Below are 281,460 nucleotides of genomic sequence, written 5' to 3' on the forward strand. Positions count from 1 at the left end.
TCCTTGAAAAAAACACAGAAATATGTTAGTGAATGCAGCGCTACACGTTAAATTTTTTTTTTACAAGTTTAATTCCAGAAATGCTTAATTATTTAAATTTTATTGTTCAAGGACTAGCTTGTTATCACACAATCCATCTGAGTTCCTCCATATTTTGGTGATCAGAATGCTGATTTCTCTCTCTGCTTCATTGGCCTCTTGCAATGGCGTGGAGTGCTGTATTGAGCCGTGTTGTACACTACATGTACATATTCTTTTGTATATTATTATTCGATATTGTTAATTTTTACCTAGTAAATGGTGGTAACTCAGTACTGTACAGAGTGTGTTTTAGTGCAGTACCCTGATGTTCTGTAATAGAGTTAGGAGCTAGTTAGGACTGGTAGCATCTGTGGATTGGTAACTATCAGAAGCACTTACTTAGTCAACACTAAGGGATATATTTATTTTTCAAAACCCAGCATTGTTACAAGTCAGGCTTATTTTAAACTCAAAGCTCAGCCCTAAGTAAAAGCAGCCTTCTAATTTTTCCAGAGTTCGGGTCAAACAGCATGAAAGTAAAAAATACACGTTGCATCCCAGTAATATGATATCAATATATTATAGCAGGGATGGCCAAACTGTGGCTTGTGAGCCACATGCAGTTCAAGCGCGGCTCACGGAGTCCCCTCTGCCCCCCCATTCTCCGCCTACCAGATTGGGGTGGGGAGCTCACAGCTTCTGCCCTGCAGCAGGATGGTGGGGCTAGAGCAGTGGTTCTTAACCTGGGTTCGATCGAACCCCAGGGGTTCGGTGAGTCAGTCTCAGGGGTTCGGTGGAGGTGTGTGTGTGTCCATTCCGTTCACCAGGGTTGCCAGGTGCATTAATATACTTTTGGCATTCACACAATACTTTTATGGCATTTTCAATGTTTCACCATAAGAAACTGAAGGATATTGACGAATATTTATGGCAAATTCTAAAATTTGTTGCGTAATTTATGGCAAAAAATGCCATACATGGCACGACCTGGCAGCCCTGCCATTCACCCCACTCGTATGATTCGTGACGTCACGCTCCGCACGGCCATCATTGGCTGCTCGCTTGGCCTTGATATCTGTGCTGCAGAGAACTTGGTCGCTCAGTAGTCGACTTGTGACTGTCGTGATTGTACATCATTTGTGATTTCCTTTTTAATATTCCAATCCCTTCGTACTATGTCGAGCAAAAAAAGAAAGTGGTCAGACGAATACGTACAATATGGATTCACGTGTATAACGGAATGTGATGGGAGTCAGCGTCCTCAATGCATGATTTGCAATGCCAAGTTGAGCAATTCTAGTCTAGCACCGGCAAAACTAAGGGAACACTTCCTAAAGCTGCATGGAAATGGGAAATACAAGAACACAACGCTTGCTGAATTCAAGGTGAAGAGAGCCAGATTCGATGAAAGGGCTACTCTGCCTGTTCTCGGCTTTGTACCCATCGACAAACCGATCTTAACAGCATCATACGAAGTTGCGTACCTGATCGCAAAGCAGGGAAAACCACACACCATTGGTGAAATACTCATAAAACCAGCTGCGTTGAAGATGGCGAATATCATGCTGGGAAAAGCTGCTGAAAATAAGTTGTCCCAAATTCCTCTTTCAAATGACACCATCAGCAGCAGAATAGATGACATGAGCAATGACATCTTGGCTCAAGTAGTTGCAGATCTGATATCAAGCCCAGCAAAATTCAGCCTCCAACTCGACGAGACCACCGATGTTTCCAGTCTAAGCCAGCTTGTTGTATTTGTGCGCTATGTGAAAGACGACATGATAAAGGAAGATTTTTTATTTTGTAAGCCTCTTACAACAACAACTAAGGCAGCTGACGTGAAGAAACTTGTGGATGACTTCTTCAGAGACAATGATCTTTCGTGGGATATGGTTTCTGCAATTTGTTCGGATGGAGCTCCAGCCATGCTGGGACGAAACTCTGGTTTTGGTGCGCTGGTGAAAGTCGATGCTCCACACATCATTGTTACGCACTGTGTTCTGCACAGGCATGCGTTGGCAACAAAAACCTTGCCTCCAAAACTGGCAGAAGTATTAAAAATTGTAGTGGAATGTGTGAACTATGTGCGAAATAGTGCTCTGAAGCATTGCATCTTCAAAGAGCTGTGTAATGAAATGGGCTCTGAATTCGAGGTACTTCTGTACCATTCTAACATTCAGTGGTTATCCCGGGGAAAGGTGCTGAATCGTGTTTTTGCCATGCATGTGGAATTAGCCCTGTTTTTGCGAGAGCACCAACATTGTCATGCAGATTGCTTCGAAAATTCTGAGTTCATTCTCATTTTGGCGTACATGGCCGATATCTTCGATGCTCTCAATCATCTCAATCAACAGATGCAGGGGGTGGAGTCAACATCATCGAAGCGGAAGAAAACCTGAAGGCTTTTCAAAAAAAGCTACCGTTATGGAAACGACGAACAGAGAATGATAACTTCGCAAACTTTCCCCTGCTAGACGACTGTGTAAGTAAGATCGAAGACGTGTCTGGAATCGGAGACATTTCTGTACCCGGGGAACTGAAGCAAGCAATTGCCATGCACTTAGATGAGCTCGCAAAGTCTCTCGACGGATACTTCCCCACCAGAGGGTCATATCCAGCATGGGTGAGACAGCCGCTCACGTTTAGTGTTGCGACAGCAGATGTCAATGATGAGTACCTCGACGAAATCATTGAACTTCAGCAGAGCCAGGTTCTACAGCAGCTCTTCAGAACAACAACGCTCTCAACGTTTTGGTGTCACCAAATCGTATCGTACCCTCTTATTTTAAGAAAGCCCTTGAGATACTCATACCGTTTGTTACAACATATCTTTGCGAGCAATCCTTTTCGAGGATGGTAGACATAAAAACGAAGAAAAGGAACAGACTTTGTTGTGAAAATGATATGAGAGTGGCACTTGCCAAGGTGAAGCCACGCATTTCTGAACTTGTCTCTGAAAGCCAACAGCAAAAGTCACATTGATTTGCAGTAAATATTCATTGAGTTATGTTTTTGTTTTTGTGTGACATTCATGTTTTGTTGGTTTTGTTCTTTGAACACAGTGATTTTATGTGCAACTGATGCATGGTTCATTTTGTGCATTAATAAAATATATATATCTATGTTTTGAATTTGAAAAAAAAAAAACATTTTATTTTTCCAACTATGAAGGGTTCGATGAATGCACGTATGAAACTTGCGGGGTTCAGTACCTCCAACAAGGTTAAGAACCACTGGGCTAGAGGATTCTGCCCAGTGGGGAGGGAGATCTTGGGGGGTCAGTAAGTTTGGCCACCCCTGTACGATAGTGTAATCACTGATCTCTGTTCCTGTGTTTGTTACACAGGTTATGGAAAACTGTGTTCAATTCAGTAACTTGCTTATATGTAACTGAGGGAACAGTTTTCAAACTTAGTTGCCTAAATCCCTGTTTATTCACCAAAATCAGCACTGAGGCCTTGACTAGAATGGGGATTTGCTCTAATGACAGCCATTGGCATAGCTGCATGGGTGTAAACCACTAGGGTAGGCAGGTAAAGCTGCTATTTGCACTAGTGCAGCTATACCCTTGGCTGAGCATTGATGGTTAAAATTGTGGCAAATTTCTACTCTAGCTAAGTCCTTTGACATCTAAATCTACATTTAGGGCCCTATAGGCACATATATGTACGTATCCAACTTTGAAAATTTGTTTCTTCCCATCTTTGGGCCTAGTGGTAGTTTTTATTGTCCTGCCATGTGGGATTCCTGGTATTTGGTCTGGGCACCAGACTCCCTGATGAGAAGGGGTGTGCAATAGTGTTGCCTTGCAGTACATCCTGTGTGACCGCTCCAGATTGCAGAACTGAGAGGCTCAGCAGTCATGAGAACCAGTAAAGCACAAGGATCAGTCTGCCTGTGCTTGCATAAAGCAGTGTGCCCCAGAAGAATGAGCAGCTACAGTGAGGCGCAGTAATTGCTGTGAAGCTGCTATTCTATCTGCTGTTGAGTCAGGGAAGAAGGCTGTAATATAGGACCCCAGGGTGGTAGTAAAAAGCCACCAAAGGTGGGTGCTCCTAAAAGCTTCAAAGAAAAGAGGAGCAATCTGCAAAGGGGGAAAAACCATTCCTTTCCAGGAAAAACAAGGAGAGTCCTGTAGCACCTTAAAGACTGACACAATCAGTCTGGGTCTGAATAGGGACTTGGAATGGTTATCTCATTACAAGAAGTAATTGTCACTGTTCACACATTCTCACCTCTTAATCAACGATTGTGAATAGGCCTCATCTACTCTAACTGAATTGACTGAATCTGACGAAGTGGGTTACAGCCCATGAAAGCTTATGCCTGCAGAAATTAAATTTGTTAGTCTTTGAAGTGCTACAGGACTCTCCTTCTTTTGAGTTGACTTTGTTAGCACTTGTCCTCCCCATTGTTGTTTCTTACCCTTGGACGGACGGACGGACGGACGGACACACACACACACTCTCCCCTCCCCTCCCCGATTTCCATTTCATGCATCTGACCAAGTGGGTTGCAGTCCACAAAAGCTTATGCCCCCAGGAATTTGTTAGTCTTTAAGGTGCTACAGGACTCCTGTTTTTGCTGTGTACAGGCTAACACAGTTACCCTTCTGGAACATTCCTTTCCAGGGAGACAGGAATGCTGCTAATCTCAGAATAGATTTGATTTGAAATTACTCACCATTCTTTGTTGTCTTAGTGGGCTATGGTGTCATGTTAAAGGAAGATGCAACTTACATTGTTTTAAATTTTGCATGTAGATCTATTATGGTCTTCTACCAACCACTTGTAGTGTGTTTAACTTAGTGGTATATTGTCAATTTGTACTGTCTATAAATGCCTGCACACTGAGATGAACAAAGGCTCCTTAAAGGACACCACCCTGTCCTTAAGATACTATTTTTTTGACAATTCAGTGCGTTTCATTCAAACATACATACTTCTGGAGCCCGATTCTGATCTCTCACCAGTTTTTTACCAGTGTAACTCCACTGACCATCAATGGATTTATTCTTGATTTAAATAAAACCAGACTCAGGCCCCTTGTGTGTACAAATGATGGTACTTTGTGGGGGGGACTTATGGGTGGACTTTGAGGTATAGGGGGCATTGCCCCCCCAAATTGCAGCTCGGTAGCCAGAGCGGGACAGCCCTGGGGACAGCGCCACACGCCCCCCTCATCTTCCTCTCTAGGCCCCGCCCCCAGGCCAGGCTGGAGGTGAAAGCCAGCCGGAGCTGGGCAGTGCAAGGCAGCTGCAGCTCTGGCTGGTGCCATGGAGCGCGTGGCCCGGGCACTCCCGTCTGCTGCTGGTGCCCGGGACTGCGGCTGCTTCTCCGCTCCCTGCCCCCTTTGACTGCTTGCAAAGCTGGTAAGCGCTGCCCAAGGTGGGGGAACCTGGTTTAGGGATTGGCAGAGCCATTGGGGAACAACGACCACGGGGGGGGTCCTTCCTGGCACCCAGTCCCTAGTTACCCCTGCCTGCACCCTGAGCGGTTTTCAAAATTTTTGAGCTGAGCCCCTCCCTTTGAGTTATAATTTTTGGTGGTGCAGGGCCTCCCTCTTCACGTCCCCCCCCTCCCCCGACAGGCTGGGTGGCCTGCTGAGGTGAATAAGGAGGTGGCGCTCCCTCCCCGGCCCTGCTGCACAGAGCTGGCCTGAGCTCCGCCAGGCCCTGCCCCACCCCACCCCCAAATATAAAAGTCAAACTATGCCTATGGGGGGAATGGTAAAATATCCTTCTGTCTGCAGTTATATGAAGATTTGGTTTAATTCTTCATAGTCTGTATTGTGTCTAGTTGTTACGTACAGTAAGTATTATTGGGTTACACACTTTGGAGAGGCGCACTGCAAAAAAAGTGTGTGGTGTTTTGAAAACTAAATCCTTCAAATTAGATGGCCTGGAGAGATTTAACATTTGCTTAAATCTGTTGACATCCTTGTATATCTCCAAGCAGTTCAGTATCATAGAAATGTAGGGCTGAAAAGGATCTTGAGAGGTCATCAAGTCCAGTCCCCAGTGTTGTGGCAGGACCACATAAACCTAGATCATCCCCGACAGGTGTTTGTCCAACCTGTTTTTAAAAACTCAAATGCTGGGGATTCCACACTCTCTCTTGGAAGCCTATTCCAGACCTTAAATACCCTTATAGTTAGAAAGTTTTCTCTAATATCTAATCTGAATCTCTCTTGCTGCAGATTAAGCCCATTACTTCTTGTCCTGCATTCAGTGGACATGTAGAACAATTGATCATTGTCCTCTTTATAACGGCCCTTAACATACTTGTAGACTGTCATCAGGTCCCTTCCGTGGAGATGCTGAAGACATCTAGAGTTATCAAGAAATGGTGTAGCCTACAAGGCTAACCTGTGGCTTGCTTTATAGGGTTAATTTGCTGGCTTGCTTTATTATGTTTTGCCTTCATTTACTGGTTTGCTGTTTGTTTTATTATATTTTGCTTGTATTTTTGTATTGAATTATTTTATCATGTTTAGCTTTAATGCAAGGAATTGTAGGATTACTTTAAGGAAGTTAGCATAAGTATGGTTAAGTAGGCTTGTAACATTTGGCACAGATAAATGGCCTGATCGTTACCCCTTTTAGATTTTGGAGAACTAGACATGTTTACCTAAGAAAGTCGGGACTTAACAATGACCACAGAGTACACCGCAGGAACGTGGATGGAACGACCAGAAACCAGTTCAGGCAAGAAGGAACAGGTTTTGAGAATGAGCTAATTGGCATTGATGTGTATGGATATGTGAGCCTAGAGAATAAGTGCACCCCAATATTATGTGGGTGAGAAAATTAGATTTGGGCGTGGAAAGTCTGGCACTAGCATGAATATTCAGGATTGTGCTCAGGCCCTATAAGAGGGCAAAACAACCACGTGGAAGCAGCTTTTTAGCTTTTTTTGTCTTTTTTAGCTTTTGGGTCTCTTAACTGTTTGTTGTTAACTTAGTTGCTCAGCATTTGACCCTTCATCTCTGTTATTCACTATCAATCTCTAGCTCTGAGGAACCTGGATCATCTGACTCAGTTGGCAAGGACAAGGCTGGTCCCTTGTCTCTCACTACCAGGTCCCCAAGGAAGGGTGTGAGTATGCTAATTGAGGTACCTTTTGAAAGGGATGATACCACAGGTACCCGAACTGTCCCATTCCCTTTTGGTTCTGTGGTTTGGCGCTTTGATGACCTTTTCATTTCTTTTAATAAAAGCCTCTAAGACTGTGTTTTGTCCTCAGCACGAGTGTTCTTGCCATACATCCCAAGCAAAGGTCCTTACAAAATATTTAACTTACTACATTTAATTCTGTGTATCCTGATTTCTGGGACAAGAATCTTATTATCTTTTGGTCAGATCAACTGGTGAGCCTATAACAATATATTGACCTCTAAAAATCAAACAACAGGGGCCAGACATGGTCCTGGAACCTGCCCCTTCATCCCTCACGAGAAATTTCTGCGTCTGCAGGATCTATGCAAGGCCACACTTGTGTGCTGACACAGTTATTCTGCTGACAAGAGAATTTACCATCTCATCCTTAAGAGGGAAAACATAACAAATACTTAGCAGTTGCAAAATTACCACTTTAAATTTAAATGCAAACCCAAGCAGCACTGCCTTAAAGGGTCAGATGTGGAAAGGCAGGCTCGGAAAAAGTTTCTAGAAAAGATTTTTCTAGGAAGAAGTGTCACACCAAGATACAATAAGTTTAAAAGGCAAAGTCTATAAAATGGTGTCTTGTCCAGTTTTAATGTCTGGCAGTGAGTGTTAGGCAACAAAGAAGAAAGAGGAATAAATGATCTATTCCACAGAAATGCGAATGTTGAGATGGATGATTGGGGTAAGCAAGAAAGACCATTTGAGGAATGTATATGTGAGACACATGCTCAAAGCAATATCCATAAATGAAAAAATGGAGGTGTGCAGGCTCAGTAGGTTTGGTCATGCAATATACAGATGTGACAACTACATGGGTGAGGGTCCAACAGATCAAGACTGAAGGGGGGGAAGCCAGAAGCCAACTCAAGAAGCAATGGTGGGGTGTCATGAACATTTGTTAGCTTGTGATATGATAAAGGATATGGCACTGAACAGAGCACTTTGGAGGGAGAGGACTTGTAAAGCAGGTCCCATTGGGTGGATTAATGCCTGGAAGAAGTAGTGATGTCCTGTCTAAAGCCACTTTACCACAGGCCAACTGGAGAATTCAGTTCATTTAAAAGAGGAACACAATTTACCAACACTCCCAAGATACAGTGCTCCCCTTTTTCTACTTTCACCCCACTCATAATGCAGAGGACAGCCGTCGCTGTGTAACAAGGCTGGTCTTCTCCCCAGCTGCTTTAGGATCCATGGCCATGCCCCCCATATCTTTTGTGGTAGTTTTATTGACCAAATTTAAACAAAAACCAAACAATTCCTCAGTTCACCCTGGGCTACAATCCCCAGGGGACTTTTCCCCTTTACCTTTCAGGCTTTCACTGCCTCCACTCCCACGCAACTTGGCTGTCCTGCTGCTGCTTCCTCGCTCTGACTCACCTGCTCTCTCGCTCTCAGGCCCAAGTGCCTTCTTTAAAGCCTAATATAGGCCAGCTGATGCAGCACAGATGCACTGGTCTTAAAGGGCTACTGTGACACACTTTTCAGAGGCCTGCAGAACGATTAACATGTACATCAACAGGACTAAGCTATTCTTATTCTTGTGCATACATCCTAGGTGCAGAGGCCAGGAAGCTCTCAAAAATGCTTATCTCCACCTGGATATGAAATTGCATAACTGAATTATACACAGGTAGGAGATTTAAGTCCCCCAGAGGAACTGCAGGCACATGCTGCTGGATAAAATTGTCACTTCTTGGGACAAAAAAATCCTCCCAACTGGCAAAGGAAATTTGTGAAGCAGCCAGATCGTCCAACACTCTTATCTTCACCAGACATTGAAAATTGGATTCTTATCAACTGGTGCAGCAGTGAGAAGAAACGTTCTGTGGTAAACCATTAAGCTGCATGACGCTACACTGAATTTCTATTATCTCGTCCCCATTTCTCTTGCTATTTTATTTGCTTACATCCCCTGCAGAAAGGTCAGTAGATGTGCGGACTCATGGGAGAAAAAGGAAATTTTGTCTTCATCAATTTTTCTTCTTCATAAAAGGCGCATCCATTAACCCCACCCTCCTTTCATATTTCAGGGCTATGTCATGGAGTTTTTCCAAAATCTGAATGAATTAGCCTGTATTTAATCACATCACTGTTTTAGTTATAGTCAATTCAGTTAATAATGCTAGTGATTTTAGCTCTGCCATACATCCTTGTGACCAGAAGGTGAAGGAGGGAAACCTAAGATCATGCTTGGCTGGCTCCTGCATGTGACAGCTCTGGCTGCCTCCAGAGAAGGGGCCAATGCATCAGGGCTGGATTTTCAGTGTCCATGAATTAGAAAAGCCTGTGAAAGCAATGTGACTCTGACTGAAAAAGAAGGCATTATATTGGAAATCTAATCAACATTTAATGACATGATCACAAACAATGAGGATAACATTTCTGTTGTATGTGCAAATGTGTGAAGGGTGAAAACTCTAATGCAGCCTTTGAACACACACACCTTAATTTCCATTGACTTCAATGGGGGGCGGGGGAGTCATCTGCATATCTGAGGGTGGAATTTGCCTGTAAGCCTTTTCCCAAACTATGGGCCAGATCCTTAGCTGGTGTGAATTGGTGCAGCTGTATTGACTTCAGTGGTGCTACAGCAGTTTGCACCAGCTGAGCATCTGCTCCATTTTTCAATGTTTCACTTTCATACATTAGAAACATAGAAAGGATTTCTTTTTTGAGAGATCATCCTTTTTCTAAATCCAGTTTTAGCAGCTTTTGGAGAAACAGAGATCAGGGCTGGTACCTCCAAACAATAGTTGAGATGTATCCATTGTTTTCTTGCCTACTGGTTTCAGGGAGTGAATATTCTACCACTTTGTGCAACTGACTGTGAATGCTGTGGCCTAAGAATTGAGGCCTCCCAGGATCCCCAATTAGCACTTTAGTTCCATGAGTCCTGATGCATTTCCTCAACCACTGATGAAGACTGTCTGCAAGTTGTTCATCATAAAACATATCCCCCAAAACAATAAGGTCCCAGTTGTCCAGCTCTGTATCAATGACGTTCTTAGTTATAATAGGGAAAGGAGTCACATTGTTCAGTTCACAGTTTAACACCATGGCCATTCCTGCAACTGAGAACAAGCAAAAAGTACATGAAAATTGATTTAGAATTCTATACTTAAATGTCCTAACTAGAGGTAAACTCTTCTAATATTTTCACAAATTCTTTGTTTGAATAAACTCTTAAATATCACTGGTATTCTACTAGGTATTTATATAGCCTTCATTAAGGTAGTAATTTAACACCTCCTAATCACTGATGGAGTCATACCATCCCTGTTAGGTATTATCCCAATTTTACAGATTGGAATTGAGGCACAGCACAGATGAAGTGATTTGCCCAAGGTCACACAGGAAATCTGTGACAGAGCCAAGAACTGAACCCACTAGTTTCAGTTCAGTGCCTTCACCACCAGACAATACTTCCTCTCTAGTCAACAAAGAATGCTAAGTAAATTAATAAGAATAAAACAAAGTAAAAATAAAACATTGAAATCACTATTAGCTAAATAATCAGAAAATAATTATTAAAACATGAAAACACGCAAAGGACAAATCATTCCTGGTGTAACTTCCCAGAAATCAATTACTCTAGTGACAAACACAGTATCTGTGGTTCATTCAAAAATCCATAAAATAAAGCTTATTAGTCTCTTTCCCTAAGTAAGGCAACTAAAAACACAGGATAATTTTAAAAACTGTGGGTGTGCAACCCCTTAGAAAATCAGGTCACAAAGTATGGTCACTGAAAATCAGGTCACTGAAATGTGCTGAAAGAGGGATACAGTGCATAAAAGTTAGGAATCAGGATCTAAATGCTCAAAAGTGACCAGGGCCCAAATTCAGAGGATGGGCGCTCAAGTCAGTCCTTTAAGATGTCTCACATTGGGCACACCAAAACTGAGACACCCAAAATCAGACACTTTGAAAATATAGGCCTTAAATTATAAAAATGTAGTCATACATTTCATATATTAAATGGGTTAATTTTTAAATTCCTTTAGAAGTTGTATGTGTTTGTGGAGTGGGGGAGGTGCATGTGTAATCTTGCTTTAACTTTATTTTCTTGATGATTAAATTATTTTTATTCCAAGTCCAAAGCACTGTAATCTAGCAGACTGAAGAACGGTATGGGGGAACACTCTGGTAGTCATAATCAGCAGAGTATATTAACTTGGATTATTTGGACAGACTTCAGAAAGGGAGATTGGGTTTCTTTGACCTAAGTATGAAAAGAACAGATTTGTTAAGGAGGAGACTTATCCCATCCTAGAGGTGATAAGATGTTTCAAAACAAAGAAAATGTTTAATTAGGATAATGTAGCGATAAAAATTTGCAGAGACTGTTTTCAATAGAAGTTGGAGAGAATAGATCTATTACTTTGACAAAATGTGTCAGCAAAGAGAGGCTCATAAATGCAAGTTAAGCTGCTGATTGAACTCTAGATGAAGTCATTTACCTGTAGCTTCTATGGGGTGCTCGCAAGCTTCATTGACAATAAGCCTGGCTGAATACCTTCGCCATTAAACTGAGTCTGTGGTTTTTCATGGGCAGGGCTAATGAGGTCCATCAATTCAGCTAGCTGCAGAAGCTGAGATGGCATCCAGAAGGGAAATCATACCAGCACCCTCGGTTTAATGGCGAAGGTACTCGGCCAGGTTTATAGTCAATGAAGCCCCCCATAGAAGCTACAGGTACACTAGGACACGTATGCTCGTTACAATGGACCAGCTCAGTTAATGGCAGGAGTTTCCATTATCCTCTTGGCCAGACAAAGATGCCCCCGCTGGGACCATCTTCTTATACCCTGATACAAACGAGTTTCACCTGGCATCTCTGATGTCGACTCTTGCTCCATACTTTGCCTCCAAATCAAGCACAACATCTTCATCCATCCTCCTGTCTCTACTATTTTAAGGTTGGGGTGTCTGTACTGTCTTTCATGATTGTGTTCATGCACTACTGCATCTTGGGCATCTTGTACTCCTCCATGTATTGTCTTGCTGTTCAGTGAGTACTTGAACTGTCTCCGAGGATTATGTTTCTGCAGTTACCATGTATATGGGGCATTGTGGAATGCTAGTACTTTAACAATACTGTATTTCTGCTACTGCTTAGAATCATAGAAGATTAGGGTTGGAAGGGACCTCAGGAGGTCATCTAGTCCCACCCCCTGCTCAAAGCAGGACCAACTGCTTCTTAAAAATGCCAGTGCGTTAACAATGCTGTGTTTCTGCTAAGTTCCTGTATCAGTCAGTGAACTTGTAAGCAGGCTAGCAGTTGCTGTTTCCTAAGGCCAGATGTTGGTTCAGGCCTCAGATCTTGCACCAGGTCCGGTGTTATTTTCTCTTACTGCTACAGGTGGTAGCAATGTGAAAAAATAATAGGTGTGTATGTAAAATTACTGTGCAGTCATAGTTCCTTTTGGCCAGAGAACTCCAAGGGCTTTACAAACATTAAGCCTCATGGCACCACTGTTATCCCTATTTTTACATCTGGGGAAACGGAGGCACAGAATAGTTAAGTGACTTGCTCAAGGTCAATGAACAAGTCACTGCTAGCTCTGGAAACAGAACCCAGTTCTCCTTCTGGTCCTACGATCTATCACTAGGCAGGCTTCCACCATAAATCCAGTTCCTAATGAGCTGGTGCCCACATCACAAAAACCACCACTAAAATTGGCAGGGTTGGCAGAGAGGCCAAGGCCTGAGCAGGCAGAGAGACTAAACTATCCATTTACCCCTGGAGAGTCTTCCGAAACCAGAAGACGTATTGCTAGGGACAGTATTTTAGGAAGTTTACTCTCCCATTCATTTCAATGGGCATAATCACAGAGTGAGGTACTCACTTAGTCATGTGAGTAAGGATGCCAGAATCTAGCCCTTAATTTTTGCCAAAGATGCTAGACTGATAGTGCTGTAAACTGAAGTACTGGGCAGGACCTCTGTAACTTTTTTGCTTCTTTGTAACTTTATTTGGAACCTGAATTTCTCTAAACAACTAAAAGAAATGCTACTCAGCGAGTGTGCTTGACAAATGTTTTTGTGCAGGACTTGGAAAGAAATGTCTTACTCGGGTCGATGTCATTAGCAAGGACCTGGGACGCACCGCTCATCACAGCAGCGATTGCTGTTGCTCCACATCCACTTCCAAGATCTAGTATTGATCCCATTCTGACAACATCCGGGTTATCTAAAATATACCTGAGTTTAAAATGAAAACTGTATGAGAGTCCATTTCATCGATGTAATGATGCATGGCATTAATTCAAAAGATATTCCATGTATGATGCATTTGCACACAGTCTCTCATGCAAACCAGCATGTCTGTGTTAATACCAAAAACCACCAGAGGATACGCACAGTGAGCCAATAGCAACAAACTACATCCTTCCTTTCAATCAGATCAGATCATTCTCTTGGTTTAAAACGTGTAATAAATGAGTTAACATTGGACGGGGGCTATGAAGCTCGACAGTAAAAGCAGGAAATGGAAAAACAGTAGTTGACAGTAGTTAAATTTAAGTTAAAACTATCAGTGCCAATATGAATATTTTAACAGCAGTGCCTGGATAGTTTGATGCAGCACTCAGCCTCTGAAGGATGTAAGTTCTATAACTGCAAAGCAACTGTTCACTCATGTCTTATCACATGATTTATCTGACAACTTGTAATAAGAGCTCTTTTTCTGGGTTTTAAAGAGCCAGGTATTCACACTTGACTGAAATACCACAGAGGAGTGACTGGAAAAATAAGAATACAATGAATGTGAGGCGACTATTTTAGGCACCATAACAGCCAGAACTCTCCTGCTGTGAAGAATCCGAAAATAATCCTGTCTACATACACCCCCACTCCCATATTTAGGATATTAGAAGCAATCTGGACATTGGTTAGGCCTTGCACACACTTAAAGATTTCATCAGCAGAGTTCTACCTTTTTCGATGGATACAGATGTGCGATTGTGAGTATGTTTGTCTCCTCCTGAAATAACCCTAATTAATTGTGAACTAAGTATTACCCTCGAAGTGACACTCGATGTAATTAAATACCCGGTATTATTTTTGTGGAAAATGCAGTCAGGGCCCAAGCATAATTTTTTCAAACCCAGTACAGACTTGTAACACAGGCCTCCTCCCACACATACCACAATTCCTCACCCCATACAAACAATCTCATGAGCCATGAAAATACTTTTCCTCATGGTAATGGGGGTTTCAGCCTGGTCCGGAGCCTCCAGGCCCCCTCATGTGCTGCCTGAGGGTAGTGTGGGGGCCTCTAGCCTCTGCCCTGAATGCAGTACTTTCCCATGCATCCAAATTCAGCCCTGGTGTAAAAACATGCTACTCTACTGATGTCAACAGATTTTAATTGATTTAACAGCCATCAGTTAGTCTATATATAGCATCTGCACAGACTTCATAGTCATCAGCAGAGATAGTGTTTGGTACCTTCTATTCCAAAGTAACAGGCTTCTACCATTTAAGCTACAGGAGAAGGTGTGTTAGGTGTGTTTGTACTAGGGCTTATGTACTCCTTGGCTGCAGTCACTAGAGAGCAATACGATTACAAGCAAATCTGATATCCTATGCAGCAGGGGGTGACAGTACATATTTACTCTAGTAGTGATCATTGTGTACTGTACCTGGACAAGGCTTGGCCTCCTGGCCAGTAGATTGCCCAGAAGGGGTCACCATAGGGCCACAAGTCAGCTCTTTCCTCCCAGAATCTGCAGCGAGGCGTTAGAAGTCGCAGTCGTATCTCTGGTGTGAGGTGCCCGCTGCTGCTGACTTCGGTGTTCTCCTCCAGAAATGCTCTCATCTCAGGATTCAGGAAGCTTCCTGAAGTCCTGTGGTAGCAGCATCTCCCTAACAAAGAGGTGCTTCTGACACTGTTCCTTGAAGCTCTTGTGAGGACATCCCTACTGCCAAAGCATATAAACCACTTCCAGCAGCAGAATACCATGCCTCCTCTTTGGTAAAATCCTTCCTGGTGTGAATTCAAAGCAGCTGCACTGGGAAGGCTTATCTTATAAGTGTGTGGGGAGAGGTGTTGGAAACCAATTCAGAAGGGGTTTCTGCTTGTAGCAACAATAGATGGCAATTCCTGAAAACGAGCAACATTGTATCAATGATAAAGGATTCATTTCAAGATTATAACAAGAGTTCTGTGGCACTTTAAAGACTAACAAATTTAATTTTAGCAGGCATAAGCTTTCGTGAGGCTCAGCTCACTTCGTCAGATGCAGAGGCAGAAATGAGAAACATAGGATCATCATATACATATACAAGTGCAAAGAGAACAGTGGTGGAGGTGGATGAAAGCTGGTCTTGAGGTCTGATGACAGTCATTGAGTAGGAGGTGAGAAGGGTGAGCAAAGCAATTTACCTCTTGTATTGAGAGTCATTACATGGGTAATTACAAGAGGTAATTGCTTTGCTCACCCATTCTCACCTCCTACTCAATGACTGTCATTAAACCTCTAGGAAAGGCAAATCGAGGGATGAAGACGCTTGGAGGATCATGGAGAAGGGGTTGGGAAGCAACAGTTCATGGGAAAACTCATTACTCTAGTTCTGTTATGGAGATAAAGTCAACCCAATAGGCTAAACCAGGGCTCTGCTAAAGTCCACGGCAAAACTTACTGACTTCAGTGGGACTAAGACGTGACCATAAGGAAACAAACATGCCCTAAGCATAAATTACACCACATACTGTTATTGCTAGACATGACATTTAGGTGGATTTGATTTCTAATTTTAACTTTAGGCCTTGGATGGTAACTGGTACAGGCATGTGAATTGTGCATTTCATTTTGAGGCTAAGTCTAGGCTACAAGCTATGCCAGTAAAAGTTATGTCAAGCAGGGGTGTGACTGACAGAGCTGTGCCAGCAAAAGTCCTAGTGTAGATATGGTTATATTGATAAAACTGTTTTTGCCAGCTTATTTTACTTGGAGGGTGTGGGCGGTGGGGACTGTGTCCACAGTAGGAACGCTTTACTGGTATAGTATACTGGTGTAGCTATACTAGCAATGTGTTTCTAGTGTACACTGGGACTAAGGCTTGGCTATCAATCTCACATTTTGGAGAAGGTACTCCCATAGGGAAGGAGAGAAGCAAAGAGGAAGTGGAGGACCCTGAGAGTGAATATTAAATTGCATCTTTGCGCAACTGCCTACAAAATCCTACTTTCAAACCTTATAACGCGGGCTTAAAAACTCATTCTGAAAAGGTTTGGGAAAGGCTATTTTTAATTGTGTTCTGATCTACAGTGCCTTTGGATACTTAAAATGAAATCCATTACAGTGGTGGTGGTGGCCGTTCAGGGGAATGAGCCATTAAAGTAATCAGATCAGGGAACTACACATGGGGAAGTGTCTCAAACACTTCCAATGACATACAATCTCAGTGGTTGAATTGACAGATCTGAAGGTTAAACACACACTTTTTTAGCATCTGCCTCCCTGCTCCCCACAGATAAACAAAAGCAGGATGTTCACACTTATTGCTTTCCAGTGCATGTTTAATATATGCAATTATGCACAGGCATCAGAGAGGCCAGAGGGTCTGAGAGCAGCCCACATTGTTATATGTGGCATGAACTTTGAAGTGGCTATAGAAATGCTAATTAAAGGTACAATGGTTGCTTTGAATTCCTTTAAGATATTTATAGTGCAGTGCTTCACTAATCTACTCTCCAGTGGTGGGTAAGAAGTATTCCCTGGCAGTAGGGGGCATTAAACCATCAATTTCTATGGACTTTAAGCTTTCAGTAAGACAAGAGCAGATTCTGCCTAACCCAAAGGGTTGTGAAGAGAATCAAACGTAAACCATTGTAGTGCTGTCTGCAGAGGGAGGGCTTCAGCACCTGTGTGGAGGCTCATAGCTTTATCAAGCAGTAGCAGAGTGTAATTAACAACACTGTAGGCAGCAGCAAAACTGTCATGAATCCAGTCCACTTCACTTTGCTTCCCGGTGGGACAGATATGAGCTATTCATAGAGAGGAGAAGGAGGATCCTAAAAAGGAGGCTGTGGACCCAATTCATTGATGCCCCTCAGTCACTTTACACCAGCTGTGCCAGCAAAACGTGGCCATGAAGCTGCCTTACTGTCCCCTATGGAATCTCCCCAGTGTAGAGGAAGTCCCTGGCAGGTGTAGCGTAGGCATTAATTGATCCAATGTACATCTAGGACATGATTATGCATTTCTGCTGCACACAGAATACTAACTGAGCCAAGGGGTGCCACTGAAATGCAGGACTGGGCTGTTAGTGCATCCTAGTGTATTCACATCATTTTTTGCCACTCTTATGCTTTGTTAATTTCTGATTAAGCAAACCAGGACAACAACAACAGAAATGATTCAGCTGTTTGCACTTAGCTCATATCTCTGCTAAAAATTCTTGCTGCCTTTGACATGGTTGGAAATGTAAAGTCTCTCTCTCCTCTAATTTTTTTCAGCTCAGCATAGTTTTGTAAAAATTGAACAGTTCCATCCCTGTCTTCACTGGCCACGGGAGCAGATGCAGTAACTCCGCTAGTAAAAACAGTCCTTGTTAGGAAGATGCTAACGGTGTGGTAGCGCTACTGCAGACAAGATTTTAACTTTTAATTTAGTAACATACCTCTGTTATTACTGTGATAGCTTAAACCTGGAGTCTCGATCTGCCAAGTGAATTTGTCCTTGTCCGATATTTTTTTGCAGCTTGTGTTGTTACTGTGGATAGCAAATGGCATATGCCTGGCTTCTATTTCCTGTTTCACGTGCACCAGCACAGTGAGATCATCAGGCTCGTGCCCTGCTCTGGAAGCTCCATGCATTCTTCTTCTCTTAAAGGGGGGCAGTGTTTGGTATGTTAGACCTGCCGCCTAATCTGCAGAGATGTCAGTGTAAAAGAAAAATCCTATGATGGCACCAAGACAGATCAGACAGGCTTCTTGCCATCTCTAAATTTCTTTGATTTTTTTTGAAGTTGGATTATGATTGCTTATAGGAATAGTCTGGTTAAAAATCACATTTAAAAAAAAGCCAAATGCCCTTTCTAATGTTAAAGACAGCAACCGAGATTACAAAATCAGAAACAATCCTTGTGGTCTAATTCATTACTTAACTGTTTGTTCACTCTGTGTGTATTGCTCAGCCAGGACAATGAAAATAAAGGAGTCGGTTTCATTTTCAGGTTCTCATGCCCTAGCACAAGGCTGCAATGACTCTGGGGTGCCAATGTTTTCCTGTTTGTTTGAGACTGCAATTCTCAAAATTCTATGGCCCTTCATATTTTTATTTTTCATTACACTAATAAAAATATTGCCCACAGCAGCGTTCTAATTGTTTTTTAGTTCTGAAGAACAAAACCAAACAAAACTAATTAGTGTGATAATTTATAGTTGATATGTTCCTATGGGGGGCAAAAAACCCCATCAATTAATAGTTATCAGTTATTTGGCAGAAATTCAAGATGTTAGATTAAAAATAAAGATAGAATTTGGCAACTGAAAACCATGTTATTTTGAGATTATTTTGCTATGTCAATTTTGGCTCCTAAAAAGTAATCCTAAAGATCTAATCCTGCACTCATTACAATGGAACTACTCACAGCGTGAAAACCTGGCCCCATCAAAGTTTAATAGGTTTTGATTTTTTGGAGGAGAGGGGGTTTACCATTGACTTCAGGCGGGCCCAGATTTCACCCACACTACATCAAATTTTAAGCATGTTCATGAGCCTTTACAAAATCAGGGCCTGAATCTTCAATAGCTGGTACAGGCTTCTGCCATATAATGCCATTGACTACAATGGGCGATATCCATCTAAATTCTATCAAACTCTGAAAGTGCAGTGGAAAGCGTTATCTAAATGAATGCATATGAAATATTTCATGGTTTAATGAGATTGTGTTTATTTTAAGAGTTTTTGTTATTATTATTACGTTGTGTTATAAGATATCTATATTAATCAGCACCAAATTGAATAAAATAGAACTTCCTTAAAAATATGACCATCCATCATACAGATATGAGATGAAACTTCTAGAATGGCCCTCATGTAATGATCTCTCTCTCAGATTAATGTTTTTTATCACACACCTGTCTCTCCTGATCTCTGAATAAATTAATGTATTTTATTTTGTGCCTGTTTTATAACAAAAAGATTTTGGAAAAACTCTCACAAACTAGGATAAACTACCCGTAAATTTAAAATTGTAAATAAAAGAAATTCAAATTGGAAATGAATTTACCTGGTATCTAATTTTAACAATAGTGAAATTCAGATCTTTTTTTTTCTTCCCTCACCCATGGGGCCCCTGTGAAATAAAGTTAACTCAGATCTAGAACAGGGTTCCCAGCCTTTTTGTAAAAGCAATGCCTTTCAAAGTGATTCACTGGCACCATCCCCTCAGCTTGCCCTCAGCAAACACATACTGTATATGTCCCTCAAACAAACTGATATTATGCTTCCCTCCCACAGATCCCCTCCGCTCTCCAACTCTGTCTATCTCCGCCACCAGGTCACCTTTATCTTCCCCACCTATCTCCAGCTTTCCATTGCCCCCACCAACACCTGTCTTCCCTAAAATACCCTCTATCGCCTCATCTGTTCTCTCCCCCAAGATCCTCTCGGTCTGCCCCCACCTCTCTCCACATCATAGCACTACCTTTACACTCTCAGACTGGGAAGAGAACAGTGTCAGGAATCCTGCTCTGCAGCAGCACAGCCAGTCTCCAGGCAACCTAATGAGCACAGCTGGACTGTAGTAGGCTGCCGGGTTGGCTACAACACATGACTGGTGGAAGGAGTCAGCAGATCAGCTCTTAAACCCAGCAGCAAGTTGGTTGGCAAATGCTCCTAGACTAGCATTTGGCCTTGTCTTAGTGCTTGTGGTAGACTCAGCCCTGCTCCTGCCTTGCCTCACTCCAGGTAAGCTGGCTCTGGTTCCTGACTTCTTACTCCCTGGGCTCCTATGCCTGGCTACTGACTCCTGCTCTAATCACTAGGCCCAATGACCACTCTTCCCACAAGGCACAACTGCTCACATCCCAGTCTCTGACAGGCAGCAGGCCAGGCATGTGGTGGAGCCTCCATTTACCAATCCCCTTGTGTGTTACCAGTAGGGTGGAGACTGCCTGAGTTTGGTGCTGCCTCCCTGGGTGGCAGATCTGCAGCCCCACAGGGAAGAATGGAAGAAGTGGTGGTGCTGCTGCACATCACAGCTCTCTGGAGGCTGAGACTTGCCTTTTTGCTACCTCCTTTGTCTCACCTGCACGGGCCTGCGTGCCTGCACGCACGCGCACACACACACACCAGGAAGGAACCTGCCCACCTGCAACCTCTCAAGCTTCCTGTCGATACGCTCAGCTGACAGGTTGGGTGGTGGTGGCCCACCTTATAAACTGAGTTGATGAGTACAAAAGCATAAGTCATTTGTTCTAGAATCCTTCTGACACACAATGTGAGATTTAGCAAACAGCCATTTAAAGTGGGTCTTGCTGGTCATTTGAAGCGACAACTCTAAATTCCAAAGTTCTTAAAAGTAAGGCTGGTAATTTCACAATGTCCTAAACCTAGATTTGTCTGAATCTCTTAGGTTAGGAGGCCATCTAGTGCTTAGCTGGCTTAGTACAATTAAAGTGTACATCTTGGCTGTGAAAGCTTCTTACAGAGCTGAGATTTACTTTCATTTAAACATGGATGGTCCTGGATATTTTGGCAGAATGTAGTATGTACTTACTGTGCCGCACCTCTATTGTGCCGTTAGTGAAGCACAAAGGCACTTCACCGTGGATGTGCTTGTACAGACAGATTTCAACTTGCAGATCTGCTACCAGATGTGGCAAGTGAAGAAACAGAGTAAAAATTAAAAGAACTAACCTTCACCTTAAAGCAAGATGTTTAGCCACACATTCAATATGATCTAAAAAATCCGTACAAGTGTCCGTATAGGGAATAATACCTTCCTACATGATACTAGTCATTCTACAGCTGAAAGGAAACTGCAGCATATTGTGTCCAAGCTGCTGAAGATGCTGCCTGAGAATGCAGGGAGAAATTTGACAAGGAGGTCTTTGCCATTTGCTCAAAAAGAATAAAATGGAAAGGATCAGACAACTTCTTGTCTGCAATCATCCTAAACTTCTGATGTGTGGCTGCTAAGCTTCTATTTGAACCTTGGTGAAACGTTTTAACATCTATCATGCTTCTGTAACACATGGTGGGAATTCAAAAATTCTTCCACAGTCACTATTATCCTGGTGGTTGAGGAAAAAGAGGATTGATGCCACAGCTTCACAATACTGTCTAGACCTTTCAGGAAGAATGTCTTGACATTTATTATTACTATTTATTAATTTAGGCTTCTGGTATGATATAAATAAAACACCCAACATTCTAGGCACCTTGCACACAAACTTTTAAAAATATATAAAAATCATAAGCTAACTAGCTGATGATCTCCAATGAAACTTCCCTACCCCATAAACACCAGCCCCCATCATATTTGCCCCACTTCAAAAGTTCAAGTAAATTGATCTGCCTTTCAGGATATGCTGAAAGGCATTAATCCTGGGAGCAAGGTGTGGAGTAGATTTCAAAACTGATAGACTCTCATTACCAGCCTCTTCTCACTTAAACTGAGAGACTTATTCTTGAGCAATTCTGCTGATCACAGTTGTGACAGTATTTGTATTCAACTAGCATAACAAAGCTGAAATTTGCACTAAGGATGAGGAGGACTCTGATCAAAACATAGCACAAACTTTGTACATCAAGGGACTGTACAAAGAGACACTACATTTGAAGTAGGTTTCAGAGGGATTTGCTGGATTACTGACTGATGAGGAAATCTAGCTCAAGCTAATTAACAACAAAGAAATGGAACCAGACAAGGAGAGAATATTTCATTCCTTCTCTTCTAGCATTTAACACTAAAGATCCAGTTTTGTATCTCAAATCTATATTTGCAAGAGAGGTTATCAGTTTATTGCATCACAATAGTAAAAAATGATAGGAGTAAAATCACAGGGGCAGAAAGGTTAATTGCAGAATGCTGGCAAATTAAAAAAAAAAAAAAAAGCTTGTACTATTATCCAGCCAGCTCAGAATCAGTTGATTGTGTTTTTATCATATTAGGATCAGTTCAAACTTCATCGCAGGCTAGATGCTGAAAGAAGAGTGAGTTTGCAAAACTGTACTGGTAGTTAAAGGCAAATACAAAAGAGCAGGAGATTTACCTAACTAGCTGGTAGACTGGGACTAGATTCTTATGTTCTTGTATTTTATTTACAAATTGCAAACTCCTCACTTTGTGTGTTTTTGAGGAATGAATATATCGACGCGGTGAACCACACAATATATGATTCGTTTTATTTCATTCTGAAGGGCTTTGTAAGTGTTCAGTATGTTTCACACACAGCTTTCCCCATCTTCCCCCCCCCCCCCCCAAGAAAATAACAAATGGGTGCTAATAGGCTGGGGACATTCACAATGACCCTTCTGTCTGAAAGTCTGAAGCAGCAGGGAGCGAGGGAATGTTTAGGATATGTCTACATTGCTAAAATCACACCTGTGGCAGGGTCTCAGAGCCCAGGTCTCTCAGGGCTCATGCTTCTGTGCTAAAAATAGCTGAGTAGATGTTGCAGAATAGTTAGAGCCTGGGTAGAGGCTGGGTTTCAAAACCCAAGTGGGAACGTCCACAAGGCTATTTTTAACACTGCAGTGTGAGCCTCCCATGCCCCATTCTGTAGAATGGGGCTCTCAGATATTGCTGCAGTTTTGGGGTGGGTTTTTTTTTTTTTTTTTGCAGTGTAGATGTACCCTCAGTGTGCATCAGCAGAACCTTATGGGCCAATTAGTGTACCACATGCTGATGTGCATTAGAACGTACCTGCCGTGCGCACTGCTGCACAACAGAGGTAGTGCTCTAAGGCACTTTGGAGCCTACACTTCACTGAAAGTCACTGGGATTTAGGCTGTTAAGCACTGAAGTCACTTTTTAAAATGGAATTTAGGTTCCTAAAGCACATGGGGGCTTTAGAACACTTTAGCTGCAGTCCCATTGGAACTTGTGGCAACTTGCCTGCATGACTCTTGCTTCCCCTTGGGCTGTCCATGGATAGACGAGGATACAGAAAATGATGGATCCAGGCAGCCAGCAAGCACATTGCTGGTCAGCCAGACATGGTGGCTCCTGTGTCCTCTGAAAGAGGCTGCATAACATACACCAACCTCTTCTAAGTGAATGTCTTGCAGCTGTGGATTCAGAGAACTCTCAGCTGCAACATGGGGCTGAGGCTGTCAAGGAGCAGCTGCAGACTGAGGCTCAGGCCACTTCCATGACATAGGGCTGCTTAGATTACTATGCTGAGAGATTTCACCAGGAGAGGGAGCCAGTCTAGTCTCCCGGGTCATTTGCAGAGGGTCTCCTTACATCAGGCTCACAATGGATGCAACCCGATGTATCCAGGAGTTGCAGGGGCATTTAGTGTCACAGCAGTCTGCGGGAAGCAGCTGTGGGGTAAATAGAGACGCTGCAACCCCCGCCCCTCCCCTATGAACACCAGTGCGCTAAACAAGAAAGCAGCCCCGGCTGGAGCAGCAATAGATGAATTGGAGAAATGGGGTCTGTAGGGCTAGGGCCTGAGCTTGGAGTTACTAGCAGAAGTGGCTACGGCCCTCTGCACAAGCCCTATAATGTCCTCAGGCCCTGTGTCGGCTCTGGAGCGGGGCTAAGGGTGGTGGGGAGAAGAGCCTGGGCAAAGAAGGAGGCCTTGCAGCTGAAGCTGAGTGACAGGAGGTGGCTAGTGCAGCATCATCCAGTGGCTCCTAGAGTACTGTACACACCAATGCTTCAGCAGCACAATCTGCTCACTCTGCCCCAGAAGGGGAAAGTGCTCCCTGCAAGGCCCCTGAGGAAGGGAGAGCCCACAGAGAATTGGGTGAAATTTAGTGTCCAGGGGAAGGGCACATCTCCACCTTCACCTCCACCTCTGCCTCCAATTGGACTTGCCACTTGGCTTCCCGTTTACAGATGGCTGAAACTGTGTGACCTTTAGACACGAAATCTTCACCATTTTTCAATCTGCTCCACTCCATGGTCTACCGCCAAGGGGTGCCCACAAGAGGGACAGCCTGGCACTAACCATCCATGGCCTACAGGCTCCCTTGACCACACATGAATCAGGCCACAAACTGGACTATACGAGCACCTTGTCTGCAGGAGCAGGCCACAACCCCCAAGGGGCCCGGGTTCCGTGGTACACCTGTCCATGAGCCTGGAGCAACGACTGCTTTCTAAGCCTTTGTGTTACAGATTTCCAGGTGTGCCTTGTACCTAGCAAGTTTTAAAATATTGTTGTTTCTCTCTCCTATTTCCAGACCGAACAGTGGCTCCAGCTGGCTCAGAAGGCAGATCGGGAGCCTGAAGCAGACTCCTGGCACATTTTTGTGCAAAAGGGCTCACGGGGTTTGGGTTCAAGTATGCTGTCCTTGGCTCCAGGAACATGGCAAGTACATCATGTTGTTTTTCCAAAGTTTTACCAATTCTGCACAAAAGCAGATTTACAGTACTTCATGACTGGCCTGTGTCAGAGAAATATGGGGAATTTTTCAGGGCCCTTCTAGCTACATAGGACCTGGCCACTCAGTGGTTGCACCTGACCAGTTGGTTTGACCTTCATATCACAGGCTGCCAGCTATTCTGACCCTTGCTGGGGCCTGAGGGCACAGAAAATGATGAAGGGTTAGGTCAGATGCAAGACAGGTGGCATCCAATCAAAACAGACTTACTAAGGGAAATAGTTCTTGTTCAAGTCAGCCAGTTCTCGCGTGAAGTGTCTCCTTTGTAGGGCTGTGTGCATTGTCACATTGCTGGAAGCCTTTGAGGGGGGCTGTATAGCGGTAGGTCCATGAGGCAGGGTTTATGCCCTGTCAGGGCTCTGCTCTGGACTAATTTCCAGTGGGGTCCAGAAAGCCCAGATTCTGATTACACTAGTCAAAAGATGATGGAATAGCTCCACAGTGCCACCAAGCCAGCCTGCATGGCAAATGCCTTGGAGCTTATTTTCAATTAAACCATTTTCTGGAAGTCTCACACTCTCACTCCTCCAAAAAAGAATTTAGCACCCATTACTCTAGGATGGGGCAGCTACCTCAGCCTCATTAGCAGGTCTCAGTGATGCACGTCCCATAAATCCGACGTTCACCTAGACTAGGGGGCATTTGACCTAAGCATAATACCTTATGTAGGTGCCTCACATGTTCCAGAAAATATCATCCCAGAAAAAACTCTCCAGTTCAAGCACGGATATGTAGTCACATACTGTTTTCTAGATAAAAACAAGCAACGGGAAGGAAGCAGGGGTCTCAGGGGAGATTTTGAATTGACACTCTACATCTTCAGATGTTTGCACTGGGAATATTAGATGTCACTGATGCACCATGTGAGCTTGCACTGTATCTACCCAGACTACAATGACTATTGGTAAAAACCAGCAAGGGACTGGAATCGGCATCCCGTGAGAAGGATTAAGTGGGAGGGTATTGAATGACCACCTCTATTCTCACAAGCTGTACCGGTGTGCCCCAGCCTTCTTCCCCAGCAAGCCACATGCCAGGAATCCAGTGGCTACTGGGAAATGAAGCTATGTGCATTTGAGCATGAGTGGAAAGTTTTGGCCCATAAGAACATTAGAGTATCTCAAGCTCTTCCATCCCGAATGGGTGCATTTGTCAAAGAGTGGTTTGGATTTGTTCAGCCTCAACCTTCATTCATGGTTTAAGGAATTCTTAGCAATTGATTTGGGAAGGAGCTGCCAAAGGATGCACTAGCAGTCTTCTGTTAGGTGTAAACCTTGCAGAAAGACCTAGTTATAGGTTTGGTTTACACTACAAAGTTAGGTCGATGTATGTTGCCTGGCTTTGACCTATATATGCATATGTCTACACTTAAATTGTCTCCGGCCAATATAAGCATCCTGTTACAGCAACACGGTAAAACCACCTCCCTGAACAGCGTAGAGCCATGGTCAACCTACTTTGGTCGACACAGTGTAAATGTAGACACAGACACTGCATGACCTGTATTGACTCTCAGAGTTCTTCAGCCATTATCCCACAACACCCCAGTCACTGCGACAATGACAGCTCTGCTCACAATGTTAAACTCCACTGCCTAGGGGTCACACTAACTAAAAGCCCACCCTCCCTCTTTAAAAATCCTACATGTTTTTGCAATGCCCTTTCCTGATTGCCCACCATGGTAAGCACACCTAGTAGCTCAGCCTTGTTGTGTGCAACTGCCCAGTCAACCATGCCAGCTCTATGCACTAGAGGAGCGCCTGCCTGGAGTAGACAGAAGGTATTGGATCTCCTGGCCTGTGGAGAGAAAAGGCAGTGCAGGCACAGCTATTGACCAGCTATAGATATCAATGAGCAGGTTGCACAGAGGATGCAGGAAAAGGGGTACAACAGGTATCCGCAGCAGTGCTGCATGATAGCAAAGGGATTTTGCAAGCAATACCACAAGGCAAGAGAAGGGCAACAAGAAATCTGGTGCTGAGCCACAGACCTGCCGCTTTTACAGTAAATTGCATCCCACACTTGGCAGTGATCCCACCAGCACCCCGCAGACCAGTGCAGATGCCTTCAAGGAGACCAAAACAGAGACCCTTTGCCTTGAACAGTGAGGAAAAGGACGAAGGGGGAAACATGGTGGGGGACTCCAGCCATGCTACAAACCAGGACCTGTCTGAAACTCTGCAGCATGTATGAGCCTGCTGATGAAGGGGAGGAGAGCTTGGTTAAGGATGTACATGCATTTTTCCTTACAACGTTATTTGCTTTTCCTTCCTCCCTCCCCCGAGCCTGGCCTGTCCCCAAATTTACAAGACAAAGGTATCAGCCTCGCCACTTTACTGATAAATTGCAAGAAACTAAGAAGCTAGGAATTACATTCAAAACAAATTATTGAACAGTACTAGGGCAGTCCAGTTACATGACCTGCATCATTTTGGTGTCCTGTGCTCAGATAGAGGTAGAACAAAAAAAGGAATCAGTATTTGCCTTTCATTCCCTTGGTGGGTGAGGCCACTAGGTCTAAGGAAGGAGAGGAGCACCTGCAGCGCTTTATTTATATGAACAGGGTTGTGCCTTTTATCCTCCTGAGACATCTCAATTCAACTTTCATGGAGCTACTCCGCTATCCTCTCCCAAAGGTTCCTAGGGATGCCTGCCTGATTTCTCATGCTGCAGGAGGACACTTTCCCATGCCACTTTCCCATGCCACTGGCACCACTGCAGAAAACAAGCTAGTGGCATGTGGGCCTGAGCAGCTTTGGAACACCAATAGCAGCTGGAATCTCTATGCTTTTGTGACCCCAAGGAGTGAGATAGCAGCCAAAATCACACTGCCTATGAACAATAGTGCCAGTATTCACTGTTATTGCCCCATACTCATAGCCATGAATTTCATAGCTTCATGCAGCAGAAATCCCCACCCATTCCCACCAAGCTGTATGCACCATGGTTGGAGCTGGAATGTGTTGCTGTGCTGAGATGCTCCAAAGCATTTTTTGTTTAAAGTACTTATGGGAATACAGGAAAGGAGTTTTGTAACTTACCTTTCCCTTCCCGCCGTGACTGTAAATCAAGTGACACATCTGTCTGTTTTTATCAGATGCTTCTTGCACAGTGGCTTGGAGTGGTGCTCCCTCCACACCCGCAGAATGCTTGACTCTGATGAGGAGGAGAAAGAAGAGGATGAGGGAGGACAAGTTCGGGGAGTTCCTATAACCAAGTGCTGCATCAGACTATGCACATAGGGGTTGGAGAACCAATACAATTAACAGCATGGAGAAAAACATGAAGGACAGGTAAAAGGCCTGAGAGTCCCAGCAGCACAAGGAGGGGGAAATGCACCAGGACATAATGGGTCCTCTCAGGCAGCACATCCAAATGCTGCAGACTATGTCTGACATACAGGTCAAAAATCCTAACATACCCACCCTTTGTAGTCCTTGGAGAACTCCATACTTGCTGCTCTCTACACCACCCACAGCATCACAGCTACATCCTTATCCCTACCACTCCATGCTGGCGGGGGTGGGGATGGGTGGCGGTGGAGGGGTGCAACAAGGAAAACCACAGCTTCACATACACGGAGCTGCGAAAACCACAGACTGGTGTACGTGTAGCCACAACAGACTACACTGAACTACCTTTTTGCTTAAGCAAATGAACATCAATATTTACTTTTTTCAATAGGAATTTTAGAAGTTCATGACATTATACGTGTTCATGACCTTGTACATGTTTGTTTGCACTTCGATTTTGTGCACTGAATTTTTGCACTCCAAATATCGTAATCAGCTCACAATAAATATTACAGAATGCATTGCAGCACCCAAGACATCAAACAGTACTTATCAATGCACACCAAGCACCACAGACCTCATAGCAGCAGGAAAATACCTAGCCATTTTATAAATATACTGCAAGCACCACGCAATTCAAGGCGGGAAAAAATCCAAATGACCTGGTATGAATGGCTATAGAACATGAATGGCTAACCTGATGGATGTTAAATTATTAGGCTACTGACCCACAAGTCATAGCTGTTATAGTAGAAGGGGGATGAGGTTGTCGAGTTTTTCTTGGAGTTTTTTCCTGGGTGAATTGTGGTGTGGGGTCTTCTTTGAGTTCTTAATAGAAGGTGAAGCGAGTTGTCAGTTAGCCTCGTTAATATAGTCATCATGAACCCACCCAAAGGACCTTTTACTTGCTTCCCAAGATACTCAAACAAGGGTACCCAGGCCGACTCATCATATTGGGCCATATTACTGAAGTAATATCAGGACTCATAAAAACCATCCTCAACTCAAACCACTCACCACACAATTGACTTCCTCCAGAAACTCCACAGCATTAATAACTTCCCTCAGAACACCATCCTTGTCACTATGGATGTCACTTTCCTATAAACCAACATCCCTCACAATGACAGCATAGCTACCTGCCTAAAATATTTACAAGACAATGGACAACACTCAGATATCCACCCCAAATACATCACCAAACTCATTCATTTCATCCTTATCCATACCAATTTTACATTCAACAACAAACATTTTGTCCAAACCATGGGAACAGCCTGGGGTACTAGGATGGTTCACCAGTATGCCAACCTCTTCATGGGCCATCTTGAGGAAGAATTTCTGGAAAAATACACCATGAAACTAATGTTATATCATAGATATATTGATGATATTTTCATCCTCTGGAAAGACGATGTAAATTCCTGCATAGATTTCCACCACAACTTCAACAATCACTGTCCATCCATAAAACTCTGGAACACTCCCACAATGGCATCAACTTCCTGGACATCATGATCACCTTCAACAATGGAATCCTACAGACAACTATACACAAGAAACCCACAGATCACAACACTTACCTTCACAGATCCAGTAACCACCCCAAAAACACCAAAAAATCTGTTAGCTACAGGCAATCAGATACCACAGAATATGCTCTGAGGAAAACGTCTAGGATACACACCTTAACACCACCTTCACCAAATAAAGACACTCCACCAGAGAAGTAGATCATATCGTTGAATGGGTCACCCAAATACCCCAAAAGAACCTGCTTCAATATGGAAAAAAAAAAAAAGCCATTGACTGCACACCCCTAGTTGTCACCTACCACCCCACACTGGAATGCATATGGAATATAATTGAACAATTACAACCCATATTCATTGGGGACCATATCCTGGGAGAAATCTTTCCTGAATGCTCTCTTCTGGCCTTCAAACAATCCTCAAACCTCGCCAAGCTCATCAGAAGCAAGCTTCCCACTGATCAGGACTCACCAACTCAAAGCAGCACCAGACCCTGCCATAACAAATACAAAGCCTGAAGACATATCTCCACTGCTATGATGATCAGTACTCCCCCCCCACCCCAATGCACCCGTCAAGATTCATGGGGCCTACTCTTGCCTACCACAACAGGTGGTATATCTCATTCTGTGCACTAAATGCCCCAACAACTACTATGTGGGGGAAACCAGACAAGCACTTCACTCTTGAATGAACATGCACAGAAAAATGATAAAAGACAAAAACATCATATCTCCAGTGGACAAACACTTTTCACAAAATAATCACTCCATATCTGACCTCTCAGGCCTGGTCCTCAAAAAAAACCCTGCAAAACACCTTCAAAAGACAAGCCGGGGAGTTTAAATTCATAACTTTGCTAGACATTAAAAGTCATGGTCTTAATAGAGACACTGGATTTATGACTTCTTACAACAATCTGTAACCCACTAACTCCCCCTTTTTTTGTCCTATGACTGCAGACGTGTTCAAGGCCATTTGACTGTGGATGGTCTCTTACAACATGTGAGAGACAAGATGGGTGAGGTAATATCTTTTATTGGACCCATTTCTGTTGGTAAGAGAGACAAGCTTTCAAATTTACACAGAGCTCTTCTTCATGTTTACAGGTGTGAACTGCCTAAGATGAACAATCTGTGACAGTTGAGTACCTTTCCTAGATCTGAAGAAGAGTTCTGTATAAACTCAAAACTTTGTCTCTTTCACCAACAGAAGTTGGTTCAATAAAAGATATTACTTTGTCTCTCTAATATCCAGAACCAACACAGCAACAACAACAACATTGCAAATAGTTGTGACAGTGCAGTTAAAATAGGACCTAGAGGCCCTAGAAACCTCTAATCAGCCAGGCTTATCTCTAGGTTTATAACAGTATTGTTACAGTGATGTGAACACGTGTTCACCAATTATGGAACACAGAATAAAGATCAGCCTTCTGCCATTTGATTAAAAATATCATGTTGGGTATTCATTCCAGTATGTTGTTCACAAATTTCTTTAATCTCTTTTTTGTGTATTTGCTATATATTCTGGGACTCCTTAGCAAACCTCTTGTGTTTTTGTAACTCTGCTGTGTTGCATTGTAATGTAGATGTCTGGCACTTCTCACTGAAATCAAAGTGCACCAGTGGAAAGCCTAGTCACAAATGCTGAAATCACACTTTAGTTCAATTTGCATTAAGACAGGAGGCATTAAGGTGGTCAACTTTTAAAAGTGTCTTAGTAGAATTCCTGTGTGACTCACTTACTTATTTTGTCCAAACTGCAATGATAATATGAGGCTGAATGCTGCTCCCACTAAAGTCAGTTCATGCAGGATTGTAATCCTTTTTGGGGATAGCAATATGGAAAAAAATGTTTTAACCAGGTTGGAACAACATGCCTTTACTCAGGTATACATGAAAGCTAGAATTCATTTTTTGTTTTTTTAAACCCAGTTATCCATACTGGGATCTTATGTTCAGGATCTTTTTCTCCTTGTTTCTGAAACAAGCTTTTGGTTCCTCAATTGAAGGGATCCACTTGCACACAAGATCTGATGGAAAGCTGTTCAATCTTGCAAGACTTAGATCTAAAACCAAGACGTGGGAGGTCTTTATCCAACACCTCTTCTTTGCTGGTGGAGCAGCAGTGACAACCCACACAGAAACTATCTCCAAAATCTCACGGACAGTTTTTCCAAAGCCTGCCAAGACTTCAGGCTTACTATAAGCTTAAAAAAGACAAACAACATACCAAGGACTTGAAGTAGTACCCTCCATCAACATCAATAATTATTAACTTGAAGTGGTGAATGATTTCACATAACTGGAGTCCTCTATTGCAGACAACCTTTCACTTGCAACAAAACTCAACATCTGCATCAGAAAAGCTGCCACAACAGCAACTAAACTGAGCAAGAGGGTATGGCAAAACAATAAGATGACAGAACTCACAAAGATCTGTGTGTATTGTGCATGTGTTATCAGTACACCTTTGTATGTGAGCGAGACATGGACCTTATACTCTCATCAGGAAAAAAGGCTCAATAGGTTTCATATGCATTGTCTTCATTTAATTTTTGATGGAGTCACCAACATGGAGGTGTTCAAGCGAGCCAGCATACCCAGCATGCAAACACTCCTTAAACAGAGATGCCTCTGCTGGCTTGGACATGTGTGCCAAATGAATGCTAGGCGCATCCCAAAGGACATCCTCTACCATGAATTGGCATCTGGAAAAAGACCTAAAGGATGCCCAAAATTGCATTTCAGGGATGTGTGCAAGCGAGACCTCAAAGAAATGGATGTGGCTATGGATAAGTGGGAAGAGCACACTCAGGACCATGGCCTTTGGAAACAAGAGCTCAATAAATGTCTCCAAAGCTATGAGAGGAAGCAGTCCAGCTTTGCAGAGGTGATAAGAGCTCACAGAAGGCAGAGCCCAAAGGGTCAAAACACCACCTTTAAATGTGACAAATGCGGCAGAGATTCTCTCTCTTGCGTGGGTCTCTTCAACCACAGCTGCGGCTGCCATAAAACCAATTGAACACATTTTTTACCTCTCAGGGCACATACCCATGGTCTCTCGAGACCGAAGGATGCCTACTACTATCCATGTGGGCTGGCCAAATTGTGTTAAACATTACTTTGGCCACAGCCAAATGTAAACAGTCTGCACTTAAACTTGGCTTAGAATACTCAGTCATTTTGATAGCAGGGATATGGCCATACTCTATTACCTCAATCAGCAAAAATATGCATGTATTTGTTCCTGTGTCACAAGATTTCTGACACATTACTGTGTTGGATCTTTCCCATGAAACAGATTTTATAACATCAATGCAAGGAATGTCCTGAGGCCTTGATGTCAGAGATGTAAATGGTTATCTGTTTCCACGCATACACCTATGGTACTATATGCTAGAAACAGGCCACAGGTAGTATACTGCTAACAGAAAACGTGTGATCAGTTTCTGTCCAGATAGTCAATGGAGATTCAATATCATAACTAAATTACCTTAGTGCATCTGAAATCCAGCAAGGAGATAGTTTTATCAGCATTCAGCAACGCTGAGGTGCACTATAGGGTCCACATTAGAATGAGTCAGCAATATCTGCCAACACCAGAGTTTAATTTCATGCCTAGTAAGAGGAATGTCTGCATCATGGTATAACAGCAGGGTTTGCTTTATTAATGACAGTGCTGTGCACTTACACCGCACTTTATCATCTGTAGATCTCAAAGCAGTTCCTCAAGATGGATAAGCGTCTTTATCTTCATTTTACAGATAGGAGTAAGAACAAAGAGTTTAATGGCCTGGTTTATGCGAGCTGAGTGTGCCCAGTATTTCTGAAAATCAGGCCTAAGTGACTTTGCAAAGGTCATACACATTGTCACACAGGGACAGAATCATCGCTGTGTGGGTGGTTTTCCTTGGTGCCCACAGAAATAATGACTCCATTGGTATCTTCCAATGCTGGTGATCTATCTAGTCCTTGTACTTGCAGAGAATTTGTCTCACTAGTGGTAGGAAAAGACTTTAAGTCTCCCGTGACTGAGTGCAGAATGATGTTTTACCCATCCTGGAATAGCACTTTGGTCTCCATGATTTGGGCACCAACTATATCAGAAAAGGCCGTAGGTCTTACATGGCTTCACTCTTGAGTCCACTGTGGTAAACCGGAGAGTCCACTCCACAGGCAGCGACAGGAATACAGGCAGGCATATCAAATTTCATTAATTCTCAGCACAAACAAAACCCAGACATACTACTGCAGTAGCACAGATCATCCTAACAGCAATCTCAGCTAAATAACATCATGCAAATATTACTGGATATTTACGAAATGAACAAAATGCAATGAGCTAAAACTGGAACTGATTTTTAAGAATTCATCAAACATGGAATAAGCCACAGAAACTATGGCCAGATCATTATAGTGTAGAGATGACCATGGTAAATTATAAAGAGAACAGTAATAATTTGTTAATGCATTATGTGTAACATTGCTATATGAATAATTACAAATTATGCCAGAGAAAAGCACTATGTTTCTGTTCAAGTTTAATCTTTTACAGATACGAGGCTGGTACTGAAGATAAGCCACTCACTTTATTAGTATTATAATTTGATTAGGTTAGAATATATGCCTGCAGTATCCGCTTTCTCAGTAATTGTGAATTGTGCTAGTGAAAAACCTATTAGTTTTGTGGTTTATGCCCATCAAATTGGCTTGTTCAGTTTTAAAACCCAAAGCATTCAAGCCTCTAATCTATTATTTTTAAAAAGTGTGTTTGCTTCATACAGTTAGCCAACTCTTTTTCTCTTGCTATTTAATTTGTCTCCTCCCACTTTTGCCTTTGTGTTTTTCTTCTTCATCCTTCCAAGCCTAGAATGATCTCACTCTGTCTTCAAATCCCGCCTTAAAACCAACCCACTTCTTTCAGCTAGCTCTCCAGTCAACTCCTACACTAATGTGATCTACTTAATTTTCTGATTGTCAAATCTAAAATTTGTTCTTTCAAGCTGTATACACATTTATTTGCATCTTATTTTCGGTTAGTGTTGTCCCTCCATCCCTTCCCTTATGGCACTATGTAAATATTTAGATACAAACAATAAAGACTTTCAATGGAAAATCTATGTGGCCTTGGCAGATGCTGAAAATTCTATTCAGGAAATTGTGGACCAATGTGAGAGATTCAAGAGCAGTGTATCACCAGGAACAGATGTCTTTCACTGAAGCATTCTGAAGCAAATAATGGGTGAGTCAGCAGAGTCACTGACAAGTATATGCAACATATCCTTACAACAAAACATTTTTTGAAACCTTTCTCTGAAGCATTAGCCACTGGCAGAAGGAGGATACAGGGCTTGATAGAGCAATAGTCTGATTCTTTATGGCAAACCCTAAGAGGAAAAACTGAAAAGCGGTGTTAGCATTTGACCTAGTTTAAAGTGACAGATTTTGAAAAGTAAGACTTAAGTAAGACTTACTGTGAGATTAAGGAAAGTGCAAGTAATGAAAGCAAGAAACTGTAGTAACTTGAAAATGCTGAGAATTACCCATTGCTAGCAGAAAACACAACTAACTGCCCAAAATCTTCCCCTCTGACTTCCCACAAATGAGAGAAACGGATAGTGGGACAGAGCTGTCACTACAAGGATGTGGATTAAGTGGGGAAGGGTTCCATGGCATACTGTGTTCTTCCCTGGGCCTGGTATGCCTTTCCCTTTGCGTACTGATTTATGCCCATGCAAAGTGGAGGTAAAATGCTACTAATGATTTGATTGTGTTGCATGGGCACTGTGCATAGGAATAAGTGACGACACATAGTGCAAGGCAATGGAGAGCCAGGCCCAGGGAAGAATACAGAAAAAAAAACAACTGGGCATAAACTGAATCTCCAGACCAGACATGGAAGTGAAAAAAACTGTTGCCACAAGATGTAAGGAAAAGGATCTGGGTATAATTAGTACTGTGCAACTTGCTAGCAGTGCTTGCTACTGTTGCTATTAAAAAGGCCCAGCAAGCAAATTTTGCTACTGCTCCTCATCAAAGATCTTCCAAAAAACTACAGACTCCTGTTAAGATCCAGGATAAAGAAAGATGAATAAATTGTGAAAGAAAGCAACTTGCTGTGTCTCAAAATAGACCAGTCTGGAGGGAAAGAATCAGACTGGATAAGAACAATTTACATGGAGGTATTTGGACAAGAAAAATCCTGCCCAGAGGGTCCCATATCATTACTTGCTAGTTCACAGACACTTGACACAGTGAAGTGCTTGTGAGGCAGTTAAATCTGCTAGGGTTACTGAGGATGAATTGAGTGATTTTGCAAGGGACAATGCTAGGCCTGGGGATTCCTCTTTATTAAAAGAAGACATGAATACAGAGGTGAAACTCAGAAGGCAATACCTGACTCTTCTATGGGAGCTATGCTTACAACAATGGGAGAGGTGGTGTGAAAGAGGGCTGACCCTAAAGGTAGATCAAGAAGGGTGATGGTGACAGAAACCTGCATGTGTCAAGAGAATGGGGTTGTTGGATATTAATACTTACAATCTAAAGGGTTATGTTTCACTCCTGTCTTAAAAAGTTATATTTATTATTATTGTGATTGAAACGTCTCTGTATATTAATGTGTATTTGAATAAAAATTATTGTCCTGTCTAGCAAATGGTTCAAACACACCCATACAAAATTGCCCGTTATATAAGTGGAAAGTCAGAACTGAAGCATTAAAACTTTTGAGTACTTCTTTTGGGAGAGATTTAATTCATATAGCCTTAAGTATCTTGTATTTACTGCTTTGTAGGAATACTATATCACACACTTATCTCCAGCATAGAAGCCTGCATCAAAAGAACAAGATAGTATTATCTTAATAAAAATAGTTTGGTTTGAATGGAAGTTAGGGCCTGAGTGAACTCTGGCATGTGATCTAGATCTGAATGGTCAAACAGAAGTAAGCTAATAAACCAAACTAAATAAAGTAACTTAGCTTTTGGTGAGATGTATGGAAAATAACTAGCTACCCAATTGACTCCTACTTTGAACTGGCATAGATCCTGATAAACTCAGCTCTGCAGTCAGAGAAATCATGAGCACACTGCAAATTTTAATTTTTTTCTGTTTATAGAAAAAATATTTGGTTTTGTTCCTATCTGTTGACAATACATCAATGAAAGTAGCTTAAAAGCAAAAATGGGTGCTGGAATGCCAGCCGTTAACATATAGCTTGGGCAGTGGGAGTAGATATTATGGTCATTAAAAAAGGCCACTGTAATTTTGGGCTCTTTTTGCAGAAACACTGCATCACATAGCAGGCAAGTATGGCTTTCTGCATTTCTCCCTCTCCATATGGCTCTGGTGCTATCACACCTGTAATACTGAGTTCTGTTCTACACACTTCATAATCAGACAGATTGCTAAACTCAAGGGAGTTCAGAAAAAAGCATAACAAATGATTAAATGGTTGTAGGAGATCATTTAAAAGGAAAGATTAAAATGTCTAAATGTAGATAGCTTTGCTAAGAGATAACTGACAGGGGACATAGTGGTGAACAAATAATTGAGAGGTATAAACACCAAGATGGGAGAATATTTTGGTACAAGGACCAAGAGTAATAATGGGATGAAATAAAGAAAGATAAAGTATATGTTGCATATTGAGAGAAACTTCCTGACAAATAGATTGATTCGATGGTGGAATAGTTGCCTAAGACACATGGTGGAAGCTCAACGTTTAGGATATTTTAAACTGGACACAATAAATCTCTAGAAAGTATATTATAGGAAGCAGTTCTGCCTGGGTAAAGAGGGGGGCATTTCACTATTGGATAATGAGTTCTTCAGTAGGTGTTTTCCATCTCTAATGTCTTTGAGTGCCAGATTCCATCATCCAAAGTAGGTGATCAGAACAACTGACCTCCCTAATACTTCAGCCATCATGTAATACTAAAATGAAGGGATTAAGGAAATGGGGAGAAAAACAGACTGAACTCATTCCTGGAACACGTCAGAATGACAAGCCACATTACCTTCAAAGCAAAATATAAAACACTTCTTAATTTTCTCTCTTCTGCAATCACAGCGCATGTAAACAAACAAAATTCCCTCCACCTAGATTCTATAGGCCAGATCCTCAGCAGCTGCAGTACTGAGGTAGCTCTATTGAAGTCAGTGGAGTTGCAGAGATTAAAACGGCGTTAGGATCTGTTGCTATGCAGTATTGCCAATCCCAAGCATTAAAAAAATGAGTCATGCTTTTTTAAAAAAAAAAAAAAAAGGCAAATGCTGATCTATTGAAGTCAATAGGAGTTTAAACAATCACATCAATGGAGCCAACATTTCATTCCATGCAATTGGCTTAGAAAAATCATGAGATTTTTAAAATTATATATATATATATATATATATATATATATATATATTTATTTATCCTTTATATTTGCCTTCTGGTTTTTGAGCCGTTGGGATTCACATGTTCAAGACGGTCTCCACAACCATCAGGTATAAAAACTTTTTAAAAGTATATATTTAAATGAAAGCTGAGCCTCTCACACAATCACAGGACGATAGGAACTGGGGTTTTAAGAAAAATATCAAATATCTCAATACTTATGACAAAACTGTGAAAATTGTCTCTTAAAATTTGTAAGGCATTCTAACACTTTAGCATCCTATAAAAACCTAGCTCAGAGAGAAATTAAATAAAAATGTATGTTAAAATAATATGTCATTAATAAACCTTCAAATTAATTTATTATCAGTGCAATCCCACAGAGGGGTGATCACCATTTTAAAATGCAGTCTTTTTTCAGGTGTACATGCATATACTAATTCTATTACATTCATAATGATTGCAACTTCATAATGAATTTTGTTTCTAAATTTCTACAAAACAAATCTTAAATAGACCTAGGTTAGCTCAATTTACAGCCATCATAATGGCTGATGTCCACACTATCCTCCTTCTGTCAGTGGTGCGTGTCCTCACCAAGAGTTCTTCTACCACTGAAGAGGGGCAGTGTGGGGAGCTCCCCGCCAGGAGCCCAGCTGCCCGCCTGGGCTACTCACCTTCCGATTCCCAGCCTGGAGCCACCCAAGGTTTCTCACCTCCAGAGGGGAGATCCGCACCCAGAGTCCGGCTGCCATGCTTCTAGCAGGGGACTGAGAGCCCTGGGGCAGCAGGCCTCTGAGTCAGGAGCCTTGGTGCAGCTGGGCTCCCTGCTGGGAGTGGGGAGCTGGGATCCTGGGAGGCAGCTTCCCTCTGGGGAGCCCAGGCAGCAGACAGAGCCAGGGTGACAACAGGGCTTGGAGTGAAAATCTGGCACCAGCCCTATTGGAGAGCCAGCTTTCTTGTCAGTTTCACAGCTCCAGGGGGAGAGGGAGCTGTGAAATGGACAAGACAGCCAACAGCAGATGTAAGGATTGTAGTTGTCTACACAAACACTTCTTTGTCCTAACTCCACCGACATAAGCCCTATGCCTCTCATGGAGGTGGAGTTATTATGTCGGTGTAGTAGGGCACTTACATGAGCGGGAGCAAGGCTGTAGTGCATGTAGGTCAACAGAAGCTGCCTTATGTACACCTCACTGTGTAGTGTAGACCAGGGCTCAGACCATGATTTTTAGTGTTCACAAAGTTATGAATATAAGCTATCAGGCTCATCTTTTAAAGTGTTGTGAAGGTTTCCTTTGAGGACAAGGACTGACAGGTCAGATATGGAGTGATCATATTGTGAAAAGAGTGTTTGCCCACAGCTTATATATTGGGGTTTTTTTTTGGTCTTTTATAATTTTCTTGTGTGAGTTCATTCGAGAGCATAGGGATTGTCTGGTTTCACCCACAGAGTTGCCATTGGGGCAGTTGATGCATGAAATGAGGTACACCACATATTGTGACAGTCATGGGTAGGACCCACAGATCTTGAACAGTGTGTTGTGGAGGGCACTGATCATTGTATCAGTGGAGATATGTCTGCAGGTTTTGCATCTGTTATGGCATGATCTGGTGCTGGTTTGAGTTGGTGTGTCCAAGTTTATAGGGTGCTTGCTTCTGATGATAAGCATGGTGAGATTGGGGAGGTTGTTTGAAGGCCAAGGGAGTGGGGTCAGGAAAGAGTTCTTTCGGGCTGTGATCCCCCCAAAAAGATATTACCTCACCCCCCTTGTCCCTCTACTATCCTGGGATCAACATGGCTATAACAACACTGCAAACCAGTGTTAATAGAGCAACATAGTCCTGAAGTGATTTTATGAAAGGACTGTGCAGTGTAGATTAATAGGTTTCTTAATTACGCCTTTGGCAATGACAGTAGTAAGGAGTGCGTTGTAGGTACTTCCAGAGATTGCCTCTTAGGAGGAGATGGTGAAGCAGCCATAGATTGCTAATGTTTTTGTGGCTCTCTTGCTTATATGTCTATGGGTGCCAAGTGAAGGATGATTGCTAGTTTAGCAGCCACCTTCTGATTTTTTACTGTCTGGTCAGAAATGTTTTTATATCCGTCACAGTTTTGAAAATTTACTTTAAAATTTCTATTTAATAGAATCCAAAATAATCTATTCCTTTTCCAGTTCTAACCAATATTACCCACTGTGTTCGGTCTTACATCTCAGAGTGTTTTTAGGCCATGTTGGGGCAGCTGTAACTATAGAGCTGTGCTACTGCAGCACCTCTGGTGAAGACACTCTATGCCAATCAGGTTTTCCCCATCCCTGCAGTTAATGGACCTAGAATTCTTCTTTTGACCTAGCACTGACTACACCTGTACCTAGATTGATCTAAATGTGAAGAGGATACCAGACCGTAGGCTCCTAAACCAGAGAGCTGCCTTTAAAAATGTGACCCACTATCTCGATTGGCTGAATGGGACAGCTGGCACCTCCCTAAGTGCATACTGAACACTGCATTGGCTGCGAAGGTGACTAGGATCGCCTTCCCCACCACGGGATCCTACCCTACCCTAGGCCTTTTCTAGGATGACAGCTGAGACTGTGGAGCACAATTGTGCAGCCAGAGGCGAGCTCCAGGGCTGTAAAACCAGGCAGTAAACTGGGCCTTGACCCACCCTGACGTTTCCACCACGATCCGGTTCGGACTGGAGTCCTACTGGGAGAGATCGCAGCTCCTCACGGGCCGCGCTGCTGTTGACCGGGACCTGCGCACGCCATCCAGCAGCAGGGGGCTACTGCACCGAGCAGAGAGAGCGGAGCGTGCCCGCGGGCTGCGGGGAGAGAGACTCTTCCGTGCGGTGATTTAAATGTCCCGCGGGGGGGGAGGGGCTGTAGCAGTCTTGCGCCCGCCCCTCCCCCTCTCTGTGACTGGCTGCGGCAGCAGACGCTCACCCCCGCCCCCTCCCCCGCCAACAGCGAGCCGAGCCGAGCTGAGCTGAGCTGACAGCGGCTCGCCGGGGCATTGCTTGCTACCTCCGCCTGGGTGGGCGCCCGGCGCTAACCCCCTCGGCTGCGCTGCCGTGTCTCGTGCCCGGCGGGCTCCTGCAGGAGCGCGAGCGCAGCAGCAACCGCCACCGCAACCGCCACCCGCGAGACCCTGCCGCCGGCAGCTGGGGATGGAGACGCCGTTGCTGTGACCAGCTGCAGCGGCAGCGCGAGAGCCCGGCCCGGTCCTGTCCCCCCCCCCCGCGCGCCGGGGGGAGCTAGCGCAGAGCGGCGGCGGCAGCAGCAGCAGCAGGGATGAGCGGGAGCGCTGCCCCCGGGCCCGGCTCGGCGCCCTGCCGCTTCGCTCACTACTTCGTGCTGTGCGGGACCGACGCGGACAGCGGGCTGGAGCCCGACGAGCTGGCCGGTAAGCGGCGGCGGGGGTGGTGCCCGGGCTGCGTTTCCCTGCCCACCTAATCCCTGCAACCTCCCGCCGTGTCCTCCCGGGCTGCACCTCCCCCCTTCACCCCTTTCTCTGCACCTCCCCGCGCCATGGCGGTGGCGTCTGTTTGCCTTCCCTGTCACTGCGATTTGTTCTCGGCGCCGGAGCGGCTGTGTGTGCACGCGAACGGGTTCAGCGCGGCTATCAATAGCCCGGCCAGAGCGGCGCACCCGGGGGCCGCCCGCTGTTGTCTCCGCACGGCAGGGCAGAGCAGAGCAGGCCTGGCTGGCGCTCTCCTGCCGGCGCATCCCGGGGCACAGGCTCTTCGGCGTCTCCTTGATGGCGTGCCTGGTCGGCTCGGCTCTCGGCTCCCGAGGGATGCGCTCATGCAGGGGGGAGAGGGTGGTAATTTCTTGTACTGCTAGAACTCTTCCCACCCACCCAAGGAGCCTGCTTCGCTCCAGCCACTAATTGCAGCGCCACAAACCGACTGGATGCGGAGCCCGATTGCATTCCCCGGGCTCTGGAAAGGCTTCCTCTGCCCATCCGCCCCACTTTCAGAGGCGCTGCTTTACAAGCTGCAGTGGCTAGGGCTGGCTATGTCATTGCGAGTAAGCAGATAACATTTCGATGTGCTGCTGGAAGCTGATTACCGCTTGGACTTTATCCCTGTATTTTACCGCATGTGCCTCGTACTTGGGAGATTGCTCTGAAGATGTAGCCATTCAGAAACGTACGCATTTAGCAGTAATTTGGGTTCAAAGAGCAGGAAAGCTACCTTTGTACCGTCTGGCACGATGAAACAGTGGGTTTCTGTTCCCTGCCCTGGTTCTCCCTCTTGAAGGTTTTGCATTTTTCACCCCTTAGTAGAAAGTCCAAAGTAAATTGTCTGTTTTGGAAGGTGGGAGCACACTGTATTTCATTGCAGGTCTGAGTTAGGAGGGGGTGAGGGAGGTAACTGATGGGAGGGGGTGTAACTGATATAGAGGGACACTGGGGACCACCTCTTCAGTTTTCCCTAGGTGGGTGAACCAGGAATCTTGCCAGCTGTTGCTGCAGTTGTATTTTAAGTCTTCCAAGCATTGGCTTCAAACAGAAAAAGACCCCCTTACACAGGTTTATGTTCCTCCTCCTGTATCAAAATGTTTTCTCTCCTCTTCTCCTTTGAGGGGTTAGAGTGGCGAGGAAAGTGGTTGGAAGTGTCCAGTGTGGAGGGTGGTCAAATTTTGTTAGAAACTGGTTATCTGTAACCACTTTAAATGCTGTGTCCATACTCAATTTGAAGGCTAGTGCAGAAAGGGTTAAAACCTGGGTGTTTTTTAAACAACAATATAAAAAGTCAGCATTTATTCCCTGCTGGTCAGTACATTATAAAGATACAATAGCTGTGCTTTATCCAGTGTGCTGAGACTCCCTTAGAAAGAGGTTGCAAATGTAAAAATAACTGAATGTTCTATCACATGTGACCTCTTCCCCTTTGTTCCCAATTTAAGTCTGGAATAAAATAAAAAAATCTAAGGGAATTGGAAGACTTGAATAGAATCATAAAATCTTGGTGGGAAGGGAGGTTGGAAGACTTAAAAAGGAAAATGGGTGAAATAAAGAACATTTTCTTTAATTATTCTGGCAGGATTTCCCTGAAAACTTTCACAGAATGCAGGAGGGAATGTCCTAGTGTATGTAAGTGACAAAATTTACTGGTGATTTCAAGAGACTGTAATTTCAACTTGCTGAAACAATAACTTTTTAACATTAAGTTGAATATCATGGGAAGTTAATAGAACACCCATTCAACTATGTTTCAGGATTGTACATTCAAATAAAGGCAGGTGAAATTTAGGGAACAAATAATTAGAAAGCTAAAACTCAATTTTTATAATGTAAAAAAAATAACAAAGCATGAAACCAACCACAGTTTTAAGGCTGAGGTTTAATTCCACAAAATTCAAGACATTTCAAACTAGAGCCCTGATTCTGCAAACAGTTATGTATGTGTGTAACTTGAGTACTCGTCTGAATAGTCCCCATTGACATCAGTGGGACTATATACATGAGTAAAGTTACACATGTATGTAAAGACTTGGAGGATCAGGGAGTAAGGTTGCTGTGGGAAGCTTAACTCTGCCTGATGGTAAGCATGCACTGCAGTAAGGATTTTCATTATATAACAGTCACGACATACTTCTTGACAATAATAAAGATCTTTTTTTTGGTATTTTTTAGTAAGACTGACACAATTTGAATTTAATTCTCCTGTCTAAAATGCATTTATCTAAGGTTCAAAAGAATTCCATTTGTTCCTTTGTATTAATGTAAATTGTGTAAATCATGTAATGAAAGAGCCTGTGCACCAGGCACACAGTTAAGGTTATGCTGGGAACTTCAATTTAGAATTTCTTGGCTTAAAGATGAGGCTTTAATTGCACACCCTTTAAGCTTTCTGCTTTTAATGTGTAGCTTTGCTTTCAGTTGCACATGTAAATTCGGCTAGTTTCAGTAGAAAACTCCTGGTGTATGTGGCATCTCACCACTGAAGGTGTACTAAATCTCTGACTTGCATAATACGACCTTTTGAGGTTTTAACACTTTAAACTTGTCATTTCTTATTCCTGTTTCTGAAAATAAACTGTTCTAAAGATAGTGTTAGCTAGCAAGTTATCACCTCAGGTATGAATTAGCTGACCTAAAATTTCTGCTTAAATTGTTTCACAGTATTAAGACAAAATGACGACTTCATGGGTGAGTGTAAATAATATATTAAAATATACTGTAATTTTTGATGTTTCATTTCATGCGTTAATTTAGTGTCTTCAGTTGACCAGTTCAAACACCAGTAGTCAGATATTCCCCCCCCCCCCCCCCCGGGAAGAATTGCCGTTGTCAGGTCAAGGGCAAGATGTATATAAATAATTGAAAATCTGAAGAACTTGTAGGGGACATATTAATATACTTTTTAAAATATTGTCTTTAGATCTCGTTAAAAAAGCATTAGAGTAACTCAAGTTTTAAAGTAGTCCAATTCCAGCAATATGGCTTGAGTATTTACATTACTGGTACATTACACATTTTGCTGTTCAATTTGCAAGTTAATATACTTTAATTCAGTAATTATGTTTACAGTAACACTGTAAAACATCCTGAGATATTTTTTTTTTTTTTTTTTTTTTTGCAAGCATATCATACTAAAACAAAATGATATGGCTAAGGAATCGATGTGCTGCTTATCATGCCAAACTTGTCTCACTGTTATGTTGACCTTCCTCTGCTTATTTGTTGCATCTGTTTTCTCTTGTCCTATACTTTGACTGTAAGCCTTTGGTGCAGTGACTGTCTAAAGACTATGTAAAGCGTCTAGCACAGTGTGTCCTGGATCCTTAACCTGGGCCTCTGAGTGCTACAACAATTTAAAAAAAAAAAAAAAAAAAAGTAAATGTTATTACATAAACTGATCAAGGTTCTTATTGGATCATTTACTTCTTACTATAAAGGTGTAATGAGATTCTGAAAGAATAGTAATAAGAATAATACATCTTATTGCATTAAAATAATGTAAATTACTCCTGACATTTTTAATTAGATTTATGGTATTGGAAAAATACTGCAAAGCCAGCAGTATGGACATTAGTTTGATTACATGTCTGGGCAACAGCAAAAGCTTCCTTCCTGGGTTATGATTTAATGGCAAGTGAAGTGGCTTGTTGGCTATTATGTGATGAGAGGGGGCCTGCACAGCAACTACTTTCCTCCTTGTTCATACAACATGAAAAATGGCCTGGGCTATAGTGTGAATTAGACATTAGCAGCTGCTAAGAAGATGGAAACAAATTAATCTATATCTGTATATATTGTCTTTTGTATCTTTATTAGGTGTCTGTCTGTGTTTTTTCTTTTTTTGTGGGGCGGGGGGAGAGAAATATTAATAATGAGCTTGTGTAGCTGTGAGAGGGTTCCCATCTCTGTATTAAAGATTGCAGTAAATCAGACTTCCAGGAAAAGGGTAGTTACTTGAGTGACAGAAAACCCTATCCCCAGTCCAGCAAAGTAATTAAGCATGTGCTTAACTTTAAGCAGGTAAATCCTATTGAAGTCACTCTTGATGTGCTGTGAAGCACATCTGTAAGTGCCTTGCTGAACTGTGGCCTTAATAGAACTGTCACAGTTGGGAACTCAAAATGTAAATCAGAAATTGGAAGAGGTTAGCTTTCTGTCAATAATACCATAATTTTTTTATCTAATGGATTTTGAACGGAAGTTATAACAATCCCCTGGCCCCATGGGATTCATTTGGGATCAGCAGTGAAGCACAGACACTTCACTACATCATGGGGCTTACTGATAAGCTGCCAAATGAGTAAGCATTCCAACATCGTCTGGAATTACATGACCTGTGTGTTCCTTTTAACTAAGGATAGCCTTTGTAGTACATATTGCCTACATTTAAATTTAGATTAGCCATTTTTGTGTTTGAATGATTTGTGTTTAATTTTTTGTGGAGACAACCTAATGCAACGTGCTTCATCTAGCATGTTTAAATGACTAGCTAAGGCAGGGTATATATAACTTGTGTGTGTATTTATTTGAAGGCTTTCTAGCTCTTGTTGCAGGCATATCAGTAACCAAATGGCATAAACCAGGTCGCTTAGGTTTCCTAATATCTTGTCAGGCTTTTATAGAAAATAAGCTCCAGCAATTGAGTGATTTATTTTGTAAACAATGAGTGTTTATAAACAAGCTGTCTTGTAAATTAAATTTGCCATCATAATGCAACAATATCTTACTTTGCTTAGTTGCTCTGTGCTGTCTTTAATGTTAGTTCAGCTTGAGTGCTTATTTATCAAATAGGAAATGGATCTAGTGCCATAATATCCTATTAATATTTTTATCCTTTGGGTAAATCATTGGCAATTTAACTCATTGAAAATGCCAGGTAATTAGAGACCTTTGATGTGTTGAATGCTGGAAGTGTTGTAATGTAGCATACATGTGATTTCAGGCCAAAAAACTACTTGGCACTATTACAAAACTGGTTTTGAGGATGGAAGAAAATCTCCTTTTATGGTGGGTGAGAAAATGGAGAAAGGATTCAAGCTTGTGCTGGAGCTTATACTTAGTTGGGATCAGAAGAGGAGCAATATGTTTGATGTGAGGTATCCTGAAGAGCATGAAAATTCAGTATTTGTTTTTGTGCCCTACTGAACTTTATACCAAATAGAATGAATGACAGCTTTCCTCCTACTTCCTGAGATGGACACAGTAAATTCAAGCTTGCTTCTTTCAGATAGATGCTAAAGCAACTATTAAACTGTCAGCCTCAGAATGACATGACTTTAAAATGTATCCATCCTAGTAAATATTGAGACTTGGCCCAGGGCATAAAAGGAAAGTCTCGATAATTCAAATTTTTTCATTCATTTCCTTAAATTTCATAAGTTAGTGGGGTTTTAAACTTTGCACCCTAACTGTAGTTAATTTGAAGATAACATTTATCCAAAATGTATTGTAACTAAATTTTTTTATACTTTACTACATAGTACTACAATGCATGTAGTGTTGTAGTAGCTGTGTCAGTCCCAGGATATTAAGAGTATCTCTTATTGGACCAGTTTCTGTTGGTGAGAGAGAGACACTTTTGAATTACACAGAGCTCTTCTTCAGGTCTGGGAAAGGTACTCAGAACGTCATAACTAAAACAAGATCGAAGAGATAGTTTAGCATAAGTAGTTTTAGAATATCTCTTCGATCTTGTTTTAGCTGTGATGCTGAGTATCTTTCCTACACCTGAATAAGAGCTCTGTGTAGTTCAAAAGTGTCTCTCTCTCTCTCCAGCAGAAGTTGGTCCAATAATATATATAACCTCACCCACCTTGTCTCTATAGTATCGCAATAAAACTTCAGAAACGTTCCTTTGTAAGCAAAAGAATAGATTTTAAGGTGAGATATTTTAGTAAGGAAACTGACTTCTTGCTAAGGACATGCTGGGGCTTCCATAATATAAAACTATGTACAAGAAAACATAGGGCAGTGTTTGTGTATGTGTCATATATAATATGGAAAATAGTGTTCCTGATGTGTTTTTAAAATCTCAGTTTTAGGTTTTTGTCAGTGTAGATGACAATTTCTTTTTTGATATTGGTCTACTTATGTGACCTGTCATTCCTTTAATTAAAGGGAATATGATGATGATCCTCACTTTCCTTTTCTTCTTGTGATAGTACTACAAATAAATAGTACATAAATGGGATAATGTATTTGATGTTCCCCTAAAACAGCGTTAAATTTGAGTAGATGATAGCAGTAATACCTTGTTCTATAACTTTAAAAAAATATTTTTAGCTACTAAATTAATCTCTTACGGGTGTGATAAGCAGATGCCCAGGCTCAATGAATTTAAGTGAAAATATTTGGGAATTAATGATTCTATCAAACTTAGAGACAGTGAAATAGAATAAAATTAATTTCAACCTAATCCACATTATGCAAGTAGCTTCCCACAAACTCCTTTCTTCAAAAACTACTTTTTCTAAGCAGCCTGTAGCCAGTAACTGTTTCCTGTATTATTGGGAGTGTCCTGTGTCAATGTATTCCTGGCATAACGTAGCATTTTATAACAAGAGTTAACAATCTCAATATCCTCTAATCCCGAGATTTTATATATCCTTTTTTTGATAATGAAACCAATGGCCAGTTTAAAGTGGAAATTTGGACAAGGCTCTTTCTCGCAAAATACAAAATCATAGAATTAGTATGTAATGGAAAGTCAGTGTACTGCTTTTATAACTTTCTGAACTTTCTAGGAAAAATCTTGATGCCAAAGGAAACAAGGCATCTTTTATACATACTTGTCAAAGTTCGTGACTATCAAGTAATCCAGCTACAATAATCTCTAATCCGGAGATTGATTTGCTAACTGATCACAACTGATGTCAATATTTGTTGTACTGTATTAACTTATTCTAACATAACACCGAGTTCCTTATTTTTAGTTATACATACTGTAGATGAACTCTTACTCTTTTGACTGACCATATTTTTATCTGAAATGGCTTTAATTTCTCTTGCCTATGAAAATAAATACTTTCTACAATTATAAATTAAAAAGGAAAGAAAAAAAAAAAAGCTTAAAGTAACCTAGAGTCATTCACACTGCATAAAAGAGAACCAATGTCCTTCTCACCTGTTAGGTTTCTTCTTCAGTTTTTACTTCACTCAACTCTGAAATGAATAAGGGTAGTGTCTTCATAGTCCAATTTAGTTCTTTGTTCTGATGCACTAGCATAATAGTGGAGTGTTTTGTGTATACAATCTCATAGAAGAACATGTAACTGACATCTTAAAAGTATACTGTCAAGTAGTACAGACCTGGAATATAGTTCACATGGGTGTGAGTTTGGGTGAGGGGGAGATGACTTGCAGCCATTCCCATCCCAGAATTAACAATAGTGTTTTCATAAATGTGTTTTATTTTTTTTTATTTTATTTTTTTTTTTTTACACTACCCTAGGATACTGAGGCCCTTGCTAGGATCCACCCAGAAATATAGATAGCTCTTGGATTGTTGTCAGGCTGAAAGAATAGTGAATGTTATGCTCAACCTGATATGTCTCTTTAATGTAACATTATTCAAGAGCTTGTTTACAAGGACTTTACTGCATTCCCCAAGGTCAGGTTCTCCTTGGCAGACATTTGGAAATAAGGATTCATCAGACATTTTCATAGCTGCCTTGTCATTAGTGATGTTCAGGTTGCGTACCAAATGAGTGAGCTGGTTGGAAAGAGATGTCGTCTCTTTACCGTGCATAGTAAAAACATCTGTCTTACGTCACCTCTTAATGTAAAACTAAATCTTTTTTTACATTAAATCCATGAGTAATAATGTCAGAATTTCAGTGCTGATACTTGAAGAGTGAATTTGAAAGAGTATTCCCTCGCTAACACAGAAGTTATTTAAAAATAAGCTTAAAGATCTTATAGGTCTGAAATGACCCTCATCTGAATGATGGTATAAAAAGTTAAGGTAACTTTTCATCAGAATATACTTGTTCTTGATGGATCTGCCCATTTAAAAAAAAAAAAAAAAAAGGGCATTTTTGACTACAAAAATAACCTTAAACTCCATATAAGAGATGCTTCTAAAAATAAAACAAGAACCAATATGACACTTTTCTAAAATTCATTGTGGGGAAGAAAAGGTTCATTCTCCTTAGAATATGTATGTATGCTTGATTACAGCTAACTAATAGCTTGCTTGTCTGTCTCTTTTCAAAATAAAATAAAATACAGCATTTAAATTCTAATGTGAGGTATCTAGTGCTAGTTAATCCAATTATTTAACAGGTTTTAGTTCAGCCATAAAATGCACCCTGCTTTCAGGCAATATACACAGTATTTTCAGGGCTTTTGTGCACTTTCACAGTGGGGAAGCCAGAATTCCTCTCTTCCCCCACCTCCACAGTTTTTCCCTAGTCACTGGGATCCTGTAAAAGAGAGACATGGGAGGAGGGGTGAGGGATTTAATCTGCAAACACATATAAGGCATAGTGACAGCCATTCTGTTGTTGGCAATGACCATTTTTTTCTTAATCTGCAGTGTCATGTGCAGTTGCTGCTTCAAATAATTTCACCTGCTAGTGACATACATTTCAGTATTATTGCATTATTTAAATAAAGCAGATATTTTGTGCCCATGAATAAGTATAGATGTGTAGATGTTTCCTTGCCAACTATGTATCTTAACTGGCCACTTATGTGATTGTTGGAATAGCCTATAGAAATCAGGCATGTAATTGTATATACATCTCTGGAATTTGGGCCTTCCAGCTATAAAATGCCTTGGGATTCTTATGAATGAAAGGTGTTACACAATAGGTGTAAATTGTTTATAGTAGAATTGTGAAGCAAAGCATTAATTAACTCCTACTCATCATATCAATGAAATAACTAAGTTATTATTTATAACTTGTTTAGGGAATCCGCTTTTAGTGTGTCCACTGAAAATCAGGAGACAGATGGAGCCTGCTGCAGTAGTGTATGGAGAAGACACATTGACTTCTTTTATTTATTAATGCCTGGGGCTTTTTGTTTTCCATCAGAAACTTAAATGATTTGCCAAATAAGAGCAGCATGTAATTGGGTAAATCCTTTGCTTTTAGTTGTCAGTAGGTTGCAAGAAAGGAGATGCTGCTCAATTATTTAATCATGTGATAGTATATTTTTCTCTGCTCTCTAACTGCCAATCTTTCCCCCCCCCCCCCCCCCATACTATGTGATAGCATTAAACAAACTGTGAAATGTTAGTTTTCAGAATTTTGTCCTGGAAATAACAACTTTATTAAAATAAGCAAATTGATTTATAACTCCTAGAGAAGCTAGGATTACAGCTAAGAATTATGAGTATAGCCATGAATCATTTTTATGAAGCTTTTTTGTTTTTCTGTGTGTTTTGCTTAGTTTTATACAGATTATTAATCTTTATAGATATTAACTCCCAGGACTGAGTCCTGAAACAGGGCAGAACTTTCAGAAACCATACAATACTGAGTAAAATGAGATGTTTATGTACAGATGGAAAATGAAAGGTTATTTAGAAGAAATACGGAAAAGTGAACATTTTTACAGATTATCAGGCATGTTGTTTGTATAATTGGTTCTCAGTGAATTTAAATGCTATGTCTACACCTAAAAAATCAGTCTTAAAATTTCTAATGGTGTATTCTTGTGTGGTTTACTTATTTCATTACATTGTTAAATATCAATCATTATTAAGAAGGGTTTAAATATCCATAATGCACTGCTTTTCATTTTGTAGCCTTTGACTGCAGTCTTTACAATTATGATTCAATTAAGTGTGTTTGTCTACAAAGAATTTAGTGATTGGCAACTGCTCAGCACAGATGGATTGTGCGATCAGCGTTTTCCACCCAAAGTAGTATTATCTTGGGATTGTCTGCTCTACTCTTTGTAGATATGTAGACTCTTTTTCAGGCTTTTATAGATGTGACAACAGATGTGATGCAACTTTTAATCCAAACAGGGACATTCAGATTTAATATTAGTTTTTAAACTGAGGAATGACTAGAATCTAAATATTTTGTCTAAGGAATGTTACTGAGCAGTCTTTTTTTTTTTTTTTTTTTTTTTTTTTTTAAATGTGGACATCTGTGTTGGGTGGGATAAATAAAACAAGTGTCTTATGTCCTATATATAAACAGAAAGTGCTTGAAGAATGCCTCATAAATCTTCATCTATTAGAATAATGACTTTTAAACCATATTGATCTTTAACCATACCACTGCAAGATATTAAGTACATATTTGATTGCTTGTTTTTGTCTTTTCCTTTTGAAGCTGCTAAGAAAAAAAAAGTGCAACATTGCTTTGTGTGTTAGGCTGTGAAATAGTTTTCTACTTTTGTATGTAATACAGGCCAGATGTCTCATAGAAATAATTTTCCTGACCTAGTCCAATCCACTCTTCTATGCTTTTGTTCTAACCAGCAGGTGAAAAAGAGCTGAACTTTCTGGTGAGGTTGCCCTAACTATGACCTCAGAAAGCTTAGTGCCGTGATTAGTTCAGCTTTTGTGCTGCCAGCAGGATCAAGAGTGAGCTGATATTTCAGTTGTTTTGAAGTCTGGATGTATGCAGATTTCTGTACCTCTTTCCATCAGAATTAATGCAGCTGATAGAGCTGGTATAGTCTTGGAGCAGAAAGAAAAGTACCAGTTCAGATCTCTTCTACAGATTGTTTTTGTGTTTCTAGGAATTGCCAGTTCTCTTGCAGATCCTTAATTACGAAATGGCTAAAATATGTCAGCTTGATATTTCCAACTGCTCCATAACATTGCAATTGTGATCATCAGTAATTCATCTTGGATTTCAGTAACTGGTAAATATTTTCTGTTCTAAATTCGACATCACTGATTTTGAAGGTATCCATTGTATTTGTACTTTGGATGGAACCAATACCAACGGGCTTTTAAACTAATAGAGGAATCCTTGTGTGGAAACTGAGTCATGGTAAATCTTAATAAACTCATTAGAGAAACTATTTCCAACTTCCATCTACTCGTATTGCAAGGGACTAACTAATCCAATTGGAAAACTAAGTCTAAACTTGAAACCAACCTTGATTTTAAAACTCTAGTGTCCTCAGCAGAAGCCACAAGTATTCTTCCTCACAACACTTTAAGGGCAAAACCTTTGTCTTGCTATGTGTCCTTAGTAACTTCAATGGGAGCCGCATAAGTATCTGAAATTACACGAAGTGTGTGTGTGTGGTTTTTTTTCTTTTTTGGGGCAGGGGAGGAAATGAAATTATTCTTGTGACTAAGGTCACAATCCTGGTATACTCACTTGGTAAATCAATAAAAGTGTTGCCCAAATCAGATGGCAGTATCAGGCCTAGTAGCTGATTTCTAAAATGTACTAATTGGGTTGTCTATCTTTCTCTTGGTGCTGATAACTCCTCATGCATAGGAGATGTTTACTGATGCATCATCAAAAGTGTTTGGAAATAATTTCCCTAGTGAGCTTATTAAGGTTTGCAATGACTCAGTTTCCTCACAAGCATTCCTTTATTAGTCTAAAGGCCATTTGGTGTTGGTTACATCCAAAATACAATTACAGGAATATACACTCTTATACTATATATTCTAGCAATAATACAGTTATAAGTATTTTGGCCAATAGTTTAACAGGATGAGGCCTGGGAGATACCTCCCTGGAGTCACACCTTGATGGGAAGATAAATCAGAGCTCTGGCAAACCCTTAAAAGCCTTGCCTTTTTATACACTATAATCAACAAGTATGTTCTTGCTGATTACTGGGCCTTAGATGAAGCATTTTTTATTATAATGTTTAATGTGTTTTAATGTTTAATATAAACAATTGTTTAATATATTAAACAAACCTACTGCAACTTGTACCCAATTAACCATGTGTTTTTAATTTTTATTACTTCAGGCCAAACATTTAAATAAGATAATGTTGATATTTCAACTTGTAGTAACCCTTTAACACAAATTCTTCCTTTTCATGATTTCACTCTTTTTAGTCGCTTCCTTTGGACATATTACTTGTGTGACCATCCAAAGTCAATTTAAAACCATAGTTCACCTAGGGCTCCTCTTCTAGGCTTATATTCCTACATCCAGTATGCTTGGTGCTTTGTAGATGCTGACAAGATTCCTTTCTTGTAGAATTGACAATCTTGGGTCCTGGTCACATAAGCAGATCCACTGAAATCAAATGGGGCTCCATGCTGGGTGCAAGAGTCTTCCTTTTCTGGATCTGCTTGCAGTGTCAGGGCCTAATGTGTACGGGCAAAGGGAACCGAAGGTGATGTGAACAAAGGTGGTTTTTGAATAGCTTATATATGGGTGCTCCACTTCAGGTGTGCATGTGGATCTTGAGCTCTTAATCGGAGATTTGCCATTAGCAGTGTCTGTTCAGCCCGCTCATGTGCTCTAAACAACCTCATGCCACCCTGTGAGGGAACATAGGGCTGCAGAGGCCAGCTGCCCTCAGTTTCTTCTCTACCACCTCAGCCTGAGACTGAACTCCAGTGTATCTGCCTCATGAGTGCTGTGGTGGTGGTGTTGGTTGTTGAGAGAGGTTTCAGGTTTTTCTCTCTACCCCTCTTTTCTCCCCTCCCCCCCCCCTTTTTTTTTTCTTTTTTCTGGGGAGCTTATTTGGCCTGGCTGGGCATACCTATCTCACCAGCTTTCAAACACTGCCTCTTTTGTCAGGAGGCTATCCTGATCAGCGACAGACACTCTTAAGTATATCACACTTTTAGGAGACATGGGACTCTTCTAAACAGTGAACCTTTCACCTGGCTCTAAAATTTAGAGCTCAGAAGAATTGGCTGACCAAACGGAAGCCGCTACTGCTGGATCGAAGGGACTGCTCTACTTCAGTCAGGTCAGGAAACCCACCCCACCTCCAGTACATCTATTTCGAGACAGATCCAGTGCCCCTTTGACTTTGACTCAGGTCTTGGCTCAGAAGGGGAAGATCTCAAAGGATTCAGGGAAGGATCCAGAAAAGAGGAGGTCAGTCTCCTACTACAGGGAGTCAGCTCCCCTGCTAGGTCTACGATGTTGGAGTCCTCAACCTCTTGACTCAGTACTGAAGAGGCAAAAGACTCTTTATCCAGTACCGGCGGAGCCTCAAAGCCCTTGGTCGAAACACAGCTGCAGCAGGGTCCCAGTACCATCTGCCTCCAGATCGGCACTGTCTATGTCAGATTTACCAATGCTGCCGTCCCATTTGGCTCCATTGGCACTGACAAAATTGAAGCACATACCTGGGGCCCCAGCACCTGTGTCAGCACCTAAATAAACAGTACTGCCCAAGTCAACTGCTGGCCCAGTTGGTGCTTCAGGAATGCTGTTACTCCAGGGACTTGTCAGTGTTTGAGCTGGAGGCCCCACTGCTTGTGGGTACTGAACAAACAAGACCCTGGTCTCTGGATTACCAGTGCTCCCCAGTACTTCAGGATTCTCCACCCTTTTCTAGTGGTATGCTCCTCTGCCCCCACCAGTGGAGGACATTGAATGTCTCTTTCATTCTCCTCAGTCAGTCTCCTCCTTATCAGTGTGGGGTTCCCCTCCTCATCATTTCAGGAATCCATACTTTGACAAAGACCCGCCCTCATCAGGGATGGTGTGATCAGTCATGGGTGCCACCCCTCTCCTGTATGGGTGTCCCCAGTGGATATACTGGGATCCTTGGGTGGCATATCAGCAGCAATTTGGCATTCCTCCAACTCCACTGCACCAGGAAACTAGGGTCACACAGTCTCCAACCCCCAACATGAGGAGATCTTTGAGGAACATGAGACTAGGGCAGACAAAGAGGCTAGCCCTCAAGTCCCCCTTTCACCTCTGGATGAGGCAGTCATGCATTCACCACCATTGATGGCCGATGGTTTTCATCAGTTCCAGGACCTTGTGAGGAGGCTGATTGACACCCTCTAGATTCCTCTTGAGGAGGTTAAAGACTCGCATCCCAAGCTCTTGGATGTTTCACAGACCTTGACACCCACCTAGGTTGCACTACCCATTAATGGAGCACTCCTTGGATTTAGCAAAGATTGTGTGGCAAACTCCTACCACCATATTGTCTACTTGTAAATGGGTACATAAGAAATATTATGGTCCCTTCAGGGAGTTGTGTGTTGGGAAAACAAAAGTTCTGATTCCCTGTGGGTGGATGCCCTAAATGAGTGGGGTAGACATACTTATTCCAAGTCTACTCCTTATGACAAGGACCAGAAAAGGTTAGAGCTTTTTTGGATGAAAAGCCTACTCACTTGTGACCCTCCAATTTTGGATCACAAACTATCTGGCAATCATGGCTAAGTATGACTACACAAATGACCACAAATTTGCATCTTTCTTGAACATCTTTCACAGGAGCATAGAAACCCTTTCCTTTTCCCGCACACAGATAAAAACATCGTTGAATCTGGTTGGGACAGTTCAAGGAAGATCTGTATTACAGGAAGGAGCTGTTTTCAGCTCCTGGGTCCTCTGGCACCTTGCACCTTCATGACCAAGCATGTAAGATTACACCTCCACTGTTTTCAGGACAGGTACAGGATGACCTAGTCCTCAACCAGGGACAGCTTGGACAAACGGGTTACAGTTCCCTTCCAGGTCAAGAACTCCCTGGATTGGTTGAAAGATCAATGAAATGTCTACATGACCATCTCTTTCTTTCACCCAGCTCCAATAATAACTGACAATGAGCGCATCACTATTAGGGTGGGGAGCACACTTCATCACACTAACAACTCAGGGCAGATGGCTATCTCGAGAAACTGGTCTCCATATCCACTTGTTGGAACCCAGGGCAGTCAGGAATGCCTGCCTTCAGGACCTACCCTGCATCAAGGGTAAGTCAATCAGAATCATGATGGAGAACGTGTGGCCCATATGTTCTATATCAACAAATGGGAGGAGCAAGATCCCCCTCCCTGTGCGCTGAAGCTATAAAATTATGGACCTGGTGTATAGCCCATCAGATTCAGTTCTCAGCCTTCTGCTTTCCCGGAGTCGAGAATGTCACAGCCAATATGCACAGCAGGTGCTTTTGCCAGGACTACAAATGGGAATTGGACTCTCAGATCTTTCATGGGGTATTCCAGAGGTAGGGACTTCCACAGGGACCTATTCACTGCATCCAGCAACAGGAAGTGCACCTTATTCTGCTCAAGAGGAGGCCTAGGTCACCTCTCTTGGAGAGATGACTTTCTCCTTTCTTGGATAAAAGGGCCTGTTCTACCCATTCCCCCCTACACCACTAATTCTAAGAGTGTTGAGGGAGATCAGGCAGGACAAGGACAAGGATTATCCTTGTAGTTCCAACCTGATTGAGGCAAATTTGGTATCTTTACCTGTGTGTCGACCTGGTGCTCAAGCTTCCAGCTGTGCCTCATCTCCTCTCCCAGGACACAAGTCATGTGCCTCACCCCAACCTAGGGGTCCTCCATCTCCAAGCATGGCTCCTAGATGGTTCACAGGATTAGAATCCACCTGCTCAACGGGAATACAAGAAGTAATACTAAGCAGTAGAAGGGAGTCAACTCGAATTTACTTACCTTCAGAAATGGAAGAGGTTCAATCACTGGTGTCACCGTCATCCCCTTGTGCCTGAATCTTCTCTGCTCTCAGGCATCTTGGATTATGTGCTGCTTTTTTTTTTTTTTTTTTATTAATATAAATATCCATTAGCTTTATTAAGGTTCATTTTGCTGCATTATATGCTTTTCATTCCCCACCGTGGGGGGGGGGGGGGGAGGGGAAGAGGAGGGTGGGTTCTGTTGTTTGTACACCCTATGTCCTTGAGATTTATTAAGGGTCTGGGACATTTTTACCCCCCCAGGTTAAGGATTATACTCTGACGTGGGATCTCACTTTAGATATCTTCATGGAACCTCCATTTGAACCTCTGGTGACCTGCTCCTTGCTTCACTTATCTATGAAGACAGCCTTTCTAGTAGTTTTCATGTCATCCTGCAGGGTTGGAGAAATTGTAGCCTTGGTGGCAGACCTCCCTCCTCTCCTTTCTCCCCCTCTCCCCCCCAAATGATATTTTTCAACAATGTCTCCCTGTGTCCGCATGCAAAGTTCTTACTGAGGGTTCTGTTGGATTTCCATCTTAACCAGTCTATTCATCTACTGATATTGTTTCCTAAACCATATAAATCTCGGCAGGAGATTTTCCTTCATATGTTAGATGTATGACTGGCATTGGCCTTTTATCTGGATAGGACCATGCAGTTTTGGAAATCACCTGGATGCCTTGTCCCCCATTGCAGAAAGATCGAAGGGATTCATGGGTTCAGTGTCTACCTTTTCTAAACACTATTCCTTGGTCCACACTGTCGGATCTGATGCAGTGCTTGGTTCTGCTGTATTGTCTTCCCACTTGGACCTGATTCCAAAGTCCCCTCCTCCCCTGAGGATATTGCTCAGGAGTCACCTGAAGTGGAGCATCCATAGGGATACTACTAGAAGGAAAAGCTTACTGATCTTGTGCAGTAAATGGGTTCCTCAAGATGTGTCTCCTCTTAGAGTGCTCCACTACCTGCGTCCTTCCCCTCTGCTTCAGACTGTTCAGGTTGGATCTTGGGATAGAGACGGAACTGAGAGTGATTCACCGGTACAGCCCTATGCACCCTTGGAGTGTGGCACAAGGTTGTATAGAGCACATGTGCAGGCCAAACAGACACTGCTAATGGAAAATCTCTGATTCAGGGCACGAGGCACATGTGCACCTGAAGTGGAACATCCGTAAGGAGACACATCTCAAAGAACCACAGTTATTGCATGAGGTGAGTAACTTTTTTCTGTTCTGGTTGGTTCTTGCATTATAATTTCCAGATGCTTTTCAGTATTATGTTCTTTTTAAAAAATTGTCTTAATTGTAGTCCTATGAGAGAGACGGAGAGTAGAAAGCGAGCTGAAAAGTGTTAGGAGAAATTTGAATGGTTTCCCCTAAGGGATGGTATGGGGGGAAACTGGCTCAGACTTAAATGAGATCTGAAGGATTCAATAAAGAGGGAGGAGATAGCTGAGTATATTTCATGGGCCAAGATGAAGCAGGGAACAAGAGCAGCTATACAGCTACAGGTGATGCTGTAGGCTTTATCTGATTCTGCGTCTAACTCAAACTCACTGGAAGCATTCAATAAGGTGAGGGAAGGCAGTACTGTGCACAGAGAGTAGGGTATGTATAAGAGTATACCCCTTAGTTTAAAAGAAGACATTTATTTTCAGATAAACTTGTTGTTGGAAAAACACTGCTCAAAACAATAAAATAAATGGTGGTAGAAATGCGTTGTGCCCTTTCCTTCAATAATCCCCAAACCAAAAGCACTTTCTTATAGTTTTAAATGTGGTCCCTAGAAAATCGGTTTTCTCTTGGAGTCTTAAAGGGTCATCTGTAAGAGTCAAAATGAATCTTTTAGCTATTCCTATTATATTGCTAAAAATGGATAAGCAGTTTTGAAATTTGGGTTATTTACTTTTCAAAACTAAACTGCGTTTCCTAGTAGAAAACATGAAAGTGAACGGCTAATTATTCGTTATATATTTTCTAAATAAATAGCAGTGTTCAGCAGAATGTTTGTTCATCTGTATTTGTTTACTGAGCCAGACTTACATTACAGCCTTTGAACATTTTAATCAAATTGTAGAACTGTAGGATATTGGTGATTCACATTTTTACTAATCCACATATTTCATAATCTGTACATCTCAAAATAGCAATCTGTTCCCCTTTTTCAGCAGACGAATGCAGTAATGAGCTCTCAAATTACTATGACTACATTTGTTTGTACAAAGGATAATATTTTGTCAATTGGCCTGGCACCAGTGGAACTTCATGCCCATGTGAGTGCCCATTGAAGCCAAGGGGACACTGTAAAAGGGTAAGGGTCTGCTCATGTGGTTCCAGTTGCAGGGACCGAGGCCTATATTGCTGAACAGGAACTGAGGTCTTATAAATTCAAGTTTAAATTATGCTTAATGGATAAACTAAATCCACGTAATTTGCCCAATCTGGTAAATTGCTGTGTTTGTACCAATATTCAGAGTAAATTTGTCAAGTTTATTTTCAAAATTTGCAGTAGATCTTAATTGCCAAGTGTTTCACTTACTAAAATACTTGTATGTGTATAATATTGAAAAACATTACATATATCTTTCTTTTGAGAACGTCACTAGCTGGCCAGCTGCATACTCTGTCTTGTCAAAGACATTAAGTTGTGGATGTAAGCAAAAAAAATGTTAGCTAACTCCTTTTTTAGATTATCCATGCCCTATTTACTTACTTGTCCCCAAGCATGGCTCAAATTGCCTCAGCATGAAACTAAGTTCCTTAAAATAGTCTCTTAAAATAGCCCCCTTTAAATCACTAGTTTGTAGCATATTTAAATTGTGCATCCTTTATCGGTGAAGTTTTGTATGGTGTTTTTTTTAATCCCATTTCTCCACCTGAAAATGATGTGCAGATTTCATCAGCTATGAAAGATTGAAATGATCAGTTGTCATTCATAGATATGTGGAATCCTGATGCTTTAGAGAAACAAATGAACTTTCCGGAGACTTTGTTTTGCAGAGTGGTTCCTTTATTTTTAAATTTTGTGTAATTTTCTGAAGTGTCTGATGCACTGAGGTAAAACAAGATCTATTTTTTATTAGAGAACTTTCACTGTATGTTCACTTAAATAGAAATTTCCTATCTAGGGATAATAGGTTTGTAGGACTACGACTATGTAGTTTATTCCACGTCATCAGTTTAACCATGCTGTTAAAACGGAAACTAAATCTTTCCTTCTGTCTTCAGCTGCAGTTTTAAATAGAGCATCATTGTCATGTGATGAGCATGAATATCAAAACATTTCAGGAGAAAAGAGTAACATGAACAGTTCCTGTACATTAAATATTTAAAAAGAAAACAAACTCAAGAGCACCCTACCATGCAGGCAGTTATAAACTGTTCAGATATACTGCTGTGTGGTAATAACATGAACATCCATGTTACGGATTTAGGAATTACACAGCACATAATTGTTCACTTGTTTTCAATTTTAATGGTGTATCTTTCATGCATCTAAAAGCTGCCATATGAAAGCTTATAAAAAAGGAACTGAAAAACACCTGAAACTGTAGAGAGAACTATTTGGCCTTAGCCAAACTAATTGTTAGTCTGCTTGCATGGAAACAGTCCATTATCTCTGCTTTCCAGTGTTCTGGTAGAAGAGTCATACATAGATTGTTTATTTAAAAGGTTTTACTCTTGCATGTCTAGTCCTTAGCTCCAGCATATCTCTATTTCACCTCCTCTGGTGCAAGCAAGTTATAAACTACAAAAGAGACGACAGTGAAGGGCAAACTGTGTTAATTAAATCTAACATTGTAATACAATAAAAATGTATTATACTGTTTGGATTCTTGAACACTTTCAGACCAATACACAATGGCCATGATTAATATGACTCGCTTGTACAGTCTTCATTTATGTAATGAATGAAGTTGAGTTGTCAGCCAGGTAATATAATAATGCAATGCTGTTATACAAGTGTCGAATTCACATTTGATTTACATGCCTCTAATTTCAGCTTCATTGTTACAGTTTTCTTATTAAGATTGATTTTTTTATGCTTAGGAAAACCAGTAGTGGGAGTTTAATTTCCAAATAAGATCTGTTCACTTGACTTTGGCCCAGGAGTCTGAAAAGGTTCAACCAGTTCCTTACTGTGAAATCAATGACACATTTCTTGTTTTTTGTTTTTTGTTTTTTAAAAATATGAAAGCCTTAATGATCTTGCCATTGGGTTGCTTCTGGCTTGGCTTATTCATGAGTATTAACTAGAAAGACACTCTTCTCCCCCCCCCTCCCCATTACAGATTAGTTTCCCTTTCTGTGATATTGTTGCAACCAGTACAGATGTTTGAGTATTCCCTTCCCTCACTCAAGTGGTAACATGTCCAGATAGAGCATTTTCATGCCAAGATTACGTTTGTTTCTTCATCCTGCTCCCCACTGGCAGGCTTCCATGTTCCTTCCTGTATTGTTGGAAGAAGCAATTAATGCCTTGAGATGAGGCACCATCTGCCCCCCCCCAGCCCCAGTTTAGTCTCAGCTGAGCCAGAAAAAGATGGGGAGAAAGTATTCCATTAGTTAATTTTCCCTGAAGCTATTTGTAATGAACCTTTTTACCAGATAAACTTGCTTCATATCAGTGCAGCTCTGCTGCAAATTTGGGGTGGGAGGGCATAGATTAGATGTATAAATGGGTGTAATATACTCTGTAGTACAAGGGGCCTTGCCTTACAGCTCTGGATGTGTATTATGGTTGACATACATTGTACAACTTGATTAAAGTCAGTGAGAGTTGCATAGGATGTAACCAGTTTTAAAGCTTCTTTCAAAATAGTGTATGATTCCAGACTGGCAGCTCCTGATTGTTCCAGTTTTGAGTTCATGATCTGCCTTGTAGTTTGGGAGTATAGAAAATCCTTCTCACCCCTTCCCATTAAATTTGACTCACTTGTCTGGTTTAGCATTGTTATAGAAATAAACATAATGGATTTGTTAGGGTCAGTGCTTCATAATGTGACCATTGACTTTGATGGGCCATAGGACCTAGTTTGTCACTCTCTAGACAAAGGATTTGTAGGTCTTGCAGGCTGCCATCTGTTTCTGGAAGCAAGTGTTTGCGCAGGAATGATGCAGTTTGCATGCAAAAAGTTTTTGCTTGAGATGTGGAGACAACTACTGAGCCTTTGTATTCAGGCTTTTCACTTCCACACTAAACGTTACGTTTTCCTAATCTATTAAGGGGGAGATTTTTTTTAAAGGCAAGTTGGGCATCCACCTCCACTGAATACTTTCTTAATGTACTGCTGAAGTATCTGAAATGTTTACCTTCAAAGGAAAAGGCGTAAAACACCTGAAAATATAATGTCAGATTAGAGTCTGTCTTGATGCTTTTGGTTTAGTTTAGGAGCAACAAATATTGATAGACTTGTGCAATTTTCAAAATAGAATTGTTTGAAATCCCAGAAGTTCTTCATCTACTTTTTGTAGTTCTAAGCCAAAAGTATGATATCTCTCTAGCGAGGTCCAGAGTTTGAATATATTGGGAGTTACCAAATGATGCTACTATAGTGTATTAAAAGTTCCGATTCACAGAATCTTGAAAATAAAGTTACTTTTAATTTTGGTGAGGTTATATTTAGAAGCAGAATGTATGATCAGTCAAGTTTCTTTTTTACCACCTTAGTCTCTCTGACGAATCATTCTCAAGTTCTGAGTTGTTGATTACAGGCTATACAAACAAAGCAAGTGTTACATGGTGTCTAGAAGCTCTGTAAGTGCAAAATCAGTTTGAGAAAGGATATGATTTAATTAGCCATGATTATTTTGCTTAAGTTGCAGCTTCTCAGAACGAAATGAGAAGGCATGAATCTTTCTAAGCAGGTTGCAGAGCTCCTGCTCAACTGTTTCTGGAGACGAGAAGAAATACTTGCTCTGGAGAGTAAGGTAGATATTTAAGGATAACTAGCTATGCCAGCTGAAGCAAGACAAAGCAGAGGACCGATTACACTGGCAAAATAACACCTCCAGGTATTACAAAATTCTAATTATAACTCAATGAGGGATGCACAGAATCTTCATTTCTGTTTATCAAAATGTGTAGACCATTGTGTTGCAGCTCTCTTTAGAAGCTGAACATATCACTGAAGTTTTACTGCCTTTTTCTTAAAATAATGAATTCTGAAAAATTAAGCTACTTGGTATATTTCACTATTTATTGTGTAATCTATTAATGTTGGGAAAATAAATGCGGATGTCCCCTGTTCGTTAGTTTGAATTTTTTTTAAATACACCAAACTCTCTTTCAACATCGTATGTTACAAAGAATTAGAAATGTGTAGTGCTTGAAAAAAATGCCAATAAGTGTTTTCTGTGTTCTTGGATAGCAGTTGGGAATAATGTGATCCAAATGGACATTTGGATGTGATCGATGTGGAAGTGAGCCTTTACAGTGACCCATATGTTGCGTCCTCTTTTTTTACAATTGGGTTTTGTCTTGTGTAAAACAAAAGAGCTTCTTGTACTCTTACCTAATTGCTTTTAAATCTCCTCCTGTTTGGATTACTTTCCTAAATTGACTTTGTACTGTAAAGACTTGTTAATAAAATGGCCTGTCTATATGTAAGGCTTAAATACACTAATAAGATGTATTTACAAATCCTTCATACTACATATAAATTTGGCTGCTAGTGGATTGCATTTCTTTGCACAGCTACGCTAGGTAATACAGAGCTGTGGTGCCTGGTCTGCATGGTGAGGAAAACTCTGAAGCCTAGGGTCACAGGGCTTTAAAAAAAGACTATACAGTGCATTTAATAAAGGCTCTGCAATTTATTCTTGCTCTCTCCAAATAGAGTCCTGCCAGAGGAGAATTTGCCTGTCAGCAGTGCTAAAACAAGGGTGCTCAGGCTCTGCACCTGCTCATCTCTAGTTCAGCCAGGGGCTGGCCTGATGGAACCATGTATCCAGGAACAGCTTTTAGGTCACCCTGGGGCAGAGAGGAGCTGAGCTGTGGCGGAGCTGAGGTCACAATTCAGCCTCATTTCAACTAGGGCATGGATGAGGAAGGAGCATGACCTTCAGTCCCCCTGTGCTAAAAACAGAGAGTAGCTCCCCCTCCTTTCCCTGGCTTGGCTGAATAGAGTTTCCCCTCTTCTTTGGCAGGTGTGATGAGAGCGTCTCCTTAGTTCAGCGTACTTAACCACTGGATGTGTGTCTGCAGACTTGTGTTTCATGTTTATTAGCTTGTGTGTTTCTTCCATGGTACAATAGGTAGGAGAAGGCATTCTGATGGTTAGAGGCCTTTGCAGCTCTGTGTGGCTCTGCTTACACCCCTAAGCTGTAGGTCTATACTTGCCTTTTCCTTCTGAAATTCTGCTCTTGTAACTCACTGTAATTGGATGGCAGCATTAGGAACCCAAGCTGGTTTGAGGTTGGAGATAGAGGCAAAAAGATACATTTGGGGGTGAATAAATGCCAGGGGGTGAAGGGAAGATAGTAAGGGAGATCTTAAAAAATACAGTTCTAACTTTCAAAACTGTTAACTATGCAATTTACTGTTTGTTGCAAGTGTAACCACAAACGTACAAACACGTGTTTGGGATGTTAGAGTACATGGTATGGTTTTAAAGTCACACTAGCTTCAGGGTGGCAGTTGAGTTTTATATGCTACCAATGAATTTAACTATCTTGTTAAAACTGTGTTTATAACTAAAAGAAAGTGTTTGTTTGGGGCTGAGTGAAGCATGCCCCTAAATTAAACTAAAGCCCTTAGTTCCTGCCAGAAACTTTTGTCTCTGTGACAATGGTTGGCAATTCAGCACACTCCTGCAAAACATTGTTTTCCATCTATCAGTTGGCCATAACTGGCAGAAAGCTGGTAAGGACTCTTTAGTCCCATTGCCCATCTAAACATCCTATTTTTGGCCCTTTTGCATTACCTTTTCTTAACAACCTTTCTCCTCCTCACCTCCCCATAACTTGGCATTCAGCCACTGTTCTCTGTGCATAATCACCTTCCTTCAAAGCACTGCAGGATACCCTAATTGGCTGCCCTCAAACTAAAACTTGGGGTTCCACATTTAACACTCAGAAGGACTTTATGTAACGCCTTTGTCATTTTAATCAGCACAGATATAACAATGATTAAGATTTTGTCATGAGTATTTTTAGTAAAAGTCACGGACAGATCACAATAAAAATTCACAGAAGCCTGTGACTTCAGTAGACTCTTTGCTGGACAATAAACTGACTGGCTTCCTGACACTTTCCCTAAGTCACAGAAGGAGGTGGCTTTGTGCCTGGGAACAATGTGAAGGTGTGGTACCTTTTCAGAACTGGATTATGTTGCACACCCTGACTCCAGCTGACTGACAATTACCTACCCCAGTAGTCTTTTCTGTTGGGTTTTATTGGATGTGAGCACAAATTGAGTGTTGACATTCATAACTGTCATGACTGAGGTTTTCATTGAGAAAGAAACTCAAGATCAGTTTTGGGGCACAGAAGAGGAAAAGTTGAATGCTTCTGAAAGGAGAGGCATTGTGGTCTGGAGGAATAAGCACATAGTTTGTGATCTAAAACCTGAGTTCTAATCCTAGTTTTTCCACTGACTTGTTTATGTGGCTTTTGCTGGATCACTTTTGCCCTCTACTAATAGTTGCTTGTGTGTGAAATGGGAATTCTTGCCCCTCTTGCAGGGATATCCTGAAGGTTAATAACGTAATAGTTGTATATTGCTTTGAAAGTGTTAAGTGCAATATGAATGTTAAATATTAAATATAAATAATTGTTATTTGCATGCCCAATAGACTATTTTTCTTTTTTGTTGATGTGTGCTTAAGTAAGGTACTTTGTGAGCCCTGAAGTAATGGAGAACATTGGGAACACTACCATGATGGTTACTGTTTCACACTATATTACCTATATTTATATGCAGGAAGCAACTTAGTCTGGGTCTATTCCAACTGGACCTATTAGGACCAGTGGACATAAGGAACTGACCAGTAAGGAGGAAGAGTAGCTACTTTTCTGCTTGATGAACATATCCTACATGATGGAGAGGAAAAGCATCAGTTTAATTCCAGGCCAGGAAGAAAGCTTCATTGATGTCTTTGCTAAGAATCCCAAATATGTATCTACCATGAGAAATGAACTAAATGTGACTGTTACCTAGAATAACTACTCCTATTCTACTTTAAAGGCTAATTGTTCATTTACTTTAATGTATTGTATTTCTCAGTGTCTGAAGGAGATTTTTGCACAGAAAGATTATATGTAGTGAAAGACTCGGGTAAAATTGAAAGGCTAAACTAAGCAGGAAGGTAGTGGGTCCATTTCTCATCTTTTTCTTATACCTCCTTTTTGCTTTAATTTTGTTTTGGGTCTGGGATTTCAAATCTGTTTCTATGCACACGATAATTTCCTTTGAGTAAAAGAGGGAAATTATTTAATTTAACTGGCCTACTCCTGCACTGCAAGTAATAATGTTTACTAGCCAGATTCTACTTGTGTGTGGCATTTATAATTCACTTGGTTATGTTAGGAAACTGAATCAAGACACTTCACTTTACAGCAATAAAATAGCTTTGCTTATTTAAAATAAAAAATCCTCAAAAGCTCTTCACTTGATAAAACTGAGATCTTAAATCACTGAACCCAATATATGTGTAAACTTTAAAACTGTAAAACTATTTCCTCTGTTGCTTACTTGCCAAGTCCAGAGTTAATGCCCTTTGGAGTTTTTGTGTTTTTTTTTTTTTTCTCCTGCATGGCTAATACCACTAATGCCTGAAGCATTAAAAAATGTAGCTTACTGATTCTTTTGTTCAACTGAAATTATAAAAAAAAAAAAAAAAAAAAAAAAATTGAGATGGAGAAGGAAACTTCAGGGCTCAAACTCAAGCTTTGTCAGGAAAAACTTTTCAGTTACCTTGTAAAATGCATGTTGCTATTTTTTAATCTTTCAAAGAGAGAGTTGGCAGTATATTTGGATTATTTGGAGTCTCTACATGTTGAACCAAATACAGATCAACCACCTTTTTGTAGAGTTGAACTAAAACTCAAATAACAGAGTCACATGGAAGATATAACTTCCCCCATGAAAATATGCAATTTCTCTGCTGGATTAGTGTTTACATTCTCAATCCTAGATTTACAATTTTCTGGTAATGCTAGCCAAAATACTTGTAGGTCATGCACCGTGGTATTAGTGATGGGAAAATTTAATACTTTCCTAAACCACAATTTTGAACAGAGGCACAATAATAGATGGGGACCCGATCCATTTATGGATGGGCAGGAGTATGTATATGTGATTCCCATCTGGATAAATGGGAACTGTACATGCATCTGTTGGGGGTCCGTAGGAAAAGGCTTGTTTTTTATAAGCAGTTAATTGAAGTGAATGGGATTTTGGAGATGAAGAATAAGAGTGGATGTATAAAGCTTCTCTTTTACCTTCATTACCATTTTTTAAAAGTATTTTCAGCTCCATATTCTTTGTTTTAAACTGGATAGGTGTGGAACTGGACATTTTAAAGTACATTATAAAATTGGACTACAGAATGGTATTGGAGAAATTAATAAGATTCAGTGCTTTTAAAACAAGTGTTTGCTAATCTAGGAAGTGAAGTCCAGTTAGTATATAGCAAGAGAAAAGGTACTCAAAGAATCTGGTCAGGGTATACTGTTACAGATGGATCAAATAGGACTGCTATACAGAATTTTCCAGAGCTCTGTCCTTATATTCCACTAAAGGTAACGGGACCCTAAAGACCGTATAATATTTTCAGATGTAATGAAGTTTCTGCGTGTTCTCAATAATGTATTGGCTGAGATATTCAAATGGGCTGAATATCCCAACTCCCTCTTATTTTCATCTGTTATTTATTTAGAAGCTCCAGTTAATAGTCTGGGGGCAGAGGGACGGGAAATTCAGGTGATTGTACTGGAGTGTACTTCTTCTCTAAAAGTCATGAAATCTGAGTAACAGGACACCTAACTGCAACATTCCCCGGTCAAATCTTGAGAAGATTAACACCTCTTTTAGAGGAAGTGGATTATAGAAGTCTGAATTTTGTCTGGGTTAGTGAAGAAACTTCACTGCAGTTTTTTTATTTTAGAATTGAATTCAGATGATAGTAAGTGGAATTTATGAAATTTTGCATTAGTCATAAATGAGGTACATATGGATTTGATACTGAGCAAATAGTGGTATATGGTTATTCTTGACTATTTTAATGGCCTCCTCGTATGCATAGGCTTACTCCATCGAAACCCTTAGATAACTTAATTTGTTTTAACAACGAGTATGGAGTAGGCCTCCACAGTCTGGATTTCCAGAGACCAGTTTTCTAAAAACCTTTCAGCACTTTTCACTTAAGTTCCTAAGAGTATGGACATGAATGGCCAGTTTCTTCACACTATTGTTCAGTTATTAGTCAAAAGTTCATGGATGGGTTTGTGGAACAAAAAGCATTTTCAGACGCTCATTTGGGTGCTGATTGTAAAATAAGATTTTGCGCCCAAGACGCTTTCTGTGTTGTTTAATCAGGTTTCTGTTCATGGTACTTCAATAACATTCTTACCTTTATTTCTTTTAATACAAGATAAACATGTCCATCTCTCTTCATGCTAGTAGGTGAGAAAGTAAGAAAAGGCAAATATGAAGTTGCTCTTGTCAAATCTTTCTAAGAGGATTTGTCTAGGTAGGTGTGGTATAAGGATTACCCCATATATTAATGCTACTTGACAGACTAATGGTAAATCTCTAGAGTAGACTGCAGTATACTTTAAATGGATGTAGAATTTCCATGTCTCAATAGTATAGTATGTTTTTGGTTAAAAAGTGTCTTGCCACAAACTTATTTTACAAAGGATTCATTTTCTGTTCTTATGAATGCACAAATTCTACTTGTTCAGTACTGTATATCACCAAAACGTGTAGTAAACTTGAGTTCAAGGGACTCACGGTAACCTTGTCTTTTAAATGAATAGATACTTTTTTGGCTGATGGCACAGTATGGCTTTTTCACTGCCACAGTGTTTGTGTTTGTGATGGCAGATCTCCACAGTGTGTTATGGTTTGTCAAGACAGGCCATTGTCAGACATAAAGGTGGTCTGCAGATAAGGCTATTTATGAGTTGCCTTGCTTGGTAACCTTAGCAAGGAAGATTGAATCAACCATTGCAATATCAATGTATTCTTATGAGTGTCGTGGTAGACCTCACATCAGTTTAGTGAGTGTAAATTATAATTGATTATAAAAAAAAATTATGGAACTTAGCCTTCCATTGGAGCTAGTCAGGAGTGGTCAGGCTAGTGGCTTGTGGGTATCAACAATTTTCAGCTAAATCAAAAAAAATAGATCTGTGGCTAGGGACTTTGATTTCAAAAGGGCTAACTTTAAAAAAAAAATTAAGGGAATTAGTTAGGGAAGTGGACTTTATTCATCGATCTAAAGGTGGAAGAGGTTTGGAATTACTTCAAGTCAGAGTTGCAGGAACTATCTGAAGCCTGCATCCCAAAGAAGGGGAAAAAATTCATAGGCAAGCGTGTTGTAGACCAAACTGGATGAGCAAGCACCTCAGACAGAGTATTAAGAGAGAGAAGAAAGCTTACAAGGAATGGAAGATGGGAGGGATGAGCAAGGAAAGCTACCTCTTGGATGTCAGAACATGTAGAGATGAAGTGAGAAATGCCAAAAAAGCCAAGCAGAGTTGGACCGTGCAAAAGGAATTAAAACCAATAGTAAAAGGTTCTACAGCCACATAAATAGGAAGAAAACAAAGAAAAAAGAAGTGGGACCACTAAGCACTGAGGATGGGAGGTTAAGGATAATCTAGGCATGGCCCAATATCTAAACAAATACTTGGCCTCAATTTTTAATGAGGCTAATTAAGAGTTTAGAGATAGTGGCAAGGGAGATAATGGGATGGAGGATATGGAGGTATAAATTACCACATCTGAGGTAGAAGCCAAACTTGAGCTGCTTAATGGAACTAAATTGGGAGGCCCAGATAATCTCCATCCAAGAATATTAAAGGAACTGGCATGTGAAATTGCAAGCCTATTAGCAAGGATTTTTAATGAATCTGTAAACTTAGGGATTGTACAGTATGACTAGAGAATTGCTAATATAGTTCCTACTTTTAAGGGGGGGGCGGAAATGTGATTCACGTAATTACAGGCCTGTTAGTTTGACTTCAGTAGTATGCAAGATCTTGGAAAAAATGTTGAAAGTGAAAGTAGTTAGACATCAAGGTTAACGGTAATTGGGACAAAATACAATATGGCTTTACAAAAGGTAGATCGTGCCAGACCAACCTGATCTCCTTTTTTGAGATAACAGATTTTTAGACAAAGGGAATGCAGTGGATCTAATTTACCTAGATTTCAGTAAGGCATTTTATATGGTTCCCCATGGGGAATTATTAGTTAAATTGGAAAAGATGGGGATTACTACGAAAATTGAAAGGTGGATAAAGAACTGGTTAAAGGGGAGACTACAATGGATCATACTGAAAGGTAAACTGCCAGGCTGGAGTGAGGTTACTAGTGGAGTTCCTCAGGGATCAGTCTTGGGACCAGTCCTATTTAACCTTTTTATTACTGACGTTGGCACAAAAAGTGGGAGTGTGCTAATAAAGTTTGCAGATGACACAAAGGTGTGAGGTACTGCCAATACAGAGAGAGACCAGGATATCGTACAACAAGATCTGGATGACCTTGTAAACTGGAGTAATAGAAATAGGATGAAATTTAATAATGGAAAGGGCAAGGTCATGCACCTAGGGACTAATAACAAGAACTTTTACTATAAGCTGGGGATGCATCAGTTGGAATTGACAGAGGAAGAGAAGGACCTGGGCATATTGGTTGATCACAGGATGACTATGAGCAGCCAGTGTGATGTGAAAAAAGCTAATGCGATCCTAAGATGCATCAGGCAAGGTATTTCCAGTTGAGATAGAGAGGTGTTCATACCATTATACAAGGCATTGGTCAGACCTCATCTGAAATACTGAATGCAGTTCTGGTCTCCCATCTTTAAGAAAGATGAATTCTAATTGGAACAGGTGCAGAGAAGAGCTACTATGATGATCCGAGGAATGGAAAACCTGCCTTATCAGAGGAGACTCAAAGAGCTTGGCTTGTTTAGCTTAACCCTAAGAAGACTGAGGGGAGATATGATTGTTCTCTATAACTACATCAGAGGGATAAATACCAGGGGGGGAGAGGAGTTAGGTAAATTCAGCACCAGTGTGACACAACAATAAATAGATATAAACTGGCCGTCAGGAAGTTTAGACTTGAAATTAGACAAAGTTTTCTAACCGTCAGAGGAAGAAGTTCTGGAACAGCCTTCCAAGGGAAGCAGTCGGGGCAAGAAACCTAGCTGGCTTCAAGAATGAGCTTGGTAAGTTTATGGAGGGGATGGGATAGCCTAATTTGGCAATTGACTGATCTTTGACTACTAGCGGTAAATATGCTCAATGGCTTGTGATGGGATGTTACATGGGGTGGGCTCTGAGTTACTACAGAGAATTCTTTCAGGGTGTCTGGCTGGTGAGTCTTGCCCACATGCTCCGGGTTTAGCTGATTGCCATATTTGGGGTCGGGAAGGAATATTCCCCCACGGCAGATTGGCATAGGTCCTGGGGGTTTTTCGCTTTTCTCTGTAGCATTGGGCATGGGTTACTTGCTAGTGGATTCTCTGTACCTTGAAGTCTTTAAATCATTATTTGAGGATTTCAGTAACTCAGTCTTAGGTTGGGGGTCTATTACAGGAGTTGGGTGGGTGAAGTTCTGTGGCCTGCGTTGTGCAGGAGGTCAGACTAGATGATCATGGTGGTCCCTTCTGACCTTATAGTCTATGAGCCTATATAGATTTTGGGAGCCCTGTATGGATTTTGACATTCTTCTGAAGGCTCAGGTTCAGAAATCAGTGAATGGATTTCTTTGTTCCATAAACGTAGTCTTTTTAAAATACATTGATTGATCACTTAACCTTTTTCAGAACCTCATCAGTATTTGAAAATGTACAAGCAGTTTCCATTTTGTCACAAACTGGGGCAATATGGGGGACATGATTTGGACCTCATGTTATGTGAGAACTGGCTCATCTGCTTTGGAACATCACCTTGACTGTGCCTGGCCAAAGCAGGGATGATATGCATTGGCCAAAAAACCATGACATGACTTGTGTTCTCAGAGACGTGAAAAACATCTTAAAATACTAATATATGTCACAGTTTGTATTTGTTTGTTGTGTGTTGTGTTATTGGGTTAGATGTGTTTAGTAGGCATAAGTAAATATTAGGCTATTAATTATATTTAGGTATTTCTCAGCGTCTCCAAACAATTAGGCCATGCCTCGGCTAGGAAAACAGTTGTTTTAAAAACCAGTCTTTGAACATAAATTTATACACTAATGTAGCTAGAGGTTTTTAACCCCATTTTAAAAACACATTTAGCTGGTCATGTTCAACGCACAGGCTTAGTATTTAGCAGTTTTCAAAGCATCTGCTTGAAAAAATGCAGTACTGCTTTCGTTAGGATTAGCTGTGAAAGGATGTAAATATATTCAAAACAATAGGGCAGGGTGGACTGATTTTAAATCAAGGTGATTTAAATCATGATTTAAATTGCCTTGATTTAAATCAAAGAGAAAATCATTGATTTAAATAAAATTTCCCACTGCTCCTTCTTCACATAGTTCTTAAACAATGGTGCAAATCTGATCACTAGAACATGTTAATTTACAACTCCATACAGCATTTTACAACATCTAGGAGGGTGTACTTTGTGTAATTTTAAAAATAATTTGATTTTTATTAATTTAAGAAATAGTACATAATACTCATTATCTGTGTCACGCTGCAGATGCAGCAGTACATTAGGAATGGTAAATCACACACAAAACACAGTAGCACTTATATTTTATTAAACTAAATCTTAAATGTTACATAAATGTTTCACATTTGCAATTGCAGCAGTCTCCTGAATTGCTGGCTGACGGCTGTCCTTAACTATTTTTTTTTTTAATTTTCAAATTTTATTAACTGTAACAGACAAGTCATCACAACACTGAATGTACGCTGTCCTTGAAACTTCCACAATTAGCTCTCATCTTCCCCAGTCTCACTGTCCTTTTTATTCATAGACTGAAACAGAAATACGAGTTTTCCTGCCTTTTCAACTCCCAGTCGATTTCTTAGCTTTGAGTGAATAATACCAGATGATGAAAATACTCTCTCTGTGTCTGCAGAAGAAGCTACTGCTGTGAAAAGTTGGCTTAGCAACTGAAGGAACTCTGTTTCAAGGTGCCTGCCTAATGATTTCCACCAATTCAGAAGAGTGACTTTGTTCAAAACATCACCAGTAAACATGCTTAAATGGTTCTGCTCAAGCCCTGAAAGGTATTATGATTAGCATAACTGAGGAGTTATTTTGAGATGCCCAAGCCATGGCAGCAGCATCTTCTTCAGAAGTTAGGCATCTACCTTTATATCTGGGGTCAAGAATGTTCGCAAGAAAATGAGGTGGAGTTAGTGCTTGATCCATTCACTTCTTTATTGCCTGCAGTTTAACTTTCTGCTGAGGTATTTCTTAATTCAACGTCTCTTGAAGTGCCTTCCAAATTTCAACAGCATCAGCAATGCAGCAACAGTTTCTCTGAAGTTTGTTTAAGGCTATGGATATAGGCTTCATTATACTGAGCATATCCTCTAACTCCTCTTTAATCCAATGTTAGATGCTTTGGATGAGATACTTGCATCTATTTTTGTCAGGTTCAGATTCCTTCTCATTTACTGAATGTAGCAACTTTCCACCAATGTCTGCTCTACCAGGTGGAGTGTAGCCAGGTCTTAAGGACTTAACCATGTCAATGAAGTGTTTATTGTTAACAATGCGAAAAGGAGAATTTGTGGTATAAATGAACTGAGCAGTCTTTTCATCTATGGTGTCTTGTTGCACTGCTTGCACTTGACGCTTTTCCTTTTTTACCCAGGAAAGGAATTTCTTCAAAATATTCCCAGATAGGGTCTCTCTTGCGCCCAGATGCTATGACAGCTTTCCTGTGGCAAACGTGTGGGGGAATATAGGAAGCTGTGTGTGTTCTGAATGTCTTCCCCTTTTCTTTCCACTCCACTGTTCCTTTCAACTCTGCCTCAGTCCTTTGTCTCTTTGTCTTTAAAAGAGTGTCTTAACCCAGCCCCACCACCACATAAGCACAGCATAACAACAATCCTATCCAGCCTGTGTCTTTCTTTGCACATGTGACTTTAGTCTGCTGAGAAACTGAAACGAACTGAAAGCCCAGAACTTTCAAGAAGCAAGAGCTGGTAGTTAGGCTGGGCAGATTAGAGCCATTACTTCATTTTTATGAGACTGTAAGTGTAGGTTTAGTATGTTTGTGATGAGATTTAATTGTAACAGTTATTTTTTAAATGAGAGAGAAATTTAGTATTTTATTGATGATTTAAAAAAAAAAAACCGACTTTTTTTTTCTTCTTTTTTAAATCATTGATTTTTATCCACCCTGCAATAGGGTAGTACAACTTGTTCATATGAAACAGTAGATGTTAAGCTAACTTCACACTGAATTCTCTATCATGAGTGCACCCATGCATTGTACAGGCCTGACTCTAAGAGGTGCGCGGTGCCTATTTCATCAATAAAGTCAATGGGAACCCTGGATATTCAGCACCACTGAAAAATCAGACTCAGTATGTGACCACAGCCAGCTAATATATTTTTAATTTTTTACAGGTGCCAGTCAAATATAAAGTTCAGCATTTTTTCCCCTGGCAAAAATCTGCACCATGAACTTGCTGTACTTTATTCCAAAGCACTCTATCAGAGAATACCAGAAGGAACTTGCTCTAATTTAACACAGTAACCCACTATCCCCCATTCCCTCAGATTTTCTCCCTATGCTGAGAAGTTAAGAACCTGCAGCAAAGGTATATGATTCTCCTCCTAAAATGGAGGAACATGACATCATGCTATTTTGGAGTTGTGTTTGAAATGGTACATCAGTTTCTCAACACATGATTAATCATGCCCCAAAAGCCAGAACCTTTCAAATATGATAGAGGACTTTAAGCCATGTAAAATATAAGCAGACTGCAGTGTAATGCAATCATTGCATTAATCAAAACTATCCTGCAATTTAGCATTAAAAAAAAGTTGAAACAAAATCTCCCAAAAGGTAATGTACTTTGCAGTAAGGATTTCAATGCCATTGGTGATGGCCCTGTCAATATTTTGTTCATTGGTGCATTAATTTTGTCTAACTTGCTTATTTCCTTTTGACTTAAAAAAAAAAAAAAAAAAAAAAAAAAAAAAAAAGCTTCTCTGCTTTTTTCCCCCACTACAGAGTCTCAACCCTGAGCTGGAGGACACTTGTATAAGGAGAGGATATCTCAGTCTGCATGTTGGTTTAGTGTTTGATCACCCTGTGGAGTTTTCTAGCAAAACTTTGAGGTGATTGCTTTTGGCAGGCTTGGATGGCCATATGGGAAAGCTTCCTGGGTTGGCCCCCCAAGACCCCTCTGAGCCGTGGTAGATTGAGCATAGATTCCATTTAATCTGTGGTTAGACATCCTGGCTAGCAGAAGGCCCAACAGAATTTAATCCGTAGTTGGGATGTGGGGGACCAACAACGGCATAGAGTGAGGTCAAAGGCACTGGAATTGGGATAGTCACTTTAACTTCCTCTCTATAGCACACACTCACTAGTAATTTCCCTCAGAACCATATTTTGATAACCTTCCATGCATGGTCTTCAGTGGGCAGTACTCATGCAGCAAACTGCTGCTAAACAGGCAAAAGAATATGGAAATCTTGCCTTTTGTGGGGATTGTAGTGAGTGTATTTGCAGGGCAGGGGAGGGGAGCAGAACGTGACTTGCTTAACTTTCTTTTATCTCCCTAAGTCACACAGTTCAATATGCTTACCTACAAAAAATGGTGTTCCAGCTTTGGAAGCTATCTGGCCATCTATCCTGGGTGGGACTTGCCTGATGTGGTACCTTAGGGTCCATCTACACAATAGCGGGGAGATGTAATTCCCAGGTTGGATAATCATGCATGCTAGCTTTGCTCGAGCTAGTGCCTAAAAATAGCCGTGTGGCTGTGGTGACACGGGCGGTGGCTTGGCCGGAGTACAATCCCAACCAGCCCTGGGTAAGCTGCTGCCTGTGCCACAGTGGCCACTCTACTATTTTAGGTGCTTTTGTGAGCAGAGCTGGGGCATGTATGTCAACCTGAGGTGGGAATTACACCTCCCACATTCTGTGTTGATGTATCCTTTTCAAATGACTGCTCTTCAGATTGCCTCACGTTCTGTGGCAAGGTCTAAGTACCCTTAGAGTAAGAATACATAATCTTTCTCCCTGAAATATCCGCAAGCTAGTACTTCTCTCCACTCCTTTCAAAATAAATACTTCAGTGTCCAATAGTGAAGTCTGTATGAGCTATTCCTGAGCCCGCGATAGCGAAATGACTGTAAGTAATAGTTGTGGCCTTCAGTACTAAGCTTGCTTATTGTCAAGGGGTTTTTGATATTTAGCGTACTGGAGATGATGCATACAACCTAAGTAGCATGTAAAAATAGCCTCTGGGGGAAAATATAGTGTATTCTGTTACTGGTTTGAATATGGAAGGCTACCTTCGGTTAAGTATGCTAACTGGAAATCAATGTAAGCACTCAATTGTGTATCATTTCATTTATATATTAAACCTTAGTAGTTTTGTGTATAAATCAAGGATAATGAGAAATTAAAGGGATTCAGCAGAAGAATCGTCTTTTGACACTTGCTGCTGATCAAGAAATGGCAAGTTGGTCAGGCTAGTTTTTAATAGTTCTAACTTCCTTATAGACTGAATAAGGCTACTTAAAAAGCCACAAGCTTAGCTAGTGCAAGAACAAAGAGGTGAAGGAATGGAGGGCAACAATATTTCAGGTAAAACTCTGCCCTTCAAATATCTATGCCCTGTTCCCTGGGATGAGTAGTTCTGTCAGATGACCAGGCCTAGTAGGGACAGCTGCTTTTCAGCTCTCAAGTGAGTAAAATTCTAAAGTTCAATTTTGTCCATTGCTTACCTCTGAATTCCAAAAACTGCCAACACAGCTAACTCAACATTCAAGGGAAGATATTGTACTCCGTCCTGATGGTTCTCCTTCTGACCCTGGCTAGATATACAGTGTTATAAAGCCCAGTTGAGCATGGTTAGACAGCATTTGTCTGACTGCTTGCGATGGATGTCGGCGGACAGTATTGCCTGCACAGCATTCTCCCCCAGAGCCTTTTTATCTTATTTCAGTTTTCAAATGACCTTTTGTGTGTATCCTCTTAACTTCACTGTAGAACTCCCTGTGTTTCAACGATTCACCATACTCTCCTTCCTGTCTTCTGACCCGTTTTCTGTCATGGCCCCTTGCTACTTTTTTCCAGTGGTGAGCCACGTTTTTTTTTCTCATTGTAGACAGATCTGTGAGATGATAGCCATAGCTTTTTGTATGTGGAGGGGGCAGTGATGGAGGATTAAGAACTGGGTAAAGCATTAAAAGTGCCAGTTAAAGGAATTCCACTGATTTAGTAGTCATTTAGCTGTTTACGTACTACATGACCTATTCAAGCATGACCTTTTTCATTACCACAGTATTGTCAGTGACACATTGGTACATGATGTAATCTTTATTGGAGGTTGTCAAAGACTTTATAAAATGATTAGGCTTCATGACATCTACAGTGATGGATCCTCATCTGACAGATAAATGAGCTCTGGCTCAGATTAAGGGCCTTTCCCAATGTCCCACTGTAAATCTGTGGTGGAACCAGTGCTCCCAGTTCCTTGGGTTAATCTCCTAGACCACGCTTCCTCTGTTACCTTTCATTAAAGGAATCCTGCACAAATTTGGTAGGCCTCCTCTGCATGTGGGGGATGGATTTCTTTCTTTGCATAATCTCTGGTCCATGACAGGAGTGTTCTCTTCAGTATTGATTTTGAAAGCCAAATTGTGCAGACCTTGCTCCATAGAGTACTCATTGAAATGAATCAGTCCCAGTACAGTCAATGGACTTTGTAAGGATCACCTTTTTTTGAGCAACGTCACAGTAGCAAATGTATGTGTTTGTGATAAAGGCCATGATTAAACAGGGTGGAGACCTGCCTGTCGTAATAAGAGTTGAAAATCAAGTTAACCATACCTTTTTTTTTTTTTTTTAAATATTGCTTACGTAAGGTAACTTATGGGAACACCTTGAAAATATCAGGTAACAAAACTATTTTACCTTATTTTTACTTATCTAGAGTACTGAAAACAGACTAGTTTCCATTGTTTCCTTTTTCCTTGGCACTAGCATAATGCTATGAAGTTTGGACTTTCAAATACTGTAGGTGAATATTTGTTTACATCAAAACAAAACCACCATTTTAAAATAAATCTTTTTTTAATTAACACTTGTCCAAAAAAGGTTGATTCGCTAAATTGCTTTAGGCTAATACTGCTGAACATCAGAGGGGTAGCCGTGTTAGTCTGTTTTAGCAAAACAATGAGAGTTCTGTGGCACCTTAAAGACTAACACATTTATTTGGGCGTAAGCTTTCCTGGGCAGATGCACTATATAATAATATTCCAATTAATTCAGATGTTTAACATGAAGATTTAATATGCAAACCTGAATGCTTGTGTCATTTACCATCTGTAAATATAGCAGCCATAGAGCTTTGTGCCAGTAAGGAGACTAGCCTATCAAAATAAGTGAGAAAATGTGCATATGCAACAGATGGAAAATAAGAGGTTAATTCATGGAACCATTAATGGAGTAATTTAATTGATTAGGCAAATAGAAGTTTATTTGAAAAACAAAACTCTTTTTTTTTTTTTTTAAGAAGTTAAATAAAGCTTGAAATGATAGTAAGGAATGGAACCAAAAAATGAAAACTCTTGTAGTTAGTTTTTTTTGAATTTCAGGATTTTGAAAGTCTTGGAATGAAGAAGCAAAGTAAAGCTGTATTTAACAGTTTAATATAGCAAAGTTTAAAATGTGTTCATTTACTTGGTAGCTGCCGTTTTGCCAGTGAAAAAGATTTAAATCTGAGGGAGAACTCTTAAAACATTCCAAAATGCCGAAGTAGTGCTTCACTGGTAACTTGTTATAAAGTTCAGCTGATGATGTCAAGAACTGAACCCGCCTAATGGTGCAACTAAGAACTGTCATGTTCCTCAGATCGGCTTGGGCAGCAAAGCTTATTTACTATTGGTATTTTAGTACTGCCTAGGGCCCTCGATCAGGGCCTCATTGTGCAAACACAGAAGAAAAGGAAAATCACTATCCCAAATTGCTGCTCTGAGCAAAACTTGACTAAAAACATTTAGATACAGGATAGGGGAAAATGTTCCTATTCATAAAGTATAAATCCAGTACTGAGAATAGGAAAAGTTATGAAGTAGTCAACAAAGCACTAAAAAATAAAAGGTCCTGACCACCTCCAGCTCTTACTGTTGAATGCAAATAGTTTTTCTCATGCTAGAGAGAGTGTTATCCTAGCAAAGCTCTGTAGAGCTTGCTTTGAGATAAATTTTATACTAATTGGCGGTAAACAATATTGGATTATTTTTAAGTGTACAGATGAATCTATTTATATAGGTGAATACAGAGCAATTATCTGTATTCTCCTAGCAGTCTGCATATACTGTAAAACTGTGAGTATTTGCTTTAAAGTAACTGCCATTACTGCTTATCTGTAATTTCTGAGAATGAAGTGAGTATTTCTAGAGGACAAGAAATAGCCTTTGCCTGCAGAGACTGTCTAGGGCAGGGGTGGGCAAACTTTTTGGCCTGAGGGTCACATATGGGTATAGAAACTGTATGGCAGACCATTAATGCTCCGGGAGTGGCTCCAGTGTGGGTGCTGCTGGGTCCACGTGGTGGGAGAAGGGCGGGGGGCGGGAGGGGGGGAAAGAGTAGCTGCCACGCTCCGGCCAGGGTGCTGCTGAGTCCATGTGGTGGGGGAAGGTGCAGGGCTGGGAGGGGGAGTAGCTGCTGACACGCCACACAGCTTGTTCTGCAACCTTTCTGCAGACCACTTGAATGGAGCTTGTGTACCACTGGTTGAGCTGAAGGGCCTGATGAAAAGCTCCAGATGGGCCATATGTGGCCCACGGGCTGTAGTTTGCCCACCCCTGGGCTAGGGACATGAACATGTGTCCACCTCTTTTGCATTACAGTACAAATGTATAGTATTTTTAAAAGCTGTTACTGGATAATCATATGTCAAGTCTCAAATATGCTTTCTAATGATTCTCACTGATTGCATTTAAAAATAGTACTATAAATTCCTGTTGCTTTTGCTTATTTTTACTTTAACGAGGAAGTGTTCCTATTTATAAAGTCCTATTTATGGGATGCACACCTTTCTCATTCATTTATTTTATTTAGTTTTAATTAGAAATGACTTAAGTTCCAGGCTCTTTCACTAATTCTTTATAAAATATTTGTAGATCAGAGTTGGATTCAGTTCTTTCATTTACTATCAGTTTAGTATATTTTCCTCCTTTTCTTCCATAAACTTGCTACATTCATATGTTGGTTTTTTTTACTTAATCTTAAAAAATAAACCCACACACCATTCTTTGCATAATTGCTTGGCATGCCTTTCTCTGTTCTGGAATATAGTCATCTTTAAATCTTTTATCCAATATAACTTTTAGGAGTAAGTGCTAAATAGGCTATGATAATTGAATGTAACCGTCATGTTACCAAAAATCTGCCGTGTTTCTGTTCTTGCTCTCTGCCCCTCTCTCTCCCTTTTGCAATATTTTGCCTACCAATTAAAGGGTAACCATGGGAGTTAACAATTTTCCTCTTAAAATAAGAACTCTGTACTGCTTACAGTTGTCTTCTTATCTCTTATATAAATTGTGGTTGTATTCTTAATCTATTATTGTGCCTAATTGTAGTAACCTATTGTGGGTTTGGTTTTGTTTTGTTGGTGAAATGGCTTGAATGGGATTTATTCCTTTCCAACTCACTTTTGTGGCAGTTGATAGGATAGTATGTTCCCTCCATAAATGTCTGCCTTCTGTGGTATAACTGGACTTCCTCCTAGTGCTGTAGGAGTGTTTGACCTATTATTAATGTTCTAACCCAAATGCAACCTCATAATTTAACCTACCAGAAGAAGTGAAGGCTCTTAAATTAGACTCTTTGTTACAGTTTCTATGGTTGTTAGAAGAAAAACCTACTAAATGCAAGCCAGAAAGGCACCAAAAAAAAGCCCTGCTCTGGTAACAATTGCTATCTTTATTGTAGCTTTACAGTTCCCAGTTACATTCCTTAGTTTTCTTTTTAAAATCTATTCTATTTAAGTGGGAGTCTGTGTTTCTGAAGATAAGCTGCTGCTACTTCTAGAAAATATTTTTAATGTTAGGATTTAAGTTTTACGAACCAAACTTAATAAGAGCTATGGAAACAAAGATTTTCTGGTGCTTTTTTGAATAGACATTTTCTCTAGCTGTCTCTATAAATCATAGTAGACTTGATTTACATAAAAACCAGTTCTCAATTTATGATTCAATAACAAAATTTGATTGAGAGTCATTTATCTTTTTAAGCTAGTGCAAACTGGTTTGCCATTAGTTCACATTTAAAAAAATTCCCTTTTAAAAATTAACCCATACTATACCCATATATAGTTTGTTGCTTGCATTGTCTAATGTTAATACTTAATTTTTAAATGTCAGTTCCTACCTCAGTGCACATTATCTGCTTGAAACTTGGCTTTTTGACTCTTCTCCTGGTTACTGGTAGACATTGCCCTCACCCGTGATGATAGAGGATTCTGAAGACACTCTTACAGATTTCAAAAGGAACAGAATGCAACCAGGCATCTATAAATAATGGTAGTGAGGGGAAAAATTAAAATGAAGTATTTTTTTCCTTAGTTGCTCTGTGGATATGGAGGAAAGAGTGGTTTCCTCCCAGTGGTTAAGTCATTAGCATGGGATGTGGGAGACTCAGGTTCAGGTTCCTGCTCTGCCACAGACTTCCCACCTTGTGCAAGTCACTTAGCTTCTATGTATCTCAGTTCCCCATCAGTAAAATGGGGATGATGATGCTTCCTTATCTCACAGGGGTCCTGGAGAGGAGATGGGTACTGTTGGGATAAAAAGACTGCCCACTGAAACATCATAAAATGATGTCACTACAGCCAAGTCAATCAAAGAATCCATAAACATAGGTCTAAGAACAGATCAGAAAAGGGTCCAATCTTCTGACTGGGTGGGAAGAGAACAGATACTGGATCATCATAGAGGAGCAAAGAAAATAAAATCATTCATTGTATAACATACACTTTCTTTTTGTGATTTGAGTCATGAGTAGATAATATGAATAAGCACATGGTAAGAATTTTAAAGCAGAAGAAAGGAAAAAAACATTGTGTAACATTGTTATAATGTGGTGATATTTGGGTGTGGGGGGAGAATGTACTACAAACTGTGTGTAGGATTTGTTTCCTATCCTTCATTAAACTAATGCTAGAAGTAATAAAAAAAAATGGCAGCAGACTTCATTTTAAACTGCCAGTAGTCCTTGTTTCTATTGTGTTTAATAGGCAAAGAATATGTAGATCCAGGAGCATAAAAAATAACAATAAATAGCCAATGGGCAAAAACCTCTCCATGAACCAAGCAATGGAATTGGCCAGACCTGCATCAAAATGATGTTGAATTTGTCACTAAATATGCTGGGGGGAGAGGGGGTAACACACTGCTGTTTCTGCATTCAGTAACACAAGTCTTGATACATAAACATAATGCGCTAAGTGGTTTAAGACAAATCTATTTCAGTGCCTATTTAACAAAGAGATGCCAGATCCTTAAGCAAACTTCTGGTCCTGTATTTAATTTGAGATATATGCTGTGCATAATAACTTCTTGGCAGAAGTGAATTTCAAATGCCAGGGTAGTAAATAATTCCATAGCAACGAATTCACTGTAGAGTCAAATGTTTAATTGTAGCTGACTACTAGATTAGTAACTGGGATTGGCTTCTTTCCACCTCCCTCCTCTTCTATTTTTAATCTACAACCTGAAAGGTTATTGCTGTTCATTTTGAGATGCTTACAATCTTCCCCAGTACTTGATTTTATTTCACTTATAAATTTATTATGTCTTGGATGTAAAGTTAAAGATTTTCTCAGTGGCAACCACACAAATTAGTTTGCAAACTTAGAATTTAACTGTAAACTTAGAGTAAATTTCTCTCTCTATACAGATGCATACATGCTCACTCTGATTTGCTCTGTTTCCATACCTGAAGTTGTGGCTTCAGATTTTTGTCATGTTTTTAACAACAATTGTTTGCAGTTAAGGTCTCTTCTGCCATTCCAGACTGCCTTAAGCAGTTGCTGGGTCATTCTGCCCTGTCAGTGCTCCTAATTTGGTGCCTCCAAAGCTGACTTCACATGTCAGTTTTCTTTGCTTCATAGCACCATGCAGCGGTTCAGGGAAAAAGTGAAAAATACCTCAACTCTTCTCCTCGCTGCCAAGATGTAAATCTAGGCCAGCACTATCCTCAAGTAAGCAAGCAAAGAGAGTTCTGCCAAGCTCCCAGTATCAAAATTTCCAGTCATATCTTGTTAGACTATGAATAAATGAACCCCCAAGTACCCATCAGACCCATACAGTTGCATTGACAAGCCCTTGTCCTGTCCTCTACATTGGATAACTCCATCAAAGCATGACACTCCTTCATCCTTGGCAGACACCCAAAGACTGGAGGGTTGAAGTGAAAAATATTAGTTGTCTCCGGAGACCAGGTGGGGTGAGGTAATATTTTTTATTGGAGCAACTTCTGTTGGTGAAAGAGACTAGCTTTTGGGCTACATGGAGATCTTCAGGATCTTGCATCAGAGATCAGTGGATAAGACTATATCCTTGATCCCTCATTTACTCGTTCAAGATGCATTTGACTCAGCTCCTTAATTTATTGGAAGATTCTACTGATAGTGGCCGAAGAAGCATTGATCTGTCCTGGTAGGATGGACTCAGTCATCTTGAGAAAGGGATCTCTCCCTTCAGGATGTAGGCTGGATAATCAGAACCACAGTGCATCCTTATTCAGTTTGGCTACGATATTTGATAAACCCACCAGAGGTGTATGTGGTTCATGTCAGTGTGGCATGCTTTCCTTAATTTAAAGTCGTTCCTAAAGAGCAGAGCAGTAGTTGTATATCTAAATAAGAACTTCACTCTGCTTTTGTGGCACTGACATTACTAACGTGAGCAAGTTTGATCTTTCAGCCATCCAGGTGCTCCACCTATTGGGAAACCTGAATCGCAGAGCCAGTTGACTGAGCAAGGAAGGACATCATTTTAAAAAGAAAAGATTCCAAAATGTTCATGGGTTTAAGAACATGGAACATAATGGGTTTGTTATATACAAAGCATCAAAAGATTTGTAGCCATTAATGAAGTAATGGGAATGTTTAACTGGTGCATTTGTTTTACAGGCCTAAAAGATCTCGATACATAGGTTTTTGTTTTTTTTTCTTTCCCCTTCTGTTTACTTAGAGAAGCTTGCACCACCATCATGGCAAAATCCCAAAGGGATATGGCATGCTTGCATACTGAACACCCCCGGATCAATCTCTGACAAGGTGCTTAAGATAGTCTGGCTATATATTCAGTTTATGTACATCACTGGCAATCTTAACACAGCACCTAAGTTTTTGGTGCTCATGTGTTTGCTGGTCATGTAGCAGCATTCCTTGGAAAACAAGCTTTGGAATTGGTTGGTCTTCCATTCTAGTAATATGTCCATACCAAGAAAGCTGCCAAAACCAAATCAGTGCTGAAGGAAGGAGTTGCTGGGTTTGGCTTCTAATATCCTCATTTCTGATCTTGCCCTGCTACTTGTTATGGAATGAATGATGAAGACAAGAAGAATTAAAAAAAAAAAAAAAAAAAAAAAAAAAAAAAAAAGATTATGCCAGTATTCTTCAGCTTTCCTCATTGCCCATGTTTCGCTTCCATACAGTAGAGCTGGCATTACTGTGGTTCTGTAGAGCTACAGCTTCATAGCAATCTTGATATCACAACATCCTCAGAGACCACAGATGGGTCTTAAACGTGGCAGCAGATGCTGCTATATGAGTGGCCACATCCATCCAGACAGGTTAATACTGAGCTGGCTGTAATCTAGAGCTGGAGTGTGCTTCATGGTAATGGCTAGGAATTTAGTTTTATCTGGATTAATAAGCAGACCAGTGCATGCTGCTTCTTGCCCAACCAGATCAGCCGTCAGCTGCAGCAGTTCACCAAACTGAGCCAACAAGACAATGTCATCAGCATATGGCATTCAGCTCAACAGCACTAATATCTTTCTCCTCAAGCTTATCCATCAGCTAATCAGTGCTGATACTGAACAACGATGATGACCGAATCCAGCTTTGCTGAAGTGCTGTGGAGATAGGAAACCATGCTCTGTATCTGCCATTGACTCAGACGTGGCTTTTGTTAATTACAGAACTGTACTAGCAGTGACCTTGTCATCCCAGTGACAATGAGTCACCTCATCAGATCCCACGAACTTGCTTGATCCATCAAATCAAAGGCCTGACAGAATTCTATATCAAATGCTGGGTGCAGCTTATTAAATGCAATCATCTTCTCAAAAAGCTAACTCAAGGTAAAGATGTGGCTGACAGTGGAACTGCCAAGTCTAAAGTTGCACTGAGTATCCTGGCCTTCGCCACAAAATGTATCATAGATATGAGACAGTAACACAGAGGCAAAGACTTTTTTTTTGCCCTGGAACCAGCAATAGTGTAATACCTCTAAATAGTTGCTCCATTAAACTTTATCACCTTTTTTTTAACAGAAACAGACAAATCTCTTCTTCAGTCATTGGGAATGATATTAATACACCAGACAATTTGGAAGAGCCACAGTACAACAATACTCACCTGTCCTCAGCAGCTCAAGGGTGATGTCACAAATCCCATGTACCTTCCCAGACTTCAACTTTTGGACTACGATCCAGATCTCTTGGTTGAAGAAAGGTGGCTGTAGTAGAACTTCCTGCACCTCTTCAAATGAAAGAGGTGTACTACATGTGATGGACTGTTGAGGAGCATCCTGATCTTCCCATCAATGCAATTGATCCTGCAGACTGATTGCTGCTATCCCTGTTCTTTTGTGGTCAAGTTGGTACCATCTTTCCCCACAAACACTGCAGTGTTGAATAGATGTTGCAGAGGAGGTGTCTGGCAGTAGCTGCCTGTGTTAACCACCAGGATTCCTTATCTATCTTATGCAATGACTTGATGTTGCAAAGTTGAACGTGTTCAGCCTTTGCTTTTTGCTCTTGGCAAATGTGTTTTTGAAGACTCAAAATGCAGCCTCAGGTTTTTCTTAGCTTCGACTGCTGAGAGCATCTCCTCACTGATCCATAGATGACCTTTGAAGGGCTGAGGCTGCAGTACTGAGCTGGCAGCAGTCAACACTGATGACCTAAAACAATGCCATTCCTTATTGGATGACAGAGGGAGTGAGACTTCAGTCTCTAATGCTTTGGTGGCTTTAAGCATTTCAGAACAAAAAAAAAAAATCTGATAGCTTGTTTGTAATAGGAACTTTTGGCGGAATCAAACTAACCGTGGCTCATTAATTGGCTGTCCATCACTTGGCAGACTTTGTGTATGAGGGAAGCCTATAAACTTGAAAGACTTTGTTCAGATTCCCTTTTTTCATAGATTCCAAGGCCAGAAGGGACCACCACTATGCTCATCTATGCTGACCGCCAACATAACACAGATCATAGGACTTACCTGAAAGTCCGCTTTGAACTAGAGCATATTTTAGAAGAACATCCAATCTTGATGTAAAAATTGCGAGAGATGGAGAATTCAGCCTTGTTAAATTGTTTCAATGGCTAATTGCCCTCAATATTAAAAAATCTGTGCCATATTTCCAATATGTTTGACTAGCTTCACCTTCCAGCCATTAGATCTTGTTATATCTTTGTCTGTCTGATAAACTGAAGAGCCCATAAACTGAAGAGCCCTTCTAAAGCAAATACACACATTACCAGTTTGAACTTTGTTTCTGTTTGCACATAAGCGTAATCAAGTAATGATCACTTGTACTTAAGCTACCGCTAATTTTAATTTATAGCTGAAGCTGACAACTTTTGCTTAGTGTAATTTCACCTGTGCTAGGAAAGTTTGTTATACTGTCACCTGGAATTTGTTCCATGTTTCTTTTAAGATCTACGGATTCAATATGGGTGTCTTTTTTGTTGTGACCTTTGCCAAGGAGTGTGTTTGTTAATAGTCCCTCCAGAGCAGGCTTAGTTTGTGATTTCTACCCAGGATTTCATTTGGCATTGCTGCCTAGAGTCTAGGTGTCTGTATTGAAAGATGGGGTAAAAGAGAAGAAACGTATCTTAATCTGAGTCTTCTGAATTGCTTCTAATTTGTTCCACCAGTGTAAACTGCCATGTTTTGGGTTATAACCAGCGTTTTTGTTTTTTGTAGGGTTCTGTTGGGTTGGCTGATAAAATTGTTATACTTGTTGTTGCTAAATGAATATTTGTATGAGTGTGTGGTGTATGCACATGTGGGAGAGGGAGTCCCTGGAGCACTAAATCTTACTGGTTTGTATGCCTACACACCTGTAGCGGAGAGTTTGGCTTATTATTGAAAGAAAACAAACCTGTGAGTGTAAGGCTAGACTTCCTCTTCTAAAGGTTTTTCCTCAATTATTGGAAAGTGGAAAACCTCCTTTATGATAGCACCATTGGGCTTAGAGTAAAATATTTAAAAAATTTAATTTAAGTTTAAGTGTGTATAGAGGTGTAAAATGTATGTATATAACCTCAGGCAGGGAAAGTATCTCATATTTGGTGCGTGGCTGTTCTTTAGGTTTGCAGTGTTTTTAGATATGGAGATGTGGCCCAAGACCAGCTCCTCCAGTATATTGAATTTAATGGACAAGTTCTTCAATAAAGCCCCTCTTCTCTGCTTAAATCAAAAGTCAGTTTCTGCTGTAACTGATTGGGAGGTAGCCATATTTCTTGTGACTGGCTGAGTTTCAACTCTGCATAATTTGCTACAGTGAAATGAGTGCGAGAGGAGGATGAGAATCTCAAACCTTTTGTCTATAAACAGTTTGCCTAGCTGGTGAAGTATGCATTATCTCTCTAACCCCAGGAAAACTTCAAGTTTCCTACTAGAGAAGAGAATATACTGCTAATAGCCTGTTTGGATTCAATAGTTCTTTCTGAGGGGCAGGAGATAACAAAACCGTCTGTAGGAATCCAGCATTTTGCATTAGGTGAATTTTTTTCCTGTTTGGTAAGTTAGTTGCAGAACAAACATTTTACAATTATAGAGCAAACTCTTAAATATTACCTTCATAGCATGGGATACAGATATTATAAGTAGGATTAATAATATATGCAGCATCCTGTAAGCATTCCATCAAGTCTAAACATGGTCTTATACAACTACTATCTATTTTAACTATAGTAACCCAATGGTAAGCCAGACTGGTTTCTAGCTATGCATTTGTCAGTGTTCAGTGAGACCCAGGACCTTGGCATGAGTTGGTACCTGGTCTGCCATTGTCACATTTGAGGGTCACTTGAAGTAGTTTGGTCAATGAGAGAGAGATAACAAAGTTCATGATTGATTGATTGATTAAACAAATATTGAACAATTTTCTACCTCCTCTGCAGTCTGATGTACAAATTGGCTAATTTTCTGTGCAAGTTAACTCTTCTTCCCTGAATTGTTTTCAAGAGCGCTGGGGGAGAGGGGGGGAATCTGGGAGCTGGAAGAGTGAGGAAATGAGTGCTGCAAAGAGCAGAAGAAGGGGAATAGGAGGAAAAACAGATTGAGAAGAAGCAGGTTCTCGGCTGGAGGAAACAGACATGGTGTTTTGGGGTGGTGGGAGAAGAGGTGAGCCTGCTGGAGAACAAGGGAATGGTTGGTGGCAAAAAGGGCCAGAGGGGTGTTTGTGATGAAAGGACTCGGTGATTTGAGCATCAACACTCTTTTGAGCTGCTTTCAACATGATGGATTGGAACTAAAATACTCCTTAGTGTTGCATCTGTTCAAGCATGCTACAGACTTTAGTTGAAGATAATTAAAAGGTCATATGGTCTGGCTGTCTCATCCAGTTGTGGAATCCTGACGCATTAATTGGCCCAACAGAACTATAAACTGTTCATGTCATTCCAGCATATGACTTGGGAAACCTGAAGAATTTTGCCTATTTGGACATCAGTCAGTTTCTCTGAAGAGTACACCAAGTTAGGAAATGGTAGCAGTAGGAAACACACATGGCTTTGGAATTCTTATATATCAACAATATTAGCTATGGAGTGGGGGAGGTGTGTGTTTCATTATGGGGATTACGGGTTTTAAGTTGTGGAGCACTTCAGCTTTGGAAGGGCTAAAGAGAAATGCAACAGAATCTTCCATGTGATATATGCTGCAGGAGGCTGGGTAACCGCCAGCATTTCTAAAGATAACCTTGCTCAAGCAATTTGGGTGTGCACAAGTGGATGCATATGGTAAAGACTGACTACATTCGAATGCAGTAGTGCTTGAGGAATACGATTGTAATATCTCAGATCAAAAGATCTGTGCATTGTTTCACAATTCAAATAACTCTTCTACCCCAAAGGCAATATTTCATGCAGCTATAACCCTTTTCAGAGCAGAGTCTGTATTTTAAAAAAAAACTAAATATTTTACCACATTTGATTCAACAGCATGTAGCTATTTAGGCAAGTACATGGCCCCCATTATGTATCTGAGTGTCTCACAATCATTAGTGGCTTTTATCTTCTCAACATCCCTCTGAGGCACAGAGTAGATTAAGTGACTTGCCCAAGGTTACCTAATAAAGCCATGTCTAAATTACAAATGTTAGTTGGCGGAGCTTATGTCGGCGCAACACTGCTGTAATAAGTATGTCCCTTGTGCGAATGCATACTTGGCTGCTTGCGTTGGTGCTGCACGTACTCACCAGAAATGCTTGTGTTGATGCAGAGTGCAGCGCACTATGCGGGGCACATACAAGTTTTGCAGGGTTGCTGGGAGCAAGGGATCAAATTCCTGCAGCCAATAATGCCATTCCTATCCCATAACTTTTGTCCTTTTTTTTTTTTTTTTTTTTTTTTTTTTAAATCCCACAAACCTGTGTGGCATATGTCACACTCTGGCAGAAGCGTGGAGCCCACACAGCTCTACATTATTGTCATGGACATTGAAAATACAGGATTTTCTCCCGTATTTGTAGAGCCATAGAAAGTACAACATAATAGGGGATCATGACCATTTCTTTGAGAGCAGATTGCTAAGGGATATAGCAAAAACAATTCCAGGTTGTGTGTGACATTCACAGAGTAGCTGCAGATGGTATAGTGCTGCTTCTGGGCCTGAGAAATGAGCAATGACTGGTGGGATCACCTCAAAATGCAGGTTTGGGATGACGAATGGTGGCTGCAGAACTTTTGGATGTAAAAGGCCACATTCCTTGATCTATATGCTAAGCTCACGCCAGACCTCCAGCTCATAGACATCAGAATGAGAGCTGCATTGACAGTGGAGAAGCAAGTGGTGGTTGCACTGTAGAAGCTTGCAGTGCTGTATTATTGCTGATCAGTGGGAGATCATTTTGGAGTTGCAAAAACGACACTGAAGGCAGCGGTCATGCAAGCTTATAGGGCTATTGATTGTATCCTGCTGTGCTGGAATGTGACTCCAATGGTTAAGAAATAGTGGATGGATTTGCAGTGATGGGGTTCCCGAACTGTGGTGAGGCAATAAATGGTGCACACATTCCCTTTTTTGGCACCAGCCCACCTTGCCACAGAGTAAGTCAATAGAAAAGGTTACCTTTCTATGTTTATGCAAGCATTGAGTGGATCACCAGGGATGCTTCACAGATATCAGTGTGGCTGGTCAGGGAAGGTGCATGACGCTCTCTAAGAACACGGGACTATTCAGGAAGCTGCAAATAGAGACTTTTTTCCTCAACTGACAGATCATCCTTGATGATGAAGTGCCACTAGACAGACAGGAAAGATTCAATTACCAATTAAGCAAATGCAGAATGACAGTTGAATGTGCTTTCGGCAGATTGAAGAGATGCTGGCAGTGTTTACTTGCTTAGATCTCAGTGAGAAATGTATCCCAATGCTTATAGCTGCCTGTTGTGTCCTGCATAACATGTGATGCAGAGGAGGGAAAAGTTGCTGCCAGAAGGAATGGGGAGGTGAAGCAGCTGTTTGCTGACTTTGAACAGCCAGAGGCAGGGACTATTAGAAGACCTCAACACAGAGCTATGCGGCTGAGGGAAGCCTCGAAAAGACTTCTTTAATGGTCAGCCACAGTAATGTGGTGTGGTGAACTGCGCTCTATCTGGCCCTGAAGTTTTGGAGGTGGTTAGGAATTGTGTAGTGCTCGGTGTACATTTTATGAATATCCTAATCCTTCTATGAACTGTACTGGGCTTACTGCACACTTGTAATGAATACACATTTTTCTGTTGTCCTCTTTGCGGTAGGAGCAATGTGCAATTTGAGTAGTGCTGGGCATTCTGCAGTGTATGTTATAAAGTAATGAATTGATTTTCTCAAAAAAAAAATTTGCATACAAACATTTCTATTCCTATTCCGTCCCCTACCTCTTATAACCCAACTCACATGCAGTGCCTGGCACGAAGAACAATTATGTTACAGTGGAATGGTGTTCCTGCTCATGTTTCAGAACCGTTACAGGGTGGAGTTTGTAACGGGGCTGGCAAGAGAAATCACAGACAGCATTTCTGTTCCAAATTCAGAGAGAGAACCTTTGACTCCTGTCCAATAGATTGACACCCCCCGTTTCTTGTAGATGGGGTCTGAGAGAGTTCACATTTTCCAGTCAGACACAAAATCTCCAATTTCCTGACTTGTTTTTCCAGCACTTAATAACCTTCATATTGTCACTGTAGCAATTTAGTCAGAAACTGAGTCAAACCAGCAAAAACTATCACAGCTCCTGGATGCAAATCTCTGAAATTGTATGAGGTGCACAGCAGGAATAAGGCCTAGATCATTTCCACCCAAGTGAATCACCACAATGTCAGATGGATCACAATCCCTTAAATCACTGGTTAGATGCTGCAAAGAGGGCAAAACATGATTCCAACACGGGCCACCTCTCTCCACCTAATCAGCCTGTAGTCAGCAATGCCCATGCCATGGTGTACTCCTTGCTCTCCCTCAGACTTGTGTAACCTTGTGATCCAGGAATTGCTGAGGACCCACTTGTTGGCAACCCTACGGGACACAGTTCATTTCCCTCAACAGGTAGGGAACCTGCCCTGTCAAATATCCACACTGTGTGTCTTTGGAAACACCACATTTAATCTGTTCTGAGATCAGGAAGTAGCCACTTCCTGGTGCCGCTCCCCCCCCCCCCTTCGGGCTAGTAAAATACAGATTTTTCTCAAACAACCAAGGCAAGCTTGCCTACTACTGTCTTCATTGCTCGCTTCCTCTGCAGCTGCAACTCCTCTTCCTGTCCATCATCCCCAGCCTCCCCCCACTCTTCTGTCTCCTCCACGCTGATGCAACAAAATTTAACTGTTTTGTTGTATTCACTGTTAATCACCCAATAAAATAAAACCCATTATATTGTAACAGACAACTTGTTGCAAGCCGCGTGAGTTATGCCATCTTTACTGCACAGGTGTACAAAGCGTCAGACTAGAAATAGCCATGATGGGGTGTTCACTGGCGCAGTAGTAAACATTTCCTTGAACTATCCACGCAAGCATAGTCGTTGCACATAAACCCTCACGTTTTTCGTTATCTGTACATGTGTACTGTAATCCCTCCAGACTACACACTATGCAAGCAAAGTAAATATTCTTAAATATCGTCCTCAGTTTGAGTCTCCTAAAGATTTATTGGGTGCTGTGCACTGCATTGGGGAAAACTTGACAGATTGAGACCATTTTTGACTCACATTACATCAGTAGTTTGATCCCTAGAGCTACACAAAACCCCCCCCTAAAAAACATCCTCTTCTGGAAACTTTTAAAAATGGCTGTTTTGTTCAGCGCTTTTATCTCTGTTACCCCTCTTTGAAATGACCCAAATGTAACTGTACTCTGCATCTGACTGTGGCGTAACAAATTGTAAAGGAATCAGATTAAGTATATTGAATTTAGAGGATTTAGGAATGTTGATATTTAAACAGAAGTCGTGATGATATCTTGGGTCTTAAATTTTGATGGGTCCCTTCAATTATGAATAACTCATTCTTTCTCATCCTCCTTCACTCCCTCATCTTTAAAATGTTTTTAGTAAACATCTTGAATTCTTCAAAAATATCTGAGCAAAAGAAGCAATTAATCAAATATCATATTAAATAAATCTTGCATTTTTTTCCAATCGTGATTGTTCAGTTCTTTTTCTTTGAGCTGTCCCAGCGCTTGCTGATGCTATGACCTCCTGTGCTCCATTGACTTGGAGTAGTAGGCTCTAGTCAGCCTGCAGGGTAAAATATTGTGAAGTCTGTCTGTCTCCTCAAAAATGTGTACTTTCATAGAGTTTGTTGCACAGTTTTGTGTATTAATGTTCTGATAGATCTCTGGATAAAATACAGATGGGTGTGTCTCTATACTTGTGTGGAATACCCTCTGACACTAGGGCAGTGGTCCCCAAATTTTTGGGGTCATGCCTTTCCTTACCTGGTTTCTCTCTTCTTTCCTCCTCCTCCTCCTACACACACACACACCCCAAGAGCCACAGTTGGGAGCCAGGAGCAGGGCTAAAGTCAGGGGCCGGGATCTGGGGCCTCAGCTATGCCTGGGGCTGGTGTGGGGGTTGAAGCTGCAGCTGCAGGGCCTGGGGCTAGGAATGGGGCTGTGAACAGGAGTGGGTCATGGCCAGGAGTGGGGACTCAGCGCAGGATGTTGCCGGAAGCGGGGCCCAGGGCTGCAGCTGGGAGTTGAGGCTGGGGCTGCAGCTGTGGGGCAGGGTTGGAACACAGATGAGGGCAGACTGGGGCTGGGTGGTGCTTCCTCTCCACCCCCATGGGGGCTGACCCAGGCCCCGCTGTGCCCCCCCCGAAGGTTCTTCTGCACCCCAGTAGGGGAGCACACCCCATAGTTTGGGGACTCTGTACTCGGATGCTGGGTGACAGTATAAAGTGCTGTGCTAGATGCTTTCTTAGACTGGTGCCAGCCTGTAACTTTCAGCAATATTTATAGTGGAAGGAGAGGGAATCACCAGATTAGAGCATGCTTATGGCGTTATGGGAGCCTGTGATGCATGGTGGAACAACAGCCGAACCTATAAAAAGAAGAGGAAAAGGAAAATAGTATGCTTGAAGTAAATCAAATGATGCATGTCACACTCTTGCTTTGATAACTGAGGGCAGTTCACACAACTGATGCTGGGTTGGTGGGTTTTTGTTACTTACATTTGCAAGTCCTCTTTAAATAATTCAGGAAATCAGGGGTGCATGCAAGGGGGGACAAGCAGGGGCACAGGCCTCCTCAATCGGTGGCATAGAACTTATCTGGGGTAGAAAGAGTGAGCTCCTCCAGTCCAGGTCTGTGGGGGTTGGGGTGGGGGGAAAGCCATCTCCTCCAGCTGCAGGGGGCACAGAAAGTGCCCCTCCTAAAGCAGCCAAATTTTTATTCCTGTGCACACCACTGCAGGAAATATAATTGTTCCTACTTGAGGGTGCATTTGAAACAAAGCTTTAGACCAGGCATTTTGTACTGCTTATCCTAGGCCTATGGTTTATTTCAAGCCTAAAATGGTTTCTTCCTCGCACCATGTCCTATCTCACACCTTTAGACTAAGCTGGTGTAGCTGATTTTCAGAATTTGTTTTTATCTTTCTGTCTCATGCTGTGCTAATTTAGCCTCATCTTGGTAAATAAGAAAATGGTTTTCATTGGACAGATTTTGAGCTGAAGTGACTGCAGCTGTCGTCTGGCCTGTGTGCAAACCAATTTTGTTTATTCTTTTTCCTGGCAGGGAGCCTACACCAGAATTGTGTCAGGACTAATCAGCATTAAACCAATGTCAGGATAGCTGCAGAAAGCTGCCCTGCAGCAAGACAATAGCAACAAGGCTTTTCAGAAAGGATTAGTATGAACACTGCCTCGGCTGCAGCTGTGTAAAATCTCTGAAGTATTTCACTCATGACTCATTGTTAGGGATCCCTAGCTTGCCACAGAAATGTGGCTACATAGTGGCTAATACACTAAGAATTCCAGCATGATTTATGAAAGGAGATCGGAGGGGATGAGAGAAATGCTGCAAGGCTCATAAAATACAGAGCTACTATTTTGAAACTTGGAGCACTGGGTTTTTTCCTCTTGGGGAGGGACATCAGTTCCTGGTGTCTGACCAAGGGATGTTACTTGTAATGATTATGCTAATCTTGTACTGGGTAGAAATGCCAACCAGCTTGTATCAAAAGCTTTGACTCAAAGGTTCTGCTGTCACTCCTGAACTACTTGGATCTTGCTCTACTAGTTGAGTTACTAAAACACACTTGGGCTTCTCCCTGACTTTGGTTGGCGGGGAGGGTTGCTTTAATAAGGGCCAAATTTACAAGAGCCCAGGTCCCATTTTAGGCAGAAAAATGGGTGACCAAACTGTCAAAAGCAAAAGGCATATAAACAAAGAGTAACTTTTTCAGTTACTTCTGCTGGGTCAAGTTCCAGTTCAGAGTGAAAAGAGACAGTCTCGAGAGTGATTGATTGTTTCAGCAGCCTATTTCTCAAGGCCTCTCAATCAAAAGTTAGCTTTAGTGAATCTGTCTCCACTATGCAGAAGGCTACAGGCATGGCTCATTCTGGACCCTGACTCCTATTGCAGATGGATAGCACCTGACACTAAGACTTTCCTTCTCCCCACACAGAACAAGTTCTTTACAAGGCCTGAACTGCAAAGTGAAAATGGTAGATCCAGTACAGGATATAGACTTCTTTCCAGTGGCTTCTTGTGCTGGCAAAGTCCCTTCCCACTAGAGTAAATAATTGCACACTTCCCTTGGCCCCTGTGGCACTGGGTACTTGTGTGAGAGTAGTGGTTTTTTTAAAAAAAAAAAAAAAAGGGTGGGGGTTGTGGCTAGTTACAGCCCAAATTGGGACCTTCAAGAGTGACATGCCTAATGTGTTGATAGGCTTAGGCCATGTCTATGCTACAGGCTCTACAGTGGCATGACTATGGCACAGTAGCTATGCTGCTGTAGCACCATAGTTCAGACTTCCTGCAGTGACCAAAGGGATTTTTCTGACGACGTAGATAATCTGCCTTCCCTAGTGGCTGTAGCTAGGCTGATGGAAAAATTCTTCCATCAATCTAGCCATCTCTACGTGGGGGGTGGGGTATGAGGTTGACCACTACCGTAGCCACGTTGACGTAACTTTTCAGGCATTCAAGATTACTTTGTGGTGTTATGCATATTCACCTGCAGTATTATGCATATTTATTATGCCCAGGAGCTCCCTGAATTATCCTGAAACTGATGGCAACAGCTGACCATTTACGTAAGGCAGGCATGACCTTGTACCTTAACTGAACAATTAAAAGTTTGAGGATTGTCCCTGTGGGAAGTGCAGGATGCAGTTAAATGGGTACTGGAATTATTTCATTCTTTATCTGGCCTAGTGGTGAACTTGGCTTCAGTCTCCCACCTGGAATTTGTTGAAACAGATTCTGTTACAACAGAGCAGAGAACAGACTCGCTTGTCCCTGGTGAAAGTGGCAAAGATCAGTCACTATGCTGTCATTCCAATCCCAGCAATGCAGTATAGACTGAGGGTTTCACGTGCTGACTGCTGATACCCTGCCTTGGGCTTATATTCTGGGCTCGCTTCCATTCCTCAGTCTCCGTTTTATAATGCTTTGTAGAGTCTATCTATCAAGCATTAGCCAAGCCCTTTTTCATTCCTTTCCCTATTCTAGACTCCATGCTTGGTGATTAGTGGAGACATGCCTGTTTAAAAGGGATCCTTGTGCATAGTGAACACCCATGCCGGTTGGGTGTGTGTGTGGTTCATTTAAGGTGAGGAATGATGCAGGGAATGGGTCCTTTTTTTGTTTGAGGAGAGAGACATATTAATGTCCTACAGGTCAGGGCTGTGAGGAAAGGGCTAGACAACATGATGGTAATATCACCTTAGCTTCTTAGTCGTATATTCTGCCACAGCTTCCGCAGTTACAGGTCCCATTGTCACCAGTGTAAATGAGTCAGTAATGGTTCTCTAATTTGACACACGAATAAAGCTAACTGTGAACATATATCTACTTTTTTTCCTCAGAGGATACAGTGGAAAGTGGAGTAATCTACATATGCTGCTCTAGTTTGTGTTGGGTATCAATTATTCAACACAGAAAGAGAAGGCTCTCCAGGAAAATTTGATCTAATGCTGCTCATCTGTCTTAATTGAATTCCACACTTGGTTTCTTGTATGCGTATACAGCTCACACAGCATCAGTGGAGGAAAAAAAACAAAAAGCATATCTTGGTCCTGTAAAATCTTGTAGTGTAAAAGACTTTCAAGAATTAAAGTGTGCGTGCATGCGTATACCTATATTTTAAAAAGAAGGTGCTGTGGAAAAAGCTTTCTGTCATACTTTTTTTTACTTACAATATTATTAGCATACAGCATTTACATTTTCTTTGCTCTACTAATGTTACTTAATCCTCATTTCCCCCACCCCATTAGGAAGGAAACTAAGTAATAGTTTCCCAGTTTCTCAGAGGGGGAAAACTGTACAGTAGTTCAGTGACTTGCCTGAGGCCATACAATATGCATTGGTAAAGCCAGGTTCAGAATTTGGCAGTTTTGGTATCTTAGTCCCTCAATTAATCCCTTATACTTGTATGGTCTCATTTTAATGTTTCTCAAATTTATATGTTATCACTGTAGCTCAGCCACACCCACTAAGGTTAAGGTTGCAGAAGTTTTTCGGGGAGGCTGTACAGTTTCTTCCCTCTTTCCATTTTATTAGTCACTGGGGCAGATCGTTTTTAGAAGCTATTGGTATTTTTAAATGGATATACTATCTTTAAAATATATTTTAGGCACCATATTTCTGTTAGTCTTACTTTTCAGTCTCTTTGTTCTTTGAATACATTTCTGACACAACGTATTTACTGAACTAGGACTGCGTAGGTTACAGTACTCTGACCCTGATCTGGCTAAAAAAAGCACTATTTCCAAATTATTTAATCAATGGAGGATTAAGGTGGGAGGGAAGGCAGTTGTCTTTAAATGAGCTCACATGTTGTAAGAAATGCTTTTGGTTTGTTAGTTGGATGTGGGGTTGTGATTTTAAGTGCTTTTCAAAGCAAAGACTAAAGGTTTGAAGTAAAACAAAAGCTTTTTAGAGGAAATGTTATTTGGTAAGTGGTTTCTCAGTTGCCTTTTTTTTTTTTTTTTTTTTTTTTTTTTTTTTTTTAAAAAGGCAAATCACCTGAGTTTAATCAATCTCCCTGAACTTTGAGGATATATCTTCAATGCAGAGTTAGGGCAGGTCTGTACTTAAAATGCTGCATCGGTGCAGCTGCATTGCTTAACTGAAGTTGCTCCTAGGCCAATCAGGAGAGTTTCTCTTGTCAGTATAGTTAATCCACCTCCATGAGAGGCAGTAGCTATGTTGATGGGAGAAGCTTTCCCACTGAAATAGCTCTGCCTAAACCAGTGGTTAGGTTGGTGTAACTGTCACTCAGGGATGTGTATTTTCCCACCCCTGAGCGATGTATTTATACTGAGATAATTCTATAATGTAAACCTGGCCTTAGTCTGGGTGATCTGTATCTGGGCCTGAGCATCCAGGTTAGCCTAGTCCAGGTCTGAGTGGCCACCCTGTCAAGCACTACCAGGGTTGACTGTGTCGTCACTGGTGCCAAACTCACCTGTTTGTGATGCTATGACTTCTGGGGGCACATCCCTGTTACATTCACAGTGCACACAGAGAAACTAAACTAAAATCATAAATATTCTTGCTAGATGGTTGGAACATAAACACTGCTTTTATTTCTTTGAATTCAGAACAAAAGCACATAAGTAGAGATGCAGCCAGAATTTTTCTAAGGAGGGTGCCCAAGTTATCTGCCAAGTAGCAGAGGCACATGTATGTCCTCACTGAGTTGCCATTGCTCCTTTTGGAGCCGGCCCGGAAGCAGAAGAGGAGAAGGAGGCAACATGAGAAGATGGTGGCCTGGGTTTCTGGGAAGTGGAGAGCCAGGTCTGGGGTGGTACTGAGGTCTGGAACCCTAGGAGGAGCTGCTGCCACCACTCTAGGTCATGCTGGTTGCTGACAGGCTCCAGCTTCAAACTCCACTTCTTTCCCCATCTCAAAGGACTGGCCCTGGGTGAGAGAGAGTGGCTGGGACAACTCTTCTCTCCCCTCCCCTGTCCTCCCCCTGGAGACACCTGTAGTCTATGGCCAGGGGGTTTGTAATGGTGGTGGGGCTGGCCCCCCTCTTCTTGTGCCCCTGCACACAAGAATAACAAAACAGATAAAGACAACAGGCTGCTCCCTAAGGCAGCAAGGCACAATTCACCCCCCCCCCCTTTTCCATTCTCATCACCCACTTTACTACAGAGGCCCTAACAACATGACTGCAACCATGACTAGGAACCTCTTCTTCTCTCCTGACCCCACCATACACCGAGTGGTTAGCTTGCAATTTCAATACAGTCCTCAGCAACTCTTAATTCCATGGTGTTTTATGCTTCAGTAAACAGCTGCTCCGTGATTCTTTCCCAGTGAATTGTGGGAGCACTCCTCCATTCTGCTCACATGGAGGGAATTGTGGGGAGGCATTGGAGGACTGTTGACACTTGAGAGAGTTATTCTGCCCCCTCACTATGAAATTGGCAGGTTATCAGCCTGAGGGAAAGCAGCAGCCAGGCTCTAACCAACACCATGCTGTGGCAACTAGCCTGGGTTGGAAGCACTACTTCACTTAGGATAGAGAGAGGTTCTTGTGTGTGCACATACCATGACCTTATAAAGGGCAAAGCTGCAAGAGTATGTGTCCTAGTCTCCTTATTGTTTGGTTACCAAGCACCAGTGGCAATGGCAGAGAGTGGGATGGCATATTAATTTAGGAAATCAGATTACTGAAATTAAGCAACTCAGGTTGTTCCTCTACAAAAAGTAGTGATGAATGGAAAATCCAGCATTTTGGGGGTTAAAATGTACATATACAGTTCTTGGTTCTTAACTGGTGGGAGGATTGTGAATTTAAAGCCTAAAAGGGAACACTCCTTCTAGCTCTTAACAAGCAACCTCGTTCAAAATGTTTTTAAAAATGTTTTACTCCGAAGCATAACTCTTTTTGGTTCAGAAGTAATAGTTTAGAATTTAGAGATCTAAAGCTATCAAGCCTCTTGAATTTTGTAGCTACAAGTCTTCACTTATGTAAGGGCTCAGATTTCTTCAGTATCATATGCACATGTATATCCTTTTTGATTTTGAAGTGGGAATTCAACTCCTGGTATGCACTCTCCCAAATTTGTAAAGGCGTCTGACAATAGCCTGCTCTCATGATGTTTTTCCATTTATCTGAGTAGCCCGTGGTATCTTACTCTGTAACAATTTACGGTAAGCTGATGTTTAGTGTGTCCCCTTGCAGTCTTTTTGCCAAAGCTGTTAGCCACCAAATAAGGGATGGACTTGTTCTCCATATCTTTCAGTCCTTTTGTCAGCTAGCCAGTTTGACTGCTTGTTTGTCTTAAATACAACAGTGGAGTTGCGGATCTCAATAATCACACAGCTGTGTGTCTGTTACAGTTGCTGTCACTGACAAATGTTTGTCTGAGATTTGCCTTTGATGTGTCTTTAAAAAAAACAAAAGGGGAAATCCCTGTGTAAGTATCTATATACAGAGTATATTCACTTCCTCTTTTTACAATTTAGAAACCTACGCAGGTGTTTGCCATTTTTCCCTTTTGTGTTGAGGTAAGCTGATGTATATTGGGGACCTTTTGGTTCCTTTGTATATTGCAGAATAATGAATAATACAACACCAAAAAAAAATGTTAATGACGTACTGTTTCTCTGCCGAGTGTTGTTATAAATTAGAAGCCAATTGGTTGTAGAAGCACCTTTACTTTGCTTAATGTCTTCTCTTACGACTTTCAAAAGCTTGAAGAATCTTGATTAAGTGGCAAGGGTAATTTCCTTGACTCATGGAAATGTTCTATTACAGTGACTGTCTTTTTGGAGGGATGTGTGTGTTTACATGTGCATGTAAGATATCCTACAAAAGTGGAAATGAACTAATTTCTGAGAAGGAGTACAAAAGAATAACACAAATATGTAGGACCAAAATCAAAAGGGTAAGGCACAAAATGAGTTACATCTAGCTTAAAGACACAAAAGGCAATAACAAAAGGTTCTTCAAATACATTAGGAGCAAGAGAAAGACAAAAGAAAGTGTAGCCTCTCTACTCAGGGGGGAAAGAAAGCTAATAACTGCTGACCTCAAGAAGACTGAGGTGCTAATGTTTGTTCTGCTCCAGTCTTCACTGAAAAGATTAATAGTGACTAGGTACTCAACATAAGTAATATTAATAACAAGAGAGAAGGAATGCAAGCCAAAATAGGGAAAGAGCAGGTTAAAGAATATTCAGATAAGTCAGATGTAATCAAGTCGGCAGGGTCTGATGAAATTCATCCTAGGGTACTTAAAGAACTAGTGGAAGCAATCTCAGAACTATTAGCAATTATCTTTGAGAACTCCTGGAGGATGAGTAGAACTAGAGAAAGACAAAGATAGTACCTGCCTTTAAAAAGGGGAACAAAGACAACCTGGGGAATTACAGACCAGTCAGCCTAACTTGGATTCCTGGATAGATACTCAAACGAAGTAGGTTGCTTACAAATAGATTGTTTAATAGAGGATAATAGAGTTGTAAGTAATGTCCAGAATGGATTAGTCAAGAACAAATAGTCCCTTTCAGCTTTAAAGTCTACGAGTCTATCATGATTATATAGTGTGACCTCATGCACATTGCAGGACACAGAACCTCACCCACCCACTCCTTAATAGGCCCATAACCTATTAAAGGTACAGAGAATCCACCATTTACTCTAGTTCAAATGAGCAAGTGACCTGTACCCCACGCTACAGAGAAAGGTGAAAGTCCCCCGGGTCTCTGCCAGTTTGACCTGGGGGAAAATTCCTTCCTGACCCCCCAAATATAGCGATCAGTTAGACCCTGAGCACATGGACAAGACCTATCAGCCAGACACCTGGGAAAGAATTCTCTGTAGTAACTTGGAGCCCTCCCCATCCAGTGACCCATCTTTTATGAGGTCTTCACTGCTTACCAATACCAAATTTAAAATAGGATAACCTCTTGTTGAGTTGGTGACTATTTGGTGAAGAAATCGGTCAGCTCTCAGATCCAGAAATATCTGAGCCCTGCATTATTAGTAGCACTTTTTCTTCAGTCTATATCTAAGAAATGAGTCTCCCATAATCACACAATGCCCAGTATTATTATTTAGGGTATTATCTCTAGCAGACCCCAAGCACTATCCCAGTGCAGCCTCTGTTACCTGTCCTCCCCAAAGTAATTTTGACCCAAATAGAGTCCATTTTACCCATTCCATCACTTCTCCTTTCTTTACAGTGTACCTCATCATTAATATACAATACTACTCCACCATCTTTGTACCAACTTTCCTCTTGTTGTCCATCTTCCTACCCTCTGTTGTTGTTTTCTACATTGTTGTATCCTCTTTTACTTATTTTCCTCCTGCTCAATATTAGAAGCAGGAATGGAGACTACATGAGCATCTTCCAACTGTTTCCCTGCATTCTTAGTTTAAAGCTCTTTTAATCAGTTGGGCCATCCTCTACCCAAAAAGTCCTATTCGCTTCTCTCCTCCCTAATCAGATGGAGTCCATCCAGTGAGAACAGTCCTCTGTCAGTGAAAGCCTCCCAGTGATCAAACATCCCAAAGTCCTCCAAACATCCAAAGCACCATTGCCTGAACCATTAGTTGATCATCATAATCTGGTGTTGCCTTTGCTCTCCCCTTCTAGGGACAGGTAGAATCCCATTGAAGATCACCTGAGCCTCATTTCTTTAAGCATCTTTCCCCACCTGGCGTAGTCTTCCTTGATGTGTCCCAGAAAGAATCTAGCAGTATCACTTGTTCTCACATGAAAGGCAATCAGTGGATTCTTTCCTGCTCCCATTGGGATCCTCTTCAGCCTCCGTTCCACATCCTGTATTTTAGCTCCCGGCAGACAGGATACTTCTATTCTCTGGATTGACTCTGGTGACAGGCCTGTCTTTTTTTCTTAGGAGGAAGTCCCCAGTCACACAGACCTGCCTCTTCCTGGTGTTGATGCAATTTTCCAGCCTTTTGCCTCCTGTACTTTTGTTCTCACATGCAATCCTCTGTGAATCATCCTCTATCCTGCTGGGGGTCTGACTTTGGCTATCTCCTTTGTCTCTTCCCCTCCTCTTGCAGGAGTAGCTACACTTTTTTTCCTTGCACTGTCACCTTCTGCCTGCCTCTTCTTCATTTTCCAACTTGGAGAACCTGTTCCTCAGCTCTATTTGCCTTTCACTAGCTGGTCTTTTCCTCTGCCTTGTTCTTGTATTCACATGCTTCTGCTTGCCACTTCCTTCGTCTAGCAGTCTACCCTCACAGTTCTTTGGTCCAGCATGCATCTGTAAAGTCTTGCAGTTTCCCTTCAGCCTACTCTCTCCTTCCCTCCATCATCCACTCAAAGCCCTTTTGAAACTTTCTCATTGTTTCTAGCTGCGTCACCAAACATGGGATCTTCTCTTCCCATCAGATCTATCAGGTGGCACTTCACACAAACATGGCACCTTTCAGATGCCCTCTCTAGAATAACATACTTCCTGCAGCTTCCACATCAAATCATCTTCATTGTCTCTTCCGTGACTTGGGTCACTGCTGCCTCTGTAGCTGTCTTGGCCTTCCCTCTTAACCACCCCTGCTCCATTTTCAGCTCTGTTTGCTGATTCCTGTGCTGCTAGTTGGCTGCCTTTATCGGCCTGCTGATTAGGGAATCCCTGCCGTCTAATCAAGGTTCAGCTGTGATCAAAATCTGCTTCTGTCACAACACGCTGCCCCCATCACACTGTGCAAACTGAAAACAAACCAGCAAACACACTCTCAATAACTCACTCGCTGCCCCTGAAGAACAGGGACTTCCCTCCCTTCTTTTGCAACGGATTTCTGTTCAGACTTCCCTGTGTTCATTTTTGTGTGTGTGTTTATAATAATAAATTGAAGGAGAGTGCGAGGGATGCAAACTGGAGAGAGGAGCCTCTCCCCTCCCCCCCCCTTTTGCCCCCCTCCACTCCCAGCCGCGGGATGTGTGCATATGTTACACACCTAAATACGGGGGTGGGGGGAGGGAGGGGCTGGTTTCATTTGTTCCTCTCCCTAGTGTATGCCCCTCAGTTCCCCTTGGTTCTTTGCAGAAATACGGGGTATTTGTGTAGCTGCTACCGTCAACTCACTTGTCAGCCAGCAGTGGCCCTCTGTTCCCAGCAGGAGCTGTTGCTGGTTCTCTGAAATCCAGGGTCTAAATGTGCGCCAGAAACACATACACAGTTGCTAGGGGAAAATGCTTTCCTTAGCTACTAAACCTTGGAGCTCAGTGGGGCATTGCAAGGTCTCCTGTAGCTGGGCTTTGCCAAGGTAAAGGCCTGTCTGACATGGTGCAGGTCTTTGCATGGGCCGTAGGAAACTCAATCTGTTGTTTTTTCCTAGTAGCCAGCCTTTTAAGAGGGCTTCTATTGCACCTGACTAGGCATCGCCTTCTCAGATTTACAGTAGATTGTGATAGTTGGTTCAGCTTTGACTACCAAGCTCTTTTATGTAGAAATGCTGGCCAAGACTTTCAAATGACTAGTGATTTTCAGTGATTCAGTTTTAGGGTGTCCAATTTGAAACTTCAAGAGGCTTGATTTTTCAAGGTACAAGTACTTCCTCTCCCTCTCTTGCCCATGCCGGTCAGAGAGTCAATATAAAGAATGATAGGTACTAACGAGAAATTTAAGTATCTGGTCTTTGTTAACATGCTGCACATTTTCTTCCAAATATGTTTATATCCTTATGATATGATAAAGAAGCTGCTGAATGCTGTACCAATCCATCATACTGAAAATGTATTTCATGCTGTATAAAGAAGGGTTGGAAAAATGTCCGTCTTCTGTTGAGTAGTGAATCTGATAGCTAAGGGCCAGATTTTGATACCCCTCACTCCTGCTCTTTGATATCTGTTCTCCAATACACTTCAGTGGGACTTCACATGGTGAAAGGCGTGCCGTTCAATGACAAGTAATTGTATCAGAATCTGCTCCTGAGTTTGTGTACGTTTAGGCTAGAGAGACATGAACAGGAGGTTGGGCTAAATGTGGATTAAAGATGGGCATGGACTAAGGAAAACACTGAAGAACAAGTTTAAATGCCATTGGTAAAATCAGAGTGCTTTTCTAAAGTGGAGCCTAAAACAACAATCAGCATCTCTTTTGTGGACTTATCAAATATGTAAAGAATGTGATGCTAAATCCTTTATAGTACAATATGCAACTACTTAAAAATAGAGTGGGATGCTGAAAGATGTCAGGAGAATGTATTCAATGAAGCTTAAGTTATAAATTCACTTAAATCTATCACTCAAACTCTGCTTTTCAAGCTAGTACAGATTCTTCTCTTTTTGTTTCAAGGATTCAAAATGCTCATTAGCTTAAGCACAGGAGAACTACAAAGAATAAATGAGCAGAACTTTTTTTGTTGCTGGTTGTTGACTAGGACAGACTGAAGACCTGTGTCTAGATGCTGCCTGTAAGTAATGGGAAGCTGTGGATTTGGAATCCCATACTTGGAAAGCTGTTTCCTGGAACAGAAATCCAACTTGGCAGCAAAAGGGAAATATCTTAGAACTCCATGCGTTTGTTGCAGAGAAAAATGGATGCCTGAGACTAAGATAATGACTGTTCCCCATATCTAGAATAGTGAAAAGCCCAGTTTTACACCGGTTATAATACTACTTCCTGCTGACTAATCTAAGCCTTTTGGATAAACTGTCCCTGGAATACATTCATGTAACAGTGCTGTACTCTTCAGCAATGAAGCTGAATAAGGGGAAATATTTAAAATATATATTCTGCAGCTAGCTGTCCAAATGTAATAGTTAATCTATATTAAAACGATTTTACATAGAGTGGAAGTTCTTAATTCACTGGACATATTATGAATGATTTAAACCATATATAATAATCTTTATTACCTGATTGCAAAGATCAAATATATATATCTAAAACCATATAAGCCACAGTATTTTTGGTGACATGGAGTTCACTCAGATTATTGAGCAGTTTAAATAGATTTGATCTATTTCACATATGTTTTCTGATGTAGTAAGAAGTCTTTGTTGATCTGTTGGCATCTGGGAGTGTAGCTATATTAAGAAACTGACACTGTTGATATTGTATAATGTTACTCTGCTGACAGATAGTGGTTATATTTTAATCAGGTCAAAAAGAGTGGGTGATGGGTAAACCGAATTGCTTGGGTCAGATTTCTTAGCCATTTTTTTTTTTTACCCTTAGAACTATAGAACATTTACTTTTAACAAAAACTGTGCTGTTTTTAAAAGGATTTTAAAAAAATGTTAGGTTTTGTTACGATGGTGGTAAACTATAGGTTCATACCTTAATCTTTTCTGTTTAATGTATATTGACAGTTACTATACAGTGTTGTTTTCTAGCTGCACACTTATTTCTCTATTATTAGTAGCCCTCTGAGATTTATGTCTTAGTACAGGGAATTGCATAATTTGTGTAGTTGCTTAACCATATGGTTATATAACTCTCTCTAGTTATACACTCCAGTATAAATGTATCCACAGCACATCAGGCTGTCCCAATGTATTACCATTGCCCATGTTATCCTATGTAATTCCATTCTTCTTGCTATCTGCTCCAACTGAGGATAAGGCAGGCTCAACTACCAAGATGTTTAAATATGGCTAATTTCCTTATGCACACAGGGTATGATTTTTAACAGTGCTTAAGTGGGAAGTTTTGATGGTGGCAACCAATCAATGTAGATACTTGTAGAGTTACTGTGGTTATTAGTGAATAGTGATTACACTTCTTTGATTAACCAAGAGAGCTTGCAGCACTGGGAATTTCATAACTGAGAGCTGAGTGCAGTTATGTGTCTACTTGGACAGCCTCCTTGTGCACTTACTGAAGAGACCATTCTTTTCCAGAGTAACCCAGTTTTTGGAAGAAGCCTTTTTCCCCCAGATAGAATCTACTGCCACTAAAGAAGGGAAACTGGTGGGTGCATGGACCATGCACTTTTTCATAGCTGGTGGTCTCATTTAATTTTTTTCTTCCTGTCTGACCCTAGGAAATCCACAGGGAGCAGTTTATTTCTTAAGTCCCCTATTTAATAATTAGATTCTAAAGGAATTTTTAAAAATTATTTTTTAGGTGGCTCAAAACATGGGACTGAAATTATTTAAAGTTTCTGGAGAAGAAAGCCATTGCTTTGCAGGTTGAAAGAGTAACCAATATGCTATAACTGATGGAGAGAATTAGAGCCCAATGCGTCACTGTCAACCAAAGGAACAAGACGTTTTCTCCTAAAAACCCGAAATTCCATTATAGATCTCTTTGTTAAAATTACTTCTCTCAGTCATTTGCGGCGAAATGTCTTTAAAAGTGATAGACATTAGAAGAAGTGGTCATTCATGGGTTCGCTAAGTTCCTGGTGCCATAGACAATTGACTAACAAGGAAGGGCAGTAGTGCAAATCTATTTTAATTCACTTTTTGGAGCCAGTTGAATTGTCTGGTAATTCAGTGCCATAATGAAAATTCATATTTCGGTTTTGTAGATTTGAGTTGCAGTTCATTTATCTCGTGCCCTAGCACATCATAATCTGTGTGCTCATCTGATTGTATTTCTGGAGTTGCGTATTTTTTACCTGGGGTAGGCTACTTTTTCTTTAAAGATTTTGCAAATATTTTTCTATGGAAGGGTAACAAAACATCTGCTGGGAGAGAGAACACTTCAATTAGACAGGTTGTAACTGAACTTTCAAATAATTCAATGTATGCCAGTGTCCATTGGATACCTGAGGTGGAAAGAGGTTGAGTGCTTCTTCTTTTAGCTCATAAACTGTATGATCAATGTTCAAAATCACCATTGCAAATTGTGCCATAAATCTGAAATTTATTTCTCTAAATCCTCGCTAGTTAGAGGCACTTATTAAAAACTGCTGTATTAGAAGACTTAGATGATAAATAAGAACAATTTTTAGTGCCCGTTCTTACTGATGGAAGACACTACATAGTATTGGGACTGTAGCAAGATTGCCAATGTAACGTATTTAAGTGAGGCTATCCGTTCAGTATGATCCCTGTCATATGATTGCTTTTTCTAAAATTTGCCAGGGGCTTTGTTCAAGTATTAGTCTCTTCCTTTAGAAGTTACCGTATCATTTCATTATAAACTTTGTATTAACTCTTCTGTTGCTAATCTTGACAAGTCTTCACCTCTCTGTTAATGTGTTTACCAGCTACACGCTAACATAGGAATATATATTTTAGTATTCAGTACCATGTGCTTTGCTCTTTGGCAGCAGTGGGGAAAGAGAAGGGCTGGGAAGGAATGTCTTCTTCTACTTCACGTTTTTCTGAGTTTTGTGTATCTTTTTGTTTGTTCATACATGCTTTTTGTTTCTGTTATGTTATATAGTCTTATACCAGTGGCTAGAAGCAGATCTCCATGGCAAGAGCTCAGATACTGCAAACAAAACCTCAGGTAAACAGGGGGGTTAAAAACCAAAACTCCAGGCCCTCTGTGCCTTTTTTTTTCATATTCTCCAACTTTTAACTTCCCTTGAATCAACTCAAATTAAGGATCAGAATTAAATATTGCACGTTTAATCTACAACTTAATTTGAATCAATATCTATTAAATTTTATTCTTTCTTTCTTCAAAGCTCTCTTGGCAGATATGCTTCTTTCTTAGAAGAAAAACTTAATTTTCCCTAAAGTCTAGTGATTGGAAAGTCCTTCCATGTCTGCTTAGTGACCAAATCTAAACACTTTTATGTGAAGTTACTATATCAATGGATACATTCTCACAAACTTCAGCTGTACCTAATATGCAGGTATAAAGCTATATTTTCAGGTGCTGTCTAGGTTCCCTCCAATTCCTGCTACAGAAGCTTATATGGGGTTTTTTAGATCTACATTGAAAAATGTGCCTCATTGGATTGCAGGAAATAGCATATTTGAGGTTAACAATTAAAAACTCTCCAGGCGGATTGATAGGGCATCTGACTCTCCAAAGAGTCTCTGATTTGCTTGTACTCACTTAAATCTAATGTTCACATATTTCTATTGAACATTGGAGGGCATATGTTGCACTGGATATTCAACTGCACCTACACACACATTCATTGTATATTTTAAATTTTATTTTTCATCTGCTGTGGCCCCATCTAGAACAACTACAAAGCAATAGCCTCATGGTAACAAGAGTATGTGGTGGAAAAGGTGTGTGAGTATTCTTCCTGAATATTGCATGGTTTATAGCATGTCCCTAGATATACTGCTAAGAGGCTATGCACTGCTGTTTTCCAACTACATCCACTCATTTCTGAAACCCAGCAGTTAACAGCACAGTTGGTTCTTTTTCAACCATTACTCTTCCCTGCTCCCTCCCTCTGTTAGACACTCTGTGCACTTACATCTCATGTAATGTGATACAATTGTCCAGTAGATTTTGGTTCTAAAGTTAGTGTACTGGGAGATAGCAGGATCATTAGGAAAATGCTGCACCAATTTAATTAGAAATGACAGCTAACAAAAAAGGTTGTCAGCATGGTGTGCAGTACTGTAGCTCTCTCTCTAAAGGAGTTAGAAGATGTTTTTATTTCAGTAGTCACGTTTCAGAATTTGTAATCAACTACACATAGTTAAAATTCCTCAGGCAACAGGGTGTGGGATGAGAGGGCTTTGCCAGTTTAATATTCATCTGTGCATGCCCTCTCTAGCTATGGTATCTACTATTGAAATGTGTATGTTTAAAATCTCAGGATGTCTAATTTTAGTTTCTGAGCAGTCAGTCCAGAAATGAGACTAATCATGGATGAATGTCTAAGAACTTTTGAGCATTTACCCAAGTAATTTTATCTTGCACTCTAAATGGACAATAATACTTCTTCATGTAACAGCTTCATGGAGTCTACTTAACATTCTAAAATTAGCACAGTTTCACTTTATTTAGCAGAAGTGTTCCTCACCTAGCCCACTCACTTGTAAATCTGAATTAAACGACATTTAGCAGAAATTTTTAAAAATTTAATTAGCATTTTAAGCTAAAATTTGCAGCATTATAATTTCATTATAAGTATCACTAAGTATAATTAAGTATCCATTTACGGTAGGACTTAATCTGACCTATTATCATTGATTAAAATATGAGAGATATAAATATTACTCTGACTTACTAACCAAGTAGTTCAAGAGCTTAATTTAGAGACAGCTTGCTAACCTTACACTGAATAGCGCCTTAGTCTGTGAGTTTGAAGTAAATGGAATCTGTGTTTGAATACCATGCAAGTAATAGCATCAGTGTCTGGCCCCTAGTGATCAGCAGCTGGATTCCATTTTACAAGTGAAGTCAGATTCAAATATAGTGCATTCTGCTAATTATAGTTTGGAATCTCAGAAGCTAACTTCTCTAAAATTTGCATACTAATTAGATTAAATCATCATTCACTTAGTGCCTGAAAATACTGTCAAGTTAAGATCTCTCTCCATTCTGGATGTGACTCAGCAGCTGAATTCGCCAGTTGTGGGAGTTCATATCCTAAAGAGCATTTGCATTTGGGTGCTGATCCCTTTATGTTTGCCAAGAAGGTTCTGCCTACTGTGACTTACCTTCCCGTTTTCTTTCCAGAGTGGATTTGGTTAGACTGTCTTTCTGATTCTGTCATAACATTTTGGTGGGAGTCCTTTCTGGGTGATGACATTTCACCCTCACGATGAAGAGCTCTTTTAGAAGGCACAACCCCAGACATGCTTCTGCTGTGCCTTTCTCAGCTTAATTGAAGTTACTTATAAATTTCCTTATTACATGTTCACAATCTCTGGCGCTCCAGAACAGCCTTTTGCGGAGGGTGCGATGTTCTACGCTCTGTCTTGCAATTGATCAATCCATGAAAATGATTTTGGTGTGGCTTCTTGGCTGCTTCCTTCTGTCTTCCAATTGCTGGCAAGGAAAACTGTGTGGTTTTTTTGGTTTTGTTTTAAATAATGCTATTCTAATAAATTGTAAGCCCTGCAGACTTTCTGTAAAGGTAAGTTATCCGTGCCATCCATCTTCCTAGGTCATATGGCCTAAATGTCTTCAGTTTTCTAGTGTGGCTCTCTCTGGCTTAAGTGCTGAATGTTGCAGTTTTGGACTCAGGCAATGCTGCTGTAAGCATTGGCCAAAAGAGGGTTTGATAGTGAAGCTAGGTCTCTGTACAATTGACCCATCTTTTATTGGATAAAGACCAGAGCTCAGATCTCTCTAGTAGAGAGTGCCTGAGGGAAATTAATACTACACTACATTCTGTATTTGTCAGATGCCTTTAAGTAAGTAAATAGACACCTGTGAAATGCTTTGATAAACTTAGATATAAGGTGCTTCAGAAGTGCTGTGTGTTGCTCTTTGCTCCGGGACTGGCAAATGTCAACGTATCAATGGTTACTTACCGTGAACTTCTCAGCTACAGAATTTGGAGGTATGTAGCTTCTAGCGCAGAGTGGATCTTCTAGAAATAGATTCAGCTCTGGCTGTGTTAATGAAATGGTTAGCCATGCCTTTTCTTGTATGTGACAGATTCAATAGACTTAGCAGCAGGATGCTTTTGAGTTACTACTCAGAATCCAAGGAATGTGGTTCTGCAAGATTCAGTGGAGATTAAAGCCTTCAGTTCCTGTAGCAGGGATCCGGGAAACACTGTTGCAGTGCAGAGGATGGGCTGAAACTGGTCAATATCAGAAAGGACCATTTTGAGGAAAAAGCAATACTGGCTGTGTCCATAACTTGTATGTTTGAGCATCTGTTTCATGTGGCTTCTGTTTTCACATATTTTGCTGCCCATCTTCTAAAGGCTTGCTCAGCCATGTGGGTCAAGAGTCTCTAATTCATTCTGTTTATGGCTAATTTCCTTCATAAAAATGTTTTATACTTGATCTCTACTACAGGAAACACTCTATTAAATGTTAAATGAGTATTTCAGAAGATACAGGGACTGACCTTCAAAGGTGCTGAAGACCCATAGTTCCCATTTTAGCTCAGTGGAGTCAGTGGAAACTGTAGGTGTCCAGTACCTCTGAAAATCAGGTCCAAAGGTTTTTGTATTAAATTAGCATCATAATATGGCCTGTATCTTCTGAACTGGGATTTCCAAATCATTCAGTATGTTCCAGGAATGAAATGTAGATGCCTTGATTGTAAGTTAGTGTGACCACATACTTAATACAACTAAACAAGCTTCTATATATTCAGAAGTTGGTTCCTCCCAGGTGTTACTGCTATTTGTGAGCCCAAAAGTCTCTCTCAGCTGGAATTTAATGCAACAGGAAGCTGCAAAACACAGCTGCTAGTGGAAAACTGCAATGCCTCTGTTCTCCAGCTGCCCTAACTAACAAGATGACCCAATAATGGCAGTGGACCCTCTCCTTTCAATTGACAGAGGAGCGAAATACTGAACACCCATTCCTTACCAGTAAAAGGAAAGCTGTAATACAAGATTTGCACAAATTAGGATTGAACTCAAGTTCACGAACAGCTCCTGTGACTCCCTGATCCCTGGATTAGTTATTCTGCAAGTGATGTTTTCCCTGCGGTTCTTTTCTGTTTCTGAATGGAGACCTTTTCCCATGGGTTACTTTTTCTAAACTTTTCTCCCAGTTTTCACTCCCTGTTTAGTCTCTATAAAATGAAGCCACATGACTGGATGCAGCACCACCTCTGCTGGAGGTATTTAGTGCATTGGACAGATGGGATGAAGGGACCTGGAGTGGCTACAGATGTAAAACTTTTACATTTTTCATTCTCAAGTAGTTACTGTCAAATGTACGATTAAATCTTGGAGAGATTAGGACTCCAGCATACAATAATCTCCTGTTGGCAACCCCTCTTAGCTTGTTGTTACCTGCAGACTTTATAAGCATACTTTCTACCCATTAGCCAAGTCATTTAATGAAAATATTGAATAGCACCATACCCATGACTCAGCCTCGCAGAATACTACTATATGCACCCTCCCAGTTTGACGTTGAACCATTGATAACTATTCTTTAAGCACATTTTTCAACCAGTTGTGCCACCCGCCTTATAGTAATTTGATCTAGACCACATTTCCATAGCTCCCTTATGAGAATGTCATGTGGAACTTTGAAAATAAGGTACCACAATATGGATTTAGGAGCTCAACGCTGTAGGCTTTTAGCTTTTAAAATCTTCACAAGCTATTACTAAAAATGAGGAACATTTTGTAAGAATTGAAAATGTTTTTATCTGGGAAATCTCGATCGTTTTCTGAATTAAACAATCAATAAACAAATTATCGGACTGCTGGTCTGTTAAACATACTTACTTAATGAATTAGTCTTTTGAGTCAAAAAGTAAGGGGTTTGTGGCATTAGACCCTTTGACCTGATGTCAAGAGTTGGAGACCACTGTAGTGGTACTGTAATTCATAGAGCTAAACAAATCTCATTTATATGGAATTTTGTTGCTTACACAATAGCTTTCCCTGATGCTCTGCTATAACTCCATTGACAATTGTAGCTTGAGGCACTTATTTTATTTGTTGGCTGTTCATTTGGCGAGATTTTACTAATTTACTAGCGGTTTAACTTCAGTCTTGGTAGTCATACATAGGGAAACTATGGCAAAATCTGTCTGTGAAGTTTGACACACAGATAATAAAGGTTTGATCTTTGTGTGTGACTTGTGTGATGGTAGGAAAAATCCTCCTAATCGATCCCTGAATAATTTTTTTCAGTACCCTGGAAGTGCACACACTTTTGTCAATTAGAAGAGGAACTCAAGTGAAATTGTTCTTTTAGTTCTTTAGTAACAGCTAACAGGTCTTATTAAAACAGCTGTAAGGATTGTAGGTTTAATTGTCTTGAGATTTTTCTTCAGTGAACTCAAGTAGTAATTCTAAAAACTCTCTAACACAAGGTGAATTCAAGGCAATAAAAACTAAGTTATGTATTATGTTTGCATGTTCTCTTTTTTTTCCTTGTAATACAAGGCTTGATCCAAGGTAATGAAGGTAAGGTGTTAGTCTCCCATTCACAATCCCACTTCTGCTTCTCTTTTAAGGAAGTGAACCTATTAAAGTGAAAATGCACTGTACTTTTTCCATAACTGTGACATTTTCCATAACTGTGACATTTATCATTTGTGACAAGCTATTGCTTCCTAATGTTTTACAGGAGAGAATTTTGACCAGAGCCCCTTAAGAAGAACTTTCAAGTCCAAAGTTCTGGCACACTATCCTCAGAATATAGAGTGGAACCCTTTTGATCAAGATGCAGTAAACATGGTATGTATGCTAACTCTTTCTTCACAACCTCTTTGTTTCTTGATGACTATATTTAACTCTAGAACAGCCCTCTCCTTTATTAGAACAGCGCTGATCCTGTGGAGAATAGGAAAGTCATGGAATCATAAAATTTGGAAGCCAAAACCAAGTAAGGATAATAGGAACCTGCCAGAGTTTGTGCTCCTTCAGTGTAAACGTATAATAAATAATGCTGGCCAAGAAATCATTTGAGAAACAACTTGCTAAAGATACAGAAACTAACAGTGAGAATGTTTTACGTACATCAGAAGCAGGAAGCCTGCCAAACAGGCAGTGGGGCCTGTAGATGGAGCACTCAGGGAAATTGAAGAGAAACTAAATGAGATTTGTTTCTTTGTTTTCCATTGGTCTTCACTGCAGAGGATGTGGGGAAGATGCCCCAAAAGAATATCTCTGATGTTGGTAACAAATCTGAAGTACTGTCCCACACTGATGTGTCACCAGAAGAGGTTTAGAACCAATTGATAAATTAAACAGTCATAAGTCACCAGGACACAATAGTATTCTGAGTGTTCTGAAGAAACTCAAATACGAAATTGCAGAATAACTAACGGTGGATCTAATCTGTTGCTGAAACAACCCTCTGTTTCCGGAGACGAGAAAGTGGCTAAAGTAACACCAATTTTTAAAAAGGGCTCCAGAGGCAATCTGGAGACTGGTGAGCCTAACTTCAGTACTGGGCAAATTGGCAGAAATTGTAGTAAAGAACAAAATGATCAGATGCATTAGGTAAACATGATTTGTTGGGGAAGAATCAGCATAGCTTTTGTAAAGGAAAATCATGCCTCATCAGTTCTTTGCAGGGGACAACAAACGTGGACAAGGGTGATCCAGTTAATAGCGTATCTGGATTTTTGGAAAGCTTTTGACAAGCATCTTCACCAAAGGGTCCTAAAGAAAGTAAATAGTCATGGGAAAAGAGGGAAAGTCCTCTTGGATCAGTAATACCTTAAAAGATAGAAAACAAAGGGTAGGAATAAATGGTCAGTTTTCAGAATGGAAAAAATTAAATAGTAGGTTTCTCAAGAATCTGTACTGGAACCAGTGCTGTCCAACATTTGGAAAAGGAAGTAAACAGTCAAGTATCAGTTTGCAGATGATACAAAATTATTGAAAATAGCCAAGTCCAAAGCTGCCTGCAAAGAGTTACAAAGGGATATCACAAAAGTGGGTGACTGAGCAACAAAATGGCAGATGAAACTCAACATGCCCAGGGTGACCCTAAACCTCTGACTGCCAGAAGCCAGGAGGGGAAGACTGGTGAATCACTCTAATTGCCCTGTTCTGCACATTCCCCCTGAAGCTCTGGTATCGGCCACTGTCTGAGACAGGATACTGGGCTAAATGGATCATTGGTCTGACCCAGTATGACAGGTCTTATGTTCTTGTTGATCTACAGTGCTTTAATACTTACATTGGGACTGGATGGGCTCATTAAGTATACAAGTTGAAATGCTGTGGAGGAAGATTTCAAAAATCTATTGAAAATTTCTGTAGAAACGAGTGAAATAGAACTATTGAGAGAGAGAGAGAGAGAGATACTAAGTTAAACTAGTATCCAAGATGATTAATATGTGATGAAACTAGTCTGCCCTACAGTGTAGTGAACTGTCAGAAGGAGACTTCTTCATCCATATTACGTATTAGCAGGAGAAAAAAATCTTAGAGAAATGATTTAACGTAATAAAAATGACTGGCTTTCCAGATGGACTCATGCAAATATTACTTCATTTAAAAAAAAAGTTAAGGAGCAAATTCTTGATAAAGGAGAGAAATATAGTGAAATGGCATATGTCAACCAAGCAGAAGGGAAGAATCCTTCCTAAAACGCTGTAATGTAAGAGTGTTGCAGCCAATAGAATGTGAGAATTCTTAATGGCAACTTTACCACACATGTGAGTATACATTCTCTGTATACATATCTCAAGACTAACTGTTCTGTGGCAAGTTAGAAGCTTCAATGAGAGGAGTTTGATTGCTCTGATTCTTTCCATTGCAAATAGGAAAATAGAACCTCCTAATTCAACACTCAAAGTTCATTTTTTCCTGAGACTACCTGAAAGATTGAGGGATCTTCGGAAATTCCCCAAATAATTTGATACTCCAAGTGTTACCGGGGGTTCTGCCAACCCAAAGCTCATGGTAACGTTACTTTGTGCGAGGTGGTGTCAGGAAATAAGTCAAATGGAGACATAGCCGTCCAACTGATAGATGGACTGGTAGAAACAGCATAACGTAACAGTGCTCTTATTACAAAGCCATGCTTTACCTAGGCTCAAGCACCACCCGAGTGTGCTCTTACTTTGAAGGTATGCTTTTACCTAGGCTCAAGCACAACACGAGAGGGTTCTTACTTTAACGGTATACTTTTACTTAGGCTTAAGCACTTACACACGTCCACAACAAGTTAGTAAAAACACCTCAACCCTTAATTACCGAAGTCTAGGGCAGCTTTCGGGTGGGAACAGTGACTACTTTCCGATTGGCCAGATCTTCCAGCTGTCATTATAGGATCCAAAAAATTCTCTCATCCACCCACTACTACTACTCACTCAATCACTAGAACTGAGTCCAAACAGAGATTCCCCCCGCTATTTATCCTTGTTAGCAGACAATAACACATCAAGGAACAAGAAAAAAAAACTTCAAAAGCTAGACCTAAGGTTACCAGAGTGCTTAATTAGTGAGATTTGTTCTGACAGAATTTGTATATCTTGAGCCTGGGACAAGCATCTCCCACAGGGTGTGCATAAATAAGCTTATTGGTGTTTTCCTGAAACACAGATCCCAGCTCGTCCGCCAGAGAATCAGGGAGGGAGAGCAGGGTCAGGCAAAGGTTGATAAGGGGCTCCCCTCCCCTTCTGGCTTAGTCATGCCAAGGCTGCACAGGCCTGCTGAAAGACCTTTCAATTTTGGCTGCTCTTAGCAACAAGTATGATACGCTATCATGTGTTCCTTGGCCCTTTTACTGGTCTGTTCAAAATCTCCCTCTACACAAGGACCTCTCCGTGATGATCCAGGCTCTGTAAGATGCAATTGGTACAGACTTCATATAAAAATTGGCTTTGATAAGAGCTAGGAGTTTTTGTTTTTATTTGAAGATGCTTTTCCTTCTGTTTTAAAAATATTCACATTCCACTAAAGAAAAAGCAGGTCCATATTTCCTAGCCAAATTCGATTAAATTGCTGACAATCTCTGGCTTCCTTCTGGTTTTCCAGATTTGCCCAGTCCATTTTCTTCTGGAACAAGCAAAGGTATGGTCTTTTTTGGGCAGCAGTATTTTCCCTTAATATAATTGTCTTAATTCCCCGTCAGAAAAATGCAGTCAGGAGGTAAGCAGCTAAAAAATGCTGAATCATCATATGGTTTAAAACAAATAAAATAAAAATCCCAAGACAATTGTTCATGGCCCACTTCAGGAGATAAATCGCCTTCTACAGTTCTTCTAGTTCACTCAAACCTATTTTAGAGCTGAATGTGAATTCTTTTCTTCAAGGGCCTTCCTTTAAGATTTAGACTCTGCTTTGTGATCCATATGGTAAACTGGGTGAATGTATGCTATTGACGTGCAGGGCACTTGCTTGAATATCCCCAGGCATGAAGACCACAGCATGTTTAAGGCTTTTCTTTTTGGATGAGTGCCAGCACTTGGCCCCCCATCCCTTTTGGTTTAACTATGGGGTTCTGCAACTCAGTAGTTCCCAGGTGAGCTCTTCCCTCTTCACCTCATTGCCAGCCTTCCAGTCCTCTCTCCTTTATCTTCTCCTCCCTTTCCTCCAATCCAATTTCAGGCCTAATAATATGTGCAGTCTGTTTGCCTGTGTGTTGCATCTACTGAGTTGAAGTGTTGGCATACTTGTGCTCTAAGGAGTGCAGAAGTTTAATAGGTGTTGATTGTGGGGGAAGATACCCTACTGGAGGATTGCAGGGAGAGAAGTGTGGGCAGGGTCATATAAAGGTAATCTAACCCCACTGTCTGCAGTGCAGAAACCCAGTTTTCAGAATTAGTTTGGAGCAAACTAATTTAGTAAAAGTTAATTATTGAATTTAGTCTCCGTAATATGCATCTCTTAACATGTGAAATAGGGATTTTATTCTTACTTTAACAGAGAAGTTCAATGCAAGTGTAGCAACAGACCCACTATTAACACTTCAATAACAGAAGTACAAAGCTTTTGAATTAATATGTGGCTGCTGTTCAAAACAGCTTGAGCTGCAATTTCATGGTTTATGTAAGGAAAGCATATCAATTGAATTAAATCCTTTTATTGACTCCGGGCCATTTATTACCCTCTGCATTAACTTTTACAGCAACATATAAAAACTGGTCTGGATGTTGCATACGATTGCTAACTGGATGTGAAATCTGGCTTCTAAGCCATTGATCTGAAACCAGTAGCAGCTGAAACCAGTTGTCATCTGTCTGTTCAGTGGTCATTCAATGTGAGCTGATGTTGATTAGGAATGGATGTGGCTACACTTATAAAATTACCCTGTTTACCTGTTCCAACATGAGATGTGATTACTCCTGGTCAAGGTGAGACATTGCAGGGAAGTCTGCATTGTCATTCTATAGTAAGTTCTGTGTTGCGGATAGATACAGATCCTTAACAGCGCACCACGCCAACCCTCTCTAACACCTTTCGCTCTTCTCTTTGAAGGTTCCTTTCCTTTTTTTACACCTTCCAATTTAAAAGGAAGTTTTAGTCCTTGTTTTATGTTCAAAACAATCTATACATATTTTTAATTTGGTTACATGCTATATCATGATTTAAACATGATTTGCAAAATTGTTCCTACTATTTTGTATCACGTGACTAATGGTATTCCTAACAAATATCTTTAAAATGCCTTGAGTCATTGTTCTAGGTACATTTCAAAGAAGTACTTTTGTGTAATAGAATTATTGTAAAATAACTTGTTGACTGATAAATCACAAACTAGGTTTACATTGAATTCCTCCCCCTCACCCAGTCAAAATAATATTTTACTGTTTAGGCAAGAAAATAAACTTCTCCTGTATAAGCTTTTTTATTAATGGCTTACTGTCAGTTATTTACGCAATTTAATTTTTTAAATTAAAGGTAGTAAGAAGCATGTAACTTCAAGAACTCTGAATTTTGGTTTTGATGGTATATGATTTTTTTTGTGTGTGCCCATTTTCAATGTATGCTTCAGCAAACTAAGCAAGTGATATCTCATTGAAAGTAAAAACTGAAGACTTTTCTGTGATGCCTAAATACATGTGATGAAGAGGCTATTCATTATTAAGAATAATTATGTGAAATGGTGCTGCTGACTTGGTAAAATAAAACCAAGTCCAAAAGGGTCTTTCTTTAAGCAACAGTTTTTGGGTATGAGGACAGACTGTGCATTCTCAAATTTATTTTAAGAGTACAGCTTTTTATCTAAGCTGCTAATAAGTTAGAATAATTGACATCTATACAATTTGATTTTTTTTATTTCCTGATTTGCTCATGGAAGCAAAACATACAAAATCTTAAATTATTCCAGATTAGGTACTGATGTGATTTTTTTTTTCTTACGCAGCTATGTATGCCTAAAGGGCTATCTTTCAGGACCCAGACTGACAACAGAGACCCGCAGTTCCACTCATTTATAATTACCAGAGAAGATGGTTCTCGTACTTACGGATTTGTGCTCACTTTCTACGAGGAGGTCACAAGCAAGCAAATCTGCACAGCCATGCAAACGCTTTATCAAATGCACAATGCAGAGCAATACAGCAGTGTCTATGCCTCATCTTCTTGCAGCATGGACTCCCTGGCAAGCAGTATTGATGAAGGAGATGCCACTTCCCTGGCCAAGCTCCAGCAGTACAACTCATATGACATCAGCAAAGACACATTATATGTCTCCAAGTGTATATGTCTCATCACTCCTTTGCCCTTCATGCAGGCCTGCAAGAAGTTCCTTATCCAGCTTTACAAGGCGGTTACCTCTCAGCAACCCCCACCTTTACCATTGGAGAGCTATATCCATAACATTCTTTATGAAGTGCCCCTTCCACCCCCAGGGAGGTCACTCAAGTTCTATGGGGTTTATGAGCCTATCGTTTGCCAGAGACCCGGACCCAGTGAACTTCCACTGTCTGATTACCCTCTTCGAGAAGCCTTTGAACTGCTGGGGTTGGAAAACCTTGTCCAGGTTTTTACATGTGTTCTCCTGGAGATGCAGATTCTTCTGTATTCACAAGGTAGGCTGTCTTTCTGGATGTAAGTTGCTGATCCAATGAGACAATTTTGGGGCTGAGGCTTCTGTGATTTCAGGGGTTTAGTGAGACACGGTATAATAAAAAGAAACAAGGCTTTGCTAGTGAAAAGGCTGATGTTTGCTCTAGGCATTCTAGGTGTCGTTTGTTTAATTATGCATCATATTTATCACTCATGACAGCAAGTGACAGAATTGACTTAATTGTCATCTTTAAACTGCCCTTGACCATCTTGCAAGACAGCACAAAACTAATCCTCCCTTCTGCAAGAAATTACTGCATTAGGTTTTATGTCTTGAACAAAAGACTCGCATTTTCTTTTTCAAGTTCATCAGCCTACCAGGTGTTGAATGATCCAGATTGTCAAAAGTGATGTGACAAATTTGATTAAGACATTGACCATTTTAACCTTTGAGGTCAAGCGCTGAAATTCATGGGGGAGTTGTAAGTAGAAATGAAGTTGTCTCCTTTATGGTCTTACTGGCATTTGGAAGTAATTATATTCATAAGGATGCAGTTGGTGGCTTCTGCAATCAAAGGGCTGCTGCAGGTTAGATATGTTGGCAAAGTGCTGGAGAGGCATCTTGCACAGATCCTGTCTGCATTGTAATGTTTTAATGAGCTTTTGGGCGTTAGGTTTGTGAAAAGAAGGTACAACATTTCCTATTGACAGTACAAGTCCTCTGATACAGGTTTTGGTAATATCTAGTTCAGTGCGCAGGTTATGAGGCTTAATGCTGGCGTTAGCATGGAAACTTCCAGAGAAACATTGCTTCTTGTATACTACAGGGCTGCTGACTAGGGCCCAGATTTACAAAGAGATTTAGGTGCTATGATGCAGATAGGTGCATAGTGTCATTTACTTTCAATGGGAATTAGGTGCCTCACTTGCTTTTGGATGATTTTGTAAATTGCACTGTGTGCCTATTTGCAAACGTAGGCACCTAAAAATACCTTTGTAGATCTGGCCCTAAATTAAAATACTTTGGGGAGAAGAGAATTTGGGGCAGGCTTTCAAATGAGGATGAATAAAGTTGGGCATCTAAATGCTGACTATCCACAACTCCCACTAAAATAAATGGGAACTCCAAGTGAGCAGCCCCTCTGAAAATTGGGCCATGTTTTGAGGGCTGGTTTTTTTGCTGGGGAGGAGGGGCGAAGGCAAGAGGCTGCTTAAATATAGATGCTGAACTTCACACCTCAGGTCTGAAAATGCTGCCCTTGTCATACACAAAGTGAAAGTTAATAAACATTATATACTGACACCATTGACAAAACAGTTTTAAGTATACAAAAATGGGAAAAATGACAGTCACCTTAAATAGTTTGAAAAGATGAAATTCAAAGAATATTTAATTTTCTGATAGAGCAATTTTTTTAAATAGTATCTCCGGCTCTCTTTATTCGGGGTACAACCAAGAACACCACCACCACTAACCACACACAGGCCAAAGCTCCTTCCCCATCTGTCTCTGCACATGCCTAACTGCTGCCTCTTCAGTTTTGGCTTTGCTGCTGCCTTTACTAAACATATTGCAGAAAGTGGGGAAGACCGTGTATATAAGTTACTTGCACATCAGTCTCTGAGAATGATGCAACAGAAGTGACATGGTTGTTATGTAAAGTGCTATCAAAGACAAAAAGCGCACCCTGGAAAACAAGGGAATTTTTCTCTAATCTTTTAGTGTTAATAGCTGGTACATCATTTTTTCAGTAGGAAATGTGATAGAATTAGAACTGTTAACAGTTTTTTCACAGGAAATTTTGAAGTACTTTTATCCCCAAAATAACTTGCAATGAATGTTTTGGTTCTCTGCCCCCCTTCCCGCCATTCCCTCCACCAGCAAAGTCTGAGACATCCTTGACCCAACTTTGTTTGCTTTGTCAAGAATTATCTGTATTAGACAATATGGTATGTATGGGGGGAGGGAGCGGGTAGAAACTTGTGCAGTAGGTGGTATTTGACAAATGACGTGATTACGTAATCTATTGAATCATAATTCACATTCCTGAAGGCGCAGCGTTGAGCCTTGTGTGCACTTCAATTTTGGCATGTTTGACTTTTGAGTGTTTGCTTAACTGCACAACCTTAACTTTTTCTAATATAGTTTTTTCATATTTCCAAGAGTTTTTTTTAAAAAGAAAATGAGGATTTCTTTCTATTTAACTGAAGACCACTGAACCTCTATTGCACTAAGCTTTTGAGATGTAGTGGAGAAAGCCCTCCTTCAGTAAACGCCTCTGCGGCTTTTACCTTGAAAGAAGCTCGTGCCTTGTTGGGTGTGTCTTCTTACAAAATAAGCAGTTAAAGGTGAGGGTTCATGCAGACCTGTGCACTTCCCTATGCTTTTCATTGTGCAAATAAGTTAAGCCACACTGCGTGCATATGCATGGCTTTCTTTTATCTGCAAATTTTCTAAGCTAAGGCAGAGAATTCAGTGCCATATATACTTCATGTGCACAGGGTGCAATTATCAACAGGACATGACTGTCAACTCAAAACCAACTTTCACTGGAATGCTGAAATGTGTTTCTCAAGGGAGGTTATTGATATATCAGAAAGTACTTTTCTGCCCCAACCATTTTAGCAATAAAAGCTGTTGCTATATATCTTAAAAACAAACTGACTTTTTTCCCTCCTACCATCCTCATATTCCAAAATGTCTGAACCATTTTTTTGTTAAAACTTGTCAACTTGAGCCCGAGAAAGGAGCTTTGGACGGTTGTTATGTTTATAATGAACCTGCTAGTTCATTACTGAGCACTGTAATCCCCCAATTCATCTAAACAGCAGACGATGCCATTACCTCCTGAGTGCAGGAAAGGGAAGAAGCACAAACTGAAGTCCGAAGGGCCCAGGGTCAGAAGAGAACAGGAGCTGCAGGCGGAGAAGGCACTGGCAGCAGCATGGGAGCTGGCTGCAGAAAGAAGGTCTGTTAGCTGGCAGTCGGGAAGGCAGGACTGGAGGGCCCAAGACCCAACCAGAGGTGCACTCCGATATCTGTGGCAGGAGGCCAGAGGGTTTAACAGAACATTTAATTTTATATTGGACACAAAAAAATGAAATTCAAAGAAGTTGAGACCTGATATATCAGCTTAACCATCTTAGAAACAAGTACAGTTCCATGTTAACTATCATGCTCCTCTTCTGTTATCCTCAGAATCTAGACTTAAACACATGTGAAGGGTAGGGCACCGGTTGTAACAATGTCATTTGCTATTCCCAGGCACTTCGAGCCATTATGAACGAAGCAACTCACATGGATTCAGGTTAGGGCTTTCTGGATGTTGCGATTAACCCTTCTAGCTGGCTCAGTGTTGCCAAACCCAACCATTTAAAAATCATAAGTAAGATCCACCAAAACCATGAGACATAACGTAATTTTTATGTGCCTTCTGTTTCACCCTTTACATTATGCTTGTCACATTTTTAAGCTGTCCTCCACAACCCTGAGGACTAGAAACTTGGTTTAAAAAAAAAAATGTAAAGCTGAGATTCTTACATGTTCACATGCCTTCAGGAGCTGGGGCTTTAAGAAACGCATCAAATATCACAAGAGTTGAAAAAAAATTGAGTTGGCAATACCGATTTAACTATTTTAGATACTGAACTAGAGACACTGAGTAAAGTATATAGTTAACACTTAATTTTTTTTATTATAAAGTACTTTCTGCAGACTTTTTCTTATTTAAAACAGACTTATTGCTGTAGATTCTCTGTACTTTAGTGAATCGGATTTGTCTCAAGACTTTTATTTTTACTTTCTCTTGTGACTACAGAGAGGCAATAGTATTGTGAATGTATGGGTCTCCAACTGTTTTCAAGTTAATAACATTCTGTGATAGTTGCTATAATTTCCCAGGGATCAGTAACAAAATGTTGGCATGACATCTCTGCTGGAGAGAGATGAATTAAATTGTGGGCCCTGCAGAAACCTAGGCAATCCATTTTGTATGTTTGCCTTCCAAGGGATTTAAACATGAGAACATGTGGACAAAACAGATTAACTGTTTTTAGCTCAGGCTGTTTCTGCTTACTGTAATTTTGAACATTTCCCAAGTTGTTTTTAGAAGGATTTGAATAATTGCTTCTCAAAGATTGAAATATTTTTGTATATTTTTTTAAACTTAGGGAAATAATTATGAAGAATAAACTGTGTGTGTATAACTGTGGCCTGAAAGGGATCTTAGTTCTTAGTATTTTAGCTCTTAAATTCCACATATATTAATATTGTGCAAGCGACTTCCATGAAAACCAGTCCATTTAGGATACAGGTCTTAGTCCTATCCAAGAAAATACTATTTTCCTTTCTTTTTAAAAAACAATGAAGAAATTTCACTAAAATAACTGACACACTGTAACTTGCAAGGTAAAACAAATTGAACATCAGACACATTCGTATAAAATATTTATCTCTGCACCTTCATTGCCCTGTATGTTACCAAATACATCTTATTAAAAAATGTTCCTCATAAATATATATTGGAAACTATTGAGGAACTTGTAATGGTTAATGAGAACTGAGGTGGCAGAAATGTTTGACAGTTCTATTGAGTGCCAATATTAAAATATACTTCATGGTTCAGCAGTTATAGGATAATTCACGTGATCAACATTTTGTCTTTTTTTAAAGGGAGAGGAAAAAATGGACAGTGTTTTCTCAAACCCTCTTTGTTTTTAAACTCATTATGTAAAAACAATTTTCTCTTGTTTTTTGAAAATAAACATGCCCAACCTCTCAGACTAAGTTGTCCTACATTTTAGGAAGTGAAGGAGCTTGCCATCATTAGGCTGTGTTAGAAGGATCTACTTCACCACCCCTTGCCTTCTTCTCATTCCTCCCTTATGTTTTCCCATCAGAAAAGCATAATTTCTTTTTACTAGTTGTCAGCTTCTCAACCTGTGTCATTAAATGTGCAGATATGGCAATCACTGAGTAAATATTATGAAAGCTAAAAATGAGCCAAGCGAACTTGTTGCATAACAACATTGCTGGGGAAATGCTATATTTCAGGAAATCTGTGATTTATTTTTTTCTCTTCACTTCTTACCCAGTATCTGGATGACATATTTGGAAGGAAGGTAGCACCTTCAACGTTGGTAGTGAGGGCACAGCCCACACACTCTTCGTTCTACTGCACTGTTTACCTGTCAGTCTGCTCAGCAAAAAATTACAACCATCACCTTGACCAGAGGCAAGGTGTTCTGTCATTTCTGTTAGCCTGAGGAAAAAATAGGAATCTGGCCATGTTGTTAGCACATGTCTTCACACAGCAGATAAAGCCCCCAAACTCCATGACGTTTGTTAGCTTGACACGGACTTTTGCCCAACTCTAGAGCAGTGTTTCTCACCAATCAATCCGTGGACCAGCACCAGTTTGTGGCAGCCTTCTTGCCAGTCCTTGAGACTTCCCTGACATTGAATATTAATATTTAAAATATAAAGATTTTTGGACTTGCATTGTACATGGTTGTATTCATTCAGTTATTTCTGAACCATTCAAAAATATTGCATGGTGCTCATATGCAAAGCAAGTTTGCATGCACTTGTTGGAAGGAAGTAGTTAACAGAAAGCGGTGAGAAAAATTTAAGTTCTAATAAAACTTTTACTTAGCTAAATCAGACAATGTCATTATCCGTTATTTTGGGACCCACATAAATTACTGATACTCTGCTTTGGTTCTTGTTAAATGAATGAGACGTTATTAATTTAGCTATATCTAAATAATCCTTTCACCCATCAATGAAGAACAGTCACATCTGAGAGAGAACCCAGCAAGTTGCATTTATTTTTGTCTTGTACTGCCTCCAGCAGCACAGAATCACTGGGCTAGTGGCATTGGTTCAGCGCTGACTCTGAGGAAAGAGTGACTTTTAATGGATGACAAACACTGCCTGCAGCAACCCTGGGTTTTAGGTGAAAGTCTCTCTCTTTGACACTTCTTGGGTGGGGCGGGGGTTACAGGGCTGTGAGGCACCTTGCTGCTATCTGCCCTTAGTCTGAAGAAGCCTTGTGTGGCCTGCCAGGTCAGCTCCTGGCACCACCAGCCAAAGGCAGCACAACCACCCCCCTTTTCAGCCTGCCCAGGTTCCCCTGTCCTTTGTGCCAATTAGCAATAGCGAAGAACACTATTCTGTCACTGATTCCGGGACTACTTCTGGGGCAGGGCTGGAGCAGCTTTCAGCCCTGGGGCTTCCACCCCAAAGCGGTGGCCAGGGTTGGATCAGCCTCTCTGGGACACTGTTTTGTCTCCTTTTTCCTCTCCTGCACCACGGCCCTGTATTTTTAGTAAAAGTCAGGGACAGTTTGCAGGCTTCTGTGATTTTTTTGTTGTTGTTGTTGTCCATGACCTGTCCCCGACTTTTACAAAAAATACCCGTGACAGAATCGTAACCTTAGCGATGGGCACTCAGAGTTCTCCAAGCAACCCCCTGAGGTGTCCAGTCCCAGAAATTAGTGTTACCAGACACATGGTTCCAAGTACAGCTTGTAGTTCTTACTACAACTTACTAGTAGTGACATCACAGCTTAGTAGTTACCTTTAGACCCCAGCTCCACTTGAAACATGGCACTTAGATTTGTTTCTAGCAAAAATAAGAACATGTTTATTGAACAAAGCTTTGATATTCTAGTGGTAAAAAAGAGAAGCATTGGAAACAAAGCGTTACAGATAAAACAAAATCAAAAGATACTTTCTAGAGTCTAAACATAACTAACAAGACTCCCTCTTATCAAATAAGATACTCTTCACAGTGGTTTTCAAGCAGAATGGCTGAAAGCGTCCTTTCATGAGATCAAGCCTGCTGGCACCTTGTCTCCTCCCCTAGATGAAAGATGCCGGGGCATCTCCCTGAACCCGTAGATGTATTAGGACCAGTCCTTTGCTGTTCACCTGTAAACAGGGGTCATTCCCCTGCTGTTCACCTCTTCTTGTTAATTTCTTCTCCTAAAGTCCCTGCAGTCTCTTCATCGGCATTTGATTCAGTGTGCAAATAGACTTTCATTGTAAGACACACACTACGTCATGGTCAGCTAGTATAAGTGTCTCCTTCCTATTTGATGGAACCTGTCCTAAGGCACGTTCCTGCTGGGGGACCTGCCTTTAACATCAAGACCTGAAGAATGTAATTTCCAATCTGTACATATCTCCCCACGTGTTATCCACATGTACATTTTGCAACGATTGTGGTGACCAGCATGACACAGGCGTTTTGTAGAGGCCTTATATGACACTCCGTGAACTAGTCTGTAAATACCATACCCAGAGGATCCCGTAGCCCTTATGTAACCTAGTGCCCTCTGCCAGTTGGCATCAAGAAGTCCTTTGGTCATATTAAGTTCCAAAGGCCTAATCCTGTTTACTTTGAAATCTGATAAGATCAAAGCCTGAGGGATCATCTGGTACAGCTAGTACATCAGCAGCTGCTATACTTGACAGACAGACAAAACCAAAACCCCAAACGTCACCCATCTGAGGGTGGGGATTTTCAAAAGTGTCTAAAGTCAATGGGAGTTGGGTGCCTCAACCCCTCCCCCTTGGACACTTTTTGAAAATCCCACCCTAAAATCTTGTGCTATATAATCTGTTTGTGACACAAACATAGATTTACTGTCTTTAGGTTCCCAAAAGGAGCATGCTGAGGAGGGCTACAGTGGGGGGGGGGAGCTGAAGGGTGTGCATGCATGCATGTTTAGGGGAGTGCTGGTGGAGGTACCTGTGGCCTTCCTGTCACAGTGGAAGGGCGGCTGGCGCAGGCCCAGGATGCAGTGCCAGCCTGTCAGTCAGTGCCTGCCTGCCTTTCCCCCTCCCCGGGGCTGGGACCCGGGTGGGCAGGATGGCTGCAACGGAGGGACCAATCCCAATGCAGAGCTAGCTGTTCTTGAGCTGCAATGTCTGTTTTGCAACAATCCTGGACATTCCCTCTTAGTTGAAAAATCTGCCCGGACAGAGGACGAAGGATCAAAAAAAAGAAAATGCCCGGGAAAACCAGGACATATGGTAACTCCACAAGCATACGTGCCATGTATCTCTTTTCCCACCCCCCCTGCAGGATGAACATTGGGGATCAAAAAACACTAGGCCATTCAGACCGTTCTTGTAAGTGCTGCTTGTGACTTCATGCATTGCTCCCATGAGTACCTGACCCAAGTTCACATTCAAGAGTGAAATATTCATTTTTATTCTCAAGCATGTTCATTGTACTCATCTCCTCTAACCCATTTCTTTCTTGTTACAGGGAGAACAGCTGTTGTACAGTAGTTAAAGCTAACACTTTGACTGAAAATGTATTATATGGAAAAGCTATTAATTACAGAAAAACATACAGCATTGATTGTGATTTGTGTCTCTGTGCCCCCTCTGGGAAGAAATTGGAGACGCTTACACAGTGAGACTGGGCAGCTGCCGGGGGATGGGGTGGGTGTGGGGGGGGGGGGGGAATTCCTCCACCAGGATCCACAATAGTTCAGAAGTCCTCCTGTCCTCTGCACTGTTTTGGAATATTATTCAGGAAGAATTGGTGGCCTTGAAGACTGGAGTAATAGAAATTGGATGAAATGTAATAGTACACAGTGCAAGTTCATGCGCTTAAGGATGAATAATAAGGATTTCTGCTGTAAGATGAGGGATTTCCTCTTGAAAGGGAAAGAAGAAAAGAGAATTGTGAGTTGATCTCAGGATGACTGAGCACCTGTGTGATGCGGCTGCAAAAAAGGCAAATGTGATTGTAGGCTGTAATAGATAAGTTATTTCCAGTAGAGGTAGAAAAGCATTAATGCCACTGTACATGACAAGACCTCATCTGGGATATGTGCACAGTTCTGGTCACCCTTGTTCAAGGAAAAAAATTCAGAATGGAACAGGTACAGAGAAGGGCTACTAGGAAGATCCAGGGAATGGAGAGCCTATTTTATGAGAGGAAACTAAAAGAGCTTGGCTTGCTTCGGCCTTGATTTTGTTAGACTGGAGGGGATAAGATTGCACTCAGACATTGGGGCTAAACTCCAGAGAGAAAGAGAGAATATCTGTTTGTGCTAAAGGACATGATCAAATGGGTAGAAGCTGCCATGAATAAACATAATCTGAAATTTAGAAGGTTTCTAACCATCAGAGGAGTGAGGTTCTGGAACAGCCTCCCAGTAGGCACTCTGGAGACACACAACCTAATTTTTAAGACTGAGTTTATTAAATTTATGAATGGGATTGTATGATGGAGTTGCCCATGATGGGGTTGGGAGCTGAGGTTGGGAGCCTTGGGAATCAATTTCAGTTCATGTCATGTGTTCCTAAAATCTCATGCTTTAGGGCTTCAGCCAGTCACTTATAGTGGGTCAGGACATAATTCTCATACTCCTAACATATTCAGGGGGGTTTTGTGTCTTTCCTCTGAATCCTCAGAGATGGCCACAGCTGGAGACCAGATTCTGTATGGGGTTGGCTGGTGCGCTGAAGTGGTACTGAGAATTCTTGCTGAGGTGTTTAGGTGGTGAGACTTGCTCAGGATCTAAACTGATCGCCATATGTGGGTTGGGAAGGAATTGTTCCTAAAGTCAGATTGGCAGATTTTTGCCTTCCTCTGCCTTCCTTCCTCTGCACAGGTCACTTGCTTGGATCATCTGTGTATATCTCACTAAATCAATTCCTTGCTATTGCTGTGGCCTCTATCACTGGTGCACCTTGGTCCCTCTTACTCTCTGCCTGTGGCACAAAACAGCTTATTCTCAGAGGAGTGGAATGCTTTGGTTTAACTAAAGTCATTGGGCTCAATATAAAGGTTTCTGGGTGAAATGTAATGGCCTACATTGATAATGATATACAGGAGGGCAGACTAGATGATCTGGTGGTCCCTTCTAGCCTTAAACTACCTGACTTTTGTGGTGTATTAGAAATATCACTTCTAATTGTGTGAACATTCTGCTGGTTATGATGCTTCATGGAAATTTTGAAGTCATGAAGTAGCACACTTTACATTACGGTGCAATATTTCACCCCACAAGTTTTTGTGCATTAAATTGTACATCATACATAAGAAACTTCATGAGTAATCCATAAACTGCAGTTCTGTTCACTTGTGATATCCTTTGAGTGTTTTTGGATGGCTAATGTATTTGCAAGAAATGGGACTGCAATGTGAATGCTTGTTAAGCCAAAAAACCCTCCCTCAAATTAACTAACTTTTAAAAATTGGTGAATACTGTTTAGCTACTCAACACTTAACGTTGGAGTAGGAGAGTAAAAGGTAAAGTTACATTACTTCATGAATGACTTAATAGGCAGGGACAACATTTGACAAACTGGCAGATGGCACTTAGACTAATCATACTCTATGCCAGTGATGGTAAGATAAATCAAGGGTGCTATGACAATTTAATTGTACAATATATCTTTGTCAGGCTGTGTCTGGAGTGGCTCACAACTGTAAGTGCCTATCTCAGGGCAGAATGTAAGACAACAAGGGCAGACACCCCAAATTGGGGGTATGTTCTATAATTAGATTTCACCAAGCCAATAACAAATAGGAACTCCTGGTTCACTCTAACAGCCTTACCATGGACTCTCCAGTCTATCTTGCCCACCCATGCAAAAACTGAATTTTGTGATAAAAGGTCACTTAAACCTAAAATCACACCTCATCCAGTTTCTCCCAGTCCCAAGAGACCAGTCACTTACCCCTGATCAATTGGTACTTTGGATCTTGCATCGAAGAAAACCCTGGCAGCCAATTCTATAATAAACCACCTATAGGCTTATTAGCTAAGAAAAAAAGGAATGAGAGTGATTGATTGAGAGGTTAAAGCAGGTAAAATATATGTACAGATGAGTCACAGTCTATAATTCCAAATCCGCCAGTTTCCCAAAAGTCTCTTAGGGCTACCCAAAATAACTCTGGGGATCTCTATCTTCTCATTCAGTTATTCTGCCCTGTTAGAATCCAAACAACCCAGAGATGAAGGATCTTCGTTTGAATCCATTTGTATATCTTCTGATAGAAGACAAGCTGACAGTGTCTCTACCCATATGAGTCTTTCCTTTGATGACATGAGTGAGGAATGTTTTTAGCCTTTTGATCTCCGACCTTCATGCCTAATGGCCACTTGCTTTGAAATTAGCATATTCTGTTAGTCCTTAAGTCCTTGGTTAACATTTCACAAGGTTTCTTTCATGGGTTATTTAGTCAGAGTATACACATTGTGAATTTTTGCTGTTACATTTTAACAGGAACAGATAAGTGAAAACAATGCAAGTAACATTCCACTAGTTTTCATGAAGTTTAAACATCTGAATACACACTTACACATTTAACACTTTGATCTCTTGTAACACACAAGGGAATTAACCCGTGTCCCTGATCTGACTTGGTCTGCTGGTGTCACAATCATACCCAGGGAAAGTTAGAGGACTTGTCTTAATTGAAATAGTTACCTTAATTTAATACACCTGAGTTGCTAGCTGGAGTGGATGAATGGCCACATTGCAAAAGAGTACCAAAGCTTTATAGAGTGATTTGATTAGCAACTGATGAGTGTGATATCTTCTCTATTTTACTAGCTTGAGCTCTAGCGCTTCAATCCCCTCCCAACCCTCGTGGGCAAGTTAAACTGAAGCATAAAGCACAATTAACGTTAGAGACTTGTGTGGCTAGGAGTCAGGTTAGGGGCAAAACTCAAGGTATAGCGCAAGCTAATGACGACGTGAAGACAAGCCCAGAGTCAGGCTTGGACCGGAGTGATGTCCTGCCTACCTACGGACAGTCAGTGGGACTTCAGAAGAGGTTCTACCCATTACTGTGAGATGTGAAAATTCTTTTTTCTGTGAAGGAGAGAGGAGATAAGAAATGAACTGAGTCTTTGGCACAAATCTGAGGCTGGTGGCAACAGGCTTTGTTAACAATTCACTTTAAAAGTGTTTTGTTTTTGTTTTTTTTAGTTGCCTGCTGTGTTTCCTCATAAGACATCATGATTCTGAATTAAATTTTGTGACGTGCTTCATGTTCTATAGAATTTTCCTTGTGAGACTTACAAAGAATTATTAATTTGGAAGTTGCTGTAATCTGGGAGAGAAGCAGTTCAGTTTTGTTCAGCATACTTTGATGGCTCTCATGGCCATTTGCCTATATTTGGTAACGGACAATTTGCAGGTGAAGATTTGCCGCAAACGATTTGATACCAATGTATGCTCTTTACTACATTGTGCAGCTTAGACTGTCCCATTTATATAATGAATATTGGTTGCACTGAATTAATCTTTTGTCTGAATATTTAAGAAAAAAAGTAACTTGCTATGAAAGTTTAAATGGTTATCTGTTTTATTTTTAAAATGTGGTCGTGGATTGGTGACTTAATGAAATTTTACTTGAATTCGTGCACATATGTTTATAATGGACAGTAACGGGACACAGGAATAAACTATCTACTCTGACTTATGAATTTGGAAAAGGAACAGAGTGTAGGGATGTTACATGCACAGAATGTTTTTATGAAATTTTAATTTTTGTTTTATCCCTTAGGATTTTACTTTTAAAACAGTTGATGGTCTGAGTTAGCACCTGGAAACTACTGTTAATGCGTGGTCTAGATTTCTCTCTCGGAAAATGCGGTTGTGAGTGGAAAAAGGATCTGACAGCCATTTTTCCTTACTGTTCATTCCTTTTTACTCATGTGTCCTGCAAAAAGATTATGCTGTTACTGAACTGGACCAAGTGATTTTTTCCCCCCCTTTCTGTACTATTATGAGCAGCTTAGGTATTCTTTTAGTGAACTGGTTTTGATTCAAGTCATGGTAGAACAGATCTAGATAAAATCCCCACTTTCTGTGTGCAATAATTTCTTACTGGGATAATACTTTTAAAGAGAGTGTATTTTAAAAATGTTGCAGTAAAGAGTGTGGATTATTTAAAATCAAATCTGTAATATTGCAAAATGTACTTGAGGTTGCAGAATTGTTTTATAGCTCCCATCTGCACAAAACTGATTTCAGTTCTTAAAGCCAAGAGATACTTGAATGCCTTTTTCTTTCTCTTTAGATTATCAGCGTCTGATGACAGTAGCAGAGGGGATCACCACACTGCTGTTCCCGTTTCAGTGGCAACATGTATATGTTCCTATCCTTCCTGCCTCTCTCTTGCATTTTCTTGATGCTCCTGTCCCTTACTTGATGGGCCTTCAGTCCAAAGAGGGAACTGACCGTTCCAAACTGGAACTTCCTCAAGAGGTAAATATTGCATGCAGTTGTCAACCTTTGTGTTTTACTAACCCAGCTGAAAATATTTAATCATTATTCGCTTGAGTCCCCAGTGGAAAGCTGCCACATCATAAACTCCCCAAAATAACTTTGGCACAGGTAAGTCTCTGCTTAGGGGAGACTCTAGCTGGAATCTTGCAGGACAAAACTGAGATGATATGGAAAGCCTGCACAAGTGCTAGTCCATGTGGGCCTGACTTCAACAACTGCTGTTAATTCTTTTAACTACCAAATTCTTCTATTGTCTTTGCTCCTCCAGAGAGACAGACTTACTAAAGTAACAAGTCAGTGAATATGATAGAAAAGGGTGTTCCGACAATTTCTTCTCTACCAGCTTGTGGGTATGGAGAGAGTATGGAAAAGGACTCTTGTATCTCTGAAGCTCAGAAGGTTCTGATCATCTCTGCGTCACGTGCCTTCCCCACCATTATAACTCTTTGTCAAGGTCACAATCCTGGTTGGGATTCCATTTGGGGACAATCTACTGGAATTGATGCAAAGGTTGCTATTAAGTGATACAAGGCTTTTATGTGCAATTCCACCCACAAGATGGAATATGCTAGCTGTCTCTGTGCTCCCAGACCCTACCTGCTCCTGGATAAGCTTTTGGGAATTGAGGCTGGGTCTGCCACTAGACCACCAGCCTGGCCTTAAATTACTTATATTTAAAGTTGTATACATTTTTATTTCTATTTAGTTATATTTAAAGTGGTATACATATTTAGCTAAGGTCTCTGCATGAGTGCATGTCTGAGTACTTTTAAAATATTCAAGTGAATTTAGTAACTGTTAGACGTGCTGAGATTACTGCTCTAAGGTGTCTCTAGTCTATGCAATACATTGTGGAAAGTGAAAGCTTATCCCCACGGTGCCCTATCAGTATGCCTTCCAGCAGTGGAAAGATAGGTGAGTCTCAGCACTTGCTCAGTCCTCTGTGGCATCTGTGATACTGCTGGCTACTGAGTTTTTCATTGATAATTATGTTAGGGATGGAGTGTCAGAGTAAAAATTGGGCTGAGACCACTAAATTCATTTCAAGTAGGCCACTGGACATCCATTGTAATTGTAATGGCTTTGGGTTAATACCAGCCTGAGCTGTAGTCAAGATCGTGATCTAGAACTTCAGGTGAAATGGCAGTAGGTTAAAGAGCCTGTTGTCTGAAGAGTCACTATGCATTATGTGGATTTTGCCTTTACAATAAGTACATTTTTAGAAAGGCTTGTTTGCATTGCTGTAACACCTAGACACCACAGTGCCACTGTGCCAGACATGTGACAGAGATGGTCCCATAAGTGTTTGAGGGATATGGACTGTTACTTTAGAACAGCAGTAAGAAGCCCGACAGGATTGGGGCTGGGGAGTGTTCTAGGTAGAAATTCTGCACTGAACAAGAGGCAGAGAAAAATGCTGGTTTATAATAAAGGTCCTTTTTCTGAATTAGGAGGACTTTGATTCTTTACCATTGTCACGTGACAGTAAGGTTGTTGTTCATAAGTCTTCTCTTGAATGAAGTGTCCGAACCATGTGCAATTTGCTGTGTTTTAAACATGAAGCAGTTACCTAGCCATGCTTTTCAATAAGGCTATATTAATAATATTATGCGCTTTAGTTACCAGATAAAAATTAAGAAAATTACATCTTAATGTAGTAGCCTGATAATACTAATGGTGTGCCAAGTTAAATGTCTCCAATATACGGAGTAATATTTGGGAGGAAAAACTAACTGTTAATCAGCTTAATATTTGGAAATGCCAGCAGTTATAAAAGACATCTGGTGCCAAAAATAGACTGTGAACAAAACAGATGTAGAGCTATTTCTTTTAGTTTTTTCTAAATATGTACCATATATTTTGGGGAAGTACTATATCAAAGTGTATTTTATTTTTAATGCTTTTATTATGATCTCCCATTCTGTATACCAGCAATGGTTAATCTTGTTTGAAAAATGGTTATAGTACATGGTTGATACAGAATGTCATAGCAATTATGCACGGTAGAGTGGGAAAACCTTGAATTTAATAGGGAAGATTTTGAATCTGGACTTTGGGCAGATTAAAAAAAACCCCAGCAACCAGAAAATCCTCTAGCACATGAAATATTGTTCTCTTTAGCATTCCTTTATTGTTCAGGCCAAGGGCCAGCTTTTCAAGTGCTTGGTCTAAATATAAACCATTTGTGTGTTAGAGATAAAATTCTAACAACTGGCCATCATGCCTTCTTAAGGTTACTAATCTCCCTGCATTTACTTTGTCAGATGTTTTTTGAAGAGGAAAGTGAACAGGACACCTTAGGGGTTTTCTGAACCCGGATCTCATTTTAAAATATTGTAAATGGTATGCAGAGCTGAAATTAAGAAGTCTTTGAAATGAAATATTGATAGATAAGAGTCTTTGAGCTAAGAGCGTAGAAAGAATTATACTACTTCAAGTCATTAACCATTTCATAAATATATATGTTAAGAAAAGCAGATTGCTTTATACTGAGCAATAATTTTATTTGAATGTGTTCCAGCTTTATTATGGAAAATCATGATAATGATGTACTATTTTAATCAGTGAATTTTAATATCACAGGAAGGAACTATGTGAAATGTAATTAATGTCGGAAATGGCTTTGAAATAAATGTTATGTCAGAAAATTATAGGGGTTTGGTTTTGTTTGTTTTTATTTTTGGGATTTTGTTGTTGTATTGAATGTTGTCCTGCTGAAAATTAACTTTTTCAAAAAAGGAGGAGAAATATTAATTTCTTTTAACCTGGTCTGGGGATTAGCGTACAATAATACATGATATAATTTGTTAGAAATGGAGTGGATATTTAGAATGCACTAGAGAAACAGAAGGAATTATGGTAACCAATTAAATATCAGTTCAAAGTCTCATAAGGAGGTATTTCTGTTGCTCTGTGAAGATGTAGATCTCTTTGTTCTGTAGATTTATGTCAGGCTGGAACATTTTAGAGCACAGTACCCTTGAAAAACTGATTTGTTTTAGCACTTGCTTTATTCAGCACAGTGAATTCACAGGCAGTGGATTTCAGATGCAAGCTGCAGTTCAGGAGAAGAAAATCAGTTACTGTTTTCATCCTGCTGTAATTCCTTAGGGCGCGCTTGCAGTGTAACTAATTTATATGTAGGGTTTTCTCCCTATGAAGCTTACAAAATGAAGTGTCTACTAGAGTAGACAGATAACTGCACAGTTTTAAGATCCATGGTCCAAGATCATCCCTGTGTTTTAAAAGCTGTGAGGGGAAATTGAAAAACTCCATGAGGAAATCCTCATGGAAGTTTCCCTGCATGACCCACAGGGGGTCAAGTTTTGTCCCTCAGTAGGAATGCTGCCATCAAATATGGCACATCCTTGAGGGTCCACATGAAGGCTCTGTTACTCCCCCATTGTGGCTCTGATCCCAGCAGGATTCTGTCCCCACCCTCACTTCTTGGTAGCGTAGCTACAGAGGCTCTCCAGGGCAAAGCAGCTGCCAGGGAAAATCCTCAGGGAAGTTATTACTGCCTGGAGCTATGTTGACTCTTTTATGGCTAACGTTCATGTGGGCAGAGAGACCATTGTGTATCCCCCTCTTTCATAGATCCTATTGGGAGGGCCCAGTTTTGGGGTGGGGATGCCCCTGTACCACTGACTCCCCAAACCCTTGTCTACATAGAAGACTGTTCTCACCCCCACCCCACATGGATTTAAGGAGGTGCAGTCTACACCATTGATTTATAAAGTCACCATTTTTTTTCAAGGATTGCCATCAGTTAGTCCATAGATTTATTTCAGTAAAACCATATGCTTGTGGACTGCCTAAGTAACTTTCCTGTATGGCTGGCTGTTCTTATCTAGCACTAAAACCCAATGAATATAGTAAGAATGGACGTCGCCAGCTGGGAAGGAGGAAGGGAGGGGGAGAGAGAGATTTTCATGACAGTTCAGTTTTGAAACTTAATTACTTGATTTTATATTTTACACAAGGGCTCTTGCTATGTGTTTTTGTTTGTTTGTTTTGTTCATTTAAAAAACGAATTTGGGAAATACCAACGAAGATCTGGGATTATTTTCTAGAGCTTGAGAATAAATTCAGTACCATTTTCAAAAATGTATATGTAATTTTGTTTTATCTTTTTCAGGCTAACTTGTGCTTTGTGGATATTGATAACCATTTCATAGAGCTGCCCGAGGAGCTCCCACAGTTCCCGAACAAACTGGAGTTTATTCAGGAAATCTCTGAGGTTCTCCTTCAGTTTGGAATCCCTCCTGAGGGTAACCTGCACTGTAGTGAGAGTGCCATCAAACTCAAGAATCTTGTTCTTAATGACTTGGTCAATGACAAGAAGAACGGGAACATACCCAGCAACACCATCAACATGTATGAGTTGCTGAAAGGCAATGAAACGATTGCCCGTCTGCATGCTCTAGCAAAGAGGACAGGAGTAACGGTAGAAAAAATGACCATCACAGCTCCTATGGCAGAGAAGGAAAGGGACGTAAAACTGCAGTGTGAAGAAGAGGAACTGAGGGACTATAAACTAAATGTGCAGCTTCGTGAGATCTTTGCCAATCGCTTCACTCAGATGTTCGCAGATTATGAGGCCTTTGTCATTCAAGCCTCACAGGATATGGAGTCATGGTTGACAAACAGGGAACAGATGCAAAACTTTGACAAAGTAAAAATAACCAGAAGCCTTACGGTTTTAGCTGACTCCTAATGGGTGAAATAGTTACATTTTATTTATGTATTCATCACTCATTCACTCCACTAAGAATCCTGTGCCTTTCGATAGACAAGGCCAGAACCTCAGTTAGCATAAATCGGCATAATTTCATTGAAGCCAGTGAAGCTAAGCAAATTTACACTAATTGGTGGTTAAGCAGTTGAAGGAGCATTATCTGTGACTTTGTTCAAAGCATAGTGGTATAAAAGCACTCTTATATTGTGGAAATGGGTGTATTCGGGAAATTTAAAATATAAATCCATTTATAGTGGCTCCTTCTTTTTTTAAAAAAGTTTGCTTTCCATCCAGGTTTCCTTTTTTCTTACTTGGCCATGCAGTGAAACTTACAATTTTTTCTCTGCAACATCAAACTATGGAAAGAGATGTGGTGTCAGAAGCCTAGCATTGTGACTTTGTGATATAGAAGAATGAAAAGTAGGCTGTGACCTGTTTGGGTGGGGCTGATGAAAATCTGAAATGTTAGTGAAAGAAACATAAAATAACTAGTCACAACTTTATTTTAGAGTGGCTTTTCAAAGTAAGCAATAGTGCTCCTATAGAATCAACTTTGTTTTTATATCCAAATCCTCCACTAAGTATGACAGTAGAAGGATTAACATCAAAGAAAAAACTAAAAGATGATTTTGTCAGGTTTGACAAAAGGTAGAAATGCTGCCTCTAATAAGTTATTTAGTTTACCAGTATTTGTCACAAGGGTAGCCTGTTCCATTCAAAAAACAAGAAACAAAACAAAAAATCCGACTTGTTTTATTAGGATCATTTCTCTAGCATTTCTACAGATACTGTCCATTTCTGTGGATTGTCAAGTTAAGACTGTCAAACCTGAGTAGAGGATTTAGCCATGCAGCTCAATTTTAATGGGGGTTGTGTAATTACTCTAGTCAGGTTTAAAAATCTCACCCTCAGTGTCTTCTCTTTCCTTACAACCTGAGATTGCATAAATGCATCCAGGAGCTTCACCTAACCTTTATCCATATATCACACAGTGGTTTCCTTGCCTCTAGTAGAAGCTAATAGTATGTGAATGCTAATTAGCTTTGTAAAATGTGCACTGACAGGAAGACAAAGGGAACCTCCAATTTCCAAACAGTGGTGACTTGGTAGTGGTCCATAGGGGGATGAGATGTCATGTAGTGCAGGCTCTTCCTGTTTCCAGCTGCTAAATTGCGCTATAAGCTAAACAGTACACTAAATGCTTCTCCACACAAGTAATTGCTGTTGCTATCACAAGGTGTCAGGGTCCACCCTGTGAGCATGTCTGGGAACCCTCAGACTACATGAACTAATCCGTCTTTTCTATCTCTGTTTTATAGCATGGGAGGAGTTTGTTTAATTGGTGTCAAGGCAAAATAAGGGTATGGCACTAATTAACTATCACTTTTATTGCAGGCTTCTTTTCTGTCGGACCAGCCTGAACCCTACCTGCCATTTCTCTCACACTTCATTGAAACCCAGATGTTTGCAACCTTCATAGATAATAAGATTATGTCCCAGTGGGAAGAGAAGGACCCTTTTCTGCGGGTATTTGACTCCAGAATTGAGAAAATTAGACTATATAATGTCAGGGCTCCTGCACTGCGGACATCTATTTACCAGAAATGCAGCACTTTAAGAGAAGCAGGTATGTCGAGAGCTGTCAATGCTCAACTTCAATAGTAAAAAGCATGGGTAGAATGGGGACCATGAATACCTTAAACAAATTTAATTCTCAGCCGTTTGAGAGAGATGAGACTTATTGACGTGAAAACAGTACTTAGTATTATCGCTGTTTTTTAAACACTACACTTTTTTTAAACACTAAATGTGTAAGGAGAGTAAGCCTGTGCCAACTCCTACTCCCCTTTCCCCCGACTCTTTTTAATTAAATAGTCTAATTTTAGAATGAGTTTCGGATTTTTGTGATCCCTGTCTCTCTTCCCGGCTTCAAACAACAGTTGTTGGTGCTGCTTTGATAAGCTAAGGGGCAGCAACTCTTGGGAACAGTATCAGGTAGAAAGGCTGAGTTCCTGGGCCTAGGTCTTTTGATAGCATTCCCTCTCCATCTTTTCTCATAAGGAGCCAACTTTTGACAGACTGGATCACAAATTCTGTTTCTGAATGCGGTGAGGGGGACAAGGATGAAATGAGGAGATGTTAACAGAAACAGTTGTGAATGTTGCTCCAGTGATGTAGTATTACTCCACAATGTGCAGTATACTGGAGGCTTTTTTTTTTTTCCTAAATTTATTTTACGTTCACAGGACACATTTTCAAAGTCCTGCACAAGGATTTAGCTATGCAGCACCTGTTGTTTGTGGAAGTTAAGCAGCTAAATTCTACCATCTCACTTAAGAAATGTATCCCTAAAGCTATTAGGATACGTGATAAATTAACTTGGCTAGAGAAATTTCTTTCAAATGCGTTTTTTATTTATATAAAGCTTTTTTAATTTTTGCTAAAAACTCAGCATAGTCCTGAGAACAGAAGAACAGTGGGAATGTTCTTATTAGATTAAAACCTGTTCTAATTTGCAGGTCGACGATCTATCCAACGGCTTATTTCAGTTGATATTGTGGCACCAGAACCTCACATTCTGTATCGTGAAAGGCAGCAAGTTGATAGTAATAACAAGTCTCCTTCACGTTTATCGGTCACATAAACGCAAACCCAGCACCTATCACTTGTTTCTCTAACCAGCTATTTCTGGAAGCCTCAGAGCAGGCATTTAATCTTCTATTCTTGTGCCTTCTAGTATTTTGTGCTATTAGCAATAAAAAACGCTAAGACTAAGTGAAAATTAATAGTAAAAAAACCCATCGTTTCTAATAACAAAATGCCAAAAGATCCGCTCACTTTCCATTACAAATCTGTAAAGTAGGATAAAGGTAATTGGTTGTGTTCTTCACGAAATAGTCTGACACGGCTCTGGTTTCTCCATCTTGCATATTTGTTCATCGTGACAATCATTAAAGGCTAAAAAAAAAGCCATTTACTTTAGTGTGTAGGTTGTGAAGAGCTTAGTGTGACCAGATGTCCTGATATTAGGAGCTTTTGTCCGCCTTCCCCCACTCAACCCCCGTCCCGATTTTTCACACTTGCTTTTCTGAATCAATAAGTTTAACTGATTTGGAATTTTTGGTTCCATTTTGATGGAGACTTGGGATGAAATCCTGACCCTCTTGAAGTCAGTGGAAAAACTCCCATTGACTTAAGTGGGGCCGAGATTTCACCCTTCATTTTCTGGTGAGTCTTTCTGCCCCCCAATCATAGCCACGATGGCTCCCAGTTTTTCTTTATATTCCCCACTCTTCAGGCCTCTCAGTAGTCAGCAACTTCCCGTAATCCTTATGAGGACTAGATAGGACTCCGTTCAGAACTGATTATCTGTGATAGTTTATTTAGATTCAGGAGAATGACTGTATAATCAGAGGACATTTCCAAGACCAGAGTATGACCTCCCAAGGAAATAGACTGAGCCCTGGTCTACATTTACCTGGAGATTCGGTGGCAGTCGATAGGAGTTACGCAAACTATGCAGAGTAGCTTGCGTAACTCACGTCGACTGCTCTGCTTCCCTTCCGTGCGCTGTCTACACTGTGCTTCCCGTCGATGCAAAGCTACGCTACTTGAGGGGGTGGTTTACCAGCATTGACTTCCTGATCGATTGAGCGGATCTACAGTGACCGCTCAATCGATCCAGAAAGATTGATCTAGCGGCAGCGAATTTGCTGCCGTCAGTATAGACATGGACTGAGAATACAACCCAGATCTCTGGTGTAATACCACAAAGCACCACTATCCTTCAGATGACTGAGCTATTTTAGAATACAAAATTTTAAAGAGAAAAAGGATTAAATTCTTTTTCTCAATAACAACAACAAAGTGGTTTATCCCTCAGAAATATATTTTTGTTACTATTAGTCTGCACTAAATGCCTGTTTGCTTGCTTTTTGTCCGTAGTAGTTTTCCTAGATCTAAAGAATTATTGTAATAGACCTATCCATGTATTAATAACTGTTAGTGTGACACTAAAAAATGAAATAACAGCACAAATGTTTCCTCATTTTCATAAATGAAGCATTTGAGAGATGTTCTTGTGATCACACTGTACTTCTGCCTTCCCCTCCCACCACTCCTCTACAGCAAATCTTTCTTTTGAGCAGAGTCAGCTGGGAGAGGTGTGTGGGGGGAAGGAAAATGTCTCTAATTTAGTGGTGAAGAGGGAACTCCTGAAGATGCATGCAAATCCCTCTCCACAGTTTACTGCTTTCTGTAACTAAAATGATTGATTAATTGATTGTAGAACTTGCAGAAAATCAGAGCATGGTTATGTTCCTCATTGTGATATATCCTTTAGATTAGGACATTAAAGTAGTTATTCATGTATGCATATATTTTGCAGCCCAATCAATTGAACAGCGGCTAATGAAGATTGATCACACTGCCATCCACCCACACTTACTTGATATGAAGATCGGTCAAGGCAAATATGAACAAGGGTTCTTCCCAAAGTTGCAATCAGATGTGCTGGCAACAGGACCTACCAATAACAAGTAAGCCCCCTTATTATTTCCTGGACTTCTGAAGATGTTTTACTATTCAGGTTTTTCTTATGATTGACTGATTCTGTGGACAGAAGCCAGAAGTTATGGGTATTTCTACCCAATCCAGTGAAATGGAGGCAGCTTTTGCTGTTTCTATCTTCTTCTAAGTGGTAACTTTTGTGTTCACTGCTAGCTGATTTTATGGTGTCTTTTTAAGCTCTGGCTAATTCTAGTTTTTGAGACGGTTATTCAGTGGCCATTTTTCTTTGATTCAGCCATATCATGTATTTACCGTGTCCACCACACACTTGATATTTAGTTTTGTCCTTGATTTAATATAAATTAAAACGTTACTTCCACCACCAGTCAGAACTTTGACTACATACAAGTCTTAGCATTTAATGTATATTAATTTCTAAGGGAAGCTAAAGGTCACGAGAAGAAATCGGTGATCAGCCAAATTAAGGAGTTTAAGTATATCTGGAACAAAAGAAATCCTAATAATGATATTGGTCCATAACTAGATGGAAATGGTAGAATTGTCAATAATAATGCAGAAAATGTAGAAATGTTTAATAAATATTTCTGTTCTCCATTTGGGAAAAAGCCAGATTTTGTATTTATAGCATAGGATAATGGTGATGAAATACTTTCCATTCCAACAGTAACTCAGAAGGATGCTAAAAACAGCTGCTGAAGTTAGATATTTTTAAATCAGCAGGTCCAGATAACTTGCGTCCAAGAGTTTTTTTTTTTTTAAAAAAAGCTGGCAGGGGAGAATACTAGACCATTAATGTTGATATTTTTCGATAAGTCTTGGAACACTGAAGGGAACTTCAGGACGACTAGAATAAAGCTAATGGGGTGTCAATATTTTAAAAAGGATAAATAAATAGTATGACACAGGCAATTAAAATATTTGTCAGCCTGACTGAGATCCTGGACAAAACAATGAGATGGCTGATACAGAACCGATTAACAAAGAATTAAGAAGGTAATATAATTGCCAGTTAACAGAGGTTTATCAAAATTAGATATTCTCAGACTAATTTACTTTCTTTTGAGAGATTACAAATTTGGTTGATAAAGGTAATGGTATTTACATAATAGACTTCTGTAAGACATTTGACTTGGTACTGCACAACATTTTGATTGACACTAGAATGCTCAGTCTACGTGGCACGCATCAAACGGATTAAAAATGGATAGCGGATGAGTCTAAAAATATAACTGTGGGGGAATCATCAGTGAATGGATGTGTTTCTAGTGAGATCCTAGAGTACTTGATCCTAAGATATTTAACATTTTTATCAATAACCTGGAAGAAAACGTTAAAATAATCACTGATAAAAATGGTAGATGGCCCAAAGACTGGGGGAGTGGTAAATAGTATAGAAGATAGGTCACTAATAAAAGTTGATATTACTTTTGTATTTGGCACTGCTGTGACCACGACTGGAATACAGTTTCCAGTTCTAGTGTCCACAATTGAAGGAGAAATTGGAGAGAATTCAGAGAAGAGCCACAGGAATGATTAAAGGATTGGAAAAATTGCCTTTATAGGGAAAGACTCAAGGAGCTCAATCTATTTAACTTATCAAACAGAAGGTTAATGGGTGACTTAGTCAACCTATAAGTACCTACATAAGGGCTTGTCAATATTTAAAGTGCTGCAGTGCTCCAGTGAAGGCCCTACCCATGCTGATGGGAAGGATTCTTCCATATGAGTAAGTAATCCCTCTCCACAAGATGTGGCAGCTAGCTTAATGGAAGAATCCCATTGACCTAGTGCTGTCTACACCAGGGGTTTAGGTCAGTTTAACAGCATCACTCAGGGTTTTGGATTTTTCACACTCCTGAGCAACGTAGTTATAACAGCCTAATTTCCTAGTGTAGACCAGGCCTCAGGAATGGATCTATGCTAAGAGAAGACTCTACAATTTAGCAGATAAAGTAAAACAATTGCTGGAAGTTGAAGCTAGACAAATTCACACTAGAAATAAGGTGCAAATTTTTAATAATGATGGTAATAAACTTCAGGAACAACTTATCAAGGGTTGTAATGGACAGTCAATCCCTGGAAACGTCTTAAATCAAAATTAGTTGTTTTCCCAAAAGATAGGCATCTAGTTCAATCACAGCTATTAGATCTGAAGCAGAAATTAATTCAAGAAAGCTGCCAGACCACAAAAGAGCTTCGCTTCCAGAAGAGAAAAGAGCATGCTTTTATGTGAACCTAAACCTAAGCAAGAAGATAGGAACTAATGTATCGAAGAATTTCTGGACTTGACATTTGTACTGCTACAACAGTTTGTTTATGTGGGACACAGAATCAGCATATAAATTATCGTAAAGCCTTATCTACTCACAAACTTGCACTGGTTTAACGAAGGGTGTTCTGGATTTAGTTAAACTGGTGCAAGTTTGTACTCTTGTTTGGGTTTGAGTGGCTTATTTCAAAGATTAATGCAGTTTTAAAAAAACACACAAACAAACAAACCACAAAGCTAAATTGAAATGAGCCTCTCTCAAACACAAACAAGTGTGTCAACATGCAACTTTAATCAGTGTAACTAAACCAGTTTAAAAATAACCTTTAAGTTGAATGGGTACAAATTTGCTTTCAGACAAGATCTAAGGCTTGGTCTATGCTGAAAAATCATATCTTCATCACTATGTCCATCAAGGGTGTGAAAAAGCACACTCATGACTGACATAAATATGACGACAAAATCCCCATTATAAAGGGATCTGTGTCAATGGAAATATTCCTCCTATAGCTAACATTGTTTGGGGAGGTAGTGTTCCTACACTGACAGAAAAGCTCCAGTCAACATATGCTGTATCTTCCTTTGCTTTGGTTAGTAAGAATAGTATTGAAGTTTGTCGCTAATGTATTTTTCTTCGAGTGCTTGCTCATGGTAATTCCAAATAGGTGTATGCGTGCTGTGTTCACAGTTGCTGGAAGGTTTTCCTGTAAGGGTATCCGTAGTATTGGCCCTAGAACCCCACTGGAGTCGCGTCTTCATGGCACCATATATAGGGCCATGACTGACGGGACACTTGCTGACATCCAAAACAACGGGACATAAGGGTTTTGAGTGGAGTGGAACCCCGCATCGAGCCACTCAACTGCCGTACCCTCAACTGCAATACCATCGACCCCTGCCACAGGGTCCGTGCCTTTGGACTCCCCATCCAGGGAGATCCGCAAGGAGGACCTACACCTCTCTTCTCACACCAGAGGCTTTTGAAGCGGCCAGGGAGCTGATAGAGAGCATGGCACCGTTGTCCTCTCCCAGATGCGAGCGTGCTCCGGAGACCAGATCACCGATGCCGAAAAAGTACCCGGTGCCATCCAAAGGAAAGCCGGCCCTGATGCCACAGTTGTCATCTCCCCAGCACCGCTCCCGTGCATTATCAGGAACCACACTGCCCTGGTCCCCACGAAGGGAGTTGTCAGGCTCCAACTCTGAAGCGGAGTCCTACTCCTCTAGAAGAAGCCAGCACCAGTCAGAGGTGACACCAGAGGATTGAAGCTGGTCAGCCCTTCCCCATGCCTTGGCAAATACCAGCTGAGTGGCTCTTTTGGACCCCCTGGCTCAGGCTCACCAGGCTCAGGATTTGCAATCGGGAGGGTCACTATCGCTTGCTTCTGGGAGCAGACATCACCCACCTCAATCGGGTGATGTGCTACTGTATGGTACTGGAACAAGCTCCAAGTTTGAGGAACTGGCACTGTGGGACCCTCTGGGAGCAGAAGGTCAAGAGTCTGTCCCAGTCAGAGCATCGTCATCTCTGTCCCCAGATGAAGCTGTAGTGGGGTCCTCAGCAGCACCAATTGCAGAAGACAGCAGGGCTCATCAGGAGCTCCTGAGGAGAGTGGTGCAGAATTTGGGGCTCCAGATTGAGGAGGTCTCAGACAACGCAGACCCTATGGTAGATGTTCTAGACCTTGTGGGCCCATCCAGGATAGCACTGCCACTAATAAAGACCATTCATGATACAACGAAGTCACTATGGCAGACTCCTGCTTCTCTGCCTCCAACTGCAAAGAGGTAGAGAGAAAATATTTTTGTACCCTTCAAGGACCACGAATATCTGTACACTCACCTCCGCACTATGGTTGCTCGTAGTTGCAGCGACCAATGAGCGTGAGAGACAAGGTCAGCAACGTCCCACGCCAAAGGTAGAAAGTGTATTCTACTGAGGGGCTTCAACTCCGTGTCGTGACCCAGCAGGTGGTCACCCCAGTGTAGAGTTTCTCCACTTCACAGTGTGGAAGCTCCATGCCTGACCCCTCTGGAACTAGAGTGCTCAGAAACAGTCAGAGATCCTCCTCAGCAGCAGAAAACCTTTGACCAGGGCCACTTACCTAGCAAAGTGGAAGAAGTTCTCCATTTGGTCAATGCAGAAGGGTACTGCACCCGCGCTTTCATCAACACCTTTCATCTTGGAGTATCTGTTACATCTCAAACAACGGGCTGTCATTGTCATCAATCAAGGTCCACCTGGCTGCAATCTCGGCACTTCATCCCTGGGTTGCAGAGCATTCGCGCTTTGCCAACCCCAGGGTGGAGAGCTTTTTGGGGGTTTTTTTGTTTTTTTTTAAAGGTCTAGAACAGTTATACCCTCAAACATGTAAGCCGATTCCCCAATGGGATCTCAACTTTGTACTGTCAAAATTAATGGGTCCTCCGTTTGAAGCTCTAGCAACATGCTTGCTTCTCTCTCTGTCCTGGAAGGTAGCCTTTCTAGTAGCCATAACTTCAGCCAGGAGAGTCTTAGAACTTAGGGCCCTCATTTCTGAGCCTCCTTATAGGGTTTTCTTCAAAGACAAGGTTCAGCTGCGCCATCACCCAACTTTCCTTCTGACGATAGTTTCACAGTTTCACTCAAACCAAGACATATTCCTTTCGGTTTTTTACCCAAAGCCACATGCCAAACAGCCGAAAGCAGAGGCTGCATTCTCTGAACATTAGATGGGCTTTAGCTTTTTATATTGAGAGGACTAAAACCTTGAGAAAAACAGTGCAGCTCTTTGTAGCAGTTCAGACAGGATGAAAGGCCTTTGGTTATCATCACAAAGAATCTGTTCATGGATCATGTCGTGTATCAGGACACGTTATGACTTCGCGAAAATACCAGCCCCAGCGCTGACAGCTCACTCCACAAGGGCCCAGGCGTCCTCGGCAGTGTTCCTTGCTCAGATCCCAATCCAAGATATTTGTAGAGCCATGATGTGGTCGTCTGTTCACACCTTTGCGGCACAGTATGCTGTTACTCAGCAAGCCAGAGACGATGCTGCATTTGGTAGAGTGGTACTTCAATCTGCAGGTCATTCATCTATGGATCTGCTTGGGAGTCACCTTGGAATCAAGATGAGCAAGCATTTGAAGAAAAAACGGTTACTAACCTTCCCTAACTGTTTGTTTTTTCAGGGAAGTTTTTATAGTATCTTCCTTCCTTCCTGCCCCCCATCCTGAAGGAGACAATTGACTGTTTTGTTCTTGAATCAAAAATATTTTGTAAGAGGTCTTTTACATTTAATTCAGAGTTTTGAAATACTTTCATAGAAGACTATTTTATTCAGCCTTTCTGAAAGAGAATTGTTTAAGTCTTCTCTGTGATTCGGGTGTCATATGATTTCTGTTTGAGATTTATGTAAGGCATTTATCTCCCCTTTTTTTCCTATAAACACTGAGGTTTTTTTGTAGTTCACAAGTATTCACCATCTTAGCTGAGAAGGTCATAGTGTGAAGCATACTGGTGTGATTGTCCCTTATGGGAAGGATTGATCTTGAAGTAGGATGTTTATGTTCTTTGCTTTTACTCTTCTTTCATTTGAAAAGAAAACTTCCAAGTTTATTTTAAGAAATCCATAACAAGCTAGTGGCTACTAGCTATCCAAACTCCTCTACCTATATCGACTGGAATAAAACAGAGGCCAAATTTATAGAAAAGTCCAATTAATTTTGATACTCATTGAAATCAAACCATATGCAAGATGATAGTGTAAATTTTGAAACTAGAAAAGCAGTATTATCCCATGAACTAAATGTATTTAAATGTTGCCTTCAATAGTTGTTTTTTAGCAAAGACATCTGCAAAAGGATCCATTGTCAGTGGAATCTAGAAAATTGGCCCAGAGTCCACTAAGTGACTTTTCAGAGGTCTCGCAGCAAGTAGATATCAATCTGGACTAGAACCTAAGTCTCTTAAACCTTTGTTCCAACCAGTAGATTAACATTATGTAGTCAGTTGGTCAGTCATTCTCATATACTCTACCTTCCCTATGTGAACATGTAACATTTTTCTGTTTTAAGATCTAGCAGGTTTTACAGCCTTCCTGGGACTTCTAAAGTTTACCATCTTTCTAGTAATCATATGATAAAGGAATCCTAGTAACAGAAAACAAAGCTATATAAATGTTTCATGGTTCTTGATTAGTCTCTTGTTAAATTAAAGTGAATCAAATATGTTCACAGTGCAAAGTAAAACAATTTAATAAGCCTTTTAAAACATTTTCAGTCTTAATTGATTATGTTATAACTCTGTAACCTGAAGCTTGATAAATGAGATTAAATATTGCCGAGGAAAACATTGTATATAGAGGATGGGAATATAGGAGCATCAAAACAATTTGCAGAATGAGCAGTGAGTGCCTACAAAGAATAACTGAATGGATTTTTGCCCCAGAGGCCTTCTATACCTGCCCCCTTTTCCCCAAAGAGGTTAGTCATTGAGAAATTTTTTGTATACATGTTAATTGTTGTTCCTCCTCTCTACATGTTTGGCCTGATTTCTCCTCTCTCCTTCTCCCATCTCTCTAATTCTCTTATCTCCACACGTTCTTTCCTCATTGGTCTCTGGTCTAGTTTTTCTTCCTGGCTTCTTTCTGACTCCTTTCTTTCCCCCCAGTTGCTTTTTTGTTCAACCCTATCACTGCTACTGCAACCACTTCCTGCAGACTTCATGCTCCTATCCCTGCCTCCTATTTTCTATATTACTCTGTGTGCCACTTTTGTAAGAATCCTAGACAGAGGTGTGTGATCCAGCAATTTGAGCACAGGCCTGGGAATCGGGATTGTTCGTGTAATGGTATCAGCTTTGCCATAGTCTTACAAACCTCAATTTCACTGCCTTTAAAATAGGAATACCACTTTCTTACTCATCTCACTGGGGTACTGAGGATTAGTTAATGGTTGTAAAGAAAATGTGAAGTGCTACATAAGTACAAAGTTTTATCCTTTGCCTAGTTTCTGTTCAGTGAATGGTCTTCATTCTGGTTTTCTTAAACTGAGTTTTGGAAGCCTATTGATACAGGAACCATAGGTTCTGTATATCACTGAGTGCTCAAGAAATATTAATGTTTTCTTGACTTCACTTTCCACATGTTACCAGCCACTTTAAGGCTGGTTGCTTTTTATAAGGCCTTTTAAAATGACAACCTAAGCAGCTGTACTATCACTTTGCATAGAATGGTGCATCTTTGCACTGCATCTAAGTAAAAGGCAGTGATGATCTATCAGCCTGAAATGCAAATTTTGTATAAACCCATGCAAATAATAAATGAACCCATTTTTTTCTATTTGAAGCGTAATTGGTAACCATTTATTTTAGATGTTTGTTGTTACCTGATAAGGCAGAGCAGTGACAAGAGTAACAGGAATACTGTATTTCAATGTTGTGTTCCTACAGTGTCTCACAGCGCCTATTATGTCTATGCTCTGTATGTGGTGTTTGTCACCTTACAGACAAAGATCCCTGCCTTAAGGAGTTTGCAGTTCAAACACCTGTGGAATTGTCATCACTTCCTGCAGCACTAGATGGTTTTATGTCATTCCTCCAAATCACTTCCATTTATATTAGCTGAAAAGATTACAGTGCAAAATGGAATGTCTGCAAGTTGTTTTTACTTAGCTTTTACTCCATATTCGCTGTTTAAAAGATCTCCTGTTACCATCAAGGTGTCTCTTTCCTTCTTTCCTTCCTTCCTTCCCCCTCTCCCCTGGTCTGCCCTGTAACAAACCTCCTTCCCATTATTCTCTCCTGTAGACATCTGCTACAGAAATCTAGTACAGAGCACAACTCATGCCCCAGATTGTCACCAAAGCAGTATATTGCAAGGTACTGATCTTGGTTTTGACCTTCTATTTAAACTGTTCAGTGCCACTTCAATTTGGCAGCCACTAGAGCTTTTGTTGGGTGTTACTCTAATTCTACGCAGAAGTATATAAAACTGAGCAGATCAGTTGCGGGATTATTTTTGTGTACATTGCACACATGCTGTTTATCTTCTCTTCGCCATGCCTCCATTTGCTCTGAAGATGTAAAAAATCACCTTGCTAGTTAATAAATGCAAAAGTTGGAGAATCTGATTGATGGTCACCCACTTATGGCATAATAATTCTGGCTACAAAAGATCAAGCTATTTCATGCACTCTCCTGAGAATGTTTAAAGCATATGTAACTTGTGGGTAAAAGGTACACTGCCAAGGTTTGTAGCAATCTAAAAAGCAATCTACCTTGGCAGCTACTCTGTGTGAAAGGGCTTATCTTCTATGTTATAGGTGAATGTATTTCTTGTCTCCTTCTCCTCTGTGTTCTCAATGTGTCCATCTTACTTACTGGTGGTGATGGGTAGTGTTGTTAAATGAACATGTAACCTATTAAGTTAGCATTAAATGCCACTGTCATGTTCTTGTACCCTACCCATATATCGTACATGCTGTAGCATGTGCCCTAACAATAAATAGTAAATGGCTGCCACACACTCCCTTCCCCCTTATATCTGTCGGAAAGGAAAAATATGCCAGCCTGCAGAGTACGAAAGTTTAGTCCTTGTATTATGAGACAGCTGTCTAAATATATTGATTTTAGGCCTATCCACCTTGACATTGACTTTCATGCGATTTTGTTATAGAAATTAAACACCTCAGATATGTTATCTTTAAAAATGGACATGGTTAATCCCTTTCCCTCCATGTGCATGCACACATCCCTACCTAAAACTAGTTTAAAGTATTGAAGAGTAGTGTATTTACTTTCTGCCTGCCAGGACTCTCTTGTCTATAGGCTTCTTTTCAGGGGCTTGCTCATACGATTCCTTTCTCTGGCTCCTCCTCTGAAATAATTGGGCCACAGGAGTACTTCCTTCAGGAATGCTCTGGCAATGAGGTGACAGGAGCATACCAAGGTGACTTGTTGTTCCCTGCTCACATTTACCACCAGTTCCAGGGCACTCCACAGGGCAGTCCTGTTGCTGCTGCTCCTCAGAACTAACAAGAATCATATTAGCAGTGGCATTTTCTTCCTTCTGAGGAAAAAATGATATATCACTCATAGATGCATTGACCTCATACGTTCTGTATACATGGAGAGAGAAATTAATTTTAAATCTGATCTCTACCATTAAATATTAAAACAGCTTAATCTCCTGTTTGTCCTTCACAAAATGTTCCAATCTCCCCCAAGAGATTCAAAGTCTCAGTGGCATGCTCTTACTCTTTCTCCTCACCCCCCGCCCCATTAGTCATCCAGCTAGCATGAGTCTGCATAGCAGTGTAGCTGCGGTAACATGGTAATGGCAGCAGAGACACAGCTAAGCCGTGCCAAGTACATGCCCTCTGGTTTGCACGGCCCAGGCGTGCTTCTGCTGCCAACGCTGCAGCACTTTCATGGCTATTTAGACTGTCACTCGCTTGATGAGAGTTAGCATTAGTATGTGCACAGCAGAAGGGGAATCTCACCCCTAGCTTGTAGTATAAACATAGCCTTAGTTGCTCCCTCAGCTCAAGTATGCAGCATCTTGACCAGTTCATGATGATCCAATAATTGCACAAAATAAATATGAGTACATGCAGGTGGAGGGGGAACCAAAGCTGTATCCGGAGTTCAGACTACATATTGAAAATTAAGTGGGGCTAAAAAGCAAAGCCAGATACTGACCGGAAGTAAAAATTTATTTCCATCCTATTTTGTTTCTTGAGGTTTTTTTCTATATCTTTATTTGCTGGAGATTTTCAAAGTGTAAAATTGCCATTAGTTATGTAAGGAAACACAGGCTTTAGTTTTGAAAAATGGTGGTGACTTACTAAAATCACAAGATTGTATATTTTAAGATTTCTGGGAAGGTGTAAAGACGCTTGTGTCACTAACGTATTCCTTTGAGAAAAGAGTTAGCACTGGCTTCTCATCATTCTATCATTAGCTCAAATCCAGTCCATGACTGGAGCGATGGAAAACCATGACCATTTTGCAGGTGTTGGAGGACCTTCCCATTGTTAGTGCTCTGGTGTCAGTCACAGAAAGCACCATTACTGTTGGGAGACAAGGTGAGTAAGGGAATATCTTTTATTGGGCCAGCTTCTGTTGGTGGGAGGCACAAGCGTGTGATTCGGATGAAGACATCCCTTAGGGGACTATCTGTTAATGGAGATTTTCTATCCTAGTAAGGAGGAGGATGAAAGATAAAATACTGGTAGACCTGATGAGAAACAGTCAAATGAAAAAAGATCCCCATTCAATTACATTACATAATGGCAGACAGTTAAAAAGTGACCGTTTCTTCAAGTGCTTATTTACAGATGTAAAAGTCTAAATAGTAAGAGGGTGAACTTGAGTGCCTTATATTTAATGAGGATATTGATATAATAGGCATCACAGAAACTTGGTGGAATGAGGATAATCAATGGGACCAGTAATACCAGGGTACAAAATATATCAGAAGGACAAAATAGGTTGTACTGGTGGGAGAGTGGCACTGTATGTGAAAGAAACATAGAGTCAAATGAAGTAAAAACCTTAAACAAACCAAACTACCACAGAATCTCTATGGATAGTAATTCCATGCATGCATGCATGCATGCATACTGATGTGGCAGCATTAGGGAAAGGGGGAAACTTAGTTTTTCTGCCTGTGCTGTATCTAGTTTATGTATAAACAGAACCTCAATTCTCCAGGATTTGTCAATCTGGCACCTTTCATGAATTCTAAAATCTAAAATGAGATTTTGGGCTTGTATATTTGGTGAAATTTACAAGAATGACTAGTATGGAATAAACTATTCCACAATAGCCATTCCAGACATTCTAATTATTCCAAAAAACTGACTTTTATTCTGGAAGTGTGTTCATGTGAGCAGCTGTTCTGGAATGGCTACTGCGGGATAGCTTATTCCACACTAACTATTCTGGACAATTTCTCATGTAGACCAGCTCTTACTCATATGCATTTCTTTAATGCAGGGATAGTCAATAGGTGAGCTATGGCCCAAATCTGGATCACCAGTTGCTTTTGAACGGACCACAAAATACTTGTATTTACTTATCATTGTTCTTATTTTTGTTTTCTCTGGAATCTGGATCTTGATTATACCTTGACCAAGAAATTTGGACTTTGACAAAAAATAATTGACTACCCCGCCTTAAAGTTCAATGCTCCATTAAGGGAAATTTAGTGGGGTGGGGAGTGGTTCGTGTAAATCTCTTATTATTTTCATTTAGACTGCAAGAGGAAAGTGTGTGGAGATGACTTAGTAAAGTCTATCTTTACAGCGAGAAAGCCAGAAGCTTGAAATCTTAAAATAACTATAGCTTTAAAATGCAGAGAAAACAATCTGTAAAAACCTAAAGTTCCTACTTGATTTTAAGGCTTTCTTTTGCATGCTAAGTGTGTCTGCAATAGTTGCTTGCCTAGGGCCAGGTCTACACTTACCTGGAAATTTGGCGGCAGTCGACAGGAGTTACGCAAGCTACGCAGAGTAGCTTGTGTAACTTTCATCGACTTTGTAACTCCTCTTCTACGTGACATCTTCACTGCGCTGTGCTGACAGGAAATGTGTTCCCATCGACGCAGCACTACACCACTTGAAGGGGTGGTTTTAATGTGTCGACTTCCGGATCGATTGAGGGGGTCTTCAATGACCGCTCAATCGATCTGGATAGATCGTTGCCGCCATCAGTGAAGACATACCCTAGATAGTTGAGTCCAATGATGTTCAGATGGAATTACCAAGCTGTCAGTAAAAAGGCTTGGCAAATGCTTCTCTAGACAACTATGGATTTCAAATCTTATGAGCCATGAAGAACATAACTTGAAAATTATATTGCTGTACAGAGTGGTTTTAAGTACTGTATATTTCAACTCTTCTGGTTAAATAGTAAGGACTTAGTTTCAAAAAGAGCTGTTGCACTCTGTTTTCTGCTTTGATGTTATTGACTCCCTGTCCTTGGTTGAACTTTCTTAGCCTTTTAATTTTGGTTAATCTGTTCAAAGTGTAAAGGTTTGTAAAATGCATGAAACACATTAGTTATGAGATAATATTGATTTATTGTCAGTGAAAATGTTCAACATATTTGCTGGCCAGAAATACATTTAGGAAGTTACCCATAAAGTATAGAAGCATTTTTTTTTTTTTTTTGGTCTTAAATGAGTGTTTTTCTTTAGCATTTAAAGAAAAATAATTCATTATCTCCCTACTCTTCCCCTCTCCACCCCCACCCAAAAAGGATAGAATATACTGATTTTAAAACTGGTATACACTGGGTTAAAAACTAGCTGTATCTGCCTGAGTGTAAAAATGTGAAGAATGGTTTCAACCTGAGATTTTCATTTAATAGTATTATTAAATTATATATTTTCTTTACACACAGAAGGGTGTGTTTTCAATGACTGACTTTTAATAGCTGCCTTATCTGGCAGAATGTTTAATCCACATTTATAAATTTGATGCAGTAATCACCTTTTTTTCCCAGCCAAACAAGATTGTTTCAAAGATTTGAAACAAACAAGAATTGTATGGTACCATGAGAAAACTGCACATCTACTTGGAGTGTTATCTCTTCAGGGCAGGGGCTATCTTTTTGTTCTGTATTTTGTACAGTTCCTAGCACAGTAGAGCCTGGCCATTGCCCATGACCAGGACTCCTTAGCACTATTGCAATACAAATTAATGATGTTTCAAAGAGAGAAACTAGTGTCGTGGAAAAGAATCACACTGCTACATTTTAGAGTTGAATCGGGTGCAGCTTTAATTGTGACACACACAATCACATAACCATAGCTATGGGGAATACTATAGCCATAGGGAAAACCCAGGTGGCGATAGGGAAGTCAAGCAGCATGTCTGGATGCTGGGCAAATGTACTTCGCCTGGCTACCAGATACAAAAGACTTATATAGGGGTTGCGTAGATTCATTTACATGTTGATCGTATAGTGGAATTTGATTAACAGTTTATCCTTAACAGGAAAGACAATCACAGTGCACAGTGGGGCACACCAGGCGCCCTCACAGGAAAGCCCAATGAGTCACTTGAGTATACAATGTAGTTTTCAGGGTCTCTGGCTAACACCCGAAGATGGGTGGTTACACAATATCTGTTCAAATGCTAATTTGTATGGAGTGAGTTTCTATGGGGCCGGTAAGACAAAGGGGGACAGGTACTGGTACTTATCGAAACAGGTGAAGTCTGTTCACAGACTTCAATAAGGCTTAAGGCTCATAACAGAGAACTTGCATCTGGGGTGTGGTTCAGAGACCTCTTGTGGGATTTTAGCATCTTTATCATAATTTCAGTTGAGGCATTCTGTTAATGGTTTAGCCTGGGGCTTCTATTTCTGTTTCAGGCTACAACTTCAGGCCAGGCCTTCTATGACCAGTTTCAGACCAGGCATTCTATTAATCAATTTTATGATTAATTTTTGGATTCCACACTAGTCACTGGTTTCCTCTAGGCCTGCAACAGACCTTGAAGTAAAGAATTCTTTTACAGTGGTCCTCTTCCTCTGGAATCTTTAAGGCTACACAGTTTCCAACAGTGCTGGATAGCTACTTTTTAGATGGGAAAATTCCACTGGATAAAAATAAAAACATAAAAGTACAATTTTCCCAGACTCTAAAAATCTGAAGTAAAGATATACCTAGTATGTACAATTGTAAATATTTGGTGTAAAATTCATCAAGTTAAATATCTTTGTTCATATTCTTGGTACTGCTGGTTCCAAGAAGAAATCTCACAATCAAATATTGGAGAGCCCAGAAGTCTCACTGCTGCAAGCCATTTAACTTAAAATATTTGTGATAACACAGAATGGGGCATTCTAGCATGACTTTAGTGAAACCGGAAGTACCAAGAAGATTTACAAAGTAGAGGGAAAGATTTTTAAAGAGGTTAATTGAAATGTATTACCATGTGTGAATCCCATCCCCAGCAGCACAAAAATTGGGATTTAACTGTTTTATGTTTGCTTTGCAACTCCTCTCTCCAGGAATTAAATCAGAAAATACTGATGCATGTTTTTTACCAGTGTTTGGATAGTGCAATTATCTAGACCTAAATTTTGCTGATGGGAATTGTAAAAGATATAGCACCTGTATGGCGTAATTATGGGTTTTAGCCACAGCCCTGATTGCTGGGGGGAGAAGGGGAGGCGGGGGCGGGGGGGAGTGGGAGAGGCAGTTTGAAGTCACCGCCTTCTCCCCTGAGAGTTCTAGGAAGATCTTGAGATGCATAGCCAGAGGGGTAGCCGGGTTAGTCTGTATACAGCAAAAACATCAAGAGTCCTGAAGCACCTTAAAGACTAACAAATTTCTGCGGGCATAAGCTTTTGTGGGCTGCAACCCACATTGCATTTGACGAAGTGGGTTGCAGCCATGAAACTTATACCTGCAGAAATGTATTAGTCTTTAAGGTGCTACAGGACTCTTGATGTTTTTTGAAATGCATAGTACATCTCTGGCCAGCCATGCTGTCCTGTGTGGAAATGAGGCCATGGCCCGTCGTCCTTGCTGCCTTTTGAGGCTACTGGGACTTTCCGAGGCACTAGGAGGAAGCAATCCCTGCACTCTCCTTATCGCAGAGACTGCCATTGTTGATAGCTCCTGCATTAAAAGTTCATGGCGGGGGATAAGAGGAGTTGCAAGGAGCTTTCTCATCCTCTGTATGTGGCTCAGAGGGAGCAGGAAGGCTTCCCTGTGCCTTCTACAGTTTCCCACCTATACCCTATTGTGAACATGAGCAGGGACTAGTCACAATATGGTCTGTTATTTGGGACTGGCCCAAATTATACTATTATACAGGCATAGAAGTCCATGCCTCCAGCTTCCAACTCAAGTTCTTCTAAAGTGTAGCAATGGCATGTTTCTGAGCTGGAATGGCTAACCAATACATTTAGAGACACAAGAAGAGTTTTTGACAGTCCGACTCTATTCTCTCCCTGGGCGTTGGAGCATCCAAAGATGGTGAACATGGATGGGCTTAACAACATCTTTTGCCTAGGCTTTCCCACATAGTACCTTCATGCCCATAAAGAGAAGTCATTATTAGTACATTGTTTAGTCATATTCCGCAGAGGTGGGTGCCGTAGATGAGTAAATAGACATCTTGAAAATGAATTTCCTTGTGGATTTAAATGCATGTGTTTAAAATAGATTAGCCTGTGAAGAATCATAAAATGTAGACTTGGAAAAGGGATTTTGGAAAGTCATCTAGTCCACCTTTCCCCAAATGCCCCCCCTACTGAGGCAGGACCAAGTTTGCCTATTCCATCTCTGAAAGGAGTTTATCTAACCTGTTCAAAAAACCCTGCAATGATGGGGATTCCACAACCTCCCTTGGTAACTTTATCCCAGTGTTTAACTATCTTCTTGGTTGAATTTTTTCCTAATATCTAACCTAAATTTACCTTTTCTCCAGACTTAACATGCCCAGTTTTTTTAACCTTTCCTCATAGGTCACGTTTTCTAAACCTTTTATCATTTTTTTTATTGCTCTCCTCTGGACTGTCTCCAATTTGTCCACATCTTTCTTGAAGTGTGGTGCCCGAACCAGAACATATGCCTCCAGCTAAGGCCTCACCAGAGCTCAGTAAAGCAGGACATTTATTTCTCATATCTTATATATGACACTCCAGTTTTAAAAAGCAAAACACAACAGAATATTAGCCTTTTTCGCAACTGCATTACATTGTTGGCTAATATTCAACTTGCGGTCTTCTATAATCCCTAGATCCTGCTCTGAGCTACTGTTGCCTCTCTCTCACCAACAGAAGTTGGTCCAATAAAAGATAGTACTTCACCCAACTTATCTCTTGTACTATTGCCTTATCAGTTGCTCCCCATTTTGAATTTGCATTTAATTTTTCCTTCCAAAGTGTAGTACTTTACCTTTGTCTTTATTGAATTTAATTTTATTGATTTCAGACTAAATCTTCAATTTAGCAAAGTTATTTTGAGTTCTAATCCAGTCTTCCAGTGTGCTTGCAATCTCTCCCAGCTTGGTGTCATTCACAAATTTTATAAGCATACTCTCCACAAAATTTATCCATGTCATTAGTGAATAGTATTGGTACTCAGGACAGACCCTTGCAGACCCCACTAGATATGCCCTCCCAGTTTGACAGTAATCATTGGTAACTATTCTTTAAGTATGGTCTTTGAACCAGTTGTGCACCCATTTTATAATAATTGCATCTGGACCACATTTCCCTAGTTTGGGTATGAGAATGTCATGTGGGACGGTGTCAGAAGCTTTACTAAACTTCAGATAAATCACACTTACTGCTTACCCCCTCCTCCCTCCCCACCATCTACTATGCCAGTCACCCTGTTAAAGTAGGAAATTAGTTTGGTTTGGCATGATTTGTTCTTGACAAATCCATGTTGGCTATTACTTTGCTTATAAATTGATTTTTTTTAAAATATTTTGTTCAAGTATCTTTCCAGGTATCGAAGTTAAGCTGTCTGGTCTGTAAATCTTTGGGTCCTCTTTGTTTCTCTTTTTAATGTTAGGTGCTATGTCTGCCCTTCACCTGTCCTCTGAGACCTCACCCATCCTCCATGAGTTCTCGAAGATAATCGCTAATGATTTCAGGATTACTTCAGCTAGTTCCTTAAGTACCCATAGTGAAATTTTTCAGGCCCTGCCAACTTGAATACATCTAACTTTTTTTTCTAAATATCTTGAACTTGTCTTGTCCATATTTTGGCTTATGTTCTTTCCCCTTGTTGTTAATATTGTGTTAAGCATCCAGGCACAACTAGCGTGTTTAGTGAAGATAGAAGCAAAATAAACATTATTTCTTTTTCCCTTAGATTTTCTTCCCATGGGACTTTAACAAACTCAAAAAAATAGTAGATAAAACCTGTTCTTTCATAGTCTATTGTCCTTATGCTACTTTTACTCCTTCCTTTCCTTAGGATCATTAAACCTATCGTTTCATGGGATTTATACCACAATTACATCATAATTTTGCATAATTTTTTTGGTTAAGGTAAATAAATACTATTTCAGCATGCTCTGATTTATATATCCTAATCTGTACACTGTCATCAACCAGTCAGTAGAAACTTGTGATATGTTATGAGAGACCCTAGCAAGCATTTGGCATCCTGTTGGTGCTGGCTGGTTCCTCCTCTCATCTGCCATGACGCCTTACCTTTAGCGATGTCACAAATTCATCAACACTAATGCTTACTGTAATTCACAAATTTGTATGCAGTTGTGCTGCTTGAAATATATAATTCCTTAAGACTTACTGCAACTACTGACAAAAGCTTTCTCTTCCGATTTCTCTTATTACATCATTTCAGTCGATGGGCCAGTCGAAGTGCTACAGCACAGCGCAGAAAAGATCGCCTTAGACAACATTCAGAGCATATTGGACTGGACAATGATTTAAGGGAGGTAGGTAATATCTGCAGGCACCAGGGGGTCTTAAATAAAAAAAGTAGGCTTAATCAGATGGTATTTTGCTGCCTCTAGCAATGTTTTTTGGTCCCATAAAGTTTTAATTCACCTTTGTGACCATTAAATGATGTACATCTCAGACATTTATACATAGTATGTAATTTTAAGATACTCAGAATTGGGTTCATGTTCTTGCAGAGATTTTGTATTTTCTAAGATGAAGAACTATAAAGTAGTGCGTAGATTGTTTAGACTATTATTGTAGCTGAAAATTCATGAACACAAATATTGCAAAATGCAAATGAAAGAGGGGGAGCTCAGACTTGATATTTTTCACAAATTTTTCCATCTTATAACGAATCAATTAAAAGCTTTAAAATACTAAACTCTGTGGCTCTGCATTATAATAAAACAGACCCTTTGCTATAAACAGCCTTTTGCTGATATAGACCCCAGTCCTACAACTGAATTTATGTAGGTAGACCTCTTTATTTGTGTGGATGGAATTGGCAGATTTTGGCCAATAAAAAGTATTTGAGTTTTTCAGAGCTTTTATGGTAACACTGACCACTTGAAGAGAAAAAGGAGGAGGTTTTGTTGTAAGGGTTCTCTTTTGTGTTGCATAGATTAGTAACTTTGAAAGGGAAGTGTTTGGCATTTTTTAATTTGTATCCAAAGCTTGGAAACTCCCACCCATGTTATAGACGTCAATTACTTGTGTGTGTTTTCCTATCTCTTCAGTTTCTCCTTTTCATTGTTTAAAAAAAACATTTTCTGCCATATTTTCACTGTTTATAGTCCTTGTGCTATTTTTACCATTAGCGCAAAAAAACCCCAAAACCCATCAAACCTTTATGCTGTTTTGCCATTGGCATTACTGAATAAACTTGACTAATATTGCCGTTTGAAATTAAAATATAAGTAAAACCGAATTCTTCAATCATAACTTTAAACATTGTTTCATTGAAACAAAGCAAAACAGCCTTTATAAACGTTTGTTGCTGTTTTTGTTAATGTGACTTTGTAAATATAGTTCTAAACATTGCCTTGTGTATATTTCAACATAACCCTTTCAGTCCTTCGTCATGTATTTTTAATTTTTTCTTTCTTTTTGTTATTGTGGATCATATGCATGCTTGTTTTGCTTTGTCTCTTCTCTTTTTGGCTTTTCTGCCATTGGTATATCTGCCTCCTCTTAGCCATCGGAGGAGCTTTTGATTCGTCAGAACTCAATGGCATTCTGGGAGTGGGATCAGGGGCCACCCCCTCCTGCACGACCTCCTAAAAAATCCTCCTCTGAATGCTGCCTGGTATGTTTTTGCTGAAAGCTGATTTGAGAGACTAGAATAAGGAATCTCTGTCTTCAACATCACTTGAATCTCTCCTTTTTGTAGCACATAGGCACACTCCTGTAGTTGTTGAAGTGTGGTGATAGTCAGAAAAGTAACACTGAAAATGAAGTTCTGGGGTTTCATTTTAACCCTTCAGCTAAGTTTACCCTCCTAAAGCTATTTCTTCTTGCTATGACTGTCCTCTAAGCTTAGGATCTCAAATTCAAGCTGTGTCCTTCTGGGCTCGCGTTATGCCACCAGTAAAAATTCTGCAGTGAAAGCTAAGGCAGCGATGGTAGTTGGTTGATACTGACGCACAGGCAGAACAGAATCCAGCTTGTTCTTTTTGTAGCACACTTCCTCTTCTGTAGAACTTGCAGGACCAATAAAGTTAACAGGACTATAGGTGTTTGTCAGTATAATATGTCGTGACTTGATGACATGTCAGGGAATTAAGTAAGACTGTCTAAATTTTTTCACTCTTCGGACTATGACCGCACTTTGATCTATTTTCTGTATCCCTTTCCCTTTAGAGAGAAGTTATATCTATCACTGTTAGCTATTCCCTTTTCACTGTTTTCATAATATTTATTGTTTTGACACTAATTAGATGGAATAACTATTGTGAGGCTACTAGTCGTTGAACAAAATACTTTCGTTTCAGTAGCAACTTCATTATTGCCTAAAACAACTTTTTAATGTTTTTATTCTTTTCTCCTTTCACATCTTACTTATGCATAAGTTGTTTTGGGTTTAACTTGAGATAATAACCAGACATACTTGCTCATCCCCTACCAAATCTATTGAATGGGCTGTGACTGATTTGTCCAAATTTTGCATTCTGCCATGATCTTCCACCATTTTTTTCATGCTCAAGAAATTTTGGTCAACTTACAGCAACGTAAGTTTGGATTTTGTTTTCATTAGACAAACTACTTTAAAATGATCTTCTCTCCAGACAGGGAAGGTCTGAAAGTGTGACAGAGACAGCATGCTCAGTTCTTGTTTGCATTGTCTAGCTCAGTGTTCTCAGCCCACGGCCTGTGGGCCTCTTGCACCCAATCAGCACACAGCTGCGGCCCATGTGACATCCGCAGGGCCATACTGGGAGTACACATATTGTGTAGAAGCAGCCCACATAACACAGAGAGAGCTGCAGATGTGGCCCACAATAGTAAATAGATTCATCTAGCTCAACAGTAAACCCTGCAGCCCAATTAAACAGCAGCATTGTATATCTCTGAGAGAAGTGCCATCCAGTCCTTTCTGTGGGGCCTTAAGTGCAGACAGAATTAAGTGGATGAAAACAAGTAGGAATTCTCAAGTCTTGTATGGGTGTAGGAGTCAACACCTACCCATAGGGTGAGACAGTTCATTACAATATGGGGACATGAACATCATATTTTTAAACTGCTGTATTCAACAACATTGAAATAGACTATCAATTGCGTCATCAGACATATTTTTAAGTACTTGTCTTTTTAACAAAATTTTATTTAAAAAATGGATGCCTAAAGTTAGGATCTTAACTCCACTTTTAAGCACCTACCATATGTGGTCTAATTTTTAGAAGTGCACATAGCATTCACTGGTGTGAATAGGTGTTCAGCACTTCTGAATGTCATACCACAGATTTAAATGACCTATAGGCACCAACGTTTTAAAAACCTTGGCCTTATACAGTTTAGTGAGTATCCACTTTTTGTCTGTACTTTGCATTAATGCCATTTTCCAAAATGAATCTAATAATTCAGTTTTGTTTAAAACAAGTGTAAGAAATAAAAAAAACTCTCACCAGGGATTAAGAAAGCTTATTGTCAGGAAGCTTGTTTCTCACCTTTTTTCCAAAGCCAAAATTCACTGAAATCAGAGTCCCTCTTCCTTCCCCTTCCCACATGCTTGTTTTTCTAGTTTCTTTCAAAAGTATTTTTCATTCAATTTCATGCTATGTTCTTCAGATTATTGGTTTTTCATACCTTTTACTAGTGAAAATCAAACAACAATGGAAAGAATTTTTAATGCAGGTTTGGACTTTTATGCTGACTGAAGGTATTGTCATTTTGGCTAACTCTGTGCTACTAGCTAACACAGTTCACTGGCTAGTTCTGTTTGACTGTTTTGGTTGCATATGCATATACCACCAGAGTATCTTTCTCCTTCCCCTCCCCTGTTTGTGTTGGCCTATGGGGTACTTCTCCACTCCTATGCTTAAAGCTTCAGATAAATCACTACAGTGCATAGATTTACACGCTCTGAATCCTTTTTATCTCACTGCTTGTCTGTTCATGGTTAAGGAAGTCAGGGAATCTCTGTCATGTCATATTTATGCTAATTTTGTTTGTTTTAGAAATACATGCAGGAGGCAAGGAGTTTGGGGAAAAATTTAAGGCAACCCAAACTCTCAGACCTTTCTCCAGCTGTAATTGCTCAGACAAACTGGAAATTTGTGGAAGGGTTATTGAAAGAATGTCGCATGAAGGTAACTTTTTTTTTTTTTTTTTTAATGTATGTTTTCTACCATTATATAAGCAGAATGAAAATGTCTTTGTGGAGGAGTTGCAGGAAAGTTCCATAACAACCAAACTCCCATTGGCTTCATTGGTAGCTATCTCCCTTGAGATCTTACAGAATCAGCCCCTGAGCTGGTCTCCTTGTATGTCAGAGATAGTTACCGGACAGAGGCCCTTTTTTCTTGGTATGTCCAGCTGCTAAATTGTATTAAAAGAGAGAATAAATACATTGCTCTTCCATGGATACAGTTGTTGTAGTTGTAGAGATTTTATGGGATCGGGAATAGGAGAGAAGAGAGAGTCTGTATGATCATGAAACAGGAGAGAAGGTGTCCAAATAAACTCTATTAAAATGTGATCCATACAGTGACCAGGTTTTGGGAGTCTCTATCAAAGAGGAGTAGTCAACAGAGAGTAGTTACCTTTGTGTATGCTACCCATGAAGTCCCTGTTATTAAAATAGAGCACATCTTCTGTGAACACTAGAAAAGCCCTCCTGTGTAGGTAAAGAAACATAATATGTTGACATCCTAATTTATATTTGCATCAGACGTAGTTTATGTAGTATCAAATTCCTTTTAAAATACATTATTTAGAAACTTCGTATCTAAAATTAATATTCTTTTGAATATAGACATTTTCTAATCAGAATTGATGTTTCAGTGGCCAGAATTCAAGGGACATGAGTTGATTTTAAACCAGTAGATGCACTCATGAAAGTTTACTAATCTGTAGATTTCACAGTTTGCTGGATGACACACTCTGTAAATCTTGCTGTTTTGTAGACTAAACGTATGCTGGTAGAGAAGATGGGCCGTGAAGCAGTAGAGCTGGGACATGGAGAAGCCAACATAACAGGTCTGGAGGAAAATACATTGATTGCTAGTCTTTGTGACCTATTGGAAAGGATCTGGAGCCATGGTCTGCTAGTCAAGCAGGTTGGTAACTTGAAATTTGGTAAGGAAAAAGCATGCATACACAGTACCATTTAGCACATATTAAAAGTATTTCCTGTAATCCATCCCTTTAAACCACTTCTTGGCTATATCATTTCTAAATAGACATGAGTGTATCTAAACATTTCAGGCACAGCTACTCACTTCCTAAAATGTTTGTGAGACTTTCAAGAGAAGCCTTTCCACAAATTGTAGTAATGACAAAATAGTTTTTTTTCTATCCTTCGGAAGGGTGGAGGACTAGGGAGGGAACGCTGAGGAGAGAAACAAGGGGTACGGGAAAACCTACATGATCACAGGAAATTACTTGTTCAGTGAGGTTTTCTGTTTTCTCAGTTCCGTTCTTGAGGAGCAAAGAATTGAAGCAGGAACCCAATGTGACTTCCTGGGATCCACTAAATCACCAGGCTCTAATCCAATATCAAGCTTTTTTCATTTGGCTCCTTTCTCGTTTATTTTAAACTTGTCCTATATGTTCTATTTTCAGGGGAAATCCGCTTTGTGGTCCCATTTACTTCAGTACCAGGAAAGGGAAGAGAAGCAAGAACATATGGCAGAGTCTCCAGGTGAATATTCAGCAATTTGCTCTCCATTTATAGTCTTTCAGGTGTAACAGTAAGCAATCTTGGTTCTGGTCGGACTAAGGCCTCAGCGCTTTGTGGTGGACTTTATTTTGTATTACCAGTATCTCAGTGATACTGACATCACACTTGTAATTTGAGTTCTTTCAAACTCTTTAGATCTCTGCTCTAAACAGATGGATTCTTTTCCTCGATGGCATACCTAATACCACTTTCAGGAAAATCACGGGATATGGCATTTTGCTTAGTCTGCTACATTTCAATTCTGACTAAGCATTAAGTAGAGTATGAAAAGGCAGTATGTTTTCTGAAGTATTTCATAGAAATGTAGGGCTGGAAGGCACCTTGAGAGGTCAAGTCCAGCCCCTTCCACTGAGGCAGGTCCAAATACACCTAGACCATCCCTGACAATGATATGGGGCGTTTAGTAAATACTAGACTATATTACAATGCACCAAACTTCAATTGCATCTAGTTCGGTTTCTTGAAGGCATGAGACCCAAGCTGAGGCAGCCAATATTCTTCTGTCAGTGAGAAAGACCTGTCATATAGCATTGTTCAAATAACAACACAAATGAGTACATCTGTTTATCGTCTATAAAATATTTAGAAGTTTTAAATCTTTTTTGCACAGTCATTAAAACGGTTGAAACTTCAGTGCAAACATTCAAGCTGTTTTCTTGGCATCCATAACCTGCTGATTACCCCTTTCTAACTTGAAGATTGTTTATACTGAATATGTTCAGAGGTCAGACTTTGCTCTTCTAGAATCATCAGGCTGTAATGAAACTTACTGGCCAAAAGCATACCAGATATATAACTGAGCTTTGAACTGATTTTTATAGACTATTTCCAGAAATGTAAATTTTCTCAGCGAGAAGTAATGCACAAGAATCTCTTTGAAATCTAGGTATATGAGGGCATGTAACTAGGAACATTAATCTGGCCTCTAGTGTCTAATGGAATTATTTTTTATAAATTTGGTATTCATGCCTATTAATTGAGATCATTGTTCTTCAAACACCGAGGTTGGAATTCCATGGCATATGTATTCACAGGCCAATATGAGCAATCTCAGGCTGGGAGGGAGTGAAGCGAACGCTACATTCTTCAGTAGTTATGTATAACTGATCCTCACTCATTGGGCCAGGCTCCCAATTCGTGCCTAGTGTGAATCCCCTTTTGGTTTGGCATTCTAAAGCCATTAAACTACCTCGCTGATGTGTAATATATGCCGCTTTTGGTATGGCATTGAGCTCCTGTGCATTGCTGCTGTTTCTCAGCTTTGTTTCTGTAAGCCTTTGAGCTGAATTAGATGGTTGTCTTCCTGAGTTTCCTCCGGTTTTTGTATTTCCAGTTTACTAACTCTTAATATATAAACATTGCTAATTCAGGATTGTGTTTTGGACCGACATAAGGTATTTCACAAAATTCATTGCAGTTATAGTGGCATTTTTACGCCAAATGAGTGTGTGTGATCGTTCTCCCTTTCCCTGCTATTGGCTAACCAAAGATAGCACTTTGGAAAGAATTCAAGATTTTCTCAATGTCCCCATTCAAAGTTCCTACTGAAATCCCAACAGTAGGATTTGAAGGAACTCAGAGCGGCCCAGGCCCCAAGTATATAAATCTATGGATAAACTGATCTCTGATTCATTAAAGTTTTGTAATAAGCCTCTGTGACCATGAGCATGTCGTCATGCATTGCAAGCCCCAGAATTAAAACAAGGTCCAACTTGTGGCCTGCAAGATGATTCCATTTGGCCCTCTAACTTGCATGGGGGATGCCATTTTGTAGAACAAAATAGTGTCCTCTGCACAGTATGGCCATTGCACACACTGTACAAGTGCGGTCACTCTGCGTGAAGGACATCATTTAGTGGAACATTACTAAAAAGCGTGCAAGTGTAAAATTGAATACATAAGGTTTTAAGGGGGACTTGCCATGATGTAATGGATGTAAGAAAGGGAATATCTCTCTTTTGCATGGCTCAGTGATTTAATAATTATTAATGAGACATCATGCCTTTGTACCTTTCTAGCAGATGATAAAATTATGTGCGCTGTAGATGATTGATTAGCATAGCTTCTTGAGGTTTGTATCCTGATGCCATGCATCTACTAAAATTTCACACATCCAAATAAAATCTATTAGATTATAACTATAGGGAAACATATGCTGAGTTCATGTGTTGAATTAATTTAGTGCATTTCTGCAGGGAGAACTTAAGAAGGCATGCAAGTGTAGAATTCAATCATCTGATATACCAGACCTAGTGGTGCAAACTCTTCATCAGGATGGGAAAATTATATCTGTAATGTGTTGCATACCTTACTAAAAATGTCACCACATGCCACTGTCCATGACTAATGAACAGCCACCAAGCAATCTGACTGGCGCACATAAATTCCAGAGTGCAAAATATGTAACGACAATGTAGTCAGATTATAAAACTAGAGTGCAGAAATGCTTGACAGTCTTAATATGTAAAATGCTAGTTTTATTTCCGGTACATTTATCAAGTGCCTTTCAGTAAAAATAGCTTTATCAAGTGTCAAATCCTTATGGAACAGATTTGCCTACATGTATTTCATATGCAAAGAAGGAGGCATTTGATGAATCAATGTAATCTCCAAATTAGCCCTGTATTAACTAAAGGAGAAAGGAACCTAGATAATATATTAATGTGGAAGCAGACAAACTGGAAAACTCTTTCCCTGGCAATGTTCCTGAAACTGCACATAACTGTTGCAGTTCTCGATGTTTTATGATTTGTTCTACAGATGTGTAGGTGAATGCACTACAAACAAGTTACTGGGTTTTTTAAAAATTTTATATATTTTTTTTCTATACAGTTGCCCTTGGACCAGAAAGAAGGAAGTCTGACACAGGAATTACATTACCTACACTGAGGGTCTCACTTATCCATGATATGAGGTACAGAATTTGAATCTTAAAACATTTGTTATGGTTTTAATAAGGAGCATTACACAGATTCCCACTAACACAAATACTTTGGATTTATTCAGGTTGAGTAGAATTCATCATTATTCTGTTTAAAGACCGCATACTCTAATCTATGAGGTTTACCCCTTAATAGGTTTTATAAAACCTTTAGTTTTGCATGCTGCCTTGATTTATTTTAGCTAAAAAGTCATGGAAAGAGAATTTGTACACACAATAAACTTTGGAATTTTTTATTGCTGATATAATACTTCTAGTAGCAAAAATATTTTAATTTTAAATAGAGCTGCTGAATTACCTGGTGTGACTTTGTATTTGTTGAAACAGGAAAACATATGTTGGCCAAGGAAAAACAGAAAAATTAGAATCCAGATGGACATAAAAATCTGCCAACAATGTCTGAGCTATATTAATATCTAAATGGGTATTTAATCAAAAAATTGCTATTCAAATGGTAATAGGTCCTTGAAAACATATCAAGCAAGCACACATTTTGATGATTTCTCTGAGTGAAATATTGTTCCTGAAATGACAAATTCATCACTAAGGTTAGAGTAAAAAAATACAGAGAACTCTATAACAGCATCTGCTGTGTTTTTTGAGATGCAAAATATAACAATTATAAGACAAATGTCTTATTACAAAATTAATCAGCTGATGCATGCTAACAGTAGTAGTAGTAATTTTCTATTTTACATAACGTTTTACATACTGATGGCCGAGAGGAACTTAAAACTATGTTAAATTATTTGAGGGCTTGGATGACTCTGGGGATCAGTAATGGGATTTAAGACTTTTCACTGCTGGGTCACTAGGTCAATTTCAATTCGGGTTGGTAATGATCCATAGTTGTAACCATCTAATGAAAATTAGTCTCAGTCCCCTCCCCAGTGAGCAAAATAATGCCATTACTGCTAACAACTAGCAACCTTGTTAATGTTGTATTCAGAAAGGCCAAGGGTTGAATCAGCCACAGAGACTTCACTACCATCTCAAGTGTGGAGGTGGTCCTTCAAGACTAGAGTTCAGTCACACTGACATAGACCATGTGGAGGTATAACTGAGCAGCTTCCATGCTTGCTGTCTACACTGCTCCGTGAAGAAAGGGCTTCAGTCTCCAGGGCTCTCAAGCCAGCATCTTTCACAAAAGCAGAGTTTACATACGCTGTGTTTGTGTACATATTGGGCATGAACACTTAAACAATAGTCTCAACTCCGGAGGGATCCCCTCTGCAGATGAGAAGGTAGTGCTGTCTCCATGGCTCGTTCAGTCTTTGGCTTCTCTGAAGACACTATTAACAAAGTTGCTAATTACTCCTATTTGTGGTGGTGGTTTTTGTGATGTGGTCATCTGTCAGTGGGATGAGGATGGAGACCAAATAACTGTTTATACACGAATATACAAGGCATGTGCTTTTTTTTTTTTTTTTTTTTTTTAAACACCTAAACCTGTTTAGCTGTTGTGGCTTTTTGTGGGGGGCAGGGCGGAGATTCTTATGTTACTGCCTATGTTGGTGACTTTTTTAATTGCTCAGTGGATTAATTATTTATTTTTTACCTGTGGAGATGGAGTCAAAGTAAATGCCTAGTAATGAGGGGTTTCGTCACTTTAAACTAATAGGGGATAGTTCTGACCAAATATGTGAATTACCAAGATTATAAAGAAAGGATTCTTTCCAACAAAAAGCAGTTGGTTCTGACATGACTTATCAGATGTTGCTCTGAGGTCTCAGTTGCTACTTGTACATTCTTTAAAAGAATCACAAGGTGGTGGTGCTGGCCTGTTCATTTATTTTAGAATCCTACTTCCTGCAGATTACTGTCTCTCCAGTTCCTTGCTTAGAAGAAAGTCGTAAAAGGTAGTTCAGTTTGTGTGTTGGACTATTGGCCTTAAAACTGTCCCTTTTCCTCTAAAAGGCTTGCTGATTGACTGATCTTTGGTAGTTCAATTGCTCTTCTAAATCGTCAGCAAGTCCTGAAATAAGCCCAACAGCGGCTACCATGGATCTTTTATGTTGCTGAAAGAACTTTAAATCCATGCCACTGGTGTTTATATAATGATATAAACTGACTTTGTGGGACAACTGTCAAGCAATTGTGTTTGACATGGTGTTTATCAATTGTAAGGTGAGGTGAGGTCCATTTTGCAATAACTCCAGTTTAAAAACCAGTCAAGAGGTAACTCTAAACAACTTACAGCCTTGTATAAATTGGAGACTTTAGGGGGAGAAGAAAAAAAAAAAAGAGGTTCAGCTACTGACAACAAAAAGCCCTTCCTGGTCTAGATTGAGATGTGTTGGCAGCGCTTTGCATCATGAGTACCAGATGTACTCATGCATTTTGGGGGAAAAGGAAGGAAACTTAGGGTGTTTAGAAATTGAAGTGGAGATGACATAATATAAAGACATCCAGATAGCACTTAAAAACTGAAAGATTGACTTAATTTACTGTATTACAGTACTCCCAGGGGATCTCACTCAGGTGATAAAGTTTGAAAACCTAGGGGATAAGAAGGCCTGGAGGTAGAAGTGACTCTGTCAGGCAGTTCTTCCTAAGGGCATGTTTTCACTAGAGGTGTTAGGGATTGCTCTGATATACTGCCAGTTCACACCAACCTTCTGATGTTTCAGCTGACTTCAGTAGGAGTGTTGGTGTCAGAAAAGTACAATAGCAAAGAGGATAAAAAGATGACATGATGATGTCTTTCCTGAAGGGCTGCCATCAATTTACAGATAGGGGAAGAAAACCAAAGTGTTTTGCAAAGTATTTCCCTGTCCATATAAAAGATGTAGTGGAGTGTTAGCTAATTGCATTTATCTGGCAAAAACATAGTAGTACATAAGAGCGGCCATACTGGGTCAGACTAATTATCCATCTAGCTCAATATCCTGTCCACCGACAGTGGCCAACGACAGGTGCTTCAGAGGGAATGAACAGAACAGGTAACCATCGAGCATTCCCATCTTATGACAAACAGAGGCTAGGGACACTTCAGAGCATGGTTTTGCATTCTAGCCCATCCTGGCTAATAGCCATTCATGGACCTATCCTCCATGAGCTTATCTAGTTCTTTTTGGAACCTTGTTATAATCTTGGCCTTCACAATATCCTCTGGCAAAGAGTTCCACAGGTTGACTGTGCGTTGTGTGAAGAAATACTTCCTTTTGTTTGTCTTAAACCTGCTGCCTATTAATTTCATTTGGTGACACCTATTTTTTGTGTTTACAAAATAACTTCCGTATTTACTTTCTCCACACCAGTCATGATTTTATAGACCACTTTCATATCCCCCCTTAGTCATCTCTTTTCCAACCTGAAAAGTCCCAGTTTTATTAATCTTTCCTCATATGGAAGCTGGGATTAGGGAATACCCCTAATCGTTCTGGTTGCCCTTTTCTGTATCTTTTCCAATTCCAATATATCTTTTCTGAGATGAGGCAAACAGATCTGCTCGCAGTATTCAAGATGTGAGCATACCATGGATTTATAAAGAGGCAATAAAATATTTTTTGTCTTATTATCTTTCCCTTTCCTAATGATTCCCAACATTCTGTTAGCTTTCTTGGCTGCTGCTGCACATTGAGTGGGTGTTTTCAGAAAACTATCCACAGTGACTCCACGATCTTTCTTGAGTGGTAACAGCTCATTTAGACCCCGTCATTTTATATGTATAGTTGGGATTATGTTTTCCCATGCGCATTACTTTGCATTTATCAACACTGAATTTCATCTACCATTTTTTTGCCCCGTTCACCGCGTTGTGTGAGATCCCTTTGTAACACTTCGCAGTCTGCTTTGAATTTAACTCTCTCGAGTAGTTTTGTATGATCTGCAAATTTTGACACCACTGTTTACCCCTTTTTCCAGCTCACTTATGAATATGTTGAACAACACTGATCCCAGTACAGACTGCTGGGGGACACACCACTATTTACCTCTCTCCATTCTGAAAACTGATCATTTATTCCTACCCTTTGTTTCCTATCTTTTAACCAGTTCGTGATCCAGGAGAGGACTTGCCCTGTTATCCCATGACCACTGACTTTGCTTAAGAGCCTTTGGTGAGCAATCTTGTCAAAGGCTTTCTGGAAATCTAAATACACTGGATCACTGTTGTCCACATGCTTGTTGACCCCTTCAAAGAATTCTAGTAGATCGGTGAGGCATGATTTCCCTTTATAAAAGCCATGTTGGAAGTCCTAACAGCTAGCTGTCAGAATCTGATTTAAAAAAAGAGATTGCTTCACAAAGTGCTTACCAGCTCCAGACCAGGGTTCTCTACAGTGATTCAACTGGTACAAGTCAGTGCTGAAAGAGGGAAGCAGTGAATGTAGTAATAAAGGACAAGAATATGTATGCGATTATAATATACTTCTGCGCACAGGCAGGGAGTTATTGACTTGTAAAAACTTGGTACACTTAGACTTGATCTATGCTAGCAATTGATGTTGATATAACTAGATTGCTCAGGGGGATAGAAAATCCACACTCCTGAGTGACACAGTTACGCCAACCTACATCCCGCTGTAGACAGCGCTATGTTGACAAGAGGGCTTCTCCAGTCGACATACCTACCGCCTCTGGAGGAGATGGAGTACCTATGCTGACAGAGAAGCCCTCCCATTGGTGGAGGTAGTGTCTTCACTAAGCAGCCTCTGCTTAGGAAATTTTCTTTAACAAGTTTTTTCTAGAGGTTTTCAGTTTATTGAGTTTTGCATCCTGTCATGGAAAAGAATCACACAGCTACATTTTAGAGTTGGATCGGGTGCAGCTTTAATTGTGACACACACAATCACGTAACCATAGCTATGGGAATACTATAGCCATAGGGAAAACCCAGGTGGCGATAGGGAAGTCAAGCAGCATGTCTGGATGCTGGGCAAATGTACTTCGCCTGGCTACCAGATACAAAAGACTTCTATAGGGGTTGCTTAGGTTCATTTACATGTTGATCATATAGTGGAATTTGATTAACAGTTTATCCTTAACAGGAAAGACAATCACAATGCACAGTGGGGCACACCAGACGCCCTCACAGGAAAGCCCAATGAGTCACTTGAGTATACAATGTAGTTGTCAGGGACTCTGGCTAACACCCGAAGATGGGTGGTTACATAATACCTGTTCAAATGCTAATTTGTATGGAGTGAGTTTCTATGGGGCCGGTAAGACAAAGGGGGGCAGGTACTGGTACTTATCGAAACAGGTGAAGTCTGTTCACAGACTTCAAAAGGCTTAAGGCTTATAACAGAGAACTTGCATTTGGGGTGTGGTTCAGAGACCTCTTGTGGGATTTTAGCATCTTTATCATAATTTCAGTTGAGGCATTCTGTTAATGGTTTAGCCTGGGGCTTCTATTTCTGTTTCAGGCTACAACTTCAGACCAGGCCTTCTATGACCAGTTTCAGACCAGGCATTCTATTAATCAATTTTATGATTAATTCTTTGATTCCACAAGCCACATGGCATTATTATTATTTGGTGGTTGTTGTATTGTGGCAGCATCTAGAGGCCCAAGCTCTGTTATGCTAGACACTGTACAAACATAACACAGTACAGTCCTTTCCATGAAGAGTTTACAACCCAGATTGTGGGAGGGGTGTTTAGGGGGCAGAATATAAAGTAATAATGAGACCATGCTAGTCAGCACAATAAGCAGCAGTTGCAGCATGACTTCATCAAACAGTGTTTTGGAGTAACTGTTGTCAAATTTCCTAACATGGGGCATTTTGCAGAGCACGTGGGGCCTTCAGTGTTATGTGAGTTAGAAAGCAGGTCTTAACAAAGCTTACATAAAGGTATGGAACATTGTGAATTGCATGTGCACTTAACACATGAATTGAGTAAAAATTAACAAGTTAGCAGCCACTTCTTCCATACACTGAAAACCGTTATTCATTTTTCCTAGTATTTTGTTTTTAAAGGCTACAGTCTGCCGTGGCAGTCTTTTCCTATTCTAAAGATGTGTGTATTGTAGGATTTTTAGCATTTTTTCCAAGTTGGAACATGGGAAATTTTTGTTAAAATTTTTTAACAAACTGTTCAGAATAGCTCTGCTTTCTTACAAACTGGATGTGTGGAAAATCTACTAGGCTTGATTATCATTTAAGCAAGGCCCTTTTTACACCTCTCTGGGAAGTGTGAAGGAGCCTTAGAGTAAATGTCTGGGAAAACTAACACTTTTAGATACCATCTGCACTGGTGAAAACTATTTTTGTTGGAGGACTCTGTTATAACACAGTAGTCACATGACATGGTTTTAACACGGGTAGGTTTAACAGTGTAGATAGGACCAAGTCATATGTTAAGTGTTCCTTGCACATATCAAATCGCTGTTGACTTTGTCTATTATCAGCCTCTTTCTTAAATTTCCCATCATTGCTTCCGCCAGTGGTAGCAACAATAGGAATGTAAGTGGCAACTGGCATTTTAATCACGGTTCATTTAGACCTGCTTTTAGAGACTATATCATAGTTTAGGAGTGCAGATGGTAGCTTCCGAGACATACCACATTTGAGTTAACACTATCAAGGGAGCTGCTGTTGCATGACTGGCTTTCCCAATGTGACTCTTTTTCTTTTCTTTTATTTTGGACCTTTAGTCTCTGTGCTATAGATTAGTGTTAGCCAGAACAGTGTTTCAACATGATTTTCCCCTTCTCCCTTTCCTCCCCCAGCAAAGTGCTAACTCCGTTCCTCTGGTCAGGGTATACAGGGCCAATGCACAGTATAAACAGTTATAAATGGGTTTGCAAAACTGTGCAATAGACTTCCTAATAAGTTTTAAAACCATTTAAAAAAACTTCTCTTAACAAGATTTGGCCCCATCTCTATGCTAACTTTTAAAGAAACAGTTTTGAAAACAGCTTTTTTTATATTTGCTGACCACCATGTCAACTCTGTTTTACTTAGTTTTGGTAGGACTTCTTCTCTAATTTGGGGTAAGGGGTGGGCCATGTATCTTGCATATCTTGCAAGCAGTGTTAATTTCCAGGGATATTTCAGATTAAATTCAAGTTCTGAAACGTATTAGATGCTGTCATTTTAAGTGGGCAGGATTTTGTGATTTTTTTTAAATGTATTTATTTATTTTGTCCTGTTTCCTTCCCCCCCTCCCATTTCAGGCATATTCAGAACATGAGTGAGATAAAGACTGATGTGGGTCGAGCTCGAGGCTGGATCAGACTGTCTCTTGAAAAGAAGCTTTTGTCTCAGCACCTTAAGCAGCTTCTCTCTAACCAAGCACTCGCTAAGTAAGAGTAACTTACTGTTCTTAAAGCTTCCTTTTCACAGTATCCCAGTTAAGGTTCTAAGGTTGCCCTGTGAACTGTCTGCCTCTGCAGCTGGTGTGGAACTGGAACTAGCTAGCACCAATCAGAGAAAAGGTGTTTCCACTGTCACTACATGGCCATGGGTCAGGCTACTTCCTGGCACCCTCTATCAAGACCCTGTTAATTTGTGGATTGCTGAGGACCAAATACCACCCAATATTAGACGACTGAAGGGCACCACTTGCAGATCCTAAGCAAAGATCCCCAATCAGAATACAGGGAGGGAGAGGACATCACACACTCCACAAAAGGGAAAGTTTGAGGAAAGCCTGAAGGATGAGAGGCTGTGGGTTGGCTGTATCTTTGAATAGCTTTAGTCATGTCCACTGATGTTAGCAGACTTAAGAGCTGTCCTTAGCCTGTTCGGTTTTAGTTAGAAACAAACTGCCCCAGTGCATTTACAAATGCTGACATATCAGACTTCACACACATGCCAACTTACAGCCTGTGATTAAAATAGTTTGAAAAAGGAAGGGAGGAGCTCAGGGTACCAGCTGCAAAAGGGGAAGAATCCCCTCTGCTCCCCCTCCCCTTTACTAACCCTTCGGGCAGCATAAACACAATATGCATAAAAAAATTGGAGTTGGTGCATATCACCATTGGGAGCATCTGCCTTTGTACAGCAGTGTTATTTACTGATGTTAAAGACATACAGTTAGTGCTTTAGCTCGTGTAAATCAACATCGCTGCATTGACTTCAGTGGATTTCTGCCAGTTTACACCAGTGGCCAACCTGGCCCAAAATGTTTCCTGTATATGTAGGTTAGCCCTTAGTTTGGTGTCCTGAGTTTCGTGGGCCTTTTAACGTTGGTTTAGTGTCTTTGGTTTTTAAAGTGACAGCAATATTTTTGTTTCTCACAGGAAACTTTACAAGCGTTATGCTTTCCTACGCTGCGAGGAAGAACGAGAGCAATTCCTCTATCACCTTCTTTCGCTCAATGCTGTGGATTACTTCTGCTTCACAAGTGTCTTCACCACAATCAGTGAGTTGGAGACTCAAACTTTGTCTTGAATGGAAAGGATAGTCACTGTCATGGTGACAGAGGAGGGATCCCGAGACAACACTCCTGCATGATCAGTGTAGCTGGGCTCTTATCAAGAAGCCTGCATTCGTGGCTACTGAGATCACCACCTCTGCTGAGTGCGCAGTCACGTGAGAGTGCTTTGGTTATGACAGACTGGGATAGTGGAGGAGGGTAGCATTCAGATAATATTACAGCACTTAAGTGTCCTAGTACAATTTTCATATGTCATAATTACATAGACTTTCATCTTTTTTTACTCAGAAAAGTCCTCCACATCTCAAGGCCCCCCATATTTTTCCACTATACATACAGTGTGGCCACCATCCTTCTGGCCTCTGAGAAACAGAACTCCGTGGGGCCTGTTAACAGCACACTTTGAAGGATCAGGCACTTTGTGTGTACGTAGGTGTACGCTATGTACCGTTGCCCCTTTTGAACCAAGCAACTGGTCAAAGTTTGGGGCCTTGGGGATGTTCTAATTGAAAGTAGAAATTGGTGATAGCCAGGTATTTCTTTGATGCAGTTTTGGCTATTGACGGGGAGTGTTTGAAGCCCTGTCTCTCTGAATTCAGAAGGAACCAAGAACAAAAGGAACAGTTTCTTAGTTTACATCCCCCAAGCCTTTGTAGCCAACACCAGTCCCAAAAGTTCTCTTTAGCTGTTTCCAGGATCACACTGTGCTTAAAGGCTCCTGCTTAGCTTTTCTTGCAGATTTTCTTCTGCTTCTCTCTTTATTTTTGTCTGTCATCTTGGTTTCTGTGTGATCGCTCACTCCCGAACCCACTTACACAAAGCAATACTTAGCCCAAAAACACTTGGGGTAGGTGTACATACGTGTGCGCGCGCACACACATACATACACACACACACACCACCCTTTTGTCTTGAGTTGGGTTTACGTTAATAGTTATGTTAACTGAAGGGTGAGTTCACACCTGTTCGCCACAATGGGCTTTTAACCCACCAAGCTGGTTCAACGTTTTCATTGACACAAGCCGCATGTGCAGTTCTGCAGCACCTCTGCAGGCCCCATAAAGAATCAAAATGGCATCCTCTGCACGGTGTGGCCTCGCATGCATTTTACATAGAAGGTCACTCCGTGTGCTGGAAGCCATTTTGTAAAGCAAGTCTGCTTTTGGGGGCCAGATGCTATTGTCCCTTTGGCTGCCCTGTGGAACCAGTAACCTTCCCCTTCTCTCTCCACGTCCCTGCTCACATGACTGAAAGGTTTCTTTGTTTCCCCTCTTCCTCCTCTCCTACATACTTGAGGAGTGACAGTCGGCCAAAACCTAGACATGACCTTGTTTTCCCCTCCCTCACAGTGGGGAGCACCACCACTAGGCTGTGGTGTTGACCTTGGTCTCTTTATTTTCACGTTCTTATTTGTTTAGGAGGTGAAGTAAAGTGAGTCTTACTTAGTCATTGAAGTATGGGCTCGTCATTGAATTTTTCCTCCTCTTCAGCTTTAATTAAGGAAATGAGTGATTACAAATAGTGAATTGTCCAAGAGTGCATGGAAGTTTTTCCTACTGTCTTGTTCTCTATCTTGGTTTTTGGGGCATCAGTGTTGGCAACTTACTACTGTGGGATGAAAGAGTGAGTCTGTGGCATTGTGTGTACAATATTGAGATGCTGCATCCAGAAGTAAAAAAAAGAATGATTTCCTTAATCAAAAGAAAAAGCTGGTTTGCAAAACATCAGGAAAGCAACTCTGGCAATACAAACGGGTGTGATTCCACATTGTCCAGTGCTAGTTGAGATGGGTGGCCAGCTCTATTTTTCTCATTCAACTTGCATTAAGCATCAAGGCATGTTGAGATTCCCATCGATTTTAAGTGGTGCTGAGAGAATAGTGCCACTGTAGACTGAGACTCTGCTCCATAATATTTCAACTCAGGCAGAGGACAAAAACTCCAAATCTGTGTCTTCAGTCTGACAACTCAGTAAACACAGCTTTGGCAGTATTCTGATACCTGGGAGTATAATGATGTGTTTGAATTATAATGCCCCGCTTTTAAAATGGGGATAGGATGAAGCAGGCATTTTCTAAAGTGATTTATTGCACTGAACTGGTTTTACTGCAGGGTGACTGTTCCTAGTTTCATTGTGGTGCAACAGCAACACCTAGTGGCTATTCAGATCAATCACAAATATATTGCTTATGCACATTTAAGGGAACGCCTTGCCCCATCTCATTCTCTGGCTTTAAATGTGGGAGACTCTCTCCGTTTTATACTGGGGTCCATTTTCATAGTTTCTGATTCATTGGTTTATGCATCATGCAACTGTTGGCAAATTTTCCTTTGAGTATATTAACTCCAAATGTTGCAGGAGAACAGCAAAACATCTAAAGGACATTGTTAAAATTTGAAGGGCAAAATATTCCTTGTCTTTTCTCAATGTGCAGAACTATGAGACCATTTTGTTTGCAGTGGCAGAGACTTAAGAAATTGGTACTTGAGGCTGCTCTGATAGATGAGTGATAATTGGTGCCTGTGTTGAAATCATCCAAAAGTTGCTATGCAAATCAGCTTTATTTTAACATATTATTTTTCTGTTTATAACTGAGTTCTGTCTAGACTTGAAATGGTTTTATGATTTCTTTTATAATGAGTGTTTTCATAATTTGGTGCAAATACTATGTGCAGGACACATTTTCTTTTTAGAATGGTCTCATTCACAGTAGATATTGAAAAGCATTTGAGATACAAGCACAAGAGCCAAGTCCCAATTATAATATATTGTGTAAAGCACATTTTTTTAAAATGCAGTTGTTTTGATTGGTTTTTTTTCCCTCATTTTAGTGATTCCGTACAGGACTGTGATAATCCCTATCAAAAAGCTCAGCAATGCAATCACCACATCAAACCCATGGATTTGTGTTTCGGGAGAACTAGGAGATACAGGAGTAATGCAGATTCCTAAAAATCTTCTAGAAATGACATTTGAGGTGAGTGTGCTCTCGTCTTTTTCAGTACTCAGTATTGAGCACTACCACCAAGAAACATTTATTTTGCTAATTTTTCTTCTGTGTTCAGAGCCCAATCTCTTTAAATTGCATCTGAGTGTCCAAGGTCACTGTACATTTAAAAAAAAAAAAAGAGAGAAAATTAGTGCTTATAAAGTTACTGTCCTCACTGATGGACAGAATATGTCACTCCTCTTCTTCACTGGGTTTCATTTACCTACCATGTGTAGTTCATACTTTTTGTCCTCACCTTAACTGCTCTGTACAACTCACCTCAGCTTACATCATCCCTAATCACATTTCTTACTGTTCCCTGCTTTCCCTTTGCTCTGCCAGTGACAACTGCCCTACTATGCCTCTTGCCTCTATGCTGCCCTTCTGCTCGAGTTCCCTTGCTGGATACTCAAAAGGCTGTTGGGAGGGGATCAAAATGCTAAATCTTATGCTCTGCCTCAGCAGGCTAAGGGCACAAAATTTTAGCACTTCAGGCATGTACTATAAGCATGCAATTCAGTCGTACACTTTGGGTCTGGCACTCCTCTTTGGCAGTGGGAACGCCACAGTCCAGTTGGCTAGATCCTGAAACTAGCATCATTTCCCAAGCCTGCCAGCAGTTCTTCTACGTCCCCTGGAATCTCACAGACAGTGAGAGTCTGCTGGTTTACCTTCTACCTCTTCAGGGTACATGACAATGAAAGCCAGCAGAGAACATGAGAATGGCCATACTGGATCAGACCAATGGTCCATATAGCCCAGTATCCTGTCTTCTGACAGTGGATAATGCCACATGCTTCAGAAGGAATGAATAGAACAGGTAATCAAGTGATCCATCCCATCCGCCAATCCCAGCCTCTCGCAAACAGCAATCCCTGCCTATCCTGGCTAATAACCATTCATGGACCTATCCTCCATGAGCTTACTTAGTTCTTTTTGGAACCTTGTTATAATCTTGGCCTTCATAATATCCTCTGGTAAAGAGTCCACAGGTTAACTGTGCATTGTGTGAAGAAATACTTCCTTTTATTTGTTTTAAACCTGCTGCCTATTAATTTCATTTGGTGACATCTATTTTTTGTGTTATGAGAAGGAGTAAATAACACTTCCTTATTTACTTTCTCCACATCAGTCATGATTTTATAGACCTCTATACTATCCCCCCTTAGTCGTCTCTTTTCCAAGCTGAAAAGTTCGTCTTACTAATCTCTCCTCATATGGAAGCTGTTCCACACCCCTAATAATTTTTATTGCCCTTTTCTGTACCTTTTCCAATCCCAGTATATCTTTTTTGAGATGGAATTACCAGATCTGCACACAGTATTCAGGATGTGGGTGTACCATGGATTTATAAAGTGGCAATATGATATTTTCTGTCTTCTTATCTCTCCCTTATTAGCTAATGATTCCCAACATTTTTAGCTTTTTTGACTGCCGCTGCACATTGAGTGGATGTTTTCAGAGAACTATCCACAGTGACTCCAAGATCTTTCTTGAGTGGTAACAGTTCATTTGGACTTCATCATTTTGTATGTATTGTTGGGATTAAGTTTTCCGTTGTGCATCACTTTGCATTTATCAACATTGAATTTCATCTGCCATTTTGTTGCCCATTCACCCAATTTTGTGGAATCCCTCTGTAGCTCTTCACAGTCTGCTGTGGACTTGATACAAAACTATTCAAGATAGTTATCTGCAAATTTTGCTACCTCACTGTTTACCCCTTTTTCCAGATCATTTATGAATATGTTGAATAGTACTGGTCCCAGTATAGACCCCTGGGGGACACTACTATTTACCTCTCTCCATTCTGAAAACTCACTATTTATTCCTAACCTTTGTTTCCTATCTTTCAACCAGTGAGTGATCCAGGAAAGGACTTGCCTTCTTATCCCATGACCGCTTACTTTGCTTAAGAGCCTTTGGTAAGCAACCTTGTCAAAGGCTTTCTGAAAATCTAAATACATTGTATCCACTGGATCACTCTTGTCCACATGCTTGTTGACCCCCTCAAAAAATTCTAGTAGATTGGTGAGGCATGATTTTCCTTTACAAAAGCCGTGTTGAGTCTTCCCCAACAAATCATGTTCATCTATGGGTTTGATAATTCTGTTCTTTACCATAGTTTCAAATAATTTGCCTGGTTACTGAAGTTAGGCTTACCATCCTGTAATTGCCAGGATTGCCTCTGGAACCTTTTTATAAAATTGGCATCACATTTGCTATTCTCCAGTCATCTGGTACAGAAGCTGATTTAAATAATAGGTTACATACCACAATTAGTATTTCTGAAGGAACTCAAATGCGAAATTTCAGAACTCTTGGGTGGCTACCATCTGGTCCTGATGACTTATTACTGCTTAATTTATCAGTTTGTTCCAAAATCTGTTCTCTAATGACACCTCAGTCTGGGACAGTTTCTGAGATTTATCACTTATAAAGAATAGCTCAGGTTTGGGAATCTCAATCACATGCTCATCCATGAAGACCAATGTGAAGAATTCATTTAGTTTCTCCACAATAACTCTATCTTCGTTGAGTGCTCCCTTAGCATCTCGATAATCTGGTGGCCCCACTGGTTGTTTAGCAGGTTTCCTGCTTCTGATGCACTTAAATTTTTTTTTTGAGTTTTTGATTAGCTGTTCTTCAAATTCTCTTTTGGCCTTCCTAATTATATTTTTACACTTCATTTGCCAGAGTTTATGCACCTTTCTATTTTCCTCAATAGGATTTAACTTGCACTTTCTAAAATATGCCTTTTTGCCTCTGACTGCTTCTTTTACTTTGTTTAGCCACACACAGCGTGTGCACAGGACTCTAAAAAACCACTGCTTTTCTTTTAATTACATGAGAAATACACATTTATACAACATAATACACACTGATATATATATCTTTGCTTCTGGTTCCTCACCACTCCGGAGAGTTCTTTGGACTTGGGCAGAGTTGTCTAAGGTGTCTAATCTTTCCCCTGAAGTTCATGACCAAATCATGAGTCTTTCCAGCCCAGCTGGCATTCCCTGACATTGTTAAACCAACCCCCCTTCTAAGAAAGCCTGTCCATCTCTTCCCCTCTCCTCCTAAAGCTTCCTGTTTCTCCAAAAGCCTTCTCCTCTTTCTGCCTTCTGTGAATCTTTTTTCAAACCTTATTTTGTCACCTCTGTCTCTTTGCTCTGTTTGAGGATTTTCCACACTCTCCACTTCCCCCTTCTTAGAGACAAGTTGGGGAAAGTAGCTTCTCCCAGTTCCAGCCAACCTCCTTAACATGCCTGTTGTTAAGTTGAGAGCAGAGTCAGTACAGTTAATGACCCATCATTGTCCCTGTTCTGGTACATGCGTGCTGCACCCCAATATCAGCAAGCGGTGGATTCCACATACACATAGGGTATTTCTACACTGCAGCTGGATGTGTTCCAGTTTAGAATGTGTTCCAGGTTAGGAATCCATGCTTCATAAAGCAAATGAAATTAAAAATAGTGAATTAGATGACCCACAATAATTTATCTTTAAAACTGAATAAAACCTGTTTCTTTCATTTGCAGTGCCAGAATTTAGGAAAGCTAACAACTGTTCAGATTGGTCATGACAACTCAGGGTTATTAGCCAAGTGGCTGGTAGACTGTGTTATGGTGAGAAATGAAATCACAGGACACACATACAAGTAAGCAACACATTTTAAAGTTTCTAACTTTTAAATCTGAAATCCAAAAACCCCTAAAGATCTCTGATGTCCTTTTTGGGTGTGCGGAACTATGATGCAGACAGGTGACTCGACTTAGACTTCAGAGATGGAGAGTTTCAGATTGAAATTTGCAAGGTTTCAGAAACTACAACTCAAGGTGAAGAATCTGATTAGAAATACTAGGGGAGGCTTTAAAGTATGAGATTTTATTAGTCTGCTGAGACAGGACAGACTGCATATTTTTCAAGTGCTTATCATCACTGCATCTAATAGCAAAATTGAGGGGCTTATGTCTATCCAGCACAGCTGTACCTTAAAAAAAAATCAATTTTTATTCCCAATGGTAGTTTTATTTTAGGTAAATCTTTGTAATGGAAGTATGGACAGCTGGTTTAAAAATGGTAGATGGCCAAAAAAAGCCAGTAAATATCTGACTATTTGAATAAGAATACAGAAGTGTAGCTTTCAAGAAAATGACAGTTCTTCAAATGGTTGCAAATGTGTATTCCACTCAGGCATGCACGTGCCCAGCGAACCGAAGCCAGAGAACTTTGCTTTGGAGTACCCATGGAGGAAGGGGGGCACTTGTGCCTTCTGGCCCTTGTAGCCCTTCCATGGCTATATAAGGTTGACACCACCTGACACCCTTCAGTTCCTTCTCCCCATCCACAGCTTGAATTGGAGCATTCCATGTAGCGTCTCACCCCATGTTCTTTATCAGTGTTTGTATTTTTTCCTGTAAATAGTTCTGTTGAGTGGTACCTTAGGATTTAGTTTAGCTTAATCTATTTAGTAGAGTTTTAGCCCAGGATGATGCCTTCCCTGGGTTCTAAACATTGTCCATCAGTGGTGTTAATATCCCTACCAGTGACCCCCACAGCCAATGTTTATTGTGCCTTGGTGAAGGGCATGCTACTTAAAGGTGCTTTGTCTGTAAGTTGCTTAAGAAGAGAATATAGGTGGCAAGGGACTTGTGTTTGAAGACAGCACTTTATAGAGAAAGCCATGAGACCCACTTCAGCTCTGGAGACCCCCGCAGATCATCAGGCCCTCCAGAGAGTGCCTGAGCCAGAACGGACAGGGGCTCCGTGTCCAGACTCAGATTCTTCACCCAGGAAGAAAAAGGTTCATTCTCCTTCCTCTGGTATTCTGAGGAAAATGGACAGGGGCAGCTCCAGCCTTCAGAGAGATTCATCCCCCCTGTCTAGCAGGAGTGTGGACCGATACCCTGAGTGTTTTGGTATGTATGATAAAGCTGGGCCTTCAACCCACTCTCCAGTACCAATAGCTGATCAACTAGACTCTGTACCATCAACTCTGGTACCACTCGAGAGGTCTCTGCTGAGTCTGGCACAGATGACAGTGGTGTTCATACCAGCAGTCTCCACACCACTGATGTGCCTGTCTGTCCTGACTCACCACTTATTCAAGAACACTTGACTGTGGTGGCTTCATCTTTGGTGTCCTCAGCATCTCCTGGTTTGGTGACCGATTTATCATTGTCATCACCATCCTCTGCACCTCTACATACCCAGGGTCCTGGGTTATAATCTGCTTTCTGTTCAGTACCTAGGGTCTGCTGGCACAGATGCTATCTTCAGTACCGATGACAATTCCAGCACAGTGTACATCTGCAGGTCCAGTTCCCACTTCGCCTTCAATACCAATGCCCACTGTAGCACCAAGTGTGATGCCTTTACCAATACTCAGAGTGCTTTTGACTATACCATAGTTGGTGCCAATGAGGCTGGTGTGTTGGACTGCAGAGTGGCTCCTAGATTTACTGCCAGGCTACTTGGAAGGGTCTTCAGGATCAAGTGTGGAAACATCTCCTAGACAGTGCTACCGTGCCTCAGTCCTCATCTCTGGTACCAGAGGACTTTAAATCCTATCAAGACTTCCTGAGACAGATGGCATCTCCATTGGATATTCTGCCTGAGTTTGTTCAAGAGAACACCCATAAGTTAGCATTCTTCAATCCTTAGCTCCTAGGGAAGTGGCTCTCCCTATAAATGAAGCAATATTGGATCCTACCAAATCTCTGTGGAATACCCCAGCATCTATAACACCCACAGCTTAGCTTACTGGCCAGATATTATGTCCCCATGGAAGGATTCGAATGTTTCCCATCCAGCTCCTAATTGCCTGATTGTGACTGCAGCAAATGAGAGAATATGGCAGAGGAGGTAGAAACATTTCTTAACATAGTCTAAATGTTAGATTTGATGCGGAGAAAAGTGTATTCAACCTCCTCATTACAAACGCACATTGGCAACCAACAAGCATTATTGTGTATATGTGATTGTAAAGTGGGACATGATGTCCAAATTTACAGATAAGTTTTTACCAGAATCATCCAGGGAAGCGTTTTAAAGCATTGATTGCAGAGGGCCGTTTGGTAGCCGAGATGTCTTTACAGTCAGCACTGGATGTGGTGGATGCTTCATCCAGACTTATGGTTGCAACTGTGATGATAAGGTACTCATGGCTACAGAACTCCAGCATAGCTCCTGAAGTTCAACAGACAGAGGACTTACCATTTGATGATCACTTTTGTTTTCTGAGAAAACTGACAACTTTACGTTATTTTAAGGACTCCCAAGCTACTCGACAGTCTTTGGGATTTACACACACAGGCCACAAAAAGACTTAATTTTGCAGGTCAGCAACAACACCAGCAATGTTGCTCTCAGCAATAATTTTCACAGTTGTCCTACCCTGCTAGCAAGACTTCCCCAGAAAGGACTTAAGTCACAGAGGAGATGAGCTTCTGGGACTAGTTTTACCCAATCAGCCCATCTTATTTATCTTTGGGCAGGCAGCTTATTGGACTTTCATATCAAGAGCCGCATACCAGCTGTGAACATTTCAAACCCATCTCTGTTTGGAAACACGCTGTCTTGCTTCTACAGTGCTTGAGAAACAGCTACTATGGACAGATGAGTCCTAAGCACTGTGGGATTGGGTTATGCCATAGAATTTCTATCCATTTCCCCAGCTTGCTACCCAACGAACCACTACTACTTCAGCAGATCCAAATTTATTTGCTCTGGAAGCTATAGAGTAGACTCCTCCTCTTCAGTGGGGAAAGGTATTCTACTCCTGGTTCTTCCTGATTCCCCCCACAAGTCCAAGGAAAGTGTGAAACTGATCCCAATCTCCATCGTCTTGACAAATTACATCAAGTATGTTAAATTCCATATGATTACCCTGCTACCATTCTAATTGAATCACAACTAGTGGTTTGTTGCTCTCAATCTTCAGGACACCTATTTCCATGTGCCGATTTTCCCTGGTCAATTCTATCTGTATGCTCTTCTCCCGTTTAGCCTGTCATCAGTCCCTCATGTCATTACCAAATGCATGACAGTAGAAGCGGCCTGTCTCAGAAGGAAGGAAACCAATGTCTTCCTGTACTTAGATGATGGCCTAGTGAAAGGTATATCCGAAGAACAAGTCTTCAGTCATGTCCAGTTCACTCTGGACATCTTCAATTGACGGGTTGATTTTGAACAAAGCAAAGTTGGCATTGACTCCAAAAATCAAGTTCATTGGGATCATATTGAACTCTACAAATTCGAGGACCTTCCTCCCACATGAGCAATTCCAGATAACTTGGCACCTTTTGGCTGTATCCTTCAACCATGAAATTGTGGGACATGTGGCTGCCTGTGCTTATGTGGTTCAGCATGTGAGATTCTTTGTCCTCTCCAGTCATAGCTGAAGTTGGCCTATCACCCAAGTTGCCAGTCAGAGGACCAGTTTGTCCAAGTGCCTCCACAGATACTGGACTCTCTACAGTGGTGAGCAGAACAGAATAATGTATGACAGGGTGTTCTTTTCCCATCCTCCACCAGCCAGAACTATAGTCATATATGCCTCCATAATAGGTTGGGGAGCACATCTAGAGACGTAAAATGTTATGGGTTTGTGGTTAGAGCAGGAAGCCTCATATCATATCAAAGTACAGGAGCTTTGCGCCATTTACTATGGAGTGGATCAGGAAACAGCAGTTCACATACTCATTAACAATATCACTGCAGTGTATAATGTGAACAAGCAGGGAGGAGCCTGCTCTTACCGGCATTGTCGGGAAGCACTCAAGTTATGGCACTTATGCATCGAGGAAGACATCATACCCACAGTGGAACGTTTACCAGGCTCTCAAAATCAGTCAGCCAATCATCTCAACAGGATTTTCTCCAGCAATGAGCGGTCTCTGAAGAGCAGCATGGTGATGTCCATTTTCAGGGAATGGGACATCCCATTGGTTGACTTTTTTTTAGCAATGAATGACAAGTCCCATCATCATTTTTGTTCCCAAGTGGGACTCAGTCCAGTGCCTCTAACCGATGCCTTCCTTCTGAACTGGAGCACAGATCTGATGTATGCCTTTCCCCTCCCTCTCATCTTATCCTCAAACTGAAGTTGGACCATGCCAAACTAATACTTATTGTGCCTGCTTGGCCAAGACAATGTTGGTTCTCCGACCTTCTCAAGCTGTGTGCCCTTCCAAATCTCTTCCTCTCTTTCACGTCCTGCCGACTCAGCACCATGTCCATGTTGTTCATCCCACACTAAGCAATCCACACCTCACAGTGTAGAGGGTACATGGCTAGATGAGGAGGAAGGGCAATGATTGGAAAGAGTTCATAAAAGCCTGCTTAAGGATAGAAAACCATCTACTAGATCTACTTATTTGGCTAAATGGCGCATTTTTCAGTTTGGACAATATCTAAGGGAATTCAATCCATGTCAATTTGTGTTCAGGACATTTTGGATTATCTGTTATATTTGAAGTGCTTGGGTCTTTGAGGGGTCACTCTGCAGCAATCTCATCATTCTGTCCTCTGATCCAAAGAAAATAGTTAACTCAAACTCCATGGTAGCAAGATTTCTAAAAGGTATTGTCTGCCTGCTTCCACCTTTGAAAGCAATAGTCTCTTTGTGGGACCGTGATACTGAGCTGGTCACCCTCACCCATTCTACATTTGAACTGAGAGCAACCTGCTTGTCTGTCTATCTGCTCCCTGTCGCTCTGCTCCACTCCCAAAAGACAGCCGTTCTTGTGTGTCTAGCAAAGTCAGCAGTGATGTTTCAGTATTGGACATTTGAGGGCTACGTGATCTTCTGTTTATACTTTTACCACACATTATGCTATTACCGCAGCATCTAGGTCAGATGCAAACTTTGGGAAGACAGTGCTGTGGTCACTGTTTAAGTAAACTCTAAGCCCCACCACCTACTGGAATTGCTTGTGTGTCACCTGAATAAATCACTGCAACCACTCAAAGAAAAAAGGATGGTTATTTACCTATACTGTAACTGTTCTTTGAGATGTGGGTGCAGACATGTATTCCATTTTCTGCCTTCCATCCCCACTGCTTCAGAGTCTCCAGCGTAGGAATCTGGTGCAAAATAACTGAGTGGGGTCAGGGTGGTGCCGTCCTTACATAGCCATGGGAGGGATTATGGGTGTCAGAGGGTGTGAGTGCCACCCTGATGGATACTGCTGAATTTCTCTGGCTTCGGTGTGCTGGGTGCACAACCACCTGAGTGGAATACACATCTGCTGCACCCATGTCTTGAAGAAAAACGGTTACAAGGCCAGTAAGTAACTGTCTTTTTTGTTGGATCTTTTCATCTGCAGTTGTGGCTTTACATGCTTTCATTTTATATATGCAGATACCTAAAAAAAGCCCTATTAAATCCTTTTGTATAACACTTTTGTCTTCTACTGTCTAGTGCTTTCATAAAAGCTTGAAGATTATTTCCTTTTGATTTGGCAAATGTGGATTTTTTTGTTTTGTTTTGTTTTTAATGGCACTAAAGTTAACTTTGCTGTGTCTTAATTACTTTTTGCAGTCAAACATGGATGGTTAGTGCAGCTCTGAGAAAAGGGATGGCTTGGTGCTGCACAATCAACAAGGAGAGGTCTCACTTTTTCTAAGACAGACACTTTTTCCATTTCATAGAAATAGAGGGGTTTGGTTTTTTAAGTGGCAGTTTTTGACTCTGGAGATTATTTCCTACCAAATAATAATGTTTAGGTAGGTCATAGCTGAGCCTGAACTACTTATGTCCCTTAGCTTTGAATTCAAGTTAGAATGTTCAGCTAGCTGAAACTCTTGGTACCACAGGTTCCCGTGCGGGCGATGGCTGGGGAAGGGAGTGGATGATGGCAGTCTGGAGCGAATTCTTATTGGAGAACTAATAACTTCAACGTCGGAGGAAGATCTTGGGAAGCAGTGTCGTACCCCACCTCAACAGAAATCCCCAACCACAGCTCGCAGACTGAGTATCACCTCCCTCACAGGAAAAAATACAAGTAAGCCCAGGCCATTTCCCACAGTGGTAAAGTGGTGGTAGTGATTACTGGAAAATAAAGGCAGGATTGTAACCTCTAAGTCTAGTCTGAAGGAGCCTTGGCTTTGCCTCTAATTTGCTCTGTGACGTCGGGCAAATTATTTATTCCTCCTGAATTTCCCCATCTATCAAATGGGGATGATAACCTCTCACTAGGAGCACAGAGTTTTGAGGTTTATTGTAAAGTGCTGAGTAGTAAGTATTTTTATTTTTTTTTCAGTTACCAGCATCTGTTTCTCTCCAGGCAAAATATAATCTGAAGAGAGCAGCATGAAACCAGTGCTGCTTTCCATGAGTGTGGTTCTGTCTACGCACATGTTCAGAGCATTTCCTGAGGGGTGGGAACCACAAAACTCAGTGATTCAATTGCCTCTCAGGCCACATGAGGCAAGACATGTGAATGCATGTGGAAGCCCATCAGTACTTCTTAAAAGCAAAAACACTGAATTGTGTTACATTGAAAATTTGGAAAAGAACTCTGAGAATGATTCAAGGTCTGGAATGTGTTAGTGAGAAATTTAAGAAGCTCTATCTATTTAGCTTATCAGAAAGAATGTTAATGAATGACTTGATGACATCCTGTAAGTACCTACCTGGGAAGAAAATTTCTGATAGTAGAGCGCACTGATCTAGGAGATAAAGACATAATGAGATCCAGTGGCTGAAAACTGGAGTTAGACAAATTCAGACCATAGAGATTTTTTTTTTTTAAAGTGAGGTTAACTAACCATTGGATCAACACACCAAGGGATGCTGTGGAGTCTGTCACTTTGAAGTTTTTAACTCTAGATTGGATGCCTTTTTAAAATATATGTTCTAGTTCAGTAAGAAGTTATGGGCTTGATGCAGGAATTACTGGGTGAAATTCTTTGGCCTGAATTATACAGACAGTCAATTTAGGTGATCCTAACTGGTCCCTTCTGGCCTAAAAACTGTGAAGCACTCTTAGCAGTAAAAGAGTGCTGTGCGTATGTGTGATGGACAGAGTTTCATTAGCTGAAATAAATAATTTATAAAGGCAAGGCCTCGGCCTGTGCAGTTTGTCTGGCAATTAATTTGGTTAGTTTTGATGTTATTCCTTGGTCACTTATAACTGGGGTTCATATATTTGCTCAACACAAATAATTTCATGAGTTCTCCCTGTATTAAAGATAGAATGTTTCCTCCAGTTTGAACCAAGTCTGTTATGGTGTGTGAATTTGATTAATGTGCACTGTCTTAATGTTGTCCTATTCAGTGACTGTGCTTTCCATTAATTTACAGAACCTAATGCAGGGCAAATCCAAGAGGGAATTGGGGAAGCTGTGAACAATATTGTGAAACATTTTCACAAGCCAGAGAAAGAGGTACTCTCTATTTAGCGTTAAATATACTGTATTTAGAAGAGAAAATGCATGTAAATCTTTGATCCCCATTTCCTGGTTATAAAATGTACTAGTAACCAATGTTAAACTTGGGCTTTGAAGCTTATTATACAGGAACAAGGCAAGTTATACTTAAGAACAGTATCTTTTGTTCCATAGAGGGGGAGCCTTACCATTCTACTATGTGGTGAAAATGGCCTGGTTGCCGCACTGGAGCAGGTCTTCCACCATGGATTCAAGTCAGCTCGGATTTTCCACAAGAACGTATTCATTTGGGATTTCATAGGTAATCTGTTGTGTTGTGTTGGGATGTGTGGGATGAGAAGGGATTAGAGAGAAATGTCTACAGTGTGCATACCTTAGATTTTAATAAGCTTGAGCTCCATTCAGTTCCTCCAGGACAAACTAGGTTGGTTATTAGGAAAAACATTTTCACTAGGAGGGTGGTGAAGCTCTGGAAGAGGTTACCTAGGGAAGTGGTTGAATCTCCATCCTTGGGGGTTTTAAGGCCTGGCTTGACAAAGCCCTGGCTGGGGTGATTTAGTTGGAGTTGGCTTTGAGCCAGGGGGTTGGACTAGATGACCTCCTGAGATCCCTTTCAACCCTAATCTTCTATGATTCAATGGAACTTTAAGTCTCTTGAGGTAACCTTATGTGAGTGTTTGTTTACGTGCAGTTGTGCTCTGTGTTGTAAAAATACAAATACAGTCCCTGCCCTGAGTGCCATTCAATCTAAAAGACAGGCAGAGATGGGATGAAGTGCTCTGGAAAACCCAGGTCAGGTGTTAACTTGGGACAATAACATTTTTTTTTTTTTTTTTTTTTTTTTTTAAGTTTGTCCTCAGTACATACATAACATTGGGGTGGAGTGGAGAGGGCTTTTAACTTACATGCATTAATGTATTTTAGCCTTGTAGAAAAAAGTGGGTATTTTGGGAGGAGTTTGAGGGGAATGGCTGATTGGGAGGTTACCCAAGCGGAGGGGGCAGCAGAGAAGAAAGCACAATGAAGGGAGTTGAGGAAGGAAATATTGTGAATGAGGCCAGTGTTTTTTGGCAGATTCCAGTCCATGAGGGGTGGGATGGGATATTTTAAAGTTGATATAGTGGGTAAGGGTGAACTAGTGGAGAAGTTTGAGGGCGGGAGAGTGATCTGGCCTGCTCAGGAAAGGATGAAGATTTTAGTGGCAGCTTTCCTGACTGAATGGAGAGGAGCAATATGTGGCAATTGGGGAGGCAATAGTGGAGTCACTTCTAGTAATCAAGGGAGGGGAAGACACAGGTGTCAAAAAGCAAAGAAAGGAAAGGTTATTTTTTCTGAATGTATGAGGAGAGAGAAAAAGTAGCCAAAGATGACCCAAGAATGCAAGTCTGAGCCACAGCAAAGATGATTGTACACAGCAGTAATAAAAGGCAGGTGTAGGGAGGGCTTGCTGGGAAAAACAAGGAAGAATTACATACTGTGATTCCAGAGCTACTGTTAGGCAGCAAAAGATGGGAAGAAGGTGACAAGGAGGAAATATACAGGTGCAGCCTGTGACTAGAAATAACCTTCCACTGCTGGAAATGGGTTCAGGTTCTGATTCAAATGAAATCAAATCCGATTTTGTCCATGTCATAAAAACTGCTATAGGTTTGGCAGTCTCTTCTCAGGAGACAGCCAGCACATGAAATGACAGAGGATTCTGCTTCTGAGATTGAGGCTTATTGATGCAGATATATTTGTAGGGGTAGCTTGCATGCCACTTACCAGAACTGTATTTTCGTAAGCGCTAATTCACTAAAATACTTTTATAAGGAAAGAAGGAAGTTCTCTGGCAGTTTCACAAGATTCAAATGCAGTAAATGAGGTGATTGGAAATATCGATTAGAGAATAGTCTTATTCCCTGGATGTTGTACAGTAATATCTGTTGGTCCACACTGCTCGGCCTTTGGGTCTCAGGAATATATTTTAAGAGAATAAATAAGTTAAAGCTTTTAGCCCAAGGTTAGATCTCACTCAGGAAATCTATAATGAACAGCTAATGACATTTGCAAAATGGAAATGATTAAACTATTTATAGGCCTTTTTATGATGCTAATCACTGAACTAATGCATGATGCTAATTATTTAAGTTACAGTATATAGTGATCATATTTGCCAACAGTCACCACATAGTTTCTGAGATTACCTCGCTTCCCCCTATATTTAGAGAGGATATAGCTATATAGTAACTGTGAGGTAGCCTTTGGCACAAGCTGACTTTTTTTAATGGCTTTGCATAATTGTAAAGGGCTGAGAGTGCTTCAGAGTGTTTTGTGTTAATTGTGACATGGTTTTACTTTCCCTCCCTAGAGAAAGCTGTCGCTTATTTTGAAACCACTGACCAGATTGGGGACAATGAAGAGGATGTGCTGCTTCAGAGATCATCTTGCAAAACATTCTGTCACTATGTAAATGCAGTCAGCATTGCACCAAGGAACATCGGGAAGGATGGCAAATTCCAAATCCTGGTTTGCCTGGGGACTAGGTACATATCAGCAATCTTCACCATGATGTTCCCTTGCACTGGAATATTCGGTTGAATGTCATTGTGTCAGTCTCATTGGACACTTTAATTTACCTGCTTGAAATATCTTGGCCATATAACTTGGCCAGCTCATACTTTTAATAAATGTCCTTAAGAGCAGAAGAGAAATTTAAATAAGATATGTATTACTCCTGATGATTAGTGTATAAATTTCTGTAAGTCACTCTTTTCTGTTTTAATGAAATTCAGGTAATACAAGGAAATTGAGCGTGCAATCTTCCTCTCTAAGTGATATTTTACACAAAGTACAGGACTTAAGAGTTCAGGGTGCCCTCAAAAGAGGAATCAGTCCACTTCTTCCTCCCCCAGCTCCCTTTCTAAAAACACCAATGAAGACAGCACATGGCTATTTCTGTCTTTGCAAAACCTTTTGGGAAGAAAATCTGCCCTTCCTAATAGGATTTTTGTGTACTTCTATAGATAATTTTCCTTTTTCTCTTCCTTTGTCTTACGTATCTAGATATTTTTATTTTTAAAATTGCATTACACCAGTATAGAGTTCCTGAACTTTTCTTTCCTAGTTACTTGCCTGTGAATTAAACTGAATCCTTCCCCATGGCATTAATCTGACTTCCCGGCTCTCTTCCCTGCCTCTCCCAAAATTAAAATCATTATGCTACCTACAGTCTGGTCAGGGATTTATACTAAAGTAGGCTCTAGACGTTTTCTATTTTTTTTCCCCATTGACTCAAGTACAACAGTATACTCCTGTTTCTCTAAATAAAAATGGGGAAGTAGTAAAACAAATGAATTTGTACTGAAAACTGGGGTAGGACATCTCTTACTACATGCTTGTGCAACAGCTAGAACAATGTGGTACTCATCTGATTGTGCCTGTAGATGCCACTGCATATAAATAATAATAATAATAATATAAACAGGATTACAATTAAGTGGGGAGCTTTTGGGAGCAAATGACACACGTCACATGTGCAAAAATGGATAATGTGTTTTGGGGTGTGTTAAGGGCGACTTTCAGATTAAGTTCTTTGGTACAGCAGTGGCTCTCAGCCTTTCCAGACTACTGTTCCCCCTTTCAGGAGTCTAATTTGTCTTGCGTACCCCCAAGTTTCACCTCACTTAAAAAGTACTTGCTTACAAAATCAGACATAAAAATACAAAAGTGTCACAGCACCCTATTACTGAAAAATTGCTTACTTTCTCATTTTTATCATATAATTATAAAATAAATCAATTGGAATATAAATATTGTACTCACGTTTCAGTGAATAGTATATAGAGCAGTATAAACAAGTTATGGTCTGTGTGAAATTTTAGTTTGTACTGACTTGGCCAGTGCTTTTTATGTAGCCTGTTGTAAAATTAAGTAAATATCTAAATGAGGTGGTGTACCCTCTGGAAGACCTTTGCATACCCTCAGGGGTATGTATACCCCTGGTTGAGAACCACTGCTGCACAGCATATTACATTTAATTCCATTCTTCTCTCTGTAGGGATCACTTGTTTCCTCAGTGGATTCCATTACTAGCAGAATGTCCTGCCATTACAAGGATGTATGAGGAGAACGCCCTTCTGCGGGACCGCATGACAGTGAATTCCCTCATCAGAGTCCTACAGACATTACAAGATTTCAACATCATCCTAGAAGGTTCACTCATTAAAGGAGTGGATGTTTAGCATGGCTTTGATGAGAACTTCATTATTTCTCTGCTAAGCGAGCAAACAAAAATTGGGGACCTGTTAGAACTTGAATGCTGCGGTAGTGCATCACTGTAAAACAAAGCAGCCTGTTATCGGGTGGGAGTGGGAGACCCCGTTTACACCAGATTCAGGACTCTCCTAAAGCTGCAGACAAGCTAAAATGCGGTATTGTAGTTTAGTTTGTTTGAAACAGAATAAAATAGAGTATTTTCATGTGTTAGATGTGTGTAAATATGCTATCTTCTTTAAGAAATTATATTACTCTTACATTTTTCTTAGACTGAACGTTATTGTGCTGAAAATAAGTAGCCTAAAACTGGGGGACAACTGGGGAGGGGAGGGGCAGGATGTGTTGCTACTTGATAGCAAGGAAGAAGCCAGTCAATGTGTAAATACAGTGCAAACTCAGCAGGGCTTTTTTCAGATATTGCAGAGGAGCGCAGCAAGTATCAGTATGTAGCCATTGCTATCATCTCATTCTCGGAAATGTTGTGAATGTATACTGTTTACTCTACTGTACATGGATTCCCTTATTTTATGTTTTAAAGAGCCAAGCCTTTCCATGCATAATTAGCTGTGAGTCGTCCTATTTAAGATATTTTGTGTAATTTTCATCAATCAGCAGAAGATGAGATGTATATCATGTGTTTAAACACTGGACCTGAGGAATTGTTGAGCCTCCAAGAGAACCCGCCAGGATCTGATGCATATTTTTTTTTAAAAAAAGAAAATGGTACAGCACCAGGCTATATTTGGGAATGTCAACAGCTTGATTTGTCGTTTTGTCCCTCTTCTGTCTGGATTTTGTTCAGATGGGGGTGTTTTTTTTTCTTTCAGCTTTTGTACTGTGGATGACGTATTTCGGGAGGTTGTTTCTGCTTTTATAGGTTTCTTGAAGAATTTGGTTCAGAAGATGAACCAAGCTCTTGCTGTTTTTGAGAAGCATATAGTACTGTAGAGCCACAAACACTGTCTTTGCTGTGCCACAGAACTATTTCAACCAGTTTTGAAATACTGGCAAGTTACTAGTCTTCCTTTATCCTGGAGAGTAAGTGTTCCTGGGTGGCACAGGGTCACTTTGGTTTTGAATAATTCAGCTATAGAAAAGAAGGGAGGCACGGGGAATTGATATCAAGGCTTTTGTCTCATACTGTTTCAAACTAATAATGTGTTAGAGAAACAAAAATGTCAAAGGCACAGAACTTAGAGAAACTGGGAGCTACTGAAGTACCACGTGCTAAAATAAAACAAGATTATTTAAAGTCAATTGGGCGATAGCATGCAGCAAATATGAGATGTGTTATTCAATTTTCCTTTCTCTGAGATTAGATTTATGCAAAGCGGGGGACATGTTAATTTACAGCCATTATTAATTAGCCTTTGGAGATGGGTTCAAAATCCTTTTGTTTGTTTCACTGGTTTAATCAATTTGATCACAATTTATTCTTCAGTGGATGCCTGGGGACATCACACAGCTTGTTATAATTAGCAGTCTTTGCTTGGGAGAGGCCCTTTGCTAAAGTAACAGATTATATTGTAGGTCAGAACTGCAGTGCATTATAAAAGATTTTGGCTGAATGTTGGATATTGTTTTTTGTTATATCTGGAAAGCTAGTGAACCTCGAATAAATAAATATAATGAGGAGAGAAACAAGATCCAGGGAAGGAAAGGGGCTTAGGAATAAAGTCTTTCTTTCCTGCTTATATGTTGTCACCTTCATAACAGTATTAGAAAATTCACATTTTAGTCACTCCCAACTTGTAGTCAAGATTTAATATATCCAGTGAGCTATGGTGAGGGAGGATGAGTGTAGTGTTCCTTCAAAGTATTTCAAAAAGATTAAGAATAAGGGCAGATTGAGGGAAGGGGAGGCAAAATGAAAATTAGATCATACAAAAGTATTAAGTGTTGATAGAAGGAAGATGGCACCAACTTTTGGGCATGATGGCAGTGTAAATTGCTGTGCAGGATACCTGCAACTGAAGGATTCACTTTACAGGCTGGTGAAGCTCATGAATGTGGTGGTGGTGGTATGCTCTCTCTTCTTGTAAGCTAGTAATACGTTTCCAGTCTGCTACTGCCCTCCAGTTGGGCAGTTCTTGTAATAGCATTCATTTTCATGTCAGGAAGGAAGTCCCTCCCCATACCTCCTGGATAGATGAAAAGCAGTCAGATGGCATCCGTGTAGATGAAAGGGTTGTAGGGTGTAAATAGAAAAATGCTGACCAAAAGTAAAGAAACCTAGGAAGATACAAGGATCTCATCTGATCTATGTAAGTCTATGCTCAGCTTCCAATACCTGAATGTTTCTATGCAAAACCACCACTCTATTGACACACTATTCAGATTGCTATCCTCAACACCTGAGGTTATCATGGGAGGCACGGGAGGTTGTATTGCTTAGTGATTAAGGGACAGCTTTTACCAAATTAAAGCTTTTCAGAATCCCATGAATCTGCTCCTGCTTGAATTGACCAATACCATCACTATTGGACTTGTGGAGAACTGATTGGGGGACTATGAACAGTGCAGTGGGTTTGTACCAAAAGCCTATGTCTGTACATGGTCTCTGAATTAACCGTTACATCTTTAGAAGGGGGAATTTTGGGATTGCCAAGCCACTCCAGTTAAAGTCAAAAGGAGATGTGGCCAACAATTGAAAATACATCCCTAAAACCTGACTTTTTGAATTAATTATAAACTAAGTATCAGAAACCCTATAGCACTGTTGTGTGATACTAAGAGCTTTGCAAATTTTAATTTTCATTATTTGGAAATCAACAATTTTATATCCAATAATTAGTGTTACTATTCCCTCCCACCTGACCTCCCAGTCTTCTAAATGATCTTCATTACACCATGAAAATGATCCATTTTGTCACTGATGTGTTGGTTTTTTGCATGTGAATTACATTTCCTTTCCAACGTAGTCTGCATCCTGATAGTTGTGCTATGAATTTTCTAAATACTTATGGCTGATGAAAGAAGGTAGCCATGACACTGGGCCACAAGGAAGTTAAGTGGAAAATATATGTGGGTTAGGCTAGAAATTAAAATGGCGGCATCCTTAAAGGTCAAGCACAGAGGGCAAGGAGTGTTCATAGTATGAAGGGAGAAGGACTTCTTAAAGGTAGTGTTTTTTTAATCTAAAGAATAAATTAAAACTTGACACATTTAAAACTTTACATATGGATTTTCCCTTATCAACTAGATGTAAAAACCCATGGTATTTAACTTTACTACATAACTTCACATGGAATATGCTAACTTATGGGACACATTTATTTTGTCAAGTTTCACACCACATGAATGATATGGGAAGAATATTATGTGTAAAATTCCCTTATATGCAATAAGACACTGTAGGTGCCCTGAGATATTTGAAACATGAGGCACAGCTGAGTACTTCTAATCCCTAATACACTAGTTACTTGACATCCTTAGGAGTATGGTTCTTTGTAACAAAATTTTATTCTTTCATGGGTTTTTTTAGTAGATTGCTTTGATAGTTGGAAACTGAGTATTTTTTCTGTGAGGTCAACAGAAATCATGGTAGCCTTTTAGAATGGTAAGAAGCTAATTAGGATTCATTTAAGCTAACACAATTTATACTTCAGTATTAAAGCACCTTCATTGGTTGAGACATGGAACCTTAGGAAAGACCAAAGCCCTTTGGGGCTGACTTTTACAAAGTAAACTCTTTAACCAAATTTTGCCTGTTTCTAATGTCTGAGTTCTGCATAGCATTATTATACTAACTTTGAGTATACTAACTTGAAAGAGTCAGAAAATCAAATTCATCAAGGAATCTCTATATAAAACATGTATTTATAATTCTCTAAATCTAACTGGATTCCATTGTGTTCAGTGAAAAATCTGTTTGTTCTGAACTCACATCTGTAATTAGTTTCTTTGTTCAAAATGATCTCTTTAAAATAATTGTGAGAAGGCATATTTAAGAAATTTCTGTCTTTCAGTCAAATGAAGGTGTGAAATATTCTATATCACACTTGAAATGTACAAATGTGCCCTGTATAGTTTAAAAAAAAACTGTGTGTCTCCATAGCAAGTTTATTATTATTATTATTATTGTCTTTACATAATTACTAACTCAATCAGAACTGGATTATTTTCAGGAAGAAATTAGTAAAAAGTATTGTTATATCAAGCACTTTAACATATCATAAACTGACATGAGTTTTTCAGGTTTTGAAGTACATTTAAATACAGCTTTTCATGCTATGTTCTTTACAAATAAAACTCTGAAAATAATAATTTGTCATTTTTCTCCTTGCGGAATAGCAACCAAAAGATGCATGTCAGAAGTTAATGAGCTAATTGAAAACTGGAATATAGGTTCTGTTGATAGGACTGGTTGAATATAACAATTCTATTGATATCTTTCGGTGACATTGTAGAGAGGAGCTCATGAGTATTGTGTGCAGGTATTCTCCTTGATATTTAGCTCCCCCAAGCACCAAAGTGTGACTGTGACCTTCGTTTTCAATGCTTATGCTGAAATGTTTTGCTGATCAGAGGAGAGAACCTTGATCATGGTGAAATTTAAATTTTAGAACAAGAAAGGGTGGGTTATGTAATATTGTTTTATTGGACCAACTTTTGTTGATGAAAGACAACCTTTCAGGCTACACAGCTCTTCTTCACGTCATCTTAGAATAAGGGCATTTTCTAGATTGCCAGATAACTGACCGCCTTGGGTTGTGTTTCCCCTTCACATCTAGCATCTGACTCTCTTTTTTTGGATAATGGGATGCACTTTGACTGGCAATGTCCTAGCGCTCATGTTTCATTCCCTCTGGAGCGGGGCTGCTCAAATGCTTTGATCCAAATGTCAAAAAATCTGAAGCTGACAAAGTGCCACATATCATCTAGCTCCATCAGATGTTTTATATAAAGAATGCAGTATAAGAGAGAGATTGACATAGAAAAGGAAACAATGAGAAGCACTATAGAAAAAAGATGCAAAATAGTAGTAACAAAATGGTTCTCCTTCATTTTTAATTTAAAAGAAAAAAAATTAGGTTTGGATTTTCAAAAGCATTCAATGTTGGCCTAGCCCTGCTTCTGCTGAAATAAATGACAAAGCTATCTTTGACTTCAGTTAGTGAATTCTGGGCAGTTTTGAAAATTGCACCCTTAAAATACACCTAACAATGTCTGTTTAAAAAAAACAAACAAAGAAACCTTTGGCATTGGAAACGAAGAAATAAACCCAGTATTTCTAACTCCCACAGTTTTTTCACAACTTGAGCAAATTTGGGATTTTTCTTGCCTGTCTCAAGAAAACATAATGAAAGGCTGCCAACTTGTGAATTTTACCTTACTCAAAATGGCCACCATCTATTACTGTCAATGGGGTTGAAACCGGCAGCCCTACCCCCAGGCAAAATGGCTGCCATACTGTGATTCAGGCGACTATAGAGCATGTGGGTTGTGAGGAGCAGCAGAGACATTGCGAAATACATGGGAGAATGAGGGCAACAGGCATAGGGGGTGGGAGTGGTTCCAAGAGCTCTGTAGAAGACTCTCGGCTGAGGACACAGACCTGCCCTGATACTGAGCACTGCCTCCCGTGTGGTCCTAGAGCAGAGAGCAATGAAGAGGAAAGTTAGAGAACAGCTACTGTTGGGTCTGAGGCCCAAGCCCCAGTAATAACATTTCTCTTCTTCTGCTTTGAACTTCTCTACTTGGGATCTAGGCAGAGAAGCCCCAAAGGACCAGTGAGATTGGAGAGGGGGTGCTGCTGGTCTGGGAAAGGGGAGAACCCCAAGGCCGATGGGAGATGGGAAGTCAAGTCAGTAGTAGGGGAACTGCTGGCCGTTTCCCATCTTTGGGGTAAAGACAGGGTAAGTGGAGTTTCCCTTGGAGCAGCCAGGGAGAGGCATACATTAAAGATTGACTTTTCAACCTGAAATTCCCTCTCACACATTGCCAAAAGAATAGAGTGGAGTTAAAACGTCAAAGGACAGATTAAAAGTGTCAAACTTGTGGTTTGCAAGGCCAGTTGCGTGATTTTTTTCAGATCAGAGTTGTGATTTTTTTTGATCTCTTGAGGCTGGCAAAACTGCAAACCTAATGAAAGGTGGAAACTCTCACTAGGGATCATTTTTGTGAAAATCCTCATCAAGACATTTGTTGAGATTCAATGTTCATGTCAACATGTGCTGTATCTTCTACGCCTGTAAGATCCCACGAGGCAAATTTCAGTAGCAGTGACCATATGTAATGCTGTTTTCGTACCATATGTATGTCTATAACCGGATTGTGAGAGACCACGGACTGCAAAAAGAGTACAAATGCAGCTGAAGCTGTTCTGATGCCATGCTTTGTGACCTTCCTCAAAAATGAGGGAGGAAAGAATAAGCAGTAGTTGGTGAAACTGTGTAGCAGCAAGAATTTTTTGTTTTGTTTTAAACTAGGAGCATCAATGCCATCTGTTCAAGGCCAGCAGCAACATTATCTTCCTTGTGGGAGATGGTAACAATCCTCACCAGTAACTGAGACCAAGAATAAGCCTTTGCCATCTATGAGGGATAAGTATCCAGATCAGATAGTGTAACACAACTCCTCAAACACAGCATATTTTGTTTTAAGTAAAGCAAGGCTCAACCCAACTGATAAGATAATGCAGCCTTCCTCAGATCACAGCCCATGCTGCCATCCACGCATGCCCAGAGCCGATCAATATTTTCAGCAAAGTAGGTGCTCTGTAAGAAACTCATTCTGGTAAGAGCTAGTGCAACAGACAGATTGTTTTCCAGCAGTTGGAATAATTGTACTGAATCAGACTTTGCGAGGAGAGAGGAAAAGCACTTTTTCTCCAGCTGTCACCACCACATCATAAAAACATTAAGTTGTCTCCACTGCAGCTGCTCTGACTCAATGTGAGTTTTTCAGCATCAGCACTTTGGCCTCCTCCCTCACCACTTCATCAGTCACTGATGAGCGAGTTTGATCTGAGAGGATGATGAGAAGAGAACAGATACTTGTGCCCCAATCTGCCACTCAGTGGTGGTTCCACTGAGCCACCAACAAAGCTGACCAGTGGCTGAAGAGGATAATCCTTCACAAAGGTCTGGCAACCAGTAGGTCTGTCCATATGCTGCGGCACGCCATTAAAGAATAGCTTCTCCACTGCAACAAAAACTGGGAGAGGGAGGCTCGAAGAAAATGTGGTGCTCACACTATGACAGAGGTATTTTCCCTTTCCAGGTCCATCCCAAATAAAGACCTGAAATGTACCCAGGGGCTTTTGGCTTAAAAACCCTCACAACAGCATTGTATTTGTCATGGTGGCCTTGAAGTTTCAAGTGATACGTGTAAGTTATTCTTGACACAAATCTTAAAATCATCCTGCAAATGTTACTATGATGATTTTCACGTACAGCATGCTTTCTCAACGTGCTTTACACATACTATTAAATGATGCTTCCAAACGGTCCAGAATTTTCTTGATGGTATTATCAACTTTTCACATAACTTTTCTGTGCCACAACGGCCTGATAAGACTTGCATAAATCACTTGTTCCAGGGGGTAGGAATAGAACCCAAATTCCTGCTTCTTTACCTTAACTAGAAGACCATTGTCCCCTTCCCAATCTGGACCCATCCTTGCCTTTCCTCCTGTGATCCATTCAGTCTGAAGTGTGACAAGAATTCCAAGTTAAAGTCAATGAATCTCAGAACATAAAGGAATGGTCTATACACCAAGATTCCTGATTTTAACTTTATCTGGACTTAGACTAAATAAATGAACATGTTGGAATGAGTACTATACCCAAGTTTCATTTACAAAATGCAAACGGGAAGAATGTGCTACAGATTAGTTTCTGAGGTGTTTAAATAGCTGCCACAGAGTACCTGCTCTACAAATAAAAGGTTATAAAGGCAAACGAAATTAGTAATTGAAGAGAAAATCATCCAGTGATTTGTACTTCTTAGTTACAGAGCCAGCCAGAAAATTTGACAAACCACCCTACACTCAAAATATTCAGTGTCCACTTCTCACATATTCCCACAACCAGCAGACCAAGTCTAAATAAATTAACCTCCAAGCAAAAGTCTTTGCCAAACTATTACCCAGATGTTAGGTTGCATAATCTGCATTCTCCTTGTTTCTAAGAGCCCAAGACAGTCACACACAGGAACCCAGAGCTACCCTCTCATTGCTAGAAATGGTCAGTTAGATCTGGGATGCTGCTGGTAGCTTACCCTCATGTTGCCTATGCTGTGTCTGTTCTGAGGATAGAAGAGTGTTTTTAGTGCTGTCAATCAGGTTGTTTGTCACAAACATCAAGGCTGGGGTTTTCAAAGGAACCTATGGGCATTAGATGCCCAATTTCCCTAAAACCCCTGGCCTAAATTCTCTCATAAGATCATAGTGGTCAACAGGTCAGTTTTTCTTTAAATGCAAAAACTGACAAGTCTCAAACTGCGTGTTTAAATAGTTTACGCCAGTCTCCAACAACTTGTGATGTCTGGTGAACTCTTGTTATTGTAAGAGCACAAAGTGATGTGAATTTTGTTGTTCTTTCCTAACAAAAGGCTCAAAAATAAAAAGTATGTGAAGTGCCAATTGGAAGGGAGTGTGCCTCCATTAAGTTTCACAGGTAGGATGCGGCTATAGTCATGAATAGAAGTTACTCTTAGTAGACATGCAGTTATTGGTTCATATCCATTTCAAATACACATACCTTCTGACCTTTGGGAAAGTCTTCTGGATGCAAACTTTGTGGCTTGAGCTCATATCTTTTACTATTCCATGGTTGATATTCATTATGTATTGGTATCTCCCTTATCCACCCCAGTATAAAGGGAATCTGCAATTTACTGAATGTGTTTTGCATTCAGGGTTCAGACGTGACAAATCTGAGAGGAAGGACGGTCTTGTGGTAAAGGTGCTGTGGGACTCAGGTGATCTAGGTTCAATTCCTGAATCTGTTAACTTCCTGTGTGCCCTTGGGCAAGCCTCTTAGACCCAGATCTTCAAAGGTATTGAGGTGCCAAACTCCCATTGAAATCAGTAGGAGTTAGGGGCCTAAATATCTTTTGAGGTTCTGGGCCTTCCTCTCTCTGTTCTCCATCTATACGAGAGGGATGATAATTCTTCCTTTTTGCCACCCTGTGTGTGTGTCTATTTAGATTGTAAGCTCTTCAAATCAAGAGCTGTCTCTTACTAGGTGTTTGAACAGATCCATCAAACAATGGGGCTCCGAGCTTGGTTGGGCTTCTAGGTGCCACAGTGATCCAAATAATCTCTAAGAAGCCTAATACTTGGTTAATTTAGTTAAGTTGCTCAGTGCTATGGTGATTAGCACCATGGGCATGCCTGTAAATAACACACACCTGGCTGCTGCATTTGACATCATCTGAGCACTGGGGGAGGGTGACATTATGTTGGCAACATCACTGGGAGTAGGGAGAGAAAAAAGACACTGCCACTAGAGACTATAGGTAGGCCTCTGCTCCTTGGTTTTGTGGTTACTGGGCAGGGGCCTTCTAGGAGAGCAGGGACTCTAAAGTCCCCCCAGAAGACTTGCCGCTGGAAGGGAGCCCACAGCATGGGGGTGTGGAGACAGGCCAATAGGACCTGATGTTCCTGGAGCAGTTCCCCTGCTAGGGTAGAGATGATAGGGACGCAGGCAGGCAGCCAAGCCGAGCCAGACCCCTTGCCCTCCTCCTTGGTTGGTTGGTGGCTTTTCCAAGAATGATGTGGGTGCCTCTCTTGCTGTATGCCACAATTTTAGTTTGATCCTCCCTTCCCTTTGCCCCAAAACATCTGCCCAGCTAGTAAAGCAAATCTGTCATCAGTGACATACACTGTTGGTTGTGTGCTCTGTGCAGAGCATAGTCTCTCTGCTAGTGGAGCATCTTCTGTAACACTCAGAACACCCACAGTATAACTGAGGTTCCTTTTCCTTGCAAGAAACTAAAATTCCTTTTAAAATGCATTGCATTGTCATGCCAAACTCTGATCATCCCAGGATGGGAGTGAGTGCTGATCTAGCAGAAGTGCTATAGACTCTGTAGTAAGTTCCTGGGGTCCCACAGGACAGTCACATTTTTTGTCTCCTCACCCCATACCCTCTGAGAAATGTTCTCACCTGAATGAACTTTGCCGGCTTTGCAAGTTTGCAGCTTTTGAACTATTATTCTGCATTGAAATACATGTGTTGTGTTCTAAATCAAACCATACAATATAAAACCAGCAGCTTGACGTTAGATTTGTGGTTATTGGTTTGCTTGAGATCCAGACATGCTGCAGATGGGCTGTGGTTCCTGACTGTATAAATAGCACCAAATTGGAGACAGTGGGTGTGGTTTATAGAACAATTTTTCTCTCTAAGCAAAATGATTTTTAAATTAATTTGAAAACTGCATTTGGTTAACTAAAACAACCAAGGAGCCTCTTTGCACTTACAATATTCCTACCCACCTTTCAAGTTTTTAAAGGTGAGATATATCTTGTATATGATGGGAACATGATAGAATTGGTAGAAACTTTCAGACTGGTAAAATCTCAGTTCATCCACTGGGTGCACATTTATAGAGGTGAATTTCCGCATAAGTGCAAATTAGTGTTAAATACTGGCAATGATAGATGTGATAACAGTTCTATGCTCAGTCATTTATATTTAATTGGGTGCAGAATTGCAGATGAGAGACGGACTTGCAATAGGTGAACTGTGGATGGTCTCTCACATGATGTAGAGCCTGGAAGCAGATGCAGGCACGTTCTGGCTTCCAGATGACGTATAGAATCTAGTACATGTCCTACAAGCTGCAGACACAGTTTAACCCACCTTGGGGGGTGAAATCTTGGCTCCATTGAAGTCAATGGGAGTTTTGCCATGGATTTAAATGGGGCCAAGACTCCACCCTAGGAATTTAAAAACAGATGCTCACATAGACATGTAAAAATTAGCATGTTTGCCAATCTATCAGGTTGGGTAAAGGAAGAACAATCTCTGTTGTTACGTAACTGTGATATAATGATTACTGTTGCAATCTGCAATGTATGACATTGATTAAGACAATCAGACCCTTCGGGCACAAGAATTTACAATGCTTATAGCCTGTTTCAGGATATATATATCCTGAGCACTCTTCTCCATCCTCCTTTTCTATTCTCTCCTCCCACTGTGTGATGTTATCGTGTGATAGTAGATTCATGTGGGTTACATTCATGCCACTTGACCTATAAAAGATCTGAGATTAATTTTCCTTAGTTTCACCTGGAGAAAGAATTCCAGACTCATTTGCTTAGCTGCCTTTAAAGACAGATTTGCAGTCCTGTAATAGCGTGGTTGGAACTTGCAAAATAGGAGTTAAAAGTGAACTCTGATAGATTCAGAGCATGGATTCTCAATCTGCAGGTCATGACCACCCTCCCTTTCCATTACGGTTAAATGAGAGGGAAGTCCTGGCTAGATGAGAAGGGGATCCCAGAAGGATCCCAGTAAGGAAAAAATTTGAGAACCTGTGTTCTAGAGGGTGTGGATTCAAACCCATCAGGGAAAGGGCTAGGAGTTTGAGGAGTCAATTTGGGTGTGTTCCTCAACCCACTCCCACAGCTGACTGTGCAGGAAGTGCTGCTATTTAGCCCCCAGGTGCTACAAGTTGTATTTGCATTTGGACTTTGGTTGAAAGAAGCTTTCATTTTACATTAAAGACTAAATCAGGTTGTGATGGAACACAGCTATTGTACTTACCCAATTCACTATTAACATGTTGTCATAAACTGATGTTAAGGGACACCTGGCTATAAAAATGAGGAGCTATATGTGGCACTTTCACATCCTTCCATCTTACCCTCTTTGCTGACATAGTTCAGTGCTCTGACCGCTAATGCCTCTGTGCATTAGAATAGGCATTGATGGATCTTGTGTTGTGGTCTTCTAATAAGATAAAATAAAAAGTACTTTTGACCCCTTTAGTTGCCTCCCTAACACCTGTCTACATTCCACCACCCAGGAAGGAATTGTGTTAAGACTGTAGATGGAACCCTAGATGTAAAGCCAGACTTGGCTGTCAGGTGGAGTCTGTTCTGAGAGCCTCTCGTAGTGTCTCACCATCTCTTGTACCAGAGTTGCTCTTCCTTGATGAAAAGGACGTTTGATTCATCTCCAGACAACAGGGGATTCAACTGACTTGCAACCTCCTACTAAATGGGGCTTAGGAAGGTGGAATTAGAGGGAAGCTAATGAAGCTCCTGTCTATGGTGGTGGGATGATCCGTCCTCTGAGCAGATAGGTCCATTGAAACTATGTTCCCAGAGGATGCTTTCTGCATACAAGAAACAGTAGCACCCTGGGTAGCAGTCCCAGAGGAGTGTAGGCAAAATACTTACTTCTAGGAGATTGATAGACACTAACATCCCACCAATTAATATCCCCTTCTAAAGAGAGAGAGAGAGAGAGAGAAATCTCTCTTCAGGCTTTAGTTACTTAACCTGGTGAGAGATCAGGCATACTACAGGGACGGCTTGATTTTAATTCTTCCATATAACTCTTATTTTGTTGGGTTTTTTCCCCTAACAAATAGTTGGGTTCCAAGCATAACGTATTTTCCTACAAGGGGTTGTAATATTTTTTCAGGGTTTTAGTTACATTAACAATAGATACCTGGTCAGAAATTTCTTGATATTGGTAGCTGTTCTGTTTGGGTCTATGCAGTCCCTGGTGCCTCACTTGCCTTGTTTAATAACAAAAATAAAAACACTTTAGCTAAATCGGAATATTTCAGTAACATATTGTAGTATAAAGGTAAGCAGGTCAAAGCAATGTTACAAAATTTCACGTTACAAATGAGTGGATATGAGAAGTATAATGAAAGCTGCACTTCCTTAATGAAAGTGTTTACAAGCAGTGAACAAACAAAGGTGCGTCTAATTAAAAATGTAGACCATGGCACAAAGACAGAGGACAAGGGTAAACAAATGGCAGAGACCATATTTGTTTGCACTAAGCATGGAGGCAATCAAAGTACAATGTAAAGGTGTTCAGCCCCAGGGGTGCGGTATCAAAATAATAAAAACAACCATTTTGCAAAAGTATGTTGCTCTTAGCACAGATTGTGAAGAAATGAAGATGCAGAATACATGCATGCACATAAACCTATCAGATAAAGCTTTGAGGATATTGAAATTGAGTTATTTCTTGGGCCTTTGACTGAAGTTGACAAAGCTGGGTTCTGTAACAGATTGGTGTGTGATGCAAAATAAATGAACAAAAGGTGAATTTTGAAATAGATACTGGAACTGTGTGCAACATAATGACAGCCAGCAAATACAGAGATTAGTGATTGCCCAATGTTAACATTGAAAACTAAACATGTTTCACAGAGCAGGCACAAAACTAAGCCATGTGGCAAAGCCAGCAAGTGGAGCTACTTCATTTATTCATACTCTGGTAGAGATTTTCCATAATTGGTGCGGCTTTGATTCTATCCTAAGTGCTGTAGTATAATTCTGTTCGCAGTGTTATAGCTGTGTTGGTGGGTGTGATAATATCTTGTATTGTTCCAATTTCTGTTGGTGAAAGAAAGGAGCTTTTGAACTATACGCACCTGAAGAACATCTGTGTAGTTCAAAAGCTTATTGCTTTCACCAACGGAAGTTGGTCCAATAAAAGAGATTACCTCACCTATCTCCCTATAATATAATTCTCTCATTTAGGGGCTCAGTCCTGCAAAGTTCTGAGAACTCCTGCCTGATCGAGCAAGGACAGTGAGGAAATCCCTTGAAGCCAATGTGACACACATCTCTCTCTCTCTCTCTCTCTCTCTCTCTCTCTGTGTGTGTTTGTGTGTGTGTGTGTGTGTGTGTGTGTATATATATATATAAAAAGTTAAGCATGTGCTTAAGTATGTTGCTGGATCACACAGAGTGCTCCAAGCTTTGCAGGATAAATGGAAATCATGCTGGAATTGATAAGACTTGTTTCAGCCTTCATAAATTTGCATAAAAACAGATTATGGCCCATCATAAAAGTTAAAAGTTAACCACCCTGCCCCGTTCTTCTCCGAGTATCTGTCCCTATGAGTGCTCCACCACAGCATGTGTGCATGCCCATGCACTCTGCCGGAGACTTAAATACCAGTGTCTAAGGTCTGCACCTTGGCAGCGCAGTGGCTTTGTGCCCACAGGAGAGGGCATATAAAGAGGCATGACCCTGCCAGTGCTCCTGCTCCTTGTCAACCACATGTGGCTTGAGATGGAGCACCTTTGGTGTCCCTACATCCGAGCTATTTTCCTGCCTGTCTTTATTTACTCTGTTTTGTTGTTTTTTTCTTAGCCATAGTACAACTTTGTTTGGGGTGATTCCCCCCTCCAAATTTCTTGTCCCCTTAGCCTTTGTACTCTACAGCACTGCCCTGGGTTATGCCTAAAACTCCAGAGTTAAATCCTCCCAGACCTGCCCACAGTAGCAATGGGCACTCCAGCTGTCTCAGAGAATCTCATATCCTGTCCAAGTGCACGGGGTCTAAAGGCAGGTCCCACAAGGATAGAGAGGTTAGACTGAAGTGCCTCCTGATGGAACACTCCTTAGCTCCATCGAGATGCAACTCTCTCTCCCTTTACATCAGCTTCAACCTCTCAGGCTGTACCAGTGACTTCCAAAGCGCCGGGGCTGGTTCCAAAGATAAGGCCCTCTGAAAGAAGAAAGCTCCACTCGCCTACATGCAGTTCTCGTCACTCCATCTCAAAGAAAAAAAGTTAGAATCGGAAATGGTACAGAGAAGGGCAACACAAACGATTAGGGGGTTGAAACAGCTTCCATATGAGGAGAGATTAAAAAGATGGGGCTGTTCTGCTTAGAAAAGAAAGTGATTAGGGATGTGTTCTTTATCCCTTCACAAGAAATAGGGGCCATCCAGTGAAATGAATAGGTAAAACAAACATAAGGAAGTACATCATCACACAGAGCACACTCAACCTGTGGAACTCCTTCCCAGGGGATTTTGTGATGGCCAGAATATAAATGGGTTAAACAAGAATTAGATAAGTTCTTAGAAGATAGGTCCATCAGTGGCTATTAGCCAAGATGGTCAGGGATACAACCCCACGCTCTGTATGTTCCTAAACCTTTGACTGCCAAAAGCTGGGACTGGATAACGGGGGATGGATCTTTCACTAATTGCCCTTTTCTCTTTATTCCTTCTGAAGCATTTGGCATTGCCACAGTCAGAAGACTGAATACTGGGCTAGACTGACCATTGGTCTGACCCAATATGGCTGTTCTTATGAGATCTCACATCCCACAATGAGTACAACCAAGGCTCTGGCTGACCAGTACCAAGGCTTCCATAGTGCCTAAGACCTCGCAGTCAGAGAAGTCTTCAACTAAGTAGCACCGAGCATATATGGTGAGTTATATGGGCCCGTGGTGCCCGTGCTCCACCATTAATCAGGAACATGGACCCGGCTCCACCAATATCTCTGATGCTGGGGGGGCCAGCCATGGAGCCTTTAGTGGTACTCGGCCGTGCAGAGGCAAAGTGCAGCAGTCCCCAGGGTGGCCAGGCCATTCTGCCCCCCTCCCTGGACACATTCACAGTGGCTGGCCAGGAGCCGCTCTGGTGCCAGCTCTGCCCCGAAGTAGCGTGGAGGCTGTCCCCCCTCCCAGACCTACCCTTTCCCCATGGGCCTGGCCAGTGCCCTCCCCAGGGGCTTACAAGACAGGTGTGGGGGGTGGGACTTGGACCCCTTCTGGGTATCACCTAAAATTATACAAACCTGGGGCACAGGGCACCAAGAGGCACCTTCCTCAGGACCATCTGACCCCTCTAAGCACTGAGATGCCTCTAAGATCAGGGATTCCAAGTAGGGCACTTGTATCAACATCCTCTCAGAGCTACAGAGACTGTGCAGTCCCATCCCTGGCTCCCTCCCTGGTACCATATAGGGATGTGTAAATTAGTTTGCTTAAAAATCCGTTAAAATGTTCTAAAAATAGAACCTTTAAACGTGTGGGGGAGGGCGTGCTGGGCTCGGCTCCTCACTGCCAAGTGAGAACTGCTTAGCTGTGGCTCCCTCCTCCCTGCCCCCATGTGCAGAGTCGAGGCTGGGCAGCTCTCACTCACAGGAAACTGAGCCCAGTTGTGGCTGAGCCCCCTTCCCCCATGCTGAGCTCTGCGCCTCCCCGTGAGCAAGAGCTGCCCAGCTGCCCTTCCTCATGGGGAACCGAGCTCAGCTGCTGCTCCTCTCCCTGCCCAGTTTAAACGGTAATCAGCTGTTTAAAACGTTTAAATAGCCAATTACCATTTAAATGGTTAAGCTTTTATATCCCTAGTACCATCCTCCTCTGGACATCAACACTCTGGGCACAGAGACATCAGCTTGTCAGCCTCTTCGGTACCTCATGAAGCTCTGCAACCATCCCCGTCCGGGTCCCCGCTGTCATAGCACTTCAGATTTCTTTCGCCCAAAGAAGTCCGTATCTCAGAGAAACTGGAGTCTCTTCTCCTGAGGGAAACTATGAGAACTTATTCCCTTGTCCAGCTCAGTAGTTGGTGACTGATCCCTTACTCAGAAGAGCAGGACTAGATCTGCCACCTCTGGCACCAGCACTGGTACCAATGCTTGAAGCCCCTTTCATTCAAGGTGGGGGAAAAGACATCTTCAGACTCTGAGGTTTCCATACAGGGCTCTGTCTCAGCACTGTACCCTCCCATACCTCTACGGACGTACCCTGAGGAGGATTTTGCAGAGTCCAGCAGATGTCCCAGGATTCCTGGGCACACATCCCCTGGGTCTGTGACAGAGTGCTGGACACCAACAGCTGAGCAAGTGCTCTCTGGTTTCTTAAACACGGATTAGTTCCTCCTAGGATGGACCTGATGGGGCTAGATTAGTGGATTAGAATGATTTGAGGGGAGACTTAATGGGCCAATGTGCTTGTTAAACAGGATGTGTAAGAAGGCACAGAAAGGAAATGCAGGGAGGGGAGAGGCAAGCTAGCAGAGTCAGAACCAGGAAGGCTCTCTGGGCAGAGAGATCACTTCCCTATCCTCTCCTTGGCAGGGAACTGAGGAGAAACTGAAACTGTAAATAATTATAGTGTATGAAGCAACAAGGGAATAGCAAATATAAATGAATTGCACTGGGGTATTTAACAACTAAAGGTCTCCGAGCCTGTGTAGGCAGAGCAGAAAACAGGAACGGGATGTTACCCTGTCACAGGGACCCCACCCCTATCTGCCTCCACAGTAAGCCTACTGGAACCTCTGGGTACCTTATGGCAACCAATTTTATAGGGTACCAACCAATAAGAAATAACAGGAACACCGGTCGGCACTGTGACAACAATCATCACCAAAAGATCACTAGCCCAGTACTGCATGTTTCACTGGTACCTGAGGAGACCCATAAGGCGCAAAAACCACCAAATAGCAAATGGCCACATCCATCACCCAAGTCCTCCTCATTCCCGCTGAGACAGTGATACAACCACCACTCTCTTATGTGGATGACTTTAAGACCTTCCAGGATTTAATGAACGCATTTAGCAGAATCTCCTCAGGTTCCACTGGAGGACGTCCAGGAGTCTCAATGTTTCCTGGTGAACATTTTACATATCACCCCCAAGGTAAGAAAGTCCTACCCATCAATGAGGCGCAGTTGTCACCAGCACATGCTTTATGACAGACATCTGCCACTATTCCACCTACTTGCAGAAAGGCAGATAATAAATATTACATTCTGGCCAAGGGAATGGAGTATTTCTTATCTCATCCCAGCTCCAACTCCCTGGTGATAGAAGTTGTCAGTGAAAGAAATCATCAAGCCATCTCCAGTTTCTCTCCTTCTGAGAAGACGAAAACACCTAGATTTCCTGGGTAGGAAAAGCTGTTTGTCGGCTGCTCTTCAATTCTGAGTCACAAACAACCAGGTCTTGATGGCAAAATACGATTTTAACAACTATTCAAAGTTTACTCATTTTACTGAACTGTCACAAGACAAAAGGGAACAACTTCAGCCCCTCATTTTGAAGCCCTCAGTTGATTGACGCTGCCCACATGGCTTCACAGTACTTACCAGCTAAAGTAGTTATGTAGCGAGCATCCTGGCTCAAATCTTCTGGGGCAAAACACTGTAGAAGGCTCTCCTTTGACGGGTCTAAGTTCTTCATTGGTGACAGACTCCTCACTCCACCCACTTAAGGACTCGAGGGCAACACTGCAGTCACTTGTAATGTGTCCCAGCAACCGTCAAACTAGACCTACAGAGGAGCCCCCTAGAAGGAGGTCCAGACCCCAGAAAAGGGGAACAATTGCCTCCACAACCTCTCAACCTGCTCCCTCCTCTAAGTGAATACTCCAGATATCAACAATGGTAAGTGCAATTCTTTTCAGGATAAGCCTTTCAAATAATTTGTACATGCAGCTTAGCAAAGAGATGGGGCAGTAAACTTGTTGCAAGTTGAAGGTCTTCCTTGGGTTTTGGCAAATCTGTAACTTTTTCTCTGTGCCAGATCTTCTAATTTTACTCTCCTGGGTTAGGGTTAGGATAAAAAGATAGCTATTGTCTGCTAGTTTTTCTCAGGTTCTTCAGGAATTCAGGGAAGAAGTTATTGAGCCCACGGGCTTTACCCTATTTTCAGTGTTTCGATTGCTCTTTCTATTTCATCCATGGAAAAAGGTTGGAAGTCTTCAGTTTCAGATTTGCACTGTTTGCACAGCTCCAGGAAGGAGCTGCCAACTTATGTCCCTGGTGGGAGGTGAAACCAAGGTCAAATAAAGGCTGGCCCACGGGAAAGCCGGAACCTCCACAAATGGTAGATAGTCATGGCAGTTAGCATAAGGGTTGGACACGAGAGTGAATCAGTGAATGGTATGGAGCCTGAACATGTACAGCTGTTCTTGAGCAGTGGCCATAGGCAGACTGGCTGAATCTCACAAAGCCAGCTCAGATGCTGTTTTGGAGGTAGCTGGGTGTGTGCATGGGGGGCGGGGGAGATTTCTCATGGGGCCCAACATCAGGGGACACAGGCAGGTGTGGAGAGCCTACTCACAGGACCCACGCAAGGGAAGAGTCCGAGGTAAGGGACAGGGTGGTCTTCACCTCCTGGAGCACACAGTAGTTTGTGCCTAGGGACTGCGTTGCGGTGATTCAGCTGTCAGGAACAAGGGAGATTGATCTATGTTTAAGGCCGAACGCTTGGATGGAGAGATTCTGAAAGAGACCCCAGAACAGCCTGTCACTCAGTGGCTAGAACAGCGAGAGGTAGGAGGCTCCTTTTCAAATCCCCCTCTCCTCAACAGGCAGAGGGGAGAATTGAACCAGCATCTCCCGGAGCCTGGGTGAGTGCTCTAAACACTGGGCTGAGGTTTATAGGAGAAGCCCCCTCCTCCCCACCTGTGTTATGTGTGGAGGTAAACTAAACTGTTTCTTGCCTGTCTCCAGGAAAGGCATACCTGGCTGTGGACTGCAAGCAGAGTTAGTTGCTGGGGTAGATATCAGCGCTGAACTCCATGAGAGGGACATGGACGCACCTCTGTCATCAGCATCTCTCATTGGCTAGTTAAGGCAGCTCCCTGCCTAGCATGGTGCCTTCTGTGACTCTCATTCTCAGGTGACTATTTCTCCCCGTTTGTTGTATAGGGTGCCAAGGCCCTTGACTCAGGCTACGTGCATCCTCAAGGCACCTAGAAATTAGCTGTTGCAATGCCTTTAAACTTCCTTTGTACATCCACTTTAATTAAATAACGGAATGTTAATTGGGCAGTGAAAGTCACTCTATAGTCCAGTGGCTAGAGCACGCTTACTTGAAAGGTGGGAGACCTCTGCTTAAATCCCTTCTCATCAGGCAGAATGGGGAACTGAGTGCAGGTGTCCCCATGTCCTGGGTGAGTGCTCTAACCTCTGGGCTACAAGTTATAAGGAAGGCTTCCCCCCCCCCCATTTGTGTGGAGTTGGGCATTCTCTGAGCATGCCCATTGCACTGGGCCCTGCAGACAAGGCAGGCGGGGGTCTGGGGATTGCACTGGGGTTTAGGCATGAGAGAGGTATCCAGGTGCGTGGAGTGAGACAGCAGCGCACATGTGCAGAGGCAGACACTTAGGTGCCTAAGGGACTTGTAGAGCAAAAATTGAGGTGCCTACAGGGTTAGGCGGCAGCCAAGGGAGGGTAGTGTGGATCTCAGTGGTGCCTAAAACTGGGCCTTAGGTGCCTGAAACTACATCCCTTTGTGGATCTGGCCCATAGTCTCTAAAGGATTTTGTTTTCAGTGATGCATGACTGTGTGCACAGACAAACTAATTCAGAGTCAAGTGCACTTTGGGAGCCTATTATCCACACTGTGTAAAAGAGGGTTTAAGGTGCTGCTGCCTTAAAGAACGGCACATATAAAAGCCTTCCTGGTTTCCAAGCTTCCTGTGAACAGTTGCATATATTTCAATCTGCAGCAGAATGCATTTATAAGAGTTTCAATTTGGCCCACATCTATGTTCATTTGAGATCTGTGAGCCTGGAATTTATGCAATACCCTTATCTATGGACGAGCACAGCCTCAGCCATGCATGAGCATCTGGCACTGTATGCATGGATGTCAGGTGAGCACAGAAGCGTGTGTATGTGTGTGCGCACTCGTGAAAACGTGCACCTTCATGTTTTAAAACAACTTGACATTTTAGAAATATAGGATTTGCCACACTAGATCAGACCCAGGGTCAGTCTAGTCCAGTATCCTGTCTCTGACAGTGGCCAGCACCAGCTGCCTCAGAGCAAGGTGTTAGAAACCCTGCAACAGGCAGATGTAAAATAATCTGCTCCCCATGAACATCTCATCCTGATCCATAATAGTCAGAGATGTGGCTTAAGCCCTGAAGCCGGAGGTTTTATCCCCTCCCGACATTTGTTAGCATTAATTATTATAATTGGGTATTCCTATCATCCACATAGATATTAAATTCCTCTTTGAATCATGCTAAGTTCTTGATCTCAACGACAGCCCATGCAGTGGACAGGGCCAGCTGAAGCAAATCTGGTGCTTCCTGTGACGCCATTGAATTTGCCTTCCTCACCCATTGCGACAATGGAACTTGAGCATAAATAGCACACTAGCACTTCAAGCTGGAAGTTGGACTGCTGTCTGAACCAGCCCTAAGTATTTGTCTCCTGCTCTGAGAGGTCATTCAGTCTCACTCAACTCCTGCAGGGAATTGTTTTGACAGTGCACCTAAAATAGTTCTTCAAAAAACACAGTCGACCACATGTAAAAAAATAAGTTCAGGAAATCTGTCTTTACAGGACCAGCACGCTATTCTGTAAATAGCAATTATTTTGGTTTCTTGCTGTTAAAAGAATTCAGTGGTCAAAAAAAGGTCTGGGGTGACCAGTCTAGAGACTATAGTCCTCCACCTGTGTCCACAGGGTCCTTGCTCCTTGAGGCTGCCAGAAAAGGGTGCCAATTGATGTAGTTAGTGTTGCATGCTACCATGCTGGAAATATCTTGAACCTAATGTATGGCTGCTTACAATGACTGGCCCAACGGGGCTCCTGGATTTCCTACATTGTTAGGACTTCAAGGTGAATGTTCTGCTAAGAGCTATACTTTCCCTTTAAGCCAAAAAGGTTCACTACAATTTTTTTTCATGAAAAAAATCTCATCAAATTTCAAAAATTGGAATGTTACTCACCTAAAGACACCCACTTGAGAATGCCCTAGTATATATAATTTCTGAGTCCAGATTCACTCTTGCTCTATGTTTGTTGGAAGTCAGCAAAGAGCATGTCACTATTTATGAGATTATCAACATATTTTCACTGATAACAAGAACAAAACAAAGCAAAATAGTTATTCCAAATTCCTAATACAAAGCCCACTGTTTGACATCCGGAAACTTGAACTACTGACCCTAAGCATGCTAAGGTCCCTTAATAGATATGAGGACAACACGACAGATATTATGCAACCTGGTTTATATGGTCAGCCTTTCGCAACCTGCACTGGCTCAGTGCTCATTCCACAGAACTGGGAATAAATAGCCTGGTTAATGACCAGAAAACCAGCACAAACTGGGATGAGTCTTCCAGAAATACTGTAACTAAATGTGTGCCTTTCCTTCAGATGTGATATATAACATGGGTGCTTTTACGGAATGGGTTAACTAGTGCCTGGCTATTAACCCTTTCTTCCAGATCCATGTTCTGTAAGATGCCCTTTATTGACTGTCAGTTATAATTGCTGTTAAGCAACAACCTATGCCTATTCAGCAAAGCACTTAAGCATGTGCTTAACTTTAAGTGCTTTGCTGAACAAGGATGGACGTAAATGGTTTGCTTAATTGGTATCTCTGTGGTTATACCCAGACTAGATTGGGGGTTGCTGGCCATCCTGCAGGATGGTAGTGCAATCAAACCACCCAAGTGATTAGGAAGGAGTTCTCTCCGCCCTCCATCCACAGGGCACTGATTTCTAAGCAGTGGAGCCCTGGAAAGCTCTTTTCTTTTCCTCACACTGTGCCCACACCCATCCTCTGAGTGAGGCACTCTTCAGGAGAGGGGGTGTGGAATGAAAGAATAAACTGTCGCTCAGCTTCTCCATGTAGTTCAGAAACTTAACAAGTAGTGTGCTGAGAGGAGGGTGGGAGAGAGAGCTGTTAGCACTTCGTTTTTGCTCTGTGGGCTTGGGGGCGGGGATGGCGGTGCTGTTTTCAGGGCTGCTAAATTACCTCATAGTATCATCTCCTTTCACTGCTCACCTACCAGCTGCTCTCTAGTTCAGTGCAGCAAACGTAGGGGGAAGATGGGGGGGCTGCACAGAGTGAGCAGGGAATGGGGAGCGGGGCTTTTCTGATCAGGAGTGTGAGGAAGGGGAAAGAAATTCCAAGGATCAAGTATCTGGTTCTCAAATGATCCCAGCAGAAGACATTCTGACGTGTCTCACAACTCTTGTCATATCATGCTCTTTGTCTGAAATCTTATGCCAGCAAAGAAGCATTTTAGATTTTATTTCCTTGCAGTTGGAAGACAAAAGTCTAAGTCATCTTAGGTGGAGAACCCTACATCTAGGTTCCTAGATTGTTGGACTAAATTTTCAGAACTTCTTTATTTGCTAGAAGAGAGATTGACAGGCTGAGAGAGCAGATCTCCTTAATAACATCTTCAAAATGTCTTAACTTAAATCCTTATAGAATAGTCTTATTGACTTTAATAGGAATGAAAGCAATAGCATTCTGGAGAAATGAATAGATTTTTAGAGAAACTACTCCAAAGACCTATGGAATGTACTGGAGATGGGCCGCCTTTCTAGGGAAATTTTTAACAATTTCATAGAAGTTAATTAGAGAATTATATCCCTGCTGTAGAATCTTAAAGGTTGATTTAAAAATGCTACCAAAACATTATCTTCAATTAAATTCCACAGACCTTTTTGGTCAGTGTGAGTGTGCTACCTTTTTCATACTGTGAAACAAATTAAGGGTCCCATCCTGCTGGTGCTTGTTTTTAGGTGTAGTGCTTACTACTCATTATTAACCAAAGGAAAGCCTGTGCTGTCACATGCATGTAATTTGTACAGTCACGTGAAGTGACATGAGAACTTAAAAACTGGATGGTAACAGACTCCAAATCCCGGTGATGAATAAACCTGGTGTTGTTCTAAACAAAAAGACCTCTCTGCCATGCTTGTAGGTGTTTCCATTGTTTCATGCTGACTCAACAGACATTGTAGGCTTCAGAGTGACACACAGACAGACTGACAGTCCTGGGATCTTATTATATAGATTATTTGTATAGCTGTAGCACCTAGGGGCCCTAGTCAGAGACCAGGAATTAATTGTGCTAGGTGCTGTACAAATGCAGAACAAAAAGACAGTCTCTGCCACGAGAGGCTCCCGATCTAAGTGTGAGACAAAAGACTACAGGTGACTATAGACAGTCGTGGGAGTACAAGTAAACGAGATGACATTGGACAGTATGGTAGGCAGTCTATGCGCACTATCAATTTAAATATTGTCAAGTTTTTTGTAGGCATCATGGAAGCAGAGTTTTGAAGAGGGATTTGAAGGTTGCTTGGCAGATGTTTATGGGGGGCAGCATGGGAGAAAGCACTAAGGTGTTTGAAAATTGTAATGAATGGGCAGCGGAGGCTGGTATCATGGGGCTAATGGGAAGTGAATATTGACGGCACAATAGGGAATTAGCAAGAGTTTGAAGGTGTAGGCTCTGTGTTCTTAGTTGTACACACACAGCTAATTGCTGCATTATCCAATCTGTGCAAAGGAAGGGTCACATTTCTTCAGCTGAAAATATATAATTTTCTGAATGTTCGGTGTACCTAAGTACCTGGTCCTGCAATAGTTCTCAACACGAACACCCAGTGCTTCTGTGAGTAAGGCCTGTAGAAGTGATCCCTTAATATATATTTTCCCAATTAATTACACCTGTGCCCAAGACTAACTTTATTTCTTCTTCCGAGTTTTAGGTCACCCATCACTTCTTCCTAAAGGAGCCCCAGTTTATTTCTGAATCTATTGAATGATCATTTAACTAATAAAGCAAAGCTTTAAATGACTGATTTTATAAACAGCATTTTACAACAAAATCTTCAGACAGTAACAGCTTCAGATTTTGATTCTGACAGCTGCTCTTCACCTAACACATATAGCCCACTTGTGTTTGTCTATTCTTTAATATCAAACTATATGGGACAAGATCAAATGTCTCGCTACCATAATGCCTTGCTTTTCCCTCCTCTGTGATAATGTTAGACAGGCCCCTTCCTTCCATCATAGTATTCATGTCATACATCTTCTGTTTTAAAGAAAAAAAAAAAAAAAGTGGTTGGTTCTATTATTGTAACATTGGCACATTTTAGTCTCCCAACCAAAACAGTAATTAAGTCCCCTACACAGCAAAGCCCTTAATCACATGCTTAATTGAATCACATGAGTCGTCCCCTTGGTTCTAACAGGACTCCTCACATACTTCAAGCAATAGGAAGGGAGCTGCAAGGAGCAGCCAATAGGAGCCAGGCAGCCCATATAAGTAGAGCTGCAAGGAGGACTAGCTGCTTGTAGGCTGAAGACAGCTAGCACCTGGGACAGAACAGTGCTGAAGGCTGGGGCCATGGGAGACTCTAGGTTGGCTGCAGGAATTTGCAGGCTGAGGCTCTGGAATAAGGGTGAAGAGGGTGCTGGGGCCACAGGGAGAAGTATGGAGAAATTGGAGGGTATGCGGCAAGTGGCTACCATCTACAGGATCCCTAGGCCAGGACCCAGAGTAGTGGAGGGGCTCAGATTCCCCTCCCCCCCCATTCCCACAGGGAAAGTGGCTGGATAACTGGTTGCAATAGCCAGTGAAGCTAGTGGCTACACAGCAGACTGCAGTTTCCCCCTGGAAAAGTGGGGAGATCAGAGTGTGACATGGCCAGAAGGCTGTGTCAGTGAGGAAAACGGCTGGGTCCTAGGAGCGATGCAGGTCCCAGAGAAGAAGTGACAATGATGAGGCACCACGAACAGGGGGTGCGCAGGGGATCAGAGCTAAGCTTCAAAACGGCCAGCAGGAGGCGCCAGAGTGGTGTGTTCACCCCATCACAAACTGAAAATCATATTTATGATTTTATGAAACCCTAGTTGTATTTAGGATTGGGATGGCGCTAGGATCTTTGCAAAACTGACTTTTGCCTGTAGTACTAGTGATAAATCAAGACTATGAATTGTTTTTGTTGTGTTCTGGATTTTTCAAATTTAACTCCCTGCTACTTTATTCCTTTGGCCTTGTAATTATGTCAAGGCATTCCTCCCCTTCCCCCCCCCCCATTCCCTAGCACTCAATGGGCCAACTTCTCCTTTCCAATATATAAAGGCAATTGCCATTGAAGTCAATTGAAAAGATCATGACAATGCTTGTAGAGTTTGTTCCTCTCATTGGATACTCCTAAACTACCACTGCTGAGGATGATTTTCACCCCTGCAATCAGGGTACTTCAGAAAGGAAATCATGTTGCCTTGGGGATGCATGAGATTGTATCAAATAATTGCTATTGTCAGAGCACGTTCACAAGGGATGATAACCATGCATCCCCATTACAAAAGCTTTATTCTTTTCCATTCATGCAAATTACTCAGTGAATCTCAATGCTTGTTACCCATTATCCCTCCTGGTTTTGTTTGGTTTGCCCACCTATTAGGTCTGGCCTTTAATTTAAGAGTAGATCCCACTCACATAAGTTAAGTACATGGGTAAATGTTGGAGGAATCTGGATGTACAACTGTGAGCTCTTTGGCTCACACAATTCATCAGTTGCCTCTTCAGTCAGTGTTCTGTCATGAGGCTTCAGTTTAGGTCTAGGCTAATATTTAAAATAACACGACTTACATACAGCATGGGGAGGGTGGACAGACTCCTGCGATGATGTCAGGAACACAAGTACTGTTTTCCTTGGCGGTGCTAAGGAGTTAGCAAGCAGGCAACATTGAAAACTCAAAGTGCCACCCTAGGCATTGGTTAGTAGTGCCATGTCCTCAGCAAACATCCCAGGGAAGATGGGGACACCTTAAAAATCAGACTTTTTTTTTTTTAAAGTTTAACTTTGAATTTGTCATTTGAGCTTTTGTGGCTAGAAATTGTTTTCCTTCTAGGGAGGCCAGAGCTGCTAATTATACAATGGCCAAAGTAATACCGTGGTAAAGTTTGAATCCTTCCTAAGTTACTCCATTAACTTTTAAAGCACTTTCTTTAAATGAAGGCTTTAATTGCTTTATTATGTTTTGGGGTTTGTCTATCGCCCTTTTCTAGGCTTAACTTTTAAGTTTTTCAGACATGTTTCTGGTTGGAGGAGTTAGGGCTTGGTTTGTGTGATGAGGCTAAAGGGACATAATAAAAGCTGTTGGGCTTTGGTTTGGTTTGGTTTGGTTTGTAGGTGACTGAAGATCCCACCATCTAATCAACTTTGCTTCTTCTAGTCTTGTGAAAAGGCAAGTGATTTGAAATGCACAACGATTTCGCTCCTGAGGATTTTGTTTATTTCATTCCCCTGTTGGCTCCTAGGAACTGAGCAAGCAGTGCACTGAGTAGCTCTGATAAGTACTGGAAGTACTTAGTCCAGGTGGTTGGCCAAAAGACACGTCATCATGGGGGTTCTCAGAGTCAGAGAGAGGGAAAAGGAGGGAAATGCCAAAATAATCTCTCTCCTCAAAATTAACTTCATTAAAAAAATGGAGTAGGCAGAGTGGAAAGATATAGTAATATGTAAATATTATGCAAATACTATGAAAGTAAATATATTATTGCCCCAGCTTTATTGCTGATTGGTCACCCTATTGAGCAGTTATTTTTAGTGTATTGCAACTCACATGTAAAAAGCTGGTAGATTCCACAGTCCTTCTTCCCCTCAACCAAGTAGAAATTTAAATTCTTTAAGGGTACATTTGACACTTGAATGTCCCTTTTAAGTTTAATGATTGTGAACTAGGTTTGGAATTAAATGTATAGAATAAAAGGGCACTGACATGATATATTGGCCATTAAAAAAATTCATGCTTCTTGATAAATAACCCCTTAGAAGCCTAAAATTGAAATCTCCTTACTAAAAATGTTCCCTTCCCTTATGATCAAGTTGTTTTGTTATTGTAGGGTTGCATTTGTTTTTTATGGGGGAAATGACATAGCATTATCAGGACTTTGTAAATGTATGTAGAAAAGAAGACAGGCCATTGTACTGATGTAAAGAAGAATGCAAATACAAATAAGAATTTTAGGTCTTTCCAGTATCTCTTTGGAGGCATAATCCTGCTCTCATTTAAATGAAATGTTGCCATTGTCATCAACATAAGCAGGGGTAAGCCCCAATTCAACAGAACACTTAAGCATACCCTTAACTTTAAGCATGTGCTTAAATGATTTGCTAAATTGACGCTCAATTAAAATTATATTTAAAAGGTCACTGGCAGGTTAAAAAATTTTTTTACATCCTCATTTCTTCACTCGTGCTGTTAATACTTTATATCATTAAAGGAAATAAATTTAAAAAATTACTTTTCACATTTTTGAAGTTTGTGTACTTCATCTTGGACAACAAAAGTCCCTTTGACTTTTGGATCTAGTTGCTCTTATTCTTGGTTCCTATGCACTGTAACACAATTCTGCAGTGTTTGAGTTGAAAATATTGGAGGAGAATATTTAAATCCAAACTAAAAATGGCTTTGTAACTTTAGGTTTTGTTAAAACAAAACTAACTCGTGAGCCTAAATTACATGCATATATTTTTGTAATATTCATTATGTGTCAGGATGCCTACAGCTTGGTATAGGATTTTTTCATTATTTAAATCAAATAAACAAAAACAAACTAAATAAAACATTCAGTATTAGGAACTGATACAAGGGTAGGATTTTAAGGGAGTAGCTTATAGTTGTATGTCTACTTTTACGCAATCATGATGCAGAGTGGTATGTGCTTGTCACTCTGTGTATGGCATGTAGATCTTTCTGACATAATAGCTATTTTACAAATGAAATCTATTTCAACATAACTTCGCAGATGTCATAACAGGGGCAGCTACTCCTGAGCTGTGCTAACAATGAATGAGGAAGATTGCAAACAAGGGAGTTTTTAAATCTGTCTCATTTTAAATGTGAAATTGTTTTAGCTGTATTATTATTTTAAAAAAAACCCATTAAAATGAGTCACATATGCAAAAGTCTTTCCTCCTTCTCCCCCAAAGGGCATAATCTTTCACCAATGAATTTGTGAGTTTTATCACTGGGGTCAGTGGTGCATAATCAGTCAAACGAATGAGAGACTTGAGAGAGAAAACCTCAGTATATTTTGCAAAAGACAAAATTAGGAATAAACATCAATACTGTGCTTTTAATGGCAAAACCTGCGCATGTCACATTTTTTTTTTAATTTTTAAAAAGAGGAAAAAACATAGGACAAAATATGTAAATGTAGTAGTAGTTTGCCCTGAGAAACTGAGAAGTCATGCTATAGCCATAGAAAATACAAAGGTCACAAATATATAAATGAAAATGAGGAAGTAATTTAAAACAAAATATCTATTATTTTACAAAAAAAACTTTAAAACACAATTTATGAATAGTTTAAATCTAATAAAAACTCCACACTCCTGGGCTATGGCTAAGCTCTTAAGCACTATGATACAAATCATAACAACAACTGGACATACGTGTAGTAAAAGTCATGGAGGAATGGAATCCCTTCATGGAATCTGGCTTTAGTGGTGGGCTGACCTGGGCAACAAAGACCATGGCTTTTTATGGAAGCCAAACTTATAAACTCCCAAGAGTTTTTAACCATGGAAGTTGGGGCTACGACAAACATATTGCCAGACCTAATTAACTCTGACTTTTGGCATGAGATTTTGGCATGTGGAGACTTTCTCAAAATGGTCTCCAAATTGGGACTTTTGGTAGTGGTGCTGAGGTTACAGGTGCTGTGCAGATGACACAGGTGTGGCAAATGTGAAATAGATAAAGCAGAGGTTCCCACAGCAGAGAATCAACTGATCACATGCTGCTGGCTCCTCCTCCTTACAGTAGAGTATTTACATAACTATTATTACTTTCTTGTAAGCCATTTCATGTAATAATTTCTGTGTTTAAAATGTGGTCTATTGTGTGCAAAAGTTCCGGAACCGTGCCCAGAGGTACAAGTAGGCATCTTGCTATCCTGTCTAGCCAGGCCCAAAGGGGACCCATCTCACTATTGTCTCTTGAAAGAAAGGGGGGGAGGGAAGTGGGGGGGAGGGAAGCAGGTATTTTAGACCAAAGTTCTGACATTGTCCATTCTTTTTCAAATGAAAGTGAGCAGACTGGGAGCAGCAGGCCATGGAGTAGTAGGAGTAGTGGAGGCTGGTTCCTCAAGGGGAAAATCTCAGGCTTTTCAGTTTCCCATTGTAGGCAGGTAGCCACAAAGCCTCCGTGATCCCAAGTATCTCGCTTGAAGGATGCAAGCAAAATCCTCCCCCACAGGCAGTGAGATTCCTTTACAAAATAATAATAATAATAAAAAAACCCCCCACGGACTGACTCGTGAGCGAGACTGACATTGGGCAGAAGGACTCGTAAGCAACTTGCAAAGGGAAGATTTGCAAGCAACAGCAGCGACCGTTCCCCACCCCGGGTGCTGAACGCACAGCGCCAGCAGCAGAGCACCACTCATTGTTGTGATTCCATTTGCTACAATCTCCTCCTACTCCATTGAGCGGGGGGTGGGGAGGGGGTTGTTTGTGTTAAGTCATCGCCACCGTCACAATGGGCAGCGGCGCCTCCTCCTCCCAGGCTTCCCGCGCGGCCCTTTCTCCCTTAAAAGGACAATGGGGCGCGCATGCAAAAGAACTCGATTGAGTAGAATCGAGCCGTGGGAACGACGCTTGCGCAGAGAGAGGGGGAGGAAAGCGAGCTATGCAAATGAGAATCGAATTGACTCTAGCACGGCAGCGGTTGCATGCAGCGGACACGGGAACTACACAACGACGGCGACGTTGCGCACTCCGCAGAGGACTGGGGGCCAGCTCGTTGCACGCACCGCACCACGCTATTGATTTGTCGGCGGCTGCAGTTCAGAGGCAAGTGACTTCATTTATTTTTCTCTGCTTGTGAATTTTTTTTTACACCCAAAAGTGATCCACCCCTTCGGCGTCAGGTTTTTCTGTGACCCGGCCGCCGTTCGGGTGGCTAAAACAAGTTGTTTTGGGAGGCTGCCTTTTGTTTCAGGGAAAGCACTTTCCTGTCCGAAATAGTTCTGAGCGGTGCTGTGCGCGGCGTCGAGTGACCTTGTTTTAAACGATAACTTGGGGTCTGATTTGCAGAACGAGCATGGTAGGGGAAATGCCGCTTGCATTGTTCCAGTTCTAGCTGCAAACTGGGACTTTCCTGAAAGTGAAATCAGAACGCTCCCTTCAGAGCGAGAGGAGCTAATTCCTGAAGCACAGCACAAGAAAAGTGATCCCAGGAAACGCTGATGGTTAGAGAAAGTAAACCGTGTTCCCAGTGCAGGGTGTTATCTGGAAAAATCGGTGGAAGGGTCCTTCTTCCAGGAGCTCAGGGGGAGTGCATCAAACCGTCGCTGAGTGAATGTTTTGAGCGGCTCTTGTCTTGTTCTGTGTGAGGAGGTGGAAGCTAGAAAACGCACTGTTCTTTCCAGTTTGTAGGATCAAGTTAAGTGGTTTTTGGTTTATTTTTGTAGGGATTTGTGTTTTTTGGGGGGGAGGGGGATAGAAGTGGGGCTGAGATTAGCGTGGCCCGTTGTTGGTGCTGCCTCCCAGGTCCGTTGCGGCCCGTTTACTGTGTGCACGCGGTTTGGCGTTCTTTGCTCAGCTTGGGCGAGAGATGCGGATGTGATAAATGAGCGAGCGAGAGAACCCGGACGCCTAAAGCGCTCGGGATTCCAGAGCCCGCTTGTGCTTCGGAACGGTCCCGAGAGGAACGTTCCATTGGCGAACGTTCTCCTGGGCCGTTTACACTGATGTTACCAATTATACACCTGTAGCTTTGTTCTGAGCGCACAGAAGTTGTTGCGTCGTGAGTGGCAGGGGGGGCAATCACTGCTGTGTTAATGGACGTTTTCTCTTTTGGGGTGTGCGTGCGTGAGGGAAATGGGGAAATGGTTCTCTTTGACTTGTTGGCTCGTGTTTTAGAAGGGCTCTCGGATTCAACACTCGAGTGACCCGACATGGAAAGATTGCACACACACAATCTGACATGACACGTGCTAGGAGGTGCGCAGGGTTACAGGCTTGCTTTAGTTTTTAACCTTGTCTATTGCAAATACTTTTTGTTATCGATCAGACGCGTCCTGTTGTTCGCGTCAGGACAGTGTGACTGGATGGTGATGGCGTCTTGCCACTTTCGAAGCAGAGTGCGAGTGGAAGTAACTCCTTGTCTTGTCTCCTCTTTATAGTTCAAACGTTTCCATGTAGAACACCCCGAAGCTTGAACTTTTAGTTCAAGTCTCCGTTTCGTGGGGATTTGTTCTTTCTGGTAGACCAGGAATCTTTCCAGTTAGCCTGGTCTTTAAATCTCTTAATGCTTTTTGCAAGGCATATCCTTGGTGCTGCACGTAGGCAAAACCAGGCTGAAGGGAAAACAAAGGGCTTGCATGTGCTGCAGGCTGTGCTGGCTCTACAACTGTGTCTGCGATCCAGTCTGCTCACCGAAACACGGATTGGGATTAAAGAACCGGGGCTGGCGGGGGCGGTAGGAGGGGAATCGATGCGACGGGCTTCGTGTCTTGGGGAAGTTTTGAGCTTGGCTTTTTGTTTCTGGGAGACTTTGGGGGAAGTTAAAGTTTAGGTGCGCACACGCTCCTGCGAGGTTACCATGCAGTGCGCATGGAGGAGGAGGAGGAGGAGGAGGCGGCGTGTTTGTGTGTCTGAAGCGCGCAGGAGGAAGCTCCTCTCACTTTTCTGGGTCTAAAGTGCAGATTCTTCAAAGCCTGGACTTGCCGCTGCGCCGGTGCCGATCGTTGCTGGGGCCGGATGAGGACTTTTGAAAGGGGTTCTTCGCACTCTTTCCTGGGCGGTGGGCATGTGTTTATGGGAGGTCCGTGGATTTCCCTTTGAAGTCGAACTGTTGCCATGTTTGAATTACGTCAGGGTAAAGCCACGAGGAGCCAGCAGCAGCAGCTCCCTGTAGGATGAGGTGAATGAAGGGCCCTGTTGGACACCACGAGCTCGGGGTGTGTGTGTGTGTGTGTGTGTCCGGAGGGGGGGGTGCATATTCAGGAAGGGCTGCTGCTGATCTAGATTGGGGGGGGGGGGGGTCCGTTCTCGCCCCTTTTGTTCTTGGAGATAACGCTGTGGACGGAGTAACTTTCACTCGGGATCTTCTTGGCTGGTGGGTGCAATTTTGCCCGCTGCCTTCACGCATCTTTTCCCTGCCGAGGACACAGCCGCTAATGCACCTTTCCGGCTACCGTGCAGCCTGTGCCATGGAGGATCTCCGCCAAGTAGCGTGAGAGAGGAAAGTGTGTGGCTGAGCCGTGCGTGTGGTTAGCTTCGGGAAATCAGTGCCGCTGACACTGACCCCGGTTTCTCTCCACATAGATTATAGCCAGCACGCAGGAGATTAGGAGCTTGCTCGTGGAAATGTCCCTTTCCCCAAACAGCTGTGCCATCGCAGTCCCCCCCGCCCCCCACTCCCTGATTCCAAACCGTCTTAGTCCTGGGTGAGTGAAGACTTTCTTTAAAACATAATTTAAGGCTAGTTACATTGCATCTATCGACCTTGGCTGATAAAGAGCTCAAAGGTTTGGGCTGTCTGTTAAATATCCTGCAAACGTTGCTGGGGTCTGATTGTTGTTTCAGTGCTTGCCTGTAGGCACTCTTCTGTGCTCCTCATGGCTCCTGCATTACATTTTTGCCCCAGTCCTGAACAATTATGAACAGTGCCTTTCCCCTGTTCAATGGCAAGCTTTAGGCATTTTCTCGGAGACCTCGTGACAATGACTGTGTTTTGCAACCTGCTCTGAAAAACAGTTGTTTTCCCATAGCACACCTCCAGCACACTGGATATTCTCCTTTTTTAAATGGTCTTGTTAACCAAGTTCCTCTTCATATGGTAAACTAGGCACGTGTGTGTGTCCGTCCGTCCGTCCATCCGTCCCAATGCGTGTTGTCTACCTGATCATCATGGCCTCTTTGAAAAGTAGGTCGTCCTTGCTGGGGTGGGTGGTCTTTGTTCCAGCAGGCAGTTCTTTTTGTGAGCTGCCATGCACTGGTGCTGAATGTCCTTTTTTTCCCCTCCCTCTACCCAAGTTTCTTTCACCTTAGCTTTAGTTCCTCCATGGCTGAGACACGGCTCAAAGACAAAACTTTGGTGCCTGGATGTTCCTTTTGGTATTGGTACCAGGCAGGCTGCAGGTTAAACATCTGCAGCGAAATGCTGCTTCACTGAAATCAGTGGGAGGTCTGCCATTGACAATCAGGACTGAAATCCTACTTCCACTGAAGAATTTTGTTTGCTTGTTTGTTTGGGTTTTTTGGGGTGGGAACTGTTAATTTTTGAGGGCTAAATCATCTTCCAAGTATGTGATTCAATACTCTGCGTTAACTGGTGGTGTTGGTTCAGTAACTATGTAGTTTATCATTTTGCCACCAATGTTTTCTATCCTCAGATTTGGAGCTTCTCTTTACTGAAAGGGTTTTTTAGGCAGAAAAATAACCGTAGAACTCCTTTTTTGTGATACCCCACTTTGCATTATCATGCTCATTACAAACACCTGTTTTTCTAGGATTTACTAGTTTAGTTGTGTGTTTAAAAGCTAAAACAGAACTTCTTAATTTTTTTGGTATTTTTAAAGTATGTTAATAACTTGAAAAGCGGGGTAGCGTTTCCAGACAAACAAACAAACCCATAACATTTGGCATAAATTTCTGTCTTCTTAGTATACTTGTCCCCAGTTGTATTTCTGAAGGGATTTCTCTCATGGCTGTTCCTGTTTACTTTTTTGCTGTACCATCTAGTTCAGCACAGTGTAGGGAACACTGGAAGTTAGCAGTGACTAAATCTTGAATTCCTTCTGTATCCAAAGCTCCCACTGACTGTCTCTCTCTCTCTAGGGGAATGTTTTGTTGTTGTTGCCCCTACACATTTTCCCCTTTAAACCTAAATTTTCCTCTATGGATTGGTAGTCCTCTGGGTCCAAACTACATGAGCATTACGAATGCAAGTGAAGAAAACTCTCTAGTTTCTCTTATGTAACATAGTATGGAAAGCCGTTGGTCCATAGCATGATCTAATTGCTTTGAGGATTTTAAACAGTGTAAACCAGCTGAAAAATGAAGTGTTGGAAGATAATAGTTGTATATGCTTTATTGCATTTCATAAGCCGGCTGAAGTATGCAGTGTGAGTGGTCTGATCTTAGATTTGTATGTTTGTTTTCCGTTAATAGAATGTGTCTTTCCAATAGTTTTTAGGTGGAATTACAATAAACAGTGTGGGGGGAGAACCATTAAATGTTATGAGGCCAAAACTTTCAAAATTGCTCAGGGGAAGATTTTCAAGAGCTTAGCCTCCACACTTTTGGGGCCAAAGAGTATACTAAAAACTATACATTCAGAATATTTTTTTCTTTGAGTGCTAGGGAGCCTTCTGTTTATCCATACACCAGGCACAGCGCAAGCAGTGGCAGTGCTGCTGTATATGACCCCCCTCCTGAGTTCTCCCTTTGAAAAGTGGGAGGCTGTATGTGAAGCATGTGCAGGGACATTGTGATCTGTGCATAGCTAGAGCTACTGTGCAGATCTTACAGGTTTTTAAAATAGTCAGAGCGGATTTCATGAGATCCAGAGTACATTGGGTGCATGAGGTTTCTGATTAATTTCACTAATATTGGCAGGCTTTGGGGCCGGATCCAAAGCCTATGGGAGTAAATGGGAGTCGTGTGTCTCTCTTCCTCCTCCCCCCTCCCTCCAACACTTCTGTAAACACTGGATCAAGTCCTTGGCATGTAGATAGGCCCTGATCTTCCTCTCATTAAAGTCTATGCCAAAACTGCCATTGAAGTCAGTGGTGCAGGATAGGCCTAAGGTGACAAATGATGGAATTTTCAAAGGCCCCGAAAGATGTTAGACACCCCGCTCCCACTGAAAGTCTGTGGGACTTGTGCTCTGAAGTATCTCTGTCGCTTCTGAAAATCCCCCCAAAATGTTAGTTGGTAGATGATTGTCACATGAGAGCCTAACACAGAGAGGTCCCTAAATTATGGGGCACACTCTCGGAGGTGGGGGGAGGAGCTTTGGGGGGGAACATGGTGGGGCCTGAGCCAGCCCCCACAGGGGTGGGGAGGAAGCGTCACCTGGGCCAGCTCCCTGGTTGCAGCCTCATGATGCTGAGCAGTTCTCCCTCTGTCGCCAAACTGTTAGCAGGCAGACAAAGGAGTGGGTTCCCATGTGCTATGTAATCATTCATTTTTATCAACACTTTGTGACTTAACACATGGTTACACTGGATGAGAGTTATAGTTACTAATATCAACAGTTTCCTTTACGTCTGAAGCAACAGTTAGTAGTGATGCTTTTTCGCTGTGCAAAAGCAGGTGCCAGAAGAAACCGTAAGTGTGTGGTTGGAAGAGGTGGTTTGAAAATTGAGGGGATAACCGGAATGGAGGGGCAGAGCTCCATTTCATAACTCTAAAACTGGCTCTGGCATAGGAGATTACCAGATAATATGCTAGTGTATGAGCTATCAGTCCAAAGTCCAAGCAGAAAAAGAATGAGTAAGATTACTCAATTGAAAAGGATACAGTTGTATCATAAGTAAAGCACTCTACACTTTTTAACACAACTTAAAAAAAAAAAACTTCACTGAGCTGCAGTCCCCTCTCAAGTGTACTGCTCCTGCAACAATAGCCGTGAGATATTTAATAAGTGCTCACGACACTAACTTTTAAATCTCATGCAAAAGACTGCACCTCAGAAAGCACATGGCCCCAAACACCCTGCTGAGCCATTGGTTCATTACTGACTCAGATGAGCTTCACTAACTGAATCACCAGCACCACTCATATAGTGCCTCGTGGTTTTTCTTGAGGGCCTCTCATGTGAGGGTTGACTGGACCTGACCCTGGTTAGGTTGTAGGAGGTGATAAGATCATGGTTCAAGTTAGAACCACAGCAGATGGAACACACTTCCCCTCTCTCTCCGCCCCCTGCAATAAACATTTTTCTTCTGAAAACCCTGTTCTTTGCTTTGCACAGCCCACTTTAGCTTTCCTGTAGTGTTAACATTTTACAAAAGAACCAAAGTGATGTAGGCACTCAGTTACATTTTCAAATCTGCCTAAATAATTTTAAGTGCCAGTGTCCTATTGAAAATCAATGGGCTGGAGATGCTTAAGTGACTTTTTTGAAAATTTTACCCATAATAGTTTTGACGCAGCCAGTACATTACAGGTGGCTTAACCATAGTAAAGCAATGTCAACCATTCTAATTTCATAAGGGGGCCATTGGTTCCTGCCAGCTATAGCTGGTCCATTTTAAGGTTTCATTGAGTTCAGTGAAACGTCAAGAGCACAGCAGTTGTTGCAGTGGACTAGTGGCATAGGAGTTAGCCTACATCTTCTTGGAGGAAAAAACGTTCCTGGAGATCTAATTTAATTGTTCTAACTTTTCTTGGGCCTCTGATCATCAGGTATAACGCTTACAGGGTGAAGTTTCATTATAAAGTGTGTATACAGTACTGACTGCAGGATACACTTGAAATGTTTCTTGAACTTTCCACCAACATGTGTTGTGGGTTTTTGTTTTTTGGGGTTGTGGGGTGTGGGGCAGCTATTAGAAGAATTGATCTTGTATATGGAGTTTCAAGGTTACACTCTTCAGATCCTAGTCCTTTCATTTTGCAGTGGAACACTTTTACACTGGTATCTCTCCTAGTGTTAAGATTAAACTAACATTTTTAGTTGACACTCATTTTCTTGTTTGTTTCCTTGGAACCTTTCTGCTTCAGACACATTACTATACAACTTTATTTTAACTTTACCATGTTTAACCTTTAAAACTGTAACCAAATTTGAACTTTACAACACTGCAGTGAAGGTCTCCTTTTGGGTGACATACCTTTTTGGGGTGAGGGATTTCTTTATCAAATACTCAAAGGCAGATCCTCAGCTGGTGGAAATGGATACAACTCCATTGATTTCAATTGAACGATACCAGTTGACTCCAGTCCCAGTGGAAATATACCAATTTACAGGGAGAAGCCCAAAGTATTTACTAGCTAGACAGGCTACACAGCTCATGGCATCACAGGCTGCTTTGGAAGAAGTCATTGTCTTCGTATGCAGGTGTGCATTCCAGAGCTTATGATCTTTATTTCACTGTCTCCTATTTTTTTAAATTTTTTTTAAATACTGTTGGCTATTTTCTGCTTTATCCGAGTGCTGTAAAAATCAGCATTGTGAGATTTTGTTGACAGGAACAATCTGCATCAATATGTCTGGGCCAGATCCTCATTTTGTGTCAACCAGCATGACTCCACTGACTTCAGTGCAGCTATGCTGCTTTACACCAGCTAAGAATCTAGACCATTGTTTTGGGCCAGAGGAAGAAATCAGGTTAAATAGCGTGGTTCCTTCTTACTCCTCTCTGCCCTTCCAAGTGAAGGATTTGGATTGTGCAAAGGGTGAAGGAGTTCAGGGCTGGATCAGGGAGGCAGGAATAGAGCAGGTGCTGAGTGTTTGGAATGCCATCCCTTTGCTTTTCAGATAAGCTGCTTTCTTTGTGAAACAGCCAAGGAATATTTCTCTGCAAGGGTCACAAATTTCAGGCAAGTGTTTCTTTTTCTTTGTTTGAATATAAATGGAATTATATGTCTTTGAGTTCGTCTTTTCTATTTTGAAGGTCTTTCCCTTCAACTTCGGTGGTCAGGAAAAATGTAGAAGGCGTCTGGAAAGGCAAAAGAAAATAGCCACCCTTTCCTGTTTGTTCGATTGGTTGCTTTCTAAAAACAATAAATCCTTGAAAGTTAGCTCCTCCTTCCCTAGGAAAGATTAGAGTTCAGGATTTATTTCCAAGTTGAGGATTTCATGCGTACCTAACACAGAGCAAGCATGTCTCTGTATTCCTGCTTCTCATGCAGATGTTAGTTGCCACATCAAATTTTGCAGAGGGATCTCTGATCCCCCAATTCTTGTCCTGACAGATCCATAAAAGAGGAAGATAAACTTTGTGTGTGGTGTAGGCTAGCTTGTGCCCAGCCCTGTATAGATGTACAAGGCGTCTTTTCTCCACTCTCCCATACCTTATGGGCTGGCCCCAGATTAGTCCTGAGATATATTTTCTTATATAGGTGCCTATTACCTGCCCCCACCACCTTCCCTGATTTTTCACATTTGCTGTCTGGTCACCTTACCCCAGATTTATTGGGGAGGAGAGGCTCTGCTTTCTGAAAGTATTTCTGAGGATGTTCTTCTTCTGCAAAGGGGTAGGGCAAGGGCCTCCCCCATTAAGATGTCAGAATTGCAGAGGAGCGTGCACCCTGCAGCCTTTCAGATTATGGCCAAGTAATTGCTGAGCAAGAATTCAAGTGGATGAGCAGGGGGAATAGCAACTCCATCTTCTCTGCTAGAAGCAGAGGGGAAAATTCCCATCGCTCCCCCTCTCCTTTGTGACTGATACAGTGAGAGCTTATCACACCTGCTTCCATCTACTTCAGCCACTGCTACTGAAGCACAAGTGTGCTCCTCCAGAGATCCAGGAGGGATCTTGTTTTGCCTAAGTCAGAATTCCTTGTTGCACAGAATCTCCTTCTGACTCCAGTGTGGCTCGTAATTTAAAAGATGCAAGCTGATATGTAAGTGTATTTAAATATAATGGTGCAAATACATCAGTTTTTACCAGCTGAGGATCTCCTTTACATTCAGGGGAGCTACACACATTTACAGCAGCTGAGTATGTGTCTAGTATAGATACGTTTCAGGTCTGCACTTTCAAGGCCAGATTCTCAGCCAGTGTAGATGCTGGGCTGATTTGCACTAGCTGAAGATCTAATCCAAGGTTTCTAATTTGGGACCTTAAGATACAAAACTTTACAAGTTAAATCTTTTAAGGGCCTAGTTATGGTGTCTTTAAGCAAGCCGAACTCCCATAGGAACTTGGCGTCAGCAATGACTCCAGGAATGAGTGGGCTTAGTATGGAAAAGCAGACACTGCTTTTAAAGATAGCCATGCTGGTGAACACCTTTAGACTCTGTGATCTATATTCGCTATTAAACTCATCAGCTGACAGTATGTTTAGAGTATAGTGTTCAAATGGCAACTGGGTGGATTAAATGTGACTCTGCCCTGACGCCTTCCATTTATAACACTGCATTTGGACACAGTTGTCAAAGAGAAATCTGTTATACTTGTGGTTTCTCTAGTAACTTTTTCTCAAGTCAGGAATGACGTAGGGTGATACTGTTGCTGTCCATTCATCAGTTGGGAAACAGATGGCACTAGTTTTCCTGCTAGTGAAATTTGGCACTGAAAGACTGTGCCTGTGAGAATGGAATCAAGAATACCACAACAGAATATTTACGATAAATATCTGACGCCAATCCTTGTTTAAGTATTAATTGGTTATAAAATAATGTATTATAAAATGGTGATTCTTGTCCCACTACAGTATAAATACATGGTAATAGCTGAGACCTCCCCTTTAGGGTCATAATTTTCTAGAGACTCAAGGTTACAAATGTCCCCAGGTGAGCAATCAAGACAAGTTCCATACCCTGCCTCTCCTATGGAGATCAAGGTGTTTGTTACATGGGTTATTAGGTTCACCAGTGGTATAAAAATACCAGCAACTAGCACCAGACTTTCTAAAGTAAAGCACCACACTACAGGCTCAACAGTGAGTTGCCATAAACAAAACCTAAAATAACTGTCTGGTTGTTACAAATTCCCAAATGAATATGATCACTGACAATCTCAAAAGGCTTGTTAAATACAGTACTACTGAGAGACTGGCTCTTTTGAAAGGGGCACATTGAATAGTAACAAAATATATTCTGCATGTCTTCTTATATATAACTCCTTAGTGCCCGGAGTCATTTTTTTTCCATGTGCATCCTGTTAATCAGGGGAGACTAACTTGACCATGCTTGGCTATGTATAATGCCCATTAGCTCTCTATTATCATAGTGAGAAGACAAATTAAATCTTTATTTGTTTGTCTTGCTTCCCTTCTTAGCTTCCTGACTCAAGTTTCATGGAACCAGATTTTCCTCCCTTCTTTGCCAGAAATTACCCAGTATTTCAACTGGCTAAATGCCACTGGAGATTTATTTGTGCAAGAGCAGAGAAGTAGTTTTGAGTTTAACCAACCTTTGACAAGTCAATCAGGAGGTCACTGGCCAGAACACTTGCTCAATTTGCCACAGGCCTTAATCCAGTAAAGCTGTTCTGGATGGTGGAGGGCCTTCTTGCCGTGAGTCTGTGTGGCTCATGGGTGGTAGGGCAGGATTTTGGGGAACCTCTGCTGGAGATGTACACATCCGTGAATCACAGAGCCCAGTTCCATGGGAGCTCCTGTGCCACATAAGCACACCAGAATTCGAGAGCAGGGCTGATGGATCAGCTGCTTCTGTTCTTCCTACACAGAAGTGAGTGGCTCAAAGCCAAGTCTAGCCATGAGGCTAGAGTGCTGGCCATAAAATGGCCTGGGGTGGGAAGAGAGGACAGTGAGGACTATGCCTTTCTTCTAACCCCAGAGAAATTACTGGGCATGCCTGCTTGGGCTGTGAGCAGAAACCAAGGTTTGTTCCTTAGGCAATTTTAGGCTGCCTCCTTGCAGAGTCAAGAAAGTGGTGCTTTAGAAGTCACATTTGAGTACTTACCTCTGTGAGCGTAAGGGCTTGAAACTTCATTTTTGTTGAAAATGAATGCTTGGGTTCTATAGGATCTGATGATGAAGCCTCTGAAACATGTCCAGGAAAGTTGTCCCCTCACCATTGGTGAATGGGAAGTGGTTTTGTCAACCCAGCTCTTCAGAGACTCTGTTTTCTGTCTTCCTATGTGTTTGTACAGCACCTAGCACAATGGAGACCTGTGTCTGATTGGGGGCATTGGGTTCTACTGCAGTAGAAATAATTAACTGGATTAATGAACTACACCAAAATATAAATATTTTTGTTCTCTTTTAAGCTGCGAAAGTATCAGTTCCTGTTTAGATGGTTTGTGTGAGAGTATTACCATGACTGTGATTTATATAGGGCTCCAAATCCTGGTATTCTCCATTGGGGTGTGGGAGTGATGTTGGTTATCTGTAACCCTGCTGTGATGTCCTCCTTCAAAACCTTAAGAGCTAATCTGGTGCTGGAACTATTTACAGTAGGGTGGAATTCACCTCTCTAGAAGACTAACATGAGACCTAGGCTGACAGTTCACAGCTCTTCAGCGTCATCTGTTAATTTCCCTGGCTTCCCCCAAATCTTCTGGTTTTGATGGAGTCTGACAATGTAATCACCTGGTCTCTTGGTTCGATTTATTTTTTGTTTAAAAAAAAAAAAATTAAATCTCACTCCTTATCTAAATTGTCACCTTCTTTTCCCCTTGGTTCTATACAGTGACATCTGTTGCAGCTGAGTTCTTGCCTGTTTGAAGCTTCCTTCTACTAAGCAGCCATTCCTTTTTCTGTGTATTAGGCTGCTTGTCCTTGATGATAAGCAGCAGAGGACAAGCCTTGCTCTCTAAACAGAGTTGTATAAGCCAAAGTTGCAACATTATCTATCTAAAAGAAAACTCTTTTTGGAACGGTACTTCTGCATTTCTGACGTAGACTAGTTACAGTTTTTGTATGGCTTGTAAAAACTTGTTTTGTGTTAAGGCCCTGAGCCAACTAATAGCTTAAGCACGTGTGTAACTTTGAGCACTGGAATCCGGCTACTCAAGGGTTTAAAGTCATCCATGCATGTTCTAAAGTGCTTTGCCAGATCAGGGCCTAGGCACAGTCTGTTCTGGAAACTAACGGGGGATGAGGGCAACAGCATCTTGGGATGCACCTTTTTATTGTTTACCAGGGACTCCAAGAATTAAGCTTACACCTAAAACGTTGTTTTCTAACTGGAAGCCAACAAATACCTCCATTGCACATTACCTGCCACCATAGTATAATTCATTTGGGTCAGGTGAGGATAACTGGTAATGATATGTGAGCTGGAGAGATCACACGAGATGCCTTTGCAGAGCTGGCAGCTAGGGAAAACTTTTTTTTTTTTTTTTTTAATTTTTACTTTGTAAACTGAATAAATTTGATGTGGAGTCATTGAGAGTCAGTAAACACAGTACTCCCCCTCTCCCCCCAATACCATTTCTAGAGTGGCTTGTCAGAGTTGAATAAGGCTTTACCTTGTCATGTGGTTGCCTGGGTTTGCTTCATGCCCTCAACTTTGGGCCACAGGAGATGTCAGCAATTTGTGCACTTGGAAAGTGCAAGGTCATGCACCTAGAGACTAATAAGAAGAACTTTTGCTATAAGCTGGGGATGCATCAGTTGGAAGTGATACAGGAAAAGAAGGACCTGGGCGTATTGGTTGATCACAGAATGACTGAGCCGCCAATGTGATGTGGCTATGAAAAAAGCTAATGCGGTCCTAGGATGAATCAGGCGAGGTATTTCCAATAGAGAGAGAGAGAGAGGTGTTTAGTGCCGTTATACAAGGCATTGGTCAGACCTCATCTGGAATACTGAATGCAGTTCTGGTCTCTGTCTTTAAGGAAGATGAATTCAAACTGAAACAGGTGCAGAGAAGGGCTACTAGGATGAGCCGAGGAATGGAGAACCTCCTTATCAGAGGAGACTGAAAGAGCTTGGCTTGTTTAGCCTAACCAAAAGAAGGCTGAGGGGAGATATGATTGCTCTGTATAAATACATCAGAGGGATAAATACCAGGGAGGGAGAGGAGTTATGTAAATTCAGCACCAGTGTGACACAAGAACAAATGGATATAAACTGGCCATCAGGAAGTTTAGACTTGAAATTAGACAAAGTTTTCTAACCGTCAGAGGAAGAAGTTCTGGAACAAGCTTCCAAGAGGAGCAGTGGGGTCAAAAAACATAGCTGGCTTCAAGAATGAGCTTGATAAGTTTATGGAGGGGATTGTATGCTGGGACTGCCTAATTTGGCAATTAACTGAGCTTTGACTACTAGCGGTAAATTACGCCCAATGGCCTGTGAAGGGATGTTAGATGAGGTGGGCTCTGAGTTATTACAGAGAATTCTTTTTCAGGGTGTCTGGCTGGTGAGTCTTGCCCACATGCTCAGGATTTAGCTGATCGTCATATCTGAGGTCGGGAAGGCATAGGCCCTTGTGGGTTTTCACCTTCCTCTGTAGCATTGGGCATGGGTCACTTGCTAGTGGATTCTCTGTACCTTGAAGTCTTTAAATCATTATTTGAGAACTTCAGGAACTCAGTCTTGGGTTGGGAGTCTATTACAGGAGTTGGGTGAAGTTCTGTGGCCTGCATCGTGCGGCAGATCAGACTAGATGATCATAATGGTGCCTTCTGACCTTATAGTCTGAGTAAGCATATTCTAAACACCTGTCCTCCTAAGAGGCACTGTGAAATAGTGACTGTGCATAATTTAGTAATTCCCCCACTTGTTGCCTGTTCTGTGATGTAATATTAGTTTACAAAGTCGCACATGAGGCTACTCCAGGGGTGGGCAAATTTTTTGGCCTGAGGGCCACATCTGGGTATAGAAATTGTATGGCAGGCCATGTGGTGGGGGAGAAGGAACAGGGAGGGGTGGGGGTGGCTGCTATGCTCCTGCCAGCCCAGCTGGAGGGCCTGATGAAAGGCTCAGGTAGGCCATATGCGGCCTGCGGGCTATAGTTTGCCCATCCCTGGGCTACTCCTTCCTTTAAATTATCCTTGAGCTGTCTCTTAAAGTGATGATGATAGTTTCTGCTTGTTCAACAGGCTACTACAGCAAAGAAGAAAAGATGTTTGGTTTCCATAAACCAAAGATGTACCGGAGTATAGAGGGCTGCTGTATCTGCAGAGCAAAGTCTTCCAGCTCTCGTTTCACTGACAGCAAACGTTACGAAAAAGACTTCCAGAATTGCTTTGGGTGAGATCCTCTTCTGCTCTTCCAAATTGGATTTACATTTTAGTTTGGTGGTAACTTTTCATGCTTAGACAGAAATCATCAGCCTCACCAAAAGAGGTGTACTAGAGGCACTAACCAGGATCAGGTCTGGTGAAGGCTTCAGTTCCTCATACCTTTGCTATGAGGGGGCAGGCAACGTGGTGCCAAATCCGCAGTTGGTGTAAATCAGCAAATCTCCATTGACTTCAGAAGATCTCAACTGAGGAGCTGGTCCATGCTGTCTGGTTCTCTGTTGCAAAGTACTATCAAATTGGAATGGAAACGCTTTGCATTCACTTTTCCCAAGTGTATAAAAAAAGTGGAGAGGCCAGGCCCATGGAATTGTTCTGAGAGTCGTGAAACCTTAGATAGCTAAATAAATGTTTAGCAGGGAGGGGGGAGTAAAAGTCCAAACAGGTTTTGTAAGTAGCCCGTCATTGTTCCAGATAATCCAATCAGTCTATGGGAATGTTATTGTCTTTCAGTGGAGGGAGGAAACTACCATTTTAATGGTCAGTTTTCCAGCCCAGTGTGGTGTAAAATAAGCCTGAAAGAATTTTCTTTGCACTGGAAATTAGGGGAAGCTTCAAAGTGCCTGTGAGGAACTTTGCATAATTTAGAAGTAATTAATTTAACTGTAGATTTAACCACTCCTTTAGCATTTTGGAACTAGTTTACAAGAACGTTGAAACTTTTTCAATCTTGCTTTCCCTCATCAAATTATCAAGGAAGCGAATTCCTGCTTGGCAGCTCCTAATGATTTCTTTTATTATATTTAAGACTTGTTTTTGTTTTAGTGATTTACTTTGTAATTAGCCATAGCAAATAGAATCTCTCTCCTTGCACTAACTTTCCATACAAGTGTGTTTTATTCTGGAGAAATGTCCACTTTGTCATATTTCTCTGACTTCCCCTTCTCTTTAGCCATCATGAAATTTTAGGCCCCAGACCTGCAAAGATTTATGTCTGTGATTTAATTTTACACAGGAGTAGTCTCATTGGCAACAATGGCACTACTCACCTGTTCGAAGTTACTCACTTGAGTGAGTCTTTGAAGGATCAGGCCTCTATTTTGCTTTTCCTTGTATTTTTCTTTGTCTAGAAGTGATTTCCTCAGGAATCTTTTTATAGTGATTTCTGCTGACCACTGTCTTTTAAATGTAAAGCCGCTTCAGACCTGCATGCTTGTTTGTTGCTGGCCTACGCTAAAGGAAGGCTGTGTCATGATCCACTGGTTTTTTATTTAAACTGGCGTTTTGAAGTTTGCAATGTGCTTTTGTTTTTATGCTTTCTTCAGTATGTTTGGCAAGGTAGAACCTGCAGTCTTACCCTTGTACATCAGACACAGAATGGCTTATCTAATCCAGACACGTCATTCTCCTGTACAGTATTTCAGGGTCCTCTACTTAAATGTCCCAAAAAAATTCCATAATCTGTCCCCTTCTTTAAATTTTTTTGGAGTAATTAAACTGTAGAGGAAATCTTTTTAACAAGCTTACAGAAAACAAACAAGTGCAGCCTTCGTGCCAATGTTTTATAAGTTCTTGGGCTGTGCAAAGAGCTATTCACGGAGCACCTACAGAGTGCAGCAGGAGTACAGCGCATGGAATTTCCTACAGGATCTGAGCTTTCACTTGAATTATATGAAACACTTAAGAACCAAATGGAGTGTGTATCAGCTCAACTAGGATTACTTCAAAATGAACTTTAGAGGGTTGAGGTTTGTTCAAATACAGTTAGGCCAAGATTCTCTATAGTGGTGAGCACATTTCTGTGGCTTAATTACTTTTAAGGTGCCTCAAGTTGGACACTCAAAAAAAAAAAAAAGTGAGGCCCCAAAAATCACTATTTACTTTAGAAAATCTTGGCCTGAGAATCAGTTGTCTCTGTCTTTATGCTAATTGCTTTGGTTACAAGAGGCTAAATAATAAACAGGGTCTTCTCTTGTCAGGCTCCACGAAGCCCGCTCAGGAGACATCTGCAATGCGTGTGTCCTTTTGGTGAAAAGATGGAAAAAACTGCCAGCAGGATCAAAAAAAAACTGGAATCACGTTAGTTGGCTATTTTTTCTTCCCCCATTCCCTTTTGTAATTCATATTCCCCTTCAGTCCATTCTACTAAAGACACGCAATTGTTTTCCCTCCACTCCTCTGCACCTGCAAAAGCTGCTCTGAACTTTCTGTGGTGTGGCTATTCCCTGCCTTTAACTGGCTTTTGTGTGCCAGATACAAGTGATTGTTGGAGACAGTTCTCTTTTAAACCCCTCATTTTCACATGCTCATAAATTTCTCGAAAATTCTCTCTTGAGACTAAAACATTCCAGATGTGGTCTTAGCCCAAAGATAAATTCTTTTTTTTTTTTTTTTTTTTTTTTTGGAAAGTTTGAACAAGCAAGGTGACTTGCTTAAGTAACATATAAATCAGCTTGAGTCAGTCAAATAATTAAAATGGCTGTGTCACACAGTCATTCCCACTCTCTAATTTGATATATTAATCTGTTCTGGTGGGGGTTGGAAAGAGAGCCAGTTTTTTATGTCTTTCCAGGAGTGATATTGACAGTAACAAGGGAGCTAAACCTACCGCTGTTCATTGCTTGGGGCTTGCCTAAACACAGAAGTTAGTGTAAATTGATTTAAAAACCAGTGCAAACCCACTGTGGACACTCTTCTGTTGGTTTAAACTGGCCTAAATTACAGGTGCGAGCTAAACTGAAGCTTTTTTCGGACACAAGAAAGTTGCACAGGTTTAACTAAAACTGGTACTTTAAACAATTTACTTTCTCATGTAGACTAGGCCTGATATAAGCCAAGTTGAAATGAGTGTGTAAGAGTGTCACCACACTAAGTTGCACAGGTGAACTAAATTGGTTTAAAAACGCAACTTTAATTAGACCAGAGCAGCTTTGTGTGCAGATCAGGCCTGTGTAATGATACAGAATTGTGGGCAAAGGGAATTAAATGTATCCACTGTGTCTTTCAGGTGGTGGATGCAAGGGCTGGACCCAGTCTTAAAACAACACTGAAACCAAAGAAAATGAAAACTCTTTCTGGAAGCAGAATAAAGAGCAATCAAATCAGCAAACTGCAAAAGGAATTCAAACGGCACAGTAAGTAGACAGAGATTTAGGAAAGCAATTTCTTGCCAAAGTAGCTAATTGTTAATTGGCCTAATTGGATACTGTCCAATGCAGTCAATCTTTTAATGAGAAAATATATATTTATGTAACCTCTTCACCCTTGCATTGTTCGTGAGGGGGAGGTGATGTACATCTGAGCTGGGTGACTCAGAGTGGGGGAGTGTCAAGGAAGGTTTCAGATGTCGGAAGACAAGTTGGGTTGAAGGAGAAAAGCACTTTTATTCTAAGCCCCTGATTTCAGTGATTTGAAACTGTCTCAGAAACTAACTTCTTGGGCAGAAATTTCATAGAAGCTAGATTAAGTAATCACATTTTTGGGACATTTAAAATTACACTACACAAAACACTAAAGGAAGGATGGACTTCAGCCACTTCTAGGCAACAGCCTGTGATATCACCTTTTGTGCTATTCGCTGCACAGACACAGTCTGAAACAACCCTTGCTGCAAAGACCTGGCAGTCCAAGGCCCAAATTGTGCAAACTTTGCACCTAACTTTGCACACTGTGTGTAGTCTCACCGATGAGCAGAGGTCTTTGCAGGATCAGAGTCCAAATGGATAAGAGATACACGGTGATGGAAAGGAAGTATTATCCCCATTTTACAGATGTGGATATTGAGGCACAGAGGGTGAAATCCTGGCCCTATGAGAAGTCAGTTTTGCCACTGACTTCAGTGGGGTCTGGATTTTGCCCAGGGAGATTGAAGTGATTTACCCAAGGTCACACCAGAAGTGTGTGGCAGATCTGGGAACTGAATCCAGAGCCTCCTGAGTCCCATTCCAGTGTCTTACCCAAGATCATCCTTCCTCTTCATGAAACATTTCCAAAACGTTGACAAACGATCATCTCTGAAACTTTGAAAGTGCCAACAGTGAGTAGCAATTGTCAGCTTTTTTAATATTCTCACTGGCCATAAAAGTGCTTTTTGTATCAGACTTTTCCCTGGGCTGTGGTGGGAGGGAAGGAGGGAAGAAAGCAGCTAGTTGCACACAATGTATTCTTCTGGTTTGTTTTTCTGTAGACTCTGATGCCCACAGTACCACCTCAAGTGCCTCCCCAGCTCAGTCTCCCTGTTATAGTAACCAGTCTGATGACGGCTCTGACACCGAGATGAGCCCTGGGTCCAGCAGAACACCAGTCTTCTCCTTTTTAGATCTCACATACTGGAAAAGGTAATAAGCAACCAAATACATCTGTGCAGCTAGCAATTCATCTTAATTACAAGGCTTTCTGTTCTGCTTCCTCAGCAATTAAATAGCATTCGCAAACAGCTGGTGACAAACATGACATTTAAGGATTTGGCATAAGTAATTTAACAGTACAGAAAGTATGAATTTGGACTTGGAGAGAAATAATTGTTTTGCCTTTTATTTTAAGGTTGGTTTCCACGTACCTAATGTCAGATGCAGTCAGTTCATTATATCTGGTTAACAGACATTTTATAACTGACCCATGGTCATGGTCAGAAGAAACTTGGGGGCTGGAGCAATTGTAGGATTTTTTGCCAAGTTGCAGAGATTTTTATGCTTCTGTTAGACATTGTAAATGCAGTGATCCTTGTTCATCTACTCCGCAAATTCAAATGGCTCTGACTTCATTGCTTCTAAATTGGCCTTTTACAGGTATGTTTAGTCAAATAGTTCAGCAAAGAAGCGTGTGTGTGTATCTGTGTAGCTATTTCATGTAGCAAAGTGGTAAACCTACACTTAAGCTGAGATTTATTTTAAGCAGGCGAACAGATTTCAACACTTTTGATTTTGTTTTTGTGCTTGCGATTTTTGTTTTGGGGCTTTTTTTCTGTCATGTCGGAAGGAAACTTCCCCAAGAACTGAAATGGGTCTGAATCTTTTATGTATCATATAAATGCTTATCACCTTGATATCCAAATGGCCCTGGAGGTTGTAAACTATAGCATCCTGGTCATATTAAATTTAACTTCTTGTGTTTCTGGAATTTATTTGTATGTGGGTATGTTTATATATAAAATTGTATCTGTATCTCTCTTCCTACCCCACCCCTTGCTCCCCAGGCAAAAAGTTTGCTGTGGAATTATTTACAAAGGGCGTTTTGGGGAAGTCCTTATAGACACTCATCTCTTCAAACCTTGCTGTAGCAATAAGAAGTCAGCGACTGAGAAGCCTGAACAACAGGGACCCCAATCTCCAGCCATCTCCAACCAAGAAGAATGGTGACTTCCTTGGCTAACTGCAGGAAGGTGTATACGGAGCCTCTTATTGTCTGGAAAATGCTAGAAAGTGACCCTCTGTTCACTTTGGACACCTGCGATGCTGCCAAAAGACTATTCCTTAGAACTGTTTTGTGTTTTACTGCTACATTTCCACAAACTCTGAAGCTAGTTTGTATCTTTTCAGAAAGACTGTACATAATATTTAAGATGCTATGGAACACTTAGCAAAGCTGAATGCTGCTGCGAGGTTGTCTTTTAAGTTTTGGGTTTTTTTAATCTTTCCCCTACCCATCCCTTACGTGAATGAACTTAAGGATGGGCTTTGTTGTATAATAAAGTGTATGTAGTTAATGTTTCTGTACTGAGAGAAGCAGTGGTTGTGTCAGGCATTTTTTAAGTTGATAATTTTCTCTGAGGGACAGAAAAAAGTTATTTCATTTGATATATGTGATTCAGTGACATGGACTTACACATCATAGTTTTTAAGTCAACTCTTTACGATATTTTCATTATGTATATTTTAAGAGGTATGGAGAGCTAAACCTTACTACTGACATTTTAATATAGTTTCATCCATTCCTGTATGGCAAGGCCAGGTAATTGCAGACACCAGTAGTGCAAGTTGTTCTAGTGCAAGAAGGACTCAAACGTTAAACGTTCAAGAGTGGAGAGGGAAAATACTCTCTCTGTCTTAGGCCTGGTCTACACTCACGGCGAAATTCAGCAGCAGTAGCTCTAAGTAGCTTGCGTATCTCCTGTCGACTTCCTACATTCTAATTAGCGTGGTGTCTCCACTATGCTGTGCCGATGGAAAATGCCCTCCCATTGACGCAGTGTTACTCTTTTTGCAGGGGTGGGTTCGTTGAGTCGACTTCCGGATCGATTGAGCGGGTCTCCACTGCCGCTCAATCAATCCCAAAGAATCGATCTTGCGGCACCGAATGTGCCACCGTGAGTGAAGACATACCTTTAGACACCTTCCTAGTTCCTCCTTAGCTAAGAACTGAATACAGGTGATCAGTAATTACAACCCAAAAGCAAACACTGGAGTTTGTGCAGCATTGGCATGTGGTTAGATTGAGAGATGGACCATGGAGGCTGCCTGGGTCCAGATTAGGTGCGGGTTCAGGGTTGCAATTGTTGAATTCTCACAGGATGATCTCATACGTTTTCTGCTATTTCAAATTGTTGGGATTGCAAAAGAAATCTATTTTTGTTCTGATGCAACTGAAATATAACCAGATAATAGGCCTGTTCCTGGTTTTGAACATGACCTAGAACCAAAACCATAGTATGCAGGGGCCAGATTCCGGTCCACGGAGTTGAAACACAACAGTCCAAGCAAGAAATTCAGTGGGGTTCAGATTCAAGATTCCTGTTTTGAAACCCGTACCCTTCAGTTCTTATGAACTTTATGCATGTTTTTACTGCAATCCCAGGATGGGATTGCAGGTCATGTAGAGATACCCAGGCTAGCTTTTAATCCAGCTAGCTTGGGTACCAGAGCAGTGAAGCTGTGGCAGCGTGACTCCATTGTGGGATGTCCACCTGAGTAATTACCCAGAGTCCTGAGCACCCTTGTATAGCCCATATTACTGTGGCTTCACTGCTATTGGTTCACAAGCTAACTAGATCAAAGCTAGTTGGGCGTGTACATGAGCTGCAGTCACACAGTCATTGTAGTCTAGACATCCCTGTTACACAAACAAAAAAGCAAAACGTCCGTGCACACTGGACCTATTGTGAATTCTGTAAGTGCTGTTAAAAATGACGCCATCCAAAATAGAGGCAGCTGTGTGTGTGCGTTGTTGCAAAACAAAGGGTTAACATTTCTTACGCACGTTCCTGGTAACACGTGTGTGCTGCGGATTGTGGCATTCTTTTATGCTCCAGCTTTGTCTTTATGGTAACAACAGCTTCCTCAAAGAGTGTGCTGCAGTTTTAGCTCCTGGTTGCTTCATGTTACCTTTATTAAGATTTAACTTACACAGTGTGGGAAGAGGACTTGTTTTTGATCTTTGGAGATATTCTGCAGTGGACTGCTATAAACTCAGCTTTCTTCTGTCTGTGTCTGTACTATTACGTTTTTTTGGTGGGAAGGGCGAGGGTTGGTTTGCAGAGTGGATTTCAGTTCAAGCTCATTTTTCTGAAAGGCAAACATTCAGAGGATGAAAATAGAGTTACGGAAAGATATTCAGGATTAAATATAAAACTCCCTCACCCTCAAAGCAGGTGGTTAGCGTTTGGGTTTTTTTTTTGTTTCTTCCCTTCTATTAAGTAAATAAAACTTAGTGGGATGTTAGGGGAAATGGAGATTTGTGTTTAGTGCCCCCTCATTCTTTGTTTTTGTTTTTTCGTAAATACATTAACTAAATTCTAAATGTAGGCTAAAACTACATAGTATACCTTCACCTGCGATCAAATGGATAGCTAGAATGGCTATTTTGCTAGGTCTGTTGTCTCCAAAGACTCATGCAAGAATCCCAGCCATCTGTATCTATACACCCACTTACATCTGAGTTAGTGTCAATGATTTTCTATACTTGTGGCTGCAGTACTGGGAGTAGGATGTGCTATAATGCGGATCATCTCTACTTCTGTATTTATTTATTTATTGCTAGACTTCAACCATAGACTGCTTCCCCTCCTCCCTCCCATCTCTTCCTTTCCCTGTAGTCATGCAAGATGAATTGTCTGTAGTCATGCACTTTGTATTAATGTATTAGAAATGGAACCTGTTTTGTACTTTTTATACTGTCCATACACTTGTAATCCAAACTTTTTTTTACTAGGGTAATGAATAAATTTAGACTTATTTAGAAAAATAAGCATTTTTCTCCTCTGGATTTTTTTTTTTTGAACTCTGCCCTGTAATGAGATTTCCTGACATAGTGCATGGTTCATTTTAAGCAAGTGTACCAAAGAAGAGACGGAAAGATAATTCTCTGCTCTGAAACCAGGAAATTTATTGAATTTTGGAAGAAAAGCAGGGCTGGGAAAGGATGCAGTGTCTAGACAGATACAGTTGGCTTAGTGCTTAATTGGCAGAACTTCCCTTCAGGCGCGTGTTTGTATTTAGTAGGAATCCCTGTGCTGGAAACTGGTGAAGCTGATGCTTTTGAGTTTCACTTCCTCGCATTCTTGCAAAATGTGATCTGTATTGCTCACCAGGACTCAGCTGAAACCACGTTAAAGGTTTGAAGCAAAGGCCCAGATCCCCAAAGGTATTTACATTGATTTCAATGGGCATTAGTCACCTAAGTACTGTCGAGGATCTGGACCTAATCTGATTGCAAAGCTTTTGAAACCTGGAATGTGATGTTCACCTGTTGTGTGGGAGGAGAATTTGGAGCAGACCCTTAGTTGGTACGAATCAGCATGGCCCTATTTTCTTCAATGGAATTACATTGACTTACTCCAGCTGTGAGTCTGGCCATTTATGTCTTACGGAAAAAGAGAAAAATGCACATAGGTGAACGTGGAAGTCATGTGAGTGAAAATTCTTTGGACTTTGGTATCCCTGCGTATTTCCAAGGAGATGAAGACCCTTGGGGCATATACTTGTCAATTTCTGAAAGGAATAAGTTGACTACCTAAGTAATTCCTATTATCTGTATTGTCTAATTTAGAATTGGTAGACAAAGGGCCCAGATGCTTTCCATCATTCCCACCCCTCAGGAATTGACAAATGTGAATTCTTTTAATTTTTTCTAAGGTGCTACTGCTGCAATGTTGTAACCTTAAATTCTGTATAATCTCAAGCTCCTGAGATGGTCACTCTAGTGAATGTTCTGTTGTGTACTACTAGGAAGCAGATCATCTAGTTGAGGTGTGTTTGGGCAAAAGAAAAAGCCATTTCAGTGAGAAAATTGGAGAGAGAAGACTGCAATAAAGACAAAATGCCAAAGCTGGCGTTTGGGATGAAAGGTGAAGGAGGGAGACTGCATGCAAGACAAGATTTCTTGTTAAAAGCCCTGGAGAAGGGCTGAACAGTTACAGCTATCGCAATACAAATGGAAATCCTATTAAAACACTATCCAATAGAATGGTTACACACACACAAAAAGAACACCCCAGAAACCCAAAAACACTCTTTCAGGAAGTGTTTTCAAGCCCTTTTTTTGAATGCATAATGGTTGACTAAGATATGTTAAAGGGGAGAGAGTTCCAGACCTAAAAGACCTTGCTTCTTACAAAATAAGGCCCTACCTCATGGCAGATGTCTGTATGGGGGTATTAATTAGTAGTGAGATGTAAACCAATAATAGTATTAACACCCAGCTCTTACTGAGCACTTTTCCTCAGTAGCTCTCAAAATGCTTTTCAAAGGAGGGCATATCAATTATTCCCCTTTTACAGAAGGGCAAACTGAGACAGTGAGAGGTGAAATGACTTGGTCCCACATCACCCAACAGCCCAGTGGCAGAATCGGGCATAGAATCCAGGTCTCCTGAGTCTGTCCACCCACTAGGCTGCACTGCCAGTGAGGGGAAAAAAAAAGGACAAATACATTTTTGTATAATAATGCACACAGGGCTAGTTATTCCGGTTTGTATGCTGTAAAGATGTATATAATTTTTAAGATGCTAGCTACAGCACTGAGCCTGGAGCATGCTTTCAGATTAAAATGCATTTATCATGGTGCAGTCCCATCCCCATACACTGGATATGCCATATTAAAACACTTCTACTCAGAAGTGCTTTAAAATCCTATTTCAGTATGCATTAGGAAATGAGTTGAAGGCTTAATATAAATTGTCCCCATAGTAAATTGATCACTGTATTAAGTGGATCTAAAATTTGCCACTGATAGGGAAGTATCTTGCTCAATATAGTACAGTGCCTCTTGGAGTAGCTTTTATTTTATATTACAGTTGACATCCTTGAGTTCTTCTGATGCTATAAAGCTAGATACACTAGGTAAATCTATTCTTTGCATGGTTGTATAAAGAGCAGACATCGACATGAGGGGAAATAGCCTGATTATATAAAGCAGTTGCATTCTTACAAATGTTTAATATAAATGTACAGTGTGAGGTTAACATTTGATAGTGAATTTTTTAATACAATATATTTAATTTTGGAGTTTACTTTGGGAAAACATTTTTTTAAAAAGTACCAGCTGGCTGCCATTAATAACGGACAACTCAGAAAATCACCACTCATTAGCAGTGAGTGAACGTTTGTGGCTGAAACTTTTATTCACCTCAAAATGCAGGTTTGGGTCAATCAAAACATTTCAGAAACTCATGTTGAATTCACTAGATTGTTTAAGCTGAAAAACAAAACCCCAAAAACAAATCTGAAAAAATCTAAATGTTTTGGTTTAGGCATTTTAAAAACATTTGGTTTTTCAGTTCAAAACAACTTTTTGTTTTGAAATTCATTACAATTTTATCTTTTAAAAAAAAAAAAAAATCACAACAATTTTTAATTTTGAAAAGTGTTTCAGGTCAACCCAAATTATTTTTTAATTTTTTGGAAGTGCCAGCAACCATAAAAATCAGTTATTTTCACAGCTCTATTTTTCACCCCCTTTCTCTTAGGCTATATCTACACTAGCACTTTTGTTGGTCAGGGGTGTGAAAAAAACACACCCTGACTGACATAAGTTTCACTGACAAAAAAAAATCGGTGTGGACAGTGCTGTGTCAGCGGCAGACTCACTCTCCTGCTGACATAGCTAGTGCCACTCATTGGGGTGGTTTAATTATGCCGGGGGGGAGCTTTCTCCCGTTGGCAAAGAGCGACTACACGGGAGACCTTACAGCAGTACAGCTATGCTGCTGTGAGGCCTGTAGTGTAGACATAGGGTATATTTACACTGCAGAGTGAAGTCGATTTACTGTAAATTGACTTTCATCCGCCGAATTGTAGAAGTTGCGGAAGTGTGACCACACCACACTCCTTGCATTGGGCTCTTGCATCCCCATTCGCCATGCTTGGGTTGACGTTCAAAGCAGTGCACCATGGGTAGCTATCTCACAGTGCAACTAGCCGCAGAGGCTTTTGGAAAGCTTGTCGTCCTCCCATGATGCAATGTGTTTCCTCCCCCTCCCTACTTGTCCCGAATAAACTGCAAACACTTTTTCGTGCTGTTTTCTATGTCATGCTGTTGCTGGACCGGCATGGAGCTCTCTCAGCTCTGTACTATCGTGAGCATCACAAATACCTCACAGCTTATCTGCAGTATTTTCAAAGGTGAGAGAGGAGCTGCAGCATGGAAAATAGTGATGTTACAGAGGCTGCCCTGCTACAAGCCATAGAGCAAAACAATTCCCGTTTGCTGCAGGCTGTCATGCATCATCTTCAGTCCGTGGAGCGCCAGTTCTGGTCCGAGGAAACAAGCACAGACTGGTGGGATCGCATCGTTAAGAAGGTGTGGGATGATGAGCAGTGGCTGCAGAACTTTCATATGCGAAAGGCCACTTTGAACTTTGCGCGGAGCTGTCCCTAGCCCTGAAGCATGTGAATCCTCTCTTGAGACCAGCTCTGACAGTGAAGAAGCAAGTGGCCATTGCTCTGTGGAAGCTAGCAATGCCAGACTGCTACCAGTCAGTTGGGAATCAATTCGGAGTCAGTAAATCCACCATGGGAGCTGCTGTGATGCAAGTGTGCGGGGCCATTAATAGACTTCTGCTACAAAGGGTAGTGACGTTGGGAAACATGCAGGACATAGTGGACGGGTTTGTTGCAATGGGGTTCCAAAACTGTGGAGGGGCCATAGATGGCACGCATATCCCTATCCTAGCACCTGATCACCTTGCCACAGAGTACATAAACTGGAAGGGATACTTCTCAATGGTGTTGCAGGCCCTTGTGGATCACAAGGGACATTTCACTGACATCAATGTGGGGTGGTCAGGAAAGGTGCATGACACATGCCTCTTTAGGAACTCGGGTCTGTTCAATAAGATGCAGGCAGGCACTTTCTTCCCTGACCAAAAAATAAATAATGGGGCTGTTGAAATGCCAATAGTGATCCTGGGGGATCCTGCCTACCCCTGGCTCCCTTGGCTAATGGAGCCCTACACGGGCATCTGGACAACGAGAAGGAACATTTCAATCACAGGCTCAGCATGTGCAGAATGGTGGTGGAATATGTTTTTGGGTGTTTAAAGGCCAGACGGAGATGTCTACTCACTAGGCTTGACACCAATGAATAGAACATCCCTTCGGTTATCTCTGCATGCCGTGTGCGCCATAATTTGTGTGAAACAAAGGTGAAAAACTCCCCCAGGATTGGGCCGTGGAGGCTGATAGGTTGGCTGCAAATTTTAAGCAGCCAGATTCCAGCGCTATGCTCAAAGCCAACTGCGGAGCGCTTTGCCTACAGGAAACATTGAAAAAACGGTTTTGCAACCGAAGTAATGTATGTCTCTGCTATGCCTCTCTCTTTCCCATCCTCCCCACATACACACCAGCAGCCCCCTTCCCTTCTTTCCCTGCCCAAGCTATAAATGAATAAAGGCAGCTGTTTTTTAAAACTGCAAAGTTTTATTTGTTGACCCGTTTCAATGGGGGGAAAGGACGATAACGTTGTAAAGTGTCACTGTGCAAGCAACTATGGATGCGTGCAGTTCTCAAAGGGGCTGTCGCCCCAACCAATGTGGAATGCAGCACATAGTGCACCCTGCTCAGCCGCCTCCTAGAGCACTTGGGGGTGGGAGCTGATAAAGTAGTAGGCGGTGGAGCATTTTGGAAGGGCTGCAGAGGGAGTCTGTCCTGATGCTACTCTTCCTGAAGCTCTACCAGACGCCTCAGCGTGTCAGACTGATCCCACATAATACGCAACATCTCCTGTTGCATATCATACTCCTGCTCCTGTGCTGATCTTCTGTGTTCCATGTTCATGTCTAGTTTTTCAGACAAGGACATATTCCAGGCTCTGAGCTCTGTGTCAGCAGCCGCAGAGGCGTTCTTTAGTGCGCTAAACATGTCATCCTGTGTCTTTTTCTTTCTGCTTCCTAATCTGGGAAAGTCTTTCAGCAGGAGTTCTGCAAGGTGGGCTGAAAGCTGAAGTGTTGACTGTAAGAAAAGCAAAACTTAAAGTTGCCATTGTTAGCTAACCCAAAATAGTAGAAGAAATGTTACAATGTAAAAAGAACTCCCCTTCATGTTCACAAGGCTAACACAGGCCCGCATTCCAATCTGTAAGTAGCAGATGGGTCAGAGTGGCGTTCCAGACATGGTAAGCAAGGGGCCTTTGCATCCCTTATGGAGTGGTTTAATTCGCATTAAAATCCAAAATCCACATTTGAGCAAGGAGAGGGATCACCAGGCTCCCCTGTAACATCCCAAAGGACCAGTTTGGGAGGAGATGGGCAAAACAGACACTGCGGGTGAAGTGTAGCAGCAGAAAACATAGGGCAACCAGTGTCCCGACCCGTAACACCCATAGCAACGAAACCAGAATGAGGAATTGTCTTGGGAGGTGACAGGGCCACCGGCCATGGCAGAGGAATGACACGGAGTGACTGTATTGGTAAGGTATTTTAAACTTGTACCATCTTCCCTAGGTGACCATGTGTGATATCAGTCTTCTGAGGGTAATGCAGGTGGAAAAGGAAGATTTACTGCAAGCATCGGGGTACAGGCCTGGCCCTTATGCTGCTATGCTGTGTTCTGCGATGCCTGCTCATTTAATAGCAGAGTGGCGGGGTAAAGTCTCCTACTATGGCAGAAGAAATAAGGCTGCCCTCTCCAGAAACCTTCTTCAAAGGTTAACAGATTACCTACATGAAAGTTTCCTTGAGATATCCACAGAGGATTCTTGGAGCATACCTCTGCACATAAATAAGCTGAAATTTGGAAACACCCAGGAAGCCCATCCCTTCAAAAACACGAACTCCTTTTAAGAAGCTGGACTGGGGACATAACCACAAAAAGATTTGCCCCACACACTCACCAGATGTGCCTTCCCCTGCATCTCGATCAGTCCCGCTGTCCTGTGTGTGGCTGGACTGCTCTGGAGTAATGAACAGGTCCTGGCTCTCAGGGAGAATGGATACCCTGCTCTCCTGCACCCTGCTCTCCTCATCCTCATCCGCCTCATCCACAGAGTCCTCCTAATTTGTTCTGGATTGGGATTCTGCAGAGGTATCGACGCTACATGGTGGCATAGTGGTGGGGTCATCACCGAGACTCGCATGCAGCTCTTCGTGAAAGCGGCATGTTTTGAGCGAGGAACCAGAATGGCTGTTAGCTTCCCTAGTTTTCTGATAAGTCTGCCTCAGCTCTTTGATCTTAACGCGGCACTGCTGTGCGTCCCTGTTGTGCCCCCTCTCCAACATACTGCATGATATCTCGTAGATGTCTATATTTCTTTTGCTGGCTCGGAGCTGAGCCAGAGCAGACTCTTCACCCCACAGACCAATGAGATCCAACACCTCTGGTCAACTCCATGCAGGAGCGCTTTTGGGCCGGGCAGTCGCCGTGAGCGGTTCTGTTACAAAGCTCTCTTCATGCTTTCCAAACTGGAAATGGTCATTCAAAATTTCCCAGGGCTTGAGGAGCGGAATATATTTCCTGTTTATGTGGCCATGGTACAGCAGAGCGCAAATGTCCAGAGCGGTAACAGAGCATTACGGGATACCTCCTGGAGGCCAATGCCATCGAGGTGGTTTTATTAGGTTGACTTTTACCGCAATTTAGATCAGCGGAACTTACGTGCCAGTGGAGATGCATACTTTAGGGGGTCAACATAAGCGGCATTACATCTACCTCCGTTGCCAGTGTAGACCAGTTCATAGCCTTATTCTTCTGTGCTATAATAGCTGTGTTGGGATGCAGTGGAGATACCTATCTTTAGCCTTGAATGCTGAATAAAAATGGCCAAGCAGCTGATTTACTCATTTACATTAAGGACCCTTTACGCTCTCCTACCAGTACATTTACACCCAGTTTAAGCCCCCTCTACGCTATTAGCACAGTGTAAATGAGAATCTGTTCCTGTCCGCACCTCTACATCAAAGCTGAGTAGAGAAATGGCAGAACCTACTGCTGGAATTTGATCCGTAGGCTTGGAAAGTTATAGGCAATGTTTTTTTTTAAACAAAGCACTCACTCTCTTGACAGGCTTTTCACAGGGAATCAAACATTTTTGGATGTTGAGGCATTGTCAAAAGGAATGCAATTATTACTGATTTTCAAGTAGCTGGAGGTAGCCTTATACTGGATAAAACTATAGCATGGATGGAAAAGATAAAAATGTTTGTATCAGAGGGTATTTCAGAACATATTTAAGCAAACTACAGGTTGCCAAATAATTGAGACACAAGGGAGGAGTAATAACCTCCCAACATGAATGGATGCTCTTTATGCCACCAATAATTTTCTCCCTGTGAAAAATAATTACAAATTCACTATGGCCTAATAGTGTCACTCATTTTCATAGCTTTTAAGTCCAGAAGGGACATTATGATCAGCCAGCTGAGGTGATTTCAGAGCCGTTGGCTATTATCTTTGAAAGCTCGTGGGAACAGGGGGAGGTCCCTGACGACTGGAAAAAAGCAAATATAGTGCCCATCTTCAAAAAAGGGAGGAAAGAGGATCCAGGGAACTACAGACCGGTCAGCCTCACCTCAATCCCTGGAAAAATCATGGAGCAGGTCCTTAAGGAATCCATTTTAAGGCACTTGGAGGAGAGGAAGGTGATCAGGAACAGTCAACATGGATTCACTAAGGGAAAGTCATGCCTGACCAACCTGATTGCTTTCTATGATGAGGTGACTGGCTCTGTGGATGTAGGGAAGGCGGTGGATGTGATATACCTTAACTTTAGCAAAGCTTTTGATACTGTCTCACACAGTATTCTTATCAGCAAGTTAAAGAAGTATGGGTTGGATGAATGGACTATAAAATGGATAGAGAACTGGCTAGAGCATAGGGCTCAACGAGTAGTGATCAATGGCTCCATGTCTAGCTGGCAACCGGTCACAAGCGGAGTGCCCCAGGGGTCGGTCCTGGGGCCGGTTTTGTTCAACATCTTTATTAATGATCTGGAGGATGGGGTAGATTGCACCCTCAGCAAGTTTGCGGACGACACTAAGCTGGGGGGAGTGGTAGATACCCTGGAGGGTAGGGATAGGATACAGAGTGACCTAAACAAACTGGAGGATTGGGCCAAAAGAAATCTAATGAGGTTCAACAAGGACAAGTGCAGAGTCCTCCACTTAGGAAGGAAGAATCCCATGCACAGCTATAGACTGGGGACCGACGAGCTGGGCAGCAGCTCTGCAGAAAAGGACCTGGGGGTAACGGTGGATAAAAAGCTGGATATGAGTCAGCAGTGTGCCCTGGTTGTCAAGAAGGCTAATGGCATATTGGGCTGCATTAGGAGGGGCATTGCCAGCAGGTCACGGGAAGTGATTATTCCCCTCTATTCGGCATTGGTGAGGCCGCATTTAGAATATTGTGTCCAGTTTTGGGCCCCCCACTACAAAAAGGATGTGGACAAGTTGGAGAGAGTGCAGCGGAGGGCAACCAAAATGATTAGGGGGCTGGAGCACAGGACTTATGAGGAGAGGCTGAGGGAACTGGGCTTGTTTAGTCTGCAAAAGAGAAGAGTGAGGGGGATTTGATAGCGGTCTTTAACTACCTGAAAGGGGGTTCCAGGGAGGATGGGGCTAGGCTGTTCTCGGTGGTGGCAGATGACCGAACAAGGAGCAACGGTCTCAAGTTGCAGGGCGGGAGGTCTAAGTTGGACATTAGGAAAAAGTTTTTTACTAGGAGGGTGGTGAAGCATTGGAATGGGTTACCTAGGGAGGTGGTGGAATCTCCATCCTTAGAGGTTTTTAAGGTGAGACTTGACAAAGCCCTGGTTGGGATGATATAGCTGAGGTTAGTCCTGCTTTGAGCAGGGGGTTGGACTAGATGACCTCCTGAGGTCCCTTCCAACTCTAATATTCTATGATTCTATGATTCTATGATCAGCTGCATCACACAGCCCATAGAACTTCACCCAGTAGTTTCTGCATCAAGCCTAGAATTTATGGGAACTTTGTTTTATCAATTACAGTAAATCAGTCCTCTAATGTGTAATTCTCTGGTGTCAAGGTATAGATGTTCTCAATAGTTATGAAAAGTAAGTGGGTTCATAAACTACTTGCTTGGTTGGGAGGGAAATTGACAACTTCATTGTATCAGCAGTAAATTGGGTGGCTGATGAACAAAAGTGTGTGTGTATGTGTGTGCATGTGTGAGAGGAAGAGGGCTTTAACGATGTACTATTTATATCTAGTAATGTATTTTCACTGAATATCCACCCACTCATGAACATCAGACTGCCATCAACTGGTTAAGGCTGCAGTTCTGCTAATGATCACAAGGTGGTGCTGTTCTCCTAGGAGCCCTAAAATTCACCAGGACTTTTTTATTTTTCTCTTCTAATTTCTGCAAATTTTCCCAAGTGATTTCCATCAAGGTTATTTTTCCAGTAAAAGAAAATGGCATGAAAAGTTGAAATCAGGGTTTCTCAAACTATTAATTCCTTCATGGAGAGTTAAAAAAAAAATAGGCTTCCTCTGATGCAACACTTGAACACAGGACACTGACATACCCTGACCTCCCAAGAGAGACAAATGACATATTTTGGAAATATATTTGAACCATGTGGTCAGGACAACCTGTTAATAGCTCTTTCTAGGTTACGACTCATTTCCAATCAGGACTTTGAAAAAGCTGCGTCATCTGGTGAATATTACTCTATACTTCAGTATATATTACTCACTCAGTACTCTATACTTCACTTTCAATAGACAGTTCTGCTTCTGAGCCTGTGAGAAATAAACCTTTTTTTCTGCCTGTCTTTTTCCTGGACTTGCCTCTCAAAAAAGCAGATTAAGCAACATTGTATTAGAGAGCAGATATTGCAAATGACCCACATTTTACAATCAGAACTTACTGCCCTTGGGAGACACTCCAAAATGTGAAAATGGAGTCAATGCTTACCACTCATGGCGTGATCTTGCTTAGCATTGGGCCTGTAAGAAGATGCCCTAGGTGAGATGAGATGGTATTCTCAATCTACTTTCTGATGAAGAGACGTGTACATACGTTGTTACACCAGGTTGACAGGCGCAACAGAGGAGCTAAGGATTAAAAGGCCATGGAGATTTAACTACCCTTCACATCGAACAAGTTCTCCTAGCACCAGGCGACAGACAATGCTTGGGTCTGATTCATGGCTCCCTTTGACCAGAGTAAATCAGGAATGACTTCACCAATGCCAGTGAAGTTACACCAGTGTAAAGCTGGTAGATGTGAGTGAAGAATCAGGTTGACTATATTTGGTCTGTGGCTAGAGAGGACTTCAGTATCCCACAATGTCAGTGGGGTACCTTTTAGAATAAGCCTTACATTCATACTTAAACTAACACAATCTCCCACTGTATCTTATTTTCTTCCTAGCAGAAAACTCTTTAACTCAGATACAAAGAGTATTTGCCAGGATCTGGGCACTCCCTCAAGTGTTACTTTCTCTTGAAGTTATTGAACCTGCTCAGCACTTCACTTGAGGCAGAGAATTTGGGAGGGTCACTGAGAATCTGATTACCATGCAAAACAGTTCCTTTCTCTGTCCTTCTGCTTCATTGCAAACCAGACCTGCAGCTGGGAGGGCTGCATAACCGTAGATTACCCAAGAAAGAGCACAAGATGGAAAATCAGCTTTCTGTGTTGCATCAGTATGTAGTCATCTCAAAGTTACACACTTGCCTGCTATTAGTGTTTAAGAGTTGACTGTCCTCAGAGCTATAGGGGAGACTGTTTCTGCCCCCCATTATCTTACCTATGCTTCAGCTTGTAGTGAAATTATTTTTCTGTTCAGCTTTTTTCATTCTGCTTAATTATCAGTATTTATTAGTTGTACTATTGTAGCACCTCGGCGCCCTAGTCATGGATCAGGACCCTATTGTACAGACACAGAACATGGACCAGGACTCCGTTGTGCAGACACAGAACAAAAGGATAGTCCCCGTCCTAAACAGTTTACTGTCTAAGACAAAAGAGGGCTACAACTGCTTTCTGTGTCTGGACTGTCACTGGGGTATGGCTTCATGCCTAGTGAGAGACAGGGCATAGCTAGTGGAGAGCAAAGCAAATCTGGAAATTGCACTGCTCAGCTCGGGGATTAATCACAATTAGCTGACGTGATGCTGAGCACCATGAGACCTGGTGTGGGCATTGACCACTCAGATATGCTTAGCATCACGTCATCTAATTCAACTGTTCACAAGTGTTCAAACGGAGTAGCATATTTTAGTGCATACCAGACCTTAGAACTCTCCGCTTGTGTCAGCCTGGAGCAGCAACTTGCTGCACCCATTTAAAGGGTACAGCATATTCCTTCTGAAGAGCCAACCAGCACTGCTAGTCAGTGTGCATGGAGGCAGAGCCATGGTTCCACCTGCTCCCCTCCCCACTCTGTCATCTTTTCAGATCTGCTTCCCCAGGCCCTGATCCCAGAGAGCATCCCCATAAAGTAAAGTGCTTTTCTGAATAAGTTTGGATATATGCATGTGCTTAAGTGTCTTCTCAAATCAGAGCCAAAGGGATTATAAATTGGGGGGTGGGGAGGTTCACCAACCAGAAGATGGAAATAAAGCACCAAGTCTCTCTTAAGGCTCTTTCCTCAAGTTGTGTTCATTATCCATCAATCATTTTTTAAAACCCCAATCAACTGAAAAACACAGGGCAATAATTCCCAGAGGCTCCCCCTGCCACTTTAGACACCCTGGAAAAGAAAGGCCACACCCTTCTCCTTTGAGCTGTCTTCCCATTACTTTTGTATGTCTGCCTGTAAGCCACGTGACCAGCCTGCACCTGTTAATCCTTTATAGGTTGCAGTGCCCTTACCTTGTTACCCGGAGTAACTTGATAGTGATCTCCCTCACTCCCCTGAACCCACGAGTTGTGATGGTGATCAGCCATTACCCAAGATGCTCAAGAGGTGGGGGGATTTGCTACTCTCTTTCACTCCCACTTATTGCATGGCCATTTAAGGGCTAATTATAGGCTAACTCTTAATGTGTGTGTGAAATCCAGAGATAACGCTGCAAAAATGCAAAGGGTTATTTTAGTTTAATGAAAATGGGAGGGCCAGGGGCATTAGTATAAAATAATAATGTCATATTTTTAGAGAGTGTTGTCATATAAAATTCCATGTACAGCATCAAATCATCTCCCCCAGGTGCTTTACATTGCATTAGCAGAGCAGGTCAAAAGTGAGAATGCAGAAGCATTATTATTATAGTGGTGCCCCATAGCACCACATTAATTAAGGGGCCTTTCAGTGTTTCTATATAAACACCTATATTCAGATTTTATAATTCAGCTGTAAAATTCACCTCCTGGCTGATACTGGGCACTTAAGGTCTCAGACTATTAGCATTTACGTCAATCAGTTCTTTGGTTCAAGTAGAATGTTAAAAATATCCCCGTATTTTCTGTTTTAAAACACTGTTTAAAAGATCTTTAAAATGCCAAATGGTTCTGAGAATGTAGTAATGTGTGAACTATTCAGTTTTTCTGAGTTAAATGCAAATAGAACAGCCAAGATATTTGAGTTTGAAAATGGTTATAGTGAAAGGAATCAAATATGTTTTGCTTTGTTTGTTACTGCTCCAGTATTTAAAAAATAATGTCTTTGCTGATAAAGAGTCAGATCCTGACAGATGCTGAGGTCCTTTGGCTTCCTCTCATTTTAAATGGGTTAAAGGCCTCTTGACCCAGGGATATTCCTGGGGCCCCATAGGGCTGCTTAACCCTAGCACAAAGGAGCCATTGAGCAACCACGAATCAAGCTCACTAAGAGGAAAGGCTATTCAGCCCAGGGTGAAGCATGGCTAGGTAATGCTCCATTGCCAACTCACGGTGCATACTCTCATTGATTTGAAAACCTTAACCCTTTCGCTAAGCCCTTCTGTTACCTCCTTCTAAAACACACGTCATACAGTGCTTGCAAATTACCAAGGGAGTCAGGATTGTGGTGAACTTCTACCATGCAGTGCAGAAACTAAGCATTTATTTCAGCTGTTTTTTCGGCTTATGGGCAAGACCAGCCTGAATTTGGCTGTTGGGTTTATTAACAAAAAGTGAGGAGTTTAAAAAAAAAAGAACAAGGAAGTGATTGTGTTAGTAACGCCATGTATAGGCCAACGTTCTCAGGTACGCTAGGCTTGTTTACACAGCTCTGGATGTAAATTTCATGTACACTCACTTTAAGGACTCTGCACATTGCCAGAGTGGTATAAAGAACCTTTAGCGTAACTGAAAATCAGGCCCAGAGCGACTTTATTGCTGAAAGGCAATCATTACAGATAAACTGGAAACAGTAAAGCATCTTAAAATAGGCCGTTGTTTTATATATTGGCCCAATCCTGCATTGCTTGACCACAATGGGACTTTTGGTTGTGCAAGTAATAAAGGATCAAACCCCAGAATAAAATATGGCTTTACTTGTATGCACCCCCCTCCCCCCCAAGCTCCTCAGCTGGTAGAAACCGGTCTAGTTCTATTGCAATCAATGCCAATTTGCACCAGCTGAGGATCTGGCCCACTGAGTGTAACTGAAGAGATTGAAAGAGACATTGCTGCCAGTAAGAACTTTTAGACGCAAACAAAGCTTAGTGATCGATACTCATGCCTGTGTTTTCTAATTCCTACTAGAGAGCTGTATAGTGATATTAGCACTGTATGCATGTTCATGGTAACACAGACCCATGTCCTTTTTGTTCTGTCATGGCCATGGTGCAACGTCGCAAAAGCAGCATTCCATTTGGCAGGCCTCTACTGTACAGTAAATAAGAAACCGTCTGTGACACAGTGGACCATTGGTGATTCAATAGTCGATGTCAGCAATTCTTGTCAGGCCTGATATACTCCCTACACCTAACACACTGTTGTTGTGATGTATAAACTGGCATGTAATATATCACTGGCAAACTCATAATTCACTGATCATTAATATACTTACATGATGTAGGTACTGGGTGTGTACTAAAATTATGTCCTTAAAATATGTGCAAGCAATGCATGAGCACTGTGACATGCTGTGTCTCAAAGCAACCCCCCATAGTCTCCACTGTCATATAATGATATGATTTGTACAAAGTATGCCTTGTGAGGTATCATTTTAAAAGTCTTGATCTGTTGAACATTAATATCCTGGTTGGAGTATATGTGCTACCATGAAGTTTTGCGATGTGTGTGCTACTGAAAGAGGTTGTGAGGTAAGAAACACCTACAACCAGCTTTTCAGGTACAACAATGGAGTAGCCAGATAATGCTGATGGCCCATTAATAGGAATCCTCTCTCCTGATGGCCATCCCAAACAACTTCACAGAGGAAGCATGTACACAATGGCGACTGCTTGACCAATGGGCGTCCCTGTCCCCGTCCCCATCCCCCCCCCCCCGTCCCCCCCCATCACATACATCAAACTTTCCCAAGCTGGAAGAAGCTATAAAAGAGGGAGCGTGAGGTCACCATTTGTCTTCACTTCCGCACAACTCAACACCTATGGAAGACAAAGGACTTTGAATGGGGGCGGAGGACCCAAGCTGCACAGCAGATGTAGCCAGTGTATCAAGAATCTGTAGCCTGCTTGCATCATCTGTCAGGGTGAGCCATTGCTCGATTTAAATCCTCTTTAGTGTATAAGAATTTAGATTGCGAAGTTATTTTTATTTCTTTGGTAATGATCCCTGATCTTTTATAATCTTATAATCACTTACAAATCTATCTTTCTGTAGTTAATAAATCTGTTTTACAATTTTATCTAAAACAGTGTGTCTTGGTTGGAGTATTTGGGAAATCTCAGCTCAGTGGACAAGGGCTTGTGCATAACTTCTCCATACCGAGGGAGGGGTGGGTTAGATAATGAGTTTACTCTGGGCAGATTTTGACCAGAGCAAGACTGTATAATTCTGGGGTGCAGTGCATAAAAGCTGAGGGGGAATTGGCTGTTGCTTCCAGCTATTGTTGGTTCATGAGTGGCCAGGGAAAGCCTTCATGCTTAGTTGTGTGTGTGTGTGTGTGTGTGTGTGTGCCTGCCTGTAAATGCCTGTGAGAGTACTATATCTGCTTAGAGGGTTGTAGCTTGCTGACAGTATCACAGAGCCAGAAGCTACCCAGGTAAACATTCCTGCTTTGTAGCGGTGTGGGGCTCGACCTGCTGTTACGCTGGGTGATAACAGAGCCTGGAGTGGTCTGCTGTTTATCGCCAGCAAGGTATTGTTGAGAGTCAGCCCAGGTTGGAAGGTTAAGGGGGCACAGCGGTTCCACAGTTTCCGAGGGGAACCCGTCACAAGCACAGTCTGCCGTAGGCAAAGGAATGTGTGTTTGTTTGTAGGACCAGCCTGGTCATCAGGCAGAGCCAATGAAGGCACACGTGTATAAAAGGTAAACAACATCATCAACTTAGTTAATGAAGGAGAAAAAACTTTTTAATTATAAAGACGGGGTCAGAACCTCAAGTCATAAGTAATTGAATCAAACTCATATACAATATTACTGTAGTATAAAAATCTATGAAGTAAGGGTTTTTCTGAAAGCTAATGACACACTGATGATTAATATTGTGAAATGTATGTATTAACACTATCTGAGAAAATATCGATCAGTCAGTGATGTTATGCTTTGAAGTCTGTGACCAAACACAGGGAGAAACAGGTTTTCTCTCATGGAGGAGGGAAGGCAGCTATTTACCTGTCTCCAAGCAAGGTGTGACCAAAAACAACAGAAGCCCAATTTACATATGAATCAGCAGGGGGATGGGAAGACCACAGGCAGGGAAGAACAGTGTGAGGCCATCCTGAGTCTGAGAACAAAAGAGTGAGTTTGGGATGATATAAGGAGAAAGAAGAAGCCATCTTGGGATCCATGGACAGCCTGAAGGGGACCGATCTCTTGCAAACTGAGAAAGATTGGTCCTTCAGCCATGGGAGCTGAAGTCTCTGAGAATGGCATATAAGTAAAAAACCTGCTTAGGCAAAGGTCTTTCACCTAGGAAGACAGAGAAATCAGCACCTTGTACTTCTGTGGAAGTCAACTGTTCCCAAATCTTCCTTGAAACGAGGCTGTAGCTTGTTGAATTAATTCTTAACCTCTAGAAAGTGTATTTTTATGTCCTTTTGTTAATAAAACTTTGTTTTATTTTTATTTAATGCAACTTAATGCTGTGTTTGAATTGAAAGGATTGTTAACCCCAGTTAAAGTGGTACACTACTTTTTCTCTTTAAAGGAGCAAGAAACCTTATTACCTCCCTGAGTGTTTCAGGAGAGGGCTAGATGGCTTGAGGGCAGACAGTTTGGGGGAAATTTCGGACTGGGGGTGTGTTGGGGTCACCCTGCAAATAGTAACCAAGGCTGGTGAAGACCAGGGTAGAGCTGTTGTGGTGTTGGCAATCTGTTGGGGTCAGAGTGCTAAAAGAAGGCTGCACCGCACACACACTCAGGGAATTGCATGCTCGTCTGTTGGCTGGCTGTGTCTGAGATGTAAGCCACAGCAGCAGAGCATTTAAGGCAGCCAGAGTTACACGCGAGATGGTGCTACACCCCCCCTCACTGATCTGGGTTGCACCCCAAAACTTTACACAGTCTCAAAGCCACATAAAGCTAGGGCTGCTTGGGGAGGGGGCAGAAGCATCAGTTTGCCTTGGGTGCCCTTTTTGAGAGGGCCCCCAGAATGATAGAGGAGCGGAGGGGCCAAATTTGTGTGAGGCATGGTGACCTGGCACATGGGGTGGCAGCTGCCATTGATAATAAGGGGAGCAACTTGTCCACCCAGACCAGGCCCAGATCCCACCGCTACTGCCACTGGCCTAATCACCATAGGCCCAAGGTGACCTGCCAGGCTGAGAGCTCGGCAGTAAGAGCTGGGTCATAGGTACTGCTCCCACTGGCAACAGGGCCAGAGCTCCAGGATATGCAGGATCAGGACCAGCCTCTTGGCCCCATACAGGTCCCCCTGGCCTGCAAGGAGAGCAGTGACACATAGGCCTGTGTCTTCTATGACCGCCCGCCTCCCCCCAATCGCCTCCTCTCTTTCTATCATCTCTGTGGTAATTTTTTCACAGAGTAGGGTTGGGTTTTGCCCCAGGGCCCCAAAAATCTTTGTGCAGTCCTGCAAAAATATGTTTTATATGTCAGCCAGCTTTCTTAGCAGTTGGCAAAGAGAGATGTCAGACATACTCCTGCTGCCAGTTCTATCCTCTGACATTTCACTTATGAAACGATGCCTGATATGTATGCCCAACGGGGACTGTGAATTAAGCAACTAAAATGTATGCCGTGTTCTTTATGGGCTCAACCATGAGTCCTTTCTTCACATTGCTGAGTTCTTACTCTCACAAGGAGTCCCACTGACTCCATCTATATAAATGCTCACTGAAATGAGTTGAGGTGGCTCAACTGGGCACCAAGCATCCATTTACACTAGAAAAATGACCTGTTGCTGACAGTGGTTTCCTCTGGGCTCCCCGCCCCCCAACTAGTGTGGAACACAGACCTGGTCTTCACTGTGTCTTGGGAACAGTGATAAAAACAGTTTTCCACCCTGTCTATATTCATAGCCATTTTCAGCACCACTTCGGGGAGATGTTAGGGGTTACCAGATGCTAACAATCAAATAGAACAACGTCAGTAGATGGGGACCTTGTTGCTAGAGCATATTATTGAGCGTTGGGAAGCTCATGGACTCGCCCTAATCTGATCAGAGCCAGTGGCCTATTTTGTGATTTTTACCAATCTCCTTGTGTTTCACATCAACACATCTGGATCTGGAGATAGCTGTGGGAGCCTGCAGGAATCATGCTTGCTGGGATCGGCGGGCAAAAGACATTCATGTGGATGTCCTCCGCCTCCTACAAACCCCTCCAAGATTCAGATCCTGGCCAAGCATGCTGTCCAGCCTGTAACCTTCAAAAAGAGTCCCTGTACTTTGCATCTAAATAGAGTTTGTGCATAGAATATAGAAGTAGGTTTACTTGGCAGACTTTTAATGTTCTATAGCACTCCAAACTCTGCTCAATGATACAAATATATCAAGTTTAGTCCACTGTCACTGAATGATACAGCTATTTGATTGATGACTTTTTACATCTAATCTAACTAAATAGGGAAATTGATTGAACAACCCAACGCTAATAATACAGCTATATTTTGTACAGAACTGGTAATCACTCTATATGCCTGATAAAACATATTAGTGTCTGAGCTGCAGAATTGTTAGCAAAGGTGAGGGGATCGAGCTGAGGTGAAACTAATCTGTCACTAATGACCTCTAGTGAGGTTTGCTTTTAACTGCAAGACCTATTTGGAAATATTTGAAGAGAAAAGCTAAGCAAACTACTTTCAAAAGATCTATTTAATAAAAATAGTAAAGAATAACTTTTCATTAGTGATGTTTAAAAAAAAGGCAGATGACTGGTTTTGAATGTACTTCCCTTTTTATTTCAGACTCCTCAAAACCACTACGATCTGGATCTCTGGATGCACCTTATTTCTGTGGCACCACAACTGTCCTAGCACCCTTCTGGAAGCCGTCAGTGTGTTTTTTTTTTAAACCTACTATTTTATATCCTAAAGGGGCATCATATTTTACCATCTTCTCTTATTTTGGAGTGAGATAAATAAATCAGAGGCATAGGAGCCTACATTGTTGTTAGTATCTGTTATTTCCAAAATGAGGACATAATAGAGGTTTTAATATTTAGAAATTTAGAAATAATCATAGACAGAAGTCTAGATACTTTAGAAAGAATAACTGAATCCATAAGAATCACACCGTGCTCTAGTTACACTAAATAGCTGTATCCTCTTATCATGTTGTTCTGCTCCTGCACCAAATCTTCATGCAAGTACAGTATCAGCTACTGGACACAGTCAATCCATAGAGATTTCAGATGGTGAAGATGGCTGATCCAGAGGGGGAATGAAAATCCACTTCGATCCCACAGACAAATGTTTTGAATGCTGGGATCACAATGATATGCCCGTGGGTGGACTGCCAAGTCTAGTGGGACCACATCATCTTGGAAACTGAGGGTGGTACCCAGTGGCTGCAGAATTTCAGAATGAGGAAGCAGACCTTCAGGGAGCTGTGTGAGAGCTTGCACCAACCCTCCAGCACCAGACCATTTGTTGCCACCATAGCAGAAGCAGGTGGCTATTGCCCTTTGAAAGCTGGTGACACCTGACAGCTACCATTCAGTTGCAAACCAGTTTGGAGTTGGGAAGTCAACTACTGGTGGGTGGTGGTGGTGGTTCAGGTTTGCAAGCCTATCAATACTGAGATCTACCCATGGGTGGATGCCATAACCCAGGTCCCTGAAATTATAGCTGGATTTCAGAGGATGGGATTTCTGACCTGTGCAGAGGCCATCTACAGAACACACAAACCTATACTTTGCTCACTGAAAGGGGCCAATGAATATGTGAACTGCAAAGATTCACTGGTTCTCCAAGGTTTAGTGGACCACGGGGATTGGATCATCAACACACACATACCACTGCAGCCAGATGGAAGAATGAGCTCCTCCTCTCTGATCTCCCATCCCCCTGGCTGCAGCAGGGAAACCGCACATGTCCTGTAGCCCCGTGCGCTCCACCTGGGTCCCTAGGCAGTGGCTCCCTTCTGCAGCCAGGGCGATGGGAGATCAGTGCTCTGCTCCCTCTGACTTCAGCAGGGACCCCAGCACCTATGGACCCAGGCGGAGCGCTTTGCCGTGCTCCCTGCCACAGCCAGGGGGAGGAGAGCACTGATCTCCCATCCCCCTGGCTGCAGCAAGGAGCCTGTAACGGTCTTGTAGCCCTGCAGAAACGTGCTCCGCCTGGGTCTTTAGGCAGTGGTTCCCTTCTGCAGCCAGTAGGAGAGGAGCAGTGGGCCACTTTGAAAGACCCCCGTGAACCACTTTTGGCCCATGGGCCACGGGTTGGGAACCACTGATTTATATTATTGATATCAATAGTGAAAAATTACAATGAATCTTAAAAAATATGCTATTGGAAAAGCTATAATTTTCTAAGTATAATAATATTGTTTATATGTATGCATCAGTTTTGTCTGATGAGTTCTTAATATGTATGATTCTTGATATGAGTTCTTAATATTCATTGGCATTTCAAGCCTGTGCTGTGTTTCTCGGTGGCACCCCCAGACAGGATGGCAGCAGCACTAAACCTGCTTAATGGTCCATCCAGGGAACGCAAATGTACAATGAACCCAGTGAAAGAACCCAGGGGCTACATCTTATGAGTCATCAGGATATGTAGGAACATGCTTATGGACAGGGGACTCTGAGGCTTTTCCATGCCATGTGCTGTGTGGCTGCATTTGGGACAAAGGAAGTATAAACCTCATGGCTGAAACTATAAAATGCAGCTGCATCATCTCCATCTTGTCTTCATTCTTGCTTCCTACCTCTGGATCAGCTCATCTACAACTAAGGCTGTGAAACAAAGGACTGAGACACAGCCAGGTACTGGATGTACTCCAGAGGAACTGTACAAGCCTGCAAACTCCAATACTGGAGAGAATCTGATATATATGGACATTGAAGTCATTTGTATGTATTTGATTGCTTTGATCATTTAACATCTCTCATCTTGTTTCTTTTCTCTTATAATAAACCTTTCGTTTTAGTTACTAAAGGATTGACTGGCAGCGTGGTATTTTGGGTAAGATCCAAATTTATATTTGGGTAAGATCTGATAATGTGGTTGACCTTTTTGGGATCAGGAGTTATATTGGCATAATACCCATGTGGACATTCTTAACCTGGTGTAAATGGCTTTTTTTTTTATTTAACTTAATCTCCTTCCCAAGAGACATAAGAAACCAAAAAAAAAAAAAAAAAAAAAAAAAGGCACTCATGCTGGAATAAGAGTCTTCTCTTTGTGTGTGTATATATTTGGGGGGAATAGTTATATGGTTAGTTATATAGTTATAACAAAATCAATTCAGATTAACATTTTAGGTTATATGAAAAAAACTTCCCTGTGTAGATAAGGCCCTATTAGTACAAATGAGCATTAGGCTCTAAAAGTCCCAGACTACTATTATGCATAATGCTGATGTCAGAGTGATGCCTTGAAATGGTGAAATCCCACCTCCACCCTCCACACCCCAGTGGAGGGTGGACTAAGAAGCAGAACAGCAGCTAGAAGGGACTGCACTGAGAACAGTAAAGTAAGTGATGGCTTTCTGCTGAAGTTACAGGGACAATTTTGATAACAGGAGACTGGACTGGATCTTATGGATCCAGAGGCTCTTGTGTGTTGGTACAATTAAATTGAAGAACTTTGTTACATTAAATTATTTAATGTTTATTGAATTATGTAATGATTGTGACAGAAATCCAACAGGGATCTGATTGGATGACAGGATGAGAGAACAATCTTGGCATTAGCATGGATTAATTCTATATTACATCTTAACTCGTGCTCCATCTTTCCTCCGTACTTTGTTTGTTATGACTAATTTTAAAGTTAGTAAGGACGTAATGCTGCATACACATACTACTCTGTGTAATAATTCAGCAGGACTACTCAGGGTAGTAAATTATGTGCTCAGCATTGTGTTTGCAGGATCAGACCTCTTTCAAACAACACTACAAAATATACATCATAAGATAACATATTTACAAACATCTTAATGTGCAATAACTAAAATTAACAGTTTATCAATAAGGACTGTGGGTGAGGTAAAAGGGATGAAAGGATTATGTAGCGCTGGGGAACTGGCTGAATCCCTGATTTGTTAAGGTCCAAAATTTTTATCCTTTGTGTTTTTTAAAATATTTTCTTGTGTTCACTGACTCCACCGAAATACACGTTCAATCCTAGCTCTTTTTTAATCAAGTTGTTTTTGTGGGTATAAATATCATTTTTGTGTATTAAGCCACTCATGAAGATTGTTACTTACTGAGCAGACACAAGTAAAAATTTGATTTTGGTTTTCGGCATTGTTATTCTGATACTTTTCATGATCCCTAAATCTACTTACAAATTTTAATTACTTTAGACCACTTGCCCCAACAAAATTTCTTTCTTAAACAATATATTCATTTTCTCTTTAATCTGTTCTAGTATCTAGATAACAATAGGAATTTTAAAACTATTCAATGTGCAATATGTTTATATGGTAATAATAAACATCCACTGATTAAAGGTACTTAAACTAAATTAAATGAGTGCAACCAAATAAACAATTTGCCTACAACTTATGCAATTTTTAAGCATGCACGTTAGTGCAATGTTCTCTATTAGCTATTTAGAAATCACTGTCATAACTTTTATTGTTACAATAATTTCAATCAACCCCATAATTTTAAAAAACATTGCTTTTAAGATCTCTGTTATGTGCAAATTGACAAATGTCTCCTCCACTTAAAAATGGTTTTTACGTTTTACCATCAGCATCATAAATCGTTCCACAGGTCTAAGAATAACAAGTTCAACACCCTTTCCCCATCCCAATACCCTATCTGAATCCTACACATTTCAGACTGTGCAGTAGTTTAATGAAATAAATAAGTAGATAGTCCTAAATACTAATGAGGAGTAGCATAGATGAAAAACTGTTTGATTCAGTTATTTTCCCATATGGACAATGGACATAAGGATGGTGAATAGAAAGGGAGACAACACAAAATTAATCAACAACTGATAGAAAATATAGGTTAACATTGCTATCTGATCCATGTGATACAATATACTATACATTCTGCTTTCCCTACATGTGGGAAAATCCTTTTGATAAGCAGGGGAATTCAATACAGTTAGGGAGAGAAAATAACGAAGTAAAGCTCCACCATATGCATATTGCTCTTAGAGGCCACAACTCAGCAAGATAATTAAGCATGAGTTTATCTTGCAGTATGTGAGTAGATTGAAGTCAGTGGAACTACTCGTGCACTTAAAGTTAGGCAAGTGCTTAAGCAGCTTGCTGAATCGGGGTCATAATAGCCATTTAAAATGTGATCTGCAAAGCAACCTACTGGTATTTCTTCTTGATCTACCAATGAAGAGAGTATACACAGTGAGAAAAACAACAAGCGACACATTTTTTGGTGGCTGTAATACTAATATAGCACAAACCTGGAAAGAGATTAATGCCATGAATGTAAACATGCAGGTCCAACGGGGATGTACAGGGTGTAATTCAGATTAGAATGTGGCCTATGATCATCTGTTCTTTTCCACATGACTCTGATCCTCCGATTTGCACCAATAGTAGTTGTGGGCAAGTTGTCAAGGAGAGAGAAGACCCTATGGCAGTGGTTCCCAACCTGTGGCCCGCTGCTCCTCTCCTGTTGGCTGCAGAAGGGAGTCACTGCCTAAGGACTCAGGCAGAGTGCTGCCGTGGGGCTATAAGACCAGTGCAGGCTCCTTGCTACAGCCAGGAGGATGGGAGATCAGCGCTCTCCCCCTGGCTGCAGCAGGGAGCACGGCAAAGCACGTTGCCTGGATCCATAGGCGCTGAGATCCCTGCTGGAGCCAGAGGGAGGGGAACACTGGTCTCCTGTCCCCCTGGTTGCAGAAGGGAGCCACTGCCCAAGGACCCAGGTGGAGTGCACGGGGCTACAGGGCATGTGTAGTTTTCCTGCTGCAGCCAGGGGGACGGGAGATCAGTGAAGAGAGCTCATCCTTCCTTCTGGCTGCAGTGGCTTGGGGGGGGGGGGGGGAGGAAGGGAGGGGGAGGCTGCTGGCAGAGACTGGTGGCCCTTCAGGGTTGTAAAAATGATATCTGTGGCCCTTGAGCCAAAACCACATGGGAACCACTGCCATGATATGGTGGAGCTTAGGAAGTTCTTGCTCTAGAGAAACTTCCTCAGGAAAAAAAAATGATGTCAAAATTACTCCCTCTCATCAAATATTAGAGCAACATCACCCCACGAACATCTCAGTGTCACATCAGTTTGGAACTCTGCTTCTGTGGTGTTCTGTAGTTCCAGTTGACAAAATGGACATTCTATTCACATTCCTCGTCTTCTGAGTGTTCAGAGGAACAGCTGCTTGGAGAGTTGGGGATGTGGCCAATCAATTTGCTCAGGCACCATCTATTCTGCTTTGCATGTGTCAGGCATCACAGAACTGTTCCCAAGATGAGACAGAGCAAAGGAATTTCTGCAGACTAAGAAAGAAGTGCACAGGGGAACCCAATGAGGCATGTATAGCTATAAAGCCGCAGACTGAGTATCACTTCCCTACACAATCAGACACTTGTAAACCTTTCACACACACTTCTTAGTTTGTTTGTTCAGTTCCTTTGTTATCAGCAGCTGTGGAATGATGTTCTTGCATTACAACAATAAAAACTCAAAATCTGAAAAAAAAATTGTGCTTTATAGCCAGCAAAACTGCTAGCAAGTGGAATGTTTCTAAGGGAAGACAAAGAATATAAAAGGAGTGGCAGGCTAAATGATTATATCTTAAATAGCAATAAGCAAAGCTGATTGGTTGTCATAGCAAAAAATGCAAAAGCCATCATTTTTAGTTACCCCCCAACAAAGGAAATACCATTAATATGTGATGAGTTATAAAGGCCCTATAAATAATAAGGTTTTGGCATGAATCCATGCAAGAAAATAAGTATGAAGGTAAAAATAGTAAATTCTTCCAACTGAAACTATTGTGCCTTGGCATTGTAAAACAAAGAACAAGAGAGACAGTTTCAGGCCTAGGTAATGCACACTGAATTTGGAAGCTTAGAAATCTTTAACTCAGAATATCTCCTTCTTCATAAAACAGGTCCTAATTTCCAAGGTTTTTGAGCCCTGATTCAGCAAAGCACTCAAGCCTAAACTTAGCATTAAATATGTGAGAGTTCTACTCACTGTCTGTGGATGAAATCCTGACCCCATTGAAGTCAATGGCAAACTTCTCATTGACTTCAATGGAAACAAGATTTTACCACATAGGACTACTCATGTGCTTAAAGGTAAGCATGTGGGTAAGTGTTTTGGGGTCAGGAACTTATTTTTTCAGATGGGCTGAGCTCTCTGTTTCCATTGACGTCAGTGGGAGCTGTGTGTTGCTCAGCTCTTCTGACAACGGGCTCTTAATCACTACCATATTTGCCTACATAGTCTGTTGTGACAATGCTCCCTCATTAAAGCACTTCTAAAAAAACCTCTGCCGGGAAAGGAATCATATGAAAGAAAATTCTCGTCTATTTTTTTTAAGGTATATTAAACAACCTTTTGTTTTGGACACTCTAGATAGTTTTTAAATGAAAAATGGCTTCACATGTGGTTAGTTTTGGTTTTTGGTGATAAATACATCTGCTCACACTGAGATTTTAGCTTTTAATGTAAATGAAGATTGATTTTCATGCTTTTAACATTTTTTTGAAAAAACTTTCAAAGCCCTTGTGGGGCCATTTGGGAGTATCTCTTTCTCCCTTCTCTTCTTAGGGTTAGTGTGTGGGTTTTGCAGGAGTTTATTATGGGCCTGATCCTCTAAGTACTAAACACACTTGACTTCTGTTAACTTTGTCCAGCCCTCTCCTGGACAGTAAAACGAGGCCATAATTGTAAGGGAATAATATGCACATAACTTGTCACCCTAAATGGGTTTACCCAGACACTTCACCTTGAACACACTGGATTAGATAAAACAAGTTTATTAACTACAAAAGAGAGAGATTTTAAGTACAAGTAATGAGGCACAGAAGTCAGAAATGGATACCAAAAAATAAAGATAAGACTTTACTAAGGCTTTCACTCAGCTGCTTCAAGTTGAGGGAATGATTAAGTACTCAGCTAGGTCAGGGCCTACAACAGCCGCCTGTGGGACCAAGTGCAATCCACACCTCTTGTGGCTTCTGAATGCAATGAAATTCCAGCTCTTGTACTCCACTTGTAAAGCATCAGTTTAAAACTCAAAGTTCTTAATCAAAATATTTCATTGCGAGCTTGCTTTCTGTGGCAAAATCAACTAATACTATAAGAAAAAAATCAGATGAGTTTCTACTCAATAAAGAGACGTTATAAGAGAGAGCCTGTGAACTACCGCTCCCAACAGATGCTGTCAGGAAATGAAAACAGGAGCTGGGGGAAGGAAGACAATTAAAATAATGTCCAATATTTCATTGATTTAAATAACTCGGAAAATATTAAGAACTGAGTTCTGCTTTCAGGTATTGCAGGTACTCAGATCCCATTCACTCCACTGGGAGTTTTATGTATTGAGGGGCTGAATGAAGCCCTAACAATTTAGAATTGTATTAGTATTATTTTTATTCATGATAATCTATTTAAATGAATTTTTTTAAAAGACATCTTGAAACTAAGTAACAATTTCATTACAACTGTGTTTTTCTTAGACCAAGCATTAATGGAAAGTTGAGATATTCCTCGACTAAAAATAGAAAGCCCATCATATTTTGATTCCTACAAGAAGTCTTTGGTGGTCTTAAGAAACATAGGCCCTGATCCTACAAACACACGCATATGCTTAACTTCATGGGACTACACACATGCATAAAGTTAAGCATTAATGTTTTTAGGATCAAGACCATAGATATCTGTGATCCTATGAAGTAGCTTAATTTGATCTGCATCACATCTGACGTTCTCTGTTCCAACTATACCAAATTCAGCACTCTGGGAATGTCTTGCTAATTTCTTCCACTCTTGCTTCCAGTAATATTGATTCAACTAGATAAGAGGATGGATTGAAAAAGGGGAGTGGAAGGATTGGTTTGGGGGCTTTTAAAAATCTCTCTGTACAGAGACTGGGAAAAACATGAGATGAGGGGACAAATAAAATATTTTCAGTGCAATGATAAAATAAAGGTCAGAATATGACTTCATTATTTTAAAAGCTTAAATGGTTGAAAGCAAGCAGGTAGATGAATGATAATTCTGAGGCTCTGTTCAGGAGAGGAGTGTTGTCCTTAAAGTACAGTAAAACATTACAACCTCAAAGGACTCACATTAACTGTGCATGGTCAGATACACCAAAACTCCATACATTTCATCACAGTTGTCAAAGAACTCAAGAGGACTCTGTTTTATTGTTTTGCCTATGACCAGCAGCTTACTCACTGGTCCTTTATTTTAGATTCACATTTATCTCTGTCCCACATAAATATAGTGCTATTTCATGTGTATTGTTATAAATTATTTACATTAGAAATATAGATTAATGAAACAGAGATTATAGAAGATGCTCTAATATAAAAAGCCTGCATTCTTCAAGCTTTCTACACTAATAATTTTGCTTTTTCTCCCTCCCAGATTAAATCTCCCATTAGGACTTTGTGAGGTCGCAAGATCTGACAGTGTATTCAGTTAAATACCTACTCTGTAAAGGAAACCTATTTAAGATAGTGACATATCACACTTTGCACCTGGAATCGCTTGAATATTCATTAAGGCCCTGACCTTGCAAACACTTTTGCATGCAAATTAGTTTACATGCATGAATAGTCTCATGTGCATAAGATTACTCAAATGTGCAGTGTTTGCAGGCGTGCAGGGATCTGTAACTGTGATAACACAACATTTCAGATAGCGCTGTGTCATGTTTTGTTTGTCATCTTATGGAGATGGAAAAAAACCCTGTTGAGTGGATTCTCAATCTGGGAGTCACAAGCAGATCCAGGGCATTGCAACCACCCTCCCTTTCTGTGTAGTTAGATGGGGTGGGGGAATTCTGGATTTTTTTCTGTTGTAACATTGCATGATAGTATTCATGGACTGCAGAGATGACTGAGGGATGGCCTGAAAGCCCCATTGTTAAAATGAATCATAACTGAGTCTGAGAAGGTGGCTGGGACCTCAATTAGTTTTAAGGGGGGACACAAGCCAGGATATTTTTTCCAGGTCCATGTGAAGACCCTTGAAGATCAAACCTGAGTGGGTGGCAATAAAAAGGAAAATAGCTGTGACAGCCTTTTTTTGAGAGTTATTAAAATTCTGTCAGCTTCTTTGGAGGAGCTAGAGTAGTGCCTGGTCCTAGGATGCAAGCCATGGCAGCATCTAGTTGGTCCTAATCCTTACAAGACAATATCTTGCCAAGTGGCCAGGGAAAGTGATCTCAGTTGTCACAGTGGAAGGTTTCTTTGACTTTCACATTCTTTGGGCTGTGCTTTAGGAGTTTCCACACCCATGGCCATGAGGATACGGAAAGTCCAGAATGGGAGATACTGGGGGATCATCTACAGGGACCAGTTCCACAGGGGGATCAGGATTGTGAATCTGGTTGTGTAGAAGAGCATTTGAACGCTGACTATCCTCCTTAAATCTGACTTTCAGAGGGAAGAGAGATGTTTAGGTGAGGGCTGCATTGGGGAAGATGGATAAAATGGGGTCCATCCAGTGCCACTACTCCCCTGCCTTCACAGTCTCTTCATTTCAGCTTTACTCCACACCTGCCCTCCTACTCCTACTCTCTCCTCTCCTCTTCTGCTTCTCCCACTCTTTTCCCTTTTCTTTCCATCTAGTTGATACACTCCTAACTAAACACACCCATAAATAAATAAATTAAATAAATAAATCATGCTTCTACTATGCCCTTTTTGCCATAATATTGTTCACACTGCTTGTGTATTCTACTCCTCCCCCCATCTTGTGTCTGTCTTGTCTATTTAGATTGGAAGCACCTTGGGGCAGGGACCATTTACTATTCTGTGTTTGTACAGTGCCCTGCACAGTAGGGCCCCATTCTTGGCTGGCTCTTAGGTACTGCCATAACAGACATGATTAATAATAATGAGGCCCAAAGAGAAGGAACCCTGAAGTTTAGGGACATAATAGCTAAAACTGCTTTAATGGAGGTCTCCAGATAGCCCTGAGAGAGAAAGGGGGAAGCAGCGGTAGCCCCATGAAAGGGGAGAAGGAAGGAGAGTCCACATATAGGGGGACCAGGCCCACAAGGATTATGGAATGGAGGATATAACACTGATCTAGCTACTGGGAAAACACTGCTGCAGAGGTCCAGATGTGAGGGAGAGACAGCTGCAGCCACTGAAGAAGAGAATGGCAGAAGAGACACAATGGGGGCTCTGGAGGGGCCCAGGACAATTGAAGAGGATGTCAGTAGAACAATGGAAGCCAGTAGGGCTATACAGGTTGAGAAAGCAGGAGAATCAGCTGGGGAATGAAGAAAGCAAACTAGGCTGTGGCTACTGATGGCCCAGTGCAACCAAGAAGAAATCCCATGTGCAGTGATTGCAGGAGCCTGTTAGGGAGCCATGGAAGCTGGAAATAGTAAAGAAGATAGATATCAGAGAGGAAAGAGGGGCTGCCAGAGCGGGTCTTTCCGCAGTCAGAAGAGGAACTGTGGCGCAAACTCAGTCTCAAGCACTCCTGTGTCTGGGGATACTGCTATAAAGCATTGGAAGTGGAGGCAGGGAGATGCTGTAGTGTAGATAGTCTGGGAAGTGAGACAGGCTTTCTCATCTTCTCTTGTTCTTTATCTTTTTGTTTCATTGTTGTACTTTGTCCTTCTTTATTTTCTTTTTTTTTCTGTAGGAAATTTTTGTTTTAAACTGTGAGATGAGCAGTGAGCAAGGTGAGCTCCACACCAAGCGATAAGCGTCTGTGGTAGTGGCACCACCTTGCGGTCTGGGAACCCGAATGCTTCCACTCCACTGGGTTCTGATCCAGGGGCTCTCATGAGCACCATAAAACAGGCGCCTGCTACCTCTCTTCCTACTGTTTTGCCTTCCTTTCCCTCCTCCTCCTGGACACATTATAGCTTGCAGTTGTCCTTAGCAATCTGGTCTATGGAGCTCAGAAAGTTAGAGGGTCCCAGTTCTGTGCAGCAGACACTTCTCCTGGTGTAGTCCCTTTGCAGCAGTGAGTGCATGCCTGCCTCTCTCCACCCACCATGCTTGTGCTGAAGAGACTTCCCTTTAAGTCCCTCTTCCAATTGGAGCATGCTCAACAGACTGTTGGGGCAGGGCTTCTCAGGCCCAGAGTTGTTCCTGCACCCTTAACTCCCCAGTATGGGGGTTTATCCTCCTGTCACATGGGGACAGCAGAAAGACTGAAACAAAGGCTCCATGCTTCTGAGCAGAAAGAGAAAAACTGAAGAAGGACAGGGGGTAGAAGCAAACATACATCAATTGGCCAAGGTCTCACAATTCTGCCTCCTTGCTTTCCAACAGGTGGCAGTATAATGCTGACTGTCTTGCCTCTTCTGTGATAGGATGGAAGAAGTGGGATGACAGTACTTACCATACCTGCCTCACTGCAGTTTTGTAAGCAAAATTTGGCTAATGGCTGTATGGCATTTTGAACACATGAAGCACTAACATTGTTATTAGTACTAAACTCTTCAGGGTAGGAACTGTGCTTCTTTCATATTTTGGAAGAACCGAGCACAGTTTGGGCACTATCAAAACTAAATAATATAATTAATAATAAATAAAGATTTGATGTGAAAAGAAATCAGTTGGTTTATGTTGTTGCTTCATTAAATAAAATGGGCAGTTTATTATCTAATTACACATTAGATGTAATTAATGTTAAAAGAACAATAGGGGTGCAAAGTCAAGCACTCCGAAATTAGGAAACACCAGAATTAAGATTGCCCATACAACCATAATTTGTCCCCATGTGCGTATTCATTCTGATACAGTCTTTAATTGGGTAATCACATCCTAATCTTCCACAGGACTCCTTCTTCATTCACTGCACAGGATGAATGGTGCTCACTGAATAACCAATTATTCAATATTTTGGTTTCTCCTTACTGTTCAATGGGTGATCCCAGGTCTTATTTACCACACACTAGTCAAACCCTGCTCTAAATACAAAACTATTAATTTCTTGATGGATTTTTCTATAGTGCTTATCATTATAGCAATCAAATACTTCACAAACATTAATTAATTTATTTTCACAATATCCCTGTGAGGTGAGGGGGGTGCTATTATCCCTATTTTATACATGGGGGACTGAGGCACTGAGAGATTAAGATCAAAAGAGTCCACTAATTTGAGGTGCCTAATCTGAGATGCCTATGTCCTGACTTTTCAGAATATGTTAAATTGCATACCAATTTATGTGTTCAAAGCACAGGTCCCATTAACTTCAATGCAACTCGGAGCGCTCAGCACTTGTGCAGCTCAGACCACAGAGTCTCAGGCTGGGCAACTTGAAAATGAGGAACACAATTAGTGACCACCTCTGATAAATTTGGTTTAAGGAACTTGCCAAGCATCATACAGAAACTGTGTTATAGGTAGGGATAAAACCACTCCCCCAGGGCAGCATTCAACTGCCTTAAACATGAGACCATCTTTTGTCTTCCTGAAATGCCCTATCTCCAAGCCTTCCAATTTCTGCAATTAATGAGGCAGAAGTCATACAGACAACAGCCTCCTTCACTATACAACCCTGCTCAGCCCCAGAGCAGGTCTATGCCATGCACTGAATGAGGCAGGGGTCCTGTGGGAAAATAAAATGAGATCATGTAATTTAAAGCTGTATAATAATGCATATGCACCAGAGAGCCGAATAAGATTGGTTGCACAAACAATCTTACTTCTGGCATTTCCTATTTTTTGAGTGCTTGACTTTACAACCATAATGTTCTTTTAACTTAGTTTTTTGTGTGTAATTTTTCCAGGTTTTTAAAAAGCAAACTGAAAAAACAGATATTCCATCATGCAGCATCATAGTGACTCTCCCATGGTTCATCAGTAGGGTTGGAACCTTTAGATCCACAGCATAGATCTCTGGCACTTGATATAATGGAGGAACTGACATACTAGGTTGTCATATCATGTGGGAACTGGCCATCACAAGACTTTGAGATACAGGATATTTGCTGATAGCAGAGTAATGGTGAGATTTAGGAATCTTGGGCTGGACTCCAGGTTCTGGAAGGGAATATTTTCTAGTGGTCACAAGCCCTCTGCCCTTGTCCCCCCAAAGCCTGACCCCTTTTGCTTTTGTCTCATCCAGATTGTCCCTGTTCTTGTTCTGTCTCTTCTTCCCATCCTCCATATCCTTGTCCCAGTTCCAGTCTTCAGCCCCCAGGCTCCTCATTCCAGTTCCCAGGCAACATACCTGCCTGATTACAATTCCCAGCTTCAAAGCTTTGAAGTGCTAGAGTTTCTCAG

General features: G+C 41.2%; 3 protein-coding genes across 15 annotated transcripts; 2 read left to right on the forward strand and 1 right to left on the reverse strand.

The window, feature by feature from the left end:
- Nucleotides 1-9,610: 9,610 nt before the first annotated feature.
- ETFBKMT (electron transfer flavoprotein subunit beta lysine methyltransferase) lies at nucleotides 9,611-18,017 on the reverse strand. Its single transcript, XM_067536216.1, is given in 5 exon segments — nucleotides 9,611-10,260; nucleotides 13,263-13,393; nucleotides 14,836-15,221; nucleotides 15,223-15,296; nucleotides 17,819-18,017. Coding segments are annotated over 5 exon segments (1,131 nt in total). The 5' UTR covers nucleotides 18,015-18,017; the 3' UTR covers nucleotides 9,611-9,916.
- Nucleotides 18,018-40,966: 22,949 nt separating this feature from the next.
- Nucleotides 40,967-200,089, forward strand: DENND5B (DENN domain containing 5B). 11 transcript variants are annotated; one of them, XM_067536095.1, is made up of 25 exons: nucleotides 40,967-41,386; nucleotides 108,848-108,913; nucleotides 109,603-109,653; nucleotides 114,604-114,713; nucleotides 120,304-120,970; nucleotides 134,011-134,198; nucleotides 138,358-138,894; nucleotides 140,353-140,584; nucleotides 141,477-141,563; nucleotides 143,345-143,495; nucleotides 161,083-161,176; nucleotides 162,379-162,489; nucleotides 164,858-164,989; nucleotides 165,806-165,958; nucleotides 166,464-166,542; nucleotides 169,414-169,495; nucleotides 176,646-176,774; nucleotides 177,714-177,835; nucleotides 180,682-180,827; nucleotides 184,382-184,500; nucleotides 190,662-190,849; nucleotides 192,151-192,233; nucleotides 192,411-192,537; nucleotides 194,587-194,761; nucleotides 196,276-200,089. In XM_067536095.1, the coding sequence occupies exons 1-25, from the start codon at nucleotides 41,275-41,277 to the stop codon at nucleotides 196,457-196,459; spliced, it is 4,125 nt and encodes a 1,374-aa protein (XP_067392196.1). In that variant the 5' UTR covers nucleotides 40,967-41,274; the 3' UTR covers nucleotides 196,460-200,089. The 11 variants fall into 11 exon arrangements, with proteins under 11 accessions (XP_067392196.1, XP_067392199.1, XP_067392200.1 ...); XM_067536098.1 differs by lacking the exons at nucleotides 108,848-108,913; nucleotides 109,603-109,653 and adding an exon at nucleotides 44,114-44,140; XM_067536099.1 differs by lacking the exon at nucleotides 162,379-162,489.
- Nucleotides 200,090-226,868: 26,779 nt separating this feature from the next.
- On the forward strand, nucleotides 226,869-246,808 carry SINHCAF (SIN3-HDAC complex associated factor). Of its 3 annotated transcripts, none has more exons than XM_067536194.1 (6): nucleotides 226,869-227,041; nucleotides 240,883-241,033; nucleotides 243,003-243,102; nucleotides 244,031-244,157; nucleotides 245,210-245,360; nucleotides 246,218-246,808. In XM_067536194.1, the coding sequence occupies exons 1-6, from the start codon at nucleotides 226,921-226,923 to the stop codon at nucleotides 246,378-246,380; spliced, it is 813 nt and encodes a 270-aa protein (XP_067392295.1). In that variant the 5' UTR covers nucleotides 226,869-226,920; the 3' UTR covers nucleotides 246,381-246,808. The 3 variants fall into 3 exon arrangements, with proteins under 3 accessions (XP_067392295.1, XP_067392297.1, XP_067392296.1); XM_067536196.1 differs by lacking the exon at nucleotides 226,869-227,041 and adding an exon at nucleotides 227,576-227,632; XM_067536195.1 differs by lacking the exon at nucleotides 226,869-227,041 and adding an exon at nucleotides 229,146-229,152.
- The last annotated feature ends 34,652 nt before the right edge of the window (nucleotides 246,809-281,460 follow it).

This window comes from Emydura macquarii, unplaced genomic scaffold (assembly GCF_026122565.2).
Source record: "Emydura macquarii macquarii isolate MOO-44397 ecotype Brisbane River unplaced genomic scaffold, CSIRO-AGI_Emac_v2 contig_3530, whole genome shotgun sequence".
NCBI classification, from domain to species: domain Eukaryota; kingdom Metazoa; phylum Chordata; order Testudines; family Chelidae; genus Emydura; species Emydura macquarii.

What these genes read in the sequence shown, in the direction of transcription:
- SINHCAF (XM_067536194.1), top strand. Translation starts at nt 226,921, where the DNA reads ATGCAGCGGACACGGGAACTACACAACGACGGCGACGTTGCGCACTCC. An exon ending in GACTTCCAGAATTGCTTTGG is followed by an intron (nt 241,034 to 243,002) that starts GTGAGATCCTCT and finishes TTCTCTTGTCAG; the next exon opens with GCTCCACGAAGCCCGCTCAG. An exon ending in GATCTCACATACTGGAAAAG is followed by an intron (nt 245,361 to 246,217) that starts GTAATAAGCAAC and finishes CTTGCTCCCCAG; the next exon opens with GCAAAAAGTTTGCTGTGGAA.
- DENND5B (XM_067536095.1), top strand. Translation starts at nt 41,275, where the DNA reads ATGAGCGGGAGCGCTGCCCCCGGGCCCGGCTCGGCGCCCTGCCGCTTC. An exon ending in AACTGGAACTTCCTCAAGAG is followed by an intron (nt 134,199 to 138,357) that starts GTAAATATTGCA and finishes TATCTTTTTCAG; the next exon opens with GCTAACTTGTGCTTTGTGGA. An exon ending in ATTCATTTGGGATTTCATAG is followed by an intron (nt 192,538 to 194,586) that starts GTAATCTGTTGT and finishes TTCCCTCCCTAG; the next exon opens with AGAAAGCTGTCGCTTATTTT.